This window comes from Corapipo altera, unplaced genomic scaffold, assembly GCF_003945725.1.
Source record: "Corapipo altera isolate COAL_440 unplaced genomic scaffold, ASM394572v1 48b, whole genome shotgun sequence".
Classification (NCBI taxonomy): domain Eukaryota; kingdom Metazoa; phylum Chordata; class Aves; order Passeriformes; family Pipridae; genus Corapipo; species Corapipo altera.
This window is the reverse complement of record NW_020884884.1, coordinates 15,278,614-15,534,685: the sequence shown is the minus strand read 5'-3', so window position 1 is coordinate 15,534,685 and position 256,072 is coordinate 15,278,614. Positions and strand designations below refer to the sequence as shown.

The following is a 256,072-nucleotide window of genomic DNA, read 5'->3' as shown; positions in this document are numbered from 1 at the left end:
GCAACGGGAATTGCTTCAGATTTACATCATTTAGACAAGATAAGACTGCTTCTGGCTTTATTCTAGATGGAGTTTTGCCATAGGTAGGATAACAGGTGGCGGGGATGGGAGGTGGAGTCTCCTAAGAAATTGCAGTCTTCCCAGGACAAGGTAAAAACTTCTTACTTTTTAGTTGCAATTTATGTTTGTCTCTCACTGGCAAGATCACATCACTGTAATATTATGCAATGACATATTTCTAGTGCTTGTACTGCTGAATGCAGGGTAGAGCACTCACCAAATCAGTCATCTATAAAGATACTTGGCAATCACTGAAAATCAGAATAGAATCCCCAGAGGGTGAACATACTTCAATTTAGATTAATATTTCATACTAAGAAACACATTCTTGTTCTATTTTGGTTTTCAGGATGCCAGAACACCATGTTCTGGGCATGATTTGTGATGAAAACCAGAGAAAATTCCACTTTTTCCTATGCCATAAACCTGCCAGTCATTTATAGATAACATCATTAGAGCAAGCAGAAGTCAGAATGCCGGATGTAAATCTTTGTGTCATTAGTCAACCATTTATGAAAATGTTTTTTAAAGCTCTGTAATAAATAGCATAATCAATTCTAGCAGTGGGCCTTGTTTTCCTTATTTTTTCCTATTAAAAAAGGCCAGTGAAAAGAGAGGTTAACTAAAAGTCTATAATTTTTAAGACATAGAACTACTTTCCAAACAATGCTTATTACACAAGAAATATTCCATAGAGATGATTTTATTATAATTATGTAAAAATTAACTTGTTCAGAGGTCCAGCAATTATTGCTCCCAGCCTGTGGAACAACAAAAATTATTAAGTAGCTAGAGAAGCTTTGTTATAAACAACTTTGTAACTTTTGCATAAGTGATATACATATATGCATCCATACACATGCAAAAACACAGTCAAGTGAGAGGGATGTCCAGCATATGTGGTTTTACCCTGTGTTGGAGATGAATATGTCCTACTGAATTTATTGCAAGAACCTGTCCAAATTTTTGGAAGTGACAAATTAGCTGAATCCAAGGCACTAAGAAGATTTTGATTTTCAACTGGAAATTCAGTTTGAAAATTAAGCTCTGACGGCTTTTTATCAGAGCCACCTCTTCAAAGTGCAAACATATAAAATACATCTGAATCAGGTATTAAAAATGAGTTCTCTGACTGAAAGTTCTCATGCATAAAGACCAGAATTTTGGCATGGTGTAGGAGACAAATTATACACTATATACACTTTGATGCCATAGAGCATTAGCAAGTTAACATTAAATTTTATTAATACAAAAACAATTTTCATCCAAAATCCAATTAAAATGAAAATGTAACTGTAAAGTCTTCTACCAAAAGTCCTTGCTTCATTTAAAGCTTTTCTTAAAAATAATAAAGATTCTCTGAAAGATCTCTAGACTAAGAAAAAAAGTAGTTTTAACGAATCAGTACATACACAATTATCTTTTCCATTATATCTTGTTTCACAGACTTTCTTTCCATTAAACAAAATTCATTCTGTTTTCATATTTCTATTCAGCAGCCAAAATCATAACAAAATCAGAAGATACAAATCAAATAATATACTGCAAGTTTCCATTCTTTAGTGAGAAGAAACCAGACTGTTCTCTAGGCTACGATATTCCTGACAGCATGTGGCGTGAAGGCCCAGCCCTATCTGCTGCTGCAAAGTAAAATGCTATTAAGAGTAAGTGTTGAACAAAGAGAAGCATTCAGAGTCCTTCTCCAAATACAGTAGAATTAGTCTAGCAGTCAAAGTTAATTCTTACATAGACTTTGTGTAAAAATGGTGTGCATTTTGGAGGATTAAAGCCAAATTCTGATCTCATTGATGTCAGATGAGATACCCCAGTGACAAATGTGGTTTTTGGCTTCCCAAGCAGCCATCAGAGTCAGTGTGTTTCTAATAAGGTGGAGACTCAGTAGGGGCCAGGTACTCTATTAATTTAAATTGTTAGAGTAGCAGGAGTTGTGTAGAAGGGTAGTAGATGGAAAATGTTTTCTGCCTCCCCTAAACGTGTACTCCAGGTCCAGAAACTCAGTTGCTGCAGCCCAGCATTTGTACTGGCTGAGCTTCTGACTGAGTTATCAGCCTTCTATGTAGTAGTATAATAAAGCAAATACTTAATGTATATTTGCAGGAGAACTCAGTTTCAACTGTTTAATTTCTCACTTATTTTGGTTTGGGACAGAAATCTACCTGTTCCCCTGTAAGTAATTACGTCCCTTGTATTTTTGAAAGTACTCTTGTACCTACTATTTAAATAAATCTTTAGTTCAAGGGTAGCTGATATTCATTAAATGAATGACATATTTCATGAAAACCTGAAACAAAACCTGTAGCTGGGTAATAATATTGCGATGCAACAAAATGTTGCGCTTCTGACAGCAGTACAATGCCCCAAGGACCACATTTGGGGTGTCTGCAACATCAGCTGTTTTTCTTCAATAGAGAAGGCACTCACCAATAGCTGGACTTCAGGATACATGGTGTAGGCACAGCAGAGTAGGGTTTTTATCTTGAACAGCACCTGCAGCAGTGCTCAGCAGCCCCACTCTCTCAGCTACTCTCTCGAGAAAGCCAGGCTGTACGTGTAAGCGATGCTATGGTCCTAAGCTGTTTCTCTGGGCTTCATAAATCCGGCACACTTTCAGGGACCCAGAAGAGAGAGGTTGAGGAGAAAGCTGCAAGTATACCCATAGGCAACACAAACCGAGACAATCTCATTTACCAGTAAAATCTCTTTCTTTGAGTGTTTATACATGTATTCACACAGTATACGGCTTCAGGCAGCACGTCTAGCATACCGCTGTGTAGCTGGAGAAGTGCCCTGAGGTCCTTTAAATGAATCAAGAGAGAAGGACTCTCTTTTTCATGACAGAGCAATCTTGTGCCTAAAAGTATCTGTATTTGTGTAGCATTGTTACAGAGAGGGTGAATGGAGTCCAGATGGCAGCTTTGCAATTTGCAGAGATGAAAACACCCTACAGAGAGGTCACTAGTACCATCTGAGCTGTAATGGAGGTTCAGATCATACTGTGCTGCCCTGCCTTACTGATGCTTACCAGATTTTAAGATCATCTGTAACCCAGTAAGACAGTCTTTGTGCAGAGATAACTGACCCTTTACAAGCCTTGAAACACAAATTTCAGAAGACAGAAAAAATTCTGTGTGTTTTTCACCCTGCCCAGATAATTTTGAGAAACATATGGATTATATGGAACATGCAAGAGTATTTTAGGCAGAAAAAAAAAGAGCTTAATTTTTCAATTAGGATGAAAAATGCTTGCTCTCAGAGAGACACCCAGGAGCAGTCCTGAGCATGACTTTTTCAGGGGAAAAAAAAGGCTGTTTTCATTGAAATGAAGGAATGAGCTCCATGCTGACCTGTCAGGGACAGATTCAACTCCTCCAAGACTAGGACTGCTATCTGGCAGACCTCTTCATTAACACATCAAGTGAATTCCACCGTAGTGGAGTAAGAAAGGCCAGAGTCAGTAGTCCACTGACTACTCTTTGCCTGGGCTGATGGCTCTGCTGTTCAGCCTTAGTTAAACATAGGTTGGGTGGTTTCATTGCAAAAATGTACCAAATGGAACATGAGATCAAGTTGGCTTTGTAGGAACATATAAATATAATCCTTTCTACTACTGCCAGCTAAAACATTTGCCATATGAGGTGTTCATGTGCTCTGCATGTCAGAACTAGCTAACCTGGGTCCCATCACATGAGGTGCTGTGGTTCAGGAGTGTAGCTGATGGACCTGAAATGAGAAGATCTGGTAGCAAGGAGAGGACCAGGATAAGCCACACATGTAATAGGAGAGGACAAAGAGTATGTGAATGTTCTGACTACAGGTTTTAGAAACAGTGCAGCAGACCTGCACCTGTGGTAGGGAGGAAGACCACCTTACACTGAGGATGTAAAACCAGAAAGCTGCTTGAAAAAGAGGAGGAAAATAAAAATCTCACTCACATGACAAATTGCTGGAGTCCATCACATTAACACATGCCTTACTTTTCTTTTGTAGTCTACTTATATTTTTACATGTTTGCACTTAAAAGTAATTACTTTTACATGTAAAAGTAATTATAGAACAACTAACTCTGTATCATGAAGGAGAAATTATCTCCCTTCCAAAACAGTTAGCTCTTATGCCAGAAAATAAAAAGATGGGGAAAAGTTGGAGATGCTTAAATCTATGTCTATATATCTATATATCTCGTCTATATATCTATATATCTATTTGTCTTTTCAGGAAAACTTAGTAACCTTTTCCAGTCCACAGGTGCTAACTCCAAAAACAAGTAGACATTTATTTGTACATGCTATACTGAGTCCCAAATTCCAGTTCAGTATTCAAACTATAAGGCTGTTTTCTTCCCTTTGTTTCTGAACATAGTCAAAGTAGGAAATAATTTCATTTTTTTCACATGACGCACATCTTGAAAAGTTCTAGGAACTGACAGCCCATATATTGAACTAACTTTATACCCCCTTTTTAAATTGAAAAATATGAAAGTAATTGTCCTCTCATGATAATCTCTTTTCTGAATGAACCCATTTTTAGATATGGCTCACAGTGGCCATTCATGAAATTAAACAAAAGAATTAAAATTGCTGTATTTCTACATATTAGGTGATATCCTATTTGCTTTGGGAACAGGATTTCTATTATTGTAATAACTTAGAAGCACTTGTGTTTAGCTATATTTTCTATTATGTCTTTATGTGAACATTATCTTGCACTGTTGTACATTTTGCTCTTCATCTAATCTCATACTCAAATATAAATGCTAATGAATTTTAATGATTTGAAAACAAGTTAAAATACTCCTATTCCATGATTGCATCCAACTATAGACTTTTCAAGGGAATTTTTTTCCAATACAATTTGGTACTCTCTAAATGGGAGGCACAACTGTTTGGTCCTTTGAACCAAGCATCTCAAAATCACAAAAAAAGTAAAAGGGTAAAGCCTTGTGAACCACACTGTTATTAACTTCTAATGAAAGGCGTTATACAGAATAGTTTATTTTCCCTCTGAAAAAGGGTAACTCAGTTATAACTTTGGAGGAAATAAAACCTAAATTAGAAGGAAAGCATCTACATAGATAGATCTTGTTACTCGGTATGCAATTTTCACACCACCAACACATTGCAAAATGGGAAATTTCACTTACTCTTCCTGGAGGAACTGGTAGGAAATAAGGAAAGCCTATCTAATATAAATGTCCAAGAAACACATCTTACAGAAAGCAACAGCCCTGTGCTGATTGGTATTACAGAGGTAAGGGTGCCATGAATTTCAGAAGTAGCTGAGGTTGAAAAAGAAGTGCATCTGGAGATATTTAAGGCAGAGGTCAGCTATAGGTTTCTGAAAGGCTGAAAAAAAAGATAAACAGAGACAATAAGAACTGGTGTCCTTGTAAGAGGCATCATATAAACTAATCAATTACAAACTTCTTAAAGTTCAAGTTTAGCTTGGAGAAGGGGTTTAGTTCAGGACTGATTTCCACTTCTTTGAGATTATTAAGCAACAAACTTCAGATTTTACTCTTAGGCTTTCTCAAAATCACAGAAACTACTGTATGTCAAGATCACACACATGCTCTTTGTTGGGGAAAAACAGTTGTCCATTTGTCTGGTTGACGTGAATAAGGTCAAGGGAGTTCAACACCTGCTGTAGAAAAACACGCTCAATAGTTAAGACATTTTGCTAAAACAGGTGCTGAACTCATCTAACCTTGGTCATGCTAGAAAGACAACTGTTTTCATCACTATCTGATGGAGAAGTAAGCTCTGGTATATTTATTAGCAATGTTTGTACTCTGCTTACATCTTTGCATTGGAAATGAATAGCTAATGGGTTTGGTTAGGCAATTGAAGTCTCTCCAAAGGGATTTCTTTTGGTCTAAGCACTTTTTGTTACTTCAAGATAAGTGAATGAGTCTGATACATGTTTGTACACGTATTTGTGGAAAATGATTCCTAGAACTACCTAAGAAGCCTGGCTGCCATTTGGAACAACAAAAGGTGGATATCAGTTTTGTAGCATGATGCTTTAACCCACAGTACTGGGCACAGCACTGTAAATTGCCTAGTCCCATAAAAAAACAAGACAAAATATTTTGCACATAAGACCACTAAATTACAGTCAAGCATTGTTACAACCAAATAGCTCATGTACTACTTCATAAACACTTCAACTTGTGCTCTTAAATTTCTGGATATATTTACTTTACTGCTATAAAGCACATTAAAGAAAAAGTGTTCTTTGTTATCTGGGACTATTTGGAATCTTTAGCAGTTCACTTAACACATCATAATGTCTGTCATAGACTTTCCTAAAACACCAGGGAAAATGCATACCTCAGGAGAGGAATAAATCTCTTGAAAGGTATTAGTGTAATTAAGTAGGTCACCCTACTGCAGAGGTGAAGTGCCTGTTAATACTGGTGGATTTTAGTCCTGATACAGCAGTGTGCTTAAGCAAGTTCCACCAAAATTTGTAGGCAATTATATGAGCAAGTTCTTTTCTGAGGCATGGTCTTTAATGGTTATTATGCTGGTTCTGGAGGATTTTGCCTTATAATTCCTGGTGGAGAGCCAGCCTTACAGCCCATGACAGAGACAAATGTCCAAACATAAATTATACCTATGTGTTTCAAATTTATTGCTCTTTTTCTCCTGAGTTGTCTCAGTGTAAATACATCCTACCCCAACACACTTGCTCGAGAGTTGTGTTCAAACCTTTGTATATCCTGTGACAAATCTGCAAGAAAGCAGATCAGTGAGTTTAATGTTTGCAAGCCTGTGGATATTCACACAGAATCACAGAGAAGGGTCAAGTTTGGAAGGGGCCTTTAACAGCTGGATAGACTAAGTCCAAGCCCCCCTGCTCAGAACAGGGTCAGCTAAAGCAGGTTACTCAGGGCCAAGTCCCATTGGATTTTCAATTATCTCCAAGGATACAGACTCCACAATCTTCCTTGGCAACCTCTTCCAGTGTTACAACAGCCTTACAATGTAAAGACCTTTTTCTTATGTTTAAATTGTGTTTCCTGTATTTCAATATGTGTCCTCTTGTCCTTTCACTAGACACCACTGAGAAACCTGGCTCTGTTTTCTTTGCTCCCCACCATTGTATAGTTACACACACTGAGAGAATCCCCCTCAGCCATCTCTTCCCCAGGCTGAACAGTCTCAGCTCTATCAGCCTCTCCCCGTATGTCACAGTCAGGAAATAAGATTAGGCTATTGCTGTCCTGTAAGAGGCTGACACTGTTTGCCTGAGGGACCCTGCCCTGGAAGCAGGTGGCCACCCTGCTGAGAAAGGTTTAAGTGAAAGCTTCTGGCATGCAGATACAGGATCTATGAGGAAACAGCTAATTTTCTCCAGGGAATGCTAATTTAAAGTACAGACTAAGTCATTCTGTGAGAGGCATTCTAGGAGTGGCCACCTGAGGCAGGACGTGTGATTTGTCTTTTATAGTATAATCTTATTGTGGTGGTTTTTTAAACAAAAGACAAACACTGTGAAGATGATGAACCAATAATTTCTCCATTGTAGAAGAGCACTGAAGGTTGAATTGCCTTTCACATACATTACTGAAGACTGCTTGTCAAGTATGTCTGTTTCTGAAGCATTTTATTTCAGTACAAGCGTTGATGGATAAAAGGAAGCAAGGTTCATGCAGCACATAAAGCATAGACCATCAAAACAACTGGCTTTTATTTCATTTTACTATTATTTTAGCTCCTGGATTCAAGAGTCCAAAGGGTGTTTGCTACTCTGAATCTAACAGCCCTTTGCATGATTCTTACAGATTCTAACATGTCTCCTGCCTCTGACATTCCCTAGCCAGATCTTCCCTGGCCAGTTACAAATCTTTATTTACTACTTTTCATTAATAAATCTGTTGTATATTAGGGAAATTTTGAAAACAGTTATCTGGCTTTATCATTACAATTGAAATTAATTTGCCTACCTGATACTACACTGCAATGTTATTTAAATCCATGATGGGATGTAAAATATGCTTCCTTTACCTTTCTATGTTCTGAATCCTAATGGATGAGGCAGGGGAATTGGTGTTTCTGATGTCTCTGTAGATAAGTATAGCCTGACCTAAAAGATGGATCCCAAAGGACTGAAAAAACAAACTGAATAGTCAAAGGAGCTGACAGACCATTTGTCACTGCACACAGAAGCCAGCGAAGGAGAAGGTATATGAACTCTTCACTTGGCCGTAAAATTCTCATAGCTGTTCAGGCAAGGAAATTCTTTCCGTTTTTTTGATCCTAAAGATTAAATTATCACCTCTCAAATTCAAGTATTTTATACTTAATTCATTACAGAAATGATTGAAGAACACTTTTACAGTCATGCAAATATCCCTGCTAAGCATGCAGATGTTTCAACTTCCTGCTCTCCCAGCACCTGAGAGCCTATTCAGGCAGAATAGGTGTTCCCTTGTGCTGAGTCATCTCTTTGCAGGGTATCTGCAAAGAGTTTTGTGTGCTGGAGGTGCTCCAGTAACATGAGGGATCTCACTCAGTTGCATGTTGCAGTTGCAGTGAGGGATGTGCCTTTTGGTAGGTTCTGTTTTCCAGAAAGACCTCACAAAGCTGAGTGAGCGGACAAAAAACTATCAAATTAATGTCAGTATAAAAAATGCAAAGTAATTTATTTCGAGGAAAAATAGTCCAAACAGTACTTATAGGATTCTGAACTTGTAACTGACAGTTACACCTCAGGGAAGAGAGCTAGCAATCATCACCAGCAGTTCACTGAAGTCATTAATTTAAGATACGGAAGCAGTCAAAAGGAAGAAAAAAGGTCAAACTTCATCAGAAAGGGTACTGAGGACGTAGAGAAAGCATAATTTTGCTGCAGTACAAAATCTCACACATCTTGGGCATGGTCTGAAGTTTGATCCTCACATCACAAGGAGTCATAGTGGAGCTAGAAAACGTGCACAGAAAGGCAGGAGAAGTGATTAAGCATGTCAAGTAACTGTATTAAAATGAGAGACTTAAAGGGCTAAATCCTAAACTTCGAGTGGAGGAGTCCCAGTGAGAAATTAGAAGGCAATCAATGAAGTGAATGCAGAGTTGCTAACTCACTGAACCTTTCATCATCCCGAAATTTTGGAGACAGTTTCAGCAGAGGATACAAGGAATTAAAAACTCTGGGAAACAAGTCTAATACTACATTAAAGAAAACAAAACGGAATTCCTTAATCAATTACTCTAGACATGGGAGGAATAGTAGGGACATAGTGGCCAAGAGTGCATGTTCTCCCTGAATAGCATCTCCCAGACACTGGTGAAGGCAGAATGCTGGTCCAGCATAGTAGGGTACTTCTTGTATTCTTATTTTCAACACAGAGCCCTGCTGAGAGCTAATTTGCATCTGCTTCAGAGTATCCCGGTCTTCTCCCTTTTCCACAGCTCATGTGCAAGAGCCAGCTGGTCTGCAGACTGCAGAGCAGTAGATGATAGGTCAATCCAATACTTCTGATGTGGGGGGGTGACAGAATGGTAGAGAGACTGCAACAACATGCTGTAAGTGCATGAAAATCTCAGGCAACTTCTGGAAAGTGAGAGGTGTAGTCAAATGATAAGTCATCTGTTCCATATCATGCCTGGCTGTTTAAGGACTTCTGTCAAAGGAAAGCATTTAGAACATCAGGGTGATAGGCATTAATAACAAAAAATATAAATTATTCCTTCTGATTCCTTCTGTTCTCTTTTTGGCTCCCACAACAGGAATTGTTGAGAGTAGGATTATGGGAGGCCACGAACAAGCTTAAAATCTGTGCCCTACTTAACCACCTCTGATTTTTGTATGTGGGAAGGAAGTGGCCTAAATCTGACCCACCTAATATATATAATATATTCCATGGCATGTAATGTTTTGACAGCTTTAGTAGATATACAAGCACTGAATTGGTAACTCATTCAAATCAAAATTGGTATGCCTCCTATCTAAGTATTGTAAGTTCTGGTTTTATTCAGATAATTGTGTTTATTTTTTCTTTTCCAACAAGATAATTGTGCGTATTACTTCAGTCTCTGGTATGTGTTAGTCTTGTCCAGGTTTTTTTTAATGCACTCTCATGAAATTTTAGATGCAGATATCATCTGTGCTGGTAATGGGGAATGTAGGTGCTGGACAGGAGCAAAAGATTGAGAATCTACTTTTCTTGCCTCATGAACACATTGTTTATGTCAGAATTTTTTTTCCCCTAAGTACAACTCTATGTGAACTGTGTGAACACATCATAAATGGATTGATCTTGGTAATGTGTTTGCTAGGAACATTTCATTCTATAAATCAGGAGCTAAGCTACAGAGAAATTTGTGTTTTGTCAGGAGAAGTCAGTGGCAGAGAGATAAGAAGTGGCTCTGGAGTACCTTAACCACAAAGCTGCTATAGATCAGTGGAAATGATGGGCCATGGAGCAAGTCAGTTGGTGAGCTCAACACAACTGCAGAGCACTTCCAGGGACACAATCTGAAGGAGAGAGATGAGTGTTATCTGCAGTGTCTAATCTCTTCTAATTATGATAGAATTTGGCACACATCAGATAATTTTCTTCCAAGCATTTAAAGCCCTTCAGCACGACTGTTACATAGGTAAGTGGTATAAAAGGAATTATACCACTGGGAACTTGCACAAGGAAAGCTCTTTTGGGGAAAGCTCTCAATAGATCCCAGAAGCTTGGATCTTCAGCCATTTGTTTTAGTCACATGAAAATTTATGATTTCATTAGTTCTTTAGTGCTCCCCTCCTCCTTTTTCTTTTTCGGAATTTCTTTCCTCAACACTGTTTTTCCTTTGCCCAGCAAATGCCGGTTGCTCTTGACAGCTCAGCCTCTGAGTCTTAAAACAGTTTTGTGTCCCTGGTAAAGCCTTTTTTGACTCTTGAACCCCTACTCGTGGGCTGGCTGACTGGGAAAACTGTATTAACACTCAAAAACATTGTTCTCATACTGCACAAAGAGAGAACCAAGGGGATCAGAAGTGTATCCAGATCATGCTTTATTCATGTGGAAGTCTGACAGGCAAATAATTGCTGCCATTGCTCACAGACAATGAATTAAAAGCTTGGAAATAGCGCTTCCTACATTCCCACACCTTTTCCTCAGGTCTAGGATCAACATGAACTGGGAGTAATGTGTTTGCAAGTGGTCTATTCTTGTAGCAATCCATGTTCTGCAACAGTGCTGTAGTGTGTAATTATTTTTGAAAAAAAAATTCTACATGAAAAATGTTACATATAACTCTCCATAAATAACACCTTTCCCTCCTAAAGGAGCATCAGGAATACAGGTCAGCAATTTACTGTGGAGGTACCAAAGACTGGGGAAGTGGACCATTACCTCTGTCAGCGGCTATCTTGTTGGCTAGGTAAGAAGATAAAAGATATGGACATGATTTTGCAGCACTTAATCCCAAAACTTGAGTTCAGCTGCTGAAAGGAATCTCTGTCTAGATATAGTTTTTGTCTGCCCCTTCCCTCATTAATCTCATTTTGTTGCTGATTTTCTCCTGCATTTTACCTTTATTCTCTTCTTCTTTCCCATCTAATAGGCATTGCTGTGGAGGTCTTCTGTGAAGCCTGGGAAGGCAAGGTGAGGATAGAGAGATATTCTGCAACATTCTTAAAACAGAGCTGCAGAAGTCACTGAAGGATCCCTGCATTCATTTAGTTTTAGCCTTGAAAGCTCAGTTAAGCTACTTGTTCCTTTGGGTTGCTAGAACTCAGAGGAGCAACAAAAGTGATTAAATGGATAAAAAATTATAAAAAATACTTTTATAAAACAGATGTTGGCCTAGATTTCTGGAAAAAAAACCAAAAACCCAATCTTGCTATTTCTCAAATCCATTATAAGGAGAATGGCTGAAGGAACCTTGCTCATTCACAGACTCTAATTATGTGAGCAACTTCATATTGATTGAATGGCTGCAATAGGGTTATGTGTGTCACTTTCCCCTATTTAATGACTCATGTTAGAGTGGCCTATAAACAAGCTTCCCAATGTCTTTGCTTTTTTTTCCTCTATTCTGAGGGCATAATATATCATATGGTATGGTGGGTTATTTTGGCAACAGGTTAACCCAAGTACAGAAAAAATCTGCCCCTTCAGCCCTTAGGCAGGTAAGCATATCTTGTAGTCTGGAATTCCAGGGACTCAAAAAGGTCGCTCTGTTTTGCAAGCAATCAAATCCTCAACTGCGTTCTGGGACACAGTATCAATACAAGAATAAAGCTGAGCAGTTCAAAGGTTACCAATTAAGAGATGCAGTTGCTCAATTTGTTTTTTCTGTCAGTACAAAAATGAAAGAGTAAGTAAGTCCAGTGGGAGCACATTATACGTGGACATAGTTGTAGCAAAGAGCTTGAGCATACTAATACATTTCTCATGTATTTGAGAAATATGGCAGACTACTGAAGTCTTTGATTAGGAAAGCCTGGAACTAGATAAAAAAACACAAAAAGAACTGGAAAATTCCCAGTGATATGATGCAAAACTGAAGAGGAAAAGTTGTAACTCAAGGCAGAGAACATTCCATGGTTTCAGAAGGTCTCTGAAGGAATGGGCAAGGAACAATAATTAAGTACCAAAGTCTGCTTCACTATACACTCTCTGGGTTGTCCCCGTATTGAGATAAGCATCTCTCTGTAGTCACAAAACTAAGTAAAAGTTGAATTCTGACATGTTTGCTAGAAAATACATGACAGAAAAAAATTATTACATATTGAGAAAAGCAAAGCACACCATCTTTAATGTTAAATCTTCACATCCTATTTCTACACAAGTTCTCTTTGGTTGCACAGGCAAGTCTAAAAGATTTCTTTACAATTTTCATACTTAGACTTTTGGCTGTGTGAGTAATCAGTCTTTCAAAGTTTTCAGATGGCCAAGGAATCAAATAATTAGTATGTTCCTCACAACTTATTTTCTTTTTTTACCATTTATGAAATTGTTTTGACGTTATGAGGATGTTGCTTATTTTCTTCTGCCAATATCAGATCTTATGTTATTACCCTCCTGACTCCAGCCTGGCATAACTCATTCTACTGCAGCACCATCTATGAGGATGTAGATGTAGATATTTAATATATGCATCCTGTTCAAGACCCTGAGATTAGCTCAGTTGGTTGGAGCCCAATGCTAATAATGCAAAGGTTGTGGGTTTGATCCCTGTAGGGGGCATTCACTTATGAGTTGGACTCGATGATCCTTGTGGGTCCCTTCCAACTCAGAATATTCTGTGATAAAAATCAACAACTGGTCTCCATCTCTCCCTTAAAAAAAATTCAGAGACCCAGCCACATTCTTACATCAAAGAAAGGTTTCTTATTTGGAAAGCATTCAAGAAGAAAACTATTTAGGTAGAAGATAAAATAATGTGATCATTAATGATTTTTTTTTGAAGTCACATTATATATCTGGTCTATATTTTAATTAACGTGTATGGATTTTTGTTTCTGTGGTTACTCAGACATTCATAACAGTAACTGGATGTGAAATGGGTCTGAATCCTTGCATACATAGGCTTTCAGATGTGGTACAGCAGCACATTCAAATGCCACAAGGAAAACAGTAGACATACCCACGCTGGCTGCTGGGCAGAGTAACGAGGCTTTCTTTGAAACCAAATTCACTGTCTGTGCACACAGTGAACCTGAAAACATGACCCCACACCTGATGCAATAGTGCCTAACAGAGCATGCAAGCTCCTGTGTGCCAAAGTGAATTAAAACAACACAGGTATATCCAGGCAGGCTGGTGCTGCCTGACTGCAAGTGTCCACAAGTCACCCACGTCAGTAAGAGACAGGCAAGTTGTTGCATGCTCACAGCCACTTTTAAAAATTATTTTAGAAGAGGTGTGAACATAGCTGCTAGGGGTGATTATTGCTGCCTCTTTTTGGTTTATCACACAGTTTCATGTGGCTGGGAAGGGAGGAGCTGGTGCTTGATATAAAGAATGAAAATGATGTTATCAGAATGATGAGGAAAAACAGGTAGATAAAATAAAAAGCACATAGCACCTGTGTTATGTAGTGATGAAAGAGGGGAGCTATGCAGCACGAGGCCAGCTGGGGAGTTGGCATTGAGAGACACTGAGCAGCTGTACAGGGAAGAATGACTTGCATTTGTCAAGGTTCATGGTGTTTTGCACCAGGACATGCCAGTTCATTAAGATCCCATTAAGAAAGGTGCTCAGACTCTGTAAAGTATAGCTTTAAATGCCAGTTATTTGGGTAAATGTTATAAAGAAGAAGGTTAGACTTCGTGATCTTGAGATATTTTACAACATTAATGATTCTATGATTCTTTTACCCTATGATAGGTAAGATGTGTCAAGCATGTTCAGCTTTGGGTGGGCAGACAAGGAATGAAGTGTATTTTCTATAATGTATTTTCTATAATGTATTTTCTATGTGTCTCAAACATGTAACAGTGTCATCTGGAAAGTCTTCAGTGCAGCAACCCTTGTTAATATTTTCACCATCTGTGCCCTTCTCTCAACATCTCTAGTACTGATCCTGATTCTTCGAAGACAGCCTTTTGTCATTTTCCCCAGTTTCATGGAAAAAGAAACATAGTGTTCCTCTTTAAAAAAGAGATAGGTTGACCGAACTTCAATTCTCAGAAAAATATCAAACCAGGTATTTACGCAATGTATTTGTAGTTTCTAGAAGTCTGCAGGGTAATAAGTAAAGAGCAGAGAGAGCTTATAAAGAACAAGAGACGTAGTACTAATCCAATTTCCTTCTATAACACAGTAATTGGCCATGTGGATATTAGAGAAATAGTAAATGGCTATCTTAATTTGGCCTTAGATGATATAAGCAACTTAGGGATATATGGTAAAGTAAATCTTATAATATGGTGTCTGGAAATTGTGCTCAAAGGATAGTTACTAATATTGCTCTGTCAAAATAGATGACTGTATTAAGCACATTTAGAAAAGTCTTTTCCTAAATCAATATTTTCACTATTTTCACTAGTGGCTTAGACGTTTGGGGGAAAAGTATTTCATTTTATTAAAATTCTAAGTATTTAAATTATGTTTCAATAAGGACAAGTACAAAGTAGTACACTGAAAAAAATTATTTGCATAATTAAAAATTGGAGAAAAAATAGTTATAGGGCCTTTCTGGGCAAAACGGTTAGGAGATTTAGTAGATCACAAACAGAATGTAATGAAGGATGCACAAAAATGAGTAAGATACTATAAAAGTATGTGTCATAACTCTCCCAGTTAGCTCTGGCAAGACGTCGTTTGAAGCCTTTTGTTCAGGCTTGAGCAGCCCTTTTTAAGAAATCTTTGAACCAGAGGGAAGCAGCAAGGATGATCAAAATCTGAGAAAATCTGACCTCTGAGACTGAAAGGATGAAATTTGTTTAGTCTAGGGAAGGGAGAAGTGAGGAGAGATGTGGGAACAGTCTTTAAGTACGTAGAGACTGCTATGGAAAGGTTAGAAACAAATTATTCTTCTTGTTTATTGGAGGTCAAGAAAAAATAAAATATGCTCAAACTGCAGTGCAGGGAATTCAGGTCAGACACAAAGGGAAGACTTCCCAGCTGTAAAATGATTAAGCACTGGAATAGATTCCTCACCAGATACAATACTTCAGGGCCCTTTGGTGTGCTTCCAGCTTCTTACATGGTATGAAGAATCTTTCCGCAACAGTTCAGTTTAGGAAATATTTTGTGTAAGTGGAAACGAGAAATGTTAGAAGGTAAGGTGTGAGGACAAGTTTATATTTTGGCTTAGATGGAGAGCACTGGGTTAGGGGAAAATTCGTGCAGGAAATATAAGGTGGTGATGGGGTCACTCAAAAGTAGAGAGAAAATGGACCTAAAACCAAATGAGGTTTTTGGTAGAGTGTGAGCCCCACCATGACTCCAAGTAAGGAAAGGAAATGGCTCACTATGCTTGGTACGTAAGCATCTGAAACTGCAAATATAATCAAAATATCTTGACTTTTCTAATTTTGTGCCATTGCCCAAATAACGCATAAGGTCTTTAATAAAACCATCTTTAAATACCCACCATTTCATTAGGAGGCTGTCAATGGTGCATTATATGGCAAAGGTCAATTGAGTTACATTTAATGAACTTGCTGATAGAAGAGGTGAAAAAGATTTCATGCCATAAATGGTGTTTTAAGAATAAAACATAGACTTTTGAAGAAATTATTTCCTTTTACAATGCTTGGAGTACACATGCTAGTCTACACATATGTCAACTTGCTGTTCCGAAAGATTTATCTCCCATTATCTCATACATTGTTGAGGCTCTTTGGGAATTCATCCTTGGTGCATTTGGCTGACAAAGCAATCTTTTGCTTCAGGATTCAGTATTTTATGCTGCTTAGTCCTAACTACAGCTGTCCAGGGCCACATGGTAATTCTGGTTAAAAAAAATTGATTTGCATCAGCAGAATATTTTAGGGACATTCATAATGAAATTCTAAACTTTATAAACTTCCTGGTAAAGTTGGTTTTTGTCTAAATACCCATAGTGCACTAGTACCAACATACTATTTCACTTGTAACAGTGAACTGATAATAGAATACTAGACAAAATTATAGTGGAAAGCTACAGCTCTGGCTAAGTACAGAAGTTACAATGTTTTATTCAAATCCAGTTAATCCAAAGATCTCCCTCTCAGATGAACATAACTTTTCTCAAAATGTATTTATATGACTAAAAAAAAAAAACAAAAACCAAAAATAAAACGAATAGAGTTTAGACCTAACTGATGATGTGAAGGTAAGTAACCTGGACTGTGAATACATGTTTAAAAGGTTATATAGAATATGTATTAATGTGTGATAACTGTAGCTAGAAATTGCCTTCAAAAATGTATCCTTGGCTAAGTGTGTTTGCACAGCAAGAATAAGTTTCTGCCTCAAAGGGTTTACAAACTAAATAAATAAGAAAGAAAAGAGATGGAACTATGCAGAGAAATGAGCATGTTCAAGAATTTGTAGCCAGGGAGGTGGAAATATTATCAGTAGTATTATTGAGTCCTAGTTCAGTGACTCAGTGAAGCACATTGCCTGAAGAAATCTAAGTTTTACACACAAATAGTTCTTGAAGGTCTAACTGCATGTGGCTTGCTCACAGTATTTGTCTTGTTGATTTCAAAAAGCTACTCATATGAATAAGGTAAGACAGTTTAGCCCCAGAGTTCTCTAATCTTTCATCTCTTTAGGCTGCCTGTATCCCTTCTTTCTTTGCCAGACATACCAGCAGATCTTCCCCATAAAGATACGTTGTGAAGACTGTGAAGGTAGTGAGTCTTCATCAGATTCCTTCCACTTTTCTGTCACTCTATTCTCCCTTTACAATGTCTATTCTTGTAAGTAATTATATCAAGTTTCTGGTGACACAAAGAATCCCTCTTCTCTTTATTACAGAACTTCTTTCAGCATTACTGTTTCCTTACAAATAGGCCTTTTCCATTTCTAGTAATATTTCCATGTGCTTCAGATTATTTTCCCCCAATGTGTTAGCCTGTTAGACATGTTCTTTTCACAATTGTTTTCCACTCATGATTTAGTTGCATTACTGTTGATCTCTCTACACTTTATTTGTATCTCCTAACAAATTAGAATCATATTGTAGCCTTTTACCATAGTCAACAGTGGGAATTTTTAAATCCTTAACCAGAAAATATGATGGCTTTGTATCTGATCTCATTGGCACAGCAGGATACTCCCTAATCTCTACCTTTGCTTTCTTCCTCCTTTGTCTTCCTCTTCCTAATTTTACCTTACTTCTCTGCTTCTTCTTCAAGAAGCCATGTACATGCAGACAACACTGTGCATGTTTAAAAAAAATCATGTCTTGGTCTGAACTACGTTTTTCTACTAGTTATGATTTTTTTTAAGTTAAGACCACCTGAAACTAATCTGTTCTGCCAAGGATTAATATATCTCCAATTACTCTAATTCATACGTTGATCTGTCAGTCACAAGGTTTGCATTAACTCTTTATATTGTACAGCTCTGAGATAATTTTTTTCACCCTTTGGTGAAATTGGTTCTTTGGTGGAATTAAGTGTCTAAATCAGTGCTCTGTACAGTCATGGATAATGAAAATCTTATCAGAATCATCAATATTTGTCTTTCGCTGAAAATAAACATTCAGTTTATGGGATGACAGTAGTGCTGCATGTGAAACACACAGTATTGAGGCTGGGCCCTCTGCAGAGTTTCATTCTGCAGATCCAATTCTATTGCACTGATGCTTATACAGATATAAGCAAAAAATATACTTGCTGCCTAATTTGTGAGGTTTTTCTACAGCAAAAACATTAAAATAAAAGATTATTGGGATGACTTTATCAGTGACGGAACTCTGCAGATTTCACAGGCATTACATCTGGAATGATAGTTAACCAGTGACAGCATAAAATGTGTGAATGTGGATCAAATCATTAATATAGGTAAAGTTGATATAAAATGATAGCTCTTTAATTGTAGATCACCTCAAGAGAGTGAAATAACTATCTTCTAGTAATAATTTATTAAATAGTGGGTACTGCAAAGTACTTGTGAATACAGACATGTGTATATCTCTGTTAGATAGAAAGCTGATAAATCCTACGAACTCTGTTATGGGAGTCACAAAACTACTGATAGAAGATGAACAGGTTTACTAAAAGAGAAACCATGTTTAGATTTCAGTTTCATAAATCCTAGAGGATGACATTACTAATTCTCTCCTAGGAAGAAAGATCCTGAGTGAAGTGTTCAGAAGTTTCATCGACCAAGTGACTACATTTGGAGCAGATTCATGACAAAATTTACATCCCATCAGGGAAGTGGCTTGGAGAAAGGTAGGAGCTTGTTCAGTAGATCTGTGTCAATACAGAGTCCAGTTCCTTTGTCTCTTAGATATGTGGCCAAGAAATATACTCACAGCATAAGAAACTAGCCGTACAGTATTTGGCACTTTGACCAGCAAGGTAGCTTTAAACAATTTTCACACCATTTAGTGACACCCCAGAGACTGGAGAAGTGTTGGGTTTAATTTAGACCGCACTGTCTGTAATTTCCTAAGCATTGCATGGCATTTAACCCTCTTTAAACTTATTCCTTCTGACCTCAGAATGCTTCTTGAGCTTTGAAAGAGGTCCTAGAGGAAAAGTTTTATGGTTGCCTCATTATATTGCTGAGGCAGTCCTTCCCTAGACAAACATAGAAATTTTATTCTGTTTATACCATCTGGCACTTTTATTTGTTCTGAATCTTACATTAGAAAACCTTACCCCCTAAACATAAGGTATTGATTGCATTAAAACACCTCTTCTGTTTTTATTAGATTGCATATGCCAGTGGTCCCTTATCACGCAGTCTCAGAGGATATGACAGAAAACTATCATCTTTTTATGCCAGGATTGTTTCATGAAACTTATGGAGAAGATCTTCTTTGCTCTATAATTTTTTTTGCATTTCTGTCTTTCCAAAAACCTACTGGTTTTCTGTCTTCTCACATTTTATGGCTTTTCCACAAGTGCTTCCTCAAGTGGGGAAAAAATATTTCCCGAGTATCAGCTTTCAGGTTTGTTAGTACTGTGTGGAACTAGACAAAGATGTTCCACTTGGCCTCATAGAAAAGTCCTAAAACTTTAAATTTAATTGTGGCCTAAAATTAGAAATCATCTGAGAAAAAAAAAAAAGCAACCAATCTTACCCAAAAAGATGACTTAATGTTAGTTCCTGTCTTCCCAAATACTTCTACAGCCCAGTGCTTTGCTCTCCCTCTCAGCTGACCTATAAAAGAGGGCTTTGCTGCCATTTTCTTGTGTTTTTTCTCTTTCTCAGGCACTTCCTTCAGCTTTCAGCACTGCATTGCAAGCTCTAGGTCAGATCCTGCTTTTGCATACAGCACAGTCAGGGGATTATGTCCCACTTACCCTTTCCCATTCACTACAGTTTTATGAACAGTGCTTTGTTTTGGTGGAGAAGTGTGCTGGGTCCTGTGCACTGCTGCTCTACACCAGATTTGGTCCTTGTTGTCAGGGTAGGTGGCACTGTGACCTGATGGACTTTTACAGACTTTGTTTCAGTGTTACTAACAATGTAAGGGGCAAAAAGCAAGGATAATATGGACCAAGCATACTGAATTCTCTTACTTGTATAGCATGTGAGCACATCCAAATTTCAGATTCAAGAAATATATTTTCACAGGAGGTGAAAATCACCCTTAGGCATGAATTGTCCTTTTTCTTCTTGTGATTTGTAAAATAAGCCCCTTGCAAATGCAAATGGGATTGCAGTAAATAAGATAATTCAGTAAAACCTAATTCATAAAAGTATAAATATATACTCCCATCCCTCTGGCAATATATTCCAATGTTTAAATCAAGTTTTATGTTTCTTTTAAACAGCCTTTAAACCTACCTCCATGGAAAAGTTATTACAAAGTTTGAAAATATCCTCTATCATATTATTTACGAACTCCAAATTTTTCCAGGACCCTGTATTATTTCTAAGCTTGTTTCCCCAGGAGTCCCATTACGAAACGAACTTTAAAGCCACAGTTGGAAGGTGAATTGTATACCAATCATATAAAATATAAAGTTCCAGCCCAGCAAACACATCTGTGTCTAACTTTAAGCCTATGAATATTTCTACTAGCGCAGTGGAAGTACTCCCACTAAAGTTAAGTATATCTATTAAGTGTTTAGAGGCTTGGATCTGAAAGTACCACAATAATAATCATAAGTAAATATTTGTACAGCCTTTCCTTTCTCTAAATGTTTAATTATTTGAGCATCTTTAGGATTCCTAGCTAAGAAGTTTGTTTTACAATATTAATAGTTTTGGAGCAAACTCAAAACTAGACCTCTGCAGACCTTGCCAATCTTGATTTACTTGGGCATCAACAATTTCTGGGTACTCCAGTTCTGGTTTGTATCCCTGCAACTTAAGATTAGTATGCTGTGTTCAACTTAATAAAGACAAAGGAAATTTAGTATCTTCAGTTACAGCATTATGAGATATAAACATGTTGGCTTGGGGTTTGATCGAAACCAGTAACAGGACAAATAACTGTTTAATTGGAAATACTTAAAGGTAGGTCAAATTTAGAAAAAAATATATTTGTTTTGGAGAGGGCAATGTTTCCATCTTGTCTAGGCTAGAAAACCAGACTTCAACTGAAAACATTTAAATTCTTCTGTAGACAGAAATTTGCAGTTAAATAAGTGTAAACACAATTTGACACCTCTTTAAGTGTGTTTGTCAGCAGAAGCCCACACTTCAGTTGTAACTGCCACACTTTGTTTTAAATATAGCCTATTTTTCTTAGCACAGCCAAAAGGAGACATGAGGAAGGAAAATGAGTCTTCCCTAACTATAGAGGCACACCAACTTACTAGCAATTCTGCTCCGTAAGGTTCATTTTAAGTCAGAACTATTGCAGGTTACATGTTCAAGAGGTTATGTGTTCTTTTATTTTATACTCCATATTTCTTTGTAGTCTGTCTGTGCACAAGTGATGGACACAACCCATCAGCATTAGAGTTTCAGAGACTACCAGAAGTTCACTGTAGATGTGTTTAAAGTATCTACAGCTTTTGAGGAAAAAACCCAGCCACTTTCCAACCAAGTACAATATATGAGAATTAAAAGCAAGTACAAGCTTGCTGCTGTGGTTCCAGCTGTGTTCACGGGTAAATCAATATCAACTTTTGTAAAAAGTGCTTTGTAAACACCGAGGGGGATCATATTTCAAAAGAGGCATATAGAGAACCCAGAGGTTTGTAGAAATGTCCCTTCAAATGCAAAAGTGGTGAGAGAAATGTATCAGTTTCACATTTTGGTGAGCGGGAAGCATGGCTGTGGCAAATGAACAACCTTCTTTTGGAATAAAAGCAACTCTGATGACAACATGATGCATTCATATACATGTGGAGACAAGCGTGGCTGTCAGTAGGTGGAAGTTAGCTGTTCACATCTGGGCAGGATGCGCTGACCATCACCAGGGATGAGAGAGGTCATTATAATAGGAATTCCACCTCACTTTGATTTGCTGACTGTAACTGATACACAGATACTAGGAATGCAAAAATTACCCAATAAAAGTCATTGTGTAAATTTGTGAACATTTGCACTATGTCACTTTTTGTCTTTACTTTTAAGTAAACCTGCACTTCAGGTCGACATACAAACTCTCCAAAAGATCTCAGAAACTAATAATAATACAGTATTTTAAATAGCAGTAGGAAAGTTAAACAAAACATAAGCAGAGGAGATATGACATGACTCCTATTAAATGAATTCTAACATCTATTAAATTAAATTCAGCTGCCACATTCAGGGTCTACAATAAAGGGGAAAGAAAGTATCCATTTAGACAAAACTAGATATTACCAGATTCTTTAAAAAAAAAAAAAACAAAACAGAACCACATCCCACAGTTGCCATGCTCTTGTGACAAAAACCTGCACCATGAAGTTACTCAAAAAATAGAATGAATTGTCATAAAATACTTGTACTCAGTGAAAAATTCCTAGCCACTTGAAGTATATGTTAATACCAGTTAACTTTAGATTCCCTCAACTCTCCTAGCACAACATGGTATGGAAATCTCCCTTCCTTTGGCATGCCAGTGCTCCTCGCTGCCAGGGTTCTGCACATAAACTGAGATTGGGTCTGATGGAGGTATGGTTTTAGATTAACTTTTTCCTTTCATCAGGCTTCTAAAAAGAGTCTTGTTTCTATTCCCATACCCAGGGTTGCAGCAGTAGAAAAAGAAAGATAAAAAAGCCCAGCATACAAGTCAGGAGAAGCTAGGGTCAAAAAAGTCTTTCTTCTTCACTACTTACCTTTTCCATGCTGAGCTTTATTAGACCCTGAGACTGGCTTCCTTTCCAAAAATAAGAAATATAGGACAAACACTAGGATGCCTCATGTGACAAAGACTTAGAAAAAAAAACTGCCAAACCAACAGTCTGGGAAATAGCCAAACAAATGTCAGTTCGCCCAGTTTTGCTTCTTATAGTTGAACCCAATCTATAAAAAGTTTGTACTAGTAACAAAATTCAATCTGCTGGAGTAAAACCCTTCCTTGGAGCAAAAAAGTTATCTTTTCTCCATCTCTCAAATTAATCTTTGCCAAGAAAGCATACATAGCTCAAAAGTTAAACAAGATATTTTTGTTCCTAGCTACCCGCAAAAGAACATCTTTCAATATTGTTTTGGAAATACTGCAGTACAATTAAGATAGAGCATAAATCATAGAAAGAATATTTCCTGTAGCCTTTGAAATATTCTGAAGCAGCCTGAGTGAAAGAAAAGCCCTTTACTGTTGCTTAAGGCTTAGTGAATATTCCTGTCCAAGAAACCAAGTTATGATTAAGATCTCACAAAAAAAAAGTTCTCTTGTGTTTCAAAGACAGAAAATATTACAATGCTTGCATATATTCTGTTTAAAGTAAAACACCCCATAACTGCAAACAGGACTTCATGACCTGCTGGGAAAGTAAAAGCTTTGGGCCATGTTCAGATCCCAACTGCCAAAGTGATTTTAAAGTGGAAAGGAAATTTTGGGGCAAAGGAAGGACAGTCATGAAAGAACAGGGAGAAGGGTCCAAAGAGTTTTAATAACTAAGGGCCTCAAAAAGAACAGAATTTCTTTCAACTCTACTATGAGAAAAATGTGGGAAATGAAAAGAGCCTGTATTTTCTTCCCTCTCCACCCAGTCAGGTTGTCTGAAGGAGCTCTTGAAGACAGAAGAAACAGTTCAAAGGTCCGTTTGTGAAGGACCTTGATCTCCCTGACATCTATCAGACTGCACACTCTTCAGCTTATTAACACAGAAGCAAAACCATGTTTGTGCTTAAGTCAATAATCAAATTCCCATTTAATTCCATGACATTATCAAAGGTACTTCAGGAGTTTATCTCAAGATATTTGGTAGACACACAAGGTTTCCATTCAGACTCTGGAAATTCCTGCTTCTTGTCTCAGCATTTGTTCTCAGAACTGGCTTAGTAGATATGTGTATCTCCCCTTTGATAATGAAGACTTATGAAATGGCACCAGAGCATTCTCATTTCTGGCCTTTGCCTATGTGGAAGTCTGAATCATCTTGTCTGTGTTAAGGAAATACTATATGAGTAAATAGGTGCACTGGATCCAAAGAAAGGATGAAATCAAAGGGTTGACATACTTTTTCATAATTTAGAAGATGCCTTCACATCATTACACTGTTGTATTTTGGCTAAGGCATTAAAAAAAGAAAAAAAAAGGCATTAAAAAAAAAGAAAAAAAAAACCTCAATAAAAACAAACCTCTGGATAAGAGAAGTTATTTCTGAAATTAAATTATTTTTTCAATTTATGTAAGCTGATTAACAGTGGATAGACTTTTATTTGTTAGAAGTGAAGAAATGAGAAAAAGAAGATAAACAGTGTCGCCTTTACTTTATGGAATAGTCATTTGATGTTTTTAATAATATCGTATAAGCGAGCAATAAAGTGATCAAAGCTCTATTCTTTAAAAGTAATCAGTATAGAAAGAACATTAATTACACAAAGATTCTTCAAATAAATACGAGTTTAGTAAATACAAGTGCTCTAATTTAAGTACTCCAGTGCTGGGGCACTTGGAAGCTGGACAGCTGAAACATTATTTAGAAAAGTATTCATAGTTAGATTCCAGACATTTTGAAATGCAATCTGTTCTGTACTTACATTTGTGTCCAAATATTGCTAACAGTGATTTTTAAAAGATGTATAAACTGTATAAGATTAAGTTGATTCAAATGGAAATGGCTCACAATCCCATAAAGAAATTACCATGTTAGAGCATTCTCTTTCAATGTCTTGTTATGAACTACATCTCTTTCCTAATTCTTGAAGAAAGTAAGCTGGATATCAGGAAAGGCACACCTTATGCAGGCAATTCAAATAGTCATAATCTTATATTTTAAAGGAAACAAGAATCTTCCACTTAGAAGAAGGAGAGAAAACAGAAAACAATGACATCAAGTGGAGAGCATATAATATGGTTTAGATGAACTAATCGGATTCAGAATAAAGTTCCCAGAAGCTCTTACTAATGTGATTCTCAATGTATTGTACTGATTCCTTTGAGTCAACAATGCTTATTCAGTTTGGACCTGATATAATCAGTCAACTTTGATGGACTGACTTCTGATTAACAGAGCTGTGACACTAAAATCCATCTCTCTTTACTTCTAGTTATGCCTCTGAGTACTGATGTGAAAGTGAAGAAGAAAAATAGAATGCTACAATTCAAAAAGTTTGGAAGATGATAGCATAATATAGTCCTAAACTCTTAAAAAAAACAACAACTCACAGCTATTCCTTTAAAGAGTAGACGATTTAGTAGTAGAAGAGTAGACTTTTCTTCAGATAACATTACTGTCATGGCAGCTGGTGTCAGGAGACTTTAAAACATAACCAAAGCTGAACTCATCTGAAATTAGTACCATGTCAGTTACATCTTCTGAAGAACAATACACTGGTGAGAGAGCTCTGAAATTGATTCTGCAAAATATCAAATATTGTCATCCTAATCCAGCAAAATCTTCAGGGATGGAATTAAGTAAGTTATTAGGGTCACTGAAATCAACGGGGTTGGTTCCAATAATGGGCAGCAAGCTCAGCACTCTGCAGTTTGATATCCCCAATAAGAACAATAAATGCAAAAGTCAGTGTTCACTTTCTAATCCTACCAGTCTTTCCTTCATCTTCTTCCATATCAGAGCTGAAGGAGGCTATAGGTGTCAGTGACATTTGTAACCAACGCAGCTTTTCTTTATCACTGTTTCCAGCTCCAAGAAAACTGAGAAACTACATTTGCTGCTCTGGAAATTCTCTTCAGTCACAGCCACTTTCCAGTATGACCCCGTTTTTCTGAATGTAATGTATTAAAGTATCCAGTGCCAGTAGCTGCCTGTATACGTTCATGTGCCTTGTAGTATAAGAAATATCGGGAAACTATGTGATCTGAGGATGGAAAACAGCTTGCTCAAATAACTCGATGCCACTTAACTTGTTGTATATGCTATGTCAGCTTGTGTATGTTTTTTCTCTCTTACCTTCTCTTAACATCTTCACCAATTTCAGTTTGAAATTGAGCCCAAATTGAAAAAAAAAACCAAAGAGGCAGAATAAATAAGTCAGTGATTAGGTGAAGGATGTATTTATTATGAATAAGGGACTCTCTGTTTTCAGATACTCCACAGTCACTTTTAAAAAGATTTGATAAGCCTAGATACATCTTCTCTTGCTAAAGACTGAAAGGGGATTGCTTCCTCACGGAAGAGCTGCTCTGTATGCCAAGTCAAACAGGAAAAGAAATCTGCATGGAACTGTTATTTTTAGCATCTATATAAAACCAGTAAAGCAGACTCGTAGTCTTGAACCTCAAAACCCAAAAGCCTTCTTTCTCTTGTTGTTCTTCAGGCTCTGCACAGCTTGGTTTCTTGCCCCTTCTTCCTCCCTGGACAGATTAGGGAACTGATGAGGATATCATGATGCTTTTCAGCCAGTCCTTTGAACTTATCCGATAGCTGAGTCATTAGGTTTACAATATCAAGAGCTTTTTTCATCCATGGAGAAAAGGGTTGAATTTATCCTAAAAGCTTCCTCACAAACACTGTTTTGCAGATTATTTTTCTGTTTATCAGGAAAGCAGCATTACAAGAGGTGATCCCACCACCCGTGAATCTGTCATTTCTTACTACTGTTTATCACAGTGTGGCATTTTCATAACCAGTTACTTCAACACTAGCCACTTAAATATAGTTGCTTTTCTATCTTCCAGAGGCACAGCTGTGTCACATCAGACATGCTATTTTGTGAGAGGTTTCCGTTGCTCTGGCAACAGCCATTGATAAGTTCTGTCTGTGAGGCTGCAGAAATGAGAAATTGCTCAGAGGATAGGTCCATGTCCTTCCCACTGGTGCTCTGACTTTGCCATACAAACAGCATCATATTTCTGAGAGACATCAATAAATGCATATCAAAGAGGACATTCCTGGACTATCACTGAGTACTACAGGGTGAGGAACTTATGAAATAAATATACTGATTAAGAGTTAACTGGCTCTAATTCTATCGTATGCAATACATGAGGAAACAGAGCTGTGTTGCTATGCATGACTGAAAATGCCAGGTTAGAAATGGGGTAATGCAGCTGCCAGCCCTACTGTTGATTTTGCGTGAACACCATCAGAGCCGAGAGTACACAGAATGTTAGTAAGATTTTGTAGGGGTAATGCCATGCATGTTTATTTTTTATAGTTTTCGCTATCAGAAAAGTTGATGTTTCTTGCAATTTTTTTTCCTTCTTTTAGGCAGCATGATAATTATGCATCTATGTTACAGTATGTCAGTCCAATCTAATTTATTTGCCATTTGGGTCAGATAAATATTCCTTTCTACTAATTGATCTCAGCTTTGGACTGTGTCTCTGTAAAGTTGCTTCTTCTGTCACGATCATGACAGATTAGATCACCTCTTTTTCTTTGGATTTTGGGTTATTAACCTAGTTTCTTCATGGAGCCTCTTGCTATTGAATTCCAGGGATCTTCTGGAAAGAGGGCCTTGACTTAACCCCTTCAGTTGCAGATAGATGTATGGGTGCAGTCCCTATGCTTCTAAAAATGCTGCCCAAAGATAGCTGTGACAATCCTTAAAGATTTTTTGTTCAGAAAGGTGAGATTGTCTCAAAAGCCAGTTTGGGGTAGGTGACTGTACAAACTAGAGATCTCTTCACTCAGTCTTTCAGTGTATTTCATTTGCTGATGCAGTCAGAAAGAAGATATCTTAAGAATACTTGAGCCCTCAGGGCATATAAAAATATCCAGAAGATTCTGGTATCACCTAGTAAAGTCAGTGACATGATTAAAGAGCATGAGGTCATCATCATGTTCTTGTCTGACAGCACTAAGATGCAAAATCAGTTCTTGGCTGGATGGCAAATTAGGGATCAGGAAAAAATCAGATAATTTAGTAAGGGATCTATGGGTGTCTAATATCTCACAAGGTGACTCTACTTACACTGTCATCAGCTTTATGACAGAAAGTTAAATGTAGAATATAAGTAGCTGTCATTTATCATTTTGTTTGATGATGTTGAATAGAATGAAAATATGATGAATTCAAGAGCAAAGAGCAAAACTCTGCTAGCCATTTTCAAAATCTGCTGCGTAGCAGACTGCAGCTCCTGTCCCATACAGTTGCACAAAAGAGTTCATTTGGGACTGAAACTGGTGTGAGCCCATGGCAAGTGTTACAGCAATCCAGATCTTGCTTCCTAGTAATGTGATAAAAGGGTTTTTTTGCCTTGTTCCTCTAGGATGAATTCTTTTGCTAACTTGAAGTAACATTTTCAAGTTCTTTTTTCTGCTGTCTTTCAATTAATTTTTCTCTTCTGCTTTACAGTGCTCTATGTTTTACAATAAAAAGTCATGTATCAAACATTCTTATAAAACGTGAAGCAGATCCCCCAAAACTGAGATTGGCTTTTAAATAAAATTATAATCCAAAAGTATTAGTGAATTTCCGGTTCTCTTTAAATGTTTCTTGCTGTCAGCATTTTAAATCTGCATTTAAAAATTTTCCTTTCAAAACTGAAATGTGTGACATTTTCGTTGCTTTTTTTTTCCATAATGAAAACATCTGCAGTCTTTAAGTAACCTTATTGTAGCAGTTGAGAATCTGAGGGAACAACAGCTATTGCAGGAGTGTTAAGAATTGAAAGCACTGGTAATTGTACTAATCTTAGTAATGATGAATCCTTGTAGTTAGATTTCCAATCAGGAGCAAGAATAGAAGAAATATAATATCAACTTTTTCTCTAAATTTGCATATAAATTTTACCTTATGATACCCATGAGTATATAATCCTAATATAAATAATTCTAGCACTGCTGCTCTATTATCAAAGCAGTAAAGATGCAGCAGAAAGGAGGTCCCAACAATGGGAAAAGGTAAGTGCTGACAATGTCTTAGAGAATAGCAGCTATAATCAGTGCTGAAAATTGCTATATGCATTCTACTACTAGATACTGGGAGGTATGTTTTATTGAAGATGATATTCAGAGCTCAGCACTGGTTTCAACAGTGAATTTATGACAATTGAAAGTGTCAAAGAGCATGGCATTTATGGTAGGCAAAAAGTGAGATTTGCTTATTCATAGACTTAATTAGATGCAAATTGAAGGCTCCAACAAAGATTTTGACCCACCCTGGGCTTCAGAAGCCCAGCTCACAAAGGGTTTTGAAGGCTGCTGCTGTGAAAAATAAGGAAAAAATGAGCTTCTTTTCAATAGTTTTGGATCTTTTGAGGCCAGCAAGGAGCTAATGAGATTTTTAGAGAAGTCACTGACAAATGTAATGATACATCATGCTGAATGAAATAGAAGTCCTGCAGGAAAACAGTCATACATCAGCTTCTAATTATTGGTACTGTATGGATATGAAGGGATGAAATCAAGGATTTATGGACAATTAAGTTATTCCTTTTGTCTCATGCCATCACAAAGAAACCTCAATGTTATTTTGTATCATTTTCATGTATTTCTTACAGTTCTGTTTAGTAAAGTATCTTTAGTCTAATAACTGTTTCATCAATGTCAAAGTGAAATTAGAAATTGTACAAGAGTAGAAGATTAGTCTCTCTGCCATTGTTAGATTACATTTGATTGTTCCCTTCTCAGTGTTGCGTATGTATAGGCAGAATAAAACTGTAGGAATGATTCTCACGTGGACAGAAATATCAAAACAAACCCATGTATATTTTCTGAATAAATTTTAATGGTTATTTAAGTATCATAATGCTGGAGTGAAGTTTTAAGCTCATTAGAGCTACCTCTTTCTCTGTATAGATAGTTTTACAGAAATTCATAGGGACCATACGTATGCAGGGCATTTAAACCTGTCAGTAATCCCAGTGAAAAATAACAAATTCAGCTCAAGTGTGTCTTTCAGCTACATTGTTGGTCTCTTTCTCACAGGCTATGTATTGTCTTCTTCCCAAGATATTCCTTCCAGACTTTTGCAGCCATGTTAACCCCGAGTAAGTGCTAGCTGTGTGTCTACTTCATCATGTCCCCAGAAAACAGAATCTCCCTCCAACATTATGAACAAACAAATAGAGAGATAAGTGGTGCAGGGAAGGTGAGCAGACCACCTAGGCTCCTTTAAAGCCCTCTGGGTCTCACATGTTTTTTGTTACTTCACTTTCTAAGAATGTCTTTTCATCGTGAATGATGGGCCTGATGACTGATACAAGAAAGTACCAGGAATGAGTATGAGTTTACTTATTGTCAGTACTTCCAGGGATGCTAGTTTGAATATAGCTGTATCAGGGTTGTTGCTTCTCCTGTCCACATATACACTTTGTCATTTTTCCTACCAAAGAAATGGACAGTGAAAAATGCATTGATGGTTTATCAAATGAAACATCTGACTACATGCTTTGTACCTCTAGCATATTAAAGCACATAGTCGTTCAAAACTTTTGCAGCTCACTGTTAGAACAGGAGAAGACAGTAAGGTCTCCTATTCCACTAACAAGTTACAACTTGCAATTACATGTCCTTCCATGACACTGGCTCTTGTCAGTTATTTTTTTTTTCCCTGTGCTGAATATAGTAAGAAATTCTGATCAGATCAGACAAAATATTACAAAAGCAGTTGTTCCTCTGATCAAATACTGCAGTTTTCCACCATTTTGAGAGAACAGACTACACAAACCTTTGTCACAAACAGATTTGTGGCACAAATTAGCTAGTCCATTTTCAGTCTTAAACAAGGAGGCACATTGAGGAATTTTGTCTTCTTTTCCAAAATTTTTTAAGCTTATGTCTCACATATTTTCTTGCATTGTTTCAGTCTCCCATTGCTAATTAGACCAATCCTGGATGCCACCTTAAAAAAAAAAAAAAAAAAGAAAGGCTATTTTATGGTTTTCTTTCTGAGTGTGGAATCAATAACGTTAAGAGGGAGTGCATTTTTCCATGTAGCTGATAGGACTTCATAATAAATTACTGTGAGTAAAAATTAAGTTTGATCCTTCTAGTTCTCCCTTTAATATTTGTCCTTTCTTTGCTTGCCACATCTAGTAATGTTTCTAGAAATGTGAAAAGTAACCATATCTTCTGTCCTAACAAATGTAAATACCAATTCAGTTAGTCATATCCTAGAGGTCCTATGTAGTGCATGTAGGGGCTCTGGATGACATGTTTACAGTATTTCAGAGCCATTGATAAATCATCCTGTTAGTCTCATAAAACTATAAATGCTCAATATAAACAAGGCATTGATAAGACATAAATCTTCTTCTCACCAAATCAACTCTCTCACATGTAAGAAAATGCTTTTTGGAAAGTACCATGTTGTCTGTAAATGAGTTAACTCTCCAGTTTCCTGAAGAAAAACTATGTATATTCCATTAACAGAGTTTGAGTGTTTTTCTTTCCCTTAAATTTACTGTTTTCTCAAATATTCTAATTTTATTTCTTACTGTTCATTTCCTTCTGTATGTGGAATTCCTCGTTTGTTTGTAAATATACCCTGTCTGCACTAGCTGGCAAAAAGTTTCCAAACAAAGTTTGTGATTTAGATTTAAGCTACATGAACCTGAAAATATATATGGATCCATTTAACAACAAAATGGCTTTTTTTGCTGCATTATCTAATGGATCCATTGAACTTCATCTTATTTCCTTTAAAGGATAGACTCTGATGTCTCTACTTTCTCCAAGTACAGGCCCTCATATGTAGAAAACAACCAGACCTCAGCAGCCCTCTCAGACAGCTGTACATCCTATTTCTTCTCTCAGGATCTTGGGGAGAAGATGATAGAAGGGCTTACAGAAAGTTGTTTCTTGCTCTAAAAATAGCACTCATTTTAATTTCCTGAGGCTTCTAGCATCTCATCAAAATATCTGGGAATCCAAACAAATAGAGACCTGATGGAGTGCTCAGTTCAGTCAAGTAAAACATAACCCTTTAACACTGTTCTCAGGAAGTAGATTCTGGTGGATGACAGACAGATGAGAATCACCAAAACTTCGAGTCTGTCCTTCCCCTCTCTACTCTGCCTCCACTTCCAAATACTTTTTAGCATCTTACTCAAACCCAACACCAGTGTCAGTGCCTCTTTTTGACAGGTTGTTTGGAAAAAAGAGCAGATTCCTTCCTGAGCAGACTAATGTCAAACATAGCACAGAGCATTTGGCCCTGAGTTTTCACTTGGCACCACAGTGTCCAATCCCACATCCCAATTTTGCTTTAGAAGGTATTAAGGAACTGCTGGGAACAAACTAACATTTAGCACTGTGGCAGGCCAGCAAATCAAACCAAATGGAGTCATTTATTCAATACTGCAGATACGCTGACCAAAAATAGGCTTAGTGGTCACTTGCATTGTCTTCCCCAAATGCCTTTTGTTACCACTGTGTAGTAATTACTCACTGAAGTGAGTAATAAACCACATTCATTGTTCCTCTTTGTATTTGGGAATAAAACTTTATATGTTGTAAGGCGATATGTGTAGGTGTTTAAAACTGTTCACACCAGCCTGCAGGGAGAATTTCAGTCAGGATGAGTAACTAATTAACTCTACAGTACTCTGAATCTTTAGGAAGTTGTGGGGTGTTTTTCAACATTAAAATACACATTTCACATGTGAAACCCCAGATTTTTCATTTGTGATATGAAATATTCTTTCTCAAGCATAATTATATCTATATTTGAAGGCCATTTTACACCTCTAAAATGGCATCTCAGGAATGGGGAGGAGGACAGGGCTTGCCCCTCCATCACCAGCATGCAGTCTACTCTGGAACAGTCTGGACATGGGACACTGGATTATCGCCAGTGCTGCATGACTGTGCTAGCCAGCCGTAGTGACAAAGCTTAACTCCTCTCCTCTTTTCTCCCACTGTTTCCTATCAGCCATTCCTTCCATATTCTGACAAAATGTTTTTCCCTATCTTCTCTCAGACTCCTCAGAGATGCCACCAAACTACTGTTCTGGGAATAGGAAGGGTGGTGGAGCTGTGGCAGGAGAAGAAATAATGAAAACTAACAGGAAGGGAAAAAACCTTATGCTTCCTCTTTTGCCTGAGAAATTTATGCATACTAAGTATAAGGCAGTCATGGCTTAAATAGGATATGGACCTCTTAAAATTATTAAAATTATCCAAGGGTAAGAGCTTATTAGAGTTATGCTCCAGTGGCTCACAGCTTCTGGGCTCAATCCTAACTCATTTGCAATGGAAAAAATAAAGATTAATATCACTGAAGTAAATAGCTCTAGTTTGACTGAAAAGCAATATCAGAACTGAAGACATTGTACAAATTCTCTAAACTTTAGCTATGCTGTATATAGGCAGGAATTTCAAGAAGGAGGTGTAGAAAACCTACGGTCGCAAAATATTTAATCTCAAAAGTACCTAGAGATCAGAAGTTAGTTAGATATCTAAATGTTTTAGAAGCAACCTAATCTGGGAATGTAACTGTTGTTACCTAGCTCTTCATGCCTCTTTACCTACGACCCTTCACAGACCTTCTCTGAAAAATATGCTGTAAGGATTTCTGCTGTGTCACATGTTTAGTTTCTAAGGAGAGGGCTGAGTAGCTGGGCCATGCTGGGAACTTGGAGCGGAATAGTGCCATGTCACTTAGAGCAAGCAAGGGGAGATGATTCTGCCCCCTTGTTTAAAGCACTCAAACAAAAAAAAGACTAATCTTTTTCTGCACACCACAAAGGGTGCAAGAAACACTGCACTTTTAATTTAATTTTTATTAGATCACAAATCACAGAATATTCTGAGTTGAAAGGGACACACGAGGATCATCAAGTCCAGCTCTTAAGTGAATGGCCCATACAGGGGATTGAACCTGTGACCTTGGCATTATTAGCACCAAGTTTTATCTAACTAAGCTAATCTCAGAGTCTTTTTTTGTTCGATGAGAGAAAAGTAATTCAAGAAAACTGGCACTAAAACCCATATCTGCCCACTTTCAGGGATGGTGAACCGTATTAATACAGCCTCTGGATTGAGGCTGGAATTTTCTCGCTCTCTTTCTGGCCCTTTCTGCATTCTTAGATACTCAATACAAAATAAAAAATGAAGGCAAGATAAAGCTGCTGAGGAATTTGAATGCCCTGAGCAGAGATACTTTGACTGCATAAGGTTTTAGGAAAAGTATGTGTGAGTGCATGGGAGTGTGTGTGTGTGCATGTGTGCCTGTGTGCTTGTGTGTGTGTGATATGGCTCGGGGATATGAGGAGTGAGACCACACACTGGAAGAGAGAGAAAAAGCAGCTTCATCAGTCTGAAGAGAACTGCTGTGTAGGCTTGTGGGAAGCCTGGAGAGGTAACTCTTGGATTAAGGTTCTGGCAGAAAAAGTCTTGGAGAGGTAAGTGAAGAAGTTGTCATAGGTTGTTTAATTTTTTTCTTCAGTCAAAGTGGGATTTGCACATTCCTGTAAATCAAGTTGTGTAGAAGGTGTGTGATTGAATCCATTACTAATTTTTCTTCCCAACTGGCAGATCCAAAAAGATCCTGATCTAACAGCTGATTAGATGAAAACATGCTGCTAGTAGCAGTAGCAAGCTTTCTTCTCTGCTCCTGGGGAATGTGAAGATATTTTTAAGAATTTTCATATTTTTATATTTCAGTGCTGTGCCTACTACCTCACTACTCCTGCCCCTTTTTCATGGTATTCAAAGATGCTCCTATTTTATAAAACCAGACTTCAGTTGTAGTCCACCATTTTGATCCTTTTGTTTTGAAATAACTGAAAAACTCTGAGTTATCCCAAGAAGAAGATCGTCTGGCTTCCCACATTAGCTGTACTTCCGTGAAGCTTCATCAATTGACTCTAAGTTTGAAGTAAACACAGCAAATCAGATCCTTTAGGTTTCTCCAAGTTTACACAAGAAACAAGACTCAGCTGACAAGTATAGACCTTAAAAAAGACCTTACCTGTCTTTTCTCACAATCAGTGCATGGCATGTCACCCGCTGACAACAGAGAGGAAGAGAGGCTGACTGGGAAACATACGACTGAAAGTCCAAAATAATGCTCCTCTTTGTTAAAGGGAGAAGAGATGCTGAAGAAGTCAGTCAGCTTTCTTTTGAAAGGAGCCAGGAGGCTCCTTTCCTCCCTCTGAGGAAACCCTTTGACTTTTGGAAGGAAGAATCTACCTACAGAAACAAAAATTGCTCAAGCCTAAGAGAAGTGAATGAACTGTAGGCTGGCTGCTCTGTTGAAAGCAAGTAGTGCTGGCTTCTGCAGAGACAAGGGAAGAATGTAAATAAGCATCTTCCATCTGACCTCAACAACCCAGTAGTACTGACAATTTTTATGATGTAGATTTAATTTATATACAAATGATGCACACACAAATCCTACTAGAAGTGAGACAGTGATCATGATTCACATTTTCTGCTGCATGAGCACCCAGGTGAAATTTCTCTCCATTCACTGTCAGCAGTGGCCCAGGTCTGGCTCAGGCTCAGGCTCAGGCTGAAGCTCAGCTTCCACAACAGTTCTTGAGGCTTATCCCATCGGCTCCCAGCAATGTGGACTGCAAGGCTGTAAAAAGCCAACATGGAATTTAACTGAATAAATAGTTTAGCAATGAATATTACAAAGTAACCTTTTACTTGGTCTTTAAACAAAAAACAAAAAAACAAGGGATAGATGTTTAGCTGCCAGTTTGTGTGTTTATTTTCCGGTTGCCATAGAAAATAATTGACCTATTTTCTTCCAAGAATAAATATCTTTATTCAAGCTCCCTAAAAAAACAGGCAGCCAAGACTTGCACTGAGGCCCCACCCGTGCTGTCTGCTGCTACAGCCCACAGCGGACAGATTAAGCTTTACCATTTTTAATGAGGCTTTTGAACTGTTGGATGAAAATGTGTTTCTTACAGTACATTTATCCTGCTGACTCCTACTGTTTCAGATCAGAGATTTGGTTCTAATGAGAAACCTATGTAAAGAAGACAAGACATTCAACAGGGTCATTGCCCTGGCCTCGTTCCTTGCCATTTCTTTACATCTTCCAAGCAGATAACTAAGCCACCTTTCAGGATGCTTCTCCTGATCATTCCTTCTTCTTTTCTCTGCTCTGGAAATATAAGGGCTTCATCAAAAGGCCACTGAATTTACAGGAAGAGTTGATGGCATCAGGATTTCAACGCTAAGTAGATTATCCTTTGTTTCTGGGTCATTTTCTTTCTTTTGTTCATGGATGTAAAATGGAGTCCTTCTGGAACTCCTCATGCAGCTCACCTCTGAGAACCAGGCCATTTGCTCCATTACTCTCTCTGTAACCGCAGAAAATGTACTCAGACACTACTCCAGTCACCGTTTCCCCTCATACTAGTCCCTGAATATTCATCTCTATGTTGTTCATACTTCTATCCACTTGAAATCATGCTAAAATTATTTCTGCCAGATTATAAGCAGTGTTTCTATTTATATATCATGGATTTGTTTTTCCTTGCTGCTAAGCACTGCACTGAATTTCTGAGAGTTTTATCTATTGCTTTGTCCACAACATTTCTGTTCAATGTTCAGTGGTGTACATGGTAAGTGGCACACATGGCAGACTGAGAGTGTCTGGAGCACTCCTACCTCATTTACTGAAAATGTGGAAGCACGTGGTAGAGGCAGCACAAGGATACACAAAATGAAAGAACAGCCCTGTTATTCTGATTTGATTTTATGTACCTGAATAGGTAGTTGTTAGGAACATCAATGGCTGCTTCTGTTCTAGTGCAGAAGAGTGAGCATCTTCACACCCATCTACTAGGCAGTCAGAAATATGACCCAGAAGGAGGACTAAATAGAAAATTCCCCAGAATCATGGGTGCATCTGTGGTGTCATTTGGGCAATATTTGAACTCAGACTTGTTCCTTTTCCTTGTGTGAATGTAAGGTGTGACTCGGCCGTGGGATCAGGCACATACTAGAGGAGAGAGTCAGAGCATATCCTGCACCTGAGTGGCAGTTCAAGCACCCATCTCCATGGGCACTTTGCTCTGCCTGGTGGGTACTGCTCTTCCAACAGGCTGACAGGGACAGCCCTTGGCACTCTATGAGCTGCAGGGATGTGGCTGGTGTGCCGCACAGAGCAGGCACTGCAGGTGTGAGCACATGCCACGCACTCACTCCTCCTCTGTCCTCCAAACCTCCATATGGAATGTACCATGGGGACAGTTGCATGTGGTTCCCAAGCCTATTTATCACATCTACAAAGGGAAATGGCTGTAATCCACACATCCTCTCTCTCAGTTACCCTTATAGAACATGCTTTAAAATGTAGTTGTTTAAAGAAATCCATCTTATTTGTAAATTCCTTTTAAAAATATGCAAATAATCAAAAATGCTTTCTTAGTGCACATTACAAGATTATTTCGGATATTAAATTAAAATTGAGAATAGTTGGAATTTCTGTGGTAAATAAGACTGATGGCCACTGGGAAAAGGAAAGGAATATTGTTATTTACTCAGTGTTGACTGTAACATCAAGTTAAAAAAGTGTCTTCCCACTAAGTCTTCATGTATGTGAGTTATGTGATCTCAAAGATGTTCATGAGTATCACCATTCCAGCACGAGAAATTGCTTCATATTCTCCATGGATTGATAGCCAGATAAATAGAGGCAGTGTTTATTTTGCCACTCAGCAGATCTTTCAAATATTATCAATGTGGCATATTTCCTTTGTTTTATTTTATTTCAAGTAGAATTCTATTGAAGACTTTAGGTCACTGCTTTGTGCCCTTGGGCTGGGTACAGATCTTTAACCAAGCCACTGTAAATAAACGGTAGTGATTTCCATGTGATTGCAGATCATGACAACGCTGTCGGGAACATTTTCTTTAAATGCCATGTCACTTTCACCTACTGCCTTCGGGCCAGTGCATGACATGCAGTAAGTGTCAGGCGAAATGTCACATCTGTGAGGAAGAGCTTGTGTGAATGTTAAATTGGAATGTGGAAAAATGGTGTCACATACCCTGTAATCTAATACTGTTCTCCCTTAATAGGGATGTTTTCTCTATGGAGATCTGTGTTTACCAAAATGACTCCTGCTTGAAGTTCAACAGAAACTAAACTTATCTATTTATCCCCAGTTTTCTTGGGAAGCTCTTGCTACAGTGGTTCAATTCCAGGTCCTTGTGTATTTTGCTGACATGATAAGAGCCTTTAACAAATAAACTCAGAAAATGGAAAGGACAGGAATGAAATTAATTTGTGTTATGGCTTGAGAATAGCAACCTTCTCCTAGGACATAAGAATAACATCCTTCCTCTAAGACTCCAAGTCTTAGGAGAGTCCCTATTCTTATATTTGGAAGGATACAAATTTTCCAAGTGAAACTTTGGAAACTTCCAAGTTCTGCTGCATAAAAATAGGGAAGGTATCTAGAAATGCTTCAGTGGTGCATAGTCAGTTCAGGAATTTAAGGACTCGTAATGCATTAAATGAAGTGTCTCTTTTCTGTTTGTTTTGAACCTGTCACCTGCTAGGTCTATTTGATATCCATAGTTCTTATAGTAGAAAAGGCAGGAGACAACTAACTCCAATATATCTTTTCTTTGCTACTCTCTTTGCAGAAGTCTACCTCAGCATCCCTTCATTGTTTTCTGGGCTATGTGCTCTTCCTCTCAGGGAAGCAAATTGTCTGGCTTCAATGGTCCTTCTTGTCCTTGTCTTTATCTCTTCTACTTTTACTATAAACTTTTTGAGATGATGGCACTGGAAGAGCACAGAGTTTTCAAGCTCTGGGTCCACTATGGATTCACGTCATACTATTTTCCAAAGAATTTCCAGCATTTTAGCAGTTTAATTGTTCATTAGTAAGGATGCCTTTCTGAGTGACAGAAACTATTTCTGAATCTAACATGTATATAAGATTGTTTCTCCTGCAGGCATTACTTCATATTTATGCACTCAGTGTCATTTGTTGTTCTCTTACTGCCTCAAGATCATAGGGATCTCCTACAAACCTTCACCACCAGCTTTCATTTTGATTACCTCAGAACAATACAGTAGCATCAGCAAATTTTTCCACTTCACCATTTAACCCCTTTTCCAGCTCATCGATTATATTCTCTATCACTATTTTTGCCTCTTTAGTGGGTGTTCTCAACAGTTTTGAATTCTTTTTTCTGACAAATTTAAGAAATTCCTTTCAGCTGGTATTGAGGTGATTATAAACAAGATGTTATATGTAACAGTTAATAGTTTGGCTATTTCAGCTTGAAATTCTTTACAATTCTGCTCTGTACTACATCTGGGTGCAGTGGTCTGTTACTATTCACTTTGTTGATAGTTCCACTTTCACTGACAATTCATTTCATGACACATTCTCAGATTCATCCACTAGGAATAAGGAGTGTGATGGGGAAATGTTCCCAAAGTCTCCAAAGAAAGCACATTACAAATTTTTTTTACTGCTTCTGCTCTGACCTTATGTCTTCTGAGTACTCCCTTTTATGCTTGGCCATCAATTGTTCTGCCAATTTTCTGGCTGGCTTTTTATTCTTCATCTATTTGAAAAGGAATCTCCATTTTTTTTGAGTTGTTCCTCAAACTTTTTTCCAACCTGCCTTCATATGTATCTATATTTAACCTGCCAGTTTTTATATTATTTTCCATTTTCTTCCTTTCAGTGTAGCCTCAGATATTTGAAAGCCTGTCTTCTTACTTCAAACACCTTCCGTTAACCTGACATTAAATCATGTCAATTAATTTGCTGGGCTCAGCGTGGAGTGTGCTGATACCTCTGAAGTCTGTGTGGTATAAGTCCTTTCATCCTTCTGAGCCTTTGATTTACTATCTATAAATAGTCTTCATGTTAATTGCAAACATTTAGTCTTTAGTTGCCCCTTTTAGGTATTTTTTTCCCAGTCAAAGTTCTCATTTTTATATAGTTCCCCTTTTTTTTTTTTAATCAACTTCTGCTCAAATAAATATTTTGGAGACTTGCTGCTCCCCAAAATTGTCATTGCCTTTGGGACCTTTTTGCTGCCTTCTCACTTGCCTGAATATCTAGACATAATAGTTGGTCTTTACGTGCCCCTTTCAAACATGATGAGAAATTTTGCCCATGTCCTATTTTCAATTAAGACATCATGCACCCACTAATGTATTGTCTCATTCAAATGGGATCCTCTGCATTGCAACTGCTCTTTCTTCCAGTGAAATATTCCCTTCCTGGAACTATTTAACTGGATCAACATTCAACTTGCCTTTTATTTCTAGGCAGAAGGATAATTGTGTAGTGTCATCTCAGATTCTGCAACGAAACTGTCAGTCATGCAATGGTGTCATCACACTACATTTGCTAAATCAGTCACAGAACCGTTCATACATACCATCGTGTCAGCATCACTGCCTCTGCCCTCAAATTGATCATCTTCTTTATGCATCCTCTTCATTTGACCCCAGAAGCAAGTCTCCCGAATTCCCATTTTCAATGGTATAGAACAGAGCACTGGACTTACTAACCTCACTGAATACTTTATTAGGGAATAAGTAAATTATTAAAACGCATACAGAGAGTAGAATAAAAAAAGGAAACTATGCTATAAATAGAACAAACTTGCTGCTTGAGAGTTAAGCAGCCATCCCTACTCATCTTCTAAATTATTTAACTCACTGTTGTAATTCATTAGTTTCTTCCAGTATGAAAAATAGGCACTTATTTCTATGGCAATCCTCTGAATTTACATTAAGCTGAAGATCTAGATAGCCCCCGATATTTTACAGGGGTTTTTATCTGTTTAACCAAAACCTATAAACTCAAGTTTACCTTTATTTTTCAGAGATATCCTTGAGGTTAACTCTGGGTCTATACACTGATGACAGCTATAACACAGTAGAAAAATGAATAAGGGAGGCTTAAATTGCTTTCATCAGGATGTTGCAGCCACACTAACCTTGACATAAACCAGCTGCAAGCTTCTCAGGCTAAAACAGTCCTGAGATGAGTCAGTTTTAATAATACTTCTGGCTTGTGCACTATTTTAACTGTATCTAAAAGTCCTCCAGGTTTATTGAGTTCAAGAGATATTGTTATTATTCAGTTTTATTTGCATGAGTCACATAAAACTTAAGCAATAAGCTGCCCACATGCTATGTATTTTAGAGAGTCCTAAGTGACCTGTAAAGAAGTTTGTGGTAAATCCCTGTATCATAGAGCTTGGCAGACGGACCCAAGCTCAGAACAAATCTTATGTCTGTGTACAAAAGGCCAGAGAAAGAGAATTATCATTCTTAACTGCTTTCTTCAGGTCTAATTGAAGGGTAGGCCTGGAAGGGCCTGATCCACCAGGAGTTGTGTCAGTACTGCACCTTATGAACGGTGCAAGGTAACCCTGTCTGTCCACAATTCAGTAAAGTTCACTATAGGGTCAATAAATGTAAGAATTTTCAATTTGACTCACTTGAAGTCCCATGTCTAGGGTGCTTGCTATTCTCTTTATTTATTATCTCAAGTGATCAAAAGTATGCATGTTTTAACTAGTTTACTTGGCACATAGTGGACTTCTGCAGCTGTCACTGTGTTTAATGTTGCTTAAAAGTGGACTGAAAAGTTTTGGGACTGCATCTGCCTTATGACTAGTTTGCATTCAGTCTCACTTGGAAGATAAATCTAAGTGCCAACCAGGTAAAGTTTGATGGTACCAAATTCCTGTTTGATATTTCCAGAATGCTTTGTCTCTCCCCCTATAGTCAACTTCTTATTTCCTTAGCAAGGAAGACAGACAGAAATAGCCTTGAAAAGCAAGTCCCATTACATTTTGTTTTGTCTTGTACCAAGCACTTCCAAGGCCAATTTGGATCCTGGTCTTTGAATCCAAATTAATCAGTCACTTGAAATGTAAAGGATTAAAATGTTATTACTGATGGATCTTGCTGATTCAAAAATATTACCCACAGGCATTTTTGAAACAGGGAACACTTAATATAATTCTGACACTCGGCTTGGTGCAAACCAACATAATCTGCATGCTCTTGGTGGTGATCTGAACACTAACGGCTCCAATATCAAAATCATATTATCTATGTGGTACCACAATTCAAAATGATTACATATAAAAAAAATAAAATCAGAGAACACTCTGACATTAGCCTATAAAAAAAAGAATTTTGGGATAGGAAACTGGACATAGTCTGTACCACATCATTAAGAATTGGAGTAGTGGGATAGAAAATAAACATAGCTGATAAAAGCATGTGTAAGACGGTAAACCAAGTAAGACCTCAGAGGTAATCCTGCACACAGGGATTCTAAATATTTGAAGAGAGGTGCTCCTGGTGAAGATCCCTCTCAACTGTATTGCAAGTGTCTTTAACTGCTGGGTATTTGGCCATATGACAGTTTAATAATAGCATGTGAATTACATGTCAGCAAATCCCTATTAGTTCTGTCATTTCCACCTTACAGCCCCAATTTGCCTTCAACCAAGAGACATACATTCACAGATGTTCCTTCTATATTTGCAGAATGGAGGTAGGAGTGTACAAACACCCTGACTTCTTGTTACTTGGCTTAAGGTAATAACTTTAACCATCCTTTCCAAAAATGTCATCAGCACTTGCAGTTGGTTGCATTTGAATGAATGATCTCATTATAAACATATGCCTCTGGTGTTCCTCTTTCTGAGCATCCTGTGATTTTTCCCTTCAAGAAAGGGAAATTTGAAATGCAAACTGCACTTTAAGACAGTAGTAAACCCCTCACAAAGCAGAAACTCACAGCTTGAGAAAGGAGATTTTACAAAACTGGGTTTGCTGACTGGATGGTCTCATTGCTGTCTCTGAACCAGAACAGAGATCTGATTGGAGCTGTTCAGGAATTTGAGGACAAAATGTAATGCCACTGGAAAATGCTGACCTGTCAAAAGCAACATATTCTTTGGAAATAGTTTGGTTTCAATAACCTTTTTTCCAAATCACAGTTGTATTTCCTTTCTGACAATTCATGTAAAGGGCGGTTCAGGAATTTGCATCTCAAAGGTCTAAAGCTCTGGCCAGCCCTGGCAAAGCTTAAAATGAGTTGAGTTGGAAGGAGTTGAAGACCCAAAGTTTACAGTTTGTGAACAGAAAGGCAGTTTGCAGAAGGGAGCACTTGACAAGAAGAAAATCCCCTAATTGCTTGCAGCCCTGCATCTGGGCTACAGCAGCTGATGACATCTTCTGCTGAGAGCAAGGAAGGCCCATTGCTCAGCCTTCCTGACAGAAGAAGATCGGGCAGAAATTGTACTGTATTACAGACTCCATTCTGGTAGCAACAGGACTGCTCATGTCATTTCCACCCCTTCAAAACCTGGTTGGGAAAACAGAAAGGCCAAATAGCACGGGTTTCTGCCTGGTGTCAAGAAGGAGGATGAGAACGTTGCCATTATAATCTTGGGAAGAAGCACTTCGGAGAGCAGTTGTTCATAAATCTGTGTTCCACAGGTATAGACCTGATTTGGGGCTTGAGAGATTAAATTTAAATTTTGACAGGGGTTAATTTGCCATTTTGGCTAATGGTAGACTGCCAGTGGCCCCCATGTAGATTTACTCTGTGCTTACAGAATACACAAGGTGCAGGTGAGTCTGCTCTTCAGGCTAGCTGATGGTTAGAGACCCTCAGATTTCAAATCCCCTGCCTGTGAAGCTGGATGATTCCCTTCTTGCTGACCTCCCAGGCTGTAACACGGAGCACGGGAGCTCTGGGAGACACAGTTCATGCAGGGTGTCACAAGACTTCCCCTCTTCTCAGGAGAGGACTGGATGTCAAATGTAGACACTACAGTAACTTAGGCTGCCCGGGCCGGGGTCAGGAGCTGAGAAGCCAGGATACAGGTGGGGGCTATTGAGTGTCCTGGGCTCTCTGCCACAGAATGGAGTGCTGTGCTGAGCTGCAGGGCTGTGGCAGCAAATCCGCTGGGGTGTCCCCAGGAGAAAAGTCAGCTTCCTTGCCTTTTGAAAAAAAACAAAAACAAAAACAAAAACAAAAACAAAAACAAAGAAAGAAGACTGAAAAAGTCTGTCAAGGGGATGACAATGCCTGTAGATTCTGTTTCAGATCAGAGGGGAAATATGCCATGTTTTGGAGTATGAAAGCCAAAGTTTTAGGCAATTCTAGGTGCAGTCTCAAGGCCCGTCTTTGCAACTACTTAGGCATCAACAGACTCATAAAGGCAGAGCTAACTGCATAGTTGCTTCAGCTCTTCACTGGGGAATGTTTCTAATGTATATTCAGACTTTAGAAGATAAAATATATATGGTTCCCACTAAGTCAGTACTTCTCTCCCCTATTTTCATCAGGAGACTGACCTTCTTGCCTCTCCTGCTGAGATTGATCAATCTGAATATTGCAATTGCTAACAACACCTGCCTGTGTATTTCATAAATGCTTCAGATAGTTGAATATATGACATGAATTTGACCCCAAACAAACAAAAAAACCACTTCACCGGCACTTTCTGTCCTTGCTCTGTGATAACCATAGCAGCAAGACTAAAGAAGTGCTGCACCTCATATCCTCGGGAGAACCTGCCAGTCTCAATACTTTTTACTTATGTTGGTGTTAAGTTCACAGACGCAAAGAGAGTATCACCATATATTTCTTCTGAGCCTTCCCTATGTGCAGCTCATGACAGTAACACATGGCAGAATCTTATGGGAAAAGACTGTGAGAGGCCACTCACATGCATGGACTATCCAGTGAGACTTTAAAATACGCTGGTGAGTAGGATTAAGGTTCCTTCTTCTCTTGACAGCAGCACCTCTTTCTGCCTCTGCTCTTCCTGCTGTCAGTCCTGCAACAACCCCTCAGCTCTTGCTGGCAGGAGCTCAGCACAGCTCAGCTCCAGACTGGGCTGCTGATGTTGAGGTCAGTTGTGCAAGTAGGGCATGGTAAACCTCACTGACAACAACACTCTGTCTTGTGAAACCTAAATAGTTGAAGTATTCAGGGGGAGTAATATGGTCTGTACAGAGACTGAAAGTCATTCTGGGGTTTGCTTTCTTGGTCAGAATGAAGCTGTTGGTGAAACTGAGGGTTGGAAATCAGTTTTGAGCTGTTGTGTACCATAATGAATCTTTTTAAAATATTCACTGAAGAAAGAACTTCCTTCTGGAACACACGTTATTTACAGGCTGAATTCCATGCTGAGGTTGATATTTATAGCTACTATGAATCTTTCAAGGAGAACAGCCTCTAACTTCAGTAAGGTACAAGGCTCTAATAACACAACACTTGCAGACGTTGGACAAAATGTGTGGTAGTCTTTATTTCTTTTCCTTGTAGCCATTGCATGGCCAAGAAAGAAATATAAAATGAACTACACCTGTGCTGATGCCAGTGATCACAGTTACAGATTGCATAAAAAGCAGATGGAGTATCTTTTTCCTAGGGTAATCTCCTAGTTGACTGCTTGTTTTCCTATCATTAGCTGTTCATTACTTTGGGTTTTTTTAAAGCTTCATATACATAGGAGAATTAGCAACCTGACAGGTCCATAAAAAGCCACAATAATGGTATGTATTATATGCAACTGATTTATTTCCTTTAATATATTATCAAGCCCACTTAAGCTGTATTTGTAGAGACACAGTGACATCTAGTGGTTATTAGTAAATATAGAAGACTGACCCATAATTTATTTGAGGGACTGAATCTGACCATTAACTAAACTAGCTCATGTGCATTCAAGGATCAGAAAAGTTCCAGTGTATGCTGTTCACTGAAAAAACCCGTGATTCAATACTTTTTTCTGTTTTACATATTTTATTGTCACTCCCAAACTAAAAGAAAATACAAATACATAAAACTAATCTCACAAAGCAACAAATAATAGAAATGTCATAAGTCTGCATCTTTTTAGTTTAGGAATTCTGTACATTCCTCTGAAAAATTCCTTCAAGAAAAGAAAACCCTGCACCTGTGGATTCTTCCAGCTTCCCACCATCACATGAAGTTAAACTAATGTTTTCATAGAACCCTTGCTAAATAAAGTCATATTGGCTCAAGGACAATTCAAATAATTAGCTGTTTTCATTTGTCAGAAAATCTTTGCTAATCAAGTCTGTAGAGAAAATATGCTCTGTTGTCTTTAGGCAGTCTTCAGGATGGTTTACATTCAATTTATTATTCCATCTTCATTTTAGCATTTTGGATAGCAAATCTGCTCTTACAGTTGACAGTGTGTGAAGACCTCATCATATTGTAAAGAACAAATTTGATTTTGCTCTGCCTCTGAAGTGTAGATTGAAATTTTATTGTGTTGGGGTTTCTTTTCAGGAGTCAAGTAAGTCTTGAAAATGGAAACTGGGTGCAAGGCTTAATGAAAAAACAAATTGCTCTTGCATCATTTTAACATAAATAAGAAGTTTCCTCATTGAAATTAAGTGAATACCAAGGAGTGATTGCCGATGTCTAATCCAGCAGCAATAGAATCATTGATTGTTTGCATGATGTAGAGCAGAGGCTCAGTAATGATGTATAGCAGAGGCTCAGTAATTCAATTCCCTTCAATCTGAAACTTTTATTGAATCTTTCCTGAAGATCCACAGAGGTTATTCTTATGTTCTTATGGTCATCAGTACAGTACAGTAAGGACAATTCTATGCCAGGCACAGACTAGCATTAGTAGGCTGCGAAAGACGAGGTTGTGCATGTTCAAGAGTCAGGGGAGGCAAAGGAGCAGCAAAGCCCAGGCTCCTCTGAAGATACCAGAGAAACTCCCACCGACATCAGCAGAGCATAACTGTGGATAACTCCGTCCGGGTGTTGGCCCAGGTGATTCATGCTGTTGCCCATCTGCCCCAAGGTTGGGGAAGACATATGCTTATGAATTGACTAATGGCACCCTGACTGTTGTGGTATATTTGTATGCTCACTCATCTTCCAGGCTGTGGCTTTAATGAAACACTTGGTTTTGTCCAAGTTTTGCCTGAGGAAAAAACTTCCAGTCACCCTTACTTCTTTTCATGTCATACTGGAAAAAGTTTGCTTCCACCAATCGCTGAAGTTCATCTTCTAATATATACATCAGAAACGGGGTTGTTTAGGCCTTTTTGTAGGCTTATCTGTGACCTGACATACCTTCTTGCCCTGAGTGCATGAGCTTCTGCTAGAATCTTCCACTGAGACACCATTGTTACCAGCTGTGTGGAGCTAGGTGCGCTCCACATTTGTGTCTTTGAACCTGGAAGTGGTCTGGGGTAATTTTGAGTAGAGAACCTAAGGAAATGTGAATAGAGCTTCTGAGGCCTCTTCTGTGCCATGAAGAAGGACTAGAAGTAGCTAGGTTTCTGCAAGTGTCTCCAGATCAATGCAATTTCTCTCTGGATCCTGGGATGCTCATAGGCTTGAAGGGAAATAACCCTTTGCTGTTTTCCCTATTACATTTTTATAATTGTAGAAAAAATAATCTGAGTTCTAACACTAACAAATCCATTATTGTTGTTACTTTTTTGCCTTTTGGCAGGTGGTACCATTTGATCCAAATCTTAAGCTAATATTTGAGGTCCCAGTTTTGAAAGAATTTGAGCAGTTGCAGCTCCCACAAAAGTAACCTGATCATTTCTAAATCCCAGTGAAAATCTAGTTATATATGTTTTGTTAAAAATCTCTTTGTATTACAAAAAAGGATGTCAGGGAAGATTCACAGGAAAAAGGGGGAAGGGAGGAGAAACGAGTAAAGCTAAAGAAGAAAAGGAAAGAAAATGCAGAGGAACAAAGTCAAAGGATTGCTTGCCAGATGGGAAGGCATCTCTATGGTTAGAAATAGTCCCAACTTTATTTCTCCCCTGCTGAAACCCAGTATGTTTTCACGCAGGAGGACTAACACAATAAGGACGTTAATACTCTTCTTGCGTGCTAGCTAGTTATTAGAGACTCACAATGAGGAAGGTGATCAGAGAATACTTGTCACATGCCCAAACTACACTAATTCAAGGAAACTGCCACCTCAGTGCATCATATGAGGCAGGTCAAGCCTAGGGTGAAGTAAGCTTTCCGTGTAAGAATTTTAATTAGCAATGAGTACAATAAAATACATAAGCTGCTGAAAGTTAACAAGTGCTACTGTTTAAGACTTATGCTCAAATACATGCTGTGTACTTCCCTTTCCTCACCGCTAATGGATTAGCAGTATACTGGATAGTAATCAACAAATATTACAATCATCCTTCTAATCTTATTAACAAACTTATAAGAAGCATTAAGGACACATTTATACCACTTGTGGGAAACAGTCCAAATACAACGAATCAAAAGCTGCTTATCTACAAGCAAAACCAGCATTATATGACTGAAGGGGGTCAAGTTAATCAGAGCTATCAGGAGACTAATTCAGGTCCAGAGGGCTGGGAAGGCAGATTAAATGATCGTTCACAAATCATTGAAAGCATACACTATACTGTATTGTAGCAACAAACAATGATCTTCTGTAGGGTGCAGTTTCCTGCTTGCTTTGTTTGACAATTTAGGTATCTCATCAACATCTTTTTATCCCGAAGTTGTGAATGTGTAGCAATAGTGTTATAACTCAGCTTGTTAATCATCAGATCTTTAGGAAGGAAGGGCATAGACTGTAAAAATAAACCTAAAATTGTTCATGTTTGTAGACAGCACTACTGTGCTTACTACAAGCATGCACAAAATATAAAAGAATATGATCCAACATATTGTGGAGGAAAACTGGGGAAAGCAACTGAGAGAATGTGAAAAATCAGGTTCATATGTCTCAGGTTCCTTTGCTTTATAGGATGGAGGGATGGACACTGCTGGTTAATTTTTCGCTTAAAAAATATTTTAGAGAAGTACTGAAATGTGCTGGTTTAGCAAGGAAAACAGCACAACAAAATGGAAGCTTATTCAGTGACTCCACAATGGAACAACTGGGGTCTGGTCTTATTATGCCTTTCTTTTGGTAGGACTGAGACTCTCCACAAGCTACAACTGATTCCTCTTTAGAACAGTCCTTCAAAGGCTCACTTACCCATTTTTGAAAGTGGATAAAACACTGCTTGCTTTTTTCACCCTGCCAACAGTCCTAAGAAAGACTTTCCCACTACTTACTCTAAGTAAGGGATTTCTCCAAGGACTAGAGTTAATGACACTTGTTTCTGATCTCACAAGACATGGAACATACTCCAGTTCTCTGTACAACATAATATTCCACATTTCCAGTGCCTGATTTTCTATTGCTGTGCACTATATTATTTACTCACATCAGCACAAAGGGAGGGTAAAAGGCTGCCATTGCAGTGCAGTCCCTCTGGAAACATGACATTCTAGGATAAAAGACAACACAACATACTGGGAAGAACAGAATAGTCCTTTAATTACAATAATGAAATTATGTGTGATTTTGTTAATTTTTTCATAGAAAACAGAAGGTCTTCAGACTGGAACAATAAGGCTGAATAGCACAAGAGACTAAAAACAGGTGAAGTAAGCAATTCAATTTGATAACACTGTCAAATCAATTGTAGAGATTTGTCCCCAGCTATCTGAGAAACATCATTTTTTTCAGTTTTGTGACTTCATGGGCATGTTTTTCAGTTGTTTTCTTCTTTCCTTTTCACTACTGAAAAACTTTACATATCCATTTATAGCTCCTGGAAGAAGATTGCCTCAGTGCTCGCATAGTCTTTTGGCTTTTGGCATAGCATCAGACATAAGCCCTCATCTGGCTCTTATTTTCTTTCTTGACTTCACCAAAATTTGACTGCTCTATAGCTCACATTTCCAGCTTGGTATTATTATGTCTGAGATGCCAACTGGCAACAAAACTGCACAGGCACCTGAATTATGAAATAAATATTTCTTGTTCATTCTGATTTCTCAGCATTGTGTCAGAGCTCCTGGTTTTCCCCTAAGTTTCTCCTTAAGGTCCCTTAATTGCAATCATCCTCAAAAAAAAAAAAAAGGGGGGGGGGTCACCCATCTCGATTCAATCTCAAGGACTGAACTTTAACCACCAGCTGTCCAAGATCTTGTTATTAACAAGGCTCCCTGCCTGGTCTACGCATACTTTCTTCTTCAGGTTCAACAATAGCCATTAACTCTATTCTGCAGCAGCTTTCTAGATCAGAGTTTTTGCAACTGCCTTTAATTGGCCACCACTTTTTACAGAAGTGGCCAAGTGACTCCTCTGTTTTCTTTGGCTCTGTTTGGAGCTTCCTCGTGTACACAGTGCTCTCCTGCGATATTTGTGTACTGTGAGGGCCTGGAAACTGCAACCTGGCTTGTCTACATCAGGAACTAAAGGTATCAGAAAACAATCATTTCCTGTAAAGTGGACGACAATGTGAACTTGAGAGCACACCAGCAACTTTGTTATAGTGTCCACATGTAAACTCTTACCACATGTTAAATGAGAAATGGCTTACTGTGAAAGAGAGAAATAAATGATGACTTCTTTTTATAAGCCAAAATGGTGGTAGACTAAAGACGGTAAAAGTCACTTGCAATAAGCTATCTGGTGTTTTGGTGTGGAGTAAGAATTTGTTTGTGGCAAATAACTACAGAATACCTCTTTGGTTACATTTCTGCTTAATGCCCTCTCCTGTAGAACTAATATGCTCTAAACATCCTGTTGTTATTTTAGACATCTAACTTTTCATTGGCATATTCTGTCCAGCAATAAATTTTCCCATAGTGAATTACAGAGATGTAACTATACTAGAATTGCCCTGACAGTAGGAAAAGTTTCTCTTTGCTAGGTCAGGCAACTGTACTATATAACTGAAAAAAAAAAACCCTGGTAAAACACCTACCTATTCTCCATCAGGTTATAGGCTTTGTTACCTTTTTCTTAAGAGCTTTCTCTAATTCACATAGTTAAATGCCAAAGCTAATAAAAATGAGCTCAGAAAAAGCACACAGATAAAGTGAACACTCCTTGAAATCATTTAAAGACCAAGAGGTGTTACAGGTTGCAAGATCTGGGGCTTATGCAAGACAATCTCTCAATTTTTTTTTGACCTGTTTCTTCCAGAGGAGGATATGATACTATGCTCACTCCAGTCTGACTTGCAAACAAGGAAATCCAAATAATCCTCAAGCTGCTGATTCAATATGTGGTTCTGGAGAAAAGCATTTCTCAAATATGAAAGATTGTAAGTCCACTGGGAAAGCTCTTTTTCAGACTTCTGTCTCAACCAAAACAAAACTAAACCATTTGTCATAAGTCATGTTTTTTTAAGCTCTAACTTTTTGGTGCTCTCTCTCTGTACCTTTCTTCATAATCATACTGAGGCTGAGCACACATTTGTTTTTCAGGACTCACCAGCACAGGTTTTTTTGCAATAGCATAGTTTTCCCCATCCTTCACAGAAGAGTTCTGATTTTTTTCTGTTACACAGATAAATCTCCATTTATTTTAATGAATCTGATGACTCATTCCCAGCTACAGCCCTTTACATCTATCTGTAATGAATTCCCTATTGCTGTTTCTAAAACTCCTCTTGAATGCATCCAATTTTATTTGTGGTTTTGTATTCTAACAGGGCTTGTAAGTCTTCCGAGATCAGTATCATCTGAAATTTTATAAGTGTATCCTCCATTCTGTCACTTAAGCCATCAGTTAAAATATTGTTTAGGACAAAGGACTTAGTATCATAGAATCATATGCTTTTTCTTGTGTTAGAGAATTATGTATTGATTTTCAAAACACACATATTCAATTTGTAAATTTGCTATTATTATAACTACCCAGAATTTCCACAGCATCACTGAAGATATAGCAGTTGACTAGCTGGATTTCTTAAAAGTCACTTGGTTCATCAGGGACTCATCTTACAATGTAGGTTATGCCATCCTCAATAGCTGTCAAATGATTCATGTATAATAAGCATAGCTTTCTCAAGTTTCTGATACCTTCAGCTATGAATGGAATGGAGAAAAAAAAAACAGGTCATGTTGTTGGGTGAACTATTTTGGTATGTTTATATCTTGATCACAGCAAACACCTAGACAGAATTAGATGTTTACTGCCTCACATACCACAACTATAGTTTGATGCCATGAAATATATGGGAGGTGTTGTTTGCAGAAATGATAAACACAACCTACTGATCAGCTACTGTATCATGTAATCAATATAAACTACCCCTCAGCCCAGAGAAAGTAATTCATAGAAGATCAATAGGATCTTCTTGTGGAACAAATCCAGGAGAAGCATTTTTTTCCATGCCATCAAAGGTAGACATACGAATTGCTATCTCCATTTCAGTTACTAGATTGTGTGGCACTAGCAAACATTATTCAAACTTTTCAACCTTGGTATCCAGTGACTGACCTCACAGAAAGTCAGCAATAGGTCAGGTGAAGGAACCTTTGCAATCTGACTAGCAGTTCACGCAGATTAGCTCGTTCTGGGGCCAGTCTGTCAGATTTGTTTGACTACAGTATGCATTACTAACTTGAAGGAGCACTCTGATACTTTTTGGCATTCAGGATACAGCACATACCAAGACTTCAGTGCAAATGTCTAAGAAATTACTTTTCTAAATGAGATAAAGGGATTTTCAAATTGTAATAGCGTACGAACTTCCGAGGTTGTTAAAACACCACGTTCTCAGCACTATATACTTTATTATGGTGTGAGCTAAGAGAGAGTAAGCAGTAAAGTGTTGTAGTTCTTGTCAAATACTGTCTCCATATCGTCTGAAGTTTTCTGCTCTGCAAGTTTCCTCCCCGTACAATTACTTAATATCGTTTGCCTAAAAGGTAAGTTGTGCAATGCCTTCCTGTTGCCAGAAACCTACAGAACTGTTTCTTGATGTAAAGCCAGTTCCGGTTCATAACTATTTGAAACTGTATGATACAGCAGTTATCAAAAACCTGGCTTTCTGTCTAGAGTTAATGGTCAAGTTAGTAAATATTTCTGCTACCAGTAGGAAGGAGTGTATCTACAATGCATTTACTTCATTTACTCTTCAATGGTTTCACTGAAATATGGTGACTTTAATTCACAATTAAGGTGTTTACTGTGGGACTCTGATATCTAGACTAAACCAGAGTCTTTCTCTTTTTTCTTTCTCTTTCTACTATACAATAAGCCAGAGGGAAAGTAAATCATCCCACTGGTGGTAGGAGTGAAGCCAGCATTTGCCAACAGCTGAAATACATGGACAGGTGGTTATGTGCAAAGAGCAACAAGACAACCTAAACTTCAGCAGATCAACCAGAGCATTACATGTAATCTGGGCCTTAATCAGCCAAGGTAATTTCTAAGGTGCACAGAAAGAGAAAACGCAGAAAATGCTGAGAAATCTAGTAGCAGTGTATGGGGGAAACAGCGCTACTCAACTGGTTTCAAACACTATTTTTGTTTTGTTTTCAGAATCCCATCCTAAACTGGAAGCCCGGACAAAAGCTGTACTAGAGGGCCCTCCGCTGGCATAGCCCAGGCAGAGGACAATGAGTTGTTCATTTGTAGAGTCTGAAGGGGAGGGGAAGGGAAGGGGGCTGAAAGGAGGGGGAGGACAGCCAAATGCTAACATTTGAGCAAATGCTGAGAAAAATATAGAGTGGCTGGATCAGGTGTATTCTCGATCCTTCACTGCTCGTGTATGACAGGGCATCAGGAGGAGCAACTCTTGAAAATCTACTTTCTGTTCTTATTTTAGCTAAGTAGAAGCAGAACATCTCTCCTTTGTCTCCTTCTGTGTCTCTTCTTTGTGAAATTCCATCTGGATCTCAGCTGGTCAAAAAGTCCCTAGAAAAGGAAATAATTGAAGGAAGTTTCCTTATATTATCAAAATCATGTTTAAAAAGTAGTTAATGAATAATTAATGTCTTTATAAATAGTCTATTGAAAGCAGAGAAATCAAATGACTGCGTTCATACAGAGATCATAGTCAGAATTACAGACAATGAGAAAGTACAGAAAATGTTTCCAAATAGCGAACAAAATCTTGTCTTTGCTAGGCATCAGCAGTGTCACAAAACTGCCATCTCCTTTACATCAACCTACATGTAATTTATTTGTACTTAGAAGATGATACAGCACATGCATAACATTGGGTCCAGTGCACGAAACCATGAAACAAGGAGGGACAGAACGAGTCACCCAGCCTATCATGCAATCCCATTTGTCACTGCTCCTCTTTAATAAAATGTGCATTTGTGACTCACCTTATTACATAATATTCTGTCATTAACTATCATTGTCTCAAATTTCCTCTTCAAAGCTGATAGTGTGACATTTCACCACTTTCTTTTTCTCTCCTCCTACCCTTTTCCAGTACCCTGGGGGCTACTCCTCATGTTATCAAGAGGTACCCTACTTTTGTCCCCCACAATTCCAAGTCTTATTCTAGCAGTGTATGTTGCTGGTTCTGTTAGGAGATAGGTACCAAACTCCTTTAAAACACTCCTTCAATAAATAAGAATTGCAATGAAGCAAATTGCAATTAAAGGTTTGCCTGAAGTGCAAAGCAATTCCTTGACATGGCATTCTTTGTTGTCATCACTATATGTAGTTAAATAAAAAAATAAAATCAAGCAAACAAATGAAAAAAAACAAACTAAGAAAGGAGTCTGGGCTCTACAGAGGGATCTGGACAGGCCAGATTCATGGGCCAAGGCCAGTTGTAAGAGGTTCAACAAGGTGAAGTGCTGAATCCTGCACTCGGGTAACAAAAACCCCATGCTCTGCCCCCTGACGGTCTTGAGGCAGAGTGGCTAAAAAGCTGCCTGGCAGAAGAGGAGTTGGTGGTGCTGATCAACAGCAACTGAACACGAGTCAGCAGTGTGCCCAGGTGGCCAAAAAGGCCAATGGCATCCCGGCCTGTATCAGAAATAGTGTGGCCAGCAGGACCAGGGAAGTGATTGTCCCCCTGTGCTTGGCACTGGTGAGGCTATTATCAAGTCCTGTGTCCAGTTTTGGGCCCCTCACTACAAGAAGGACATTGAGGTGCTGGAGCATGTCCAGAGAAGGGAAACAGAGCTGGTGAAGGGTCTGGAGTGCAAGTCCTATGAGGAGCAGTTGATGAAGGTGGGATTGTTTAGCTTGGAAAAAAAGGAGGCTCAGGGAGGACTTTATCGCTCTCTACAACTATGTGAAAGGAGGTTGTAGTGAGGTGGAGGTCAGCCTCTTCTCACGAGTAATAAGTGACAGGGCAAGAGGAAATGGCCTTAAGTTACTCCAGAGGAGACTTAGGAAGACTTCTAGGCTACCAGGAAGAATGTCTTCACTGAAAGGGTCGTTAGGCATTGGAACAAGACGCCTATGGAAATGGTGGAGTCACTATCCCTGAAGTGTCCAAGAACTGTGTAGATGTGACACTTAGGGACATGGTTTAGTGGTGGACTTAGTAGTGTTAAGTTAATGATTAGACTTGATCTTAAGGGTCTTTTCCAATCTTAATGATTCCATGATCCCATGATTTCATGAGTCTAAATTTGTCCAATAACAGGAGTGTTTGGTATCCTCTGGATTGCGCAGTTTCTGTAAGTGTCCAAGACACCCCAGAAATAACAGGGAACAGTACACTCATAACAGCGTAGGTAAATACAATTGAATATCTCAAGTTGGAAGGGATCCACATGGATGATCCTCCTCGCTCCTCCTCACAGGATTACCTGCAAATAAACCATATTTCTAAGAGTATCATCCAAAAGCTCCTTGAACACTGACAGGCTCGCTGTAATTGAGTAAAGAGGAAGAGATGTTAGAAACTGAAGGAAACCTATTGGAAAGGTCTTGTTACAAAGAAGTTTCACAAGAAAATGAGCTGTTCTTACCATATGTCTTGTTTGCTTAACATTTTAAAGGGAAAATCTGATCTGTAGGGGCATTTTGTACTATCGAGACAGTTTTCAATTTACAAATAAGATACATACAATTATAGGGGATTTTTTCCTGCTGCTTCAGGGAAAACTGTTGCAGATGGTGGTGAGGTGGCAAATGCAGGGTCCTGCACCTGGTGAGGAATAACCACCTGCACAAGCACAGGCTGGGAGACAACCTACTGGAAAGCAGCTCTGTGGAGGACCCGGAGATTCTAGTGGACAAGCTGTCTATGAGCCAGCAGTGTGCCCTTGCAGCCAAGAACGCCAATGGTATCCTGGGATGTATTAGGAAGAGCATTGCCAGCAGGTCGAGGAAGGTGATCCTGCTCCTCTACTCAGCCCTGATAAGGCACATCTGGAGTGCTGTGTCCAGTTCTGGGATCCTCAGTACGAGGGAGATATGGGGCTCCTGGACTGCATCCAGCAATGGGCTATGAAAATGACTGGGGGACTGGAGCATCTCTTACAAGAAAAGGCTGAGACAGCTGTGCCTGTTCAGCCTCAAGAAGAGACAACCGAGAGGAGATTTCATCAATGTCTGCAAGTATCTGAAGGGAGGGTGTCAAGAGGATGGAGCTGGGCTCTTGTCAGTTATTGTTTTATATTATTGCTCCTGCCAAGCAATAAGACCAGGGGAAAAGGGGAGAAATTGATGCACAGGAAGCTCCACCTGAACATGAGGAAGAACTTCTTTCCTGTGCAGGTGACCAAGCAGTGCAACAGGCAGGTATTGCACAATTCTGTGCAATCTGGTCTAGGATGATCCTAGACGTTGGACCATATGTCCCACTGTGGTCCTGTCCAACCTTACCCATTCTGGGACTCTGTGAGGGCATGAAGCTGTTTTCCCAGGGTGCCTCAGATGTCAAGTTTCTGCTGTCAGCCTTCAGATCACTTCTGGAAGGTCAGACTGGATGCAAACCTCTGGGCTCAGGTCTTTGACACTGCCCATGATGATGACAGCAGTTCTTGCACTGAAGCAGCAGCAGGGCCAGTGCTGCTCCAGCAGTCCTCCAGAGCCTCTTAGTGCAAGGTGGCTGTTTCACGTTTAGAAGCTGGCCTCCCCTTGGAGCAGCATTTGCTGGAGGAACTTTTTTTTTTTTTTTTTTTGGTGGTAGGGTTGGGATGTTCAAAGTAGCAAATATCCAGGGCATACCCTTTTTTGCTGGATGGCGGTGTTGAAACATGGGGTGCATTCAGAAGCCGGCAAACGGCGGCGACTTATGTCAGGGCTGTAGTCCCTGCTCCCTATCCCACCACTGCATCTGTGCGTTGCCCAGGAAGCTCTGCACGGCTCCAGGGATGGATTCAATGTCACGGGGGGGGGGGGGGGAGGGAAGGAAGGCAGGAAGGAAGGAAGGAAAGAAAAGAAAGAAGGAAGGAAGGAAGGAAAAGAAGGAAGGAAGGAGGAGAAGGAAGGAAGGAAGCAAGGAAAGAAGGAAGGAAAAGAAAGAAGGGAAGGAAGGAAAAGAGGAAGGAAAAGAAGGAAGGGAAGGAAGGAAAAGAAGGAAGGGAAGGAAGGAAAAGAGGAAGGGAGGGAGAGAGGAAACCACCCTGTGTCGTCCCATCAGGAGGAGCCTTACATCGGGGTGGAAGTGACCTCACTGCCCGGGACAGCCGGATCCAGTGAGCGCTGGAGCCCCGCCGGCCAGTGCGGGCGCGCCTTGCGAGCAGCCAATGGCAGGGGCGGCGCCGCTTGTTGTCGCCCCGTGAGGCGGCTGCGCCGTGGGCTCGGTGCTGCCGCCGCCGCCGCCGCCGCAGGAGGGACCCGGGAGGCCCCAGGCCCCGGTGCCCGCTCGCCCCTCGCCGCCCTCACCGGCCCCGCAGCCCCCGCGGAGGGCGGGGAGATGCAGCCCCCGGGCGCTCAGCAGCCGCCGCTCTACGCGCCCAGCAGCGGGGACTTCACCTTCGTCTCCTCGGCGGACGCCGAAGGTGAGCGCGGGGCCGCGGGTCGGGCCTCGCTCGCTGTCCGGAGAGAAGGGCTCGGCGGGGCCCCGCGTCAGCGGGCGGCTGCCGGGCCGCCGAGGCGGGAGGAGCCTTCCCTGCCCTCCTCCCCGCCGCCTCCTGGGTTGGTGTCGTGGCTGGAGGCGGAGCGGGGTGGCCGGGGTGGCCGCTGCCCTCGGGCCGCTGCGGCGGGTGCGACCCGCTGTCGTGTGCTCCGCGTCACGGTAGCACCAGCGTGGCACAGGCGGCCTGGGCGCCCCGTGTGTCCCGTTCTCCGAGAGCCGGGGCCGAGGCTGTCCCCAGCGCTGTCACTGACCGCTCCTCCCGCTCCCCCGCGTTGCTGGAAAATCGCTTCGGTGTCTGTCGAAGATTGTCCTGTGTTCACGTTTGCCGTAATGCCGTGCCGAGGTGTTTGCGTCGTGTATCGTTTCAGCACCGTCATAAGGGAGAAAAAGAAGCCCTGTGTGTAATTTAGGGGGTGAAGTGTGGCCCGCTGCCGAACTGCTGCACAAATAGCAGCGGTGCACCAGGATGCCATGTACATCAAAATTGAACATATGGGAGTCAACACTGGGCAAACTTATTTTGGTGGAGAGTGATCTGTTGGGCTCTCCCCATTTAAACAACAAGCATTCTGCTTTTATGTATGTATTTAGTTACTCACACAGTTGTGACTAGGGAATCACGTAAATCCTTACTCATGTGTCCCACCCTGGAAAAGAATTGCTGAAGTGGAATAATTACTGTTCTTTGCTGCATTTCCCAGTCCTTCTGAAAACAAACACAAATCAACAGTTACAATCGTGGCCATTGGGTTTTCTGTTGCTGTTTTGTTTGGTTTGGTTTTTCTTCTTCTTTGCCTTGGCCTGAAAAAGCATCCATGTACCTTTGCTTTCCCCTTGGAAGTATTTGTTGGGCAATGCTGAACCCAATCCAGTATGGCCACCTTTCTGGTAGGTTGTGTTGAATTTGACTTGGCTCTGTGTTCCTTATGAACACAAGCAAGGTGTGATCTCCTACCTGTTCAAGTGTAGTCCTGTGTGCTGCACATACCTACTGTAGCAAAGGAAGACAAGACATAAAGAGCTTGATATTACAAAACTAAAGTACAGCACGTTGCACTCCAATTTTTATGTTTCCTAAATCTTGATCCATATGAAAAAAATAAAAATATAAGCTGTTCTTTCTCCCCATTTTATTCCCATGAGAGGTAGGAGCTGTCAGAAAGAATGGTGGAGAGGTGTTCTCAATTAAGTGGACAGATACAGTATGAAGAACAGACTGTTTGTGGTTTTGCCTCTTGTACTGTTTTTTAAAAATTAAGACTGTTTTGAAAACTGTTTTTTCACAATGTGTGATTGAAATGAGGCAGCTGAGAGACTTAGGTTTTGCTTCTGTGGTCTTGAGCCTGAGACAGCAGGAGTGAAGGCACCCAGAGTCTCACTAGGAAACATCAGAGCCCTCAGTTCTCGGCAGATTTTTCGGTGTCCAGTTCCCTTCTGTTACTGCAGCTTCATGTCTTGCAAAATAGACTTAAGATCATGTTAATAGGTTTCACAATTCAAAAGTGTACTTGCAGGTATCCACTGATCATTGACTGCTAAGAGGAGTCTTGGTAAATAAGATTAGTGTTGGAGTTTTCCTTCCTCAGGATGGATTGTTAGCTGTCCCTGAGAAAGGAGAAATAAAGGGCTGCTTGGATGTTGGGTTTCCTTTGTTTGGCAGCTGCATTTATGCAGAGAGCAAGAATGTCTCCTTGCAGAAAGTGTTGTATTGTAGCAGAAACAAATATTTTTAAATGACAAAGGGTCCTAGTGACAAGAGGAAAACTTCTGAGGCTTTCTCTACCTTAATGCCCAGCCATTAAGACTTTTTTTTTCCTCCCTCTGTAAACAGCAGAGAAAGGTTTTGCTTGAGTCTGGTGAGAACTCTCATGATTATGAAATGATTGAAAACCATTTGTGGAGAAGCTTAAATTTAAGCTTGAGTGGCCTAGCAAGCTGATTTGGGAAGGAGAATTCTGATTAATTAATTGAGATTGAGATAGTGAGTGATCAGTGAACACTTAAGAGATGTTGGCTGAAGACTGTGCGAGATTCTGTCACTGTACAAATTTTGTTTCTATAAAACTGTGTTGCATTTTTAAAGAAGATGTCACAAATGTAATCTGCGACTATGGCCTGACTTACCTCTGTGAGTACATGTTTCAGAAGTACTTGCTGTATAGCTGGGTGTTTTGGGAAATTTGTGCCGAGGAACTTTTACATGTGAAAAACACACAACAATGGAAAGGCAAAAAAAGATTTTCTGTGGTGAGGTGAAAAGTTGTTGGATGAGAAGAGAGTTTCTGTCTCTCATTATATTTGTAATAAGCTTTGTACAAAAAATTAGAATGTTTCTGTTTGTATTTTTCCTTCTTAGCAGATAATGGAAATCCATGGTTTCCTAAAGGAATAATTATTCCCCTCTTATATATTTTTTTCTTTCTTCAAGTAATTTCATTTATTTTCTGATACTGTTTTGTATGTTTCATCTGTATATAACTGAATAAAATGAGCAAACAAAATTAGTATTTATTGGTGATTTTGACACAGCCAGAACATAGATAAATTGCTCTTTGTTTTGTTTACTACTGTAGCAGAGCAAGATCATAGTATATTGAAGAGAACTCCTTGTATTTCTTTTTGGCTGGAGCCTAAGAATCTCTGACAATATTCTTTCTCTAACATTTTCAGCTATATTAAAGGCATGCTACAAATGAAGACATCTTCAGATATATTCCTTTTATGAAAAATTTCACATAGGCACAGAGAGTTCTTTTGGCTGAAACAATGCCACTATGCAAAAGTATGCTCCGAAGGAGGTAGAATATGTCAGAAAAAATAATCCAGTTTACAGCATGTTGAGACTATTGGTTACTTCCTTTTGTGCCTTTAAACACTTAATGATACAGCACAGGTGGAAGCCTTTCTGTCGTACCATAACACTGTGTCATGAAACAAAATTCCCATCTAAAAGCTAAAGCCTGGTAATTTGAGACCTAACCCAACAGTGGTACTATTGCATTAAAACCACAAGTATGCTTTCCAATTATGTATCTGTTAAAGTATAATTTTATTCTGTAACTTTGAGTATTTCATGGTGATGACCAACACATGTAGCTTTGTATGTATATTGTTTATCTTCCAGCACTTTTGAAATCAAATGGCTTTTGGCAAGACATAAAAAGATCTATATTTCTCTCCCTTTTTGTCTAAGATCTGAGTGGCTCCATAACAACTCCAGATGTTAAGTTAAATCTTGGAGGAGAATTCATCAAAGAATCTACTGCGACTACATTCCTAAGACAGAGAGGGTATGGCTGGCTTCTGGAAGTGGAAGATGATGACCCAGAAGATAACAAGCCTCTCCTGTAAGTTGTAATTATTTTGGGGTATCTATGAGCTCTGTAGGAAAAACAATCAACTTGTAGCCTCTCGTTGTCTCACAGCCTTTTGCTGTAACTAGAATTCTGTGTGACAGAATTGACTGATGAGTGTTTTCTGGTGCAAGAATGAAAACATTATGTTTCTCATTATGTGTTTAGTGTAATGAGAGAGGCTTGTTATTCACTGTCAGGGAGGAAGGAAGGAGGAAGTAAAGTCAAATTTTATTAATCTCTATAAGTATAAAGCTTTTGTGGGTCTTCTGCCTTTATCTGCTGATCCTGTAATGGTTTAAAAAAATGAGATTGTATTCTTTCTATTTTTTTGTACTCTTGTTGCAAGTTTCTTAATACTGTCAAAGAATCAAAGGCTAGGACAATCCTGGGGAAAGATTTCTCTTTAGTAAATCTAAGCCAATTCTGTCAGTTACTCTGAAACAAAAGCATTCTGAATCAAAGGTATTATAGTAGGGATGCTAGAACCAAGGTAGCACAAACTTTATAATCTTTGATGCTGTCTTTTATTGTAAAGCTAGATTAAAAGGATGCTAGTGTTGAAAGACAATAGTGTCCTTGAAACTGAAAATCTCTGCATCCCTTGTTCTGTACACAGAAGTGTGATTGGCTGAAGGAAGTTTGTGTCTTAAGATTACTACACTGCACAGTCAGGCAGCCTAGCTCTTAGTCCTTGTTCTGCACCTAAGCAACTTCATTCTCAGTGTCTCAGTGTTTCTCTGTGAGAATTAAAGATAATGATGCTTTACAAAATTGAAGTGAGACAGAGAGTACTCTGGAGGACTCAGATGAGAGTTTGGGAGAGAAGGGGTGTCTGGAGAGCTTAATAACGACACTGCTACTTGAGAAGTACTTTAGTTTGAAGTGTGGGGAAATAGCTCCTTGTGTGAATAAGTCTGTTTTGTAGACTTGTAGTTTATAATTAAGAAACAGACTGGTGTATCGAGGTGACAACATATGAATTCTGTCTTTTGTGTAACTTTTTGCACCACAAACTCCAAGTTTATGATTCAAAGACAGCTAGGTGTTCTAAACTGCTGATTGCTCTAAGTGAGGAGAACACAACAGGGAAATGATCCATTTCTAGCAAACAGGATGAATGTGGTAATCCTAAAAGAGAAGACCATAATCTGACTTTCATGAAGCAGTTTTTATGCAGGTTTATGCAGTTTTGATTACTTACAGAACATCTGCCATAATGAAGTCTTGCAATTTAAATCCTACTAAGGATTGAAAGAACAAGAGCCAGCTAAGGAAAGTTCGTTCACCCGTGTGGTGCTACAGTGCAAATGTTTTGTTCAATAAAATAAGATTTTTTTTTTTTTACTTTCTCATTGGACAGCCTATTTCCAGACACTTGTTTCCTCTTACAGCTGCCTTCTTAGGTGAGGTAAATATCAGCTTCATGGAAAAGACAGTTCATTCACATAAGAAACTGTCAGAAGACCTAGACAATGACAAAGAATTATTTCTAGACAGCAAATATTTTTGTTACACAGTCTTCAGAGTAAAGTATGGGAATTCTACTTAGATGAATGGAGGAAAATAGGTGCTTTTAGTCTACTCCTTAGATTCAGGGAGAAAAATGTTTTTTACGTAGTAATACCAGTTCTGAAGTAGCTTCAGTAATAGAAATCCAAAAATTGCCTTGAGAGACTCAGTGAGCACTATTTAATTTTTTCTTTTAAAAAGACAAATTGTGATGAATCATGTCTTTCCACTTATTTCTCACTTCAACTTTTCCGAGGGGAAAAAAACCAAAATTCAAAGCCTTGTACAAAACCTTCATAAATGGACTTCACAGAATTACAGCATCAACTAGGTTGGAAAAGACCTCTGAGATCAAGTCCAACCTAACTTAGGATATGATTCTTCACTGTACTCTTAAATGTAGAGCAGGATATCTGCTGGAGAGCGGGATATCTTCTAAAAGTGTCTTGCAGTCAGAACTCCTCAGTCATGACTGAGGTTCAGCACATAAGGAAGTGGATTACCCCTTACTTGGAAAGTCTGATTCCTTCCCATGATGCTAGGATAATCAGGGCAAGATCAACCAGTTAAGAGTCTCCTGGGCAGAATACAGCTTCTGATCAATTTGTAGTTGCTTGCAGAGAGCATGTAGCAGGAAGCAGAGAAGGCAATGAGAGAAGGGCAAGATCTGTTGATAGATTTTACTGATAGTTTAAGTGGCTTTTATTTATTTTTACCCATATTGAAATCAAGCCAGAAATTAAACAATTGGCATAAACTGGTCTGCTGTAAACTACTGTTAGTGAAGGAAGTTAAACTCCATTTTATTTTAAAAATTTGTTTTTACCTGATGTATTTGGAGTGCTGTAAGATTAGTGAATATGATGGTATTCTTTCTTGTAGAATTTGAAATAAAATGTTTCCACAGTAAGTGTGCTCATGGCAAACTGCTTGGCATAGGAATACACAGCCATCCTACTTTGGTGTGTGTACATCTTTGACTTTTAAGTAGTTACAATGGTACGAGTGTGTTGTGTTCTTGTGTGTCAGAAAAATAGACCTGCTCTCTTAATGCAATCTATTAGGATGTTAGAATCATGAATGGTTCAGTTTGGAAGGGACCTCATCTAGTTCCAAACCCTCTGCCATGGGCAGGGACAACTTCCACTAGACCATGTTGCTGAGAGCCCCATCCAACCTGGCCTGGGTATGTTGTGTACATTTTCTGTTCTCAGTCATGTAATTTATTTTTGAGTAATTAAATAAATCTAACTGTCACACCAGTTACTGAATGTGGGATGAAGATATGGTGTTGCTTTATTGTGGACAAACTGTTCCTTCAGGAAGCCTTGTTGGTGACAGGAGACTTGCTCTATAAACCTACTATGTGCCCTGCACTGATTTTTTTATGCTCTATTCCATTACTGTGGTGTTTAATAATGCTCTCTTGCTTTACAATTTCAGGGAAGAACTTGACATTGATCTGAAGGATATTTACTACAAAATTCGATGTGTGTTGATGCCTATGCCATCTCTTGGGTTCAATAGGCAGGTAGTGAGAGACAATCCAGACTTTTGGGGTCCTCTGGCAGTTGTCCTCTTCTTCTCAATGATTTCATTATATGGACAATTTAAGGTAGGTGTAAGTTTTCTGCCTAAAAAGAAATCTAAGCTAAATCTGGGGATGTGATTACTAAGTAATTTGCATTCTTACGTAGGTAGAAAGCCTTTTTTTCACATACTAATGTGGGGCATTTCAAGTGCTGTTTCTCAAGTTAATATGTAGAAAGACAGCAGTAAGAAATTTATTAAATAGCCCACGGATAAGTTAATCATGATGAAATGTCAGGTTTGTTTTTATACAGTAAAACAAAGGAAAGATGTGGTTTCTAGAGGAACCAGATTGAAACTAATGGGTTTATATTCATATTAGTGAATCTTTCAATTTTAATTGTGACCTTTTGTTAACTTGCTTGTTATTGCTAAAAAATGTTACTGAAAAGCATTTGTTTGGATGCCATCAGTGTTAATTCCCTGACAAATAAAGCTGCTTGATTAATTCATACTATATCACTGCTGTTATCTGCTATATTTAATCTTCATTACTGCCATTTGCTGTTTTGTCTTCCCTACTCAGTTAGAATCAAATAACTTTCCTCTGGTCAATAGACTTTTTCCATAATTCCTTTTGAACTCCAGGGTGAATAGATATTCAGAGGCACTGCGCATATTTAATTGGCCTCCATAAACACTGTTACCTTTTTTCTTTATGTTTAGATTAAAATAAAGAAGTGTTATCAATTATAATAACAATTTGAAAGTAAGCCTAGGTGATCCTGCTTTGGAAATCTTTATATATGTGGTTACAGTTGTTTTGAATACAATGAAATATAGCAATAAGCCATATGTAAGTGAGCAGAAAGTGCTTGTAAAAGGATTTGTGTGAATGGTGGAATAAAATTCCCTTTGGGACCTCTGGCTTCCGTATGGTGTACCAAATGCTGACTAAGAATGCACCCTTAGTATCTTGTCCCTATGAGGCTTTAAGTGAGTAGACTAAACCACTGTATTACTCAAGTCTTCTGGGTGCTTACCTGTCTCCTCAGCAAAATAAGGACCATTCCTTGACCCCATGACAGATAAACTGCCTCCTGCAGTTGGTGTACCCCCTGTACAGGAACACTAGGTCTAATGTTTCTTAGGAGCAGTGGATTTACCATAGGGATGCAAGAGTGCCATATGTGAGTGAGGAGGGAAAGCTAGCAGCTAGCAACAGGATGACTGACAACAGCTAGGCCAGGTGAACTGAACAGTGAGCTGTAAACCTGGAGAGAGATGAACACTCCTGATCTAAGACTTTATTCCAATCCTTGTCTTTTAGACAGTGGAGGAAAGCAGCAAATGAAAGGAGACCATGTGCTATTTTCACAAATAGCATAAAGCCATTATTTAGGTTTTCTTAAGTGATGCTGTGATTTTTATCTCTTTTTCCCTATTTCATTCTTCTGGAAATCTGGAATTTTTAGTTAAGCAAAGTATTGAATTGAGTACTGACTTAATTGAGTACTGGAAATACGGAGACTGTACTGATACTGTTGTTTCCTTCTATAAAGGCATTTCAAAAAGGAGAGCTTCATTTCTAGTCCTCCCAGTGACTCAACTCCAAAAATAGCTAAGTTACTTTGAAGCCAGAGAATGATTTTAAGATTTCTTCTTCAGCTTAAGAGCAGAACTATGAAAGAAGCAAAAAAAATAATGACAGGTTTGGTCCCAGGAGTCTAGGGCTCTTCATTAAGTTATGATCATCATCAAGTTCCACTGAGAACTGCAGTCCTTTGTCTTCTTTGAATAAAGAATGAAGTGGCATCTTTAAGGGTACAAGAAGGAGAATTCCAACTCCTTGTATTGGTTGGGCTGACTTTAAAATCGGTCTGAGCACACATTGTAATGGGATGTGAAGACACTTAGGGTACTTTTAGCTAAACTTCCTATTCCCATTGCAGTACTTAAAAAACACATTGCATGTGCATTTCTTGTACACCAAATTTACCATGAATGTGATTCTGTAAATGTAACCTCTTAATTTTATTTGCAAATTGCATTGTGCTACTAACTAAAACTATTCTTGCTGCAATTCAGAATTCAGTTTTGCATAATAAAATCCTTGATTGCAGTGAAAGTGATTAATGGAAATGAGTTTTCCTTTCTGACAATGAAAATTATTCATATAAATGAATTGTTCTTTATCTCTTAAGGTTGTTTCTTGGATTATAACTATTTGGATATTTGGATCCTTGACAATTTTTTTACTGGCCAGAGTTCTTGGAGGAGAAGTAAGTACCTGTATGCGAAAAGGATGTAGAGAGAGGTAATGTAAAGCCTCTTGGTTACATTTTTCAGCAGTAGTTGAGTTTTCTTAGTGCTTGGCTTTGGACCTTGTAGCCAGCTAAGGATGGATGCAGTTGGTAAGTGTAAAGTCAACATTTCAGGTTCTTGGCCTCCAAAATAAAATCTAAAATACAGAGATGGTCAGCTAATCTTTCTGTGCAATGGATGATATCCTTGGAAGTGATAAACAACCTGGAAGTTTGTACTGTGCGTCCCAGAAATTCCAACAGCTTCCTGTAATCCAGAACTGGAGGGACAAGTGCTTTCAGTTTTTTGGTCACTGGCCTAAATGGGGCCCTTTTTCCTCCTTTGCACTGCTCATGCACCATCCTTTATTTATTTTAATTTTTTTTTTTTTTAGTGGGGGCTAACAGCAGTTGTATGATGGCCTTGTGGGTAAAGCACCTACCAGTGTTTGTTTTCATCCTTAGCCTGATTCGGTTCAAACCCATTAAAGGATGAAAGCCAATGCATATTCCTCAACTGCAAAGCCAGTTGAAGTTTGGGCCTGAATTCCTTCCTCCAGCTGCTTGCATCAGCAGAGTTGGAATAGCTGCTTGGGTTGATTACAAATTGAGTCACTAATCGATTCAGGTGTAAACAACAAAAAATGACTTGGAGCAAGGCCCACAGACAGCTACAGTGGAACAGTCAGGAGCTAGAACTTCTTAAAATGTATCTACAGAATAAAATGCATTGAACTGTGTTGTGAAGAACTAAATATTCAGCAATGATTGATTTTTATATTTTTACTATGCATCTTTCATTAATGATGCACTAGTGTTGCACCATGTTATTTATTTTAGATTTTTTAGATTTTCCTTTTAATCATAATTGCTAGAGTCTTCTCATGTGAACGTGAAAACTTTTATAAATGTGATTGCATTGTATTTGTGCATATCAGCACGATCTAGATGCCCATTAAATCAATCTGTTTTGTGGCTCACAGTGTGAAATTATCAGAATGTATAAACTGGGGAGAAATATAGGTCTGCAGAGTTCACTGTGAGCGATTATTGTCAACAAGAGAGTGCTTGCAAGATACCACTATTTTTCCTGTTAAATCCAAGAAGCATAGCTGGGCCCAGGAACATTTCAAACTCTTTTAGGGGGAAATCAGACACTTCATTCTGAAGCTAAAAGTAGTTATGGAAATACTTTAAACAACTCTGTTCAAGATAGTCATAATAAATTTCAGCTGGAAATCAGAAGAATTCTGTGCCTTAGAGGGATCAAGGTCTAGGTCTTCCACTGGCACCAAGAGCATTCACGTACTTTATGTATTTATTTATATATATAATGGATATGAGTATGTTAATACAGAAAATTATGTCTTTGCTGCTTGTGACAAACTAAGAGGTCTGTTGCAGTTCTGTACTCCTGGGTATCATATGTACACTCCTTGGAGAGTGACAGTTGAGAACCACTTAAGGCAGAACATGAAAATATGAGGGGTGGATGGATTTATGTATTTAACCTGTGTAATACTTTCTTTGAAAGTGATGATTTACAGTGTCTAAAAGCAACAACAAAAGACAAGGTACTTTTAATTCTAGGAGGTAGCATACAGAAACAATTTTCACACTAGCAAGCTTCCATTAGCTGAAATTTCATGAATACCTAAGACATTATTATCGTTATTCACAGTGTTATAACAAGATCAAATTGCATTTGGTGGCAAAGATTGAGTACTGTAAAGCTTATTTATATGTGCTTGAAAATTTCAGGTTGCTTATGGCCAAGTTCTTGGTGTAATAGGATATTCCCTACTTCCCCTCATTGTCATAGCACCTGTACTTTTGGTGGTTGGATCATTCGAAGTTGTTTCTACCCTAATAAAAGTAAGTTCATATCATCTATTGAGAATTGTTTGGTTCATTTTAAGTCACTTTCCTAACACTTCCAAGTATTAATATGTTCAGGAAAACGTAACAATGTGTCAGAATTTTTAGAAATACAATGTAGGCTCTGTGATCCTTTTGTTTAATGGTGGAAAGTGAATTTTGTCTTAAATGCTCCTGAGTGCTTGGGGATATACAGTGCTGTTGCTATAACAACACCTGTTGTTACTAGGCTAGCTTATATTTAAGTATTTTGCTATGCCCCAATAGTTGCATTAAAAAAAAAAAAGGATTCTCATTTTGACAAGAGGATGCATAATTAAACCTCAGAATGAAGAACCTGAAAATAAGTTGTTCTATCCCTTCCCCCAACATCCAGTTTATTTTTAGTTGCTCTAGCATGAATATGACATTAGTCATTGTTCTGAGACCTTCCCATAGTATAGCTGTACAAAGCTCTCAATACCCTTTGCAGAGAAGGTAAGTATTGTTCTGATTTACAGTTGTGGAATGTAAGGCACAAGAATAACCTGCCTGATACCACCTGCTGCTGGACACCTTTTATGAAACCAGCAACGTTCCCTGATAGAACTACATAATGTTCTTGAACACTTCCAATACTTCTGAAAGCCCTTTTGGGAAGTCTTTGAAGTTACTGATGAACTTCTGGAAAGGTTAACTGGGAAAATTCTGTTATAAGCTAAGCTGTAGGCTTTTGGGGGAGTTGTTCTGTTAATTTGATTATTTCTGTCCTTCTAACGTGCTGGTAAACAGTATAATGGAAGTATAACTAAAGTGTGTGATAAGTAAAAAAATTGCTGTATTTGTGATTTGGTAACTTGCAATTACTGTTAAATGATAGTCAGAAAGTAAATCATTAACTTGCCAGTTAACTAATATATAACTTGAAAATAAATATATGTTAATGAAACCTCTGTTACTTGATTACTATTACCAGTCTTACGTTAACATCAGGGCAAACCTGTCTGAGATTCTTGCCTTTGCACCATAAGTATGAAAATGCATTACAAGCCCCATATGGCCAAAACTACATAAGCTGTGACAAGTACTACTTCTTTATGGCTCTGGCTGTGGGGAAAAATTTCACAGCCCTGAAGTTGGGGAACTTACAGTGAAATAGGGAAATTCCAGCCATTTCTTTTCCAGTTGCAATCACTGCACCTCAGTTGATTTAATTGCTGCAATTTTCCTAATGTATCTTAGGGAGTGTAGTCATGATCTTGACTGTCGTTCTTGTCCATCTCTGCAGCCTCGGGTAAGGCAGCAAAACCAGAAGTATGCAATGACATGCAATTTGGTGGTGGTGGGTTAGGGGTTTTTTGTTGGGTTTTTTTGGTTTGGTTTGGTTTTTTTACAGTCATTGTTAAATGGGCCACATGATCCCTCAAGGGCTTCAACTCCTCTGACAGAACTGTGGAAAAGTTCTTTGCTGGGGTCCTGTTCTGTCTGCCATTGTGGGTCTTGTATTTTGCAGAAGAGTATAGTGGTTTTGCATACCACTGAGTTTTAAGTATTTTTCCTTCTTTGTTAATATTCAGGGTGCTGCTAGAGGATAATAATATCAGATTTCTTTTTGCTCTAATCTTGTTAGTTTGAGGTTTGAGTCAAGTTCTCTGACTTCAAGACATTTTTTCTTTAAAAGCGTGGATGCTGACTTCATATAACTTAGTGGATATTTGTAAGTGATATTACTTTCTACCACTCTTTTAAGCTGGTGCTCCCTCAATTTAGTAAGCAATACAGTCTCTGATAAAGGTTGTATTTTGGCAGGCTTCTCACTGCACCTGAAAGGAATAGGAATAGGAGGTTCAGTTATCTTGAGGTGGGGGCACCATAAGTAAAGAAAAATTTATGAGCCAAATTAATCCTGAAATAAAAAATGTTAATTTTAACTCTCTGGTGGAAATGTCAAGTATAGTAACTATTTTGCTTGAAGGTGTGTGGGGGGTAGTAGTTGAGGACAGTCAAGGTAGAAAGAAATTTAATCCAGTGAGGTTTCAAATTATTGGTGTATGTAAGATTACATCTTACAGCTTGCTTTGTGGTATCTATATGTCTTACACAGAGAAAACTTACTGTAGATCCTTAGCTGCTCACTGCAGTAAAACTGTCTCAAGCGAAAACAGCATGCTCTGTTTCTCTAAACTTCAGTGAAAATGTGTAGTATAGACTTCGTATTTGTGTGTGTGTAGTTCTTCCCCCCAAACTCTTTTTTGGAGAGTTTCTTTTTAATTGTATTGAGAGAAGAACTGATTTTTTTCATGGTATTTGGAGAGACTTTCTCATGGTGTCAGCTAAGACTGTTCATCTTCTTTTTCAGCTGTTTGGAGTCTTTTGGGCTGCATACAGTGCTGCATCATTACTAGTTGGAGAAGAATTCAAGACCAAGAAACCCCTTCTAATTTATCCTATCTTTTTATTATACATTTATTTTCTGTCCTTGTACACTGGGGTGTGATCTAGTGTAAGATGGGGCCAGAAACCATATTTTAGTCACTTGCAGACTGATAATGTGTAAGGTTGAGGAGGCTGGAGATAATACAAGTGACTGTTTTGTATCCAGTTGTCAAGATGTTTTAAGATCGAAGAGCATATTTGTGTATATTATTTAATGAAGCAATTGTAGCTATATAGATTTGTATCAAAGTTCTAGGTTTGTTTAAGACTCTTCAGATTTTAATGAACAAAATAAAAGAACCTTGTGTTTTATAATAACGCGTAGCAAAACCACAACTCAATACCTGTGCCAAAAGCACTGGGACCATATTACTATATTCAAGAAGAAAAAATGAGAAGTTAACTGTAACAATCTCAAAGTGCAATTTTTCTTTTGAGCTTAAACACAGCTGGCTTTTTTTGGCACAGCAAATTCTGTAGATAATATATATTTATGAAACAGTCCTGATTGTTCACAGAATAGTCTGTATAATCAAGACAAGAAGATACTACTTTTAATTTAGTGCCTCAATTACTTTGATTTGGCTGTTGAGTTTTTATAAATTCCAATTTGTTTTCAAAACATGTATATACTGTGTATTTTGTATCTATTGTTGTGTGTACCGTAAATACTCCTTGGTTAAGGATGTATATTGGATTTTTAAAAATTGAAGATACAAGTATTTGAAGTCTTCATTTACTATCTCTGACCAAAGGAGCAAGATATTTACAGTGTGGCATAATTAATTAAAATGCATATTTAGAGAATCAAATTATTTTACTGAAAAGTATAAATTTACGGAGAAATGGGTGAACACCTTTCTCAACTCTAGTGCTGGCTTAGTGTTGGAGAAAAAAGATGATCTATCAAATTTGTGTGATCTTTAAACAATGTTATTTTATGATGACAAAATAAAAATAATGCTTCCCTAACTATGTTTTACAACATCTTGCTCTGTTTTGCTTTTAATAGCACGGTATTTAACACACATCTATTTTTTTCCTCACCAATAATATTGATCCCTTGTAAAGAGAAATAAAGATTTGGAAGGCCAGATTCTCCCTCCACTAAACAAGGGAGAGTTACAGCCTTAGTAACAGTTACAGGTTTGCTAATTTTGACTCTCCAAGGATTATGTAATATTGTGATGACATGTTAAATATTTCCTGTGTACTGTGTTGATTGCTTATGTAATAGTCCTTATGGTAAGATTTCTTCACAAGGGAAGTCCACTGAAGTTCACTTTGCATGGTACTAACTTAGGCATTTGCAATCTTCAGTATTTGGTGTCAACAAATAGATCTTAAGTTTCTTAAATTTTATTTTTTTTTTTTGGTAACAGAAAAAAAACATTTCCCATCCCCCCCCTTTTTTTTTTAATGCTGCAAATAAAAATCAGCCATGACAAGGTAATTGCAAGGGCTGTCTTTGTCCCCTGATGGACATATTTCCATATCAGAACTGTAGCTTTTCAGCTTTTTAGACTGTGGAACTTGCCATCTTGGTAACTTATTTTTACCAGTCATTACTGATGCAAAATATATAATTAAATTCCAACTCTCCCACAGACCTTTTGCTTATTCAGTCTGCTTTCCTGGCTGATGCTTGTGTTGGTATTAAATGGAACTACTTGAAGTTAATGCTGGACATAAATTGTAGTGTAATACTTGAGCTTGTAATATATAAAAGGAGAAAAACTTGTAGAGCAATGGACTTTTCACCTCGTTTTGACTTCTGCAGAAGTTCTGGTAGAATTACTGCACAGTCATACTGAACCAATTTATACCAACAACTTAGTTCTTACCTACAAGTATTTTAAGAGCATTCGTATCACATTCTGAAAAAAAAAAAAGAAAAAGCAAATTATGGTGTATTTTAAAAAAAGCATATTAGCTTTGGAATCTTGCATGATAATCTGGTCTTACCTTGTTTTTCCATTACTTATGTTGCTTTTTTAACAGGAATATGCAAGCAGTATTATGAGACTCCACCCAGACCCTGTAAATACATGTCTAACTACCATCCCCACAAGGCGAAGGGCAAGGACATATTTAGGTTACTGGGCTGCCAGAGAGCTTTAAGCTTAGTTCCTCTTTGCAGAGTTGTTTGTGAGGTGTCCGTAATGGATCCCGTGCATCTGAAATGACTATGAATATTGAAAGGATGCAAGAATGTTCTGTTGAATCTCCGAGTATCTCAATTTCCTCTACATTAATTTTCTGTGAAATTTATAGGTGCAGTTTTAACTGTTCCTTTCCACAGACTTGGCACATGTGTAATATGCAATGTAGATATGCACTTAACATAGTACATATTTTGTACACAATTGCAAATTTGCACCTTTTAATCTTAGTGTCTCTAGGGTCACCTTTTGCATATGCTGTGCAAGAAATATGTACAAACAACTCTCAAATGGTTCTGATAGTTTGTAATAACTTTGCATTCAACAAACTCATATTTTTAGATGAGGTATGTGTGTAAATACAAGATGTATTTTATAAAAATTTTGAATTAAACTTGTTTACAGAATGTATGAAGCTCATTTATATTTGCTGAATTAATACTGAATAATTAATATTGATTAATTAAGACACATCTCTAATCCCATACATGTCACTGATAAATATTGATGTATATAGCATCAATAGCTTTGAGGCTATGAAGAAGTTTTGTGATAATATATATATACTGTTTCAGTCTGTCAAAACTGGAAACTTAGAGCGTATTCATCTAGCAAAAAAGTTGCCTTGCTAAGATGCAATACCTCCTTCTGAGGTGGAGATATGGGTGTCACACCTTAGACCTGCTTTTTGGATGATCTCTACAGAGCAGCCAAACATGTACATATCTTTTTTCCTCTTCTACCCATCAGACCTACTCTGCTGTGTATCAGAAAAGTTACGCTTACTTGAAAAGTGTGTGAAACCAGTTGTTATGATGAGGAGACAACATACAGCTCGAGATCTGCTGTGAATGTTATCACTACCCCTAGTGCTTTACTTGAAGTAGTGAAGCAGGCTTAAGAGCTGCTTATTTTACTCCCAGGACAATTTTGATTAGCCTGGGTGGCACACATACTTGTGGGTTTGGTTTGGTTTTGTTCTTTTAGTTTTTCTTTACACATGGTATTTCTTAAATCATTTTCCTGCTACAGCAGCCTCTGCTAGTTTGAGTCCTTCTAATAAAAATATTCTGTAGGAAATTTAATTATATTTAAAAAATATATTTACGACAATCAGTAGCCTAAAACCATTTTGAAATATTTTAATATAACATGTCACTTAAATAAAATAATGCCTATGGGAGATAAAAAGTAATGCATCCAGGTAGGCTGAGCTATACGAACTGCACTGGCATTCTAGTGGGTGAAAAGGGAAAATCTTAACAAAATACAAAAGATTTTATTAAACTTGGGTCATTTTTGAAGCACTGCTTCAAAGTAAAATGCTGTCACAGGTGCAATGACCCGGGGCCAGGGACACCCTCCCCGCGGGCCGAGCGCATTCCGGGAGGGAGCCGCGGCGTTGTGGCTCCGTCACTTGGTACCAGCGCTGAAGGCCGCTCACACCGGGGCTCGCTGGCATCGCTCGCGTACAAAACCAGTCTCGGAGCCGGGGTACGAAACGCAAATCCCCGCTCCGGTTTCCCCGAGACGGGGGGCGGCCAACGCGCTCGCCCGCCTACGACCCGGCTTTTGTCCGAGTCGCTAATGACACGGCAGCGGCGAGGGCCGGGGACAGCCGAGGGCTGGGAACAGCCAAGGGCCGGCTGGCCGCGCTCCAGCCCCGCCGGGCACGGAGCCAGAGCGGAGCAGACCCTGGGCCCCTCACGGGACCAACCACCGCCCCCGCCCCGAGGCGGGACCCGCTCCCTGCGCGCTCCCGCCTCCTTCCTCCTGCGCGGGGGCTCGCGCGGGCGCGCTCGCAAAGCGTGGCCCCGCCCCCCCGCGCCCGCGCGCCGGCCCTGCCCGCGCCGAGCGGTCCCCCCCCCCCCCCCCCCCCCCCCCCCGTGCCGGGCGGTCGGTTCCGCATCTGGCGCAGTTGTGTCACTTCCCGCTCACGCGGGCGCTCTCTCTCCCTTTCCCCCTCTCCCGGACCCGGATGGTGACTGGCGGCGGCCGCGGCGGCTCCAGGGACTGTCACTGAGCGGCTCCCCCCGGGCCTCTTGTCCTGAGGGCGGCGGCGGCGGCGGCCGCGAAGATGGCTGCGGCGGCCTCCTGCTCCTCGGCCGCGACGGCGGCGGCGGGGCCCGGGCCCGGCCCGGGCTCCTGCGAGTGGCTGCTGCTGCGGGACGGCTGCCTGCGCTGCGACGCCGACGGGCTCTGCAGCCTCTGCTACCACCCGGCGCTCAACGCCATCCTGGCCGTGACCGCGCGCGGCGCCATCAAAGTCATCGATGGCACCTCGGGGGCCACGCTGCAGGCGTCCGCGCTCGGCGGTGAGCGGGCAAGCGGGAACAGGTGTCGCGGCGGGCGGGGGCAACCTCGGGAGGGAGAGGCCTGGCTCGGCTCGTCCCCTTGGTGCTGGGGAGTCCCCCTGGCTCTTTGTCGCCCCTCCTTGTTTTTCTGGCCTGAACGCCCTCCCCTACCCGGGGAGGTGGTGGAGTCTCTGTCCCTGGGGGCATTTAAGGAAAGGCTGGGCATGGCACTGGGTGCCGTGCTCTGGTTGAGATTGTGATGTTCGGCCATAGGCTGGGACTCAGGCATCTCAGAGGTCTTTTCCAACCTAATTGATTCTGTGTTCTACTCTTTGGGGCAGAGATACTCGTGTAGACAGCGCCGAGGTGTTTTTCTTCTGCAAAATGTGTTGGCGTGGTTACTAAAAGATTAAATGGGGATGAAAGGCTGTGGTGTACAGGGCTATGTGTTTTTATTTTAGTTCTTCAGGTGTTCTTTTGGGTCACATGACGTTGAACCTTCCAAAGATTGGAAGCAGCATCTTAGGCAGGACAGGCATAGTTCTAGTTCTAATTGATATTTGATACTGTAGTAATTTATTTATTAAGTCTTACTCTGGGTTTGTTAAGAAGGCGTACTTCTCAAAAGTGTCATTTGTCTTACAGCTTAGAATTATTTAAGATCAGAATCCTTCATAGTTATTTGATGATACATTTTTATATCAACTCGAATAGTTCTTCAGGCTGCTGAGTATCCTGACTGTCTCTGGTGCTAGTAATAGTATCCCTGCTATTGTTTTTGGGAGGCATGATTATGTACTGAATTAGTGGAGGCTGACTGTAGCATCTCCATAACTATGAAGCGACTTTCTGTGTTGACCATTAGTGTTTTTACACTGTTGATAGACTGTCTCTGTTGAAAAAGATCCACGTGCAATTAACAGCTTTTGTTCCTTTTTCATTAATGGTTCTTAAACTGTGGTACTTGTCCGAATATTGATGGGGTGCTGGTTAGGGTTGTTTGGCATGTTATGAGTCCAGCCCTTGGCACAGAAAGATACACTTCTTACCAGTTGTGTGTTTCCATGTTCAGGTTCTTACAGTTGTGTCTTGCTAATAGATTTATCTTTGAGTACTGTTGATGAAAGGTTGTTTGCCACCTGACTGTGGTACAGTAATGCCTAGAACTGTAAGGGGATGCCATAGTCTATGCAATATGTATGCTTTCACCCTGAAATCCAGCAACTGTTGCAATGTCAGACTGAAGAGAACAGGACAAAAATCGGTGATTTCCTTTCATGAGTTTAAGTTGGTACGTTGTGTGTAAAGGTTTAGCATTTAGGGCAATTAAAAAGGTTTTGTGGAATTATTAAGAAGGTGGTGGCTGCTTTTACTGTCAGTTGCTTGTATGGAAAATGAGGCTCTTGTGTGGTGTTTCCTGCATTGTTTGGGGTTCAGATCACTCTGCTTCTGTAATTCTCTTTCTTTTACCATGCTGTCTCCTAACGTGCTTTTTTTATTAATAACTTAATTTCTTTTCTTCAAGCTATTGCAGGAATTTGATGATTGCTTTTAAGTTGTGGAATGAAGGGGGCATAAGTAGAGGACTTCCTTTGTAATTGGTTGTCTGTGTAGGAGATGTTTAATTCTCAGGCACAGAAAAAGAAGTTAACTGTAAATCAAAGTGCTGTGATAAAATCCTTGTAAAGGATTTGCTTTAGTATTCAAAATGCTAATGGCAATTCTCCCCTAAATAGCAACTATTTGAAAATAACATATTGCTTTGCTTCTGTTACGTGTATTCAGTCATGTATACTTCCTTTAGTGTCAGTCTTCTCTTTGACAGCATGGCTATAAAAGATGGATTATACTCCTCCTCACATAAAACAACAGAATTGCTTGAAATCTACCCAGATTTTATCTGTGCAGTAGAGCTGATGATTACATTACTGGAAAAAAAATATAACCTCAGTTTAGTTTGAAGAAACTTTAGCTGAATTTTCTTATCGATTCAGACTGGCAGAAATCTGGTCCGTCTCAGCAGGTGGTGTCTGTTGGGGCTATTAGCAACACTGTTCACTCTTGTTCTCTCTCTCTTCAGCCTGCCTATGGGAAGAGAAGGAAAAGGAAATTCAGCTGCTCTCTGATGTCTGCCTGCTCTGTACAGCATGAGCGCTTTTAACGTAGGATAGTAGTAGTTGAACACTCAGACCTGTAGACCAACTCTGTTGCTGCTCCCTCCCCTGCCATAAATGACAGGTCAAAGGATATTGTTGCTTCAGGGACTTCTGGTGCTATAACTAAAAATAGAGTCTCTAGGAATTAAAACTGCTTCTCCTGGGAGACTGCTTGTCCTCCTTGGTAATTGAGGCTGCAGGTCTTTTGCCCTGCCAAAAGATTTGTGTTGGACAGAAATCTTTACCCAAGGAAAAACAAACTGTAGCAGGCCTCTCTTTCTAGAAAGCAGAGCAAAGAAAAGAATCCCCCATCAAGACAGGACAGGGGAGAAAAAGAAACGCTACCAAGCCTCAGTGTGCAGTCACAGTTCACTGCAGAAATATATATTAAGCTTTGAGCTCATTCTCTGTGAAAAGACTGAACCTGTGGAATGCTGAATCTGGTAGAGCAATGGAGGCTGCCTTCCTTAGAATGTAAATGCAGGTTGCTCTTTGGTGTGTAAAAGAGCAATGCAAAAGATTCACAGCCAAAAGACAACTTGGATCTGGTCTGTGTGCTTCAGTTTCTGATGTGAATATCACTGGTCTAACATTTGTGATGATGCAGGGATTGTTCTTCTGAGCCCAAACTGTAGGAGTTCGGTGAGGATTATGATTATTATTGTCCCATACCGAATCTTCATCAGATCTATCTCTTGAAAGTGTGTGATCATGTTTAATCTGTTCCCTGTGTGAGCCCTGTAGGCCTGTTCAAGAGGACCAGGTGATCATTTGCAACAGCCCAGAACATAGTAGTGAATAAAAGTAGGGGGAAAATCAGGTGATGCTTGCATTAAGCTCTGTCTTACTTGGTCACAAGATTGTCCTTTTTATTGTATCAAGACTGTTGCACATGTGGTGTGCATTTCAGAGAGCCAGACTGGGAGTGCAAGGAAAATTGTGATTTCTGGATGTTATACATTTCTGTTTGTTTGCTAGTAGTGGTTAGTCAAGACTAGTTTTGATTCTGCCATGCAAGTCTGTCAAGTACTTTATTTTCCCTCATAGACATTTAAATATTTTTGTGGTTTCAGTTTCAAGTTGAACACTGGTAGCTGAAAAGCATAAATGAGCAATCTCTAAATACAGCACTAAGGATGAGCCTTTTCCTCTGCCTCAAAAAAAGCAAACCAAAAAAGCCAAACAAAAAAATCCCAAATAATCTAAACAAACTTCCCAGAATAATCTCAAGTGACTCTTAGTGTTCATAGAGATGTTTGATTTATCAGTTCCTTCTGTTTACCAACAAAATAAGAAAACTGCCTGAACTGGGAGAGTGCTATAATTCCCAGAGAAGCTTGGGCAGAATCTAAAGTGTGCTCTCACATGAACAGTAACCGTTTTGAATGTTCCTCTAAGTTTGTCTACATTAATTTGAGGTAGCAATTGATTCAGAGCCTCATTTGCTAAAATGCACAGTATTTTGTAGCTAAGGCCTTCTAAATTACTGTAGAAACCCTAACAGGAATCAAAATACAGACTTCTGAATCTGTACAGGGAAGGACATAGTCATTATACGTATACCAGTTCCTGCAGGGAAAACAGAGATGTTGCATTAGCGCAAGAGGCCCTCAACTACTGTTCCTCCATCAGAAGAATATAGAAATAAGTAGGTCCCAGCCCACGAGGCTCACCTGTACCACCAAGTTCAACACCATTGTCTGTCTGTCAGAGATCCCTTTTGGGAAGTCTTGTTTGTCTTCAGCCATCTCATTTCATATTATGGTGCCTTGGAAATCTCTCAAGGGATACCCAGCTCTGTTTCTTTTTGATTCTTTTTCATGTGATGCAGAAGGGAAAACAAGATTTTCTTTTGCAGCTTGGAAGTCATAGAGTTTACACTTCTTGTAATAATCTTTAGGAGGAAACTGTTGGGATATTCTGCTATCCAATTCTACACCTGAATTATTTGAAGACACCATCAGCAGTTTCAACTGTTTGAAACTCACTGGTAATACAGCTCAAGTTGTCTCCTTCATTCCTCAAAATTGGGGCAAGTTTTTCATCTCCTTGTCTATTATTTTCTTTCATTTGATTATGAAACAAAAAATTAGTAATAATGAAGCCTGTTGCTCTTAGTACAGAATTTTCTCCTTGTTTATTTTCTCATCTCACGGGGAATACTGTCAAATATCTAGTGATTTGCTGCAGCCCACCTTGCATTTCAGTGTACTCAGGTGACTGCTAATCTGGATGAAGTACTTCTCAAAGAGATCATTCCATTGATTTATATGATCGTAAGTTCATTAGTGAGGAACCTTAAGGACTTTGAAAACAGAATAGGAGAATTGTTAGATTTAAGTTCAGTGTTTCATACCATCAACGATTCTAAACCGCTGTGAGCTCCATTTGCACGGTAGCTTAATCAGAGTATGTCAGATAGCCCTTCTTGCTTGCCAGGCATCTTGCCAGACTGTCAAGGTGCTGTTAATTGATATTTCCGGGCTCTGTTGAAGCACATCTGGATTATTTTATGCAGAAGCTAAAACAGAGTAAAAGTAGAGATATTTTCTTTTCACGTGCCTTTAAAGGGATGTTTTCATTTCTGTTTTTCTTACAGGGACTCAGAAGTTACAACAGGCAGCAGTGCAGGCATATGTTATGTTGCCAGGCATGGTAGCACATTTTTTCATTTTATTGACGGGTCATTCATATCTGGACTGATGGATTCATGGTTATCATTGCAACAGTCGTGCAGTATTATTAAAAGTTGCAGAATGCTTTAATGTCAGATAATCAGAAATTTCATAAACCTCTGCATATGGATTTTGAAGGTCTTCTGCAGAAAGATGAATCTTTAAATGCTTCTTAGTGACCCAAAATGAAATACTGTGCTCTTTGTCAGGGATTTGAATTTTGACTCCCTGTCCCAATTATCTCACAGGTAGTTAAGGAATTTCTCACTGATAGGAAGAGTTCTCAGAGGAAAACACTGACTTTCACCCTCGATGCTGATTGTGATCCACCTTTGGTCAAGTCAGCTTTTAATATGCTTATATGATAAGCCCTTCAGCTCAGCTCCCAGTCATGTTGTATACTGTGTTGTGTAAAATGTAGAAGAAACTTGGCAGAAATATATTCTGAGAGATAATTGATAGTTCAAGTCTAGAACATTATGAAAGGAAGCAGGTGACTCTCTGTTGGACTGGAAGTAGTGAAAACATTGAGAACACTTTTGCTTCTGAGTGCCCAGCCTAGTGATGTTTAAAAGCCCTGACCTTTTTACTCTTTGGGACATTCTGGTGATGAGTGGTTTGGATCTAGTACACTCTCCTGTCCTGTAGCTGGTCATTTCTGGCAGCCCACCATAATGTTGGCTGGCTCAGTAGAACCACTTTCTGAGTCTTTAGTTATATTGTTTATATTTTTATGGTTGCTATTGCATTGATATTCATAACCTGAGCTTAAGTGAAATAGAACATCTAGGATTTTTTAAGACAGAGTATAAGAAAAATCTGTCCTAGACTGAAAATTCACCTTAATTCTCTTTTTTAATAATGATTGTATCTGATTTTTTGATCTGTTGTTCTGATTTGTTGATCTGTTATTTCAGGTTTTCTTTCTAAGTGACTTTAAAATCAGGGAACAAACCTGTCCATCCTTGCTGTTACAAGGGTTTTTTAATTTTCCACTAGCAGTATGCCATTTCAAAAACGTTTCTTAGGCTGTCTTGGAGATGGGACTTACAACCATGTGGGCTCCTGGACAACTTTTGAGTGTATCAGTCTGCCCAAGGTCATGTGAGATAGCTTGTTGTGTGTTTTCTGTTTCACCTGGATCGGTAACTGCTCACCATTTTTTTTTAATTTTTGAATAAAAAATTTACACATGGATCAGTTCACTTTCCTGATGGTTCCTAAGTGATGCCACTGTATTGCTTTCTGCTGTTAAGAAGCTGTCCTTTAAATAGTTAATGCTCTCTTAATTGCAATGACTGCTTGCAGTCACCAGATGAGTGCTTGTCACTGAGTAGAGGAATCAAAAAAGAACAGCTATTGCCTTCAGTTCTTTCATTTGTGAAGTACACATGAATATTAACACTTGTAGCTTCTTTTGGTTTCTGGATTGTGTATTGGCCCAATTCCTTTGCTGCCTTGTCTTTGGGAAGAGTATCAAGATTTACTAAGGACCCAGACTACACTGCTAGTCAAAAAGTAAATAGGAAATCTGCAAAACATTTATTTTGAAGATGTCATGTGCTTGTTGGGGAAAGAGCACTCCATGGAAAAGAATTATACGCAATAAACGTTGTTTAGCATAAGTTTAAAAGTGTAAAATTATAGAAATAATAACTCATCTGTCATATGAATATAAACACTGTTATGTTTAAAATTTTCTTGAGGTATTTGCTAGGGCAGTTCAGTGAGTATTGATAACTTTTAAAATGTGTAACTTAGGGGGGAATTTGCTTATCAATTAAGTAGTCTTGAAAATTGGTAGCAGTAGTGAAAACATATCCAGTCTCAAGTGCTGGTTAATGAAGGCTTGTGTAGCATACAGTTTCTTGGCAGTTCTTCAGTCCCCTGTGCAGTTTGTAGAGGGAAAACTGATTGATCCCCTGTGCTTCTCTGACCTGAGTGTGAAGCAATCAGGATCTCATCTGAGCATTTGGCAGCTGAAGGAGAACAGTTGGGTAAACTGTTGACTGGCAACAGGCTACAGAGACTCAAAAAACTCCTTAGTGAAAGGAAGAGCTGGGAGGGTAAAGGATGGGACTGAGAACTGTGATGGAGTAGCTGGATGACAGTGGGCAAGTAGGAAGCTGGGAAGATGGCAGTGAAGACTGGAGAGTGTTTAATTGGAGTGCAAGAAGGCACTGTGGTTTTTGTGGAGAAATACTGTGGTAGACTCTAGTAGTCCTGTCTTCTTCTGGATCCTAGATTTATGTTGTGATGTAAATGATGAGATGTGACACTGCTTGATAGACTTTTTGTAATAATGGAATTTTCCTGTTTGGTTTTCTATAGCTTTCATATAACAAGATCAGCATTTTTCAACAAATAATCTTAGGTTCTCTCTCCATGCAATACAGAGAAAGGAAAAGTCCTTACTCTGAACTTTTGGAGGAACCTGGTTCCATTGCCTATAGAGGGAGCCTGGCATGGCCAAACTTGAGTTAGCTTTTCTGAATTTTCCCTTCTAGTGAAAGAACTAAAGTTAAACTTATGTAGTCACCATGTTCACATATCCTGAGGCTGCAAATAAGTGTTTCAAACATACAAGGCCTTTCAATTTTGCCAACTTTTCTAAAGAATAGTTTCACTTTTAAATATAAATTAAACATGCATCAATCTAGTCTGTTCTACTTCAGTTTTCCTATGTAGAAGCAGTTATTAGGAGAATGTGAGAATGCATGCACTTAATTAACTTGATGTACTCGTAAGAATTTAGTAGAGTTGAAGTCTGGTGTACTGGGGTCTGAACTGATTCATAAGGCCAGAATGAGGTCTTGAAGTTGTGCTAGGAATATGAAATACCAGCTAATTGCTCAGTTCTTGTCATATAAGGCATTGCTAGAGAAGTTGTCAAAAACCCAGCTAATAATATAAGTCTATTTCAATGCCTGCATGTGTGCAGTTTCGATATTTCCATTGCAAAAAGAATATAACAGAACTAGAAACTAAAGGTGTGGAATGGTTTATGCATGTGAAGCAATATTCAGTCTTAAAAAGATAATGGGGATGATTTGGAATGGGGAGGTAAGAGAGTGAGAGGTTTGCAAAATTCTGGACATGTGAAAAATGTAAATTGGGAATTGATTGTTCTAGTACAAAAGCTGAGGGCATCAAAAGAAATAATTGAGAAATAGTAAAATATAGAGCTCCTGGCTACAGGGCATTGTGGATCCTATGTGTTTGTGGAATTACAGCAGTGTAGGACAAAGTCATAGATGAAAAACCTATCCAAGGTCACTATGAAAAACGAAATCCCTTTTGTTGCAGAAGGTCCCTGAGCACAGATTAGCTGGGGCTGAGAGTGTTACAGGGAAGAGCCGTTGTATACGTATCCTTTCTTAAATTCTTCACTAACCACTGTGTTAGACAACAGTCTTGGACAAACTGTGGAGTTAAGCACATTTTCCTCTGATCCAGTGTGATTAGTTCGTGTTCAGTGTAACCCTTGTGTTTTTTTTAAAAGTAATGTCCAAAAGAGAAAGGTGGTAGTAGGTAGGTAGTAACTCTGCAGTCTAACATATCTGTTGAACTACTTCTGCAGTAATGGAAAACTGCTGTTAGATTTCCTCCTGAACCTTTTCTCTGCAGACTGAACAAGCCCAGTTATCTTAGTCTTTCCCCACATCTTGTATGCTCCAGCCCTCTAACTGTCTTTGTAGCCCTTCCTGGGACTCGCATATGTGTTGATATCTCAGATGGAGGAGCGAAGCTGGATGTGAGCTCAACATTTCTGATTAGAGGAAATGGATCTTTTCCCTTGATCCCCTCTGTGGTAAGTTTGTCGCTGTAAGGATGCACTGCTGCCTCTTGATCAGCCTGTCCATCAGGATCCCCAAGTTCTTATGTTGGATTGCCACCTAGACAGTTGGTCCCCAGCTTCTCTTGATATATGGGGTTATATTCCACACCATGTGTAAGACACTGTGTTTGTCTTCATTGAATATCAGGAGATGTGTGTCAAGCCATTTCTGTGTCTTTTGAGATCCTTTTGAAAGAGAGATCCATTTGAGATCCATTTAATGCATCAGTTGCCCTCAGTCATCCCCCATCATCCTCAGTCTTACTGAAGGTGCAACCTGTCCCGTTATCCAAGCCATTGAAGATAGTAAACCATATCCAGTGTCATTGAATGCCACTCAACTGGCTGCCAGGTGGGTGTGGAATCATTAATTACTAACTTTGAACGTGACAGCCAGTTTTTCACTTGCCTTCTAACCCACCCGTCTGCTTTTGAGTACTTGCTGCTTCTCCCAGCATGATGTTTTGGAAGCTCCTTATGATATTGGGGCTTGGGAGAGGGAGAAGCTAAACACCATTTTGTGCCAAACAGTCTTGGGATTTTAAAAAGTGCCATAACTGGAAATGTTTTCTCCTGTTGCAGAGGCTGCAGGATACATAATGGGTGAACTCCAATATCTTAGCCACTCTAGGGACAAAAAGAGGAACTGGTGGTAAAATTTCATCTGGCAAAGGTTCTTTGTTGTGAAATGCTGTGATGGGACTTGCTCTTGAAAAACGGGAACTTCCTGTTACTGAGCTGAGAAGTGTTCTTTGCCTGTCTCTGGTTCTGGGTGGATGCTGTGTAATCTGTCTGTCTGCAACTTCAGAAAGACAACTTTCCTGAAATTTTTTTTAAGCATAGTTTTCCACTTCGAGAAAAATTTTGAAGAAGACAGTGTCCTCCGTGAGGTGTTTGCAGGAGAATTGCAGGAACTTGCATTTTCATGGTTTATCTGAGTTTGCAGGAAGGATTGTAGAATACCTTGTGAAATCTTTCATAATTTGTTCACGGGATAACCGTATAAAACTCTGTGCAGCATAGAAGGCAGCGGTAATGTTAGATACATGAAGATCTGAAACCACATAAAGAGTGTGGGCACAAAGAGCTCACCAGCATCTTCCTGCTGATTCAGTCTCATTTTAAGTCTGTAGGGTGGAAGAGGACTCTGTGCCTGCAAAGCTAGTGAGGTATGAGCTGTCTTGATCTCAGTGGGGGTTTGTTTATGTTCTGAAACCTTTTAAGTCTTAGTGTTCTGTTAGTAGTTGCTTGATCAGACACATTTAGTTAATATTCATGTGGCAGTCTCCAATGCTTTGGCCCAGATAACACATCTTACTGCTAATAAGGATTATTAAAACCAGCTGTCATATAATGAAACTGATACTGAAACAGCTCTGTCCTGTTTGTTGCTAAAGAAAAAGATAAAATTTAGATCATGCCTTGTTTTTGATTAACTAAATCCAGTATTGGCAAATAATGGGTTTGAAGGCACTTCATGATGTTGAGCTGGGTATTTCTGCCTCCTTTAGCATTCTTGCTGTTCAGAGAACAATTTTAGTTTTCTTTCCTGTTTCACCTCTGAATGTGTTTTTGTTTTATTCAATCGTTTTGGACAGCTCTTCCAGTTGATATGGCAGATAGAGGTGTGTGCATGTAGTGGAATTTGAGAGAGAAAATGTTGCTTTTGTATAGCTGATTTAAGCCCATTTACATAATTTGTCTAAAATAGGACCTTAAACTTGTGATCATCTAATAGTTTCCTTTCTATCCTTTCCTCAAGTTTGAGAATTTTTATTTTTTTTTAGAGTATCTTCATGATGGCAGCAGACTGCTTTGCTGGGTGATGTTTAGAGCAAATAAGGGCCTGGGCCTGCGAGATAAAACTGCACTGCTGAAACTTCCACTGAGGGTGTACCTGAGGAAGAGGAGGAACAAGAGAGAATCTGTGACTGATAATTTCAGTAGTGTTGAGCATTTGTGGCCTAATTTCAACATGCCTTAGACATCTTCTCATTATTATGTTCCCAGATGTTCATAACCACCATGTTTTAGTTTCATTTGGGAGCCACTGAGGTAAAACAATTTGGAGACAATTTTCTAATTTTTAAACCAGACTTACACTGGTTTCCTTTTTGTCCTCATTGGTATGAACCCTTTCCAGCTAATCCATAGCTGTGATTTTCTGTAGTATTAGTTCAAAATAGTTTCCTCCAAATATAGGAAGTTAAGACAGCAAGTTGAACTATAAGATGGAGTGGGGTTTTTTATTTGTATTGTATAACTTCCTCAAACTGCATTTGTTCTGATATTCTTGACTTGGCAGCGTGTGGCTTAGCTAGCATATAATTAGATATTATACTCGCTAACTTTCAGTTGGTTTTGTGATTATGTGAAACAGTAGCAATAGGAAAGGCACCTGCCTTGCTACAAATGAAGACAACTGATACATATGGGATTTTCTAATCCCAGGTACATGTGAAAACTGTGTGAGAAGAAGCTGAGTAAGGTTCTAGCAAGAAGCCTCTAATGGAAATGATAGTTTTGCTGTCCGCCAACTTGGCCTTTTCTTGAGTTTTTAGATTCTCTTGCCTTTAAAATAGCTTGATGTTCAAATCTTGTGATACAAAGTTAATGGAATAGAAGGGCTTTTGATCTGCTGAAACTTCATTCATTTAGTTTCCCAGGTTTGCAGTGTTTTGAAATGAGTACTGAGATACTGTTTGGATATTCTAGTTTAAATTGGAAATGCAGAAACTGATATTGGTGCATCAGTTCTACTGAGCTAATGGGATTTCTGTTTCTCCAAAAATATTATTTTAATTCCTAATCTAAAGACTTAACAGCAATCATAGATCAAAGTTATAAATGTTCCTTTAGGTATTTGACTGGACTTGGATCTTGGCATTATGGAATTAGTGTTGTAATGTGTGTGTTTACCACTCTCACTTTATAGCTGCAGATAAAAGTGTTAGTTTACTGTAATTTAGAAACTATTTGGGGTTTTTGCTGCACACTAGGAGATTCTTGTCAAGGGAATTACTGACTTTGATATGTTTTAGTGCCATTCCTGGCTAGCAGTTTTCAAGGTGAATTAACTTTTTTCAATAATACAAAAGATAAGGGTGTTACTGTCAACATTAACGTACATCTCTTCATGATGATGGCCACACATTCAGGTGACAACCACTTTCTCTTAAGCTCTAAAGCTTTGAGGCTCGATCTGTTTATAGCAGAGAAACAGAGACAAACTTTTTCATTCTTTTATGTCTTGAAATATAAAGCTAATTCTCTAATTAGTTTGGTCCATCTTAATGCCTACAGCCATGGGGGTACAATAGATGCTGCTTAGATTGTTATGAATTCTCCAGACAAGTTTGTTTTCTGTAATATTTTTGAAGGTCAGATTTTGATCACAGGAAATTGCCAATCTCTGTTCTGTATTCTTTGAAACAAAAAAGGTGGAGGGTAAATGTTCCTTTTCTCAGATTCTTAAGCTGATGTTTCTTTGCTTTTATTTTAAGTTTTCAGTTTGCTAGTTCTAAGGTTGTTGTGGATGACATATCATAATGTAGTATGCTATCAGGCCTACACTTCTAGCGAGCTAGCAGCCTGCTAGGTTTCCTTACAGGTACTGACAAAAGGCTTAATGACCTTTTTTTGTAAGTTGTTTTGGTTTCAGTCCTAAACAAATAAGCCAGAGATACTGGGAGAAGCTATGATCCACCTGTGCCAAGACTGAAAAGCAAAATCATTAAAAACTTTGAATGACTATTTCTCCTTCCACCACCCAAAATAAATTACAGCTGAAGGAATTATGGCTAAAATGAGAGTAACAGTTGGATTTTGATGATCAGGCTTAAGTAATTTGGTGAGTTCCTGTGAAACTTTTGAACTGTGGTTTGTGAAGATGCAGATCACTACATATTGCTAGTAAACTTAGCCAGACTGGACAGGCAGTACATAATGTTAGAGTGCCACCAGTACATTTTTCGAAGGGTATTGGTTGGAGTCCTTTGGGAGATTGTTAAACATTGATCCTAAGTTAGAAAGGACACCTCTGACAATACTTTGAGAATGATTTAACTTTTCTAGGCATTTCTTCTACTGTGGTTACTTCTTAATGGTGACTTCTAAATTCTTCAGTTTCCTGGTTCTCAGTCTACTACTATAATCATATGGCCAACCATAAGTAGACTGTTTTATAGTTTGTGAATTAGTAGTAGAACCACCTTGAAATGTGTTTTGTGAACTTCCAAAATTAAACTCGTTTTTGCAAAACAGCTTGTCAGCAGCTCAGAGGCTACTCAAAGTGTAAACCAGTCAGTTGCAGAATGTGTTTCTCTGGGTTTTGGAACAATATTAAATATTGATTGAATAATTTCCTTGAAGCTCCATCGACTTAGCCTAAGGGAGCTTGATTTGTTTTTATGTGCTTCAAATAAAGTGCAGCTGTAAATAATTTTCTAGAGATAATTTGGCTAAAGTCTTTCTGTAAATGTAACCAACCAAGTATATACCAAGACAGTGAAAGTCATAGCTGTTAGGCACAATTTCTTGTGCTGTAGTTATAACTTCTTGTTCTAACTAAATATTATGTTGATTGGGCATGTTATCTGCCTCTTTAGTAATCTTCATTGGCTTCTAAGGATTCGTACTACTCACTTAGAGGATATTAACCTTTTGCTGGTTTAGACATGAGGTTTCACTGCAGAAATCATAAAATAAGAACGGTCTAGCCTGGAAAGCCACAAGGACTGGGGCTTCTACAAACTGCTGAACTCCTAGTCATAGGGCATGAGCAGCTTCACAGGAAATAAGGCAAGTGCAAAAGAAAGTGTTATGGTGTTGGCACTGCCAGAAAGGGTGAGCTGCTTTTCCCATTTTCTCTGGGAAAGAGAAGTAATGTATTAAAGAAAGCATCCTGTAGTGATCCATCACTTGGATCACACTGGATAGACTGCAAACACCATCAGAATCTCCTGAGGTTTCTAGTTTAGTGCATGAGATACCTTTCAGTTTATTTACATAACAGTTTCCAGTGCGTTGTTGAAATGAATACTTTTAAAGATGTTACAACTTGTATTTGAATTTTTGTAAAACCTGTTATTTTCCTGTAGAATAACTTACTTCCTTGCCTGCAGCTGTGTTGTCTGTAGAAAGTCTCGTGTGAGGAACTCAAATGTATTGGCAAAAACACAGTTTGAAACTGGTTGATTTGCCATTCAGAGAATGCTTTTCTGGCGAGGAAGGACTAAAGACTTCACAACTGTCAAGTGATTCCAGAGCTCTTGAAGTGTTTCTGACTGTTGTAGCAATGATTACAATTGCAGTATCCTTAATGCAGGCAAAGGGATATAGCCTGTGTTTTGAGATTATGAGTCATTGTTTCAAAAATTTTGGTGAGAAGGGCACCAGAAGACTGTTCTTGACCTACATTTTTGAGAGAGGATACCACAAATGTAATGTGTTTAGATTCATGTGCCCTATTATTTCCAGAAGTTTTTATTTCCATTTAACTATATCAAAACATGAAGATGAGAGAATGACATAGCTGTCCTTACCTGGATATTTTACTGCATTCTAGCTACCGAAATGGTGATTTTTAATTATTTACAATAAAAATGGTATCCAGTGTCTGAGGAAAGACAAAAACAGGGACGGGACATGATTAATGCAAAATTTAATGGAACTCCTGTTCCTGTGCAACAAGAAGACATCTGTGTTGACAATCCAACAATTTCAGCTTTGCCCTTTGGAGAATGTGTCCATATACTTTTAATTTACATACAGTCCACTTCTATAGCAGCAGGTTACACTTTATGTGAGTTAAAGCAGGTGGCCTTCTGTACAGGTAGCATATTACATGGTTTGCAGTTTTACAATCCATCCAGCCTTAGACACATATATAATAATAATAATAGCAGTGTCAAGTAACACTAAACATTTCTGGGGATAATATCCATTGCCACAGCCTTCCCTTATTTATCTGCTGACAGTCTTTCTCCACCCCCACCAGACTTCTCAAACCTGTTACTGATATCATGTGTGCAGCACTGAGCAGAAATAAGCTACCTTAGTGTCTCAAAGAACACATTAACATTGGTACATGTTACATGCTGTACTTAGTTTTCAGGAGTTTGATGAAATGGTGCCTTAATGGTAATTCAGCAACTGTATCTTAGTTTTTGTGCTGATTTGTACAATTTAATTCTTATTATTGACTGTCAGCTAATATCAAGTGTACCAAGCATCTGCATTAGGCTTGAAAACACTAGTTTAGGCCTCGTGATAGGAGCAGGACTTGAATAATGGCTTCCATTGTAGGAATAAAATGGTTGTAGTTGTTGATGGGGTGTATAGATTTTGGTAGTTTGTTTTTTAATGTAGGAAATAAAAGTTTGGTGAAAGTTGTGATAGGTAAAATGCTAGGTTTTTATCGTCTCAAGTAGTAAAGATCTTGCCAAAGTGTTACTTCACTTTCCAGAACAGGTATTAAAGGTCTTTTATATAAAAACTGTTTTCTAATCGGATCTTGCTTTTTGTCTTTCCCTTTATAGCTAAACCAGGTGGACGGGTGAAATGTCAGTATATTTCTGCTGTGGATAAAGTGATCTTTGTGGATGATTATGCAGTGGGATGTAGGAAAGATCTCAATGGCATCTTACTGTTAGACACAGCTCTGCAAACGCCTGTTTCAAAACAAGATGATGTGGTTCAGCTTGAATTGCCGGTTACAGAGGTAAGATGTGGAGAGGGGAAAAAAACCCCTGAGGTATGTAAATAACTCTGTCAGAAATACTGAAACTAGACATTTGAAACCCCAAGTTTCTAGGGTAATATTAACAGCATGTATTGGAAAAGTTTCTTAGTTATTACCTGTCATAAGGCCATAGCTTTTTGAAGTTACCTGTATCTCAAACAAGTAAGAGTGTGCCTCAAGAACACATTATTTCAGATGAAAGAACTTCTTAGTGACTAGAGATAAGGACATGTTTCCTGAGCTTTGTCTGTGCTTGAATATGGAATCTATATGCACTCCTAGAAGTCAGTCTGGGCTGTTGGGTATCCTTGATTTTTTTTTTTTTGTTTGATTCAGTTTGATTTTTTGGTTAAATTTTTTTTTTTTTTTTTTTTTTTTGTATAGGCTTTCAGGGAAAGGAAGACAATTAAAATCAGCTAATATGGTGTTTCTACACGTGAAAAATTAGTGCTGGAATGTAAATTTTCTAGCTATGTCAGCTGACCTGACAAAAGACTTTTCTCCCTGTAAACCTGGCTTCCCTTTTAGCTGTAACGTGATACTCCCTGGTTTGAGCATTTAGTATCACTTTAAGAGAAGCTAATGTAGACATTTCTGCTTAGAGTGTAATGCTTAGGATTTTGTTGCATTTGTTTACCTTCAGCATTGCTGTAAAATATTTATGTGCTCTTGGAATATTGAATAACAGCCACTTATGGTACAAGAATGTGTGTTATATGTGAGGTTTTTAACTACTTGTCTTGAGTAGGAGCAACAGCAATAGAATGTTGCTTCATAGAGTTCTCTGAAGAGAGCTTTCCAGGTTCCTCAGGCTTGCTGCCACTGGCATCTTTTTTACACTGTTAGTGTGTTACTAAAGAATCTTGGTATGTGTGGCTGAGTGCGAAGAAACTGGCAGAGGTGAGGGTTTCCTTTCACAAGTTCTACTGTCACTGGTTTGCAGTCTCACGTGGTTCAATACAACCTATAAGTTTGTATCAGTTTTAACTAAAGATTCTTTGGTTCTAAAGAGTTTAGAGACCCTTATTTCAAGGTTATAATACAGTACTTCTCTGTAAAGGTCCTTCTTGTACAAAATAATTTGGAAATTACAGTTCAGTAGGAATAGATTTGGGAAGTTCATGACCAAATCAGTAAGACAGGAAGCAAAAACATTAGCTGTCTTCAGTTCTTTTAATTTTAAAGAGGAGGTAGCCCAGACCTTGGAAAAATTCAGTAAATATTAAGCAAATATCATACAAGTGTATGAGCCCATCTCTTTCACCCAAAAAAGGGCAGGAACTTTTATCCAAGCAAGAGTGGGTTTTTTTGTTTGTCTCTAGAACTTTTCTGTGAATTTGTTAATTTAAGTAATCTTTTAATATGTTTGATCTGCTGGTAATGCATTGCATCTTTATGCATTTTTAATTGGCAGCACTGAGAAGTTATGGAGCAACCTCTATGCTGTTTTCAAGTCCCCATAGAACACTGTAAATTTAGGAACTTCCACAATGTATCTCTTATTCTTCTGTCATCCACAAGAAATTTGGAAAGTATGAGATACCACAAGAATTGTAATTGTCTTTTTATTGAAATCTGAGAAACAGATACAGCCCTAGCTGTGGGGCTGGTTTGCCTTATTTCTGTCTTTCTTTCCCTGAACTCCTCAAGGATATAACCAAGGGGCCATTTGGTCCATTCTGTTTGGAACAGTTTGTGACTGGCTGGCTGTTGTCCTCGGGGAAATATTTCCCTGTGTTTGTAACTTGAAAAAAATTCCTATAATATTTTTCAGTAGTTAACCCACCTAACAGCAGATATAGAATACTCTGTGCTTTGCACATAAAGCATAACTTTAAATCTTACCTGTCAACACGAAGTTAGCAGACAGAGGGATAAGCTGGAAACGAATGAGACTTGGAAGAAAAAGTCTATAAATGGATGTTTATAGCAATCTTTTTTAGCTGAATTATTTCTGAGTTTTAAGAGTTTCTAGTTTCTAAACTAGCCTGGGTTTTTTCTGCCTCACTTTTCAGCTTCCTTGTATTAGCAGTGTAAGTAATTTACCTCTAATTTTGTTGCAGTGTTGTTCCACTGTCATCTGGCTTTTTGAAGACACAAAGCTACTCAGGAAAATGTCACTTTTTGTCATAGAAAAATGCTCTCACTTTTTGTCTGTAAAGCTGAATGAATCCTTTTGAAGAGAAAGCATTGAGCAATACATAGCTCCTTATTGTTTGTCTTTAATATGTCTTCAGTTATAGTTGTTTATATTATTGACTTGTTTAACATTTGGTAATATTGCCCTTGAGGGAACTTGTAGTACTTACTGTCATTATTGCTGAAGTTTGTCTGTTGATTGGCCTACAAAATAAAATTTGGAACTTTGGGTCTTTTATGAGAATTATGCTGATATAATATATGATAAAGTAGGATATGACAAAGGTCATTTCCTGAAGTAATGACACAGGTGTAATTCCTGTCTGTAGTTGTTCAATGTGGATGCTAACTTTTCTCACACATCTGCATTTTAGGCTCAGCAGCTGTTATCTGCTTGCATAGAAAAAGTAGATGTTTCTAGCACAGAGGGATATGACTTGTTCATCACGCAGCTGAAGGATGGTTTAAAAAATACCTCACATGAAACAGCAGCAAATCATAAAGTTGCAAAGGTAAGAAATTGTCTCTGTACTGTCTAAATGGATTCCCAAGTCTAATCTGTGTGTCTACCATTATTGAAACATACAAAATGTTTGACTTAGTGTGGTGGATTTTGTTTGAAGACAGGAGAATATATTATGTTTCTTAGTTCCTCTGTATTGAAGCTTCACTTGTTAGGAGAACAAACAAGGTTAGTTTCTTGCAGATAAACCCAAATGAGCTTAAAATCTGAAATTACTGACTTTCCTTGCATTATGTACGTGTTGGTTTTGTCTATCTGTTGCTGTATCACTTTTTGATATCATAGGAGCATGGAAGACGTGCATTTGGTTTTGGTTTTGACACTTTTGTGATCTCTTTGTTGTTCAGATGTTACAATTTTAAAACTCAAAACGCTTCTTTTCTTAATTTAGTGGGCAACGGTTACGTTCCACCTTCCTCATCATGTTTTGAAGTCTGTCGCCAGTGCCATTGTAAATGAACTCAAGAAGATAAATCAAAATATTGCTGCCTTACCTGTAGCATCCTCTGTGATGGATAGGTTATCTTACCTCTTACCCAGCGCACGACCAGAACTTGGTGTGGGACCTGGTCGATCTGTGGACAGGTATATTAAGACAAAATAAGTGATTACTTTGACCCCTTATTTGTATCAGAATAAGCTCTTAGATGACTTTATTTGCCAAAGGAATTAGTCATATTCTATATTTTGTTGCTTTTATGCATACAGCTAATTAACTGTTTAATGCACAATGTAGCATACATATTACTAAACTTAGCGAAGCCTTTATGAATGCCACGAGACTATTTGGGTTTCAACTTTATTACCAGGCAAATTGAATTCACTTAGCTCTTAAATCCAACATAGACTTTCAGAAAGGTAACAATTGCAGCCTTAAATACAGCTTTGCAAAGCATATATATGCTACTTCAGAACCTGCTAGTCACCTGCTAAGTGTTTGGAGTCAGAGAAAATTTTACCTGAAATTGTTGCTTCACCTCTTTCTAATCCAAGTTGTAATGTATAAACAAGCAAGGAACCCATTATTTTAACCTTCATAAGCTAAGACTGATTAGAATAGTGATAAATCTTCTAAATCTATAAATTAATTCCTTCTTGAAAGTTTCTATGCAAATGTTATTTTGCAAGCACATTATCATTTCTTACAACTCAAACAATTTACTGAAATTGATTTCATCTCTTACTTCCCCTTCCCAAGCCTCCAGGTCTACCTGTACCTTGCCATATTGTATTTTGATTAGAGCTCTCCAAGATTTGTCTCTTAAGGTGGTATAATGTCAAGTTAAGACAACCCTTATGTGGGCGTTGCTAGAATAGATTACTTCCTTGGCAAGAATATACCCATTCTCTTATAAAACAGCAAAAATCTTCTTAAACTGAGGGGCAGAAACATGAAATGAGGAACCTATCCGTCTAACAGCACTAATTTTTGGAATGATACTGGAGAACAAAATTCTGTGAAGGGAAAAGAAAAACTGATACTCATTTCTTATGTACTCTTGCAGACGAGGGACATACACTGAGTGAAGGTGGAAAAGAGAGAAACTTCTTTGCTCTGTAGCTGTTGAGTTGCAGAGGGGTTCATGTTTTGTGACTTAGTTTGCAATTTTTAAGTATTATAGTACGTGGTGAATGAGGAATGTTGGGGAGGTTTGTACCGTGTATTCAATTAAGCCTAAAATATCACTTTAGAGTGTTTTTAAATGTGCATATTCATATCTGTTCAACTAATACACCCAAATTTTTGCAGTAGTTGTCATGTTAAAAAAACCCCAATTCTCTAGTTCTGTTGGGCTAGATTCTCCATCTGCCTTAGATGCAGTGTGGCTTTGGGTATCCAGTGTTATTCTGCAGTTAGACCAAATAGGCTACCTGGAATCTTATTTTATTAATCTTGCTTTTAAAGCATGTAGATTGCTGTATTGCTTTTGGTCTTTTTCTGGGGATGTACTTTGGGCACTCAAGTGAGGGAAGTTTGTAACTTTTCAGTAATGGTTAATTATATTTTGAAGTATAAGTTGTAGTTAATTATCTCTGGTATTTCTAACAGTTACTAAAACATTGAAAGTATCTCATAAACTAAATTAATTTCATAAATTAAAAAAGTTTAATTTTTTAATTTTAAGTGTCAATTTTGGGTAATGTAGAATTTTTCACCTTTCCAGGTCTTTGATGTACAGTGAAGCTAACAGACGGGAGACATTCACTTCATGGCCTCATGTGGGTTATCGGTGGGCACAGCCAGATCCTATGGCTCAAGCTGGGTTCTATCACCAGGTAAAAGGTTCAGTTGTTCTTAGTATTTGTTCCTGAGGTGAAGGTCTGAGGGGGCAGGGGAAAAAAGGTATGGGTTCTTTGTTGTTTGTTTTTTTTTTTGATGGATTCCTTCAGTGATACATAAACCATAAAAACTTTGTCATTCAGCCCTTTTTGCTTTTTAAGTTTCAGGGTTTTTTAATGCCTCGAGATTGCTTCTCTTTTTTGTACAGACCACAGAAAACACTGTTCTGAATTTCAGCATATAAAACATCTCTAAATATCAGATTGATCTGAGTTAAACAACAATTATAGAGATGAAGTTGGTTATGTTGAATCTCTTTCTCCTTGTTAGATTGTTGAGTAAACATCCTTTTTATATTTCAAGTAAAGCAAAAAAAGCAAGAAACTTGACATTGGAGTTCTCTAACCATACTTTCTTAGTAAAACTTACACTGTATTATAACACACAAAGGTCCTAGATCACATTAAATTGTTACACTTAGTGAATAAATACAACCTCAACACTTTATTCCACTACCTTTGCTTATTTCTATTTTTCATTCTTTGAAATTATTTCTACTGTAAAAAAAAATTATGGTATGGATTTAGATAATGACAGGTGGGCAGTACCTATCATTTGACAGCAATATTATCTGCCTCACGTCAGGTACAAAGCCTGATAGATGCAAGTGAATAAAGTTTTTGGAGGATTTCTTAAACTTGTACAGGAGGAGAAATGCAAGAAATTCATATATTGGAATTGCGTCCGCATATTCTCAAGCATGTCTTGAAATGAGATTATGAGAATGCTAAATTTTAGGAGATTGGAAATTTCCATTGTTTTTCCTCAGTTATTTCAGCTTGTAACAACTGTTCTTTGCATAGGAGTGATAGAGAATACTTTTATGTCCTAGGAGATTGGAAGGAATATTTTTTAACCTGTATTTATCCAAGCATGCAGAGGTACACTTATTCTGCTGCAGTTCTAAATTTTTAACCTTGTGAACTTTTTCCAAACTAAAAAAAATCAGTTCTGTTCTATGTCGGTGGTTTTTATGCAATGACTTGCATGGATGTTGGCTCTGAATCCCTTCTATAGTAATGTGGTGTATCCTTTTTTATTTAATGTGAAATACTGCCACTTGTTAGTACAGAATTTTGGCCTTTTATATGTTTGATGTGGTGCTTTACTATGTCACTAGCAGAAAAGACTTGATCACCTAGTTAAAGTGTTCCATAGTACATAGATGTATAAATTTCAAGTGTTTCTTCTTATTTTCATAGCCTGCTTCATCAGGAGATGACAGAGCCATGTGCTTTACCTGTAGTGTGTGCTTGGTGTGCTGGGAACCTACAGATGAACCTTGGTAAGTTTAATGATGTTTGAAGTAGACTTAATTTTGTGCTGAAGAGGTTGGAAATCCTTGAAGGACAAAAATCAGCATTATCTCGATGGGATTTCTGGTGAGTTTAGGGCATGTCATTGACAAGAATGGGTTTCCAAAATGATTCCATGGAACAAATCACAAAATGGTTTGCAGTAGTAGGTCAAATTTTTGTATAATACTAAACCCAAAAAATGGTAGTTGGTTTTATTTCTTAATATTGATTTACTCTTTGATTTCAAATTGTTCCATGAAACAATTTGCAGGGATCCAAACTCAATCCTCTATATAATTGTTACTAGATCACATCTCTTTTCAAGTCCATAAACTCCAATGGCCTTGCAGTGCATATTTGCCTTTTATGTAAAGTTGCAACATCCTTTACTAGTTTTCCAAATCATAAAATTGTACATAGTGACAGAAATGCAGGACTTTATATTGATTGAAGAGTTCTTAACATAATTTTTGTCTTGCTTATTCAGTAATTTATAATTGTTACTTGAACACGTCAGATTCCTGACCTTTTGGAAACCTTCCCTTTATAATATTGTCTTCAAAGTCTTTGTCTACTCCTTTCCCTTGTGACATAACGTTTACAGACATTTTGTAATTGTGTAATTGTTCTTTCATGTCTCTGCTTTAGTTGTATATTGAAATTAGGGCTTTCTTCATGCTTCTTCATCAATGTGTCATTCAGGACTGTTTTCAGTTTGCATTTTTGTAACTGTGCATGTAGAACTAAAGGTAAAACATTGCTTCTAAAGTTGCTTATGATATCTCGCTCATAAAATTGGAATTCTAATGTACATTCTGTAGAATTTAATCTGTGCTTTACTTCATGAGGACATGATAGGCTCCTGCCTATAGAATAATTGTTTGTTTAATGGACTACTTATATTAATAGCACTGTGTGTAAATTCATCCATTTGAATATGAATGTGCATCGAGTGATCAAAGGCTTTAATACAGTCTGCTCTTGAGAATCAGCAGGGAAAGCTGTGTTAGTAGCTTCAGAACTCTCTTGTATGGTTGACTGCAATACAGTTCAAACAGTTCATTTTCAGCTTTACTTCTAGGGCTGAGCTTGTGTATAATGTGTGTATTTTTCACAGCAAGAAATCAATATTTGCTCTCTTTGTTTTTGATGCGAAAAGGTCTGAACATGAGAGACATTCCCCAAACTGCCCATTTGTCAAGGGTGAGCACACTCAGAATGTACCTCTTTCAGTCACACTGGCAACAAGTCCAGCACAATTTCCCTGCACAGATGGCACTGACAGAATAGCCTGCTTTGGATCTGGAAGTTGCCCTCATTTTCTAGCTGCTGCAACAAAACGAGGAAAGATCTGCATATGGGATGTTTCCAAACTTATGAAGGTATGCAATATAAACAATCAGTTTTTATTAATTATTTACTGATAAAGCATGTCTCGATTCAAATCAATTACCTCTTCTGTTTTCTGTTGTTTCTCAGGTCCACTTAAAATTTGAAATCAATGCATATGATCCAGCTATTGTGCAGCAACTTATGTTATCAGGAGAACAGAGCTCAGGGGTTGACTCAAGGAGACCAACACTAGCATGGTTAGAAGATTCATCTAGCTGCTCAGATATACCAAAATTGGAAGGAGACAGGTATGCCAATCTACAAAATTAGAAATAGAAAATGCTGCTGTGTAAGTGGTAAATACCATTTAGTTGTTATGCTTTGTGAAACAAAAGATTGGTAAACTTTTTTTTCATGGACATAATATTTTTAGTCACTATATATCTGTACACAATTCAACATTTGAAAAACAGTAGTCTAAATTTCTATTTTTAAAACCAGTTTCCTGCTATTCCAGTTTGTGTAGTCCTCTAGCAGAGATATTGCAGATCTCATTGCTGCCCTGTGCTAGTGTTTCAGAGGCAGGTTGAAAAGAGAAAGGAATATAAATTTTGGATCAGTTTTTGGATTTTTATTTTAGTTACGAATTATCCATTTCAGGCTTTGAAAGTAAAGGCTACTGATGGACTTCTGGAACACACTTTTCTCTGATTGCTTCTCCGTAATTTCTGCTTATGTCATTCTGAAAACAAGTTATATGGATGTCCTAGGAATTTATACTTCATTGTGTACCTTTAATACATATGTACATACTCTATAAACAATTAGACAGTCCTGTTCCAAGCTTTTGGATAAGCTAGAGAGTATGCCAGTCCTCAGAAAGAGTCACATGAGAAAAAATAGTATTCTTTCATTTATGCTTCTTGCAGTCTCTTACTGGGAACTCCTTTCTCATATTGCCAAAACTCAGACAAAAGAGTGAGTAATTGTTGAAAAATTCAGGATGGAAGGTATTTGGGAAAGTCTTGCTATTTTTCTGAATGTTTTTTCTTAAACTTTAGTATTACAGAAATTAACAGTGCTGCTTCATGCACAGGAAAGTAAATATTTGAGTTTAAGCTTGGTGAGATATCTACAGTACTGCAGAGAAAATATGAAGCTCTTCTGAAGAGAGTATGTAGAAACATGGGCAACATCAGCACGTGGGGCCTAACAACTGCCTGGACTTCTGCTTTAGGGCTGTGAACTCCTTAAGAATTAAAGAATTAAACCAATTTTAAGAGCTGGATGAATTAAGGATAGTGCAATCATACTGCTCAGAACTAAGATCTTTTACTTCAAAATATTGAATTCTCTCTGTCATGTTGTGAAGTTGATCAGGTTTGGACCAAAAAAGATCTGTTTCTTGGATGTGAGAAGGAAGCATCCAGTTTGTTGAAATTTGAGGATCTGACTTGGTACTGTGAGTAGTTATTCCTGAAGCTGTAAAGGCATTACTGTTCTTCCTGTGTGTAAGGAGCCTCTAATAGGAAATAATTTCTTATAATGGAAAAACCAGATGCATAAATTATTAATATATTCTTAGAATTACTAAATGACCATTTCTCTTCAAGAGGTTTCTTGAACAGAATCTACTTTTATCAAAAAATGATTAATCTGGTAGTATTTTTAGAAGCAGTACACTGGCTTTCATTTTAATTGCATTTATGTCCGAATTGTAGGAAATACAACAGTAGAATGAGGCAAACAGAAAGCTGGTCTACAGTTTTGAATGAAGGAAAAAAGTCTTTATGTTTTTAGGTCTGTGATGAACTGATCGTGGTTCTGCAGTGCCAACTAAAAGGAATGTCCAGTTATAATAAACATTGGGTTTTTTACAATTTTTAAAAATAAATTAAAGATAAACACGCAGTTACTGTATATATGGTGTCATTCATGCATTTTTTTTTTTTTTTCAGTGATGACCTACTGGAGGATTCAGATAGTGAAGAGCATTCCAGATCAGAATCTGTGACAGGTAGGTTATATCTGATCTATGTAATAGTTTAGAGGTCAAAGGGGAAATTGTTCTTCTCAGGCTTTTAAAAATGGTCTGTCAAAACCAATGATATTGAATTCACCATATTAGAAAAAAGGAAAAGGATTTACTTTGAAAGCAATGCTAGTATTTAAGTCACTGTTTGTGTGGTGGAGAGATTACATACAGGAGGAAAGAAAAACCCTACTTTGTTGGTTAATAAATGTCTTATTTGACAACAATCATTGCTTATCTTGCTGTCAATAAAGCACACAAATCGAGATAAAAGAACTTACTTAGAACAGGAACAAATTACAGCTGTACAAAACCCTTTAAATTCAGGGGATTACCAGAAAGAGTTCCTATATCTTGATTGTTTCCGTGTGGGTATGCACTTCGATAAAGTATTTCTCTTCCTGAATAAGTATTTCATATGGAAGCAGAACAGTGCTGTGCTTGGTGTTCTTGTGTCATTTTCTTAGAGGTTTAATCAGAAATTTTGATGGGAGGGAGAATTGCATGTTTATTTTCCATAATCCAGTGTAAGTCTTTGAGTAAGGATGAGCAAGTGGGGAAACAAAAGAGCATGAGATGTAAAGATTTTATTTTTTTTTTCAACAAACAGCAATATGTGCAATATTATTCCTTTTTTTTTTTTTAAGCATATATATAATGTTCAACATTTTTGCTTTAAAGGGCATACATCACAAAAAGAAACTATGGAAGTCAGCCTTGATATAACAGCTCTCAGCGTTCTTCAGCAACCTGAAAAACTTCAGTGGGAAATCGTTGCAAACGTTCTGGAAGATACGGTTAAGGATCTAGAAGAACTTGGAGCAAATCCCTGTTTGGCCAACTGTAAGAGTGAAAAGATGAAGGAAAAACATCTAGAACAACACAACATTCCCTTTCCTTGTTTATTAGCTGGAGGTCTATTAACATACAAATCACCTGCTACCTCTCCTGTTAGCAGTAACTCTCAGAGATCACTGGATGGTTTAAGTAGGACTCGAGGTGAGAGTGTCTCCGAACAGGGATCAACTGACAATGAATCCTGCACTAATTCAGAACTCAATTCCCCTCTGGTAAGGAGGACTTTGCCTGTATTGTTGCTATACAGCATTAAGGAATCTGATGAAAAAGCAGGAAAACTCTTTTCACAGATGAACAATATTATGAGTAAAAGTATACATGATGATGGTTTCACAGTTCCACAGATCATTGAAATGGAGCTGGACAGTCAGGAACAATTGCTGTTACAGGATCCCCCTGTGACTTACATTCAGCAGTTTGCAGATGCTGCAGCCAACCTAACATCTCCGGACTCGGACAAGTGGAGCTCCATGGTTCCCAAGCCTGGGACTTTGGTTCAGTGCCTGCGTCTGCCAAAGTTTGCAGAGGAGGAGAACCTGTGTGTAGATTCAATCACACCTTGTGCAGATGGAGTTCATCTGTTAGTAGGACTGCGGACTTGTCCTGTCGAATCTCTGAGTGCAATAAATCAAGTGGAGGCCTTGAATAATTTAAATAAATTAAACTCAGCACTATGTAATAGAAGGAAGGGGGAACTAGAATCAAGTCTCGCTGTAGTGAATGGCACGAGTATTGATGTAATCCAACATGAGTCACCAGCAGATGTACCAACTCCTTTAATAATTCAGCCTGAACAGAGAAGTGTTAGTGGTGGATACCTAGTGCTTTATAAGATGAATTATGCCACTAGAGTAGTTACTCTAGAGGAGGAACCAGTAAAAATCCAGCATATCAAAGACCCTCAAGACACAATTACCTCAATGATTTTGCTCCCACCAGACATATTGGATAATCGAGAGGATGACTGTGAGGAGCCTGTAGAGGAAATACAATTAACTTCTAAAAATGGCAGTGGGAGAGAAAGAAGATCTGAGATCTCTACTCTTGGACACCTGGTAATAACTACTCAGGGAGGATATGTAAAAATATTAGATCTTTCGAACTTTGAAATTCTAGCCAAAGTGGAACCACCTAAAAAAGAGGGCACTGAGGAACCAGATATGTTTGTCTCTGTGATATACTGTTCAGGCACAGACAGATTATGTGCATGCACCAAAGGTAAGACTATTCTTTAATTTTTTTTTTTAATTATTGATTTTAGTGTATTTGGATTATATTATAGAATTTAGAACCAAAATTTCAGAACAGTAATAGGCAAATTTTATTGAATTTACATAGAGTTTAATTCTGGTCTAGGAAGCATGGACTCAAGTTAATTCTTCACCTTAAATGTAGATTTTCATCTCTAGAATGGCAAGAATTCTTGCACGTGTCCAGTATATTGGTAAATTTGGCCTTGTAGAAGCACAGATTTTCTTAAGTCCAAAACAAATAAAAGTAGTTCTTGTAAGTAATGATTTCTGTGCTAAAGAAATCACATTTCTGAAAGATGTGTCTCCTGTCTGTAATTGATGATATTCAAGAGGATAGAGAAGATAATGCTTTTGTACCTTATTCCAGTGGTCATTTGTATCTTCATTCAGGTAGCATGCTTCACCTTTTTGCAGTTGGGATTGTACTTTCTTGAGTGTGAGAGACAGATTATCCATGCAGGATTATTAAATCTTTTTTTCCAAATGAACACAAGACATTTTGGGGAAGGAAGTGCAGGTAGGAGGGGAGTGTAACTCAAGTTCAGGCAACAACTACTTCATAGAAGTCCCTAAACCACCACAAAACTCCCACTTCCCTTGTGTCACATTGGACCAGAGGAAACAGCTGTACCTGTCATCCGAGTTGCTCCACACACCAGTGTTTTATTTAGTTCTCCTGCAGTTGAATGCTGCTCTGGTGGAAATGCTTAGGCTCTCAGAGGGGCTAAGCTGATGGGATGATTCATACATTGCAGATTAATTCCCACCAATATCACGTTGAACTTTCTCTCTACTAGAAGAATTTAAATCGATACCTTTCCTTCTTTGGAAATCACATTGATGACACAATCATCCTATGAGTAGTTGTTAAATCAGATTTACCTGTTATTTCCAACAGATAAAGTCAAGCTTAGTGTAAAAATCTCAGTTTTGTTAAGGGCTCCATGTTTATCACTTACCTACCAAGAGTTTTAGAAGTGGAGATTTTAGATTTGCTTATCAAATATGAATGAAAATATTGTATGTTAGCAACTAGTATTTATGTTTGCAGATTCCCAATGGTAACATTCATATTTACTAGATTGTTCTCTTTTCATAACTACTTTTGAAGAAATGTCTGTTAAACCGTTTCAGCTGTATTTAGTAATGCACGCTTCTTCCTGGTTAAAATGGAACTGAAAGGTTAATTGCCTTTGAAAACTGTTAGTATGTCATATCCATGTCATAATGTTTTTACCTATACTTAGCTGATCAAACTGCAATCTCATTACAAAGAACTTCAAACCTTGCTAAGGTAGTTTTTTTATCTACAGCATTGTATTACTATTAATTTCTGTCTTGCATAAAATCTGTTTTGTCTTTCTTGATAGAAGTTAAAGGGCTTATTGTTACTGTGCATTGTACTTTTCCATCAGGTGTTATTGTATATGGTAATTACATTCTTGTAGCATTTGCTATAATCTGAACCTGTTTTGGGACATGGAGTGTAAGATAACAGGTCTGTTGAGTTGGAAGCATTTATTCTCTGTGTGTTGGAGTATTTGTCTCTGCCTAGGCAACCACCATCTCTGTTACTGAGTGGAGGATACTTCATACTCCTCATAACAGACAAGCACATCATTCTACTTTTTCAGTAAATCTCTCTGAGTACTATAATATCCATCTAGCAATTTATAAATAGCTTTGTTGGGACTTCTTTTGTTCTTGCTGCCTTGAAGATGACTGAGATTTGGTGTTTTTTTCTTCTGTAGTCCAGTATGCTACAAGGTATCCCTCAGCTTCCAAGTTTCCTTTTTTGTATATAGTACTTTGATTACTTAAAAAAAATCCGTTTATTATTCTTATCTCTTATTTACACCCATTGCACCTCTAGTTGGAACTTCCATCTTCTGCTCTGCAATCGTATTAAAATGGACTTTGGAATTTGTTATTTTTATTGTATAAATGTCTTTAGAAGCTTTCAATTTCTAGTCCTTATTTAACATTTCAGTCACTTTTCCTGGTGTAATTTTTCTCACTTTTGAGAAATTAAGTCCCAAAGCCATCATAAATATTTAGGGATCAATGTCCATTAGAAGTCTGGATTTCAGGATCTGGTGCTAGATATGTTTGAAACCTCAGAGTCAAAACATTTATGCTAAAATGTGAAGCTTTGTAAAGAATGACTTGAATCTGAAATGTTTATAAATAACTGTAAGGCATAAAATTCAGCTATACTAAAAGAAAAAGCAAATCAAGAACCTCAACTATTAATATAACTTTTTAAATTCTGCATCCTATTGTACATTTGAATACCTTCTTATACAGAACAGGTTTTGCATCATTTTTGTTGTCTTGAATCATAATCATCCTTTAAACTTTCTGCCGTGAGTGCGTAAAATTTCTTGCTTAGCTGCTAAGTGGATGAAGATGTTTTTTTTTTATTACTGTTATTTTTTCTCAAATGAAGTTTTCCTAGGCTTCTTCCAAAATTCTTCCAAAATCACTTTGAGGTTTTTAATCCACTAGGTTTATTACCGCATATAAGATAGTGCCTGCAGTCTGACAGCATTAGGAAGATATGTATTGAAAGCAGAATAACAGTATTCATTGATGTATTCAATCCTTCTAGAAAGAAACTTGTAGTGCAAAGACATAAGTGAAAATGTTAAGTAGAATTTCTGGAACATACACACGTTGGAAATGCTTGGATGTTGTTGGAAAACTATTCAGGAATATAAGCTGAGCAGTATATTCTTTCCTGTTTGCTTGTTTGGATGGTGAGGGCAGGGAAAGAGGTACTTTAATACCTGAAAGTTTTGGATGCAGAAAAACCTTTCTTTTTTTCTGCTTCTCCTGCTACATCATAAAATTTTTCCATAGCTGTCTTTTAGATATGACTAAAAAGGAACCTCTGTGTGAATGGGTGCTTAGATTTGGAGTGGTTTAATGTAGAGGTGTTTCAGACCACCCAAATCTTCGCTCACGAAGCCTAGCCGTGGTGGTGTTTTAGACCTGCATTTGATGTCATCCATCCTTGTGAGTCCCACTTCAAAATGTTACCTCTCAGTGTCAGCTTCAGGTACTTACCTGTTTCTGCAGGGATTACCTGGAGTTGACCTCTGGGAAGAAGTGTGCAAGTATATTCTTGGTTCCAGTTCTGTTAAACAAACATGGTGGACTTGATTCTCTTTGTATTTTGCTTTCTTCTCTTCTCTTTCCCTTGGTCAAGATAGACTGTAGTTAAGATTCCTCTTAGTAGTACTTTGTGTGCTATCGTATGGGGGTTTAAATGTTTTGTGTCATTAATGTAAGACAGCTTATCTTCTGCTTTTGTAATATTCAAAATTATAAGTACAAAATAAGTAATTTCTGTATAAACTGTGCAGTAGGTATTGTTTTTGAATAGGGTTACAGCTGTAGGTTGGTCTTTTGATGATATTTAAAGCCTATTATCTGGTGCTTAAGAGGATCAGATATAGTTTCTTGTGAATGCATAAATTTCCAGACCTAGAGTTGTCACTGTCTTTCTGATATCTCAGTTTTCCTCTTAACTTTTGTTTTTGAGTCCTACTAAAAAACTACTTAAGATGATGTTCCACAGCATATGTTCTACTTTTTTCCTTTGTCGAATTTGTTTTGGATTGCTTCCTTACTTTAGCTGCTTAGCTGTTTATCATTCAGACAATTTTGTTAACCTTTGCTTTGCAATACAGAATTAGGTAAAAAAAAGGACATATCTGAAATTGTATCTATTTTAGTTCAGTATAAAGATGCAAATCTCTGCTTGTGTTTTGTTTTGGCAGTTTTGAAATTTGTCCATGTTTGTGTTTCTGGGAGTATTTTTAAAAGGTCATAAAGATGTGTCAGTTTTCTGTCTTTCATTGCTCTTGATGTTCTCCCTTGTGAAGCGTCTGAAGCTCTCTGAAGAAATATTGAACAGGAAGCTGTGGTGGCATTTCAAACAAATGCTATAAAAAGTGGAAATGTTCATGTTGTTCTGGTGAAGAAGGTACTTTCTGCACATACTGTCTGATTTGAGCAGGTGTTAAAATCTCTACCATCTCTTTGAGTGCTTGAACTCCTTCTAGTGAGTGAAGCATTGCTGGATTGTGCTCAACTGACATTTTAAGATGTGTTACACTATAACATTTTAAAGGTGTTACATTATGGCAAGAGTTTTCTCATCACTGCCCTTTGTTGGAAAAAGTATTTTTTCATGCTGGAGTTCGGTAGGTCAAAAGTGAGTTGTCTGTGCTGATACTTCTTATGGCAAGCCTGGCACAACTGAATGGCATTTTGATACCTTTAAGAATTGATTCCTCTAAATCTTGTACCTTTTATTTATAGCAGATTGCTTGCTCTTGAGTTGTAAGTAGTGTACTAATTACACTCTGTAGCTTTTTTCTGATATAGTTTGGATATCTTATTTGTGTCTTCCCTGTCATTAGGCTTTGTCAGACTTGTCTACTGTGTATTTGAAGTTCAAGAATCAATTTAGTATTTTCAATTTTCTACCTTCTTAGGCAATGGAGTCTAATAGGACTGGAGAGAGGTCAAGTTTTTACATATCAAAATTAGTGTTGGAAGTGATGCTGAAAGATCACCTTCAAGTCAGGATCAATTACGCTTACCCATTCAGCAGAAGAGTAGTGATCACCCTGGTTTTGAGCATCTTCAACATGGAGATTGAACAGCCTAGTTGTGAAATTTGTTCTACTGCATGCTGTCCTTGATGATGATTTTTCCCCTAGTGTTTAGCCTGTATCATCTTTGCTCATTGGAGTCATACTGATTGCATATTCATTAGGAACATGGCAAAGAGATTTCTTCAAAAAAGAAAGGGAAGACAGAGTTTATTTAGATGCTGTTCTTTTGCAGTCATTTATTTGCTCAAACTGAGTATCTCCAATCCTTTTAAACTTTCCTTAGGGACTTAAAAAGAAAAGAAAAAAATCCCCAACCCTTACTTACCCCTCCCAAAAGACCTGCTCATGTCAGTCCACATGTTTCTTGAGGAGATAGCCAAAACCAGGCACAGTAATCCTACAGATGTCTTTGAACAGAAGAATTCCTTAAGCAGCTCTGCAGTCTGTATGTACCATGTGCATGTGTACATAATGAAATGTTTGCACTTTGGAGCAGGAAATCGAACGAGGTTTATCTTCTGACTCACAAGAGCCTCTTTTGCAGAACTGCTGGCTAGCTGATTTTTCTTCATCCCATGATAGCTCTTTTAATTATTTCTTGCTAGGCATAGTAACTTTCACTTGTCCCTGTTCAGTTGCATTCTATTTTTCCATAAGTTGGGATGAAATTTTATAGCTAAAAATCTCCAAAAATAGTATAAATTGTGTTGGAGTGAGGTTTTGGGATAGCTCTCTTGATGACATTTTTCAAGTGTTCTGAACTTGCACATTTAGAGCTAACCCGTCCTCTACAGCCCAGTGTCAAGAGAAGTAGGAGACTGTAAGTTGTCTAGTGCATAGTTTCCTGTGATATGGCTTTGTTTTCCAATTCCTTTTAACTGTTTGGATATTGTTTAACTATGTCCTTCAGTTGTGATTTGCTGCTGATGATTGTGTAGTTCTTCCAGACTCCTTCCAGAGTGCAGGATACATTCAGGATACTGAACATCTCACCAGATTGGCTTTGACTGCAGTGGCCTAGTCTCTGACATGTGCTCTAGCTTGTGCCAGTGCTGCTTTCCTGGAACCAGTAAATGGTTTGCCAGAAGGAAACTTGTGGTTTATTTGAATGGATTTATGATTCTTATGTTCTGTTTGTATTACCCACCAAGTTCTTGAGTCCATGCAAATTGCAGATTTTAAATACACTTCAGAATTAAATTACCAATGTTTTGATTTTGTTACCTGGTTTTTGAGGGAAATATTATGGTGCTGGTTTTCAACTTGTCTCCTTTGTGATAACTAAGTCAGTGTCAGCTTTGGGAGCTGGGATTTCTTTAGCCTGCAGAAGAGGAGGCTCAAAGAGGACCTTATTACTCTCTACAAGTACCTGAAAGGAGGGGAGGTTGTAGTCAGGTGGGGATTGACCTCTTCTTCCAATTAACAAATGATAGAACAAGAGCACATGGCCTCAAGTTGCTCCTGGGGAGGTTTAGCTAGGATATTAGGAAAATTTCTTCAGAGAAGGAGTTATCAAGCATTGAAACAGGCTGCCCAGGGAAGTGGTTGAGTCACCATCCCTGGAGGCATTTAAAAGACTGTAGATGTCACGCTTAGGGACATGGTTTGGTGGTAGACTTGGTAGTGCTGGGTTAATGGTTGCACTTAATGATCTTAGTGGTCTTTTCCAGCCTAAATGGTTCTATGACTTCTCTGTAAATGACAGAATTCATCTATGTGTATCTGTAGTGGTGAATAATGGGCAACCTCCTTGAATGATTTCAAAATTCCATCACTACATTGTGTCCACTGAAAAGTTTGGACTTGCTCTTTTGTCTGTTGACCTGATCAATGTTGGTAGTTCTAGGTTTGATGAAATAATTTGAAGAGCTACTTAGGAGAATTCAGAGAAATTAGTTGATTTTTCAGTTTTCAAATATCAAACTTTAAAAGGAAATTTATGTAACCTGTACAAATGAGGTAGTGTAGGCCTTTACTTCAATGATGGAATATTTCTGTTTGTAAACATATTTTGGATTATGGAAAGTGACATAATGGTTATGAATTTTGGTCTCTATTGAGGTTTCCTGTGTTAATTACCTTTTAAAATGCCTCCCCCCAATGTCTTACCTTTAATGCAGTTCACAACTGCAGTATTTTTGAAGTTCTGGTTTGCGTTTGCCCTGAAAAAAATTGTAGTGATAAAGCAAAATGAGTATTCCTGTATAATCTTACTGGTTTCAGGTTCTGCATAATTGCATAGTCATAATTGCTGTCATAATTGCATAGCAGTTCAACTGCAAGCCAGCCTTGTGAATTGAGTTTAGCTGTATGCCTGTCTAAACTTTCTTGTTTTGTTGTCTGTGATGATTTTAGGTGGAGAACTTCATTTCCTTCAGATTGGAGGGACCTGCGATGACATAGATGAAGCTGATATACTTGTAGATGGATCCCTTTCCAAAAGCATAGAACAGTCATCAGAAGGCACCAAACCCTTATCTAATCCTTCTAGTCCAGGCATTACAGGTAAATTTCACATGTGTAAATGTACCTTGAGTAAAAAAAACTTCTGTAATTTTTGGAAGTTGCATATTTTCAATTATTTAGTAGCATGCTGCTTTATAATTTTTTTGCTGCCCAGAGTTGGAGTTCTGTCACTGATTATGTACGAGCATAATATTTCAGCAGTTCCTGATTAAAAAACAAACAAACAAAACAACAAACCCACAGTTGACTGTTTTTCTAATCTCTACATGTGATTTTAAGTGTGGCAGACAGTGAGAAATGGGTAGTTGTGCAGTGACTGAGCTTCCCACATCGTTTAAATAGGCTTGAGATCTTTATTTGGAATTAAAGTCATGTCTTTATTATGTAAAGTTACCTTAAAGTTTCATGCAGAAGCTGTACAGGTCTACTTAATAAAACTGTACAAGGCATGTATTTAACAGGTACTATTGCACACAGTGGGATTGATACTTTCTGTACATCAGGCAGTGTAGCTGCTGTAGATAAATTAAGCTTACAATGTGAACTCTTGCATTTTTGTTTTCAGTAGTTTACCTGGGTTGAGCTCAAATTCTTCTGTCCTTTACATGTTAGTTTCCTTCCTCAACAAGTTCTCTACCCTTGGACAGCAGGAAATAATTGTTTTGAATTGTCCAAATTCTGTTTTTACCCTAAACATCCTGTTTAGGTGTTCTCTTTAGTGAGGTTCTCATATACTGACCTGCAACAATCTGCTGCTTTTTGTAGTCTCCCAGCCCACTAAGGTTAAATAAGTAGTTGAGCGAGAGGGTTGTTCCTTTTGTAGACAAGCAGAAGGGGAGAAATGTGAGGGACTCTTCCTGTCTGTCAGGGAGAACAGTGAGTTTGCAGGTTATGGGAACTCCTGTGTGGGCCTCTCAGTCTTTTCTCAGCGCTCATCAAGGATGATTTAGTGTAGATCAGTTGCTACTAAAACTTAACAACAAATCTAATTTTGCTGGTTTAGCCTGAGGAAGACTAGAGTCATGCTGAGGTTTTTAAAGGGTGTATATACATATATATTCTTGTTTTGAGTTTATAAAGGGAATTGTTTATGAGAGACCTATAAAACTATTATTATTTTGATTTTGTTTTAACCTGCGGTTGTTGAAGATAGAGAAAGAAAGCATAATTGTTTTCGTTGGATTGGAGTTTGGAAGTTTTGGTTATGTCTGTTGGGACAGAAATAGGGATACACTGGGAATAGATTACCTAGAATATAAAATACAAAAATTAAACAACATAAAGCATGAGGCTAAAACAGTGATACAATAGAAGTAAACCATTCATGTAGCTATAACTGTTTCAGAGAAATTATGTTAATTTTGTGTGTACATGTGTGTGATGGGGGGTGTCTTTGCCTGCAGCTGCAGAGGACAAAAAAAGCTGGGAGAGGACTGACTGGCGGTACAGGGACCATTTTGGATCATGGCATCTTTGTTGTCACCAGACTACTTGCTGTCTTTCTCCCAAAACCTCTGCTCGCTGCCAGCCTTCTAACACTTCTAGTTGTGTTATGCTGTGTTTGTGTGATCCCAATTTTATTCTGCAAGAGTCGATCAAAAGAGGGAAGGAAAAGATGCTTTTTGTCATAAGATTTCCTATAAGCAGCATTACAGTAGTTACTTTGAGGACTGAATTTCTCCAGTTCCTCCCCTTTTTCACCAAAGAAGCCACTCCTAAAGTTTGAAAATCTCTAGGAAATAAACTGTTGTATGTATGTGAGCAAAAAAGGTCTGTGACTTTCTTCTGCACCCTTCTTTTGCTAATGGTGAATAAAGCAAAAAAGAGAATACAAATATCAGGGACATAGATGTGCTTCAATGGATACATTCCCTGTACAGCAGCTTATTAGCAGATTTCAGTGACTTCCAATCAAGTGGTAACTTTGACTATCCTAATGAATCAAATAGATGATCATTACTGTTTAAATTCTACCAGTACTGTAAAGGGGATTTTTTTCCCCTTTTTTATCTCTTTCTCATCCAGCCTTCAGCATAGGTTTGAATATGGCTTATTGGAACAAGAAATTGATTTATTTATGCATAGATTTTAAAGTAGCTGTAGCTTTAGATTGTCCACAAGCTGCAGGTCCTCCTTTAAATAGTCGTATAATTCAGACAGTGTAGTATTGCTTGGTCTTGGTCTGTACTGCTTTCCAAAGAGTAATGAACAGATAAATTGAGAACTGTTTTGCTGTGCCATCAAACTGAGCCACTAAAAGCTGTGAGAGAAGCTTAATAGTCATAGGAAGCCAGTGCTAAAATGAGGGGACTGGATGGGAATTGTGGAAACCAAATGGTATTTGTAGAGCTCTTAGCTGAACTATCCAGGTTAAGGATACTAAAGTCAATAATACAGGATTCTCAGCATATATGTGAATGATTGCCAGGACTGTGCCAACATCTTCTGAGTCATTGTCTGTATGAATCATGATGAGCCTTTGTCCCCAACATTTATAACATCAGTGTTAATTCCCTTTAGTATTTAGTCTTAAATTCTATACAGTAGAAAAATCCATTTTCTTCCACTTTTGTCCTAGCATGTTATTCAGACAGAGACACAGTTCAACAGAGGTTTCTGGGTTTCTCTTTGAGGAAATGAACTCCTGCAACAAGCAGAAGCTTTTGCCCATATGGTGTTCCAATATATTGTGGGCTTTGTTTGTGTGTTTATTTTTCTCTATTATTGGCATTCTAGAATGCATTTGTTAAATTTTATATTCTAACCTGAATTTACAACTTGGATGCATTTTAAATAGTATTGTTTTAGAAGGAAATAAGTTAACCATATACTGATTTTAGATTACTATTTCCTATTAAGGAGCAGAGAGTTTTTTGTCGTGAAATGACCTAAAATAATGCTTTTTTTTTTTTAAGTGAATTGAAAAAGAATATTGGTTTTCCTGACTAGTTTAAAACCTGTTTTCAAGTTTACTGTTAGAACCACCTTGCTGTAACATTCTATTAGAATATAATAAAAGTATTATAATTTTTCAAAAGAAGTCAAGTATACTTGGCAACACGGGAAAGTTAAGTCCTTCATTTTTCAATTTTAGGGGTTGATACCACATGTATGTGGTTGCTCTGAATACTTTGAATTTGTATTTGTGTCTGTTGGAGAGGGAAGGAGAATGAAGCAGGAAACATCCAGTCTAGTCAAAGATAGAATTGTTCTGCAGTTTAAGCAATGATCTCACTTCTCATTGCAGTGTCATCCAGCTAATGAGGTTCACATTTGGCAGTTAAAATAATGAAGGTCTCTGCCCTATTATTGAAATTCAATTTTTAAAGCACTTCTAATTTCTTCAGCGTTTCCCTGCCTCCTAGATTGACAATTAGAAATTATTGTAGTTGCAATGAGAGTGAATTTTTTACTTGCCTCTGGGTGTCTCACCTGGAGCTCAACTTGGCTTGCTTTACAAGACAGTCTCTAGGTTCAGACTTCACTGGGAGGGTGGTATTTCTGTATTATTATCCCCCCCAGCCAGGGTGGTGAAAGTAGTAGTCAGGTAGCAAACTTTCTCCTTTTGAAAAATAAAATTTCTTTAAAAGTAAGAGATTTTCTCCAAAATGCATTTTTAAGAGAAAATGCTCAAAATACAAGAAAATTTATATTGTGCATATCTTATTTTCCCTTGGTTGTTTTTTGTTGTTGTAGTGGTGGTGGCTTTTTTATTTTTTCTTGGGGTTTTTTGTTTGTTTTATGGTTTTGGAGGTTTTTGTTTGGCTGGTTTTTTTGTTTGTTTGGGGGGGTGGGGGTTGATCTTTGTCAGAAAACCTGATTATTTTTAGAGTTTCTTTATGATTTCTTTAGGTGTTTGGCTTCCTGGGATATTTCAGTTTTCAGTACTTCAATTAATATCCTTGTTTCCTCAGTACAAGGCTTGAATATGAAGACAAGAAGACAGTATAATTGTCTAGGCCCATTTGTTTTAAGTGCATCACCTAAAGCATGTTTGTTTTTCGCTTACCCCTCTTTTAAGCTAAATTGGGAACCTTTCACAACATTCTAGTAATTCACCATAAAACAAGTCTGTATTGATAAACAGGTACCAAAGTGATGTTTTAAACATGTTTTAAAAATGTCACAATTAGGTAGTAATTCTGTATGTCTGTTTTCATGAAATATAATTTTTTTTTATCTGAGTCAATAGAGATATTAAAAAAAATGTTTATTTGGCTTTACATCTTCAAAGTGTAGCTGGCTAATTACTTATGGCTGATGATTCTGGTTAAATCCCAGACAGCATGCTCAGAGCTTTCAGTACTTAGAAAATTTATTCCAGATGAACTGCCTTCAAAGGATACTGGCTTCAAGGCTAGGGTTTTTTGGTTGCTTGTTTGGGTGTTTTTATTTGTTTAGGGTGGTGCTTTTTTGTGTGTGTTTTTTATTATTATCATTTTTTAACTGAAAAACTGTCATATAACATGTAGTTATTTGTATCTGTAGCAGTTTGGATATATTTCAAACTGTTCATAGGATGTTCTCGGGAAAAAAAAAAAGAAATCTACATAGTAATTACTGTATGTTCTGTAATTATTCAGGAGTTGATCTTTTGGTGGACCAGCCATTTTCCCTTGAAACACTGACATCCCTGGTGGAACTGACCCGTTTTGAGACTTTGACACCACGGTTTTCAGCCACTGTCCCTCCCTGTTGGGTAGAAGTCCAGCAAGAGCAGCAGCAGAGGCGGCACCCTCAGCATCTGCACCAGCAGCACCACGGGGATGCAGCTCAGCATACTCGAACCTGGAAGCTACAGACAGACAGGTGAGGAGGGTAACAGCCCAGAAAGAATTGTGTGCATTGCTCAACTAGTTTGTATAGCTGTACAGTCAAAAATTTCATGCAATTTAATTGTTTTTAACTAGTGTGGAAGTTTAAGAACATGAAATTTTAAAGATGATAATCTCTGCTTGGTAGTTTGCATTGCAGGTCTTTATGAGATTGCCAGAGTTGTTTTAGTGGACCTTGAAACAAATTGAAGCATTAAGTTTTGAATTGGGGTATTTTAACTTGCCAAATGTGGCGATTTCATTTTATAATTAGACAAGCACACTTCCCAGAGTTACAAGTATTCTTGATATATTCTGTAAAAGTCTGATTCACCCTTCTTATGTGTATACGTGTTCTTAATATATTTTTTTAATCAGAAAATGGTGCCAGTATGACTAATTAGTTGTCCTAAATGAAATTGTATTGTAATTTATTTTAAAATATGAAGATAAAACCTAGATTTATGTCTGTTCATGTGAAGTTAAATCTTTATATATGAGACATTTACTTAAGCCACTACAGAGCCCTAGTTGTGCTACAATTTAGGTAGTATTTTCATTGAAATGAACTGCACCAACATGATATATGTAGTAGTACTTAGTTTTTAACACACAGTATGAGAACTTGGAATTCCTCTGGGATCCTAAATACGAGTACAGCAGTGTTGCAGTCTCCTTTGAAGAGTTGCTGAAAACCTACCAGAAGTAGCTTTGCATAGTTTTTGTGAAAAATGCATGGAAAAGCAAAACATAGATATAAGTTTTATTGTGTGTTTTATGAAGGGATGTGCTTAAGACACTACAAAGATCTTTTAGGTCAGGCTTTTACACATCTGTTCCACTGATATGTGAGATTGGGAAAGGCCATACAGTGGAAACAATGAAATGACCAAAGGGAGCTAGAGATCATACATGGGGCAGAAAAAGCGTGTTGTGGAAACAAGTGAAAGCTGGCATGTGATAATGAAGTATTCCAGGTGGGAAAAGAGGTAATAGTTGCAGGCATTTTCAGGGCTGACACCTAACAGGAACTGAACTTACTTTAATTAAATATTCATAAGCTGTGGTTAAAAACTTTCAGTGCATTATAGGTTTTAAAACCTTTGTTTATCTTGTGGTTTAGCTTTGTGTAAGTAAAATATTCTGTATAGAACAAGTGGAAAGGAGATGGTTCTTTGGAAAATAACTTCTAGTTAAAACAATTGATTATCCAAGTGTGCTCAGCAGCAGTTGAAAAGTAAAAGGCTACCGATATGAAGATACAAGGAAGCAAAGAGTGAAGGTAATTGCTGTTAATTGGAAGGTGATAAGTGGAAAATTGGGTTATGAATATTGTTTCATTAAAGGAAAAGAACTATGCCTGCTACCAAGTAAAGCAACGTTTTAAAGAGGTAAAGTTAAAATTTTGTGTTAGTACTGGAAATCTTTGACAGCTGCTAAATGACTCATGATGAAAATTATTTGAGTTCCTTTGTTCTTAGGGTAGAAACTTAAGATTGAAAGCAATGTTAACTCTTAATTAAAAGTTATCTGGGAAGAAACTTTTTGATTTCTGGATTATTTTGTTGGTGGTTAATATGAAGTTCCTTTTATCTCCTCTTTGAGTGCCTCATACTGATACCTATCAAGATGTGGGATTACAGGGTTAGATGGATGAGTAATGCAATTTGATATGGTGTTTTTTTTGTTTCTCAAACAGATAGAAATGTGTTTTAGGGAATGGCATTTAGGGAATGGCATTATATTGTACTCTTGCTCTTTCAATCCTACTTTGTTTTTTATAAAAGACTGTGTAACAAAGAAAACAGAAAAGCAGACTGTGGTTTACCTTGTGAATTATCTAAATATCAGTACTGTCCCCTCAGTGGTATTCAACTGAAATGTTGAATGGGGTTAATTATTTTAAAAGAGATACGTGAATTCCTAATGTGCATGGATAAAACAGTGACATCTGAGTTTCCTGGCTTTTTCTCAAATTTATGTAGGATGTATTTTATGTATTCATTTTATGGAGGCATATTTGAAAATATGTGAAAGAAGAAAGAGCTATGCACTGATGTTCTGTCCAGTGTTTAAGCTCTGAAAGTGGCTCTGCAGTTCAAAGTTGAGTTGTAGTGGAAGAGCAGATGATGAGACGTTTTAGAAAAGGAATGAATAAGTGTGTTGGAAAATATTTTGTAAATGGGAGAATGATGGTATATTGGCATTTAGAATACAATATGGATTGTATGTTCTTCTGTAGGAAGATGCTATAGATGTAGAAGGGTGTCAAAAGTAAGAAGAGTTCCTAAAAGACATTGCATTAGATTGCCATAGAAAAGTGATACTTAGGGTGGATATACTAAAATATTGAGGAAAATAGTAAGGAGTAATTTTTTTTTTTTTTTTACTACTTTGAAACTTTGCACATGAATAAACAGGATGTGCTTAGGGGAAATTAAAAAATTTTTAAGGGGTGTTTTTTTAACTAATCACAGAATTAGACTGTGAAGTTTATTGCCACAGGTATAAGATCTCTTCACTGTTGGAGGTTCATTATTCCATTCATACCTATTGAGCATCTGCTGCTCAGTTCTGTCAGAAATAGACTTCTGGAGCAGACATATAACAGTTGTAATTCGCTACGCAACGCACACTACAAAAGATTACTGCAGACTAAGTGGTTTATTATTCATTTCTGGGTTTATACTAGATCTTTAACTAAAATTGGATGAGCAGAATACTACTTAGTCTTTCAGAAGTCTGGCTCCTTTGAATGTCCATGCTTTGCATGACGTGAAAAACCACCCCCAAACTTCTCCCTATTTTGCACTGGAGTATATATTCTCCAAGCCAGAGGAAAGGCACTAGTGATTCTAAGTATTTAGTGTTACAGTTGCTTACAGAGGTTTTAGGGGTTTTTTTCCCCAGAGCCATAGGATAAATTTTCATTTTATTTTGTTTACCTGTGTTATTTTACAGTTAGCTGAAAATTCTTCACTGTTGCTTCTTAAATCATAACCACAAACTGCCTTCTGTCCATTTTTCCTCCCAAAATCACTGCTTTTCTGTGCTGCTTGCTCTGGAAAGCAACATTACTTTTACCTGATATGTACCTGAGGGAGATCTGGCCTTCAGGGATATTACTGTAAAGAATTAAATACAGTTGCACCATTCCTTAATCTATCTTCAAATGGTTTTCTGTATAATACTTGATGTAGAGCATATTATTTGATTTAAAATACCTTTTTGTGATTTAGATGTTAGAAAGATATCTCAAAAATATTTATAGCAGCAAACTCAGTTTCTTAGTGTTCTCAGTTATACAACTGAATATGCACAGTCTATCAGTTACATTTAAAACATATTTATTGCTAACTTGAGAGGATCAGGAAGTTCAGTATTTTAAAAAAATGTATACAAACAGAACAATTGACAGGTAGTTAGTTTTATTTTAATTACTCTGTGATTTGAACTACCTTTTGAACCTTAGTGTGTAAAACTATGGAATGGATTATTGAGGGGTACTTATTATCTCAAGTTTACACTTTCAGTGTAAACCAAACTTGTCTTCGAAACAAAAATGTGACTTACTAAAAGAAAACTGTGCCTGTTTTGCACAACACAGGTTTCTGAGTGTGCATCTGGTAAGAAGCACTTTTCATCCTGTATGAGTTATCAAATATGTTCTAAAAATAATTTGAAACTGTTGTTTTGAGTCTCTGGATGTGGCTTTTGTACTATTGGACAGTGACATTGGCAAGTGTTAAACAACATCAAGGGCAGCTTAAAAGAGATTGCGAGGTGTAGGTACTTAGGATTATGCTTTCATACACTTCACTGATTGGTAGTACACTTCACTTTTTTAATGTTGTGTTTGGAGGTTTTTTCTCATACTTTTTTTTCATGGAAACCATGGAAACTGGTATTTATAGTAATATGAAAAGGATGCTGCAGTGAAGGTAACAGGGAATCTTTACACTGCTGATTTTACCTGAACATTGTTTCACCCTGTATTATTGATTGGCTTTTTAACATCATTTTCACAAAGTTAATATGGTTAACTTAAAAACTTAAAAGACGCTACTTCAGAAATTCACGTGGATGTCAACTAGTGCAAAGTACATTTTTCTTCTTGTTGAAGACACTCTGCATAGATGGAAAATGCACTGTGTGATGCTTCCTGTTTGATCTGAATTATCTCTTAACACTGGGTCTTTGTCTTCTTTTTTTCCCAACAGCAACAGCTGGGATGAGCATGTCTTTGAACTGGTTCTACCCAAAGCCTGTATGGTTGGACATGTGGACTTCAAATTTGTTTTGAATTCAAACATCACCAACATTCCCCAGATTCAAGTGACTTTACTTAAAAATAAAGCTCCAGGTTTAGGGAAAGTCAATGGTAAGAAATAACTTAAAATAACTTTCAGAACATTATTTCTTTTCTTAAACTCATTATTCTCTTTGATAAAAATTGCTTGAAATAGTGTAAGTATTCCAGTTTTACTTATTTCCATTTTATTGTGTTTCTCAACATCATGGGCTGTTTTCACTTACTGTGTTTGAATGTAAACAGTTTCAAAATCCTGACATTTATACAAATAAAAGCACATAGCTCAAAAAGATTGAACTCAATTATTCTGTACTGCTTGACTCCTACAGTCATTAAAAAAATACATTGTCAGTTTTAAATCCTCTTAGAGATTGACTGATAAAACAAGTGGTGCTCTTCTAAGGTCTTGGTATATAAAAAAAAAAATTACAATAAATCGTTCCAAATCACAGAAGGAAATTATTTACCAGTGAGAAAATGACAAGGCTTTTCTTGATGGCAGCAGAAAAAAACTGGCTTCCTTGGGAATTCTCTCATCCTTTGGCTCAGTAACTAAGCTCTGTGAAAGCTGCAGTATGATTTCACGTTTTGTTCCTTGCAGCTTTGACAGAGGAGACCAAAGTTAGGAACACTCTTGCCTTGGGAAGACTCCTAACTGGACTGTGCATCTTACTAGCTCTCAGGGGTAGTGAGGGGGTAGTGTAAATTGTGAGGGGGTAGTGTAAATTGAAAAGTCAGTTTTTTGATGTGGAAGAGTTTGTTCCTCCATTGGGATTTTCCTGTGGTAAGAGTGTTCATTGCATATCCTGCTGTCCTGTCTGCTAGGAGAGGAAGATATTACATGCAGCACCTCCTCTTATTGAGGCATTAATTGGTTATCTTTATCTGGCCACATCTTTTCCAAAAGCTTCTGGGAACTGAGTACTTCAGAGAAATCTTGCTGTCAGATGTTATTAAATTGGTTGCTGGATATAAAATGTGTTAGGGAGAACAGCAAGCATGATCATAAAAGCCCTTTTTTTTTTTTTTCATTTTTCCTGGTTTTTTTATTGCTAAGTAAGAGCATCCCAGTTAAACAAAGGTAACAGTGCTGTAAATTTCAAAAATGAATGCAGAGATACCAAAGATCATTGACATGCTTCCATACAACTTCCCATTCTGTAACATCCCCCAGTGTTTAACAACAAAAAATGTGTCCTGGATGTGCTTCCTTTAAATACTGGTTGTTATCCAAGAACAAAATATTCTAGCATAGTAATATTCTTCGTGAAAAGTCAATTCTTTTAGGATACAAGATGGTTTAGATTTAGCAGAAGTGCTAGCTTTGACTGCAGGAAGCAGACAACAGGTGTTCTTTCAGTTTCTTCATTTTTTTAATGCTTGAAGTAAAACCTTAATTTTAACATGTAGCAGAAATTTGTTCTGTCAAATTAAAAGACAGGATAGACAGACCATGTTGCTCTTCTGAATGGAACCTGCTTTGTTTTCAGCCTGAATTCAGTCCATTTGCAGATCTGGATGTTAGAATTAGTCTGAAAATATTCACATGTGGAACAAACAGTAGAAGAAAAACTAAACTCTTTTCCTTAATGCTTCAGTTTTAAATGTTTCTGAGCAAACAGTTTTATAATTTGGTAATTCTTTGGAGATATTTGATTTTGCTGTGAACTAGATTGCCAGAGCTCTCTGTGAATGCTTTTTTGCACAGAGCTCTTCCAGAAAATGATATTTCACTTCCTTACATATACTGGAATTTGTTTTTTTCTGTTATAGATAGGGTGGAAAAAGCATGGAACGGGGGGTCAGTTAACCTGGAAAGGACTGGGGAATGTGGGAGTGCTTACAAGGCAGCCTTGGCAAAGTCTTTTTTCTTTTTTATTCAGTAGGATTGAGGAGGCACAACTAACCAACATGTTTCCAAATTGTGACTGCATTGCAGTTGTTTCCTCCCTTTTTTCAATTTCTCGAATTTTGGAAAAGGACCTTAGTGACATTTGCCTTTTTAATATGCACTATTGAATAAAGTAATAGGGCACTAATGGTTTCATTATAAGGGAAGACAAACCTAGATAATTTATATCTGTGATGGATCTTAACCAAAATGGTCTAATCCTAGAGAGAAGTAATATTCAGGAGTGTTTGATGGCTCTTGAAAATGTATAAAAACCTCAGTCTGAAATTCAATTAACTCCCCCCATTCCCTTCTCTCCTTCCATAGGGGAAGAAAGGAACTGAAATTTTAAGATAATGAGACCTAGGGAAGATGTATAGGGGAAAGTTTATTCAGTCATTCTTTTGTATGGCAGGAACCCTGGAAAGAGTTAAATATACAGTGTGTAGTAATGGGAAGGCCAGAGGCATAATTCCTCCAGTTTGGAATTAATGGTTCTGGTGTGGCAGTTATTTCACCGTGTATGTTTCTTGTTAATTTGCTTGCATGTCCTCTTCATCTATGATTCATGTGATCCATTAATTGAAAAAAAGGCTGTATTTAAGTATTATCAAAATAGTGTTTGGTGTTCAGCGGGAGCAATACAGTTATTTTAAGTTTAAAGTATTTAAAGTTTATAAAACTTTCAATATTGGAATCTAATTGCTTAGGAGTAACCTGCAGTTGATTATTAGGGGAAAAGAATTTAGGCAGCATTAAAGCAAAACAGGCTCTGTAGAGCTCATTCAGAAGTTTTTTTTTTAACTATTTGCTGCAACTTCAGTTCAATCCTAATATGAAAAATGTGCCTTTTTATTTTTGTGGGTTTGTATTAGAAATAGTGTTGTGGGCAGAAAGCTGATAATTTTGCTATGAAAACTACTGCTTGTGTTTTTCCTGAACCATGAGCAATGTTTGAAATCTTGCTAATATTTTTGTTTCCAGAAGCAGCAGTAGATAGACAGATCACATTTCCTTTATCTCCAGCTCTTAATATTGAAGTGGAGAGAAATGGAAAACCAGGACTGGTGGAATTCAATGAAGAAATGCAGTATATGGATGTAGAGGAACCACAATGTAAGTTTTATTTATCTTGTTATATTTTGTTTAAAGTATGAGCTTTTTTTTTTTTTTTTTTAAATGATACACTGGAATTCCTCTGCAACGAATTCTCAGTCATTTAAAATATACTAATTTCTCATCTCCCTTCAAAGTTGTTTCTCTCACTGGTCTGTTTGCTTAATGAGTTGAAAGTTTAACGCAAACACACCAAAATAATCCCAAACTACTGAAGAGGTTTGTTGCTTAAAAGCAGATTAATATTTATTTCAATTTAAAAATAAAGTAGATTGATAGGGCACCTTCCTAACTAAAATTCTTACACTGTTCCAGCAATATTTTACTTTGTTTCTTTAGCTAGGTTTAGTATAATTTTTCTTTACATACCTGGCTTTTGCAGAGATTACTGCCTTAAACAAAATAAAGAACAACTAAAGAATTCATAACTAGTCCTGTTGACTTTGAGTCACATTACACTGACTGTGCCTGTTTTTATAGCTTTTTGTTAACCAGTGCTCTTCCACAAGATCTCTTAGGCTGTGAAAGGCAATAAGAGTGGGTCTGAGTGAGGAGAACTGCAGACTAAAAATTCTCAGTTGTTGTGATTCAGTATTGTGGATTCTTTTCCTTGTCTTTTTAACAGTCTTACTTTACACTTTCTTTTCACTCATGTTATCAAGCTTATCCTAGAGCATGACTAGAAAGGTCCTTTCCAACCCAAACCAGTCTATGATTCTATGACTCCAAGAAAGGTGTTGCAGAGGATGAGGGGAGGAACCAAAGGGGTGATAAAAATGCTGAAAGGAGACATTTCATGCTGAGAAAAGGAGCAGGAGAGATGAGTGAATGATGATCTCAATAGTTTGAATATACCACAGGAGAAACAAATCAGTCTTCTTGTTTTAAATTTAATTATTCATTTTGTTTTGTTTTAAACAGTTCTGTCCTGCTTCAGTAAAGACCGAGTAAGAGTTGTGGATCTATAATATTGGTTCATTATTTCATCAGTTGTATATTTTCTGACTTTGATAAGCTGGTCAACATAGGTATTATCCACATTATGCAGCTGAAAATGGTTTGAAAACTGTTGTTTACCTTTATTGATTTCGCTGGAAAATGTCTAAAAATGAACCTCAAGTAATTTTTGATGTAGAGTTATGTGTATTTAGTGATCAGAGTTTGACATGGTGTATTTTTAATCCATGCAAAAGGTCAGATTTTGTGACAATTATGGCTAATTCATATCCGTGTTACTCATGGTTTTTTAAGGTCTTAGATTGTGTCCATTTCTGGAGGAACACAAGGAAGATATACTTTGTGGTCCAGTATGGCTGGCTACTGGACTTGATCTATCAGGACATGCTGGAATGTTGACACTAACAAGTCCCAAACTTGTTAAAGGTAAACCAGTTTATTATGCTATTTGCATGAAGTATGTGTGGCTGAAGTACATCTCATACTTCTGTAGTCAGACTTAGGTTTATTTATTTTCACATTGACAAATTTTGCTGTGTAACAGTTTCAAACTGATGATCAAGTAATGTAATTAATATGGTTGAGCTCTGCTTGTGCACTATATCTGTGAAGCTGAAATCTGTTTACAACTTGCCTTAGTAAACTATGCAAATTCTCCCTCCCTCCCTTTTTTTTCCCCCCACTTTTAGGCATGGCTGGTGGCAAGTATCGTTCATTTTTAATTCATGTTAAAGCAGTGAATGACAGAGGAACAGAAGAAATCTGCAATGGTGGCATTAGACCAGTTGTTAGAATACCACCTCTAAAACCTCAGACTAACAAGGGCCATTCACTTGCTTCATTGTTGGCAAAAGTTGCAGCAGGCAAGGTAATGAACAGCCAAGGAAGACGTGTGTTAGTTGTAGACTTGGTGTGATTTATGTGATCTGAAAACCAAACAGCTGTTAGGAGAATTAAGATCCATTAAAAATTGCTTTGTAAACATGACACTGTGTTGACACCTTCAAGAATTAAGAGTTCAACATCTCTTAAGTTGTTTGTTTTGTGCATATTTAGTTGAAAAGGTCTGTTCTGCACTTTCACATTCTGAGCGCTTGTTTTTGAAGCCTCTGTTTCCCTGAGTATTTTCAGTAGCTGATACGCCTCATCCTCCTATGAAGATCTGTGTGTGTGTGTGTGTATTTTACTCTTGATCATTGTAGTTTTAAGATTGGATGATATGACATACATCTTGAGGATGTTATTAGAATAGTTAGAACATGGTAGATTACAGAACATTATTAAATTTGTAATTAGTGAACAAAATTAGTTTATTTTAATGCAGTACTCAAGCTGAGAGATTTTACTGAACTGTTTGCATTTCACTGAACAAGGTATAAAAATTAATCAAAATTAATGTGATTTTTGAAAATTTTTTTTTTCCAAAAAAACATCAGGAAAAGCCATCTAGCAAAATTGAAGGCACTAATTCTTCAAGAAAATCAGATAATCTGCGAGGCTGTGACTTACTTCAAGAAGTCTCTGTAACAATTCGAAGATTTAAAAAAACTTCAATTTCAAAGGAAAGGTTAGTAGGTGTTTTTTAATTCTGAAGAAATATTAGCTTTAGTGCTAATATAGAAATATTATGCTAAGTTGCACTTAGCATAAAAAGTTTAGTCCTCAAAATAGCTTGGGTCAAACCACTGTTTCAAGTTGTCATTTCATAAGTTATTATGTTTGGAAAATCCTATAAATAATGAGTTAGATGGCGCTGTTCTGTGCAAGCTGTGGTAGAAAAACATCATGCAGGAAATTATATGTTGAGTGATTATTTTGCCTGACTTGAAAAAGCAAATAAGTTTTCTGGGTAAAGCAGATAAATAATCTGGACAGATTTTTTTTAAAGGAAGCATCTTCCCTTTCTATTTCCACATTGTCTGGTTTCTTATAGCAGAGATTATATTATTTGTCGAAAAGTTTAGAATCAATTATAACTCACAAATTGTTACCCAAAGAAGTGGTTGAAGTCTCTGGATTGGTACTGCAGACCTCAATGCAAACAATATAGTGTTTTAAGTGTATTACCAGCTGCCACCCTACAGTGGTAGCACTGACTGTTGTGGGCATAAAGAGGTCAAAGAGGCTGCAAAGAGGTATGTGCAAATGTTTGCTAAAGAGTGTTGTGGATGGTGAAAGTTTGTTTATGTTTAGAAGTTGCTAGACAAGTTAATAGGAGGAAAAAATTCACAGAAGATTACTAGGTGTATAGTGAAATAGGAAGTTCTATGAGCAGAAAATAGGAAGATTGGGAATGTGTGCATGGTAGGTATTATATATGCTTGTGTACTGGTTTTACGCTTATCTAGGATTCTCTGTTTTGCTGTTCTTATGACAGGATACAAAGCTGGAGGGACACTTTAATGGGAGAATGACCATTTTGGATAATTCTGGTTTTTATCTCCTTCCCCTCCTCCCTAGAGTTCAACGGTGTGCCATGTTACAGTTTTCAGAGTTCCATGAGAAGTTGCTCACCACTCTTTGCAAGAAGACAGACGATGGTCTGAGTACAGAACACTCTCAGAGTCTTGTCCTTGACACGCTTTGTTGGCTGGCCGGAGTGTATTCAAACGGACCTGGCAGGTGAGGGAAGAATTGTGTTCAGATTATCACGGCTCTTTCTCAGTATCAGTTCACTTAGAAAAAAAAAAAGTTTTGTATGATTTTCTAAAGTATGCGACTTGTTTTTACAGCTCAAAGGAAGGAAATGACAGTTTGCTTTCTAAAACGCGTAAATGTGTCTCTGATATTATACGTGTTTGCTTCTTTGAAGCTGGGCGGAGCATAGCTCACAAATGTGCACGATTTCTTGCACTGTGCATCAGGTCAGTGTTAATTATTTACATTTATTTTTATTTATATATTTCTGTTTTATATGGATTTGGGGGATTTGCATGCAGTCTGAAATGTACAAACGTGTTTGTTATTGATGGACATTGAATTCATAAAGCACCAAGATCTGAAAGATCTGTTCAGGAAAAATGTGTTCAGGGTATGACTGCAAAGAACATCAGTCTTTCAGCTTCATCTTCTGGAGGAGATGTCATCCTTGGTTCTTTCTTAAAAATAAATGTTAAAGTGTCTATGCATTTCTTTGTAGCAATGGCAGATGTGACCCGAGTCAACAGGGGTTTGGATCAGTTCTCCTAAAAGCTTTGCTTGACAATATGCCTCTTTTGCCTGCTGCTGCGACAGGTGGTACGTATGCAGTGTTTGTTGTTGTAAATAGACACAGTGCATTTGCTGTTTGTCATGTTTTGTTGGACTCTGTTGCGAGATAAGAATTAGGTAATTGTTCGGTTAGTACCAAATGCTTCTTGGAGTGGTATGGTCAGGTGGTATCCAAGTATGAGGGAGGCATTTGCAGATAGTGGAATTTTAAGCACATGAGCTTGCTTAAACCAAAGTGCCAAGTCTGACATTTCTGGAAGAGCTTAAGTAAGTTTTGCAAGAATTTTTGAAGGTGTTCAGCAACAACAGATTCTGTTGACATAAGTGACAGTCAAAATTGTCTGTTATTTTTTAAAATTAGAAGATTTATTCCAGGAAACCTGACTATCCAAATTATGTCCTACTAGCAATCCACTTTTGTTTCTTCTGCATCTAAAGGAAATTAACCAATTTAAATTCCTTCCTTACCTACATTGCAGAGTAATGGTGCCTTAGCACTGTATTGAAACTTCTTGAATGCCAGACTGGAAGATGACTTTACCCACATATTTGGGGGGCAAGGCCTGCTTTTCACTCTAGGACATTGTTTAATTACTTCTAGCTTGGCATCACAAAGGGGTTTTGCAGGAAAATTAGTTTGCATTCCAAAAGGCCTGGTTGTGCTACCACCCAACTAGAAACACATAACACACTGCTATAAAGGGTTTGGAATGCATGGGGAGGGAAAAAGAAGGAGGAAGCTGAGATTTGTTTCCATGCAGTACCACTGCAGTGTGCTCACAGAACTGATTTGTAAGTAAACAGTGACTCCAGCAAATACAGATTAAGGAGACAGCAATCAAAAACCAGAGGATAAAAGCAGAAAAAGAGTTGAATCTAGAGCAGGGCTTGGCTCTGATAGGATTGGAACCTCTAGCCTAGCACCTTAATAGATCAAGAGGATTTTAATTGTTGTGGGCAGAAGCAATGAAGGAAGTGAGCAAACCTGTATCTTGGGAACCTTTTTGCCTTCAGTTATGTGTTAGTTGATAAGACAATTAAGTACTTGTGGAAACTAATGATTACAGAATGGTTCTAAATTGAAGTCTCTCAAAAAAGAGAAGGGGTAGAATACTTTCTAGTCTGTATTCAGTAGCCATTAGATATTTCACTTATCACTTCCATTAATTATCCTTCAAAGTATTCTTTTTCAGTGAAAAATGCATATCATGTTTCACCTGAATTTTTTTTTTTTTTAAATGCAGGATCTGTATACTGGTATTTTGTATTGCTGAATTATGTAAAGGATGAAGATTTGGCAGGATGTAGTACAGCTTGTGCATCATTGCTAACTGCTGTGTCCCGACAGCTGCAGGATCGCCTAACACCAATGGAAGCGTTACTTCAAACAAGGTACTAAGAAATGTGGATGATGTAAACCTGATAAAAACAAACATAAGAATGTGTAATGCCATCCTTTGGTGTTCTGAAAAAGGTTGGGTGTTTTTAAAAAAGATACATTTTACCATATTTGTTTGAACAAGGATTAATTTGCTACAGCTCTGGAAAACAGTTTTAACTTGTGCAAAGTTAAAGATGAGTTTAATTGTTATCTCACATTTTATATCAGCAAATATGTATGTAATGTTTGATGTCTGTGCAATCCTTAAGTTAATATTTATAATTTTTAGTGTAAGGACTAACAAAGCATGTCCTATTTTGAGTATTGGAGGGAATCAGTTATACCAAATAGTTTCAGTTCTACAAAACTGTGGTTTCTCTGTAGGCTGACCATACAGTTTATGTATTTCTGCTAAAGTACAGGTCTCTAAGTGTAGAGATCTGGAGTAATTTGCTGGGAGTGCAGGTGCTTATTTTAAATTATGTATCAATGTAATTTCAGACTGTGATGTTGCATATTTTACATATTGAACTGATTTACCACTTAGATTTGTATTTATGTGATGCCTAAAGGAAATCTCTGATGGTTCAGTTTTGTAGCAGTTTCCAAAGCTGCATTATGGTAGTGGGAACATGCTTGTTTTTGACATCTTTTTCGGTTGTGGTTTGGGTGCAAGAGGTTTCCGCAAAGTCAAGTAATATCAAGGTAGAAGAGGTTTGGTGGAGGTTAGTTCGGAATCCTCAGATAAAATGGTAAATGTAGTAGAAAATGTAGTAAGCAAAGTTTTGGAGGCAGGGAGGATGTTAGTTTTTTTTTTGTTGGTGGTTTTTGGGGTTTGGTTTTGTTTTGTTTTTAAAGGACTATAATTCCAAAGTACTTGATAAAAACTTATTCTCAGGTGTTACACTTGGATCCTTATCATGCTGTCTACTGCATACCTCTTCGTAGTTATTCATTTATTTCACTATCTGTAATCCTTGCAGTTGATCAGAAAACTTATCCCAGCAATAGAAATGGTACCTGGATGATTGGGAATTTTGAACTGAAAAAAGGGTTTGTGTTCTTATGTTGAATTTTCTTTAGAAACCCAATGGAGGAGAAAAATGTGAAAATTACACTTGACATGAGAAATGGCACCTTTCTGTGGGAATTGACTTGTTCCTTCATAAAGAGTGCTTCCAAATACCTTAGCATATCTGAAGTGGAAGGGTTTTTTCCTTTCCAGTTGCCTACTTTTGAATTGGGTACATGTGATATTTCAGATCACTTAGTGGTGAGCACAAGTGTCTGCATGTCATGGAAAGATTTCTGAAGTGAGCTTCTGTTCTTGGTATCCTTCAAGCTTAGGGTTTCTGAATGTTTCTAGATGGTGTTTTACTGATTTTTTTTTTTTTCTTGTAACTAAATTTATATTCTCTTTTAATTTGGTAACCCTATAGTTAGCTTAAGAAAAGCAGCAGACACATCTGTCTAATTCCTTATTTGATTATTATAGCTCTCTAGCAAGGACTTACTATTTGATTTAATTTAGTAATGTAAGCAAAATTTACTGGCCTTTCCTTCATATGTCTACAGATCAAGAGAATACTGTCATTTTATTTGGGGGTTTCTTTAAGAGAAATTAGTAGGCAACCATTGCTTTGCTGTTGCCGTTTTTCCCTTCCCTCTCCCTGAGTTGTATTTTATCATATTTGTGTGCATTTGTGTTGCAGAGTTTATAGTATTGTGTTTTTCCTCTTTCTATTGGTCCCAGGTGCAATAGTCTAACATCTGGTAGTCAGATAAAAGCAGATGTCTAGTTAAATGATCTTCACATCCATGTTGTCTTCAGGGAGAGTAGTACTCATTTTACTATCATGTGCTGCAACAGAGCAAGTAAAACTTGCAAGGATAAGGGCAATTGGGTGTGATACATGATTTGCAGTTCAAATAACAACAAAAAAATGGATTTCAGACAGTATTTTAGGCTGTCTTACAACAAAACAGATTGATTTGTCTCTAACAAATCTGACAAAATTTTTCCAACTTGTTCTTAAAAGTGTGGAATTTAAATATTCTAAATATTGTAAGGTGTTACATGGCTTAATTATTCTTATCATTAACAGTTGAACTGTCTCCTGCTCACATCTAATCTGAAATCTCTCCTGCTACAACTAAAGCCTTTTAGTGCTTGTGTTGTCCAATTTGGCACATTGGCGATGGAGAGCAGATTGTTTCATTCTTAACAAATTTTGGATGTCCAGGGTTTGTTTGTATATGGATTGTGTTCTCCAGATCTGTAGTCATTCTTAAAGCATTTCCTTGAGCTGTTTTCTTTGGTCCTTATCCTCTTTGTATTGTGATACACAAAATCTTAGACATTACTCCAGTTGCATATTCTGAGGAGTTAAGTGGAAGAGGCATTTTGCATGCTTTGTATTCATTACTGCACAGTTGAATAGGGTGATAGGGTTTTATGTGACATTGTTGATTCATTCTTTGGTTTTTCATTGATGTAACTTCTATAGTCTTTTGAGAATGTGTTGCTAATGCAGCTTAAAACTGTGAACCTGATCATTCCTGCTGAAGGATGGGTAAGAGGTGCTATGCTTTCTGAAATCACAGAATATTCTGAGTTGGAAGGAACCTGCAAGGATCATCAAGCCCAGCTCTTAAATGAATGGCCCGTATGGAGATCAAACCCTTGACCTTGCATTATTAGCACCATGCTCCAACCAGCTAATGTGGGTTGGACAGAATGTATTTAACACTCTGCTGTACATTCAAATTCTGACTCAACTCTACAAAGCTTACTTAATAAATCAAACTCTTCATTTAAATCATGCAAGTATTGTGTTAGTGTTGAGCTGACCTATTTATTGAATTTGTAAATCTGAGGTGTAAAACAGGCTGTGAAGGTACCCCACTGAATTTTGTCTGAGCATTTTCGTGTGTTTCAGTGGCCACTTTGCTTATGAAACAGGGTCAGGCAGCTAACAGGTCAGTCTTGTCAGATGTGCCCTGTGCACTGGTCCTGTCCAATGCAGGCTTGTAGAGAGCAACCAAGTCTGTTTTGTGTTGTTCTTAGTATAAAGTTGTCATCTTAAATTTGCTACCTTGTAAGTAACTTGGTTGGGAAATGCACATGAAATGGGTTAAACTGTAATTCTCACATGATCTGTAGCAATTATTGCCCTTTTGTAACATCATTCACCATTTTCTGACTAATTACATTCATAGTATTTTGTGGCAAAAAAACATTGAGCCCAGCTAATGTGGAAGCACTTTAACATTTAGAGAAGTCTGGAATCTGTTCTGCCTTGCTGCTGGTGTTGTATTCATGTAGACATTTACACATTTGTGACTACCTGATCAAAAAAGACATGTAAACACTCCAGCCTTCTCAGCGTTACCTGTTGGGGGCTTTCCTCACGTGCTAAAGAAAAGAGAAACTGCTTGGGGGCAGAGGGAAAAAGCAGTAGAACTTACTGTCCCTGCTGGTGTGTTTGTGGAAATATTTCATATTTCTTCTGTCTCTTGCCAGTCAAGGTGCAGAGTCTTGTTTCTCGCTTTTTTACCTACACACGTGTTCGTTCTTTTCTGCTTAATAATTTAGCCTGATTTCCATTTTTTTCCTCTTGTCAGTTGCTGGTAATAGGTATTGGTACACAAAAAAAACCCAAAAAAAACCCAACAACAAACCAACACTGATTTTCCTTTTTCTTGGCTTATAAAACCTTAATTGATTTGGGACCACCCTCTTACCTGAGTGATGGTTCTATGTTTTCCCCTGCAGCACTGCCAGAGTAAGTGTTACGAGTTTTCTTCTGTTGAGATAGTTATTGCAAGCGTTGATTGGTATGCCTAGCAGCATTTCCTTTTAAATTTTTGCTTCAGCTGGAAGAACAAGCTGAGGTGGAATTTCTTCTGCTGTTTTGGAATGGTACTGTGCTTTTATTGACTTCAGACAAATGTCTGATTTACCATGTGCAGGCCTGTGTATAGTGGCTAATTGTCTAAGGCTTGTAGTTCTAGTTTCCATGTCTGAGTGTGATTGTGCATCATGTTTCCAGGACTACATCTTCAAAACTATTTAGTAACAAAGAGTTACCTGTTTAGCATGATAAACTGTTTGAAAAGGCCATCTAATAAATTACTTTAATGAAGTATAAGTAAATGATAATTTCTAAGATATATCAAATTAATAGTTTAGAATATAATAAATCCTGGTGATGAAATACTTGGCCTTTTTCTGTAAATTATTTTATATAAATTCTTATGGTTTGAATAGTGCTGTTTGTCTTACTCCATTTGCAGATATGGATTATATAGTTCACCTTTTGATCCAGTTCTGTTTGATCTGGAAATATGTGGCTCGTCTTGTAAAAATGTATACAACAGCAGCATTGGAGTACAGTCAGATGAAATCGATTTGTCTGATGTTCTGTCAGGTACGTATGTTTAGCAGTAATCTGTTGTGGAAGAGCTGATAAATCTCTCTGTTACAATGTTTTCCCTCGGTGAAGATTTGGTTTTATACTTTCCATCTGTTTCATAGCTGTGCAGCCAAGCTGAAGTTCAAGAGAGTCTCTTGCTGCCTGATATCTTCTATATTTCCTATGGCCTTAGGGCAAGGAAAAAATCTGTTTCTGGAATCTGTTATTTTCTTACCCTGTAGAATATCTAAGGGTAGAGATAAAACAGAAAGGCTACTCTCATTCCCTGGTTTAGAGTCATCTAGTAAGCATCTCTATTAAGCATCACCTCTATGGAGTAGCTTCCTTGAGATATGTTATTCATTTAGACTAGCAACACTTATGTAGGTAGGGAAACCTAAATGGATTTTCCCAAAGTTGGGAAACTGCTATATGGCATTCCTCTACTTACATATTACACGTTTGATGGGTATTTTTTTCTGCTTCAGAGGCATTAAAATACCTTAAAAGCATATTTGTATCTATCCTCTCAGGTTAGTTTGTAAGTGAATCTTTAGGCCATGGAATGTCCAAAGAATTAGATAATTTTTACCTGTCAGGAAATTTCTTTTTATAGCAAGCATATTCATCCTTCATAGTGACTCCTTTCCTTTTCTTGTATACTATTGTCCTTCTCCTTCCCATGTCTCCCTCCATACAACTGTGTGAACTTCTTAGGAAATTGATTAACAACCTAGTTTTTATACTAAATTGGTGTATGATCTTAGTTGGTCTGATAGTTTCTTCCTCTTCCTTTGTAGTAACATCAATGTATTTTTGCGAGCTAATTTGCTTTCAATGTAGAAAGAATAGAGCATCCATGTATAATTTATTTCTGGAATTAAGAAGGTTAGACTACATTTCTGCTGTCACATTTGATAGTTTGACTTATTAATATACTCTGTTAAGATTTGGCAGCATTATCCTTTTTAAAATACACTTCCATTTATGTTGTGGATGTGATAATGTTAAGGTTTTTGTTCCACAACATGAACTGATAAAATACGTAGATTATGTTTAGCTGTCCCTTTCAACACTTCATAACTTGAAATGTTGCTATCAAGAAAACATTGCTGATTATGCAGATACATGTTTCTCTTTCAGGAAATGGGAAAATAGGTAGCTGTGCAGCTGCTGAAGGTAGTTTTACTTCCCTTACTGGACTTCTGGAAGTTGAACCTCTGCACTTTACCTGTGTTTCAACAAGTGATGGAACTAGAATAGAAAGGGACGATGCAAGTACGTTTACTGGTATATACAATTTTTCTTTTTTTTCTACTTAGCATTGTTCCACAATATATTTTTCGTTGGACATAGAAACACTGTTTGACAAACAGATTGCCTGTAGTTTTGCAAGTGTTGAAATGTTTTGTTTGTGCATGGTTTTTTTAAGTAGTTGCTATATGTGAAGTTAAACTTCTTGGGGCTTAACAAACAAACTGGATTAAAAATTTATTAACTTGAATCAATTTGTTTCTGTCAGAGAGTATAACATACAAGCTTGCATCTTTACCTTACAGCCTTATGTGATGGAAGAATTCCGGAGCATGAGGTGGCTTTTCTGTAGTCCAAGTGTTGAATGTATGACCAGTGTGCGTAGTCTATAAACCATATACTTTGTAAATCAAGATGGTATTACTTTATAGCAAGAACTGGATGAAAGGAGATATTTCTCTTGTTTTTACATTACTCTGAACAGTTAATAAGGAATTTAATGTTTTACAATTTCTACATACATGTTTTGGTTTGTTTTGTTTGTTTCATGCCAGTGAGTACCTTTGGGGTTACCCCAGCAGTTGGTGGCCTCTCTTCTGGAACGGTTGGGGAAGCCTCGACAGCACTGAGTTCAGCAGCCCAGGTAGCTTTGCAGTCTCTCTCTCATGCAATGGCCTCAGCCGAGCAACAGCTCCAGGTGCTGCAAGAGAAACAGCAGCAGCTTTTGAAGCTTCAGCAACAGGTTGGAGGCTATTTGGCTATATTTTAGTGCTGTCTCTAAACTTCGAAAGCTGACAAAGTAGTTGCAAAGCTAGTTGCCTTTTTTTTTCTTCTTTTTTTTCTCCATAGTGTATTTGAGGAAGGAACAGCTCTGCACTCTGGATCACTGTTATTAAACAAAGTGCTGAGAGTGTCTCCCATGCTGCTTTGGTCTTTCAGACTTGTTTTTAGTGTATTTTGAGGGTGGGTTGGGAGTTTGTAGTCAAAACTAAGTCTTAATGCGTAAGTGTATCAGTCTGAATTTGAAAAAACTCACTGAAATGAAAAAGACAGTTGCTGACACAGTGAAGTACCAGTAAAAAAGCTCTTGTCAGTATGAGGCTTGACTGTGTTGGCTCTACTTTGCTGATCAGTGGTAGGGGTTTTATTATTTTTTTGATTACTCCAGTTGATTACTCATGTTCCTCAGCAAGTGAGTCAAATTAAATAGAGTTTAATTTTTCAACTTGTAGTTGGACATCTAACATGGCTATGTTGAAAGGAGCTTAGGTTTATTAAATCTAGTTGTATAATAAAAGTTGAATTAGTGGCTCAGTACTACTCCTGTGTTCACAAGCAGTATTATCTGCTACATACTCTGCTTTCATTTTCCCCACAGAAAGCTAAACTGGAAGCAAAATTACATCAGACAACAGCAGCAGCGGCAGCAGCAGCATCAGCAGTTGGTCCTGTTCACAACTCTGTGCCTTCTAATCCAGTAGCAGCCCCAGGGTTCTTCATTCATCCTTCAGATGTCATTCCACCCACACCAAAAACAACTCCTCTCTTCATGACTCCACCTTTGACTCCACCTAATGAAGCAGTTTCTGCTGTTATTAGTGCTGAGCTTGCTCAACTTTTCCCTGGTTCAGTCATTGACCCCCCACCAGTTAACCTTGCAGCACATAACAAAAATACAAGCAAGTCTAGAACGGTAATTATTTTCATTTATTTTTCTCAGAGAAACAAGATACTGTAAGCATTACCAGGGTCTTAATTTGTACTTGAGTGCTAGTAAATACCGTTTTATTTGGGTGAGATGTGAAAACTGTATCACTAAATTTAGACAATATGAAAAGGACTTAAGGAAGCAAGATATGTTATAGTACCTCGAATGGTTTCTCTTAATTAAGAGAATGGTTTCTCTTAATTAGAGCTATCTTAACTGTATAAGGAGTTATTAATTCTTTGAATATATTTTGATGGTTCATGCTCAAATCTAAATGTAGTGAGGTGTTGTCAAAATTGTGCATATTTAAATCACAAGAGGTTTTCTTACAGTCTTTTGTAGAGAACAGCCCATTATAAATGCGTAGATTTTAATCAATTTTACTGATGTTTTTCCACTCTTCAGAATCCACTTGGATCTGGTCTTGCTCTTGCAATATCTCATGCTTCACACTTTCTTCAACCTCCGCCTCATCAGTCAATTATTATAGAGCGAATGCACTCAGGTAAAACCACAATTCCTAATAATTATTTTGACACATTTTCTATTAAGAAATGGAATATTTTCTGGGGCCTTACGTAAGTTGCTTAGCTACAGTTTCACTTGGCTTTCCAGAGAATAGATATTTCTCAGTTTATATTCTGTCATATCTGGAGGTTTAAAACCCAACATTTGGTGACAGTTGAAAAATCCTGGGGCTTGGGGAATACGTTGGTTCTCTGGACAAAGCACCTGTTCTGAAATAGTGCATAAAAAGCAAAAAAAGTTTATTGAGTTGAAGCCAGAATTTTCTTCTCCAAGTGTGCAAACTGTAGTGAGAGTTTCTGAGATGGAGCAGGTGTTTTTAGCCTCAAATATACCTTTTAAACAATATATAAACAATGGCTTTATGGTTGGAGAAGTAGCATCTCTTCACCGGTTAGCATACACTGGTATTTTAGGCAACCCTGTGTTTTTCCTCTAGGAGCAAGAAGATTCGTGACCTTGGATTTTGGAAGACCTATATTACTGACGGATGTTTTGATCCCCACTTGTGGAGATTTGGCTTCTTTGTCAATTGACATCTGGACTTTAGGAGAAGAAGTGGATGGGAGGCGACTGGTAGTTGCTACTGACATTAGCACACACTCACTTATTTTACATGACTTGTTGCCACCTCCAGTTTGCAGGTTTATGAAGGTAAAAACAGACTGCATACTCTATCTTTTAAAGTCTTGACATTTATTACTATGTGAACTTTCACTTAAAATCTCTTCAGACCAAACTTTACTTGGCTATAACCTTTTGATGTGTTTTTGACTTGGTGTTTATTTTACCTGTTTTGTTACAATTGTGTTACAAGGTGGTTGCATTCTCTTTCAGATCACTGTTATTGGTCGATACGGCAGCACAAATGCCAGAGCAAAAATCCCATTAGGATTTTACTATGGCCATACCTATATATTACCCTTTGAAAATGAGCTGAAACTAATGCACGATCCCCTCAGAGGAGAAGGTGAAGCTGCAAATCAGCCTGACATTGACCAACATTTGGCAATGATGGTTGCATTGCAAGAAGACATACAGTGCAGGTTAGAAGAAAAAAATGTGTATTTACTAGTTATTTTGATGTAAAACACTGGGATATAATAATGTTACAGATCTTTTTTCTTCCCATTATATTCTTCAGACCAAAGAAAACTCTGCCTATGTCCTAGGGTTGCTGCAGCGAATATCTTTGTAGCAGTAACAAAGACTACACTGTATGTTTTTTCTGTTTTAACAGTGTATTCAAAATGGACCAGAAACTGTCTTCTGGCAGGGTGACTGTCAAATATATTGCTGTTTGCTAATGTGTATTGAATTGTGTTCTTCGAATATTTCCCTTTAGGTACAATTTGGCCTGTCATCGGTTAGAAATTCTTCTGCAGAGTATTGACCTGCCACCACTCAATAGTGCTAACAATGCCCAGTACTTTTTGAGAAAGCCAGACAAGGCTGTAGAAGAAGATAGCAGAGTATTTTCTGCTTACCAGGATTGCATTCAGCTACAGCTTCAACTCAACTTGGCTCACCATGCTGTTCAGAGGCTCAAAGTAGCTTTAGGTGCAAGCAGGAAAACTCTCAAGGAGCAATCTGATCCAAAAGAGTTGATTCAGATGTCATCCACAGAACAGTTACGCACCATCATTAGATACTTACTGGATACTTTGCTTAGTTTGCTTCATTCTTCCAATGGTTAGTATATTTTTGAGGTTTTATTTTTTGTCACATTTTAGAAACAATTTACAAGTATTTCTATTTCTTGAGCTATACTTTCTTACTGTGAATCTTTTAAACTATATTTAGATGTAGAATCATAGAAATGTATAATCATGTTTGAGTTGGAAGGGATGTTAAAGACCATCTAGCTCCAACACCCTGTGATGGGCAGGGATATCTACTAGGCAGGTTGCTCAAAGCTACATCTACTATGATTTTAGTAGCTAGTAACATAAGTGTACAGTTTCATCAGTGGCACTAAGCTGACTTAACCACTTCCTGAAAAATATAGGAGAAGGTGTCAAGGTCCTTCTCCCTTTTCTGTAGTCCTGGCTGCATATTCCTTTGTTCAGATAGTCACATGATCTTTCTGTGGGCTGATTCAGTTTGCTGAAGTAATAAAAAACTGCTCAGGCAGAATACTCATGTTGTTTTCATAAGTAGAATCACCTTGTGGAAGGATCTGTAAGCATTGAAGCATTTGCAGCACTGGAGATTGATTAGACAGTTTGAAGTGGGCAGGGGAAGCAGAAATTGCCTCGAGGAAGATGGTGGGGGGGAATTCATAAAACCAGTATCTCTACTCAGTTCATGATTTTTTAATATCCAGTAAAGATTTTTATTTCCTAAGCTTGTCGTTGAAAGAATTCTTGGAGAATTGAAATTGAAAAGTCTTAGTAGGAGTAGTGGGGTTTTTGTTTTGATTTAGTTTTCTTTTTGCTTTTTTTACTGTCTTGTAATTTTCTGTACAATTTTTACTGTCTTGTAATTAAGTTTGTTCTTAAGTGTGGTGATGGTTTGGTTTTTACTTTGTGTAGACTCGGGGTGGAGGGTATTTCCACTGACATGGAATTGATTTGATTTTGACCAAATGACCTGGTCTTTGAGTTACCATCTCCCCATGTATTCCCTCCTTTCCTCCTGTGCCATGTAGTCAAATCCTAGTCATTTAAAAAACTTACTGCAAACTTTTTGTTGCTAAGTTTTCAAATCATTGTCTTTTTAAACATAGTTGTTCTTTTTTTTTAAAGGACACTCGGTTCCTGTGGTTCTGCAAAGTACTTTTCATGCTCAAGCTTGTGAAGAGTTATTTAAACACCTGTGTATTAGTGGAACCCCAAAGATACGATTGCATACTGGCCTTCTGCTTGTTCAGCTCTGTGGAGGAGAAAGGTGGTGGGGTCAGTTTCTCTCAAACGTACTGCAGGAATTATACAATTCAGAACAACTTCTCATTTTCCCACAGGACAGGTAAGATATAAGTGTATATTGATAAGTTACCTGTGGATCACTGAAGTAATTTTGTTGTTCATAACTTAACATTGGAATTGACGAAATGTGACTGAAGGATACTTATGCATCATTCTCATTGGTTTAAGAAATAGACCCAAAAAAGTACTACAAATGATAAATGTCTGATTGCAGTTATTTATTTCACCTATTTGGTGCTTGCACTACAATAAGTTCCTGGTTTTCCTTACTTGGAGATCTCTGCATACTAGCAGGATTGCTCCCAAGTGTCAAAACTGGCATTCTCCTTTATCAAGCTTAAATGTACCCTCATCATAGAGCTACTCTTCTACTGCATTTGGAAGTAGGATTGAGACTGGAAGGCACACTGTTAGCATTTAATGCAAAAGATTACACTGAGATAAGAGAAGTATGTGTAGAGTTGAGCACCAAATGTTAGATGTATTGGTTATTTCAGGTTACTGATTGAGGTCTTTGATATTTTAAACATTAGCATTTTGTTTTAATCAGACATAGCTGCTGTTCAGTGGCTTTCTGCCTTTGGACAGCAACATTTATATTTTCATATTTTTTTTAAATTAATTAATTCAAGGATATAAGAATACATGGATTTAATTATCTGTCCCAGCTATTCAGTAATATGTAATAGCAAATGAAATGGATGAGATCTTGTTTTGGGTGTGGAAGGCTCTGCTGGCCTCTTGAGGGTGAAAGAGAAAGTGTTCACCCTAAAATGCTGCATTAACCTTAAAAAAATAGGACGTGAAATCCAGTTCACTTGCTGGGCCTCAGTACTGCTTTTTGTAGCAATCTGTGTCTCAGATGAAAGCCTAGGACAATATTGTTCTGTAAGGGATGTTTCAGAATATTATTGAATCTGGAAAAGAGATAAAATCTTAAATATGTAAATTTTATTTTTAGGGTCTTCATGTTGCTTTCTTGCATTGGCCAAAGATCGCTTAGCAACAGTGGTGTTTTAGAAAGTTTGCTTAATCTCCTGGATAACCTGCTGTCACCACTGCAACCTCATTTACCTGTGCACAGAAGAACTGAAGGTAGCCCTCTAATTTGGGAAACTATTTTCATATTAATTCTAAGCTAGAAAATTGAGAGACTAACTCACAGTTTTTGGTGTAATAAAAGAAGAAATTACTTGTTTACTTATATTTCCAAAACACACTTGTCTTTTAAAATGTGGTGAATCTTCTTGTTCTTTAGGTGGTCAAAGAGATTCCTCCCCCATCCCATTTAAATCTGAGCAAAATCTATTTGATCGATTTTAGTTCAGTTAGGAAGCTTTGACAGAGTGTGGGGAGCATCCAATGTGTAGACAGCTCTAGTGACTTTGGAATTTAACATTTTGGAAAGAAATACCCCTTTTTGCTCATGAGATTCTTTCTAAGTTTAAAGCTTTTGAGGTGAAACACAGATATGAAGACAACTTTGTTAGGTGTATCTATATGGTTTCTGCAAGCTACATGGAGTTTGGGGTTTTTTGGTGATTATGAGGAATTTACATTTTTTTGACCCCAGAAAATTACTGAAATTATAGTCTTTGAACTCGATTTTCTTTGGGTGTTTTCTTAACCACCCCGAGGTTGAATCAAAGTCTTACTTTGAAAACATCACACTGTAGGCTACTTCATTTGTTATGTATATGTAGCGGAGCCTCACAGAAGATACATTGTTTAAAATTCTTAGTATTGTGAAGTCTGTAGATACCAGCTGAGACTCTGTCCTTACTTTTACTTTGTCTCCTGATGTAAACAAACATACAGCTGGTGTCAGAAGCTGTCCTATTGCTTTCCATTGGTCTACCATGTGCTTTCTCTATCATGGCCATATCCTGCTGTAGTCTCTAACTAGTTTGAGGCAAACCCAAGCTTACATCTCCTCTACCTCTGTTTGCACTCTCCCCACAGCTTCCAATTCCTTTCATAGCTCTTGCCTTACTAGTTGTCCTCATGGAGGACTTTAGGAAGCAGAGGTAACTGATACTTCAGAGCTTTGTTTGCTGGTCTTCCAGCTTCCTTCCTCCTGGACAGTACAGGTGAGTACTAGGGCAATATTATGTGTGGTGGAAGCATCAGGTATGGCAGAAGAAATTCCTGTTTGAGAACTATCACACATAACTAAGGGTCAGAGGGTGAAAACTTGTCGGGGAAAAAGTCAAAAAACAAAGGACAATCAGAGCGAGAGGTGAGTGTTGTGGGTGGAGAGAAGTTGAAAAGTTTGAGAGACACTTGGAGGGAGAGAAGTTGAGAATTTTTTTTTTTGGTGAGATATGAAAAGAAATACTCTTGTTTAAAGTCAAGTATGAAAAGGTATGTATTTCACTCTGCAACAGGCTCCTTTCTTTTTATTCTACCAACTAGAAAGGTGTGTAGTGGTCACCACTGCTACTCATTTCTGTTCTTGCAATTTAGACCTGTTCCTGTTCACGTCCTGTTATGGACCTACCTGTGCGGGTTCTTCTTCTGCCTGCTTGGGGTGGGCTGTTTTCTGTCAGTGTGGTCAGGAAACTGGAATTAACAGGTCGGGCTGCATCCTGTTGCTTGGATGCCAGCTACATGTGATTTTGGACAAGTCGTTTCTGTGCCTTAGTTTTCTTGTTCGATCTGGACTTAATAATAGTTTGAGTTAATTAAACTTTTTTGAAGTCAGTGCATGAAAAGCACAGTGTAGTTAAATGTGGCTCAGCACGCTGCGCAGATATGAAAATGTGCGTTAAACCTCTAGTGCTGGTGTCTTTGCTGTATTGACATTATGTAGAAGTATGCCATTTGCATAATGACTGTCATTAAGTGGTCATTATTTGTAGGTTTCTGGTCTTTGTTGAACACTCATGAGTTCACTTTAGAACTGTTCATTTAGACTTTTCCACGCTCACAAAGATTTTTCTTGAATGATGTGCAAGATCTGGTTTTTTCCTTTCTGCCCGTACAAAAACACGGCATTTGAAGTGTGGGACTGGAGTAGGCAATAGCCAGTCATTGATGCCATCAGCATGGTTAATCTAGTCTGAACTCAGTCTTGGCTTTCCTGCCTCTTATTCGAATGGCTACATGGAAATACACTAATAAAGAAATAAAACTTAAGGTATTTGTGTGCACGGTTGTAACTGTCTTGTTGAAGCCCTGGTTGATGGAGGAATTTCACACTATGGAATTTGAGACATCTGGTTTATGTGCTTTAATGCAAATAGCTGTCATTGTGCATTTTGTATTTAGGAAATTTAGACATATAATTTTTGACTTTTTTGAAAAAATGCTCCTCAATTTTTAGCTTGAATAGTAGAGATGAGGCTTTTGACTTCTGACTTCATCAAACTAAGAGAACATTTTGTTTTGCATCTAAGTTTTACACTGAATGTTTGGTTTCTCCCCTCATTTTTGAGTTCTCAGATTCTTATCCTCTTTTTAAAAAAAAAAAGCTGGGAGTGGCCTAGTAAAGTATGTGTGAAGTTTATTATGGTTTCAAATTAAGGCTCTCAAATCTGTTTATTTTGAAGGAGTTTTAGACATTCCCATGATCAGTTGGGTTGTAATGCTGGTGTCCAGACTACTGGATTATGTAGCTACTGTTGAAGATGAAGCAGCCACGGCCAAGAAACCTCTGAATGGAAAAGAGAGAGAACGATTTTTGACAGGTATATCATACTTATTATCAAAACTTGCTTCTATGAGTATTGCTTTAGGAACTGTTCAAATACTAAAAATGTATTTTCAATTCACTTGAAAATGAGATTTTAAAAATGGATTTTATGATAATTTTATTTGCACTCTTGTCTGCTTCTTTGCATTCCCTTCTCATTAGAAATACAATTTCTTTCATTTTTTTAAAGGGAAAAAAAAGCAGGATAGATTTTTAGATTGTAAAATGTCTGTATATTGTCCTGTGGCTGTGGACTATACAACTGAGAGTACACCATGTTGAGACACTTTGTAGTGTTAGAAAGAGCAACAGTATGACTTCATACTGTTTTGGTATTTGTATCCAGTATTTTTAAATGCATTTTTTGTTTAGTTTGTTGTTGTTATTGTGCTGATTAGGTGTGGTTTTCTTTGAACATCTTTTCTAAAAATAAAAACATAAAGTTTGTATGTTATGAAGCTGTTCAGATATTTTTATTTAGGACAGTCTTACTAACCTCCATATGTGTTTTAAGAATAATGAAATCAACATGGTACCACTGCATTTTAAAATCACACAGAAATATTACTGTCAGGGGTGATAGTTGCATAACACTAAGAGAGTTAGATTTTGCTTGTTTTGCTAGTATTTGGTTTATTGAGATGAGTCTTTGCTGAAACACAAAGACTTATTTCTGGAGTTAAGTGAGATTTAATAAAATGGATTAATATATCCTTTTTTTTTCTATTTGCATTAGGAAACCAGTGGAGTTTTATAAACAATAGCCTTCACACTCAGAGTCTGAGCAGATCTACTAAAGGCAACAGTAGCCTAGATAGACTGTATTCCCGAAAGATCAGAAAACAACTTGTGCATCATAAACAGGTGACTTCCAGCACGGTAGTGGCTATTTTCACATAAATATATATTATTTACAGGATTTGTCATTTCTAGAATGAACAACTTTGGCCTTGGGACTCATTCAGCCTTGCTTTTGCGTTGGTCTGGTTCTGTAGCTAAAGGCTGCCTAACTTCTTTGACATTTGTCTTAAACCATGGGGCATGGGATCTACTGGAAGAACAAATGTTGAAGTGTACTGTTGCACTCTGTGGCTCATATTAGACAATAAATATAATGTACTTTCTAAATATGAGTACACCTGAGTGCAAGTACCTAAGCTGTGATTTAAAAGTATTTTAAAAACTCAAGTTACAATTCAAACTGAAGATTGCTGTCATATGAACATATACTGATCCTTTTAACATCTTATTGCTTAAATTTTCATTTATTCCTATTAACATTTTCTTTTAGCAACTTAACTTATTAAAAGCAAAACAGAAGGCTTTGGTGGAACAGATGGAAAAAGAGAAAATACAAAGCAACAAAGGATCATCATACAAACTTTTAGTAGAACAGGCAAAACTAAAGCAGGCTACTTCAAAGGTATGATTGTAACTGACTTCTTGTCCTTTGTGTGAAAAGACCTGTTCCTGCAAAGTCATTTTTGTCCTACTTTGACCTTACTATAAAAAAGTTGTTTCATCATGGCTGCTATCAGGTGTATTCTAATACTGAAAACAGCAGCCATCTGGAAATTTACCGCTGTGTGAAAAATAGTTTATCCTTCTGCAGGGGTTTTTTAGGTAGTCGTGGCCAAAATCACTAATAAACTTGTAGCTTTAGGAATGCCAGTCATGTCATTAAACTTTGGATGACATGCACCAATGAAAACGTAAAATAATACTTTATATGGCTAGCTTTTATGCTTGATGCTCTTCTGGATGCTTTTCTGGTTGAGTAATGAGAAAATAATCATGCCTATGTCTCCCCAAACTAATAAATATTACTTTTGAGAATGTTTTTTTAAACTTTCTCATAAGCTTCGTAGCTTCCTAAAAGTACTTGCTGCTTAAGTTATGGCATCTTGCAGTAAGCCCCAGATACTGAGTGTGGTTGTGGTAGTTAAAGAATTATGAGATGAGATGCTGAAATTTCGGGATTTCTGGAGATGACAACATGGACTTTGCAAGGAACACAAAAAATGTATAAATCTTTCTAACTACCAAACTGAGATATCTCTTTAAATATTTACTCACTAGTTTCAGTAGTACTCATGTCTGTTAGGATGACTCAAAGTAGGTCTATGGAAAGAGATTATAGAGTGTTGGACCTTACAGGCAATCTAAAGGGAAATCTTGCAACAGTTTCCAGTAAAGATGGGGAAAAAAAATAAACAGTAGCACAAAAATAAAACCCTAAGTTTTCACTAACCATGCTTGTCATGAGCTGTTCTTTCCTGCACTGTCTTCTGCTTTATTCCAGCAGGTTATATCCACTGGTGGCCCCCTTGAGACATCTTTAGATGAGCCACTGGCTGAACTATACTGTCCAGCTATTTAAATTTCACTTTATAGCAGCTATGTTGCATCAAAAAACCATATGGAACTAAAGAACTTTCCCCTTGCCGTTTCTTAACTTCTAGTTATGGTATTACCGTATACTTGATAGCTGCCTTTCATGCAGGTTTTGCTCTTTCACCTACTAATCACTTTCAGTTATGACAAGCTGTGAGTAATTTAAAACATGTACTGTATTTAGGAGAAAGCTGAAACCTTTGTGTTAGTAAATAGCTCTTTCTTCGGTCTACTTCAGTAGCTCCTTCTCAAGCGAGATTGTAAGAGGCATTTGTGTCATCTAATGGCTGCTAGTGCAGCTGATACCATGAGCTGAGCTGCTAAATGTATGCCCTTGGTGCATGAGAGGATAAATAAAAGCACCTTCTTTTCTCCCTTAAATTTGTAGACCCTCTGTCAAAAGGTTGTAGTTTAGAACCCTGATCCACTATCAAACTAGTTCAATTTATGGTGGCTAATGCACATTTTGTACCATGGAAGTATTAAGAATTTTAGAAATTACTGATGATTTATCTAATGTGAAGAACTGAGAAGGCAGTGTTCTTGTAAGAGTGCATTTCCATATTAGCTATCTTTATATGCAGTTTGCTTCATGGTAACCATAGCTTTACGTACAGGTGTGGAAATATGAAAAAAACTTCTAAAATACATATTTGCAATATGTTTTACGGCAAACATAAAGGCTTAATTGGCACTTCTACACAACTGGATTTGGTTTTGAGTTTGTCACCTGAGATACCATGCTGCCAAAGCAAATTGCTGCCAATAACGCCTGAATTCCATTCCAGATTCTCGAATATTTTTAGATTTTCTTGTATTTTCTTAAGAAGACTTACAGTTACTGTTATTGCTGCATCACTGCTTCACTGGGAAAAGATTTAGAGGTTAGTTTTAAAATGTAACTATTCTTTCCAATTTAATTTCTGCAGCACTTCAAGGACTTAATACGCTTGCGTAGAACTGCAGAATGGCCTCGTTCTTCTTTAGATACAGAAGTATCAACAACAAAGGAAACTCCAGAAATTGAACCACTTCCGTTTACACTGGCCCATGAACGCTGTATTTCTGTAGTGCAAAAGCTGGCGCTCTTTCTCTTGTCCATGGACTTTACTTGTCATGCAGATTTACTTCTTTTTGTTTGTAAGGTAAACAGAACTCCATAGTGACCACATTAAGTTAACTTTCTATTACTGCTTTTTGCTTGCTTGATGGTAAAAATTAGCTGCAGCATTAAAATTTGAAGTAATTTCTGGTGAGGAAGTTTTTCTGATCTGTCACTTTTTGTGTAACTTAGAATATGAAGGCTTCAAAATTGCCTGGAAAAATTAACTTTAAAAAAATATGTTCATGTAATTACACTTACAAAATTCTAAAATTTGAGCTGGTAAAAATACCTAATTTACTTGTAAACAAAATCTGATAATCATAGAAATTAAAGCTGGTTTATACTTCATAGGATTAAATATGAATAGGCATATGTATTTTTTATAGGTTCTTGCTAGAATTGCAAATGCTACAAGACCAACAATTCATTTATGTGAGATTGTAAATGAGACTCAATTGGAACGATTATTGCTGCTTCTTGTTGGAACTGACTTTAACAGAGGAGACATCTCCTGGGGAGGAGCATGGGCTCAGTATTCTCTGACTTGTATGCTACAGGATATTCTAGCAGGTTTGTTTTAAGTTCATATTTTTCAGAATGTACGTTGCACTTGACTTTTTTTTCCTTTAATGTTTTAGGAGGGTTTTTTTATTACTATATTAGAATCTGCTGACACAATTAAGACTATTAAAAAAAACCACAAGCAAATCATAAAATTTAGTTTAGTGTGTAAAAATGTAGTTTAAAATTGCAATTACAGTCAATCTGGAATCAGTGACTTGTGCATTGAAAAGGACAGATTTATATGAGCCTGATTATTTGAAAATTATTCAGAACTTCTCCCCTTGAAGAAGTAGCCCCTAGAGAATTTAGAGTTAGATGAATTAAAACAGACAGTTGGCCTAGACACAGGAATGTGAAGTTGTAACTGGAATAAAGCTTGAAATGAAGTTGTCTGCTTAATTTAATACATAGGAGAGTTGTTGGCACCTATAGCAGCTGAAGCTATGGAAGAAAGTGCTTTGGGAGAAGATGCTGGTGCTTCGGCTGGGGATTCTGATGACTCTCTCCAGCAGTCCACAGTTCAGTTAGTGGAGACAATAGATGAGCCCTTGACACATGACATCACAGGTAAATTATTCCATAATCTCGTTATATATATGTCTATTGAAAAGAGTAAAAAAACTTTTACTCATCTATCGAGGTGCCAATCAATGATTTTTTGGTGGTAGGATACTTAGTTTCTTGTGATATAGGCAGATTATGAACAATTTTGTGATAACTAAAAAATGGTTATTTTTGCCATTATTTTTAAAAGGCAACTTGATTGCATTTATTAACTTTTTCCACTCAGTTGTAATATTAAAAGCCTTAAAATTACCCATTAAGTGTATGGTACATCTATGTTTTATCATTTTTACTTGGTAGTGTTAATACTCTTTTAATCAATCAAAGGTGCTCCACCACTGTCATCTTTGGAAAAAGATAAGGACATTGATCTTGAATTACTGCAAGACCTGATGGAAGTCGATATTGATCCTTTGGATATTGATTTGGAAAAAGATCCCCTTGCAGCCAAAGTCTTCAAGGTATATCATACCTGACTTTTCAAGATAACCTTTACATGTGAAATATGAACATCCTTTCTCTCTTATACTGCTTCAGTAGTGGTATTTGATGTCCTAGATATTTATAAATGTTTAATGCAGAATGACAGGAAAGAATGTAGAGATTGTTCAGTCTCAGTTGACGGCAAAATATCTTCCTTTTGGATGAAGATTCCTATATAAAGAAGAGGTTCTGAATTTATTCATACTTCAGCACATGTTAAAGACAACAGAAGCATAACATAAAGGAAAAATAAGATCTAGTCTTGTCCTTTCTTATTAAGAATAGGGTACCATTTGCTGCTGCAAATAATCTTAAAAGTTTATACTATTAGTATTGTGTTTAAAATAAGGGAAGTCAGCAGTGACCAGTGCTCAGACTGGCTTCAAACTACAAAGAGAAGCAAGTAACCCAAACTTATTTCACTGTGGAACAAGAAAATAACTAAATGCTTTCATACTTAAAAGGAGGGCTAACCATATCAGAGGTAGTACAATAACATTTAGATATAATAGTATATATATTATCAATATGTGTTAAAAACCAAAAATATTTTGGCTGTAAAGAAACACAACTGTTCATAATGAAATGTCAAGTCTCTTTTGTTTGTAAGGATGACATTTGGAGTTCTTGCACACCTCTCAGTATTGACTTAAACTGTTCGTCTCATTCGAATTAACCTGAATTACCTGTCTCACCACTTGCTCAGAAAACACTAAATTTGTTTTCTGTATTTCCTCAAGTGTCCTTCTGCCAATTATCTATCCTGTAAAGATTTTTTTCTTTAAATCTCACCCTACCACCAAAAATTACACTTACTGCTTAATTTTCTGTTTCTGATGTTTCCTGCCTTCTTTATTCTACTGTGATTTCATGTGGCAGTACTCCTTACTCCACTTCATCTACAGATACCTTCATAATCTTATTACCTGATTTGTTGTCCTCTAACAAACAGCATAAAAACACTTCTTCATCCTTTATATTTTCTTCTGTATCTGTAAAATGAGAGTTGGTATTGGGTGTCACCATAAAAAAGATTGGCATACACAAATTACCTTCATGCAGTGTTACATTGCTTTTTTTTCTTGTGATGCATATGCTTTCTTAGTGTCTTAAATTATGACACAAGTAGAGATTATTCAATTCTTTTTTTTGCAGAACCAGTACAAATAGTCCCTGAGCCTCACTGAGGCTTCAAGGTACTTAATGAGTACAGTTAGTAGTGTAGTATTCTGTCTTGATAAATAACTCCTCAAAATATTTGTGTGATACTCTACTTCCAAATTTACAATACGGTACAAACATGCGAATAAAAACCAACGATAACCTTTTTGAAATTGGCTTCTTGAGTCTCTGAGGCAGCTAACTACATGCTGGATTTTGACAATCACTAAGGATTCAGTCTTATACTGCAGTAAGAATTGAAACAAAATTTTCTAAAGCTATTGGATCCAATCTTCTGGTTTTAATTTTTTGTAACTTCAGTTTTTGGTTTTAGTCATTAAAAGCTTTTTGACATTCTAAAGAGTTGCTGTTTATTTTTTTCCTTTTTTTTTGTTTTATTTGATTTTTAAGCCTATAAGCAGCACCTGGTACGATTACTGGGGTGCCGAATATGGCACCTACAATTACAATCCTTACATTGGAGGTGTTGGAATTCCAGTTGCAAAACCACCAGTAACTACAGAGAAAAATGGATCACAGACTGTCAGCATATCAGTCTCCCAAGGTAAGCAATGAAGTGAAGTTCTGTTTGGGGTCTTTTTTCTGTAATACTGTATTCGACACTTCAGCACATCACACTATTTTAACAACCTCTGTGTGTTACGTAGAAAGAAATAAATTTCCTGTATGCCACTTTTTTTTTTATGTGGTAACTGAGAGAATATAGTGTGAAACTTGTATTTAAAACAGCCCAACATAGCAGAAAATCTTATTTTCTAACATTTTTGAATGCACTATAGGCAGTTTTAAGTCCTTCCTGTTTTCGCAGGAAATTTTGGAAGCTATTTTCTAGCTGGCTCTAACTCCAAGGAATGAAGTGGCACACTTGTTTAATTTGAAGGAGCACTACTGAACTAGGGTGATGGATCTTTCCCCTGAGACACTGGGGAAAAAAACTTTGGTTCTTGTTTGAGAGCTGTTGCCTTAGGAAAAACATATGCAGATTTAGTCATGTGTGATGTCAAAGTGACTGTGAAAAGAAATAAGGGTGTGTTTCACAGAAATTTAGTATTTTATTAATTATGTATTTCAGGTCTATAAGAATCTTATGTTCAGTTCAGAGTATAAGTTTCTACAATCTGCTTTCATCATGCATAAAAATCAATCTTGTTAGGGATACTGAGATTTTTTCAGTTTACTGTATACTGTATATCTATATTGCCTGCACAAGAAGTTAGAGTAACTAGCTATATATGTCCTTGATATAATTCAGTTTTGCCCTGTTTGTTGCCTTGTGTAGCTTTAGATGCACGTCTAGAAGTTGGACTTGAACAGCAGGCTGAGCTGATGCTGAAAATGATGTCCACACTGGAGGCTGATTCCATTCTACAAGCATTAACAAATACATCTCCTACATGTAACTACATGTTGTCAAATTATTCTTTTCACATAATGATCATGATGCTTTGAAATTTTTCTAAGTGACTGCAGAAAAAATTAGTATAAAGTTGTATTTTGCTTGAATTTTCTTGTTAGGTGAAGCTTTAGAGATAGTTCTTTATTCAGATTTTTGAATTATGTATGTACCTCTAAGACATTTTGTGAAACTGGTCAAATATGCGTGATTTCTTCTACAATGCTTCATACTACAGTGGAGGGAAAGTTTTCATTTTCTGATCTAGATGCAAGAAAATGTTAATTTTCCTGTGCGAAGCTTCATTCTTGCTGTTTGAAAGCTGCTTTGCACCAGTTTCACCTATTCTATGATGAGAATGAAAATATTTGGATACAATTTTGAACTCAGCTGTTCAGTAAACTTTGTTTTAAAAACATTCATAGAGCGGTTTACTTCTGAACCTATTTTCAGTGAGTTGTGCTGCCTATGTGGTTCAAATGTGTTTCTTTGTAGCACTCTGGGTACCTTAATATGCATGCAGTCATTGGTTGAATATCTAGGGATGGAATAGGTTTAGTGACATCCTCAGTCTTTACTTCTCTGGAAGTTCATTGTTGTCTGCACTAGTTGTGCCATAATGCATGAAAGAGATGTTCCAATTATTTGTCTTACCATTGTGTTATCAGGACACTGCTATAATATGTGTTTAGTAAGAACTGTGAAAATGTATTTGTGTAACTCACTTTGCAAATGTTTTTTGTGGAGATGGAGATGTCTGATATTCAAGTATGCCTTTCACAGTATGGTAGTCAGTAGTCCAACACTACTGAACACTACATTGAAGATGTTCTTGTAAATTATTAAATAAGTGTCTTTCCCTTAAGTATAAAATGCAAGGAAATAATAATGAAATTACTTTTAGCAACTTTTCAAAATAATTAATGGAGGGATGGTACCTTGTTTTTTTTCTAGTAACTCAATCTCCTAGTGGAACAGATGACTCATTGCTGAGAGGATTACATGCTGCTAACCAAAATGCCCAGTTGATTGTGCAATTGTCATCTATACCTATGCTGAGCGCGTGCTTCAACAAACTCTTTTCCATGCTACAAGTCCACCATGTTCAGGTATAGCATTTTGAACTTTGAAATGCTTTAATAATATTTCTCTCTAAATTTAAAAGTTGTTTTCCTATACTTCTTGCTACTTAAGATTCAATAACCTGTTATGTTATGTACTTTTTTGCTTATGAATCTGTCATGAACAACAGTACTAATAATGTAACACAAGCTGCTGAAAGCTTTTATCAGAGGACATATCTTGTTACAGCTGAAAAAGTGGGTGTACATTTTCATATTTAGAAACAAGTTTGTATATTCACTGAATGATAAGTGTTATCTTATTAATGAAAAGTGTCACAAAGTGTGCAGTCTGCGTTTGTGGAGGTTTTCAAAACACAGATGAATAAATTTCCAAGCAATCTAGCCTTTCTTGGAGCAGAAGATTGGATTGGTTAACTTCCAAAGCTCCCTTCCAACCTGAATTATCCAGTGTTTCTATATGTTAAGTTTAAAAGTTTGCTTTTAAAAAAGTTATTGATGCTTTTCTTGATTCATTTAAAGGAATGCCATGTGCGTTGTATATAAATGATTAGATGCCTCTCTGCCTCTTTTTATTAAAATAAAGTAGTTGACTCCATTCCTCAATTGTTCTTTAAATATCTCATCCAGAACACAGTTTGTAGTGTAAATGACCTTGATGCTTCCTCAGAATATCTAACGAGTTATTTTCCTCAAGGGAATTATTCAGAGTACACATCGGTGTCTCTGAGGTTTCCCATTAAATAAATAGGCCGTTTGAATAATTTTGGTTGACTGGGAAACATCACTTTAATAACATTCCAAAAGCTTATATGCAAACCAGTATTACAGGTGTAAGGTTATGATAACGATATTTCTGAGCAGTGTGTAAAGCTGCTTTTTCAACGCAAGTTTGAAGAAACTTCTTAAGAGAAACTTTAATATATTTAGAACAAATCAATTACAAAAACAGTGCAGAAGCATTTACTAGTTTTACTGAATTTGCCTTGAACATTATGTTTAGCAGAGTTTTCAAATCCTGTAAAGGAGAGAGTGGGTGTGTTATCAGTGAAACAGTAGCAGCTGAGAATATTGATAAAGTTTTTAAAATTGAAACTTCTATTGCCCTAGGGTTCTGAGTTCGGTCTCATGGTGAGATTTGTTTCCTTTTTTTCCAGCTTGAATCCCTGTTACAGTTATGGCTCACATTAAGCCTGAATTCCAGCTCCTCTGGAAGTAAAGATAATGGCGCTGATATTTTCCTTTATAATGCTAACCGAATACCTGTCGTTTCCCTGAACCAAGGTAAAATATATTAAATATGGGAAATAAGTTTGTTTTATTGGTGTTTGGGTTTTTTTAGTACTCAATATTTGCTAATAAAAAGTACTACAGTAAATACTTTTTATAAGATCAGTATTGGGATAATTTATGTGTTCTTGTTAAAGAACTCTTGGGCTCACTGTCTCAACTTGAAAAATATGTTGCTAGTGTGTAACTGAGAGTTGATTCATTGAATTTTCGTAATCTCCTTAGAAATTAAATTGTAAAATTTGTGGGGTTTAATTCATCATTATTCCCAAGAGGACTCTTCAAAATACACTTCTTAGTATAAGATGAACTGTGCAACTGTATGCACTTTTCTGACAGATTTCATCTCATTGTCTACCATCCTATGATCCTTCTCTTAAGAAAGGGGTCAGTAGAGTGTGAAAACCCTATTACTTTTTAGCATCGACCTAACAGTCTGATACAAAGACATGTTGAATTATTTTTTTTCTATGATATGTTATACTGCATAGTTTAGAAAATCCAAGGCATCTTTTGGTGATAATATAAAATATTTATGCCTGATATAATGAACCTGTTATGCTGACTTCCATGAGAGCATTTTGAAACCAGTTTCTTTACATTGTTTTCTCTGAGATGTCAGGATCTGGGCACTGTAGAAAGTTCTGTGGGCCAGGTCCTGTGAAGTGTTGGTGAGGCTTCTTTCCTAATTTCCTGGAACAATGGTTGTCAAAACAAAGTAAATAACAATACTAAATGTAGCACCTTACAGTAAAAATAAGAAATCTATAGTAATATCCTGAAGATTAAAGCTTGGAAAAACCTGTTTTTCTTGACAGCTTCAGTAACTAGCTTCTTGTCAGTTCTGGCATGGTATCCTAATACCTTACTCCGGACGTGGTGCCTTGTGCTTCACAGCCTAACACTCATGACAAATATGCAGCTTAATGGTAAGTTTGGGTTTGGGGTTGGTTTTGTTTTTTTTTTATGTTACCTGTTTTAGTGATGTAAGAACGAGTGTTGATTCCAATCCAGAACATTCTCTTTGTCATGTAAGTACTTTTTCTGGTTCTCTGTAATTTCAAGCTTTTCAAAAGTGAGCTCCTTGAATTGCTTGTACCATGGGAAACAAAAACCCGACTGACAAAAGAGAATGTCATTATAAGTAGATAGGCAATGTCTTTTAAAGGTGCATTTTAGGACTAGAGTTGGACTGGGTGATCCTCATGGGTCCCTTCCAACTCAGAATATTCTGTGATTCTAACGATCCCTGGAAATTGGCTTTGTAGTATGCGAAGAAGTATCAGAGAGGAAGGATTAAGGTGCTATGAGAGAGATTCATGTTCTTCTGATGTAGTAGGAATATTTTTGTAAATATGCAAGCTCCAATCACTACATATGTTAAGCTATCTGGAAATAAGCCCCCAGAAGCTGAATCTATTAAAAAAGAAATCCAACCATTTCATTTCATTTCCCTACGCACACCAGCTTATCTCACATTCTCTATATTGCTCCATAGCACACTAGAAATAATGTCACTTTGTGGATGAGATTTTGACACAAGACTGATAGAAATTAAAGGAAGTAATTTTTAAATGAGGAAATTAAGCTTCTGTATGGCTCACTATCATAGGACAGCTGTCATGAGGAAAGCTTTGGTGACCTTGTCCTCAAGGCTAAAGAAATATCAAATAGTGAGAACGTAGACACTGGAATGTTTTAAAACCTACGTTAGCCACGTAAGAGCTCTTTTAAATTCTGTTTTCCCTCCGAGCATATGACTAGAGACAGTACATACAGAAGAAGACATGAGCCACCTGAAGATCACACTTCTATGAAACAGTTTGCTGTCCTGGGGTGTCACAGTTGTTCTCCAGAATTTTCGTCAAAGATTCTTATGAATCTTTTTTCATATTTGCCTTTTTGAATCAATGACTTTGGGATGCAGTTTTTTCTTAAAATTTTTACTTTCTGTCCCCTTTCTGTGATGTTATTTAGATTCAGTCTTATGAAAATCTGCTGAAATTTTTGCTATTAAGTGAAGCAGTAGAACTCTGAGTAAATTAATGAAAGAGACTTAAGTAATATTCACAAACTGAAATTATAATCTTATTCTTGATATCTGAGAATGGAACGTGGGCAGATTTGTAGGATAACAGTGCCTGCAGTTAACAAATACGTGTATTGTCAACACTCCAGTTTGTGACTGTAGAGTGCCATTTTCCAAAATTTATGTGGTGTGTATCACTGAGATCATACGTGAATCTCTTCCAAATTGTATGAGGCTCAGTGGTGTGCTCTGACACTAACAGGCAGCTGTGTGTTTGCAGAAGTTTCTTTGGTAATTGCCTGAGATCAGCAGGTGATTATGTGATTAAAAGGCTGCTCAAGAGGAATGTGATTCATCACGGACACACTTCAGCATGTACACATGGTTGTGGATTTTTTTGTATCTAGGATTGTGAGCCCAAGGTTGGAGTTGAGTTGGAAAGGGTTGGAGATGCAAGCTTGCTGGAGGGTAAAGAACAGGGTGTCTCCTTCTATACTTGTGTGTGGATTAACACAGCTGTATATCCCTTAACTGCCCCTTTTCCTATACTCACTGAGGGAACCAGCAGCTAACTAGATATAAGCACCCATCAGATCTTCTGTACCAGGATTCCTCAGCAGCTGATAATTCAACATAATCTTCTTTCTCAATGACATTGAGTTGTCACATTTAAAGAGTGAAATAATCTGTATTAGATTCTTGATTACTGAAGGTGAGATCCATCAGAGCACTTATTCAATCAACAATTTTGGTTTCTGTGTTCTTTTGTTCAGAACTGGGACTTATAATAGTCTCTTGAGTCATTGCAGACAGCATCTCATAGAAGTTCTCATCAACTTAGAATATTCAAGATGAAACACAAATTGTTCAGGTCTTGACTGTATTGACAGATTGTGGTTAAGTTTATTTATTGATTTATTTTTAAACCACTAAGATGTCCATTACAGTCCATGGGAAATAATTTGCCTTGCTAGATGTGTGTGGTTATAAAATGAGGCTCTTTTCCCTTTTAGTGTCTAAAATACAAGCCCCTTACTTATGTCAACTGCAGTCGAATGTAATTTTAGTGATAATGATTTGTCTTAAATTTCAAATTAGTTTATAAGTGGAAGTTTAAAAAACAAACAAAAATCCAACAACAGAAGGCAGTAGTAAGTATAAATTCAAAAGCTATGAGCTTAGAGGGCTCTTAGTAACCTGAGTATCTGTTTCATTTTCAACTTATATCATGTTATACTTAGAAACACCCCCTAAAACCAGCCAACCAACACCATAACCACTCTCCAACAACCTATATGCCTAGTTTCCTTAGAGGAAAAATCAGTGTTCTGTACGTTTTATTTAAGTAAATGCTCAGATTCAGTAGGGGGAAAATAAACTTTATCAGTTCACCCAGACGCTGTATAAAGGCACATCCTACAATGAAAGGCCTCTCTGTTTTTCTGACATCTTCAGTTTTCTTTAAAAAAACATGTGAAATTGTGTACTTTCTTCTTACAGTCTTGTCCCCCACCCAGACAAGCCTTAACCTTTTCATCCTTTGCATTATCAAATGTGTGCTAGAGCAGGCTTGTTGTCTACAGTGGAACTGGAATGCCATGGGATGCTTTCTTGCTTTTATTCAGCTGCAGCTATTGCCATACCATCAGTCAGAGCCATACAGGCTTGTTCCACTACTGATCTTGATAAATCAATGCAAAATTATTTGTATTGTAAGCATTAGTTTTCTACATTTTATCTAAAGCAAGAAATCTGTTTATAGTTTAAAAATATCTGTTTATAGTCTAAGATTTGATAAAGGGAAAACTTACTCTGAGTTATCTTCTCCTCCCATCTTCCTGTAAGGATTTCGTTTCAGAACAAGTGTTTTTCCAATGCTGTATTTATTTCATTGTGCTGGAAGTGTTTCAACTGAGATGGAAGCAGTCAGAGTTTAGTTCTGGTTTTGACAAAGATGCTTCCCTTCTAGTTGTGATCTTTAGTTTAACTCTCCTTAGTTTAAGGAAATTATTGTGAATCATGAAGACTCTGAAAAACAGAATGATTAGTAAGTAGGTCAGGATTTGTTTCTTTTAACAACTTCCCTAACTAAGAAACTTATCTTGGAATGTGAAGGAGTGCCATCCAAGCTGTTGTTCCAGAGCATCATTTCTTCGTGATTTAAACATAGTCTGAAAGAGATCACATCTTCAGCATGTAATAAACTGTAACTTCATTTAGATAGGTGTAATAGTATAAGAATATATTTTTATTCAGTAAGTGACTGTGCTTTTTTCAAGCTGTGTTTTGAATTGATTCAATATATCACTACTGAAGGAGTAAGAGTTCACATTTAATAAAGCTCATTCATTTGATCACTGAAGGGTGTATTTTAATTCAAATTCTGGTCTTCAAAGTTCTGATCTGTTAAGCTCCCTGCAGTTTTAGTCAATGATGAGAAGTCTGTGCATGTGCCAAGGACAAAAATATTTTGATTTTTTACAGGATAACAGAACACTCAGTCTCTGTCTGACAAACTAAAAAATGCACTTAAGCCTTGTTAAAATGTTGGACTAACAAAAAGAAACAAGTCAAAATGTCTGTATGTATTTCTTCTACAAAATTAATTGATATTTTCAGCAATACTGCCTTAGCAAACTTGCAACAGTGATGGAACAGTTTTGGGGGTTTATATGTATACTTAAAAGAAAAGTTAAGATTGTAGCCCTGAGTAAGCAGCTTTGAGTTGCTGATTTAGCTGAGAATATTTCCATATCGTGAAATAAATATAAGGAATTTACACTGTAAATGCTTGATTTACACTTAGTGCTTAAGATTACAGAATTAATTTTTATGTCTTTATTTTTAAGCTGGTCCAAGCAGTGCCATTGGAGCTCAGGAAAGTACTGCCCAATTGTTGGTGTCAGATCCAAACCTCATTCATGTGTTAGTGAAATTTCTTTCTGGCACTAATCCTCATGGAACAAATCAACACAGTCCACAGGTAATGAGCAATTAAAATAAAGAAAAACTCTTTGTAGTAGAATTTCAACACACTGGACAGAAACATGTGTTATTTGTTAGGTATTATATCCTTGTCTTGTTTCTTTTTCTGGCTAGTCTTAGTTGGTTCGGATGAGCAACCATAGGGAAGTTCACGTTGTTGATACACTCGTGTAGTGCGAGTATATTTTTGGAACTCTCTGGAGACTTGCCACAGGGAGAGGATGCCATGTGAGATGTTAGTGAAGTATTCCATTCAGTTAGTCTCCTGAATCTTGTTGTATTGGGATAAAAATGCCAATGAAGATTTTAAGTATCTAAGAATTCCAGAATTTAAAATTATGCTTTTATTTGCTACCTGATTCGTGCTTTTAGTTTCTGGATTCATGTGGTGTCCACTGCCTCTCCTAATTTCAACAAATGTTTTTTTTTTGCTTTTTGCAGTCTTTGAAATGTCTGCAAATAGTGATTAAAAAAAGGCCAAGTTAACTTAATTGTATGTAATGTTTGACAGTACTCTCAGTTTAAGAGGCAGAAAATACCTGGTATTTCCAGGTTATTTTTTTCCCAGAAAATTTTCCAGAAAATATATAGTCTATTCCAGAACTTAAACTCTGCACAGTGCTGCTAATTTAAAGTACTTATGTAAATATGTAGCTTGTGAAAAAACATTCAGATTAGCACAGAAATGTATTCTGTGTGAAATATAATTTGCATTACTGAAAAGAGATTCCCAAGCTGCAAAATGTGTCTTAGACAAAGAACTGAATTTCTTGCTTTTGACTCAGGGTTAGGAATTGAAAAATATGTAATATAAATTGATACGGATTAGTTCTGTGAAAGTGCTGTAAAATTTTCAGAAAGCAAGTTAAGCTACTTGCAATACTTAGAATACTTCTCTGTTTGTAGAAGATGTTTTTGTTAGATACTGCTTAATGTTCTTGAAGACATTTCAGTCTTCATATATAATACTTACTGAAATGCCTTTTCCTCTAGGTTGGACCAACAGCAACACAAGCTATGCAAGAATTTCTTACTCGATTACAAGTGCACCTTTCTTCAACTTGTCCTCATATGTTCAGTGAATTTTTATTGAAATTAATACATATACTTTCAACAGAAAGGTAGATCTTACTGATTTTTTTTTTTCCTTTCATGCCCTCTTTTTCTTTAAAATGTGTGTGATTGGGAATCATAACTAAGATGTCCCACCTTGTCATACTATCAAGTTATGTATCAATGGAAATCTTCATTGTTGCTGCAGCACTACCAGTAGGTTCTGAGCTGCTTCCGACATGTGGAAGAGTGCATCTGGAATCCACCCACAGCCGTCTGTGTGTGAGTGACAGTGAAGAGAAGCACTGGAATTCTGAACTGATTTTAACTAGAGCTAAGATATAGGCCTTGTTGAAGTAATCCCTAAAATAAGGACACTGTTGAGCTTACCTATTATAAAAAGTATTTATTCTAAGAGGCCTGAATTTAACACAGGGTTTTAGAAATTATTCAATAGATTGTGAAAATAATATGGGTGGCTTTTTGCACAGGGGAGGATGAAATATAAGATTGTTTAATTCTCTTTATGCGATATGCGTATTTATTGCTTTGTCTTTGGTGAGGTTTTTTTCTCTTCGCATGACAGTGGAAAACATCCTCTGCCCGACTCTCCTGGGGCCTACTGATGCCCACTAGTGTAGTCAAGTACCTCTGGCCAGGAGAGAGATAAAAGCTTATGGCTTGTCTTTTACAACTCTGCTTCTTCAAGACTGGTCAACGGGCAACTGACTGTATATACAGTGTTACACCGGAAATACAGCACTTGTTTATTCTGAAGTACATTGGGAATAATTTCGTTCTAGTATAGATGTTACACTCATACCCAAACAAAGGCTTTGTATAATTAGGGATGAGCTTCCTCAGTTCTGGCTTCCCAGTAGGTGGCACTTTGGTGTTACCTATTGTTTAATCTTAAAGAAAATGATTTCTGCCTTGTAAGAGATTTTACCTTAGTGACTTAATTTATGGGGGTGATGTTTACCAGGTTACCTTGATGATCAATGACTTATATAAGACATGTCATAATCCAGTAAAATCATGAATTTACAGTGAATCTTGGAATACATGTCTGCATGCTAGCGTTTATTTGAAATAAGCTAATGAGAGCACTGAAAGGGTAGGTTTTGAAATGTTTTCGAGTCAAACCAAGTGGGAGACTGAAATAGAAAATGGGAAGCAAAGCACCAGAAAAGGATTTAGATTGTTATTTCTAAGAACTCAGGTAGTTACTGAAGGGTACCACATCTTATCAAGGCATACAATTAATTGTGAAGAAGAGCAGAGCAGTATTTCACTCTTTAGAATTAATAAATGCCAAATATTTTCTTCAAGGCTTTTTCTATAAACTGTTTTGGTCTGTATGTAATTTTAAAAGTTACAGGAACATTAATAAATGTGAAAAGATACAGAGAAGTATATAAAAAAATCAGTAAGTAATGCTTCAAGAATTAGCACAAGTTCTATTTTAGATATACTGATTCAAAAGGTTCATTTTGTAGTCCACCACTATATGTGTAAAAGCAATTGGTTAAATAAACTTATCCCTAAGAGAGATCCTTCAAGCAATCAATCTACAAGCACTAGCCTGTGATATTTTGAGTACCTTCTCATGGTCTTATGTATAGTTAGTATTTAGACAGCAAAACCCTGACCGTTCTTCGTCCTACCTCTCGGGTGGGGACTGGGGACATACAAAAAACAAACCCTTGGGAAGAAAAAAAACCCATCATGTAAGAAAAGAAATAATCTAATGGTATTAAAGTGTTAGGTGACTGCTTCCCATGGGTATTTCCTTGCAAACATAAGACACTTTTCATCCAGAACTGAACAGGACTGTATTCCAAGTCTATATCTATAAAACAAACTGAATTCTAAACAAAAACAAAGTTGGATCCTAGACTTTTTAGAAGGTAACTTTTTGATCCTTTGAGGTGTCAGGAAAGTGATGGCATGAGCAGGCTATGTAATGACCAATATATTAAAAAATTATAAATGGCAGCTTGTAATATCTCTTTTTTCTTTTCTTTTTCCTTTTTTTTTGTCTTTCAGGGGTGCTTTCCAAACAGGCCAGGGACCATTGGACGCACAAGTGAAGCTCTTGGAATTTACCCTGGAACAGAATTTTGAAGTTGTATCAGTTAGCACTATTTCTGCAGTAATCGAGTCCATAACCTTTCTTGTGCATCATTACATTACATGTTCAGACAAAGTAATGTCTCGCAGCGGCTCAGACAGCTCTGTGGGTGCTCGAGCATGTTTTGGAGGGCTTTTTGCCAATATTATCCGTCCAGGTGATGCCAAAGCAGTTTGTGGAGAAATGACAAGGGATCAACTTATGTTTGATTTATTAAAGCTGATAAACATTTTAGTTCAACTGCCGCTCTCCAGTAACCGAGAATACAGTGCCCGTGTTCCAGTAGCAAGCAGTACTACAGACAGCGTGTCTGATGAAGAAAAGGTTTCAGGAGGCAAAGATGGCAATGGAAGCAACCCTAATACTCAAGGATCAACTGCATATGTGGCAGACTTGGTGTTAGCCAACCAACAAATTATGAGCCAGATTTTGTCTGCACTTGGCCAGTGTAACAGCAGTGCTATGGCAATGATTATTGGTAGGTATTTCCTGAAAAAAGCGGACATTCTTTAAGGGTGGCGAAACATTTAAAACTTCTACAAACTCATAACTTTGGTGTAGACATGAAAGAATGTGTCACAGAAATGATAGGAAAAAAGAGACAGAGAAGAAGTGAAAGGGGGAAGAGATATGTTAAAAAACTCCTGTCATGAGGTGGGAGACAGTAATTGAAACCAAACAGGAATGTGTTTGGCATTTGAATTTGCTGAGTCTCAGAATGGTTAATGTTAAAGGGGCCTCTGGAGATTGTCTAGTCCAACCTTCCTGCACAAAACAGTCAACTCAGAACCTGCCTCAGACAGCAGGTTGCTCAATACCTCAGTCCAGTTGACTTTTAATTCCTCAAGGGTAGAAACTCCACAACTGCCCTGGCCAACCTGTTACAATGTTCAATCATTCTTGACACAGAAAAGCCTTTTTCATATGTTCAAATGGAATTTCCTGTATTTAAGTCTGTAGCCATCACGCACCTCTATGTGTGGGTTAGAATGAGTCTAAAGTTTGTACTACAGATCCCTTACCTCAGTTGTTCTCTATGTATTGGATTATTTTCTTTTTTTTAATTGTTTCTGCAAAAGACAAATTACAATATTGTCCCTTTCACAGAATATGTAAACTTTTCCTCTGTTTTACCAGAAATCACATTAATATCACATTCTAGGGGTTCCAGTAATATATTTGTGGGTCAGATCCTCCTCCTGTGAACAAGTGAGGAAGCTGATCATACTTTGAACAGCAAAGTTTCTGTTTGTCAGACTTGTATCTGAGGTACATTTTCTCAGAGAGACAACCTATGTAACTTGCTTCTGAGTAGTGATGATAGCAAAGAGTTTATTTGCACAAATTACTGCACTGGCTGAAATACTATGAATGTTTCCATGTGTGCAAAACTGGAAAAACATTTTGCAGGAGTACAGACAAAGACCTTGCACTCTGTTTCAGGTGTAATAGTTGTAAAATTTTTCCTTTTTATAGTGATTCACTTGTTTTGAAGAAAGTTGCTCTGGCCTTTCCTGTGCTGATCGCTTTTAAGCAGATGTGAAACTGTTAATCAATGCTATTATCAGCAAACAGTGTACTTGTTGGATGTATATTAGACCAGTGGTTCATTTTGGCATAAAAGCACAAAAAATAGGAAAAAATAGTAATCTCCAGTAGTCAAATAAACAGGAGACAGGATTTAACAAGCCTGGATTGTGCTGTTGGAACCTTCCTGAAATTAATTCCAGAACATGTCCTCCATTACTCTGGGTAGTTAGTGTCATATTGCAAATACGCTATGAACACTGAAAGTAGTTTGTTCTGGGAATGAGGTTTTGTTCTGACTATGTGTTTCTTTGGAGTGATATTCACATATTATTCTCCTCAAATTTGATGTCTTTCTGAACTGCTAATTTCTGTCCAGCAGTTGTTTTGCGTTTTTTAAAAGGCAATTTGGAAAGATAGTGTTGTTTCAAAATGTTTTTCATTGAATTCAGGATACTGGGCCAGCTGATTCCTTTAGTGGATTGTTCCTTCCAAGGTCTTTAAATATAAGTTATTGAAACTAATTTGTTCATGTATTTTGGGAAGATGCAACACAGCTGTTTGTGGTTTTAGTTCCTTCATCAAAAACTCTATTAAGATCTCTCCAGACAATTTCTGTGAACAAAACATTTTTCCAAGACTGCAGCCAAGGTATATATGATCCAAAAATCAGTTATCAGCTTATAGTAGTAAACATATAATAACTAATGCAGCATGGAAAAGTACTCCCAGGAAAGGTAAACAAGATGTCTGCGAATGTGTACTAATAGATAGTGGCTCTGGTGTAAAAATTTGTGCTAATAATGTTAATGTACTGCAACTGGTGAGCCAGCTGGTCAGGATGCCAGGTGGCCTTAAATAATTCACTTGCCATGTGAATTTGAAAAGTTTTTCTTTCTGGTTTTTCTTTTATGACCATCGTGTCTGTTTCATTAGAGTTTTATGCTTTGTCATTAATGAACTATGAAAATCATACACTTAACAGTATTCACCTCCTATGCTACCTTCTCCTCACCTGGAAGTCCTCATAGCAGACTCACCTTATTTGGCCTCAGCTTTATAATTCATTATGTTTAATTTTGCTAGACTGGGTAAAGGCTGAGTCTTAAGCCTTCTTTCTCTGTTTCCATGCATCAAATGCTTATCAATATTTGCTTTCTTGACAGCTTGAAGGTGGTTAAAGTACTACACCTGTGAATTCTCTTGCCAAAATGTTTATCTAAGGTGCATTCCAAAGATCACTTGAGCACACTGGTTTTTATAATCGTTTTTAGTATAACTTCAGTTTCTCTAAATGGAACAGGATTATTCCATGGTGTCCTCGCATTCCAATATAAATCCAGTTTTAAAAGCTTCTCCAGACTGAAGTCATATGATTCATGAGTTTTTATGGAAGTAATCTCATCCTTGGGAAGACTATTAATTTGCTTTCTGTCCTTCATCTCAGTAGTGTATAATTAATACTGGCGAATATTGATATTCAGAAAATCCTCATGCATAAATCCTGAGCTGTAACACTGAGAAGCAGAATTTCAGGAACACTAATGGTAATTTATATGATCTTGAAAACTGGTCCATTTGTACTTAGTAAAATCCATGTGAGCATTTAAATATCCTTGAGTTCTCTTATGTGCTGTAATGGTTTGATAAATATCAGTTGGTGACCTTTGAATTACTTCTGTTTTCACTAAGGTGCAAGTGGCTTACATCTCACTAAACATGAAAACTTTCATGGTGGCTTAGATGCAATATCAGTCGGAGATGGGTTGTTCACTATCCTGACAACACTTAGCAAAAAAGCAACAACAGTTCAAGTGATGCTTCAGCCAATTCTTACCTACATGGCCTGTGGGTACATGGGAAGACAGGTAAGTTCCCTTAGGCCTGCTGTGCTTCAAGGAAATTATATTACTAAATTCTGTGATCCATTATAAGATCAGAAACTGAGTTAGCGCTGTGTAAAAGAAATGTTAACATTTTTTACAACCTCACTTCGATTGGGTGCTGCTGTTAGGGAGCCTCCCTCTGTTGCCCATGAGAGAAAGAGAGAGAGAGAGAGAGAGAGAGAGAGAGACTTTTGTAAGGATATTTTCACAGTCCTGTAAATGTTCCTGGCCAAGGGCTTGAAGATGGATTGGATATTATGTTATGTGCAGGTGGGAAAGACATTTATTGTATTCATATAGTGTGCACTTTAATGTTCAATATTCTTATTTCCCTTCAGCTGCTCACTCCGTGCGTTTGAGCTTTTCTTTACCACAAAGACTTCTCCTACATAAGGAATTGAACCATGTGGAACATGGTATTCCTCTCTGCATTCCTACGGCAGAGAGGTCAACTGTGGTGGCATTTCCTCTCTAGGACTTTTGCCTACTAGAGGGAAGGCTGAGAGCTGTCATGCATATTTCTACCATACTAATTTTGTATGAAACCACTTATTTCTTATATATTTTTCTTCCAGGGCTCTCTTGCCACTTGTCAGTTATCTGAGCCACTGCTCTGGTTCATTTTACGAGTGTTGGATACAAGTGAGGCACTGAAGGCTTTCCACGATATGGGTAACATTGTTTTTTCTTTAGCTGCATCAAGTAAAAGGTTTATTATAGATTTTTTTTGCACTTAAAAATAAATAGACCTTTGCTTGTGTGGAATCTCTTGCATGCTTCTGAGCAGTATTGGGGGTTTTTTCTCTCTGCCCACACTATATACAGGTGGTGTTCAGCTTATCTGTAACAACATGGTAACAAGCACAAGAGCGATTGTTAACACAGCAAGAAGCATGGTTTCAACTATTATGAAATTTCTTGATTCTGGTCCCACCAAAGCAACAGATAGCAGTTTGAAAGCTAGAGTTCTAGCTTCGGAGTCTGATAATGCAGAAGGAATTCACAATTTTGCACCTTTGGGTAAGTAATACTTCTTTCTCTAGATTAATATCCACTGGTCATTTGAATCTGTATCAAGTTCTTAACAAAAAGCTTTGCAATAGTGTCAGATGTTGCAATACTGTTAAATCTTCTAATCAGAGCAGTTGCTGATATTTCAAGATAATGCTGGGGATGAGGTTAGTCCTCCACAGGTAATAAGACCTCATGTGGGCAGGGGAAGGAAGGAAAGGGAGTGATCTGTGTCTGATGAAGTCATGCATCAAGGTGAGCCCATTTCTCCTCCCCTAGGTCAGGGGATGCCCAGTTCCAGCCCACATCTGCCATAGACACACTAAAGCTCACTAATTTCAATTGAGACACATTGGGTTTGATGAAGCTATTACAGAAGAATAGCAAAATTGGATGACAGAGAATGAAACTGAGCTGGGTCAAACAGTGGAAGAAGCTGGAGCATAAGGCTGATACTGCCGATGGTGTTCTCACATCTACACCTAACTGCTTTGATGTTGCCTGAATGAGCATTTGTTAGAAGTGCAATGCTTTTTCGATATCAGTACAGTGGCTTTTAGTTAACTAAGAGGCCTGTGTTGTAAGATTTAGAGGTACTACAATACCTTACAAAGGCTGCTTTTCACCACTAGTGCCTTTATGTTTTCTGTTGCTGCCCACTAGCCTAGTGTAGCCCTTGCATAGAATCATAGAATCAACCGGGTTGGAAAGGACCTCTGAGATCATCAAGTCCAACCCTCAGCATGGTTACTAGACCATGGCACTAAGTGCCGCATCCAGTCTTATCTTAAAAACCTCCAGGGACAGAGAATCCACTGCTTCCTTGGGCAACCTACTCCAATGCCTGATTACCCTCTCTGTAAAGAACTTCTTCCTAATATCCAACCTAAACCTTCCCTGGCACAGCTTAAGACCATGCCCTCTTGTCTTACTGCTGGTTGCCTGGGAGAAAAGACCAACCCCGACCTGGCTACAACCTCCTTTCAGGGAGCTGTAGAGAGTGATGAGGTCTCCCCTGAGCCTCCTCTTCTCCAGGCTAAACAACCTCAGCTCCCTCAGCCTCTCCTCATAGGACTTGGGCTCGAGTCCCTTCACCAGACTCGTTGCTTTTCTCTGGACCTGCTCCAGGACCTCAATATCCTTCCTGACCTGAGGGGCCCAGAACTGGACACAGTACTCCAGGTGTGACCTCACCAGAGCTGAGTACAGGGGAAAAATCACTTCCCTGGACCTGCTGGCCACACTGTTCCTGATCCAGGCCAGGATGCCATTGGCTTTCTTGGCCACCTGGGCACACTGCTGGCTCATGTTCAGCTTTTTGGGAGTCTCAAAACTCCCAGGTCCCTTTCTGCCTGGCTGCTCTCCAGCCACTCTGTGCCCAGCCTGTGGTGCTGCAGGGAGTTGTTGTGACCAAAGTGCAGGACCCGGCACTTGACCTTGTTGAACCTCATCCCGTTGGAATCAGCCCAACTCTCCAGCCTATCCAGGTCCCTCTGCAGAGCCCTCCTGCCTTCCAGCTGATCGACACTCCCCCCCAACTTGGTGTCATCTGCAAATTTGCTAATGGTGGACTCAATGCCCTCATGTAAATCATCAATAGATATATAAAACAGAACTGGACCCAACACTGATCCCTGAGGGACACCACTAGTGACCGGCTGCCACCTGGATGCAGCACCATTCACCACCACTCTCTGGGCACGGCCCTCCAGCCAGTTCTTAACCCAGCACAGAGTGCCCCTGTCTGTACCAGGAGTATATTATGGGAGATGGTGTCAAAGGCTTTGCTGAAGTCCAGGTAGACCACATCCACAGCCTGTATTCATACAGTGTGTCTCACTGACAAGAGGGGAGAAAGAAAGGATTCATTTTAAAATTTCTGGAGAAATTGTTGAACAAGAGAGAAGTACATACAGTCCTGTCATTCAAATTTAAGAGCGTCAAAAATAATGAAATTAAAAAAGAAAAGGAAAAGAGGTTTATTTTGCATAATAGGGGGGCATTAGAAATCTACCTTGCTCTTCACACATTTCTAAAAGGTAAATTTAGGAATCTTGCAAATGTTGTTTCTTTACCACTTTAAATAGTAAAAAAGTATGTGTGGTGGTAGGCTCTTGCATCCCTTATCTCCCAACTTATGAAGTGCTGCAATTCCTGATGTTCTGCCATAAGTGCATCTATCTTAATATTTAACTTACAGTCAGGAGCTTGCTTTTGAAATTAACCTTCCAGTTTTCCTCAGTACATTCTGATTCTCATCATGTTGCAGAATTTGGTTATAAAATTGTTTATGTTGTTGTAATATTTAAACCTTTAAAACCTTGATTACGTTAACTGTGAATTAAATGAGTTCAAGTTCTAAGCATACTGTTCAACCTGCACCTTTCTGGTTGGTTTGTTTTTGTCACGTACTCTTGAGAGTAAGTTTAAGATTTTGGTAGCAGGTGTCCCCTAGCAAATTTCAAGGACATGCACATGCATATAGATGTATAAACTGCCTATTTAAAACAGTCTGAGTAAAATAAAAATAACTCAGCAGTTGACGTTATTACAAATGGGATGTTATCAATAAACCAAAACAGATGAGACAGGAAAAAAAGTGTTTTCCACAGTTCAGGTTGTAAATTAATCTGGGTTTTATTAATAAACATTAATAATCAATGGTGCTGTTTTTGAAGGTTCAATCACCTCAAGCAGTCCCACTGCCCAGCCTGCTGAAGTGCTGTTGCAGGCTACTCCTCCCCACCGACGGGCTCGGTCTGCAGCATGGTCATACATATTTTTACCTGAGGAGGCTTGGTGTGACCTCACAATTCACCTTCCTGCAGCTGTGCTGCTCAAGGAGATCCACATCCAGCCTCACCTGGCCTCTCTGGCAAGTAAGTAGATTCGCTGACATTGATGACAGTTCAAAAATGTGAAGGGTAGTATTTAGAAACAATACAAAGTGTAATCAGAGGAACTAAAGCTGAGAAGTTTTTTGAATAATGCCCGTAAAATAAGTTTGCAAAGCTTGCTAGTTCTACTTTCCTTGAGAATGGAAGGCCCTGCCCCTGCTCAGTTTCTTCTTGAGTGTAGTAGATGTCTTATGTTCCTGTTAATATGTCAGGAACAAAAAAAACTTGTCATACTTCTCAAAACTTTCCTCAGTGAGAACATGAGGTCAAGGGTTTTCAGGCAAAATGTATGATAGTTGGAAATAAGTATGAGATTTTCAGTTCTTATTGTTGTAGCTCTGATAGGGAAAAGTGTGGTGTTTTTAGTGACAGGACTTTTCTTTATCTGAAGTCTTTGAAATAAACTGTCTATACCATGTATCAAAAGGCATATCCATTTTAACGTATACCATCGCACAGCTCAAATACTCCAGCTACAGTTCTGTAGTAGTGTTTGCCTGAGATAATTTCAATAATTTTGTTCTCTTTTACAGTGATACATGTTCAACACTTAAAATTTAAACGAGTACAGATTTTTAAATAGTGTTAAACCTTCTTATCTTACTCTGTAGCTTGCCCTTCATCAGTGTCTGTTGAAATAAGCGCAGATGGTGTCAATATGTTACCTTTGTCAACTCCTGTTATCACAAGCGGACTCACCTATATAAAGATCCAGTTGGTAAAAGCTGAAGTTGCCTCAGCTGTCTGCCTTCGTCTCCATCGTCCTCGGGATGCCAGTACCCTGGGGCTCTCTCAGATCAAACTGTTGGGCCTCACAGCCTTCGGAAACACCTCCTCTGCAACCGTCAATAATCCCTTCCTTCCCTCTGAGGATCAGGTCTCTAAAACAAGGTAAGGCTCTGGTATCAGTGGACAGTGTACTAGTTCATGGTTTAGGGTTTTTTTCCATGGTGTTTTCTGCTCTGTGTCAGGTGTTTCAATAGCAAACTGTGCCTTTTTGTTTCCAATACAGAAGGCAAATATAAGCAGTAGTTCTCACTTATTTAACTGCATGCTTAAATCTGCATATGTAAAAGGGAATGTTTCACCCCTGCAATGGTGAAAGAATACAAAGCACAGGAAAGCATTTAGAGTTGCATTTTGTGTTTTTAATGAGTAGGCAGTTGTCAAAAAAAATGAAGTACCGAAATATTTCTTATTCCTATTGAAGTCAATAGAGTTACATAATTTAGCAGGAATAGAAATAGAACAATGAGATGTTTTTTGGAAGTCATATCTAATATTGGTGTTTGCAAACATTTGAGAAATAGGAACTGAATGTTGTTACAATTCTGGCATATCAGCAAGATTTCTTTTCAAAAGCTTTTATTTGGTTAGGTGACATGTTGAGTTTCTTACTCATTTTTAAATAAAAATAAAAAAAAACCTTAAAGATTTTAAAAAGAAGTGTCAAAGTTTTTCAACTTTGAATTTGATGTGTGGAGTTTTGAGATTTTCTTGTTCTTAAATTTAGCTTATTAAATTGTAAAAACTCATTAATTGAAATATTTAATCTTTGAATCTTAATGTTTATGAATTTGAAAAGAGAGCATTGGAAAGTTTTAAAAACCTTTCTTTTTCTGGGAAAAACTTTGAGACCATGAGTAAATTTAGAGAATATGAATACTGCTTAGTGTATATTTAATAAAAGCTGTATAACTGAAATTGGTCTTTGCTCTTGAATAGCAGTAAAAAAAATTTTTATAGCCAAATTATACCACTGATATATTTTTACATCAGAAAAGGTTATAATACAGACACACAAGAATAATCAGTATCTAAAGAAAGATGTGAGTGTATGTTCTTCATGTCTTGACATGTTTTATTGTGGCTTTCAGCTTAATTTTGTAAGTATCTTAGGAAAGTAATGATATGATAGCTATATTCAATAAACTTGGATATAATTTTGGTTTAGACATAACAGAGAACTTGCTCTCTTCTAATTAATAAATCTAATGCATCTAGGAGTACATTATTCCTGAAATAAAATTGTAAGTTTAATTCAAGATCTGTATGTAAGTTTGCCTTTTTTTGAACTGTGATAAAGATTAACTGTGAAAACAAGTTAACCTGCTAGTTGAGAATTTGTCAGTGAAATGATGCCATGTATTTTGCATGCAACTTAGATTGCTATATTGTTCATGATGGTACTGAAACTTGCAGGCTCTTAACTCTTCCTACCCACAAATCCTGCCTTTCTTACAATCTTAATCCAATGATTGTAGCAGCATTACTAATGTTTATTACATTGTGGTCTTAAATTCAGGCATTTGCTTTGCTCAGATGATGTTTGATCACGACACGGAAGTTTTCTACAGTACTTGTCCTATAATCTAATACAGGTAGTTGTGCTATAGATGAAAAATAGCATAACAAGAAAATAATACATTAGCTCATTTTTATGTTTTCCTTTTCAGTATTGGATGGTTAAGATTATTACACCACTGCCTCACTCACATAAGTGATTTGGAAGGAATGATGGCTAGTGCTGCAGCACCCACGGCTAATCTGTTGCAGACATGTGCTGCTTTACTAATGTCACCTTACTGTGGTATGCATTCTCCAAATATTGAGGCTGTACTTGTAAAAATTGGGCTTCAGTCCACCAGAATTGGCCTAAAATTGATTGACATTCTTCTAAGAAACTGCTCAGCATCAGGGAGTGATCCTGCAGGTGAGTGCAATGTATTTCTTTTCAGTTGTTGCTTAAAAACATTGCTTGTATAGAAGTACAAATACAGTATATTTGCATGTTACTTTCAGATTTAGAATCTGAGTTGCCAGAACTTGCCACTGTGTTTTGTTATGTTTCTGAGTATCACAGTCTTTGTACATGGGTAGTTCTGCAATAGTAGAGCAGTGTGTTCAGGATTGTTTTGGGTTTTTGGAATTAGGTAATGTTTTGAAGACAAAGAGTAGGATGTGCAATGTATCCTAAGTGTCTCTTACTATAGATACTATGTCTAGATGTTTCAAAATAAAAAGCATCCATAAGTAGTGCTAAGGAAAACAAACAGCAATATTTGGGCAGCAATAGTCAGTATGAATTCTGAATAACACTAAGTGTTGGAAATCTTTGTATGTGGAGGTATGTAATTAAGATAGAACTACAGTCTATACCCCACAGTGAAATTCTGCAGAAGCTGTTCTGTTAATGCACTGGGGGTTTTGTATTTATGGTTTCATACCACTTTGCTGTTTTGTGGCTCTTAAATGAAGAAAACTAAATTCCTATTTTTCCTTTTTGGAGGTTAAACACTAACTAACAGAAAACACTCTTTTTAAAATGGCTTCCATGACTTCTCTTTCCATGAGTTAGTGTTTCAGTGTAGATTGCTGTCTTTTGCTGGAATGATGTTAGATAAGAGAGTAGTTTCTGGCAGGGCAGGAGATGAACACAGTGAGAAGATGAAAAGGAAATAATCTGAGGAAATCTTCAGCTGTAGTCCCACTGATGGAAATGGGAGTTAAATAAGCTTCCAGTTTGAAATAAGTGTTTGCTTCTGTGAAGCATGAGGTTTAATAGCTTTATTGGAATTAGTCATGTCTTTTTGGAATATGTTGAAGAAAATCCTGCTATGTAAACTTCTAAGTCCTGTATCTGATAAATATAATGGCTTTTCCTTTCATAGTAAAGCTGAACATTGCATTGAACATAGAAGATGCTCAGTTTTGAGGCAGTGGTGTGTTTTAAGAATTGCATCCTTATGTTAATGGTGAAACTTAAATGTTAATATTGCAATTCTATAATGTCATTAGTACACTTAAAAAATATGTATGTAAGTACTTCTGTTATTTCCCCTCCCCTTTTCTTTTTTTAATGCGGCAAGATCTGAATAGCCCTTTACTGTTTGGAAGATTAAATGGTCTCTCTTCTGACTCCACAATAGACATTCTTTATCAGCTTGGAACAACTCAAGACCCTGGAACAAAAGATAGGTAATGTTACTTGGGTTGTCATGTAGAAACATATGCAAAAATAGTTGGCTAAATGGTGCTTGATATTAGTGCACAAAATAAAGCTCTTTTGAAATCTGATTGTTACAAGATAGTGGAAGTGCAGAAATCTGGAGAAGCTTTCCTGCTTTCTCTTCTAGCTCTTTGCATGCCTTTTTTTCTGCTCTTATAAATGTGATAAAATTTTGATTTTCAACCGACTTTTCTCTCAAACACTCAGGACTCAGTTACCTGCTATATTTTCTTTTTCTGTAGAAAGTTGATATTTGGCTATCCAAGATAAGTGTTTTAAATTAATTTTAGCCCTGATCTAAGTCTTGAGAAAACAGAGCTTGAGCTCACTCTTGAACTTTACTTCCAAGGAATAGATAAATGCGTAAATTGGATTACAAAAAACCAGCAAGCTAATTTGGTTTTGAGTGTTTCTTTGATCCTTTATAATGTGCAACATCATCTTGCCTTACAGAATTCAAGCATTGCTGAAATGGGTCAGTGACTCTGCAAGAGTTGCAGCTATGAAAAAAGGTGGCCGGGTCAGCTACATTTGTCCAAACAGCTCGACGAGAGAGTATGGTCTTTTGATGCCATCCCCTTCCCACTTGCATTGCGTGGCAGCAATTTTGTGGCACAGTTACGAATTGCTCGTTGAATATGATTTACCAGCATTGCTTGACAGAGAGCTTTTTGAGTAAGTATAGCAGTTTTGCAACACATTATTTTTATAACTGAACTGTTTTGTTCACTAAAATGATACAACTTAAAGTGCACTTACTCGTGTTTCTGTTTATGAGATCTTTTAGCGGACTAATCTTGTTGATATTGTTTGCAGTAATTTTCACAGTACTTATAAGTGATCTTCATTAGTATACTGTTATATAAGCATTATTTTATTTGCTGTGGTATCCAGTATCTGTAACAGATAGCTGAGAACTAGGAAGCTGGGGGAATTTTTTTCTTGAAGTTTTTTATTTGGACTTTTGTTATGACCAGTCTGATTTGAAAAAAACAAAAGTACAAAATATGTAGTGAATCTTCAACTATGAATTTACTGGATGTTGGTGGGTTCTAAAGAGAAGTTCACCCTAAACACTATATATGTACTCTTAGTGAGTCCAATTTGAAAATGTATGAGTTAATATTCACAATTTCTGTTGCTTAACTATCTCTTCTGTTCAAAGAAAACAAAAAAAGAGAAGCCACATAACTTTGTTTCATGTACTTTATAGAAATGCAGCTTTTAAATTACGGTATCTAGTCAAGCATCTTTCATTTGTACCACTGAATACAATTCCAGTTAATGAAAGGAACTTCGCACACATGATTTTGTTGTTGCCCTTTTTCTCTTACCGTACTGTCTTCTTCAGGCACAGAGAAACATTGGAACACCAGGAAGTGTATAATTTACAGTTATAGGTACAAGCACATAGAGCTTGTATGTATGTGCAACATGATGCCTTTAGGTTCATGATTATAAGTGAGACATTTTCTGAAGACACTTCAGTGATGCCGTCGTATAAATAATTGTTAATTCAAAATATAAGCTTGTTCATTTTGAGAATCAGTTTAAGGGTTTTAAATTGCAAGTCAGTCCTTTTAGCAATACACTTTAACAAAAATACATTTTCAGGATTTATTTTCACATTTGAAAAGGAAAATCTTTAACAGACTTCCTACAATGGATAGCCCATTTAGATTTATAATAGATATATATAAGTGGGTTTCACAACTGAGTTCCTGTCTTTTGAAGGAGAGTATGTTGTTTTCATACAGGCCAAAATGAAAGAATAGTAATAACTATTGTACCTAGTTTGACTACACATGTTGTAGTATAGCCTCATTACTCTACCTCCTGCCAGATATAAAACTATATCTCATATCAGCCACCATCTGGAGCAAATTATAAAAAACATTTTTAATAAATGTAAAAACATTGGTGTCAGACTTATGGGTAAATAATTCTTCTAATAAAAATACCTTTTCATGTGTGTTCTTCATCCTCTTTAATATTGTAACTTTTGAAATATTTTAATGGATTCTAGCTGTAACACCCAAGTTTCTTCTTCATGTGATAACTCACTTTTTTCTTGGAAATATTTTCTCATCATCCCCATTTTCCATTTCAATTTTTTTGCTTTGGCCAATGGATACTAATCCTTAGTTATTTTCAAATATGTATTTGGAAAAAGAAATCTTATTTTACATAGAGCATGAACTTATCCAGAAATTTTTGGCATTAGGATTGTGTGACTATATAGTTGGAGAGGAGTTTAAGTGTAGCTTAATTATATGTGGACTTTGGGAAATTGTGACTATCTTTCCAGAGTTATGGGTCATTTGGTCACTGAAATGAGTTTTGTGTTGGGGAGGGGTTTTATCAGCCATTCTCTAGACTGGTGATAAACTTTTGGTTAGACCCGTGCTCTGTTCTACTTTCTCAGAGTGCCCTTAGACTAAACACAGAATAACATTTCCATCCAGAAGAGGGAAAAACAATCCTTGTCTTCAAATGGGAATGTAATATATAATGATACATCCAAACTTACTTAATAACCTAGCATTGAAGTGGCACAAGTGTGTGTTCACCTTCGTATGTAAATGTTAAGCTAATGTAACTTATATATGGTGTCAAGGTACTGGGAATGCAGTTTGGAAAACTGTGGGAGTTTTTTTAAGTCTGTTTAGAGTAGGTGAAGTACTTAAAAAAACTCCCACAGTTTTCCAAACAAGTCTGTTTAGAGTAGGTAAAGGATCATTTCACTATTTTACAAGTACCACTTCTGAAATTTAGGCTTGAATAACAGGAGCTAAATTAGCTTCTGCATTCATGTGGCTTGGATTAGCATTCAAGCAGATAGTACTTGGATGTGAGGTCAAAGGTAGGTGGGATTTTAATATCTCTGAGGAATAATTCTGTTGTTAACTTGTATCCTAAATTTAAGTTAAACAAGGGGATAGTGAGGGTAGTGTTGTTAAACCAACAAGATTGCTGCTACTTTCCCTTTTTTTTGCAGCATCTTTAGGTAGAAGCCAAATAATGCAAATCCTAAAAAAATTTTGGAAAGATGTTAAATTACTTTCGGTTCTTACAGAGGATTGAGACTTGTGCATGTGTGTGAGATCCTAATAGCTGCAGCACAAAGAGATTGCAGTTGGTTAAAAAACAGATGTCGACAACTGACAAAAGACTGAAATCTCTTTTTCGTCTGCAGCATACCAGAAAAGTTGGGTTTATATCTATTTTAAATACAATACAAGGAAAGTAATTTAAGCATACAGTTAAGAAATGCCTTCTAGGTAATCAGTGTCCTGCTTTCAGGCTCAGCACAGTGTTTTACAACAGCATCTACAGTAGTTAATCATAAATATGGAAAGATGGTTTATGAACTAATGGAAAAAATGGAAATATGAGTGGCAAACTGTGTATTGACATGGTTTTCTGTCTTCTTCAGGTCACTGTTTAACTGGTCCATGTCTCTTCCCTGCAACATGGTTTTGAAGAAAGCTGTTGACAGTTTACTTTGCTCAATGTGCCACATCCACCCAAATTATTTTTCCTTACTGATGGGATGGATGGGTATCACTCCTCCTCCAATGCAGTGTCAACACAGACTGTCTATGACTGATGACAGCAAAAAGCAGGACCTTAGTTCGTCTTTAACAGATGACTCTAAAAATGCACAAGCCCCTCTTGCACTAACAGAATCTCACCTGGCTACTCTTGCTGCCTCATCTCAGTCTCCTGAAGCTATCAAGCAGTTATTGGACTCAGGTTTGCCTTCACTGCTCGTAAGAAGTCTTGCTAGTTTTTGCTTTAACCATACTTCTAGCTCTGACTGCACTGCACAATCAATGGATGTCACCCAGGACAGGCTCAGGAGGCATCACGTTCCACAGCACTTTAATAAAATGCCTATCACAGCAGACCTGGTTGCTCCTGTTCTCAGGTTTTTGACAGAAGTTGGCAACAGCCACATGATGAAGGATTGGTTGGGTGGCTCTGAAGTCAATCCACTGTGGACAGCACTTTTATTTCTGTTGTGCCATTCTGGTGCTACCTCTGGAGGACACAATATGACGGCGCAGCAGACCAGTGCAAGATCTAGCTTGCTTTCTTCGACTGTAACAACAGGATTGACCACTCAGCAGAGGACAGCAATTGAAAATGCAACAGTTGCTTTCTTCTTACAGTGTATCTCTTGCCATCCCAATAACCAGAGACTTATGGCACAGGTGAGAGAGAAAAATAATAATGTTTTAATTTATTAGTAGCTTCAGCTAACTTTCAAAACTTTCTATGTTTTTTATCTTTCTTTTGTATAATTTGGAGTTTTGTAAGCTGTTATTGACTGGGAAAGTTTTATATTAAAATTGTTAGCTTTTTGATCTGAGTCTGAAAAGTATAAAAGTGTTTTGGCATGGCCATGCAGTCCTGTGTTTAGATTTGTATTCCTCTTGGTTTAGAGGAATAAACTTTAGACCAAAATGCAAAAGACTGTATTTAATTGGATAGGTCTAAACTTCTGTGAAATGGACTTTGAACATCAAGCTTCATACACATATTTAATATTAGTCACCTAAGGAAATTTCTTGGGAAGTTTGCTTGTGCAACCTGTGTCCAAGGAAATGCAGGCTATGTATTGCAGAATATGGCTTTGCATTTCCCATTCTAGTGCAAAATCAGCTATGTTCCTCACAGTCATTAACCTTGCCAACCTAGCTGAATAAGAGTATAATGAAAAAAAGGTTTTTCAATGTTAAGAATGATGATGCCCTGGGAAGAGGTAGACCTCAGTAAAAAAAATTGGGTCAGTTCTCTGTTAATGGCTGGTAGTAGTACTGCAGTGGGAAATTTTTGCTTTAGAAATTCAAAAGCTGTGTTTCTAACTATTTTGAGGTTTTTATCTTTTTGAGTAGTCTATGTATTCATAATTGCTTTGCCATAGTCAGTGTTTAGAACTTTATATAAAGAACCGTATTTGCTGCTGGTATTTTCTTCAGTGGTGCTCATTTCTGATCTGGTTTGAATGATAACTGGAAGGTAAATCTCAGGCACTGCCTATCGTGGCCACGTAGAACTGTATTTTAGAGACCTAAATATAGAAATATTTTAAATCTGATGTCATTTTGCATTCTCAGGTTCTCTGTGAATTGTTTCAGTCCTCTCCTCAGCGTGGGAACCTCCCAACCTCTGGAAATATTTCAGGATTTATTAGAAGGCTTTTTTTGCAGCTGATGCTGGAGGATGAGAAAGTGACTTTGTTTCTTCAGTCCCCTTGTCCAGTAAGAATTTTTGATACCGTATGGTAAACGTGGAATTAATTTAGCCTTTATAAACTAAGTGTGGGTATATTCAGCTTTGAAATGTCACACAGCAGCTTTTCCTGCTGCACACATGGAATTCTGGAAAGTGCCGTTGAATTGTAAGTCGGCATTTTAGAAAAAAATTCAAGGCACTGTGTTAAGATAAAGTCATCTTGTTGAAAATATACTGCTTCTGAAGGATCTGACAACTGAATTTATCTTACATAAGACTTTTTGTAAGTATCCTTGCACACTAGCAGCAAATATAGATAGAATATCTAGTCCTTTCAGTAGTCCTTATCAGTTTCATTAAGGATTGGTCATAGTCAAAATTGGCGGAGATCCTTCAGCATTAGCCGAAATGCCATGAATAAATTCTTGAGTGACAAATACTTGAATTAATTTATAAAGCAGATGTATGCTTTATGCTTCCACATGCTTCACTGGAACAGAACTGTAATTAATGTCTGAAGTGCTCTCCATTGAAGGCTGTGAATAAAAAAAAATGGGAAAAACAGAAGTTATTAAAAGATCTGATGCTCTCACCCAGGAAAAAAAATATTTTCTGTTTTGGTTTCTGCATCTCAGAAGTAAAGTACTACATGAGATATATGACAGGGAAACTGGATCAGATAGTATATAAAATGGAAAAGGAGAGACAAATACAGTTTTACCACAAACATTTAAATGTTTGTTTTAACCTGCCTGACTAATTGTTAACAGGGCCATTGATAATGTAGTAAAGTAACATCAATTTTCTACTTATTTTTTTACATACAACAGATTTGCACAGAAAACTGCTACTAGATATGGAAAAGCAGGAAAAAATCTTGACATTTTCATAATTCAGTTTCTTCTATTAAAAACACCGGGAAACAGTCTGTTTTTACTGAGATGATTCCTCCTCTAACAAGAGAAAAGCCTTAAAAATAATGTGGATGTAGAACATATACTTCTAGTACATCCAACAGCATAACTTTTCAAAGATTGGATCCCTATTTTTATCTATAAAGTTCTTACCAAAGCAGAGAATGATATAAAATGTGAACAGGGCTCAGTCTAAAATATAATAAAATATTTGAAATGTTTTAACTAGTCAGGGCTTAGTTATATATCCTAATAGGAAAAAGTAGATATTAAGTCTAGAATAAACTTCCTCCTCAAGTCAGAGCAATAGAGAAACATCATCTTCCTCTACTCCAAGTATATTGTGATTTTTCTAATTTAATTTCAGAATTAACTTTTCATTTCATAAATAATTGCAAGTCTCAGACACTCAATTTTTCTCTCATATTACAGCTATGTAAAATAATTGGGTTTTTTAAAGCAAAGATGATATCATACTGTTTCTGATCCTAAAACTATTCTAGGCTTTCAAAGCAAATTATTTTGAGTTAAAAAAATTAAACTTGTCCTAACTTGATGCATTTTTACTGTATACCTCCAACGTGAAAGATATGTCAGGGGTTTTTTTAGCACACTAAGAATTTAGCTTTATCTTGCCAAGGTGGCTTTATAAGAGTTTTTATTTCTCAGTGTTAAAATTATGTTAAATGTTGACTGTTTTTTCCTTTCAGCTGTACAAAGGTAGAATTAATGCTACTAGTCATGTAATTCAACATCCAATGTATGGAGCTGGACACAAATTTCGTACCCTTCACTTGCCTGTCTCAACAACTCTGGCAGAGGTTCTTGATCGTGTGTCAGGCAAGTTTGCAGTAGCTCATGGTTTTGGTTTTGTTTTTTTTTAAGATACAGTTTCAGAAAAGAAATCTCTTATTGTTTGTTTGACCATACAAATGATACTGCAAATATGAGTCTTTAAAACACTATGTCTTTCATCCAGTCACTAAAATATTCCCAGTTATATTAGTTAAATATCCTGAAACTTAGTCATATATATCAAGGTTGACCAGGGCTCCACAGACCATAATATGGATTTTGACACCTGAGTGGTGAATATTTTAATCGTAGAATGAATCTCACCTTTGACTTTATTCAATACTTATTAAATTATTACTTTATTTAATACTTTAGAAAACAAAACTGTAAAAGATTAGGGTTAATGATCTTTTTTAAAATTTTTAAATTTAGTTAAAGAGTAGAATTCATACTGAAGATGTCATGTCCATGCTAAAGCTCTGCAGGTAAAACCAGGCAAGATGCAAGTTCATTCTCCTCCAGTAATAAATAGAGCAAAAATTGTTTGGACATGTTATGTGATAAATTTAGTTTTATAAATGTCTAATTAAAAAAAAAACAAACCACACAACAGCAAGCCCAGGAATTCCTCTTTATTCTTAAGATGTGGTTCTCAATAATGTCAAAGAAAAGTCAAAGACCATTACAGCAATTACGGTTTTGCCATATTGGCACACTGAAGGGTGTGCACTTAGTTGCACACCCATCTGTCGAGGTTTGTGCGTTCTTACAGGTAGGTTTACTTGTATGTGTACTTTTTTGGAAAGTGTAGATCAACGTCTAATTTGTGAGGCGAATGAAGATAAGAGGAATTATTGCTCTGTTAGGGCAATAAATATGTTACCTAACAAACTGATAGTACTGAAGTACTCGACTGTTTTAATGTACTAAATGGTAAAATGGTATTTGGCAGAATACTAGATAGAACAAGATGTACTTTGGGATTTTAATCCAAAAATATTGATTCCTAGCAAAATGCTTGGAGCATTATTTAGCAAGGAATTCTTCGCTATTTCTGATAGAATTCTGTATTTATTTACTGTCCGAACACAGTCATGTGTAGAATGTGACTAAGGTCTTACTGACCACAAACTGCACAAGGAACTAATTACTGAAATGAGTGAGATGGTCACTTCATGTGAGGTGGGGATCAGTTGTTGAGCAGTGACATAAACTGTACTGAATAGCTGCCTTAATGGTGCATTGTGGTCAACTTGATAGCCAGCACTAATAAGGATTGGAGAGGGGAATGTGATGATGTGATAGACCATAATGTCTGTAATTGAAAATGGTCAGATGCTTACTTTGTAGGGCACCATAACTTTGGGTTTTGCTACAGAATTGTTGAGCCCTAACTTAACTCTCATTTTAAATTGGAAGAATTAATGGAAATGTTAAGGTTCACTGATGTTTCCGTCCCTCACCTAATGTGATTTCTCTGACTCAAAAACTTTGTGATTCTTGTATGCCATTCTGTGAAGTCCATGGTTAGGACAGAGTGAAGAAGACTTGAATGTATGAGGAGTAAACTGTGTGTTTAGGGTGAGAGGGAGAGAGAAGGGATGGACTGGGTGGGAAAAGAAAGAAAAGACTGTCACCACTGCAACAATTGGAAGTCGTGAAGGTCCTGTGTCAGTCTGTCCCTTGGGTTAACTTCTTTTCTCTTAACTACACTGTTAATGTCTCAAATTAATCATGTCATACTTTCTCCACAAATAAATCACAATAAGCATATTCATTTTGTATGTTTTCTCCCAGCTTTACAAAAAAAGGGGAGTGGGAAAAGAGAGTCTAAAATCATTGCTAAATCTCCTGCTTACATCCCTTCACCATAGGAAGAAAATGCGCAGTACACTGCAGATAGCATTGTCTAGGATGAGTACCAGTTGTTTTGTATTTTGTGCACTTTACTCTTAAGTTACTGGTCTTGGCTGGTCAGAAAAATTGAACAACAAATCTGGGTATCACCTGAGTAGAAAAAAATGCCATTGCTTAAGCTTCCTTAATCATTTTATTAATGACCTTTAATGGGATAAAGCTAGAGCAACTCATTAAACTGCTAGAGCAGTTTAATAATAATAGTAGGAACAGTGATGAGAATTTTTTGATAAGCCAACACCCAGCCTCATATATATATATAGGTATATATACACACACATGTGTATATATAGAGAGAGCAAGTGTGAATGTTGGGTCCTGAGTAGCAGCAGTTTCACACTCTGTATCTTCTTTGGTCTCTAATACTGTCTAATACAGACATAACCAATGTCTTCCGGCACAAATCATAATATATTTCCAAGCAGCCAAACCACATCCCTTTCAGCACTTCATCTACTGGTGACATACAGTTAAAGGTAGTTTGATAGTACTTTTAGGTCTTGAGTCTGGTTATGCCTTAAAGCTGCTGTGGGTGTGTGGAAACAAGTTAATACTCAGAAGCAATTAGAGAATCATTTGGCCATTTTGCTGCCAGTGTTGTACCTCACAAGCTGTGAAATGGTCCATTGTCACCAATCATCAGTGATCTAATAGATTAGATTAGATTTAATAACTTGCTGATACTTGTGATCTACACTAATGATTGAATCAAAATGGTTGAACTGTAGTAATCTAATGTTCACTTAAGCAAACAGTTCAGGTTTTGGATATGTAATGTACTTTAAGCATCTTCCGATTTCAAAGGAACAGTCATACTTGCCACTACTGGAATTGGATCAGTATGTAATACAAGATACAAGATACGCAGACCTAAATAAAACATTTATTTAAATAAGTGTACAACTGTCCTTAAAAAAAACAGCAAACAAAGTTTTGGAATTTCTTTTTTTGTTCCATTTTTGTTGTTGTTGTTTCGTCGAGATTCTTTTTTTTTGGTTCATTGGGGTTTGGGTTTCGAGGGGGATTTTTTGCTTAATCTCAGTTTTGGTTGATTGAAATGGAGTAGTGGGGTTTTTTAACATGAATACATTTGACTCATCAAGTAGTGGTTTTAAACTGTTACAGATTTAAATTGTTAGATAACAGATTTTGGGGGACGAAGGAACCCCAATTACCACAATACCTTAATTCATTGATATTTGAGAATAGCCTTATTAACAACTTAAAAACTGAAATAAAATCGACTTGATATCTCAAAATGCCTTTCTCTCCTCTCTTTTTTTTGGTTTGTGTTTTTATTTTTCCCCTCTGTAGATACACCCAGTATTACAGCTAAGCTAATTAATGAACAGAAGGAAGATAAAGAAAAAAAGAACTATGAAGAGAAAGAAAAAGTTAAAGCAGAAAATGGATTTCAGGACAATTACAGCGTTGTTGTTGCTTCTGGTATGTTGGGGTTTTTTTTCTACCTTTTAAATAATGGATCTTTCTCATGCTAAAAGGGGGGGGGGGGGGGGAGAAAATGTCTACCAACAATTAATTTTACTACTAATAATGGTTACAAAAATTGTAGTACCCAGTTAATGTAACTGACTGTTAGGCAACTACAATTGGTTCCTGGTAGAACAGCTGCTTCTAGCAGATTATATACTTTGACAAATTTGTATCTAAGTATGTGTGTCAGTGATATCTTCATTAATACTGTTGCTAGGATATTTTACAGGATTCTGTAAAGACACACCTGGAGCTTGGTGGGTATTATTACCTCTACCTTCTTGCAGTAGCTGGTGCATTATTATTTAATCACTGCTACTCCCAAAATATGCTTTGGAAATAAAAGGATCCATATACTATGTGTAACAACTGGTGGTACTGTGCTAAAAACTGTCACATGGAGATGTAGGCATAAAACCATTCCACTTGGAAGCAGCAAATACTGGAGCTTCTTCCAAAACATTCACCTTCTAAAAACCTAATGTGAAGAACCTTGTGAAATCTTTCATGTAAACCATTTTCCTCCAAAACTACTGTTGGAGGATATAGATTGAATATAGTAATTTTTCAGTGATATTCAAAGATTACAGCTCAGACAACAGCTGTAGAGGTTGTTAGTGTTTCAGTTTGAGATTCTGGGGAGTGTATTTGTGAGAGAGAGATTAATGAACTTCAAGCTATTCTTTTCCTATCTGGCTTTCTGCCTTCATTGAGGTACCTCAAGTTCATTTACACTTCATGAAGCATGAAGGAGAGATGCTGATTTCCTATGACTTTTGGCATCAATATTTCTTCTGCTTTTTATTTTGGCTCTTTAGATGTAGATATAACTTTTAACTCAAATGTTGAATAGGGCAGCAGTTTTGTGGATCTTGGTATATGTTAAAAGCAACACATCTGATGTTAATTACACCACCTTTATCTGAGGAGGTATTTACAGTAGGTGCCACTTAAACGTGGTAAACATGTTTTAGGAATATCTAAACTATTAGTAGGTGCAAGCAAAGGGTTGAAACATGAATAAAGAATCTAGGAAGAAAGAAAAATATTATGCCAACCTTGAAAATAGGACATAGCATAGTTAGTCATATCTCATCCCAGCTGCATTTCTAATTCTACTGCCTTTTATAGCCCATTACATATTAGAAAGAAGCAGATTTAAGTTTTTTTCTTATTTTGATTCTAATTTTTTCCAGTTAAGTAAAAGAGTTTAAATGTAAACTTATTTCATTTGCATTTGTTTTTACTACCTGTCTGTGAAATCTTTTCTTATTTTGTCATTGATTTTTCGTATGTTCTGGCAATTTTTTTACGTGAGTCCTCAGAGTCTCACATAACCAGTATTTAACTATTTACCTATTGGTAGAATTAATAAAGAGCAAAGGTGGTATTTGGAGCCTGATCTTCCTGAAGTAAGCTACTTTAGTATGCTGAGATTACTGGAGAATGCATTGTGTATTTGAGCTGCTCCTAATGATCAGCTGAAACCAGAGTGTATTACAGCATTTCAATTGTGGATATTTAGTCTTGCAGTTGCTCCTGGATAATGATGTCAGTAATTGTGTGTGTCTTTGTATCTTGGCCTACTGGCTTTTTAACTTTGTCTGTCACCTGCTTACAAGGGTACATGATTGTAGTATAATTCTGCTGTACTTTAAGTCAACTTAAGCTGTCCCAAAATAAGGCAGTCTTGCTATGTAAGATCAGTAAGCTTTTATGTAGCTATTCTGCCTTATAATTTTCATGTAGTGCTTACTTCAAATGTTTTGAACTAGGCAACTTTAAAAGCACATTTAAAAATACTTTTCATATGGTACTGTCAGTACTGCAGCTGAAGTCACCTTCATAGGCCAGACAAGTGGTTGTTATCTGTCTGTATGTCTGTCAATTTGAAAAATTTTGCCTTTCTTGCTTTCAGTTGTAGAGACAACTTAAAAAAGTTCTATCGTAGGGCCTATTGTGAGACACACTTTAACTAGAGCAGAATCAGAATGGCTTTTGCTTTTATGGATGATATCATCTAGTACAGTTATGGTGTATGTTTAGGGCTTAGGAGAATGCACAGACTCTAACTGTAAAACTACTAGGATTAAATGCAAATATATTTTATATATGAATGCTATTCTGGTATTTGATTAGCCAGTGAGGTAAAATTCTACTTTTTTTCTATCATTGAAGGTACTGAATACATTGTATCTTGGCTAACTGAAGGTATTAAATACTAGAACAACTTTTGATATTTTTATTTTCATACTAGGTTTGAAATCTCAGTCAAAAAGAGCTGTTTCATCCACCCCTCCACGTCCACCGTCGAGGCGAGGAAGAGTGATGGCAGATAAAGTAGGTTCGTCTTCCTCAGGAGGAGAATCTTCCAGCAAGACCATTAGTGTTCCAGTCTTTAATCTATACCATAAACTTCTACCAGGTAACTTTAATAATGCATTTTGAACACCAAAATTATGTTTTTTTCAGTGGCTGATACGTCATCAGGAAGTAGTTACAATGTTAATGGCCATCTTTATCTTTCTATTGAGCGTCTTTGAAGTGTGGAGCCCTTCTGGGCTTGTAATGGCTTTCAACTGGAAAGCATTACAGCCTCTTCAACTGCAGCATTATAGCGTCATAGTGCCTTGAAAAAAATAACAATTATGTTGATCTTCCTTGAAGTTCAATTCCTTGTTCCTAAACTAAATCTCAAAAAGTTTCCACTTTCACTCACAAATGAAAACAGGGTGAGTTTGTAAGGTGACTCACTTTCCACATTTTCTTTCACCTGCAAGACAGAACTGAACTGATATTAGTGCCCTGTTATTTCATGTTCTGAATGGGCAACCAATTTGCATTGCTCCCTGGAAGGTTGATTTGCCAGTTCAGAAATATTCTTGAATTCCATAAAATTTGTGTTTTTAAAAAACAGCATGTCCCAAGCAGTTAGTCATGTTTTACGTATAGCAGATATGTTCTCACATTTTTATGAGCTATCTGGACAAAGCTGGTGGCAAGGCTGGCAATCTCTCTTGTATAGAGAGAGATTGGTGTGACTGCTGTGACTTAGATCAAGAAAAACAGGACAGAAACATGTGTGCAACACTTCAATATTATGCAGAAGAGCTTCTATTTGTTTTATAGGATAAAAACAAGGAACCAGCTGATGGAATGAAGTGGTTAACTTCTGATCAAAGTCATTTTCACCCATAAAATCTTAATTTGAAACTTAGTACCAAATTACTGGCTTTGAGGCTATCCTGACAATTATTAGGGGGATCATATACTTGGATTAAAATATCTAAAATTGATAGGCTAAACCTGGTGGGATGAATCCTGTGATTGGTGTGCCATGATGGATGCTTACAGGCTCTTCAGAAGTGATAAGGAGGGCAGGCGACCATGAAGCACAGCATCACCAGCTGGTCTAGGGAGTAGGTTGTCCTGCTCTGCTCTGCACTGGTGCAGCCTCACCTTGAATATTGTGTGCAGTTTGGGCACTGCAATATAAGAAAGATATTAAGCTGTTAGAGAGTGTCCAAAGGAGGGCAGCGAAGATGGTGAAGGGCCTTGAGGGGAAGCCATGGGAGGAGCAGCTGAGCGCACTTGATCTGTTCAGCCTGGAGGAGACTGAGAGGAGACAACTCATTGCAGTCGACAACTTCCTTGTGAGGGGAAGAGGAGGGGCAGGCACTGATCTTGTCTCTGCGGTGACCAGTGACAGGACCTGAGGGAATGGCCTGAAGTTGTGTCAGGGAAGGTTTAGGTTGCATATTACCAAAAGATTTTTCTCCCAGAGGGTGGTTTGGCACTGGAACAGTCTCCCCAGGGAGGTGGTCACAGCACCAAGCGTGACAGAATTCAGGAAGTGTTTGGACAATGCTCTCAGGCACACAGTGTGATTCTTGGGGCTGTCTTGTGCAGGGGCAGGAGCTGGACTTTGGTTGTTATGAGTCCTTTCCAACTCAGGACATTCTATGCTACTGCAGTTTTGGAGACAAGATCAAAACCCAGTGCCTATTTTCAGTATCTAGCTGGTAAAGGTAACTACTGATGGTAATGTAGAACATTCTGTGTTTGTGATCTGGTTGGTCATGTCTTGTGCAGCAGACAGTTGTTACAAAAAAATAAGCCATGCAAAGCAGAATCAGTGATGGCAGAAAGGACATGAACTTGCACAATGGCAAGGCACTTTTAATTTTTATTTTTAGACACTATCTTCAGTTGAAGAAACAGGCTGTTACCAAAGACCTCTTGGATGTTGTGTAACTTAATTAAGTGCAGTCAGGATGAAATGGGCATGCTCCATCTAAAATATTTCATGTGTAAGTCTACTTTTTTGTCCAGAAAAATTATTCTGCCTTCAGAGTAACTTGTAATTTCAGGGAAGAACATATTCATAATCAATGAAGTGGCCAAAACCTGGAGTTGAGTAATCAGTTTGGACTGTATTGCATGTGCATTTCAAGTCTACATTGCAGCTGAGAAAAGTATTCCTGGCAGTGCCTTTCATTTTTCTTGCTGAGTTGTGTCCTTATACAGGAGTAGTGAGCTATGCTTGAGACCAATAGGACTGAAGAAGAATTGCAGGTTTCTTTGGTTTTCAGTTTTTTCCCCATCAGCCATTTTATCTTATGGTCACACACATCTCTACCCTCACAATTCAAAGGTGATGTGTAGGTAGTGTTTAAGAGGAGGGGACAGCCAGTACCCACTTAAAATGCACATCAAATTACAACCGTAGCCATTTGTTAAATGATCTCTCAGTACAGAGCTGCCTTAGGTAATATTGGCATAGATCTTTCTAAGGATTGGTTCCAAACTGATGGGACCCCTTTTCACAAGTGAACAAATGGTAAAATTAAGGCCTTGGTTTGGAGCCAGATAATATTTAGTCTACTTGGCATCTATGATGCAAGTAATGAACAGCACCTGGATATGTATGTTAAAAGAACCCAGTCAGAATTTTCTTCTCTGACTTGATGCCATCGTTGTTTAGGTCAACCATTACCAGCTGAAATGACACTTGCCCAGCTTCTGACTCTGCTGTATGACCGTAAACTCCCTCAAGGATATCGATCAATAGATTTGACAGTTAAACTTGGTTCCAAAGTCATCTCAGATCCAAGCTTATCAAAAACAGACTCATTTAAACGTCTTCACACAGAAAAAGGTGAGTGTTCTTACTTTTCTGGCATATTCCTTTTTAAAATGTTTTTATTTTGGACAAAAATTGTTTGGATTTTCTTGATAAGAAACAGCAGTTTTCTGTATTTTATTGGCTGAGTTTCCTGAGCCATTCTTTTCTAGACACATGCTAAATTTCATGATAAAGTACAAATTCATTGCCTGTCTATATTATATCTGTAAGATAGACCAATACAGTTGTTCTGGTTTCACTTTTATTTTCCTTGTTGTAGTGTTGTATGTGATAATGATTATATGATTTTATAGATACAGTATATTTTATTTCTTGACATGTGTAGTAGTTCTCTGTAGTAAGTGTTTGTCCTGATAATCAGAGCAGATCAGGTAAAGCAAGAGTTGTTTGAAACCATACAAGTTATAGAAGCCTGTGGAGTTTTTTATTGCAACATTTTTGGGTGCCTAATGCTGCTTTGAAAATGGTGATTTCTCTCAAGCCCATCTAAGCAGGTCTTATAACTCCAGCTTTTAAAAACATATTTTTAACATTTTCTAATATGGTCTATTTCTTGATAATGTTTTTGCCAATTGCTTGCAATCTGCTTACTGGGAAGGTGCTGGGGAATGGGAAGGGAGGAGCTGTATCCCAAGAATCTGTTTTGAAATATTTTTATATCATCCCTTTAGGCAAGGACTTAGAGAAATGGGACCTTGAAATTAAGCTAATTGTGATCTGCTTATCATCAACCTACTGACACAGCATGAAATTCCAAAGTTAATCATTCAGCTATTTCAAGACAGAGGCTCCTTTTAATAACTGTTCACTTGATAGTCTGTTTCTAGAAAAGATAAGAAACAAGTGCTGAAAGAAAATCTAATTTTTTTGATATCTGGCCTGAAGTAAGTATTTCATGACTCCATACAGTGGCTGGATATACAGATCTCTTGCCGTATTGAGAGACCATTCTTTTTCAAATAATATTTTTGTTCTGTTTTGCAAATTATTTAAACTCTAAACCTTCAATAGATATATTACTATTGGAATAAAACTCAAAAATCATTAGAGGAGATTCAGTTTAGGAGCTGAGTTGCATGCGAAGACATGAAGGTCCTCTGAACATCTCTTAAATTATTAGGCACTTTTTTTTTTCAACTTGAGACAAATACATGGATCTGCCATCACTGGCAAGAGCTATCACTAATACTTTTATTTTCTTTTGATGTTCTTGCCCTCATTCTTTTCAGGTTCTTGGCTCAGATTTTCCTTGTGAAAGAACCAGTACTTCTGAAGTTCACTTTTAAATGAGAACAAAGAAATAAACGCGGTATGGATGATGATGTAATAATTTCTTTTACCTCTGTGTTTTTGTAGAGCATGCAGATTTACTGGGACCTTGCCCTGAAGATGAAGCCATCAGTCCTGGGGATGAGTGTATGGATGCAGTTCTAGATGAATCGCTTCTTGAAACCTGTCCCATTCAGTCTCCACTGCAAGTGTTTGCAGGCATGGGTGGATTGGCTCTTATTGCAGAGAGACTTCCTATGCTTTATCCTGATGTAATTCAACAAGTGAGTGAAAAAAATAACTGTCAGACCACGTGTTGAGAGTATTTTGTTTGTTTGCTTAAGGACAATATTTTCCTTATATTTCTCCATGGTTCAGTTTAACATCTCAGCTGTGTGGGGAAGCTGCTTCAAAATAAGCAAGCATATAACTCCACAGCCCAGTCCAACTATACAGATTACTCCCCTGTGGTTGCCATAGGCTGCTTGTATGACCATGTCCTTGTGGGACAAAGTCATGAACTGGTTGCTGCTTGCCTTGGTTCTGTTAGCTCATAAAATATCTTGGAGGGTACAGTAACATAGAGTTGCTGAAGTACTATAAAGGTATACTTACTTATCATGTAATTGCTCATGTAAAATGTACCCTGAGAGATATTTCTATGGTTAAATTCAGTTCTATGAATCTACTATGTAACTTTATTTTAGATTTATTATTATAAATAATAAATAACAGTGTAATCTTAATTATATTTATATTCATAAATAATATATGCATTATTTATTTGTGTACTTATATAGAGAATTTCTTTGGAGGCACTGATAGGCATTTCAAAAGTGTCAGTAGTGGCATTAGTCTGGAATTACTCTTTGACTGTTGTTCAAGGTACACAATGTTTGCTAAAAAGGGAAAAAATAACCTATGAATTATTCAAATTCTCTTTGACTGTATATTTGAAGTCTTTGGCTGATAGTGTTAATAGGAAAGAATATTTATTCCCTTTGAAAGTGAATTAATTGTGAATTAAGGGTGCTGTTCATTACCCTGTCTGTAAAATTATGGCAGCAGTAGGAACCCTGTAGTGAAACTGGGTAATTAGTATGCATCCTTTGTAAATAGTTCTGCAGAGGTCTTAGAGGTCTAGTACCAAGGCAGTTCAAAAATTAGAAGTTAAGGAAATGTGTTAACATAAACAGTTACTGTATTATGAAATCCAAGAAAGTTAATGTGTACTCTGCATTAAAGAAAACTGGTACATGGAATTCTGCAACAGATGAAAGGCAAAGTATGACCATGAGAAGTTTCATTCCTTATTTTCCTTCTTTTTGTATAGTCCTGGGAAGTTATTGTCTTTTCACAATTTCTTAGCTTGAGAAGTATGTTTGGATTCAAATACTGAGTAAGAATTCTGTGATCCATAAAAACAAATTAAGTACAATAATACCAAATAGAATATTCAGAGTGAATACTGATGATTTCTCCAAACCCTTAATACTTTAATTTTACTTTTATGTTTCTCTAAGTCACTGGTACTTCTGATTCACATAATGTGTAGATGATTGGAATGAATGCAGCAAAACATGACTTTGACTTTAAATTAGGAATTTGGTATTCTGGATAAATTCTGCAAGGCCATTTCAGATTAATCTTTTCCAGTTTAGATCAGTCCAGTGATACATACTAAAATATTTAAATATGATTGAATCAGTTTATCTGAATAGCATGAAAGCCTGAAAATTCTATAATGTTTAATTACGAGAGGGACCTCGTTGTCATACCTTCCTTAAAATTATTTGACTGTGTCTTGGGGCACTGTACAACTATTACCCCCTTAAACTCTGATTCCCATCATAGTGCCTGATTGCATAGTCCTCAGGTCACAAAACAGACTGTTCCATTAGAGTACAATAGTAATAAAGCCTGCCAAATCAATTGAAAGGATCACGAGTTACTGTAAGACTGCTAAGATGTACAAATTTATTCTTAGTTTTTAAAGGCCTGATAATGAATTCTGCTTCATTTTTACAGTATGTCATTAAAAATTAAACACTTGAGTTCACCATCAGTGTTTAATATTAAAATTAAAAGGACCATTTATCAGTCTGATAACAGTCTGATATATAAACTAATCTTTGTGTTGTTTGCTTCAGTGTAATTTGTGTCTCCTATGCCTCTATGTTTTAAGCAACACACTTTAACTGAGGATTTGAGGTTGGGAAAATGCATTTGCTTGCTTACTTGCTTGTGCAGGCAGGACTTCCTAGCACCGTATGGAAGGTGCAGCAAGTATGCCCTTTTCAGTCATTTAACCTGGTCCCTTTGTGTGCAAATGGTAGTGTATTTCATGTGACATCTTTCTTGTGCCCTGTATTAAAATTGCATGTTCTTTAGATCCTAACTGCAATAAATTTTTGTCTAAGGTGTTTAACTGAATAACTGGCAAATTTCTTTGTTGTTTTTGTTGGTTAAGGTGAGCACTCCAGTGGTTACATCGGCCACGCAAGAAAAGCAGAAGGACAGTGATCAGTTTGAATGGGTTACCATTGAACAATCAGGGGAATTGGTGTATGAAGCACCAGAAACAATTGCTGCAGAGCCCCCACCCATCAAGTCAACAGTTCAGACTATGTCTCCTATACCTGCGCATTCTTTGGCTGCCTTTGGTTTATTTCTTCGTCTCCCGGGCTATGCTGAGGTGCTGCTAAAAGAACGGAAACATGCTCAGTGTCTGTTGAGATTGGTGTTGGGAGTTACAGATGATGGTGAAGGAAGTATGTGCTGCAATTATTACCTTTTTTTGTAGACCACAGCTAGATCATTTTACTTAGATTTATTTACACCGTATTGCCTTTAGCAGAAAGTTAGAATTGATTTGTGCAGAACTGTGTTGCTAGAATCTTTGATGGTCTGTTGTTTCTAAATAATAAATTCTTGCTGTCAAAGTTTTATCACAGTCATCAGTACTCAAGTGTTCTCATCTAGACGTCAGAGTAATTGTAAAATAACTGCTGATTAAACTTACAATGACACTGTCAGGATGACTGCGTTCAGACAAAACTATCTTAGTAGCCAGATATGCTCTACTAATTGACCAAACATCCTATAATTCTGCAACCAAATGGAGAAAAATATGGATAGGAGCATTGCTACAACAGATGTAGAATAAACTGTTTATTAATACTGTTTTGGAAAAGGAGAAAAAAATCTAAAGATCATAGTGACCAAATTGCCTAAGCAGGGTCTCTACCTTTATAGTGTGAGTTCAGAGGGAGAAGTAGGGTATTCTTCAGTGAATGGACAAGCCAAGAGACAATTTGTAGTTGGTGTCTTTGCAACTGAACCTGCAACTCTGCATATAGTTCTAATATTTGTGTTTCTTACTGTTTTGAAAAACTGGAAGAGTGCGTATGAAGTATGGTTTAGTATGTTTAAGACACTTCATTGGTTATGGCTTTGTGATGAAATCAGGCAGTGTTAGGTTTACAGTTGAACTTGATGATGTCAAGGGTCTTTTCCAACCTACATGATTCTGTGTTTATGACTTTGAAAAGAGGTGCTGTTTTTTCTAGGCTGCAGTCATCTGAACTATTTAGCAGTCCTATTTAGAGTGGTGTGCAACATGTACCTCATGAGACCAGCTGAAAAAATAGGAGCCTCATTTACCCTTCCTTCTGTTTATCTTTCTATTTCTCTTGTACATATTTGTAATGTATTTCAGTTTAGACATTTGGATGATGATATAGCTGATAAACTCTAAGAATGAGGGAGAAAATAATATATGTAAAATTAGAAGGAAACTTCTGAATGGAGTTGGCTATTTCAAAGTATTTTTAGTAGTTGAAACCTTTTCAGTTGTCAACTGTCTCTATTTACATATGCCCTGGGGGAGGAATGTGGAATGTATTGTTAAATACAGGAAAAAATCAAGACAGTTTCCCAAATCTGAGTATTCCATTAATAGGTCACTCCATTATTTGAAATGTGGCTTTTAAAAGAAGTAATTTTTACTCATAATGCAAAGGAGTTAAAAAATTTAAATAATTCTAGTACAAAATTCAAACATGCAACTCATCTACTTAAAATTACGTTAGTATTTCACCACGTATTCAGCTTGAATAGCATCACTGCTTGGTCTGTGTCAGTGAGTTAATTCCCGATTTGGGCACATAAATACAAAAAAGAATCCTACGTCATGATAAACTACAGCTCCTTGTCAGCTAAGCTGCTATCAGCTGATCACGTACATTCTTTAATTTGCTGTATTTGAAATGTTTAAAAGTAAATATATATATACATATATATATATTTAGTATATATTTATATAGTGTATATATATAGTAAATATATATATATATTTATATATGTAAAATTATTTTGAACTGCCTTCCAAACCAGTTTTCTCCCTAGAAATGGTGAATCAGATTTTTTAAATTTGGTTCTTAACCAAATCCATGAATAAAATAAAGAAACATTCTTTCTTCCACACTCTCCTTGTTATGAAATTTTTTTTTTGAAGGGAAACCTAATATTAGATAGCTTGATATATGCAAATGCTTAAGTTCTTAGTAGATTTCTGCATGTTCCTAAACTATTGCAGACATTAATAGACTGCATTGAACTACTAAACTAAAGTGTGGGTTTGATGTTTTTCTTCTTCAATCTAGGTCATATCCTGCAGTCTCCTTCAGCAAACGTGCTTCCAACTCTGCCCTTCCACGTGTTGCGCAGTTTGTTCAGCACTACGCCGTTGACTACGGATGATGGAGTATTGCTTAGGCGGATGGCACTGGAGATTGGGGCTATACACCTTATCCTTGCTTGTCTGTCTGCTCTAAGCCACCATGCACCAAGGGTGCCCAACTCTAGTCCCAACCAGGCAGAGGTATGTTTATCAGCAGAGTATGTGCCACTGAGAAGCAGTAAGAGTTCTAACTATAAAAAAAAAATAATCTCATTGCTTTCATTATGGGCTAATTTCTGCAGACTTGACATTTGACTATAGAACAAAAATAGTTATAAAGTACTCAATCAAGTAATTGTCTGTGCATGTTGCAAATAAACATAGTAATCATGAAATATAACCAACAAAGAAACCTTGTCATGAGGCATTAAGATGTAATCATGTTCTTTCACAGGACATTCTTTTTTGGTGCATGAGAGGCATAATGTCCAGTGGATGGTGGTTCTTTAATCCCCATTAGATAGCATAACCTCATTGTCTACATTCATCATCTAAACTCTACTGGTTGCAAATTATTTCCTTTTAAATGCTTCACAAACGTAAATGAGTTGTGAAAATTGCTGAATTAATGCAGTGATTTTTGTTACACCCTTTTCACTGATAGGGAAATGAGATCTAAGGACAAAAAATTTCTGTAGTGTTCAAGATCACTAGTGAATCTCCAAAATTAAAGTTTTTCAAGGTACTACCCATATTATACCACCCTCTATTCCGAACACGTATCCTTTGATTTTTTTTTTTAAAGATTGTAAGTTACCATTTCTGTATAACATACCAATTGTCTATAAAAGTGTTTAAAGAAACCTTAATGACTTACCCTCTTTAGCACTGTTTTAGCAGAAGCTTGCATGCAACAGTTCCCGGTGGCTGAATATTGCTAAGTAGCTGCAAAATATAGGCTTGTCTCTATTTTAGCAGCTCTGATACTGATGAAAGGTTGAACAGGTGAGATATGAAGCTGTACCTGAGAATAAGTCACTTTAATGGCTAATCAAATTTAAGGGGAAGTTGACAGATTCTGCTCCTAATGGGGTATCAGGCTGCTGATACGTTAATACCTTAGCATTTCTGCACGTTTAGAGGGAAAGGACAACCATTAATTCTTATCTCTGCTTTAGTTCTACATGAACCCTGGAATAACTTGCCTTCTCTTAAGTCATATCTATCAAGTGATAGATGGTAACTTGAAACTAGAGATCCGTCAGGGCTGCACCGAGGCTTGTATTTCTGGGGCCGGGTTCTCCCATAAGTGCTTTAATTCAGTGCTCACAACAGTCCTCTTGAGTGTTAAAGACACAATATATTCATGAGTGACGTAATGAGTAATGTCTACACGAGAATAGCCACACAGCTTTTTCATCACCAAGATGCATTACATTCCCAATGTAAAAGTTAGAAGATTATTCCAGACTGCTGTCACTACAGTACTTCACAGATGATAACTTCTTTTACCGTTGCAGTCTGTTCATACATCATTTCTTTTCCTTCAAGTGTAATCTTTAGCAAAGTCACTGAAGAAGATCTGAACAGAAAATGAAACTTTTCAGAGCCATAAATCAAATATTGCAAAATGAAGTTGGGCACTTACTCACGTGACCTGGTTTCCAGCTTATTGTCACCAAGTAGTGAAAGTATCAGGTCACTTGTTTAGGGTGTTAAATATACATGTAGGAAAGCATTAGTTAAAAAAAATGCTTATCAGAGTTTTTTCTGCATCTTTTTCACCGGAGTCCTGGTAAACTATCAAAATTAGCATAAGTTATTAAATAGTTTCATAAGGGCTAAGCAATATAATATTGGATTTATGTTAGTAAAATGCACTGAGATAGACCATTGGAAAAAACTGTACAAGCACTGGTGGAAAAATGCTATCTCAGAACATTTTAAGGGCAAGATATTTCCCACCTCTTATCTAGAGAGGAAATAGTGTGTATTTTAGTGACTCAGAGATCATGTGTCAGAACTATACAGGTAACTTATTTCTCTTGCTGTTTTGGAGCATTTATTCAAAATCAGCAAATGCTTGAGCATCCTGATATTTCAGTTATGTGCTCTTGAGAACATTTCCACTCCCCTCTTCATCTTATGTTATTAAACTTGACTAGGTGTTAACCAGTAATAATTACAGAGCTACAACGTTTAGCGGGATATTGATTAAAGGTGTTTTAATACCTTTCATCATATAACCAGGAATAGTATCTTAAAAGAGAACAAAAATGGGCTTACAGTTCTAGTCAAATTGAAGAATCCCTTCCAAGAATTTGGCGCTGACCTGTAATAGAACTCCATGTATGTGGCAGTCTTTCCTATCTAAAGCTTTGAATTTCACTGGATCCTGATGATATCTTTATAAAGAAGTTAATAAATTGGGATTACATTCTTTTGCAGAACAAAGACTTTTTAAAAACAACGTTCCTAAGATGAAAACATGAAATAATTGTGACTTTTTTTTTTTAACTTAGCCACAGGTGTCAAGTACACACAATAGTGCATCAACAGAAGAACAGCAGTTGTACTGGGCTAAGGGTACAGGCTTTGGAACAGGCTCCACAGCTTCAGGATGGGATGTTGAACAGGCTTTGACTAAGCAAAGGCTAGAAGAAGAGCATGTGACCTGCCTTCTACAGGTGTGTAACAATGAATTTTTGATTAACAATAAGCACTTGAAGCATTAGGACTGAATAGTAAAACTGGAGTTTTGTCAGTCAAATAGCAGAGTGATTATGATATTTTGGGAGAAAAATATTTACAATCATCTGTCTTTGTGAAAAATTATATAGATCATATTTTGAGAGAGGCCATTTTCAAACATCACTAGGCTGCTGCATAAAAGATCTGAGTGACGGTTCTGAAAGAAAGTGAACCAAGAAGCATTCCAGTGTATTTCCCTGGAACTGTCACTATCTCTGTCAAAATCACTGCACTCAGTCAAAAGTAACGACTGTCCACTGAAGGAGAAGGATACAGGAATAGGCGTTTTGTGTACTAAACAGTGTTACCTGTTAATTTCTTGCATATTTTTGCTCTGCTTTAAGGAAATGGTTATAGTTTTTACTGGTGTCCATGAATGTGTTATGCCAATATAGCAAAGTCTCACTCAGAGATACTATGAAATCTTGATTATGACAATTATACATGACAATAGTAAATCTCCAGTAAACATCTAGTTTCAGTAAAACTCTGATGTCTTCCAAATGCCTCATGCTAAGGAAAAGAAAATCCAGCATAAGTAGACTGTTCAGTCCATTGTGAAATGCAACCAATCCCTATTATCTTGGATCAGTGTAGGGAATATAAGATTGTATCTAGTCATCAAAAATTTAATTCACAGAACCATCAACTCAAATGCATTAGCTAACCTCATTGCTGAGGTAGAGCACAAAGGAGATAAAATTCTGAAAATACCCATAGCTTGATTGATGAAGATATCATTTTGATGCAATCAGTCATTTCAGTCACTATAGATTACATGGCAAAAGTATCACATCCCTTGCAAAAGCATAACAAATAAAATCTGAAACCATTTCCTAAGCAAGAAAGGGGAAATTGCACCTGAATTACTCTCAACGAAGCTTCTAGGCAGTATTTTGTATTATTCCAGGCAGGGTTTTAGCTGTAACTGTGTCAAGTTGTGAAGTAAAGAGGCATTTTTGTAGGGCAGTCAACAGTAGAAAACCCTTCAACATTTTATTGAATATGTCAGTCAGTTGTACAGCAGTTTCCTTGGTCCCTTCTATAGAAAGATTTAGAAAAATTCTGTTGTATGGAGTGCTGGTAAGATGGTGCAGCAAAATAATGGGATAATGGGGTTAGAAGAAAGAGTGAGAATGAAAGAAAGGCTAAAAGGGTGAATAGAGTCCCTGAGACTTCAAGTAATATAGCCTTTCAAGCCTCAAAGTTTCTTAGTTTCAGAGTACAGCTGCACAAATCAGACCCTTGGAAATGTGTTGGATTGTATGCCTACAACACATGGTAAGGGCCTGTGAGCCCAGCCAGAACTACCCCTGGGACAAGCAGGTGTGCAGTCGTGAGGTGACTTACCGCTGACACTAAGGGGAAGGTTACTCTTTGTTTACTGAGGTAAGAGCTGTACACATGAGTATTTGTTCCTCCAGGTACCTGTCATGCTCACCATAAGTTATTGTTTCACCTGTAAACCCTGAAGTCTCAACCCCAAAGGAAGTTACGAAAATTCTTGAAACATTTGCAATTAAAAAAAAAAAAAAAAATACACAGACAAAAAGTCTTCTATTGCCAGTTGGTGTTCCTGGTGCTCTAAAGTAAGTCAGCTGCATGTCTCAGTGGTCTGAGCTGGCAAACTCTTTCTTTGAGTAACTTCAGCAGATTTGTCAAAATTCATATTAGTTGATAGCCTAAAATCATTCAGAATTATAATAAGTTCTTTAATTTTATCATTAGCCAAAGTTCAAATTTAATAACTGTATAGAATTTCTTCTGAGATATCTTTGGGACTGCTGTAATAAATGCCAGTACTGAATTAGCAAAACAGCTAGTGAAGTGTTAGGGCTTCTTCCTTAAGGGAGGAACTCAAAGTTCTTTTGACTGAAATAAATCAGTTTTGATTAAATATTTGGGTGTGTTTCAGGTTCTTGCCAGTTACATAAATCCTGCAGGAAGTGCATCAAATGAAGAGACCCAAACTAGCCATGAGGGGAGAGCACAAAACAGCAGCGCTCTTCCATCCGTTCTCCTAGAGCTACTCAGTCAATCTTGCCTCATCCCAGCAATGTCATCATACCTCCGCAACGATTCAGGTAATGTGCCTTTGTCTCCTCCAAAATTCAAGTTGGCTTACTGCTGTCAAATAAGTTTTTATATGAACAATGGGTAGTTCTTGCTAGTTTCAGTGCCCTCGCCAATTTAGAATTGTACTAATGGAACGTTTACTTCAGCCTTAGGAAACAGAATCATATAATAGAATCATGCTTGTTGAAATGCTCATTTCTCTCTTTAAATTTGGAGTTTAATTCTTTGATATTGAAACTAACAGGACGATGGTATTTTCTTCTGAAAAGTTTACATGTTAGTTCTTCTACAGAAGATACATGTAGAGAGAATACTTTATGCAAAACCATTAATCTTATTGTGAAGAAAAATGTTAATTTTTAAAGAAAATTGAGCAAGCATGTGCTTGAATTTGGTAAATGTTGCACATGCTGGGGCAGTTCTACTTTGATCAGAGCTTTTTCTTTTTTATTTAGGAAACACAAAAATAAGCCTCTTACCAAAACTGGAAGATATTTCAAATATATGGGAACAATTAAGTTGTTGGGGGTTTTAAAGGAAAAACAAATGAGTTCTATGTTGTTATCAAATTTCTACTCATAATTTCAAAACAAAGATGTTTTCATAGTTTTGATCTGATATGTTGTACCTTGCTGTGGAAACCATTTCAGTTGTATAAGGTGGCATGGAGCAGTACAAATTAAGGAAATGCCTCTGTGGAACTAATGGCAAAATCAGCAAACTCGATTTGTGATTTATGTTCAGTCTCACTAGATGACAGACTTGAGTATGAAGATGTACCTTAGGTTGAATTTTTGTTCAGTTACTTTTGTTTAGATGGATTTAATTCTGAAGTATCAGAAGGAGTTGTTCCAAATCTGAATAATTTGGTTTTGGACCTTATTTTGCCTGCCTTATTTTTGGAGTAACTGATAAATGTCTTGTCACATTACTGCAGTTCTTTTGGATGCCAGTTGGAGGGTTTGGTGATGTGAATTCATGAAACAATGTTACAGCTTCTTCTTGAATTACACAATATGTTTTATGTCAGAGGTAAAAGAGAAATCATCTCTGTCTTAAGTATTTGTAAAGCTACTTAGGACTAAAGTAGGAATGGCTCTCTTAATTTGTAGTAACTAGGGCATTACATAATCTTGTATGATGGAATGGAACTAGTTCAAAACATCTGCTGGGGTATTATAGTAAAAATAAAAATATGAAGGTGTTTCACTTGCTAGTCCACAGTTTGACACCTCTCCCTAGTTTTGCGATGAATTTATTGGTTCTATTTTGCACATATTGCAGTGAGGAAAATGAACTAATGATATACCAAAATCATTATTGCAAATGAAAATAAAATGTAAAACAATAAAGTAGACGATAAAGTAAAAGAATGAAGTAATCTTTCTAACAGATACTCACAAATTCTTCTTTGTTGAGGTAAAAGGGAAAAGTCATTGAAAGGCCAGGCAAAAATGATGTGTTATCTAAAGGATGAAGCTGTTGGTCCTGAGTTATAGATGAATCACAGCTGTTGAAATTGCTTTTTGCTGTTTTCAATAGAAGAATGTATCTCTCTGTGTAAGTCACCTTTAACTGGGGAAGAACAGTCAGATACTGATACAAGAGATGAGATATGTGGCTGTTGGCGAGAAGTTCAGACTAGTTTGGCTTTCAGGTACCGTTTGTTTTCCCAAGGTAAAAAGAAACGGCAAAGTTTCAGTGAGAAATATTCATTTTAGGTATGTTTTCCATTGTGAGACTACTGTTGTTTGTGGTTGATAGGGGATGTTGAAATGCTGTGCCTGTGAATTACCAATTAGTAAAGAGTGAACAGCACTTAATGTAGCAGCTAAACTATATTAAAACAAAGCAAAACCTTGCTTTTCAGAGAAAAAAATGAAAACTACTCTTCTGAATACAAATTCACAAAGGATGTCGTTATTTCTATTGAAATTTAGAACTGTAAAATCTGAGGGTTGTTATGTGAATGTTTCCTGCTGTATTTGTTCAAAAGTCTATACATAAAACTGTGATTAACAATGTTCTCCTGGATTTAAAAAATAATAATAACTTTGCAGGCATATATCAGTCAAGCTCATCTTTGACACTGCCATAGGATACCAGTATTAGAGGGAAATTGCAAAAACGATGACTTCTGGAGAGATCATCTTCTCTGAGTTAATATTTGAACCAGATGCATTTAGTTGGAAAGGAGTCCCTGAAAACAGTTTGTCTTAGTGATAATATGCGAGGCTTAATTCCAATGCAGTAATTACTCTTCAGTTCAAAAGCAGACAGATAATTTTCACATTAATGAGTGCAAGTTGCACGTGATGTGGGGCTCTCAGTGTCACTAATATTGAGTGTCAGGAGACACAGCTAACACAAGCAAGACAGAGGTTGAGAAGCTCTGAAGTTATGTTAAGCTCTGGTATAATGCTTGTAAGACTGAAAATTTCACTTAATATCTTAATAGTTGAAACCTTTCAAATATGGAAATTACTTTTTTATTAGTTTTTTTTTTTAAAAAAAACCTTGAAGACCAATGCAATGTAGTAGAATAGATTTGTGTCTTTCCTGATAGACCTTTATCTAATTTCTGGCTTCTCTGTCTTGAATACCTGTCTCTTCTCTGGTAGGGCTGAATAGGAGCCTGGGGAGAGTCGGAAAGGGAACACAGCATGAGTAGTGATATGCATGTACATGGTATTCTAATTTTCATACTGGTGCAACTTCTGCTGTCAAGAGGTACTTTCATGTGGAAGGAGCAGGTGACTCTATTCTTCCTGTAACATGCTAGTCTGAGAAACTGGGATACTGCATATAGAATCCTAACAGAATGTTCCCAGGTTCTGGCACCCCAGTGGCAACAAGCTGTGCCCAGCACAATGGTAACAGAAATTAGCAATTTTCAGCACCTCTGTAACTTTCTCAGACTTTAATGGGTGCTGGTGGGACCAGTTGAAGGTTAGCCTTATGCTGAAGGTATTCTTCTACTAGATTTTAGGGTTTGTTGTTGATGGTTGCAATAACAGTGATCTTCGCATATCTGTGTATGTGCCATATACATACAATTATGTGGGAAAAAATTTTGATAAATATGTGCAATGAGGCTGCTGGTATGCTGTTCCTTTTCTTGCACAGTAGGCTGCTAACACTGTGGTGATATAAGATAGTAAGTATTTTGGTATTGATGTGAATTTATATTTTGATTTCATATGTTCAGTTAGCTACAGATATGGTACATCCTTCTTGCAAGACTGTTTTGACAGATTGACCTATGTCACAGTTAGAAATCTATCTAGGTTTTTTGTTACTTGACTGTATTTTACCATCGTGCTTAATTTGCCCATAACATACATGGACTAGTTTGTTATCTAGATTGTTGTAGATTAAAATAATATTGATCAGATAAGGAGTGCTCACATAACATTTTAATCTGTTAGAAACCTCACCTTGAACCAGATGAGTACAAACCAGATTGCTCTGATACATTCTGACGCTTCATCTGCATCAGAGTGAGGTGATTGTGAAGTCCTTGAAAACTGTGAACTAACCACTTTCATTAATTTCCATAATTGCTTTTTTCTTGTAGAGAGGGAAGGTTTATCTGTCTATGAAGGACTTTCCTATTATGCAAGATAGCTCTAGTCACAAGGAGCAGTAACTGCTGTAATCTTCACTGTTTCTTGATGATTTTTTTGCGTTTATTTCATATCTTGTTATGGCATTACCATGGCTCTTATTATCTTTCATTTTATAAATGAAAAAAGTTTATCTTTGCAACATGGTGAGGTTTTTTTACTATGCCTGTGTTTTTTATTAAGGGCTTAATTCATATTTACATGTGTAAAACTTATGTAGTTCTTAACTTCTGTATCATACACCAAAAGCTGTCATGTAAGACCTTTTTACTGTAATCTTGTATCTAGCACGTTTCATTTGAAAGAATTATTACTACTGAAACTCTTTCAAATATCTGAACACTTCTCTCCTTGAGCAAAATGCACAGCAATAAAATTTGCACTGTGCAACAAGAGGTTCCTAGCAAACGTTTGACCATCAGATTCTAACTGGAGTACATGGCTATCTTGAAAATCTAGATTTTGCTGATAAAAGTAAGTTATTTGACTGATGGACTTAGGTTTATGAAGACTAATATAAGCTAGTATTTTCAAGTGGGAAAGAAGAAAGGAGCATTTATAATATTCTTTGTAGCTAACAAGGTTTATAGAGATAAGGCAGTAGAAGGGAGTCATGAAACAGAGAGAAAGAAAATCAAGTGACTTTTAGGACAAGGACTGTATATTTTTTTTATGGGCTTGGACAGTAAAAAGCCCAGTGGAGCTGGGATTTTGTCAGTGATACCACAATTAGGTAGGCTCTTCTTGCTTAAAAATATAGTTGTACTGGTTTGTCCTTAAACTACTATCTAGCAAATCCTGAGATAAATGAATTGTGTTTAAAGTCAAATATTGAGAGAAGTTTGATACCACCTTTTCCTTGGAAAACAGACTTCATATCAGATTGCAGAATTCTGCTTGAATTCTCTTTGCTTGAATTCCCAGGCTTACAGAAAGCAGGCAATATTGTGATTTTAGGTGAGGTTTTCTTGCATGCTCCTTTTTTTAGCCACCCTTCCTTCTTCAGTGGACAAAGACTCTGTGTGATGTGATCGGCATAGCTTGTGGTGTTAGATTAGCTCAGTCTTCCCTGAGTTTGACTGCTGAGAAGAGATGATGCATTTCTGTGGGAGAGCTTTGCTGAAAGAATTTTGTTTACTGACCAGCATGTTTCACTTCATGAGAGTCCAGTATTTGCTTCCAATGCACCTTTCGTAGTTTACCAAGTACTACCACACCATGGACCTGTGGATTCATAAACAAAAAGTTGTGCTGCTTTATCCTGCTGCCAAACACCTCATTGTGAACTTTATTTAGTAAGTACTGTGGACAAATGGACAAATACATTGAATGTGAATGTACAGAATTCTTTTTTCTGCCTCTTTTGATGTACCTTTGTTAGTTGCATCCATAAAAGTCATACTGTTCAGGCCTTGGCTCCTTACCTCAGAGCTTCAACTAGACTAGTTTGCCTGCTGAAGGTAGAGTACTTCTTTTCTATTAATCATATTTATTCTCAGGGCATTATATGGTGTTATTTTACTTTCGCAAAGTAGTCCAGTTCCACTGAACTAAGTTGAGTACTCTGAAGCTGGTACACTGAGCTCTTAATTCGTCCATCACTGGTGATGTGCTGCTGCACCATAATGTTGAATCATCACACAACCGTGCTTTTCCCTAGACTATTGACTTTTTACTGTGCATAAAGAGAGGAAGTTGCTATTAAGATTTTTTTTTGTTTGTTTGTTATTGAGATTTTATGCATGTATTGGATTAAATGTATGAGCACCAGAGCGGTATATCAGAGCTCATTTAACTGAAGTTAGACATAGGTTCACATGAGAATAGAGCACATGTGTTACCTGTTGAGAGAGAATACCAGACTGTTTTAAAACAAAATATAACTTGTATGCCAGGGCAATCTAATGATAATGTTACCCTTTGACTTCCTTCAAAGGGTCAAAGTCTTTGCTGTAAATGAAACTGGAAGTACAGTGGCAGTTTAGATAGGCAGTATATAATTACTGGAATTAAAAATTCTCCTAGCCTTCATTAATGTTAATGAACTCATTCATTGGTAAAAGAATAATGCTGAACCTTTGCCACATTTGGTTATAACTTTGGGATTGTTTTTTATCTATTTTGCTGTTGAATTGCTTACCAAAAAAAAGGTGCAGTTTTTCACTCCAATGCTGGTGTACTAGGTTGATTCACAGTTTTGAGAAGAGAGCTGTGCACTGAAATGGTATGAAATAAAATTGTTTATTTATTTCACAGAATCTACAAGTTTTAAATAACTTCAGGATCAAAATAAACAGCAGTAATTTCTACCTGAATTTCAATTTTCAGGTTCTTGTAACCTTTCATTTTAAGACCCATCTCAAATATCCTTGTATTGTGAGATTAATGCAATAATATCCATAAGTATGTAGATATAAGAAGTACATAGAAAAAATTAATAATGGTTATATCTCTTCTGTAGTATTAAATAAACATTAGCAACCTGCATAATTCCTCTAGAATGTAGCTTAGTTTTACAGAATGCTTTGGTGCTTCATATACTAAAAATAAGTATACATTACGAGAGACTTGCTGTTAACTATGGATAGTGAATAAATTTTCTTGTCTGCACGTGCTTCCTTCCAGTGCAACCTCGACTGTGTTTATCATTTCTTCTGGTTGAGCCAGTATTGACTCAGAGTTGCAAAATCAGAATATACCATCTTCTACCTCATTCATCCATAAATCAGTGTTGCAGTGTGGTTTCTGCAGCTGACTGAAATATCATTGCCAAATTCATTCTGTTCTAGATCCCTGACCTTATCTTATTCATGTGCTTGTTTCGAAGTGACTTCCAAAGGCTCAGCTGGTTTAGCAGTTCTGAAATTTTATACAGTAATAAACTATCACCTATGTAAGTGATGTATTTCTTTGCATGTTGTTTTATGGAGGGGCTGGATGTAGCTTTGCAACCTAGGAGAAGAAATTGAGCTGATTTTTGGAAATGCAGCTGTTCCATTGTTCCACTGTGGCACATGTAATAGTAAGAAGAGTATTCATTAAAATCAGTTTCTTGGTGTTTTGGTTTGTTTTTTGGTTTTGGTTTTTTTTTGTGGTGTTTATTTACTGTGTTTTTAATCCTAAGCTCTCAAAAGTAACTTTTGTCTTATAAGACGTATGTGAGATAAAATCACATATGCGAAAACTTCTATGATCTCAGACTATCTGCAGCTTTGGATCTAATTCAAAGACATGTAGGTTTAATTTAAAATGTGGAAATAATTTCATCAATTTCAGGTAGTTAAATTGGACATTCCATGGAGTATGCGTAAAAGTTGCAATTCTGGGCCTCGATCATAAACAGTGCAAAAAGGGAAAATGTCTTCAGGACCTCGTCCAGAAAGGGAGAGTACAGTCTTGTGGACAAAGGTTATTAAACCTGTTTTCCATGAGACACCTTGAATCCTTGTGTGATATGTCTGACGTGGAAATTAACATCAGGATGAAAACATGAGAGTTGTATTTGATGTCTGTTAAGCACATTCAAAAAATGACAATATAGAAAATGTAATTTAAGTTTTTTTCATTTAGAGAATATGTATTAGTGTGTCATAGTTATTAATATTTCTTAAAAGAAGTACTAAAACTATTCTTTATTTTTTCACACCACTTTAAAGGATTTTTAATTAGAAAAGCACATTGTCTGTATAGCATGATGATTTCAAATACAGATTTAGTAAAGGCAAGAAAGTCTAACCTTTTTCAGCTTTCCACAAGACTAACAAAAATGCTGCAGAATATAGTCAATAGTTAAAATTTTATTTATAGTATTACAACTTCTGGTATAATAGTGGTCCTGTTTCCACGCTTATCATACATTAATGTAAGTTATAAGCCTAAATTATGGTGGTCTAAAAATAAACCCCTTTTTGTCTGTTTTCTGGTCTCAGCTGTGAAGAGACATACTGCATAAAACCATAGAAAGCATCATGGGGGCTTGCTTATATTTGTTTATATATTTAATTTATGTCTTTCTCTGTTCTGAGTATTTTCAGTGTTTGCTTACATTTCTGTCTTGCATGTTTGCTGGCAGTAAAAAAGTGCCATTTCTGATCCTGCTATTTGGATTTCATCTGTTGCCAACAAGAAGTTGAATATTGTCTACCTTCATTTACATAATGTAGCACTCTAACTGGGCTTACAGATACATTTATCAGTCATTGATGCAGCACCCTTAGCCAGACACTTTGCTCTGGAATGTTTTTGATAATCCTTTCAGACAGTGGAGGTTTTTTGCTTTAGAAATCATTCTTGCCATCGCAGGTCTTTGCACTGTGTGATGTGCAATTGATATTCAAAAATGTCATCAAAGTGTAGTGTAGATATACACAAAAACAATAACAAATAAATTGAGCACAGTTCCAATGATTCCAAGCAGTGCTAAAATAGATTCTTCTTTTTCCTCCTTTTCCTCTTGCCTTTTTACATCTTCCAGTGTTGTGATGGCAGAGGTCCCCATTTTTCCTGCAAATGCCTTCACCAGTATTCTGGCAGCTAGCTAGAAAAAAGAAAGCAAATGGTAAATCTGGTCTGACAAACATGCAAGCTTCGATCTTTTTAGAAACAATTCCGTAGTTCTTATACAACATTTCTTAACACGGTGTTTATTCAGTTGCATTCATCTTTTGTTTTCTTTTTGTATGAACATTTCCATGTTAAAAGTAATTGTTCTGTAGATACAGATTTGATAGGAGTGCAAAATAGCTTGGTGCTTCAAGCCAGTTATTATGCTTTATTATAAAAGAAATTTAAAATTTATCTTTAGCCAAATAATTTGTTTCCTTACAAAACATGAAATTGATGAAAGCAGGTATGTGAGCATTGTGGAATACTCTGAGATGCCTGGGGAGGTTATGTGCATTTTCAGCCATTCTTAAATATTTAACTCCATGGTACAAAAACAGTTGAGATTGTTAATGCCTGCTGGTTTCAAACATGTAAAATATGCCTCCTTAATACAGTATTACAGTTGTTTTTCACCAATGAGCTTAAGTAGGCAATTGCAGGTAAGATCTTGCCCTTTTTCATGTTTAATAGTTCAGCTTTTGGACATCCATGCAACAGTAAACATTTAACAGATAATGTCTATCTCTTCAAATATAAAGGTTTTTGATATATATGCTGATTTTTGCAGTATGCCAAAGAACAGTAGTACTGTTACAGTGGCAAAATTCTATGCAATATAGGAATTCAAGGTGGACATTTCCAGATGCATGTGATTTATTATCTTTTTTTTTTGTTGCAAAAGTGAGGTTGACAGGTCGTTTCTATTACTTAGCTGCTCTAGTACTCTTAATTTATGGTCAAATATCCTCTAGAAACATATTCCCTGTAAAATTATGTTCGTTGGTGACTGAGATGTTGATCTTATATGTAATCTGCCATGCCGTTTTAGCTTTATTGATCAGAAATTTGATTGGGATGTCTACTCGTTCACATAACTCCAATATACCGAAGATTTACAATCACATTTTATAGTGCAACAGCATTTTTCTCTTCTGGTAAACATCTTTAATCATTAGAGATTAACGTGTTTCTGCTGTGAGTCTAATTAATGCCATCAGTTCAGAGCATATCTTACAGAAAGGTAAAATATAAAAGATATTTCTTACCCTACATTGCATCAGGAATAAAATGTCATCAGACATGCTTCTTACTTGTCGATTCAGTGGCAAGCCAGGCTTTTATCTTCATGAAGGGGCTGCTCTCCTCACTCAGACAGATCAGATAGGAGCACGAGCAGTTTCTTGATGAAGTTTATCGGTGAGGATAATAATGTTACAGGATCTTCCAAATGACTGGTATTCTCTTTCAGTAATCCACTAAAGCAAGTGTAGTCGAAAAACAGTAAAGCTCTTTCTCGTAATGATCCTCACTGTTGACTAATTCCCATTAAAATTGTGGCTTTTTTTCCTTCGATGATGCAGAGCAACAAAATGCATGCTATTCTGTTTTGTTTAAAAAAAATACAAACAGCTCCTGGTTTTATTCAGTTATACTTAGTTATTTATTAAGACTTCAGAAAAACCCAGCCTTTGATTTACTCTTTGTGGCAGCCGTCTGAAGAGCCTTTCTCACGTTGACATGCTGTAATTCCAAATGCAGCGAACTACGTGCAGTCACACTATGTAATTTTAGTCCAGCCTGAAAAAGGATGAAAAGAAGTCTGCTTTGCTGGCAGTAGTGTGAACGCTGTCACACACCTGCATTCAGAGCCTCTGGAAAGAATTCCAAGGTATTCTTCAGAGCATTGCATAACTCAGCCAGGCAAATCTGAAGAGAGGAATGACGGTGGCTTTAGTTGCACACTGTGGTGAGCTGTGACATTGATTAAACATGCACTTGGCACTTGCTGAATAAAGAAGGAGCTACGAGCCACCCTTGCAGACAGTGAGTTGCATAACAATGTGCGATGGCTCTGCTGTTTCATTGTCAGGCCAGGCACATTTTAATCCTGTACCAACAGAGAAAGTGTGTGGTGTAAAGAGGAGTAGAGTTAACTGTACTTCTGGGTTTTCTGAGGAAGTGCTGCATGACAAATGGTGACATTAAGGCATTCAAGCTGAAACAGTGTTTCTGCCTTTTGTCTTTTTATGCTTTGTTTGACAGGCAATTGTTTCTATAGGAAATACTACTTCTAATGCTTTTTCTCTTTTATTTCACCACCCAAAGAATGCAGGTTAGTATGTAATTAATGAAAACACACACTTAAAGGAAAATATTCCTGTTCTGATTTCACAGAAAGCCTCAACACAATCTTTTTCCCTAGGTAAATCAGAAAGGCAATTTTTTCCTGTCCAGTTGGAAAGGGGGGAGAAATCTGCAAAGTCTTCTCCTCCCAATCTTGTCAGATAAAACCCCCCCACAATTTTAATAATCTCTGCAAGCAGCTGTGTTCCAAATCATTTTATTCAGTGGCTTTGGTCTGTGAAGCCTACTAATCCAATGTGTTTTCACTGGTATAGCATAGCTTCTTGATGCAAAGGCAACCGTATTTTACATATATCAGAAAATTTATTTTGTCAAAAATACTTCCAACATCAAACAATTCAGAATTCAAATGTACAAAAATGCACTTTTGTATATGTATATAAAAAGTCAAATTAATTACATTGAATTTAAACAGTAGGAATGTAACTGGAAACCTTGATAGTTTTCCAGAACAGCATATTTTAGAAATTACAAGGCATTGTTTGAGATTCAGTTTTCAATAATCTTTTAGTGAGAAAGCAGAAGATAGTAGAATCATTATTTTGAATTCTTCCAATTTCAGCTGAATTTACATTAAATTTTTTCTCATTATTTTTCTAAAGTGTCTAGGTACATTTGTTAGTTTCTTAGTAACAAACAAAACTGCATATATTACATGTGCGTTATTTTAATAATAAATACCATGTTTGAAGTACTTATGGTAATTCTGCATTATTTACCTTTTATCCTGAAAGTTACATTGCCTCAGTGAAATTGTTTAAACTCTAGAAGATTTAACTAATTAATTTAAATTTCTCCGGCATAGCTTCCTTAAATATATATTCTACTATGTGTGTATGGTCTTTCATTTCAAGCTCTTGCTATTTTCTTATTCTAAAAAGGCTGCTGCATCTTCACTTGTTCTTGGCATTTTTTTGTGTCTGTATATCTTGAATATATTTTTGTATTCATTTAGAGCCTTTCAGAGATACAAAGATGTGAAAATCTTCATCTGTGTATTCTGACCATTCACGTTTCTGAGAGTACCTAGCAATAACTGAATTTTCAAGTTACTGTATTAACCCTCACACATTAAAAGTCAAACCCTTTCTTTTGTGAAAGGGAGAAATGGTGCAACATGCATATTTTATTTAAAGATTAATGATATATTTTCAGCTCCACTGCAAAGAACTAGCTAATTAAAATGTTTCCACAGAGAGCAGAAAAAGATTCACAGGATATTTGTTGGCCTGGTTATTGCCGTGGTTGAGGTCTCATGATGGTCTGCCGTTTTCATAGTTGTGTTGCAAATGGCACTTGAGTGGCTACAGGGAACTCAGGGAAACAAATCTCTCTGGGCTCCCTCTGCACACAGTCGAAGGGAGAGAAGCCTCCTGCACACCGTGATTCAAGTCCAGCATTTGCCATGGTTTGATGGGATTTCTCCCCTCACGTCCTTCCATTGTATTGACGTGTGTCTGTGCGGACATGCTGTAAACGGGTTTGGAAAACAGACCCAGCCAAAAATAAATCTCTGGCACAGCACAGTAGGAGGGGTGGGGCAGTAGCTGCTTAAGCTGTTACTGGTGGTAAACAGTTGCTGTTTGAGAATTAAAAAAATAAAAGTTGTCAGGCTTAACATTTGTCGGTTATAGGAAACTCAAGGAATTCATCCATGTTGGGTGGAAGCTGGCATTTACAAATAACTTCCTTATAGCTACAGTGCATCTCCATTGTGAGGGGAAAATTTCATGCAAGATTTCTCACAAGTGAAGTGAGTAATACAGGTTGATTTGAAAGGGCCTTGTTTTATCCATAAAATTTGATGGCATTTGTAAAGATGGGGAGATATTTTACATTTTTTGTAAAATAACATTAGAGTCTGGGAGGACCTTTTAGAGAAGTCAGTAATAAACCCACCTATTTTGGAGTGAACATTACATCGTTACATAGTATTTGGGGTTTGGACAGTAGTATCCAAAATCATCCTAAATTTAATTCTGTTACTTCCATTTAGGAAGAGCTTTCAAGTACTTAGTAAGACTTTGGCAGCTCCTTGGTAACTGATTTATGTAGTTTTCCAAGAGTAGAACAAATTTGGTTGATTAGAGGTCACTCTGTTCATTACTGCTGATGTCGCTTCTATTGCATGGGAATTAACCTTAGGCAATACAAATGTGTGTCATATTTTAAAGATATTCATACTTCAGAGGAGGTTACCAGGCTATTTTGTAGAAAGTCAGTGGTATAAATTCAACAATTTACAGTCTTAGTCCTTTGATGATCGTTATCCTGCTATACGCTACTGCCACAAGTAATGCAATACACCTATAACACAACAATTACAAAAGAGGCAAATACTCTTATGTGTTCTTGTTCCTCATGTATTTTTATGAATTCATATTATTTTGATTCCCATGTATTCTAAGATTATTCTATATGCTGTATTTTTTCATTAAAATAGCATGTTTTGAGTGAGATATAGTTTACCTTTATAGAGAGAAAATACTCTGAGCAAGATTGCAAGTTAAAGTAGAATGTAAAGGAAAATTGGGAGGTGAAAATAGAGAGAATAATAGAAAGAACTGTCTGGACTTAAAAATCTAGTTAGGTTAAAATGCTGTAATGAAAACCAAAAGATCGTGTGTACATCAGTTGTCCATGAAGACTGTTTCTCCTTGTATTTGTTCTTCATTTTCCCTAAGATGCAGGAAGGTAGTTGAAATGTAGTAGCACACGCTTCCTGTAGGTGATGCATTCTGGTTTTCTTCTCTGACAACCTCCACAAACTTCTCTTTATGAGGTCTAACAGTTTTTCAGTTAAATTGCAGAACAATAGAGCAAAACTGTGTCTCTTGGGAGATGTAATAGTATGCACAAATTAAGATGAACTGGTTCACTTAGCATAAGTGAGAAGTGGATAACCACACTCCTTTTTTCCTTAGTTTTTTTCTTTTTTTCTCTCTCTCCTGAGAACTTAACATAGCTAATGTTTTCTTTGTGGGAGCTCTTATCCTATTTTTTTATGATACAGATTGATGTGTGATGCCCTTGACTCAGTAGTGATGAGCTTGGCCAGATTTCAAAGTATTTTTTTACTCTTCTATGGAAAAAAACCTCAGATCCTTCATCTGTAGCAACACAAGTTATTTTTAGATTTCTTACTATACTTATTCCCAGCTCTTTCACGTGTTACAGCTCAGCATTGATTTGATGATTTTGACATTTCAACTATGTGTCTACATCTTGTGTTTTCCTTCAGATTGAGGAATTTCATTACCTTTTGACTATTGTCTGGGGATTTTCCTGATTTTGTAACTCTAATTACTGACCCAGAATATCCTTGGAAAAGTTCAAAATTCTCTCATTACTAGCTACAGAAGTTCCTCTAGTAGGTTCCTACCTGTCAGTCTTCACTTACCAGGACTTTGCTTGTTCCAGTTTCTCGTATTTGCTCTAAAATAATTCTGTGTTAAGTCAATTAAATGGACATGGAGTAGTACCAGTTCTTCTGCCACACTCCTTTCAACACCAGCTTCTCTTAGCACTGGTCAAGCTTGGCCCCTGTTTTATTGTCTGTGATCATGGTCAGAATGCACACTGGTATTTTGTCAAGAAAAGTGATGTTTGATGGTTGAGTAAAAACTTAGGAAGAACAGCCAGTTGACCTTTGGAAGGTTTCATGTGGCATGTCACATATTTGTTTTGAGGGAACTATTTACGTCAATGTCTTTATGAACTGAAGCAATTCAGAAGTAGGTGACTGATGAATGGTCCTGAGTTAGAGATGGGAATTTCAGCCCCAGCTGTGTGTGGTGACCTTCTGAATGTGATGGAAGGGAATGATGGAATAAGAGCAAGAGGCTATTTTTTCTTCTTCAGTCTCTAGTCTCATGTGCGATGCTGGGCAGTCTTGATTTTTCCTTTCTTTATTGGTATCAAAAAGAATCTCTTGTATGGGGTATTGTACCTTTATAAAGTGTTTAGTAACTTATAGAATGCTTCAGTTCTGTTTCAGTGCTGTTCTCTGCAGCTCAAGATGTTTTTTGGGAGTATTTCTACACACTGGTTTGATTGTAGGCTTCATGCTTCTGTAGGAGTATTAGGACTTTCAAGTATTAGTTTTATGAGCTGTCATGTTCATAGATTTTGGTCTGTCAGAAGAGTCCATTAAGTGACTGTTGGGTCCTCACTGGACAAGCAAAGAGGAAGCAGAGTAGTGAGAACTCATCACGGTCCAGCAGGGTGGCTCTCAGAGAACTACATTACTACGCCAAGTTCTACTTTCTCCAAAGACCTTAAAGCATCATACCTTTGACAGACAAGAACTCCTTTCTCCGGAGTTTTCAGATGACTGATCTTGAAAAACAAAGCAAACATAGAAGATACCACCATGCCAGCGCCTTTTGCTACATTTCTTTCCTCTTTTTTGTCATCCTTAGTTTTGGAATAAGAGGATGAAAATATTACCTTGCAAACTCTCTTATTTTCTATTGCAAAATATGAATACATGCTTACTATATTTTCAAAGCATTTAAAGTAGCAGACTGTTTCCTAGTAGATAGTGCTTTTGGATTAGAATTATAACAGAATTTTTTTAAATGTCAAAACTGATTATCTGTTTGAGTGGTTAATAACATAAAAGATTTAGGAAAGCACAAATTATAAATTTCCACTGTGTTTCAGAAATTTGTTGTAAGTTATAAGGAGTAATTATGTATTGAAACATCATTGCATTGAAATCTTTGAAAATTAAAAACCTAGCTGTTATGAGGAATGAAGCAGCTTAAATTTGGGTTGTAATTAGGTACTAGATTGCATGACAGGTAAAGTACTTAGTCTTTTCAAGACCGAGGTTTGCTTCAAAGAGCTAATGGAGGTATTTTTTTCAACAAGTCAGTATTTAGCAAAGATCACTGAGAGACTGGTCCTGCTTCAGTCTTTATCTGTTTCTGTACTGCACATTATTTTATATGGCTTTTAAACATAAATTCATAAACGGGAGGGCTCTTCGTTGATTTATACAGCTGGTGGTGTATTTTGCAGCTGCACGTTCAGAGCATACCTCAGACTAGCTTGCAACCTCTGGCCCCACTCACTTGATCACAGTGAATTAAAGTGCCTGTTAAATTTTCCAGAAGGAAGGGATTTTTGTGGTAAAGATGCTCAAGAAATTATCAGATTAGAAATATGAGGGGTAAAGTTTAGATTTCAGCGGGGCTTCTCGCATCTCCCGTCGTTCTCCCTTCTGCTTCTCACCCACATATTCTCTTCCATATTCTGCTACCTAAATGACAGCATATTTCACTCTGGAATCAAGAGTGGGATGAGGCTTTTGTCTGTCAGTTTTTAATGGGCTTTAGATAAAAGAAATTTTTCCAAATGAAGGTGCTTTACAGGACAATCCTGAAAACATAAGTAAACAAGATTTCTTTCTCATCTGAGACTGCTGAATTTCTTTACCTTTGTGGTTACAGCATAAAATTACTGTCTTGAAAGCATGAGCAACAGACTGCTTGTGTATCTGTATCTGCCTGCCAAGGACTTGTAATTTTTTACTGTTCCCCTTTGTATCCACTTAGGCATAACTCTGCTGGTGCTAACTGGAGATATACTTTTTTTGACAGACTTTTATGCTTTGCACTCCATTGTGTAATATGTTTTATGTAAAAGGAAACTAAACTGTGATGTTTGCTTTCCTGCCTCCCACAGATGAGTTATCTTTTTTAATAAGCTTTCAGGAGAAATGCAGTTAGATGCTGATCCTTGATACAAGGACGTATAGAGGCTAACAAATCATACATGAGATGCAGCTGGTTTTCATTTCATTCCTGAAATTAATTTCTGTATGTTTTCTTGAGAAATAGAAGGTATGGATGGTTGTCTTCAAAAGTGTTTGGTTTTGGCCATTAGTGTTCCATGAAATTCTCTCTGCCAATGGATGGTCAGCATCTTGTGATAGCTGTTTAATTTTGAGAAAACAGTACAGGTCACTGACCTTGTGTGTTCAAGGCACAAGGCGGTAAAGTTTCTGCTGTGTTTAGTGTGGAGGGGGCTTAGACTTTCCTGGGCCATTTATCTCATTGTGAAAGCCCACTAGCATTTCATCCAGTAGCTCATTTTTTCCCTTCATTATCTCGAAGCCAGCACTGGTAGCTGTATCCCTGCTCATAGGACAAGACTGGGAGTCTGTAAGTACTGGACTGGTTTCCCCTTTAAGGGTAAATGGTAAAGACATTTAGCCAGCCCTTTAAAATTGGAGATACCACCTTGCATCTTTGAAAATTTCCAGTGTAAATGTTACTGGTCCTACCATTTTTTTCTTATTTTACTTTAGTCAGACAGGACATCTCGAGTGGTTTCATTTAGACTTGGTAATTACAGTTGGGAATATGAGTACTGGGTGTCTGGAATAGATTTCTGTGCAGCGCCACATGCTACAAACATTCACAGATTTTACTGGAGGCATTAAGAATTAATTGTAAAAATTATGCCTTTTATTACCAACAGTCTTTTTTGAGAAGAGAATATGACATCAGAGGAGAATGTGACACCATACTAGATGTCTTGCAGTTGCATATCATATAGCGGAAATGTACCGTGTGCGTCTTTCCTATTTTTGTACCTTCTTGGTAAGATACAATAACCCCGTAGGGGGCACAAATGTTTTTTGATATACAAGAGACTTCTGAATTTTTTCAATTTTTTAAAATTTTTTGTCTTCTTCCATGTTAGTGGTTTTGTCAAGTAGTGACAGCCCAATCAGGTAAGCTGCTAAGAATTTGCTGACCAAAGAAACTAATAATCCCTTCTGTTCACATGCAGAGCAGTTTGCCGGGGTTCATTCTAGACATTTTTGCTTTGCCTTTACTAAGAACACACTAGAGTGATAGAAGTTCTTAGAAGTTCTGTTTTGAATATGCACATCCTGGCCAAGCAAAATAATTAGATATTTAAGGCAGAATGAGATGCTTAAGTAGTCTCCTTTCTGACCCCTGAGGATGTGATCTTGTAGGCGTGCTCACACATAGGAAAAGCTCATCAAAAAGCACAGGAACTGCGCATCCTTTCATTCCAGTAACGATGTTGCTGTCCTCTGCTGGACAGAACAGAAGACCCAAATCTTGGCCTTTTTCCATCTACTGAAGCAATGGTTTAAAAACACCCCACAACTTCATTATCTAATTTTGAATTTCTGCATTGATTTCTGCAGCATGTACAATAAAATGGCAGGTTTCCATCTTATTTTCGATTCCCATCTTATTCTAAAATATTAGTGACTACTTTATGGCCTGGAAGAGGTAATACTCTGACTGAGGACTATTTCAAGGTGGCTGCTTGCCCACTCATCTGCCAAAAATAGTGAAATCACTATTCCCTCCTCCAGGGATGAAGGAAGCCAGATTAATTCCTTTAAAAATCCTGATCCATGTTCTTAGAGGAGTGATACCTTTCTTTTCATCTCTGTAGAGTGCTGCACACTTAAAACACTTAACATGAGGTGATAGGCAAGCTTCTACCTCCTGATTTGTTTTGAATTTATTTTAACTTTTTCAAGAAAGGCTTTGTCTGCAGAATATTTTAATCTTATATTTTTCTCAACAGAAAATATTTTTCTTATTTCCTTGGCTAAGTGGAAATTAATTTGACACTTATAGCTTACCTTTAACATTAGATTTATTTCAGTACATCTACCTCAAATCCTTTTTGTCTTACTAAATGCCATAGTAAAGGGCTGTATTAGTAGTGAAGGGTTTTTTTCATCCCTTGATCAGGCAAACAACCATTTCTCATGCAGTCTCTGAATGCCTTTCTTTATATGTATCTTTCTTCACATTTTTAATATATTTCTTTTATTTATGCCTTTCTATATATTATTCTGTCTGTATTGGATAATATGGAACATTCCTGGGGCTTTACATTGATTCTTTCTTACCTTTGTTTTCTAGATTTCGATGCAAATATGATTTAGTTATAGCTTTATGCTTTAACTGTGTTTCTTCATATTTTGCTGGTTTTAAAGAACTGATGTTGCATAAATCCAGATATTTTTCAGAGGAGAGATTCTTAAAAGTTGCAGTGAGGTTGGATCCCATGGCAGTATGTACTTACTCTTCAGTACTTACATCCTTTCTACACTGATACCTGCTAGGCCATTTTTTCAATCAAACGAAACAAAAGAATACACAATTTTGCATTTTTAGATTCATTAATTATTCTTACCTGATGACATATTCCCCAACCCCCATATTAGATGGCTCTGGAGCCTCCAAGAAGCATCTCTTCATTATCTGGCCACTTTTTCAGGGTTTTTTTGAAGCTCTGTTTAATGGCAGAGAGTGATTTCTCTAATGGATTCCATTATCAGGGACTAGAGTGTGACATTAAATAGTAATATATCCAAAACTGAGGATCATATATGGTTTTAATAGTCACTTATGCTTTAAAATATCAGTTTGGTTTTCATGTCTTTAGTATTTTTTGAGTTTCTTTTTCCCATTCTTTCAAAATACAGGAAATTGTGTCTGTGTACTCAACTGCACACACTGGCCTAATGAAATAGTGCCTTACACTTTTTCTGGCAAAGGTTTTCTTCTGAATTTGTGAGAAGTGTTGTTTGACTTGTAAACAAAAATTTCCTGAAAATACTTCACCAAAATCAAATATTCTTTAAAAATAGGCAAACTAGAAATGGTTAAGAGCATTTCTACACTATAGATGACTGATCAACTACCTTGAGCAATGCATTTTGCTTCTATAATTGAGCACAGTTTTCATTTACTGTTGCAGTTAAACTGCTATTTTTTTCAAATATTCTAGAAGACACAAGCCACAATGCCAAGACAGACCAAGGTTGTTAGGCCATTACTTTGTCAGTGATAGTGGACAATAACAGATGCCCATGGGAGAATATAGGAATGGGGCTAAAATGCAAATGCTGCTTTGGTATTGCTAGTGAGTTGCCAAGGGTGGTGTCCCCTCATGTATTAGCCTTTGATGGCCTGTTCTTACATCAATTTGCCCAATTACTTTTGAACCTGTAACAATATTTACTGCCCTGACACTTAGTGCTAGGCTTTTCCAGAGCTTAATAGTTATGTGTTATGTAGTGTATGCTCTTTTACAAATGGCAGTGTTTCTTCTGATGGTGTGCCCACTCATTTGAATGTATTGATCAGTCCAATTCTGTTCACTTTTCTTACCACTCATAATTTAAAAACTATATCTTTATGATATCCTTCATTAGTCACTGAGACTGCAATGCCCTAGTTTGTTTCATTTTAAATAGTGCTCATTCTGTACCTTGTGTTGTTTAGTCTCCTTTCTCTTATCCCTTTTCCAGTTCTGTAATGTCTTTTTGAGAAAGGGGGGAAATGCACATGGTATTGAAGTGGTATGAATGATTGAATGCAGTCCCATTAAGTAATTTCTAATTTATCTTTACCTTTTGTAACATTTGATCTGATTTATTTTTTTGACTGCTAGTGGGCTCAGTGCTGATATAAGAAGAGCAAAATTTTAAGGCTGTATCTGAACAATAATAATAATAATAACTTGGAGCCTTACACTGTACTCATTAAATTCAGAGACCCACCCTTCTTGCAAGGTTTTGCTGCCCTGATATGGGATTTGTAACTCATGACCTGTAAGGAGGCTTAACCCCTTTCTCCTTCTTCAGGATGCAAGGGACTAGTCTCTTCTGATATCATTTTTCCTGATACTTACAATAGTACTGTGAAAATGCTGGTGTTGTTCTTATTAAAAAAAAAAAAAATGAAGAAAAAGTCAAGCTAATTAAATAATTGCAAGATGACAATATTTAAAAATCTTTTGTTTTATTTTTACCCAAAGGCTTATGTATACTTAAAGAGATCTGATTTTGAACTACTCTGTAGGCAATCTCTTTTTCTATCAAAACAGAGCAGAACACAGGGTGTTAATTAGGCCTATTATAAAAGAGGCTTGCCCTGGGTTGATTCTGAAACAGAAAATCAAGAGGCAGCAGAGCACGACGTATTTGGAACTGACACTATTGCCTGCAGCATGGACTGCATTCATAGATCATATGTTTGCAAAGATGCACTAAAGGGGCGCTGAGGAACGGCTCCAGTTTTAAAATACTTAGGAAAAGGATGTGTGGCCTATTGGAAAGACAGTGTGTCTCATCCATGCTTGGCAGTATCTGTGTCTGAAGGTTTAATTAAAAGTCCAAAAGGAGTGTTTCCTTTTTGTGTTGTTTTTTTTTTTTTTAACAGTGTTGTTTGTAGCAGCTGAGAGTCTTTAATATGATAATGAGATCCTCAAGTCCTTAATTTTATCATGGCTATAGGTTTTAAGTTTGTGAATAACATACTTAGGCATCAAAAAATATGTCCTCAGTAATTACTAAGTGTGTTTTAGAAATGGTGTAAAATTGACAGAACTTTAGGATCTACTTTAAATTTATTTGGAGGTTGAAAAGGTACAGTCATATTCTTAATATTGGTCTTAAACTTTTTAATAAGTAGCACAGTAATGAGAATGACTTATTTTACTTTTAGTTTCTTAAGCTGATGATACCATGTCCTTTAAACTTCATTACTATAAAAGAAAAATATATCTCTTGGAATACAAAGGTATTTTCTTGGATTTTTTTTGCAGGGTAGGTTTGGATACACTGTGGTAAATATTGAACATTCATGTGTGATATGAATAGAACAGTTTTATAATATAGTTACTCTACGTAACTGTCAGTGGTTTTCTTTCACGTTGCCTTAAAACAGAGGCAGGATTAGATGGCTACTTCTGGATGAATATTTAACAAAAGACAATCATTCATCTTTCCAGGAAGATAAAAAGTCTCATTGAAATAGATCGAAAACAAAATAAGAAATAAGACTTGAAGGCATCCCCCTTGGTCACTGGAAGCTTTACCCCATGCAAGAAGGAGGCCTTCCTTACATTTCCTGGGTATACATATGGGTTCCTCCAGAATACGCTTTTTTTTTCCCCCCAGTTATTTCCTTTTAATTGATCATTTAATTGATGACCATCCCTCTCATATTTGCAGTGGCAAATCTCTTTGAGAAAACAAATAAAAGGGACATAACTCTGGAAGAGTTGCCATTGGTGCCTTCTGCTGTGGCTGCACAACCTTCTTTCCTTCAAGAAAGGCAGAACATCAGTCGTCTATTGGTCAGAAGTAAAAAGAAATTGTACATAAGAAAAATAGACATTCTGTGGGCCTCTAACTAAAATTCACTAAGTCTTTAAATAATGTGTGAAGAAAATTAGAAATTATGTACAGGAGATAAATTGAGAGCATATATATAGACAGCTTTTCTCGTAGCACAGAAGCAAGGAGGGTCTGCATCTGACAGTGCCATATATTTAAAACTGGAAAAGGTGTTGATTTTTTTTTCCCCTCAGGTGTCTGTTTTGGGTTTTTTTACACCAAGTTTGTAGGTTCCTTTGGGGTAGGAATTCTGTGAGAATCACAGGGGGAATGTCTTCATATTAGATGCAAGTAAAGCAGAACTTTTCATCATTTTCTTACAAATTATTCTTCTGTATTTGTTTCTTTAAGTTGCTGTAAAGTGTGAAGACTTTTTTTATAATGGATATGCTATATTAATAGTTTACTTTATTTTGGAATAAATGTCCTATTCTTTGCAATATGTTTTAAATATCCTTTGCACCTTTGCAATGGAAATAAGTTTTATAATCTTATTCATAGCCAGTTAAGTTGAACTGAGGATGTTAAATCAATTGCAAAAAAAATTTATTGCTGTTCAGTACTGTCTATTTAATGGGCCATTAGGCCTGGCTATTCTTTGTTTGATATTGTATAATATTAAAAGAAAGCAAAGTAGTATTAGACTCAGTTGGGCCATTATGTTGTTACAGATATATATGACATATAAGGTGATGCCTTGATCTTGTGAAGACCTGTCCTCATATGCCTTTTCATTATATTAAGATTGTAATTGCATATGGGTAGTCTTAGGTTTTTGTAAGAAATAGATCTGTATTACTGATGAATAAATAGATGTGTGGAAAACAACTGAAACATTCTCAAATCAAACACAATCTTTGAATATTAATAGATTGTTTCCCAGGAATAAGTAGGCTTAGGTTAGAAGTTTTAAAAAATGGGATCAGTGCCTTAATATCCCATGACCTATAGGCATGTGAAAGACTGTAGTTTTCAAAAGACAGGATTCTCAGCAGTTTGTTTAAGTCAAGACTTCTTAAAATAACTTCAGTCATACTCTTCTTCCCTCCACTCAAATCAGACTGATTGTTACTAGCATATAAGGGAGATCTAGTTTTATGAAATGTCTAATTTTTTTACCTGTTTAGCCTTCAGTGTCTTTCTAAATTGCAAACATTGTGGCAAGAGGCTAACAGAATTGTAGTGATTCCAGTAAAATTTGACCTTTATTACCCAAAGGAATGGGAGACCATGAGATGTTTTCCAGATGTTTGCAATCTCTACCTATCTTAGTAAATGGCAGCGACCCTGCTGCTATTTCTGCTTTTCTTAAATGCAACAGAATAAATTTAGATTTAAGATACTTTTTTTTTTTTTAAAATGGGAATTGTGAGTAAATATGTACACTGCCTGTTGTATCTGAACTTCTTTGCTAATTAGCAGGGACAATAAGACATTGTCCTGTTTTTTGGGCATGTTCACTCATAATTCATGCAACTAATAGAACAAAGATGTTAATAAAGATGCTGCTGCTAGAGTTGTCTGTGGTAACATTGGAATTCTAGCCTTCAAGAGCACTGCTGACATCGTCTTGCTGCCCACCCCGTGGTGATGTTGACCTGCTGTTTGTTCTCTGTCACCTCCTGGCCCTGCTCCCTCACCCTGGGCTGTCACAGCTGCCTGCGGGCCCCTGGCAAGGGGCTGTGGTGCGGGTCTGCTGCAGCTGGCTGCTCACAGTCCAGGTTCAGCAGCAGTTTTTAGCCTTGTGCTCTGCTTTATGCACTACTGATTGAACTCGTTGACTGCTGGTACAGCCAAAAGGTGAGACCTTCATGTGTTTTTAGTGAATAAGTTGAGAAGCACATGGCAGGCTCGCAGGAGAAGCAGCTTTGATCAGGTGGTGCAGAAGCCATGTTTCAGGCACTTCTTCCAAGAAAACACTGTTGTCACCAGGCAGCCCTGTCCTGACAGCCCTGTTCAAGGCAGACAAGGAAGCAGGATAAAACCTGAGTGCAAATCCCTGCTTTGAGTCTAGTAATGAAATAATTCAATCTTTTCTTTTGATATAAGTGCGTAGCATATTGTAGTCATTTGAAGAAATGCTCAGGAAACCTAGTGAACATTCAGGGCTCTCGAGGGCAGCAGTTCTATTTGAGAGTTGACAAGGGGAGGCTTCTGAACTGGTCTCTGGTGCTGGGAGTTGGACCTTCCTCAGCACTTCACTGCCTCACAGAATCAGGGAGCACCAACAGCACAAAAATGGGTGGATGTGACAGACCCCACAGCTGGTGTGAGCCTAACAGCCAGGACCGTCCAGGTGTACTCGGTGCCAGAGCCTGAGAGCACCAAAGTGAGGTCTTTGTAAAAGGTGTTTGTCATTATCTGGTATAACAGAGGATCCATCTGCCGTTTCTACAAAGTCAAGAATTTTAATCTCCCTTTTTTATTTTCTTAGGAATGCTGTGTATTTGCAGTTTGGTATGCTTGTCAAACTGTTAGTGCCTTCTTACACAACTGAAGTATCCATATAAAAAGATTCTGACATATTGAATGTGTGCTAATGGTATTCAGATTATGACTCTGCTATAAGCAAATATATTTGCTTCTGTTTTGTGGTGTGTTGGATTTTTTTTCCTACAAAAGGAGCTACCTTATTAATTCAAATAAAGTGTTAGGCTACACCTTCATTGCCCACTTCAGCCAGGTAAAAAAAAGTTAGGTGTGTTCCCAAGGAACAGCATACTTTGTTCTTCGTTGAAATTTACATTTGCTTGATATCCATATTGCTGCCATCTTAGTTGGCAGGATACCTGTATATGAGGATGATAGTCCATTGCTTCTATTTGATGGAAGTAGGCTTTTTTTAGTGTGCAGATTTGTATTTTATATTTTAATTTGTGTTTGTAGTATTTTAATTCAATTCTTTTAAAGAACTTCATTACAGGATCTAATTTTTTTTAACAAAGCTGTATCATTTATATTTCTGAAATACTCTCCCTAAATATATACATAATGATATCTAAAGGAAAGACATCTATCATAAATACCAACTAAATATGCTGCAAACACTAAAAGCAGTAAGGGTGATGATGGAGCCTGTGTGGTGCAGCCTGAGGTTCTAGTTGGAACACTGCTGGACTTGCTAAGCCTCTCTCAGTGCAGAAAAGTGCTGTTAGGACAGCTGGTCACACCAGGAGGAGGTGGGCAGGTTAGCAAAGAGCAAATCTGGGCCAAGGGGGTAATTTACAAAAGAGTGTCTTGTTGTCCTAGTGGCTTAAACATTGTGTCTTAAAAATTACACAGAGCTTAAAAATGCTCAAGTCTTCTTCACTTGTTTTAGAAAGCAGACCTATATCTGCAGAAAACATACGCTGTCGTCAGCTTGGCGTTCTCTTTCAATTGAAAGCAGAGTAGGAGCAAGGAGTAGATGAACTGCCAAATAAAGATAATAAACAGTAATTTGCCAATTTTGAGTTCTTTACAGCAAGTGTTTCCGATATTTATCTAGATATCCAGTCTTGATGAACATTTTGGGGATTCAGATTGGGTATGGAGGGGAATTCTTGCATTTTGGAAAGACAAACACACTTGCATGAGTCATAATTCTTAGTAAGTACAATAAAGGTCCTGGAGAAAAATAATGTAAGACACATAATGGTATCAAAAAAATGAGTTTAGCAGAATCTGGCATTAAGGTAAAAGAAATTAGTATTTGTTCCCTAAAAGGTTGTTTAAATTGAAACCAAGTAAATGCATTTAATTTGTTTCACATGGGAACAATTGCAAAGCAGTACAAGTGCATTGAATCTGCTAAAACCAGAAGTCTCTCCTATCTTTCTGGAAAACATTCCCATTTTAAAGTTATATTTGTTCAGTTCCCTTCATGACAGTAATTTTGAACTTAACTATCCATTTAGCAAAGGAGAGGGCAAGCCAGCATTGAAGGATTCAGAATTATGTATTCTGGCCTCATGAAAATTTCATTGTTAAAATAAATAAATAAAAGCTTTCCAGAGTGAAATGCTGTGGTTATCTAAGAGGTCATATCTCTCCCTCACTCACTATCCTCGTAATAAACAGCTATTAATTAAAATGAGGAGCCACTTGGTCTTTAGCTCTACAGGTGGGAGGGGGTTTATGGCCAGGTTTTATGCTTGCCCTTTCTTTCCCCTCCCCACCTCTTTCTCTTTTTTCTTTTTTGTGTTTTGTTGTGGGTTGTTGTTTGGGTTTTTTTAATCCGTACATCATCAGATCTATTTGTGTTTAATTTAAGACCTTTTTACATGTTGTGGGGCTTTTTCTGTAGGCAACCATTGTTCACTAGAGATTGAGCATAAGAAATGGAGACATATATATATATATGTATGTATGTATATGTGTAAATACATATATATAAAAAATATAAGCATTAACAGATAATTGAAACTGGTTTTCTTAATGCTAATATTTAAATTCAGTGAAGTTTGCTTTAAATATATGGAATATTTTGACAGAGGATAATTTTACAGCCATGATACCAGGTCTGGCAGATTAATACTTTGTTTCACTAAATTTTCTTCCTCTTCAACAGCACTTCACCCAGTTAAGAGTTTGTGCCATTGTAAAATATTCAAGAAATAAATAGCAAGCTATTGATCAAAGAACTCCTGGTAGAGATAAATCCAGCTTTAAACCTGCATAAACCGGCTACTTGAATTTAGCTTGGCTATTTATACTGTCCCATCGTGCTGTATTTAGAGCTGAGGGTTTGGTGACAGGAGTTGAAAGTTTGTGATCTGCTTTAGCTTGGAGGATGAGATGCGCTAAATGAAACATTAAAGAGTTCTTCTGTGCTTTGTTCTGTCCTAATGCAAGTTGTCAGGGGCTTTTTGTTGTCTGCGGTTTTTTGCTGGAAAAAGCATAAATTTATTTTCTCATAAACTCAGTCATTTGTGAATACTTTAAACTAGAGCAAATTTTTTCTGCAGTTAGGTTAAAAATAGCATGTCCTAGGGACAGAGGAGGCAGCTGTGTTAAAGTATCTGCCTATTGCTACATTTTCAGGATTTCTGTTAATGATACAAAGTCAGTTGAAGTGACATCCATTACATATTTGTCCAAACAAGTGGAAAAGAAAAATAAACAATGCGGTGCTAGAGAATCCATTAGGATTGTGTATCTCTGCCTGTCTTTCCTAATCAGAGGAGCTATAGTCTACCCAAAGTTACTTCTGTAATACATATACATCTCACTGAAAAGCAGTAAGACAGTGAGGTTTGCTTAGTATATATTGTTACACATCTGTACTGTTTTGTGGTTCATATGTATACAGATAAAATTTGCATCTCCTTCAGAGTCTTTGCATGCCCTGAAGAATGCATAATGGTTTTTAAAACGATACTTTCTCCGCAAAAAGGAGCAAAACTAGACTTCTACCAAGTAGATAACTTCATTTATTTAAGGGCCATAAATATTCTTGCAATAATGGAAACAAGTTTTCCCAAAGGAGAAGATAACTGTGAATAAAGTGGGTGACATGAAAGTCTTTATTAATGCTTTATTAATGTTGTTAGATTCAGCAAATGTTACTCTGCTATGCCATAGGTTGCAATTTTTCCTCCATAGATTTTTGCTTATGATTACTGTCAGCATACGACTGGAACCAGGACTGTATATTAAACTACTAGAAATTAATATAGCATGTGGTAATCCTCTTAGCACTTTTGTCCACTTGTGTCTTTTGTTAACCTTTGTTTTACGCACATTTTATCAATATTTTTCAGGACAGGACCATTAAAACAAATTATAAGTGGCTAATACAAAATACTGTATTTTACCATTAAATGTTATTAATATTTTAATAATTATTAGTACCTAGGTGTTCTGTTTAAAACATCTGTACTGAGTGGAAGGATCTTCAATTTTATTAATTTTTGTGAACTGTTTGTCTCTTAGTTTTGGATATGGCCCGACACGTTCCCCTTTACCGAGCTCTGCTAGAATTACTCCGGGCTATTGCATCCTGCACATCGATGGTACCGTTACTTCTTCCTCTATCTGGAGAAAGTAGTGAAGAGGAGGAAGAACAGTGTGAGTCACAAGCTTCTGTTGGGACTTTGTTGGCTAAAATGAAGACCTGTGTAGATACCTATACCAACCGACTGAGGTAATCACTTTTATTAGCCCTAACCTTCATTTAAACTGTATTGTGTTGTTGTGGTTAAGGAACAATACTCCTCAATTTAGTGCTCCCACTGAGACTCCAAATCACACTGCCCTTCTCTCACTCCTCCCCCTCCCCCTTCCTCTCCCTCTGTGGCAAGCTGGAGAGGAGAACTGGAGGCACAAAGCTAAAGATTATGGGTTGAAATAAGAACAATTTACTGGAAACAACAACGAGATAAGAAAATTAACAATAACAGCAACAGTATTAATAACAAAAGTATACAAATGAGAGAGTGATTCACACGCAAAAATGACCCAACTACGGAGCCTGACCTGACTACAGCCGCACCACCCCAGCCACTCCCGCCAGCTCACTGATGCCACCCGACTTCTCTCCCTCTGGTTTGGAACTGGCACCACCCCACTGCTCCCTCCACCATGCTTACTCAACTAGAAGGAACCCCTTCTCCCTGGAAGACTCCCTTCCCCCCACCCCTAGCAGTGACATGAGGTGTTATAGAATAATCTCTGGGTCCTGGCCATGCTTCCTCCTGGCTACTGCAAAAATAATCCCTGTCCTAGCCAGAACCAGGATGTGTGTTCTTACATGAATATGAAAGTGAAAGAAGATTCAGTTCTGTATATGTTTCTGAATGGATGCTGTAGTCCAGAGTGACTGCAGCATACCTTCTGTTTGATCTAGATTTGTATTTATATCTATCTATCTGTCTGTATTACTGTACTATTCACAAGGAATGTTTTTGGTGTGACACATAGAAGCTGGTAGGTTTGCGTAGTCTTGTCACTTCATTGGTAACTGCATATGCTGCAATACAAATTTTCATTTCTTTATTTTAATAATTTTCTGTGTCCAGCAATTAATTGGCTTCTTGATTCCATTTACTTGCATCCAATTTAAAGACAGCTTGTCAAGAAATAATAACCTGTCCTTCTCTACGAAATTTAGTGCTATCCCTAAGCATATGCTAAAACATCATGAAAAGAAGGTAAATATAATGTCAGGAAAAGGTGTGTGTAGAATTTTCTTTCTCCCACTTTAAACTTGAAGTATTTACCAGCCATTACCCGAAAGACTTGCTGAGAAGAAATCTAATTAATGGAAATTCTTTCTAGTAACTGCTAATGAACTGGACTTTACCCAGAAATTTCTCTAATCCTTGACTGAGATTGCAAGTCTTGCATATCAAGCATGTAATGTACCTGTAATGGGATTCTTTTTGCTGAATTAGTGTAAAAGAAACAGAACTAGGAAGGACAAAAACCAGTTCTTTATGTTGGATACCCATCTAAAAAAGTCAGCTTGTGCTTGCTGGTAATATTATGCATATCATAGTATGTTGTAATTTTCTTAAAATAAAAAAGAAAATATATTTGGCTTCCATGTAATCCATTTTCAATATATATGTATGGAATTATCCACCAGAATCACTGACTGGGGGCTTTTTTTTTGCTGATCTGGTCATCCATTAGCCTCAGATTTAATGGCCATGGATACCTGTATCTTCTCATGTCACTTCTGCAGGCTGAATTCGAAAAAGAGAGAATGGCACATGACTACTACTCATAACCTCTTTTTAATTTGGTAAAATAAACATGATATGACTAGTTAGTTCTTCAGTGCCAACTTAAGATCTGAAAACAAAGAAGAATTCTAGAATCACAATCAGTATTATTTTTAGCATCAGATGAATTTGATAAGAATTCACTGGTTGGTTCAGTTACAATGTCTGTACAATTTTCTTGTATTACTTTGGTATGTCAGCAGAAAAGGAAAGCTTGTCTTTCACTGGTTGGTTTAAGCATAATGCTGTTTATCTTTTAAGCAGTTCATAGACAAAGATGAAAATACCGACAGGCTGAACAGCCTGGAATCGTTGGGGTAGAAGGTTTGGGTTCTCAGCATTTTAGTTGAAGGCGTGCCAGAAATATAAGCAAGTGTTGGCATGAATTTCTTAGATAGACAATCTGCTGTTCCTTTTAAGTCAAATTGCCAGAACAACAACATAATTATGGGTTCTAGTTTCAAAGGCAAAGCTTCCTATCATCTGAGCAGCAGACTTGCACATCTACCAAATGTCATCTCCACGTTGGAGCAGGTGTGTCCTGAATTTAAGTGGAGCAGTTTTAGTTTTGGACTCCAATTAACATTGAATTTCCTTTACTTTCAAAGGCCATAATATTCTGTTAGAAAATTGGGAAGTTTCTGGATAATGGAGAAGACATTTAGGTATGAGATGATTTCTCATGACTGTTTGACTGCTAGGGAGTCAAAAGCCATCACTCATTGGAGTGCAGTCAGGCTGATGTTGCCATGAGGGCTGAGTTTGAGCCAGTAGTTTGCTGTGGTGGCTGAGCCCTCTGCTGCAGAAGTGCTGATATGTAGCAAAGCAGGCTCATCAGAACCACCGTCTGTTGGGTGAGCTTTGTGTCAAATGGTTAATTTTGGCAAAATAAACCAATTGCTTATTTGTGTGATGTGTAGTCTAGCAAGCCAGTGTCTAAAATTGCTAACTGTGCTGCATGGGAATGCTAGATACAACCAGGTAGGCCTGAAGCATTTTTCCTCCTATGGCTTTTCGTTGTCTTCACTGCTATTTTGCAGAACTTCGATGTGAAAAGGTGCATTTTGCCAACAAAATGTTTTCTTTATAATTGGACCCCAAGAATCAAGGCCTAATTTCTTTTAATTGATTTTTCTTTAAAAGACAGAACAACTGTCAGCTCCTTTTACTGTACTCTCAAGCTCATGTTTGGAGCTGATGGTTGTCTGCAGGGAGCAGTCTTGCAGCCTCTGCTGTTTTGGAATGCTTCAGCTTAGTGTCTGTAAGTAGTGCTTGAAGCCTCCAAGACGAGTAGTATGTGGAGCCATCTCAGAGGAGGTTACCAGTGTTTACCAGTGGTCATGTGCAAAGGGGGATGGTCCCTTGCTTGTTTTGCCTGATTTCAGGAGATTTGTTTAAGAATCTGTGAATTGCTGGAAGGCACAAATTTGGGGAGACCATGAGGGCTGAATGATACTGCGGTTGCAAACCTATGATAGTTTTATCCCAAGAAACTGAGTGTCAATCTAAGACCGAGTAACATTGTGCTGTAAGCACTGTCCCTGTGGTACACAGGGGCTGAATGGTTCATTTGCTTTACTCTGTGAATGCTTTGATAAGGGTATCATTCTGTATCATCACATTTACCTCTAAGTATCAGTCACGGGTGAGTAAGTATTAGTATTGACTTTGAAAATTAAAGTTGCCTTGGGAGTGTATCATTCATTATTCATTTAGCACAGCATGAAGAGAAGGCTGTCATCTTCTAGTACAAGCTAAATTAATAGCTTAAATTATTAGCATGTACACTGCTGTCTCTTCTAGCAAATATGTTAGAGACTGTCATCCCTATAAACATGAGTTAACGTTTTCTCTGCTTTTTCTTCAATGATCGAAAAACTGTATGAGGAAGTTTCTGTGTCTAAATTAAATGTTTGGCTCCTCCTCCACGCTGAAAATCTGAACATTTAAATAAAGGTTTGTCCTACGTTAAAGCTCAGGAGTTTGATAAAACTGTTAGCTATCTGCAAACATAAATTTATATGCAGCCTGATAGAGTGCAAGGAAAGAGCTGAAAGATCTTACTGGGTTTATCACTTCAATTTTGGTATTTCATCTCCTCCTTGATACAGTTTTGGGAGAGCTCTATAATTCGCAACAACTCCCTCTCTTGAGCTGGGGCTCTACTTGTGCCTCTGAAGCACTTGTGTATGACACACATTTTTATGTATGACACACAGAGTAACTTCACACCTCCATCTTCAGGTCCACAGCTGTTTCACATGGGATTTTAATCTTATAGTGCACCTGTTCTTTATTTTCTTTTAAAATACGTTTATTTAATAATCATTATAAACCATGTTTTGAGGATATGCTTTTAGAAGGGGGGTTTTGTGATCTTCTCATGTAAAAGAAATATAAAATTAAGTGTAATAACTCACGTCTGCAATGAAGTTCAGTTCTGTCTCAGGTGGCAAAACTGTGTGAACTTCAAAAAGTTATGGTCAGTGTGAAAGTACATACTGCTGGGAATCCTTTGACAGGTTTTCCCATCTAGAGTCTAGGGAATTGTTTGATTTACCGTTATTTGATTGTAAATAAACTGAGAAACTGTAAAGTACTGTTATATTTCTCCAACTATTTGCATATAACACTAAAGTTGTAGAGAATAAGATAATGAGGCAGATGCCTACAGGAGAGCTTATTTCAAGAGCATGTAGTGACAGGATGAGGGGAAATGGCTTTTAACTGAAAGAGAGTAGGTTTAGATTAAATAGTAGAAAAAAAATCTTTGCTGTGAGGGTGGTGAGGCACTGGAACAGGTTGCCCAGAGAAGTTGTGGATGCCCTATCCCTGGAAGTGTTTAAGGCCAGGCTGGATGGAGCTTTGAGCAACCTGATCTAGTGGGAGGTGTCCTGTCCATGGCAGGGAGGTTGGAACTAGGTGATCTTTAAGGTCCCTTCCAACCCAGACCCTTCTATGGGCCTATGATACTATAATCTTATGAACTGTGTGGGATTGATTGCACTAAGTTGGTATTCTTATAGCAAAAGGTTTGGATCAAATAAAGGGGTAGGAAAACAAAATGAGGGAATAAAACTGGAGGTCATCACTAATAGGAGTCTTGCAAGTTATGGCAATATCATTTGGGTTTTTCCTCAAAAGTGGGGGGAAAAGTTACCTTCACCCTAACTACACTATACAAGGAAGACTTGTGTGAGAAAACCAAATGTTGATGCAGTATGTCTGATCTTGGGATCAGCTACCTTATACTCCCTAAGAAACTGAAATCCCTGATTAGGAAGGATCAAGGTAAAAAATGAGATCAGGATGGGGCAGGGGTGAGGTGAGAGTGTGTCTGAATTAGATTTATTCCTGCATTTTGCTTCCTAAACTGTTCTTCCACAGTTATGGCCTGACTCAGAAGTTAGGCAGCTTGGTAATGCAGATCGTCACATAAGCCCCAGATAACTACAGGTGTCAGGGTAGAGCTGTTCTGCAAACACCTGATTTAAAAAGTATATTCTGAGGAGAAGGGGGAGGTTTGTCTGTTGTGCTCATGGTTACAGTGGACAGCATTGGGTGGCAAAGGAGATGTTAGGAGAATACATTCTCTTTTGATAGTTCAAAAATGCTGAAATGTAACTGTTCTATACAGCAGGGAGAATGAGAGGAAATTATACTATTGGTACTGAAAGTTTGTGTTTGATTAGATGTCTCCTTTTCCTACTACTTCAACTGGATATATATTCTTTGTCTGCTGAGGTAGTTGCTCTCAGTAACTCACTATATCTATAGGAATTGTTAAGCTTTTTGTTTAGTGGGGCAAACACCTTAATTTTTTTGATTCTGAGACAAAGTAGAAGCAAAACCAAAAAACCGAGTAGTTTAAATTGTGAAACCATGTGGAAGATGAAAGACCTACAAGATAACTGTCTTGAAAACGTATTTGTAAGAATTCATTTCTCTTTCAGTACCTTCACTAAGGACATTTATATGGCTTTTCACACATCTTTCTCTTTGCTAAAGCCCACTGACATTTCACTTCAGCCAGAATTTCTCCAAGGGTTTTGTAGCAAATAGCTTAAGGCTTCTACGTCAATAGCAGGCAGATCTAAATCTGTATACCTTTCTTGGGACTGGTAGCTGCTAGTATGTCAGTGGCATTAAAACAGGTTGTCACTGAGGTTTAGTGGCTTTAAATAGACATTTCTGAATGTGCCTAGTAGGTTATTTAAAAATGTTGGCCTAGCTTTCCACAAGTAAAAATGCAACAACAAGGAATTTTGAATGGGAGAGGCAGCTGCTGCTTCTTTGTCTTAAACTGTTCCTCAGATGCTACCTGGTGCTGGTTCTGGTGCTTTCCTCCTAACTTTGAGGATCTGAAAGCTCAGCATTGCTTGAAGTCAACAATGGGCTAACATCCTTTTGGATCAAATCTGGAACAGGGAAAATGTACTATGCTGCAGTAATTAATTTTGTTATTAATGCTCTAGGGATATTCTCATTTGATTAGGTAGAGTACAAAGACTGTATTCAGTATTACTGTAATCACCTCTACTGAATAGTTTAGAGACTCATTCATTATGCACAATTTCAGTCTAGAATAAAATACAGAAATGTTATAGTTGCTAAAATATGTTTGGTACATCAAGGCATTAAATTGCTATTTTTTCCTGTGTCGATAGTTTCCTGGTTTGCATCTAGATATTGTAGTGGTAAAGAGAAAACCAGTGCATCTTGGCTATTGAACTTGTTTGGGTTTTAAAATGAACAAGTGCTATTGAAACAAAAAATTTATAAATTTTAAAAAAATAATTTGGGGGCTGTTAGCATTAAAATCTATTAAGTTTTGCAGGATGACAGTGTAAATTTATGTTAGTTCTTAAAACATAGAAGCTTTTACATTTAGGTTACATTCATATCAAATACCATTGTCTTCATTTCAACAGTTGAAATGAATATGCTAGTAAAGACTGGATTGTCACAATCTAACTATTTAAATACATCTTAAATTACTATGCAACTAGCTTCTATCAAACAATGGTATTAGTATATACTGTATTTTAAAATTATGTCATTAGAAAAATTTCAGGTGTTTAAATTGACATTTTAATTTGCAATACTTAGATTATAAACATCCAACATAATCTAGATGCCTTCTATATATTAAGATTTTTTTAATTGTTACATTAAACTGTTCACTGAAATAAAAGGTCTAAATCTCTGTAGCCCAGAAGAGAACTGCAGAGAGATACAAATGTCATATTTGATCTACTGTCCTGTGATGCCTGGGTTGCTGTTCATATACATGTTGTGAATTTTCACTAGAGGCTTCCTGCAGTTTTACCATTGATGTATTTTCAATAATTGCTAGTGTATTGTGTAGCAAGAAAGAATACTTTATTACCTGTTTAGGACTCAGTTTTGCACAAGGTCTGCATGGATGAAACGCACATGTGTGACATGACATGATCTTTGTCAGATTGATTTTGTAAGCTTTTCTAGTTCTTTGTGGAAGTGTGCAAACATAAGATCAGCATGCAGTTTAACAATCGAGCACTGAAAGGTTGAAGCAGAAACTGCTGTACTGGTGTTGCTGACTTTATGTTCATATTTTTACTCATTGTATCAGATGTACATCTGTTTGTCAAAGCAGGACGGCATGTTCAGTGTTGTCACAACTGATTGCTACATTCAGTGATTAACCTGGAGATAGAGAGAGACATTCCATTTTAGAAGGCTTGTTTTAATCTTGATTCCTTTAGCTTTGATGTTTTTTCCTGTTTACAAATATTCTGGCTGAAAAATATTCCCTCATGGTGTATCCTATTTCATTGCCCCATACAGGTCTAAAAAAGACAAAGCTAAAGCAGGAGTAAAACCAGATACTTCTGATCAAGAACCAGAGGGATTGACCCTTTTGGTACCAGACATCCAAAAGACTGCAGAGATAGTTTATGCTGCTACCACCAGTTTGCGCCAAGCAAACCAAGGTAAAATAGAAATACTTTTATAAGTATATAAAGTATATAGTGTTTATTTGTAATGCAGTCATTAAAAGATAACTTAAAAATTAGCTGAAAAGCAAGACAAAATACTTCCTTTCTGTCCCCAACCACTGACTACGTTTTCAAAGGTGGTTGGAACCTTGTGGTAGTCTTAAATGTTTTGATCATGAAACAGAATAATTCAAGTAAGTTAGAGTAAACCTCACGACTTCCAGCACAGGTACATAGCACCTTTTTTATTATTGTTTTTCTTGGCAGAAAAAACAACATATGTGACCTTTAAGAGTAATGCATTTGCTGTTAAAACTAAATCTTGTCAATTAGATTAGCTGTTGACTAGATGAATGCAGAAAAAAGGTCTAAAACCTGGACTGAACCAGCAGAATTTCAAAGCACCATCTGCTTGTCCAGTAAAGAAAACTAAAGGAAAGGTAGCTGAATCAGGGAAGTGGATTTTCTAAAGGCATGTATAATCTGCTTCTGATTTTGGAGAGTCCAAGAATTCATGTGGAAATAGCCATCCACACAAGCAAGCTTCCTGTTTTAAATTAAAAAAATAAAAGAAACAATAAAAAAATATTCATAACAGCAGCAGTCATTAATTATTTCTGAGCTGAGATTATGACCTTTATTTACTTTAAGCTGTTCAGATAATGAAATATATAGTAGTGAGAAAAAGAGATTTGTATATCCTGAACGATGCCCAGTTTTGAGACTTCTCTGCAAAAGAAGGTAACCACAAAATGTCATTTCAATTTAAATAATCCCCAAATGCTTACTGTGCTTGTCTCAGAATTACATAGGTAACTACCAATAATCATCACATTTTATATAACAGAAAAGAAGATGGCTGAATACTCCAAAAAGGCTGCTGTGAAGCCCAAGCCTTTGTCTGTTTTACGGTCTCTTGAAGAAAAGTATGTGGCTGTCATGAAAAAACTCCAGTTTGGTAGGTTGAGAAGTGTGAATGTTTGTGTTTAGAAAGCAGACAGTGAAGAAATATGTGTTCTGTTGGATGGAATTCCTTAGTATTTTAAAAGTTAACAACTATTTTACACATGTGACCACTAATAACTTTCACATATGGAAAATTAAATAAGTCTGTATTTTCAGGTTACCAACTCATGCACGCTTTGAACAAATAAGAAATATTTTAAGCATATACTAGAGTAATTCGAGGGACTAGATGAATTTAATGATGGTCTTTGTGTTTTCATTACAGTAATGATTTGTGAGTCTTTCAGTTCTCAAATTACATTGAAATGTTGTTTGATTTTTTTTTTTAAAGCTCGTATATGGTTCTATATGTATTTGTTTATGTAGCTTTTATTTTTTAAATAGAATAGAATCCAAATCAAAACATGTTTTTTAAATGGAACTGTGGTAAATTTCATTGTCCTTTCATGGAATGCAATATGTTGCATTTGGATAATGTGATGGGAATCAGTCCTTACTTTGGCCATAGGGGGAATGTGTTACCAAAAAAAAAAGCATGAAGAACTAATAGTATCTTATCCAAAAAAAGCTATAGAATTCTTGCAAAAACGTGTTCTCTGACTATTTTTTTAGTTGCAGTGACAGCATTTGCAGTCACCTTACTTTCCTGTTGTATTTGTAAGCAGTTTTCCTCACAAATGGTTTTGGAGTATATGCCAAGAGTAGGAGATAGAGAGGTTTGTAATGGGAGCTTTTCCCTCTGGCAGCCGAGCTGCAGATGTTGCATAGCAAGTGATTCAAGAAAACCAGCTCCACTGTAATTTTTTGTGATTCTTTAATAACATTGCAACCAGCACACGAGTAAATACCATTGGCACTTGGCATCACACAAATTCCATTATTAGCATTATTATGTATTCGTGTCATTATATTCCTGATCTGGAATAGCTGGTAGCTTTCCAAATTGGGAATGGTGTATATGTGACAAGTTGCATGTGAAAGCTTGCAGAAATTATTTCAATCCAGCACTGTTAATGCTTTTTCTGTGATCACTGTTAACTCACAAAATACATAGTTTTGTACATTAGTGTAATGCAAATTAAACTTTCCTGATTTTAATAGTCAGAATCTTTATCCAAGACTAATTCATTATTAACTTCACTCCTTTCCTGATGCATTAAAATTTTCTTCTAGATACATTTGAAATGGTTTCTGAAGATGATGACGGAAAATTGGTTTTTAAAGTCAATTACCACTACATGTCTCAGGTAAAAAATGCAAGTGACGCCAACAGTGCTGCCAGAGCCCGACGTCTTGCTCAAGAAGCTGTGACTCTTTCAACCTCACTGCCTCTCTCATCCTCATCCAGCGTTTTTGTACGTTGCGATGAGGAGAGGCTTGACATAATGAAGGTAAAGGAGCAAAGTTATTTTTATTCCTCTCTTCAGCTTGGCATATAAATTTTTAAGAAGGTGCTTTAAATCTTAGGAAAAACCAGAAGCATTTCATGTGTACTTTAACTGCTGTCCAAACGTTAACGTAAGAAGTAGTATCTGAGTCTGATTCTGATTTCTCAATAACTTGTCAGGGAGAGTCCATCTGCCTCAGGAGTGTTCTGTCAGCCAAGGAGAATTCCCAGAACAAAGTTCATTCTTCTTCAGCTATTCCAAAGGGAAAACTTTAATTTTGTTTCTCCATTATGGTCAAAGTGTGTCTTTGCCTGTGACCATTTAAGTGGTAGGCAGTAGGTATGAAGAAGTACACAGTGTGTCTCTGTATACAGAGTGTCTCTGGACCTGAGGAAACATTCTGTTAATAGCATCCAATGTGGAGAAGAGTTTCAGCTCCTTCTGTCTTGCTTTCCATTTGTAATCTGGAAAAAGGAATGTTCGCAAAGGCTTCACTTACCCACAGTATCAAAATGAACAGAATGACAGCCTGTGTATGGTTGTGATGTCTAATAATATTTTCTGCTAAGTAGCATGTGGAAATAAAATGCTTCATGTAATTTATCAAATCTCAACTGTGTGACAAATATAAGGATGGAGGGGGTTAAGAGTTTTTCTTTTTTTTTTTTTTTTTAACAATGGTAGGTTCTCATTACTGGTCCTGCAGACACCCCTTACGCAAATGGTTGCTTTGAATTTGATGTGTATTTCCCACAAGACTATCCTAATTCCCCCCCGCTTGTGAATCTGGAAACAACTGGAGGCCACAGCGTGAGATTTAATCCAAACCTCTACAATGATGGCAAGGTAGGTCAACTTGATTCCTGTGTTAGAGTAACAAGCCTTAAGGTATGCCAGAGGAGGTTTAGGAGGAATTTCTCCACATTAGGAGGAATTTCACCACAGAAAGAGTGATTAGACATTAGAATGGACTGCCTAGGGAGGTGATAGAGTCACAATCCCTGGAGGTCTTTAAAAAAAGACTGGATGTGGCCCTTAGTGCCGTGGTCTGGCTGACATGGTGGTGTTTGTCCATAGATTGGACTCGATGATCTCAAAGGATCTTTTCCAACCTAATTGATTCTGTGATAGGAAACAAATTTGACTTTTAGAATGAAGTTATACAAAAGTTTGTCAAAAATAAATTAATGTAATGTTAACATTCTGTGCTGTCCAAGCAGAACAGTTTTGTCATAATATTTGTGGTATTAATAACATCACCTTTTCAGGTGTGTTTAAGCATACTGAACACATGGCATGGGAGGCCAGAAGAGAAATGGAATCCCCAAACATCAAGTTTTTTGCAGGTGAGCAATTTCTTCATTCTCTTAAGGATATCATCTAGGAGTAGTAAGTGGTCTGTTGGTCCTAAGGATTCTTTTTGTAGAATTTTTAAAGCAGAATTTTCTTCTTCAAATAAACATAAATAGGACAAAAGTCCAGAAAACGCCTTGGAACACTAGAAAAGGAACACTGTAGAGTAGAGAAGTTCTTCAAAGTGCTCTTTGAAACCAGTATTTCTTATTGGTCTTGTCTTGAAGAGCAACTGTTCACGTGTGCAGATCGTTCCTGCACCGGTTCTGCTCAGATGCTTTGAAGTGCTTTATTTTTTAAAATTAAAAAAAGAAGAAAAAGAGAAGATAATTCCTCCTGGAATTATCACAAGTTTTTTATGATAAAGACAAAAGAGACTCCACATTGTGAGAGATGAGAAAGTGTAGTACACTAGTGCACACTAACTGTGCTCCTCCGAAGTCTACAAGAGGAATAAAGGAGCAGGGAGTTACAGTGTAGCTATACTGTGTTCAATAACAATTAGTGTTACATTAGAGCAGAATTTATTGGGACATACGGTCCTTATAAATACCATTATAAGGACATGGAGCCCTTATAATTTGCAGCTTTGTTTCATAGAAATGCACTGACTCATAAGCACAGGCATTAAATAAAAGTAAAGCTTCTTTCCTATGGCAGTTTCTGAATTTATTCCTTCTTTGGAGTAATTACATAGCACAAGGTACATTTTCTGTTCCAAATCCTAGAAGCCTGTACAGTTTCTGTTTCAGTATAATAGAATTACTGCCTTCAGCAGAACAGATTTCAGCTTGTTCAGGATTTGGCTGTGGAGAACTGATTGATCAGTCTCCTAAAAATTCAAGAATGATCTGTTCCAGTGTGTGGAAGTCAAGCAAGAAAGGGAGAAGGCCAGCATGGGTAAAAAAGAACTCCTGCCTAAGCTCAATTGCAATAAGAAAGTACACAGAAGGCAGAAAGAGGGGATGGGCTACTTGTGAGGAATAAAAGGACGTTACTCAAACATTCAGGAGAGAAATTAGGAAAACTAAAGCTCAGCTGGGCTCTAAAATGGTGAGGGATATAAAGGGGAACAAGAAGAGCTTCTTCTAAGTATACTGGCAGCAAAAGAACAAATTTTCCTTAGGCTTTCCTACTGCTCAGTGGGGCATAGAAAAAGCAGAGGTCATCTTTGTCTCACTCTTAGGGGTAAGGTTTGCTTTCATATGTCCCTGAGCCCTGACTAGGAAGGTTTTTGAGAATGAGGAGTTACAGAAGAGGAAACAATATTCAAGCTGCTTGGACCCACATGTTCTTGGAACCAAACCCAGTGCATCCAGGTTAGCTGAGGGAGCCAGCTGATATCACTGCAGAGCCATCAGCTCTCATCTTTGACAGTCAGAACAATTAAAGGAGCTTCCTGGCAAATCTCCCACTCAGCTTCAATATCAGCAAGAGAGAGGACCTGGGGAGCTGTAAGCTGGTCAGCAAGACTTTGTGGTCCTTGGGAAGATTATGGAACAAATAATCCTGGAAGCTATTTTCAAGCACATGAAAACGAGAACAGGCAGTGTGGGTTTACTGGGCAGAACAGAGCTTACCCTTGCCTTCTAAAGTGAGGTGCCTGGCTTTGCACAAAGGGACAGCAGTGGATGTAGCTCACTTTGACTTCAGCAAGATACAGTCTCCCTTAGCACCTTGTAGCCAAACCGATGAGATGTGTATTATAAGTTTGGAAAAGTGGCTGGACCAGTGGCAGAGATCTTACTGCTGTCTTCAATACCTGAATGGGGAAGGGATAGAGAAGGCACGTCTTCTAGATGCAAAGCACTAGGACAAGTACCAGTTGACACAAGATGGGACATGGGAAATTTTGATGAAATGTTAGGAAAAACTTTTTCACCATGGGAGTAACAAACATTGTGATAGGTATCCAAGACTTCCTTACATAGTGCAAGTCTCCCAAGATAAAATTTCTTAATGAAGAGATGAACTGCAATTTTGGACTTTAACCGTAAAATCATTGTAGAAAGGTGGGAGTATTAGGAAGTCTTATTTTCACTAGAGTTCTTTTTTTTTAGATTAAAGTGTTAGATTTGATTGTTAGAAATCACATGCAGCATTTGAGTTTAAAATTTAAAATTTTTTTTCGAGATTCATTTTTTAAAATAGTATGAAAATTGTTGGGAAAAGTCCCATCCCCACCATACTGGGAGAAAAACATAGCTGTTAATTGGAAAACAGCTGTAGGACTAAATAAATTGCTTGGAAAGAATTGAGCACTACATGTTTCTTCTGGCTCAGAGATTGAACTATTGTCAGACCACCCAAAATACTTATGAAATTAACTTTTATAACCCAGTGAAACTGGAAGATCAGTGTAGAGTTTCTCATTCATTACAGTTATTATTCAAGGTATCAACTGCTTATTCGGGCCCAGAAAGTACAATGCTGCAGTGTCAAATTTCTCTACCATAGTTACTTAAAACAATTATATAGATCTAAAATACAAAATTTTTAAAAAGCGAAGTCCAGCTACTTCCTGAAACACATAAAGGCCACAGATCAGCAAAACACCTTTGGTACCCGAAGCCTCAGCCCTAGGGTACTCTGGCTTGGCTTAGCACTTTTGCATTAATGTTCTGCCTTTTTTGGTTTGCTTGCTGGAACCTGATTTGCGAGGCACATTCTGTAAGGTTTGACAGTAAATAGCCATGGCTGCTTCTAGCTGAATGCTGGGTGGGTACAGGAGACTGTGATGATGTACACAGTATCATGTACTAGCACCTGCCTGAGGAACAGAAAAACTTGTTTGATTTTCCTTCTCAGCTCACTGAGGGATGCTACTTCATTTTTCCCACTGCACAGCTATGTGCCCAATCCATCAGATTGCCCTAGATTGCCCTTCTCTGCTATAATTGAAGCACAGCCACTACCCAACTACAAAGTAACAAGGTGCAGTGGCGCCTAAAGTAGTGAAGGTGTATTCCTGCGAGATGGTAGTGGGACTGAGGTTAACCTGGGTCATTCAGCTGATTCTTGGACTGTTGCTTTGATACAAGTTACTGATTTAGCATTGTGTCTGTGGAGTGAGTACACGTTGCAGAGGGTATGAAAAGCTGGAACACTTCTGTGCTGGCTTTGCAACAAGAGAAGCTCTGAGAGAATGCCACACATAAGCACAGAGCAGAACTACCTAGTTGTCAGGGCACTGCTCTGGGAAGGAACCCAAGTTTTGAATTGCCACTGTCATGGTATCTATCTGTTGCAAGCTGTACATTCTGCATCTACCAAGAAAAAGGAGGACTTTTGTCTTCCATATCCAAATTCACAAACTGGGCTGCTAAATTAGGGAATGTCTTCAAGCTGTAAATTGTATCTAGGCTGGGGGGAGAGTCAGTTCCAGAAACAGCTGCCCTGACATGGATATCTTGCACCTAAGTATGCCCAGTGCTGGAAATGCCATTCCTAGATCTGTAACATACATCAGCTTTTCAATTATTGAGGAAATGTAAGTGTTCAAATCTCTGGTTTTGAATTCTTTACAGTTTTGGAACTAAGTTTGTGTGCAGAATTGTAATCTCTGAAATTGTTGCTCGACTTGGTTCTAAGTATATAAGAAAAATCTGTCTTTCATTTAATAAAAAAGTTAGTTGACAGGGATGAATGTTTTAATACTGGAAAAATTAGCAAGCCATCAAATCATTAATATGCAGTACATATACATTTGGATTCCTAAGTGCCCTATGTATCTATTTAATTATTTGTTTTATATTAGGGATATCTGAGTGTATAGTTAAATGCCTTGTATTTATGTAAACATCTATTCCCACATGTGCTGCATGGTAGAATTGAAGGAGGGAAAACTGTCATTTCCTAATCACTGAATAGTTGGTGCTTTGTTGATATAGTACTGAAAACATTTTTTTTTCCTATTTAAAGAGGAATACTGAGATTTTGTTTTAATGGCATATGACACAGTGTTTTTTGTAAAATATGAAATGAAAGGGCTAAGAACATTCATTTGAAAGAAAAAATGTAGATCAAGATTAATTTCAGTGGTTCACCTGGCATTTCACCTCCCTCATTCCTTTTCCATCTAGTTCTGATTTAGAGGAATTAGCAAGCTCAGCTGCAGGAAAAAAAAAAATCAAAATTGTTGACTGAGAACTTGACAAATACACTTTCTTTCAGAAAAGGGTACAACCAGACATTTCTTCCTGTAAATACTGCCTTGCATTTATATTTGTATCTTTGTGTTTGTTTGGTTTGGGGGTTTTTTTGAACTGACATTTGTCATTTAATTAGTGTTTGAGCCAAATACACAGTCACAGGACTTGGTGTTTTTGTATTTGTAGTGCTGGTTTCAGTTTAAAAACTTGGACGTAATCTGTGTTACAAATGAAAGTACTTTGCAATAGAAGTGGGTTTGCACTCACATAAGGTGACCAGAATTATGTATATTTGTAAAAACATTTGGGTAGCACAATTTTAATATTTAGTTTCTTCTCTTGACAGGTGTTAGTGTCTGTCCAATCCCTAATACTGGTAGCAGAACCATATTTTAATGAACCAGGTTATGAACGATCAAGAGGTACTCCAAGTGGTACCCAGAGCTCCAGAGAATATGATGGAAATATACGACAGGCAACAGTCAAGTGGGCAATGCTTGAACAAATGAGAAATCCGTCACCATGTTTTAAGGAGGTAGGTTTTGTGAAACACAGTAAATATTTCTCTTGTTTGAGCATTAAGAATAACGCAAATATTTGGAAACATCATGCATGAGATGTCAGTTTTTAGCCTGGGGCAACTGACTCAAGAGACTGAAGTGAATAAGGATGCACCTGACTTCACAGATTCTTTTCTGGGAAACAGGAATGCACACGAGTTGGGACTGACCTGAACAGAGGCTTGGTACAGTTTGGTAGAACATGGTTCATTCAGCTCAGCTCATTCTTAATGCTGAGTGGTACTTCTACATTGCCTGTAAAAACTGTTGATCAGGCCTACAAATGGGCATTAGTCTGCTCATTAGTCTGAATAACTAACAGGAAGTATTTTTCCAAGAAACATGAATTTGAAGTAAGTAGTAGGAAACACTTCAGATATACCAAGACTATGATAAAGATAATATTGTGACACATAATCAAATAACCTCTGCTAAGAGGTCCTTTTCTTCTAGCTAATGTAACGATATCACTTTGGCAAAGGAGTTCTCAAAGTACAATGAGATTAAATTAATTAAAGATGTAAGAAAGCAGTGGGCTCCCTGACAGTAATGCTCCGTGTTTCTTCTCACATATACAGAAATGAAGGATATGCAGTATTACAGCATTTGGTAACTGAATCCCAGGTTACTGCTGCTGCAGCTTCCTTCAAAAGAGTCTCAGCAATATTGTGCTTACTCTCCAGGTCAGCTTTTTCACTTGCTGGTATGAAAAAGGCAGCTTTTGGAAGAATGCTGGATTCCATCTGCGGCCCCATCCAATTATGAAAACACATCTCTCAGATTACCTGAGTACTTCCCTGGGAGACTTGCTTGTTGTTAAGACCTCTAGGTTTTTTGTAGGGTTATCTTAGGAACCTTAACAGTGATGATCAATTCAGTAACATAAATGCAAAGGCATCCTGAAAACTGAAGTCTTTAAGAACATACATCCTGAGATCTGTTGTCTTCAAAAATCTCAGCTGTCTTCTCTTTAGTGTCTTAAATGACAGGTAGGCTCGGGAGATCTAAACTGCCAGTCTTAGGGAGTTCTTCAAGCTCCATTATGGATTTAAGGAATGCATCCAGAATTGAAGTCACACTTTGAATATGCAGTTTCTCTTTAGACAGATAGCTATATTCTCTAACCTCCGGAGGGAAAGATGATTTTGCCAATTAAGTTGCAATATTGCCAAGAACTCTCTGTGCTCAATAAAATTTGTTTGATTTTATTGTTTCTTTCACCATTCACAGTTTTAGAAAAATGTTTAGGACAAAGCCAACACTAAGCAAAGTTTCACAACTTTGTGTGAGGGTTGATTGGTTGGGTTTTTTAAACTCAAATGTGTACTTAAATACAAAAATTACTCTGCAATCAAATACTTGCTCCTACCAAAACTGTGGAAAGCTCAACTACTATTGCCTGGGAAGTCTGTTGTCCCCAGAGGTGCTGCCTCTGCCTAGGGCATATAACTGTGATTGCATCTCTTCCGTAGCAGCTGGTATGATCCTTTTTCTCTCTGCAGAAGCATGTTATGTTCCCATGCTCTTACTGTTTACAGCATTTCTGCATATCTGTTTTCTGTTCGGGCAGCCAGTGATTAGTGAGAGGGGAAGACTTGTGCTTTTCTAGTAAAATAGGGTGGTGAAGGAAGCAATAAAAGCCTTAACAGGGTGTCTGTGTAACCGCCTCTGTGCAAACTTAAACGTCCATACATTGTGCCTGTGTAGTAAGTTCATCCTTGAACTGAAGAATGTGTGTAGCAGTCTGCTATCACTTTCTCTTTTGCTTGTTGTATTCCTGGTACTCATTTACCCTGCACCCAGATAACACAAGCAACTGCTGAAATGGCAGGCTGCACACAAATCGTAGGTTCACACAGACTGGAAGAGACATCCAGGCCAATGAACTCCTCAAAACAGCATCAGCTGAATTCAGACCAGGTTCTTCAGGGCTTTTTCCAGTTGAGTCTTGGAAACCTCCAAGGACAGAAATTCCACAATTTATCTCCAGCCTGGTTCAATGCTGAATTATTCTTATACTGATTTTCTTTTTCCTTATATTCAGTTAGACCCATAGATATCTTGCAGATTTGGTATTGTTTAAGTATATGGTTCTTCCATCCATGTTACACTGGGAATGTTTTCTTGCAGGTCATCCACAAACACTTTTACTTGAAAAGAGTGGAGATCATGGCTCAGTGTGAAGAGTGGATAGCAGACATACAGCAGTACAGCAGTGACAAACGGGTAGGCAGGACTATGTCCCACCATGCAGCAGCTCTAAAGGTGAGATTTTTATAATTTCATGTCCTTTAATCTAAAGATGACAAAGGGCAATTAAATTGCTCACAGACTGAGTTTTATAATGGTGCTAATAGAAAACCCTGACAACTTTAAAACCTATAAACAAACCTAAGTTTCCTAGCTGGTAAGAGATAAAATGTATGTGCACTCCACTTTCTCAGGTTTTTTTCTACAAGTTGGACTTTCCTTTAGCACCTGTCCTGCCTGTTTTTCTATGAATACTTACATAAGATACAGAGGGGTTTTTTGTTCCCAGTAAGGGTGGGTAGAGGTTAATGATAAATTTGCATTAGAACAAATTCCTTGCCAGAAGACAAGTTTTTAGAGTAGACAAGCACAGTTACTAAGCTGTGGTCCACTACAGCCACTTTTACCTGTGTTAACTTTAATCAAATTATAACCATTATAAATGCTTTCTGCCTTCCTAGCCAAGTATTATCATTTGTGTATTTTGTGCCTGCACAGACAACACACCTGTATTTGGGGTTTTTTCTTCCCTTGAGATACAAACCCCAAATTTTTAAAGGCTTCTTTTTTCTACTGCTAGACTTGCATTGTTTCAACGTGACTGGTCTTCAAAGTGAAGTTACTGTTTGTTAGTTACTGTGATCAGTATACAAATCTCTGCATATCTGTCTCTGTAACAGATCTCATCATGAACTCTTTATGAATTTGTTTTGACTGTATGACCTACCTAGTCTGAGCCAGTTTCTCCTGCAATCACCAAACACAAATGTGACTCAACCACAAGACAAATAGCGTAGCATTTATATTGATGCACTTGTTGGCTGCAATTCTGTTGACTGCCTTTAATTTGTCCCTAGCAGCACTTGCTAATTATTCTGTCAATAAAAGGAAAGTACCAATCCTTCAGTATGGGGGAGAAGTTGATCCAGTCACTAAAACAGTACATTTAAACCTTTTCTACTCACTCTTTTTGTTTGTCTTATGTTGTCTGACGTTGTGAAAAGTATTGTTTTAACTATGGCCTTCCACACTGACTTCTGTTTGTATATTCAGCGTCATACAGCTCAGTTGCGGGAAGAACTTCTAAAACTTCCCTGTCCTGAAGGATTGGATCCAGACACTGACGACTCCACAGAAAAATGCAGTGCCACAACAAGCTCAGAAGAGACCATGTTGCACGAACAGGTTAAACCCAGCAGCAGTAAAGATGTCCCCACTGATTTCAAGTTATGAGTCGCATTGACATGGACTTTGTAGACACAACGGCTTTGAAGCACAAGCCAAATATGTCAATATTTGTATGTAAGAAGTTAATTATGTAATAGGTAATGAAATTGAAACTATACTATGCCCTTAAGGATATACAGTTTAATTAAAAATGATCTTTTATTTACCTGTACAAGAGTGTAAACTTTTTTTGTGCTTTTATTTTTCAATTGTGAGAACCACTGATTGGTATGTTTAAAAAGTTATGTATACAAAAAATGGATAAATCACTGATATATAAGGGAAACTACCTTAGGAAAGAATGTTTACTGAATGTTTATTATTTTTTTTTACTTGTAGAGTGAGGGCGGTTGTAACAAAGAATATATATTGGTCATTCTTACAGCTACTATTTAAAGTCAGAAAATTTTCACTGAATTTGATAGATTTTACGTTTGGCCATATATTCATGCTCATATTTGATTCTAAAGAAAACCTCCTGTATACTTCAATAAACGTTAAATGGACATGATCCCTCTTTTATGATTTACTGGTACATTTTTTAAATAAACTGCCATAAAATACATTCTAGCTGAAGACTTGCACTTGTATGACTGAATTCATTACAGTCAACATACTTAATTTTATGCGTACTAAATCTAAAATGCAGATAAAATAAATGCATATGGTTTTACCTCATGCCAAAATTTAGACTTCTGAATTCATCTTTTTTTTGGCTATTTTATGCAAACTAACAGTATTCTAAATTTCTTAAGGGCTATTCTGGAACAAAGTCTTTACTGTATTGAAATGTCTGATTTTTACATAATCAACTGTACTCTTAATTGCTGACAGGGGCTAGCAACATGCCACGCAGGACTCTGATGTTCTGTAGTTCCTACTGTATAGACTTATTTCCAGTTTTATACTTGCAGCCACAGATCCCTAACTAAAAAGGGTAACAGTTTGCTTGACTTAATCAAGTCTCGCTTTTAACATAACATGCATTGCTATCACTGTTCTTAATTTTTGAGTAGTCCTTGAAGGACTAAAAAATTAGTACTGGTGTTACCTCAGACTAATGATCTGTTGTATGATAAATACTACAAATCAGGCAAAACCGAAGGGTTTTTGTTTTCTATTTGTTCTTTGTTTATAAGTATCACGCTGGAATTTTTTCACTTTTTGTTTTACAATGTATTATTTCTAATCATTAAAAATGGCACCAACTGAGGTTGTGTTCTTATGCTGATGGTTAACAGTTAGTTCTGATAGTCCTGACCAAAGTGCAATTTTTCTGTTCTGTTGATGTGTTGTGTTAATCCAAGGCCTGTCCTGATTGTACATACCTCTCAAAATACCAACTTAGCTACATCTGTGTAACTTCAGGGGATCCTTAATCAAAAAGCAAAACAAGTAGCTCTGTGCCAGAATTGCTGGTAAATACATGAAACAAAGAGCTTATGCCACATAGTCAAAGTGTTAGAACTTCAGTGTTACAACAGCACTGCATTTTTATAGACTGGATTTTACTTACTTTCTATTACTGTACAAAGTGACTGTGATACTCCTGTAAAGGCTCCAAAAGCAAAATTACCCACTGACTTCCAATTATATTTAAGTTAGGAGTTTCCATTAAAGCTCTGCACTTACTGCCTAAACTGTCTGCCTACAGGAGCGTAGTCTTTTTATAAAATCCTGGCACTCTTACCAAAACCAAATGTATCAAACCTGAAGCTCCTCTTTAAAAATGAAGAGTTTTTTCTCTACCACTAAAATGCAACATTGAAACAAAAAGTACTGAACATGCATTGATTTGACGTGAGGAGGGTAGCTAACATGATTGTGCCTCCGTCTCTGCTTTATGGTTTCATAGCAATGCTAATGTGAAGTCACTGCTGCTTAATTAGGCAAATGTAAACAGCTGCATGGGATATTAAACTCTAATTTGTATCCACATACCAATTATCCATTTTTTGCTCTAACCTGAGCTAAAATGGTATTGTACCAAATTATTGCAGAGATTCAATCCTTAATAACTTGCAACTGTGTTACAGTCTACTAAGTAAATTGTGAACTTGGCAACAGATACAAAATACTTATTTTCAGGTTTTTATATACATAAGGTAGCTATGCTACCTTGCAGTAACATCACAGTAAATCCAATGAGGTGTGTAGACTCATCTCTTACCATTTTATCAAACTGAATAGAAACTTGTTGTTAGAAATCACAGTTTCTAACTATCCATTCAAGTCCTGTGTTTTGACTGTTAAGCTGATTTTGTAGAAAATGTTTTAAAAAAACCCAGAAATTATTTTCAGAAGGCAAAAGGGCAGTAAACTGCTAGTTAGATCGTTATGGAATTTCACTCCATGTTTTTTGTGCTGCCTTTGGCCCAAGATTCACTGCTGACACTACAGTTGCTGTGCAGTGTAGTGTGGGACATTACCAGCCGTTGGAATTGCTGTAGCCACTCTGCCAGAGGAAGAGCACACCACAGAGTAAGTGAGGAATGTTTCCTGATGCATCACAGACAACAATGCCAAGCTTTTCTGACTGATTCAGCTACAGTGTCTACAGGAGAGGAAACAGCTTGGCCCTTCTATGAGACCCTGTGCTCCGTGAGAGCAAATCCATTATTATTACACTGATTGCTGCACATAAAGGACTGTTCTGTTCTGCAGTTGTAGGCACAATACTCTTTGCATATGGACATGGATGATGGTACCTCTGCAAGATTGGGTGGTTTCCTCTGGAATTTCCTTTGGGTAAAAGATGTGCATAAATGTATGGATTAATGCTCCTCTGTAATTCTACCACTCCTATACAGGAAAAAACAAATATGACAATCTAGGAAAACAAAAAAAAAAAAGAAATTTGAAACATAAGAAAGCTGTAAAAGACGTCCAAGTTTCACTCCAGTAATTACATGTTAAATGTTTAGGTACTAGCAGAATAAAGTATGTGTGACTATAGATTGATAAGATCTATAGCAGCCTGTTTGGCCTTGTTGGTTGGGCTTTTTTAATGTGTTTCTTCTGTAAATCTGTTACATAAGTTCAAGGTAGATACTGTACATGTCTGCTAGCCTGGTGAGGAGACTCTTACTGAAGCAGGTAAAATTGTGCTGACACAGGTAAGGCACTGGACTATGGATAAGTTCTAGGGAGAATCAGTGTGGGTCTGCCAGTGCTGTGATTGGATGATAGTCTATTAAAGAGCAGTAGAACTTAAATTCTTTTCTTTAAAAAGTAAATAAAAAGAAAGCTCCCATACAATACAGGAAACATACTATACTACTTTTGATGGCTATAAAATAGGGCATTCAGTTTCTGGCAGGATCACATTGTTAAGAAAACATTACTACAAAATGATCTTTCTTTCCGCACAACAATGTAATCCATTACCTTTCTTCTCCAAAATGTTTCTGGTGGTACATAAAGAAATGTTCTGTTATACATCCTGAGGCAAACAACTTGATAACAAACAGCCATATTATTAATTTACCTTGTATACCCATAAATACCTGAACACAAACCCAGCTAACCTACATTTAAGCCAGGACTGTACTGGGTTATTCTGATACTTGTGAAGGATAATTATTTAGCCTTAGGTTTTTAGTTGGAGCTTCTCAGGCATGTCTTCTTCATTTTTTACCTCCATGCTGCCTTTGTGTTAGTGTGTTTTACAAATGTTCTTTTTTGTTTCCTTCTTTGTTTCTTCAAAAGCCAGCCACCACTATGTGGACTTGCCTCCCTAGAATGTCAACTCTCTATAGAAAACAGAAATTAAAAGCATTTTTCAATGGAAAGGAGAGACAGATTTGTATTTATCTTACCATAAGGAACGATTATAGGGTATAGAAGTTATTTCATATTTATCCTCCCAATTTTTTTTTTACCATGTATATGCAAAGACACATAGGTATTTATATGTATAAATGCCTCCACTCTGGCAGTTATTTGTCTTGAAAAAGTTTTCTGAGCTTTATTTTTCCTCTGCTTTTCCATAGATAGTGACAGCATTAGTTGGAACATACAGCTGTTTATATCGCAACATGAGCTTTCTGAAATACATTGAACTGAGTGGGGGAAAAAGTAAGCTCCACAATTACTGGAATGAATCACAGGTAAAAATATTTCCTTCTCCAGAAATTTTGTTGTTGCCATTGTTTTATTCTTCTAGACCATAAATGCAGAAAATACAGTATCTACCCATTGAATTACTATAGCAGAGCTCTCAAATAATCTCACCACTGCCTCTATTTATAATAAAGGCTCAGAGAAAACAATTCCCAAACCACAATGGTCCATCTTGATTGAGAGAGTTCTACATATTGTGACCTGTCATCTCTGCCAGCTGCAATCTCTTCTCTGTGCATCTTGCCTCAGAGCCAAGGTTTTGGCTCTCAGAAAGTAATAACCTGGTCTACTTAGTTCTCCAGGTGTATTAATGCAATATATCCTTTGCATTGAGTGCCTGTAATATCTGTATCATTTAATGATACAACATCACCCTCAAATGCTAGAGTTGGTAATGTTTCTGTAATTCATATAGCAAAATTTTGTATTTAAGGTTTTTTAGTTAAAAGCCCAGCAAGGGAAGAAGCAGATTCCTTATCAGTCAGAGACCATACAGGGCATCTAACAGCCCTGCTTCTGATGGCAAAATAGCTGAGTTCATTTTGGGAACCAATGCAAGCAGAGCCCTAGGAAAATGTGGGAATAAGAAAAAGCATGTTATTGCTGCCCTCAAAGACATTTAGGAATGAAGCAACTGTGGTGAGGCATATAACAGAAGTTGTTAAACCTCGAGAGTAATGCCCAAAATTATACTTAAACCAAGTATAAATGTATATTTGCACAAATAACAAGCAGGCTGATCTAGTGAGTTCACTAGAGCAGCTAGTCAGACATGGTTTTCCATGAGGAACGTGCTTCTCAAACATACCATGTCTCACTGCATTTAAAAACCTGCAGATGCTTTCCTGTTACCACTCTTGGGCTCCATACTTTCAGCTTAACCTCTTACTGCATTTTTTTTTTAATTTATTTGTCCTGCACCTTCATTTATTGTTCTCTTTCTCACCTGCCAGCCCCCATCCAGACATGTACAAAGCCATCAGTAGTTCATAAACTCTGTGCATAAAGCTGTATGAGTAGCAAACAACCATATCCCAGTCCCTGATACCAAACATATAAACATATAGTAAAAAATAACCCCCCCGGACAAGAAAATGAAAGCAAACTAAAAATCTCATAATAAAAAGAAATTCAATTTGCCTTTATTAAAGACTGCCTCTGTTGCTTCAGTAAGGGTTTTCTTATTTACCAGGAGAGCAAATGGGAAAAGCAGAACGTAAGGGGTTTTTCCCCCATCTTTTCTATTTTTGTTCAGGTATTTAAACAAGCAGTGATTTAGAAACAGAATGCCAACAAAAAATGTTTTTCAATCTACTTGTAAGCAGTGGCTTGGATGTCTCCAGAAGTCCTTGAAACTCTTAAGTTTCCAGCCGTGGAAAACCTTTGCCCATACCTAAATTAGCACATCAGTTCAAACTTCTAGGACTTCTTTGGTCAAAATTTCTTCATTTATTCCATAGTTTTCAATAGTAAACTTATTTCTACAACTATTTTAAGCAGCTTGTAAGAAGGTGACAATGAGTTGGGTGCTGTACAGCTGTACAGCAGTCTTAGCTAGATGCCAGTGCAGCACAATTCTAAGCCTAGAATATGACAGCAACTCTAAACACTGCACAAGGGATACCAGCGTGGTTAATTCAGGATGTAACAAGGCCACCATCATTACATATGTACAACCAGCCTAGCCAAGCACCAGCATTCTCATATTAGGGAATCCAGGGTGCCAGATCCCTGCACACAATGGCTGGGAACAGTCCTGTGGGATGCAAGTCCCTGCCTCCATCCTGGCTGTAGCTACAGTTCAGGCTCTCCTGAAAACCTTGCAAATGTTTGCTGGCAGTGTACTGTGGCAATGATTCAAGAGGAAGCGGAGGCGACTGTGGGAGATCAAAACCTAATAGCCAACAGCAGGATTGCTGGAAAGGAAATGATGTGGTTGCCAACAGGACCCATCCTCTCAAGTTGTCACCGTGCAAGTCTCAACTGGATTTTGAAGCGGTTTCAACCAGAGAAACTTGGTATTATAGATGAAATTCACAGGGGCTGGCCTCCAGCTCAGTAGTAGTCACAAGAGAAATCTTGCAACCATCTGGCTGGGTAGATTTTGCCATAGTGTATGGGATTCTGCCTAAGTCCCAGAGCACTACAGAAGCCACAAACTAGGGGGAAAAAAAAATCAAATTCAATTCAACACATCCCCTGGTTGCCTCATGGTCACTAAAGGCAACAGAGCGTGCAGGCAGGTCAAACTGAAACACCTGCTCTCATACACATCCCCTGGGAGGCTTCAACATCGGCAGCATGGAGGGTCTAATAGAGATCACCTGATCCATATGATAGACCAGGGAAGAGGAGATGGAAATTACATCCAAATTATGATTTAGCTCCATACAGATTTCACTCTAGTTTAAAAAATAAACAAACAAATAAATAAACACTACAAATGTACACGTGGACTCAAACCATTGCTGTTGACGACAGCGTATGGTGACCGAAGCAAAGGTACTCTAAAGAACACAATATCCTTTTGTATCTGCTCTGCCTACTGATATGTTAAACCTCCTTCCACTCTTTTGTAGCTGTTCCTCTGAGGAAATCATTCTTGTTAGGAAACAAATAGCCAGATGAACAAACGACACACAGCAAGGAACTGAACATCAATAATCTGTATCAGAGGAGAAGCCAAGCCATTTAAACAAAGAACAGGAGAACAACAGTACATGGCTCCTGATAAACAACTGGTGTAATTCGGAAAAGATAGTTCTATCTTGAAGAGCTCTCAAGAGTCTGTACTCCTAGCAGAAATCAATGAAGGATAGTGCTGAAATTTCTAGATTGCATATAGAGAATACAGTAGAATGCTAAATTCAATGTATGCCTAATGGAAGACATGGATTAATCATCTGAATAAAAATAACACAGTTCAAGTGCTTGTTGTGATACTGCAGTGTATTTTTAATCACTACCTTAAATATACTTTTGCTTTTACTTGCAAATGTGATTTCAGGCACAGAAGCCAGCAGCAAGTGATTTTCCATTGCCAAGTGTGCCCTCAAAGACAGTTGTCCAGTCAATGTCACTAAGGACAAGCCATGGCTGTAAATTCATCCAGTTTTCATTTTGCCCTGATAGTTCATTTTCCTCGTTTCGACACACTGACCTTTTAGGCATTAGAGTTCCACTGAGGTAGCAGAACAGTGCTCAGTGCCCAGCATTCTTCACAGCCTGCAATTAAGCCGGTCGGAATCTGAGATCCCACAGCAAAGCTTGTTTCATCTGCCATACAGTTGTTCTCTTTTTATTCCCAAACATTATATCCTGTGAATGATGCAAAGTCTCCATGCAGATTCAATTGCCAGCGGTGTTTGCCTCAACTTTTGTCTTTTTTTTAATCAGAGTAAATTTGTTCCATAAGCCCCCCTGTAAAAAAAAAGTACCACTAATTACATTTTTCTCAAATTTAAGTATTTCCATAGTTGAATAGCTTTTGCCCTAATGGCCTTTGGGTTTTAGTTCAGTTTGCATATATACAGAAAATATTTAAAAATTCTTATTCAGCATCATCTTCTCATCTTAGTTCAGGCTTTTGTGTATTACTCATTATTTATATGACATTTAAGGAAAAATACAGCTCTGTATGAAGCTAGAGGAAATGTTTCTCAAGTGTCATTTTAAGGCATGTATCAGGATGATTTTCTCTGTGCTTTCCTGTTTAAATACTATTTCACCATTCGTATGACTGTTCTGTATACTAAGTTCTCTGCCCAAAGTCAATTGTGTTATAGAATCCTAGGAATGCTGACCAGGAGGGACAGCTGGAGGCAATCATCCTTTAGCCTGCTCTTCCTCAGACTAAACATGTACTTTCCTCAGTGACTTTGGCTACTCACGGAATATGTGATCTAGGTCCTCTGCAATCATGACAGTTTAGACTCTGTGCTTCAAGCTAATTGCTTTCTCCCTCTTGTCTCTAGTTCCAATTACATAGTGATGTTGCCATGGATACCCAGCGTTTATCGCTTACTTCAGTTACAAAACGTAATTTGTACATTATAATTTACTCAAAACCAAAAGCATTTTGCAATAGCTTGAAGAAAATAAGGAGGAAAACTGAGCAAACTGAGCATAGGTCATGTTTCACTTTTAAAAGGCTGGCTATTTCCACGTTCTCTCATACTTGCAGTAAAACCATTAATCATCATAAACTCATTTTGTCTAAAAGCAGAGGTAATACATTTTTCCATGTAAATCACTTCATTGCCATGACAGAATGATGTCAGAGAATCTAAATAGGTGATCTAATAAATTTTCCTTTTGGAACATTGTATAGCATTAAAAGGGGGGGGGGGGCACACTCCAGGGCTTGGAGAGAGAGGGGACATGATTGATGTCAGCTGCTAGTGAATAAAATTTGATTTTAATTTTCATGAAGTAGACCTAAATACTATATTGACACAGACACATTTTACAGACTAAGAAAGTATATACACAACTTAATAATGGTGCAGCAAGGACATGAGACCTTTCTAGAACAAAAATCAAGCTCCAGCTAATAGCTTGTAAGATTATTAAGATAATAACTAACTTTGCAAATTATAATTTCATTCCTTATTTTAAGCACAAGTTTTGAAATTCAGGGCTTCATGTTCACCATTTGCACATGTAAAATATAGTTGAACACAAATTCTTTAAACTGATATTAGCTTTGCATCTAATTTGCCTATGTTCTTAAGAATTCTCAAACAATGAAGCAGTAGTATAGGAGAGAAAGAGAATTTTATTTCTTCCCCCCAAAAGCAACCAACCTTGTCCAAAATTGCAGTCCATACCTTAAGCAAAATGCAGCTATTTTCTGAAATCCTACAGTAGCATGGTAGAACAAATACATATATGGCATCACAGAAAATGGAAGGACTGGGACCAAACCCAGAAGTCAAAGCTCCCAACTTCTTTATGTAAGATTTCTCCAGATCAGTCCTAGGAAGAAATTACCGACTTTGTTTTTCATCTGTTTTCCCCAAAGGAAAAAAGAGCAAATAGGAAAAAAAAAAGTTTGAATCAAACCAATCTTTCACATAGCTTTAATCCCTCCTCCTCAGTGTAGCCATGGGTATCCTCAGTTTACAGCTCTGTTGGGTAAGGTAGAGCAGTTCTCCTTCCACACAGCTGATCTGATGAGAGGTGTGTGACAGCCCACACACAACAGCTGCAATGAAGGAAGCAAGTCCCTCTTAAATCATCTATTTCCTATACAGATAAAATGGAAAGCTGGATATCCCCTCAGCATTTATCCAGCTCTTAAAAAAGGCCCCATAGGGCTGTAGCTCTATCAGCTCCTTTCAAGCCAGGTTTTTGCACACAAGACTTTTCACTTAGAAATTAGATACCCCAAAGAAACAAATACCATCATGCAAAACACCTAATTTGGGCAAAAGAGAACTAACACTTAAAAGTATGAATTGGTTCACTATTTTATTCCTTTTCATGTACAAATTATACTTCAACACCTGACTCCAAAGGCAAAGCAGTTTTGTTGGGGCAGTTTATTTCTGCAAAATGGTTAACACAAACATTGTAATTATCCATTTCATCCTAAAGCACAGCACACAGCCATGTGAGATGGCATGACTTGAACTAACAGATCGCTGCTGTGTGAATGAGGATGGTCTCCAGCACTTCAGAGCTGCACTCCTGCAGCTGAGCTCTGATGCTCATCTAACCACAGCCATCACTGTGACAGTGTCATGCTCAACTTGACAAAATCTGCCTGTACAAAGATGAACCTGTCAGGAACTGCAGCCTCCAAGGAATGGAGAGGGCAGTGTGGAAGGAGGGAAGGCAGAAGGGCAAGGTGTTGAGACCTCTCAATTCAGAGGCAGTGAGCTGTTTGGCCAGCTCAGCTGCTCATGCCAGGAAAGCCCCAGGTCTTCTGCTCTGCCAGTTACTCTAGATGTGCTCTGAAAGTTTTAGGGTAAGGCATATCATTAACATGCCCTTGCATCAGAAAAACCTTAGCACACAGTACAGGAAAAAACAAACAAACAAAAAACCCCAAACAAACATCACCAGTAAAGCCTCCTAAATGCACACAGAAAAGAGTAATTTTTCTTTTTCCATGTTTCTGCATACTGTCCAGGAATCCTACTGCCTCCCATATGACACAGTAAAACAAAAACCAACCACCTCAGGGACAATAAATCTTGTTTTTCCTCTTACCCTTCATAAAGGGAGATTCTATTTCCATAGTTGTACCTGAGTGCAAGCCCCCTGATCATGACAGAGAAGCCAAATCAAATGAAATAACTCTGCTTTGTTCTGACAGGTATGGCATAGTGTCTTTCCTGCTGATGAGTTTTGGTAAGCTTCATTAATTTGTCAATACTGAAAGAGGAGAAAGGAAATAGACTAATGTGCAATATCAAGTGGTTTGGATTATCTATAACTGCATAATGGTTCCCTGGCATCTTGGAGGATGCCACCTTTAATGAGAGCAACTCTTGGTAGCAATCTGTGTGGTACAACTCCCCAAACAGAATCTTTACTGCTGACTCTCAAGAGACTCAAAACAGAATCAGATCCAAAAAAACACTCACTCAAGTATTAATTCCTCTCACTGAAACATTTTAAACTCAAATACTGTTCTCAAGTGCTGTTTCTTTCCCTGTGTGATTTCCTTTGTCAATCCACAGATTTTTCCTATTCACTTATCTTGCTCTCACTGCAAAGACTATTATCAACTTTTCCATTGTTTTTGCCTTCTGCATTCTCCTTGCTCATGCACAGCTTGAATTCTGCCTTTTAAAAAATGGTCTCTTCTGATAATGTGAGACCCTGCACTTCGCGCTATTTAAGTAGCATTTAGAACTTCCCTTATATTTGGATGTCCAATTCTCTTAACTCATATAGTATTTTCTAGGTTAAGAGTAAAAACTTCACCATTTTTTCCTAAAATGGCATCCTAAATGTGTTCCATCTGCGTTATTTTTTCAAGCTATTTACCTTTCTACCCCTTTTAAGATGAAAATATACAATGGAATCCAGTAATTGAAACAGTGATTCACCTGAAAAATATATG

General features: G+C 37.3%; 2 protein-coding genes and 2 long non-coding RNA genes across 11 annotated transcripts; 2 read left to right on the top strand and 2 right to left on the bottom strand.

The window, feature by feature from the left end:
• Positions 1-49,440: 49,440 nt before the first annotated feature.
• LOC113946360 lies at positions 49,441-57,327 on the bottom strand. The gene is made up of 3 exons (XR_003527404.1): positions 56,722-57,327; positions 53,425-53,832; positions 49,441-51,995 (listed from the first exon to the last, which is right to left on the bottom strand). It is a non-coding gene; the product is annotated as an uncharacterized LOC113946360 (long non-coding RNA).
• Positions 57,328-57,672: 345 nt separating this feature from the next.
• On the top strand, positions 57,673-73,476 carry YIPF4 (Yip1 domain family member 4). Its single transcript, XM_027641547.1, has 6 exons — positions 57,673-57,842; positions 61,113-61,266; positions 64,228-64,399; positions 66,519-66,596; positions 68,379-68,492; positions 70,834-73,476. The coding sequence occupies exons 1-6, from the start codon at positions 57,758-57,760 to the stop codon at positions 70,969-70,971; spliced, it is 741 nt and encodes a 246-aa protein (XP_027497348.1). The 5' UTR covers positions 57,673-57,757; the 3' UTR covers positions 70,972-73,476.
• Positions 73,477-75,005: 1,529 nt separating this feature from the next.
• BIRC6 (baculoviral IAP repeat containing 6) lies at positions 75,006-247,710 on the top strand. 8 transcript variants are annotated; one of them, XM_027641287.1, is made up of 74 exons: positions 75,019-75,387; positions 90,575-90,756; positions 93,291-93,428; positions 93,831-94,024; positions 95,605-95,716; positions 96,983-97,065; positions 98,238-98,460; positions 98,558-98,718; positions 100,369-100,427; positions 101,124-102,518; positions 109,537-109,686; positions 114,231-114,456; positions 118,682-118,842; positions 121,649-121,780; positions 123,032-123,163; positions 123,427-123,605; positions 124,174-124,304; positions 125,198-125,359; positions 125,470-125,601; positions 125,877-125,974; positions 127,192-127,339; positions 131,625-131,758; positions 132,887-133,021; positions 133,552-133,739; positions 134,376-134,690; positions 135,111-135,210; positions 135,670-135,884; positions 136,068-136,276; positions 136,576-136,922; positions 137,978-138,197; positions 139,119-139,252; positions 141,709-141,846; positions 142,588-142,715; positions 143,143-143,274; positions 145,175-145,390; positions 145,737-145,920; positions 146,326-146,481; positions 146,806-146,939; positions 148,534-148,687; positions 149,423-149,539; positions 150,491-150,645; positions 151,776-151,902; positions 152,727-152,837; positions 156,787-156,920; positions 157,916-158,043; positions 160,025-160,587; positions 163,329-163,504; positions 164,098-164,194; positions 164,348-164,542; positions 167,212-167,412; positions 168,042-168,321; positions 169,887-170,143; positions 171,300-171,408; positions 171,893-172,114; positions 174,876-175,656; positions 176,563-176,706; positions 178,305-178,434; positions 181,621-181,752; positions 184,058-184,225; positions 186,785-186,958; positions 188,303-188,499; positions 190,686-190,986; positions 192,880-193,097; positions 195,419-195,583; positions 197,563-197,731; positions 225,207-225,417; positions 232,829-232,974; positions 233,828-233,938; positions 235,120-235,337; positions 236,019-236,180; positions 236,603-236,680; positions 241,185-241,373; positions 243,529-243,663; positions 244,702-247,710. In XM_027641287.1, the coding sequence occupies exons 1-74, from the start codon at positions 75,150-75,152 to the stop codon at positions 244,879-244,881; spliced, it is 14,556 nt and encodes a 4,851-aa protein (XP_027497088.1). In that variant the 5' UTR covers positions 75,019-75,149; the 3' UTR covers positions 244,882-247,710. The 8 variants fall into 8 exon arrangements, with proteins under 8 accessions (XP_027497092.1, XP_027497088.1, XP_027497086.1 ...); XM_027641285.1 differs by having other exon boundaries at positions 142,588-142,730; XM_027641289.1 differs by having other exon boundaries at positions 132,887-133,033; positions 133,552-133,640; positions 142,588-142,730.
• LOC113946256 lies at positions 204,460-207,819 on the bottom strand. Its single transcript, XR_003527369.1, has 2 exons — positions 207,001-207,819; positions 204,460-205,886 (listed from the first exon to the last, which is right to left on the bottom strand). It is a non-coding gene; the product is annotated as an uncharacterized LOC113946256 (long non-coding RNA).
• Positions 247,711-256,072: the final 8,362 nt, after the last annotated feature.

Excerpts from the sequence above, each read along its gene's own strand:
- YIPF4 (XM_027641547.1), top strand. The coding sequence starts at position 57,758 with ATGCAGCCCCCGGGCGCTCAGCAGCCGCCGCTCTACGCGCCCAGCAGC. Across the intron at positions 61,267-64,227 it reads GAAGATAACAAGCCTCTCCT|GGAAGAACTTGACATTGATC; the intron begins GTAAGTTGTAAT and ends TTACAATTTCAG. Across the intron at positions 64,400-66,518 it reads CATTATATGGACAATTTAAG|GTTGTTTCTTGGATTATAAC; the intron begins GTAGGTGTAAGT and ends TTATCTCTTAAG.
- BIRC6 (XM_027641284.1), top strand. The coding sequence starts at position 75,150 with ATGGCTGCGGCGGCCTCCTGCTCCTCGGCCGCGACGGCGGCGGCGGGG. Across the intron at positions 152,838-156,786 it reads GACAAATATGCAGCTTAATG|CTGGTCCAAGCAGTGCCATT; the intron begins GTAAGTTTGGGT and ends TTTATTTTTAAG. Across the intron at positions 188,500-190,685 it reads ATCCTGATGTAATTCAACAA|GTGAGCACTCCAGTGGTTAC; the intron begins GTGAGTGAAAAA and ends TTGTTGGTTAAG.